This window comes from Anabas testudineus, chromosome 21 (assembly GCF_900324465.2).
Source record: "Anabas testudineus chromosome 21, fAnaTes1.2, whole genome shotgun sequence".
NCBI lineage: Eukaryota > Metazoa > Chordata > Actinopteri > Anabantiformes > Anabantidae > Anabas > Anabas testudineus.
This window is the reverse complement of record NC_046629.1, coordinates 7,778,715-8,067,072: the sequence shown is the minus strand read 5'-3', so window position 1 is coordinate 8,067,072 and position 288,358 is coordinate 7,778,715. Positions and strand designations below refer to the sequence as shown.

The window sequence follows — 288,358 nt, the reverse complement described above, 5'->3', positions numbered from 1 at the left end:
TGTGTGGCTATGCTTGTGTGTGAGTGACTGTTCTTAATTTCCAAGTCGACTTTGGGCCAAATTCTTAATAGGGGTCAGTCATCTTTGTGTTTGTTTGTAATTTGAATACTGGACTGCTTCACATACAGCTGTGAACCTGTGTATAGAGAAACTGGACAGAAAAATGATTAATAATGCTTTATTATCTATTGTTTTGTGCCTGCTCTCTCAATTATTCAGAACTAGCGAGTGCCATAGTTCAAACATAACAGAGGATGAAATTAGTGCGGAGATCATGCAAGGTATAAAGTCTTTTTAATTTTTACCAGTGGATATTTTCTTCACCTACTAGTTCTTGATAGGTTGACGTAGTTCTATTTCTGTGCAAAGGCTGTCGAGTTTCATTATATTGCAATATCACTGACTCAATTTCTTGCACCTCCAAAGGAAAATGAAGTGATTTTTTCCCCTCTTTGAAATTTTCACCTTATCCTCGATCTCTGCTTTTGCTCATATACTTGTACACATGCACACACTGACACACACGTTCACAGTGAGGGGCATATTCTCGGGCTGTGTTTAAATGTCCTCCACTTAAAGGTGGCTGCAGTTCCTGGTTCTATGCATTAACCTTTGTAGTGGTATTTAATTAAAGGTCCACACCTGTACCACCACCTTCTCAACCCCCATCCTTCGCCTCCTCCTCCTCAGCAGATCCAGGGCTATGCTGTACAGCCGTGGCAATTAGCATGACCTTAAAAGCACCATGAGAGCTTTGGCACTCACCCCCCGCACATTCCCCTTTGCCTGGCTGGACCACTCGGCCTTGTCCTTCTTTCTGACCCCGGTGTGCTGTGGCGATGCTCACACTCAGTGGGGCCAAACTGATTATTGTGGCTCCTCTGCTCCACAGGGCCTGGAGGGTCCACATCAGGACACAAGTAGAGGTCAAAAGTTCCCTATGTTCCTCAGGGGAGCTACCTTGTGTCCTGACCCCAAATCATCATTACTCAGGAAGTGACTGCTCTTAGATTCGAATTGTTGGCTCCACTGTATGTCATGCTAACACATTTTGAATCACACCAATGGGCCGCCTGCAGAATACTTCAGTGTCCCTCTCCCCACTCTAGCAGGGCGGCTGACACCTGCCTTCAGTCCAGAACAGAACCAGTCCTAGTCTCACGTAACAGAATAATGTAAGGTGAATGCTCTGAGGAGCAGCTGAGCAGCGTTTTGAGCCTGGGTTATTTAATTCAATTCAAATGTCACAGCTTCAAATGTGTCACATTTTCTATCAACATTCTCAGGAATGGTTGATAATTAACTTATCTGCCAAGTTACAAAATGCTAACACTGATCTTTTGACCTTTGCAATACATTTTTGCATTTTTATTGTTGTTTGAGGATTCATAGGATTTAGTTAGTGAAACGTACATATCTAAACAAATCAGTAGGTTATATTATTTAAATGGAACTTCTAGGAGACATGATTGAATGTCAAAAATGAACTTCCAACACAATTCTGCCACGACGTACATGTACTAAATCTCGTGGTCACGACAATCGAGAAATCATTATGAGTCAACTCATACTACGTTTCAGGCAGACGTGAATCTATATGAGGGCCTTTTCAGGATCTCTTATAGTACAGTGCAGGGGTTGCAATAACGCTGATAGCACTTATTGACCAGATAAATGTCTTCAATAGAGTCACAAACCCACACGTGATTAGCCACTCATATGTGCACCCAAGCACATATGAGTGTACGCATGTGTCCACACACATACATACACCTCAGTAGCCTCTGTGGACCCCCTGTGAGGTCAGGAGCACCAGTGCCCCTGTGGCTTTCTTGCCCTATGGTATCAAGCTGGGCAGATATTTCTGTCTGCTTGGATGACTCCTTGACATGGTGTTTATTTGGATTGGCAACTTGTTTCCATTTGAATCGATAGGCAGTGCAGGAGAAAAAAGGAGGTTGAGTGAGGCGGGAGTGGCCATCAGGAAGAACATATGCTGAGGGCGGATGACTGGAAGTGTGAAGGAGGGAGATCATCATCTTCATGGATGTTTTCGTCTTACACCTAAAAAAAAAACCTTTTATTAATTAATTCTAATTAATGATCAAAATGTTGTTTGCTTTCAACAACAGAAACACACCAGCTCCAGACCAGCCTCCACACCAAGGCTGCAGAGGCTCTTTTTTTTCTTCGTTTGTTTGTATTCCCATGTTTTTGTATGTGGATCAAATGAACAGTGCAGAAATTCTGTTTTCTTCAGATCGCTTACCCGCCAGCACTGCCAACAGAAGGCTAATAAAATGTCATCAGAGTGAAATGAGAGTTAAGTGGAGGGGAAAAAGCTGAATATTCACACTCATTTGGCTGACACCTGGGGGACTGCAGTCACTCATGACTGCATTGATATGCATTATATTATGTGCTCCTCACCCATTTATATTGACAATCAACAGCTTTAACACCTTTGCTTTAATTTAATTAAAGCTGTGATTGTCAGGGTGAAAACTTGATTTGCACACATACGTGCATTCACGTGTGTGCCTGCCCACGCGTACGCACAAAACACAAGGGTCATTGTACATGGAGGAGGACCAATTATTTCTGTATGGATAATTAGACAACTTAAATGGCTGTACAAGCAGGGCAGACACGGCGGAGAAAGTGCCAGTCCATAACATTTACCATTGAAATTTGAAAGCAATCCTTTCCCCAGGTGGACAACCGCATGCTTTCTCTCCAAGTCCGAACAGAAGCTGCCTTGAGGCTCTGAGCTTGGCTCAACATCCCCCTTTCCAAGTCCCTGTGGAGGGAAGATGCAAACTGCATCCAATTGGCAGTTTATTAGGCACACCTAATTTATTTAAACCAGTGCAGTTTAATACAACAGTCCTGCAATAAATCCTTTTTACTCTGACCTGTTGATTTTGTAGTAGTTTTGGAAGCTCTTCTTGTGCTGATATTATTATTATATCAGAGGTTTCTCTTATTCAACCACCTTCAATTCAAGAAAATGGTTTGCACTTGATTTGTATTATGAGAAAAATGAAAAAACCTCTAAGAGTTTTCAAGCCCATCACCCTTTCCAGAATAATAATATTGCCAGTTCAATAAAAAAAATACTTTGTGTGTGAGTTTTAACATTCGGTATGTTTATAGGCCTTTTTTTCTGCAGTCGAGAGAGAGCTCACACACTGAGCCCCATAAACACATGTAAAACAAATCAAACATTTCTAAAATCCATGGTCACCTTTTAATCTTTTCGTTAAAAATCGGTCTCAGTGGCATTTGTGGAACATTAAAGCACCACAGAAAGACAGAGGCAGCGAGGTGATGAAAGTGTAGTCAGGTCTGTCTGAGCGAGTGGGATCACTAGGCTCTTTTCTTCACCCTCTTTCATTAAAGACTGGTCTTCTGGTCACTGTTTTAAACACTGATCTGTTTTCCTTTTTCTACATTTACACACATTTCTGCTTAGTTTAAATGCACAAATAAACTACATAGGCCCCTTATATTTTACACTGCACGATATTAATGCAGGTAAACATAAGCTTAATTTATGCTTGGTCACGCTAAAATGTCTATATGCATAGGTTACATGTTAAATGGTGGCAGATACTAGAAAGATATATGTATTTATAGGAGACATTGTCGTTGCCAAAAAGGGGATATTACAAGCAGCCGGTTCTTAATTTTATTGCCAGACGATCAGCTCGTCACTTGTGACAGCTCAGTCAAAGCTGCCTATACTCTTGTCTTCGTGGAGAATGTGACAGTGAATGAGCCACATAGAGATTTACATCAGAGTTAACCTATAAATATGATTACAGGAGCAGTGCCTTAATGACTTTTTAAATGTTAGAATTGCCTCCATTATGTCGTATGTATACAGTATGCACATATAAAACCCGGAGTCACACACATTCCCCGGGGAAGCCTTCCTTTGCTTCCCAATTCTCACCTACGTCTGCTCTCTGTCAAAGTGGAACATGTGAATGCTGTTGTCACAACATTCACATGTTACATTTTGCTTCAATTTGATGTGTGAGGTGCAGTCAAACCTGAACACCAAACAAGCACCCCATCCAAAAAAAAAAAAAAAAAAAACCCTAAAAAACAAAAATCTAAAACTACTATAAACATCTCTCCCTGTGCACACCCCCTCCAATCCCCAAATGATGGCAATTCTGTGAAGAAAAAAAAAATCTAATAAGAACTTTGTGTTTTCTTTCCAGCTCTCATCCCACAAGTTCCCTACTGGCAGCTTAATGATTACCTTTATGGAAATGGCAGGTTAATCTAAATCTTTTTTTCTTTCTCTTCTCCTCCTCTTCTTTTCTCCTCCCTTCCTCCCCACACCAGGTGAGCGCCACTATTTACCTACATCTTCTTATTCTAAGCAATAATCCTTGAAAAAAAACACACACACTTCATCTCAGATGTTGTAGGCTTGCAATAACAGAAGGGTGTACATGGAGTGAGGAACAATCCCTCTTCCCTCATGGCCTCCTGTACCCCCTGAAGCAGCCTTCTCTTTGGGATTGTAATGTAGTGAGTGGCCCGTTGAAACAAAAGGCCTGACAGCTCTAGCAGCTCTGTGGCTCCCCGGGACCACAGCATTGTTATTAGAATCCCCAGGAGTGTTTGTGCACAGGCACACACCACCTTTTTGCATCTTTGTGTCAACAAAATACTACTAAAAATTATATATCCAGCAAAATATCAGCAACCAACTAACAGTGAGCTGAAAATAACATTAAAATGTGTCCTTTGATAGTCTTGTAAAATGCCATCACTGGAAGCTCTCTTACGTGTGTTATTTAGTGTGAAGAGCAGTTTTACACATGTGGACATAAGTGGGTTCATCATAGCCTGGGGAGCTGTTTCCCCTATTTTAATGTGTCTGCGTTGATGGATGACACAAGTCATATGGCTTAAACTTTAGCAGCAGACATCCCAGTGCTGACCTCTCCATCTCCCCCTCATATTGTCCTTGTCCCTGGTGACAATAGGCCACCATCGGCTCTGTCATTCATCACCTGTTAGCTCCACTCATTCATATGAATATGCCACTCAGTTCTGTTCTGTGGCCTGCAGGGGTGGGGGCAGGGGGCAGATTAAGACAATGGTAGCATATCAAGAAAAACATCCTTAACATAGAGGAACCAATTGTGCCAGATAACAGACCATATCCACATTTTGGATTAATTTAAAACTGAAAACATGTTGTGGTATGTGTCGTGTGAAACAGGAAAACAAACAAAAAATTACCAACATACGACCAAATAGCTGCAACATCAGGATGCAAACGTTATAGGAACAAACTACAAGTTGATCAACATAAAAGAAATTACTGCTAACTTTGGTCTTTGGAGGATATATTTGAGACCTGCCCACTGTTATGTTAGAATGATTTCACAACAAAAAAAAAAGAATTGCAGACCACTCAAATTAGTAATTAGCAAAAATGTATTAAAAAAGAAAACTTTACTGAGTCAGGGTTAACAAAACTGGCTTCATTTTAAGACAATAGTAAGTGTTAAATAGTAACAACAATATATAAATAGATATAAAAACTCCACATTACTGTAGATACGTGATTGAGCCATAATATGAAACCCCTATAAGAGATGTGAACTGGTTTTTAAATTAGATTTTGCTGCAAGTCATGTCTCCGCGCCACAACTGGCAAGTTGGCTTTCACTGACATGCGAGTGCTGATGAAAGAAATCAGTTGTTTAAATCTGTGTGTCATGTCGCTGCCTCTGTGGTGTGTTAGGTAAATATTTTATATCTACAAGCTTCTACGTTTTGTGAGTGACATTTTTTATGAGCTACTGAGCCACTCGCCAGTGTGATAGTGTGTGTGTGTTATTACAATGTGTGTGTGTCAAGGGCTGCTTTGTTTTGCTAGCTGACAGCTCTCCTCCCCGTGTTGGGCCTGGCAGATGTAGAGGTGTCACCATGTTGATTAATTGTTTACGGTCACCTGTCTGCGTGGCTGCCTGTCTGCCATGTCGCCGTGTGCTAGGGGGATTTAGGGTTGTGGGGTCGAAGGGAAAAAAGGGGGGCGTAGGAGAAAAGGTGAGGGAAGGGTAGACAACAGAGGGATGGTGCACGATGGAGCTTGTGCTTGTGTGAACGATGCCATGCTATCAACCCGGCGTCTTCAGCCGTGCCTGTCTGAACAGCAGTGTCGTCATGTTGAACACGAATCACAGCTAGACCCGGCCTGTCAGGGCCCTGCGCTCTTACGCTGTTTCCTGCAGTTCATAGTGCTGCTCTCTGTAGAGGGGAAAGAGGAGAGGGACCAAATCAAAGAAAGAGAGGAAGAGAGCTTAAGTTTCGGGGGAGTTTCTTTTTTCAAATAGATGGTAATTAGCCCGACTTCTCCTGCTGGGTAAATTAAAACCCCTGATGATTGTGTGTTGTTTATTCAAAAAGAACTGGGGCCTCTCAAGTGTTGTGAAGAAATTTGTAATTAAGATTTTAAAAGCCAAACAAAATAGCCAGCAGTCACTGCAGCAATCTAATAAGTTGTAGTGTTGGTGCGAGACCTGTTCGACTCGCATTGGTTAGTGGTTCTGTCCATCAAAAAAATCCACATGTTATTTAAAATACAGATCTCTAACATTTCTGATGTGAAGTAATAATTAATATTTATAGAAATGTGAGCAAAGAGGTTTAGTTGATTTAAACAAGCTTAAGATTCATTCAGCAAAGATTCTTTTGATCTTTTTTGATTTTCTGTTCGCTATTCTGTGCTTTTTAGTTGGAGCATATTAGAGACATGACATGAGGAGGCTTGACAGTACTGTTCAGCACATAGTTTGCTGTGCTCTCATGTAGAGAGAAAGACGCACTGGACCTCTGCATCATTGAGAACGCATATCCTATTCAGTTTGAATGGCTTTTGATTTAGCTCATATTATCCATTACTTACTTATTCATAGGCCACTAGGTTTTCTTCCCTTCCATCCATTCAAATCAATATTGCAGAACCCAGTTGTGAGTGTGGGTTGGGGTTTTCTTCAAAGTGGCAATTCTTCCAACCATCTGCGCCTCTCTCTCTCTCTCTCTCTCTCTCTCTCTCTCTCTCTCTCTCTCTCTCTCTCTGCACGTTTTAAACCCGCCCTTAGTAACAAGCCACGGAGCACCAATCTGTGCCGTGATTCGGCCAAGCCCTGCCTGCCGACTGGGAAGAAACATCATCAAAACTATTCTGTGTTGCCATGGAAATAGAGACCTCAATAAGTTCATCTTTTTCATGTGTGTTTTTTTTGGGGCTCGCTTGGCATTTGGTTGGTTGGTTGGTTGGTTGGATGAGTGGCAGAGCTGCAAGCTGTTCCTCCACAGTGATTATTTATTTAGTCATCAAACATCCCGAATAATCATTTTCCATCCCCATTCTTGTCGGAGACCACTAAGATGTGTTTTGTATACAGCGCACGTGTAGAGTTACTCTATGTACATCACTGTGTGCGTTGCCGTCTTAAAATATTTAGGAGCAAGTAGATCAAGAGTAGGTGTTGCTGTGAGACACCTGCTAGTGAATTTGAATAACAAGGGTAAAAATGTTCAAATGGATGGGTGGAAAGAAAAATGGGTCAACAGAATACATTTATCAAAAAGATTTGTGCCGTGTATGTTTTAACTTATAGTTTTATTGCTCAGTTTTTCTTGTACTGTGTGCATGTGATTGAGTACAGCATGGCAGGAACACTTGTGCTCAGCAGCGATGTCTTATCGTGTCAGTAGGCAGCAGTAGTAGTAGTAGTAGTAATGGAAATGGGTTGTTTGAAGTAACTGGATCTCCCCCTTACACCAGGAGAATACCAATATATGTTAGGCGTGTCAGTATATACAGTATGTATGTGTGTGTGTGTGGGTGAGGGAGATGAGAGGAATGGAGGAATGAGAGAGAGAGAGAGAGAGAGGAAGAGGAAGAGGGGGGAGTTACAGACATGTCACAGCAATGTATGATACAGCTTGATCAGATGGTTTCCAAGAATTTCTCTTTGATGTTAATGTTATTCATGTGAACTCTGTGAGGTAGTGAACACCAGCTCTCAGAGGGGGAAACGTGAGCGATTTCTCAGTTATCTTCACCATTCAAGCCCTAATTCATGGAAGAAGAAAAAAAAATCACTGCAACTACCAGGCTGATCTTTCCAAAAACATGATTTTGGGGAGGAGTACCTAGTTCGGGGTGGGCTGGAACAGCTGTATTCCATGTAATTGGACAATTAAAGTGATATCTTGGCATCTCTTACTGCACACTCCCAGGCAAAGAATTGGAAGCTTGTATTCATGTAATGTATTCTGACCCTCATCTCGATATGACTGAGGAAAATAATGCTACGTAACTCTACGACTGTCTGTGTGTGAGTTTATCTGCGTGGGGTATAGCAAGCGTGTTTTGTGGCCTCTGTACTACTTAGCAGTGTTAATGTAATTCAGTTAGAGATGAAAGGCAGTGATGGGGTGCTGTGGGTTACAGTTGCAGAGAAATGGAGAGCGGCAGTGGCCAATTAGATCCTGTAAAATAGATTGAAATACTCCCAGTGAATTGTGATATACTCTTCCAGATCCAGTGCATTTAAGAAGTACAGTACAGTTACTCATAGGGTATGATGGCTTGTGAAGATAAACAGAGCTTCAATTATCAATTTTACAAGAAGCTTTGATTAAGATACATTCATTTAATCTGCTGTTAATAAAGAGACACATCAAAATTAAGATCATGTTCAACATCACCTTTAATCCTATGATACTCAGTTCAGCCTTGGTGAAGTGGGGCTGGGAGGCAGCTTGTGAATGTGTGTGTGTGTGTGTGTGTGTGTGTGTGTGTGTGTGTGTGTGTGTGTGTGTGTGTGTGTGTGTGTGTGTGTTTTCTAGCTTATCTGCTTGTAATCAGGACTCCACTTCCATTTCCAAAGCTGACCCTAAGTACATGTGGCTAATAAGGCAGGCTACTAGATGCATCTGTATGCCAGGCCTATTGTGCTGCAGAGGAGAAGGGATGAGAGAGGAAAAGAGAGAGGGTAGGCAAGAGGAGGGAGAGGGGTAAGTTTGCTTGAATCTCTGAGGTCTGGCTAACCCCCTGCTCCTTTCCTGAAATGGAGATGTTATTACATTAGCAGCTAAAAGGGTTTATTCACAGTTAGTGCAGTTTAGGCATGCAAATGGAGGATTTCAGTGTGCTGTGTTGCCTGGAGGTATAGGACAGAAAGCACAGGAGATTTGCAAGGATTAGTTCCACAGGTTCCTTTTATTATGGAAAGAACCCTTCCTGAATGAAAAGGGGAGGAAAGGTGAGTTGAGGAGAAAGCACAGAAGAGAGGCAGTGAGAGAATTTAGGAGGGATGTCTTTTTTTTCTTCACCACATTAGCCCAGTTGTGAGGTACGTGAGTGATTTTTGACATCTTGACTCTAACATGCTCTGAGGTTGCGCATGCAGAGCTGTTTTTTTTCCCGCCTACGGCTGCTATAACAGTTGGTAAACAGTATGCAACCCTTTTGCCTGCCCTCGTTGAAGGTTGGTGTGTTTCTGCGCAAGCATGTGCACCGTGATATGTCTCACTAAACCCGATCCTGTAGCTCCACTCTGAAATAAGCGATGGTTATGATGATGAGGCCTTTTGGCAGATTTTACAGTGCACACTGCTCAGTGCACATGAAATGGAGGGTGGCGACCCATTCAGATCACTCATGTTGTGGGTGCGTGTCTGAGGGACTGTGGTGTTGCAATCTGATATGCTTGAGTTGTAAAGTTAAAGCCTTCATTATCTCGGCACGAGGCATAAGGTGTCACCTTCACTGGACCTGACACATGCCCGCTCCCCTAACCATGGGAGACCACACACACACACACACACACACACACACATATACATATACAACTCAAGCCGTGGGAGACAAAGTTGAAAGATGAAGGCTTTGAGGAAAAGATGGATAGAAAGACAATTAATGGTGATGCAAAAGTCAAGGTCAGTCAGGCTTAGGTTTGTAGTAGTGGACAAGGTGATGGGTCCTGTTGGAAGCAAAAGGACACACACACAAACACACATGCAGAAGGCCAGTGGCAAATGACTCAGGTCTGTTGTGCAGCAGATGGTGAAAATGAAGAAGGTGATTGATGGAGCTCTGTGTCTTTCACTCAGACTCTATATGATGTCATCTGCTGAGCCGCTGTCTGTTCTTTCTCTAACTTTTTACTACCCCCTTCAACAAGTAAGTGAACAATAAGCATGAATACTTAATTAGGTGAGGGACTTTTATTTTGAAAAAGAAAAAAAAACTAAGCTAAGCTGAACATATTCTTCGAAAATGTCTGTGTGTGTTTGTGTGTCTTCAGGAAGCTGAGCTACAGTCCTCGAGGTGAAGTGGCCTGTTAAACTCTATTTTCAGCTCGAGACACTGCATGAGAAAAGAAAGTGTGAGCTGCTGAATAAAAGCTCTCTCTTCTCTGTACCAACAGCAGTCATCCATCTTTTCTGGCAGAGCGGCTCTGTAATTGTCCGCATTTGGATGCTTTAACACTTGTGCTGTTAACAGCCATTAACTATGAGTGTCCTCACACAACTGTGAAGGAGGGACAAAGAATACAAGCACACACACACCAGTCATGGTTTGTGTGAAGCACACACGCATACGCAAAGGAATTACAAACACAGTAGACATCGTTCGCAAGCCGTCTGTTAACAACACAAAGAGACACACAATGGGCAAAGTTGTCTTGTAGCTACATAATGTTCAGTCTCTAAATGTGTCCAGTTGCTTTCTCCTTACAGTGTATTAAATGGGTATTTTAAACAAAGCAGCAGCAACAACTTGCTGCCGTACACAGATTTAATTCTACTTGAACAGATTTAGAAAAATCTTTCATTAAGATTTCTGCTTTGATTTAAATACAGTGGAGCTGAATAGCTGATAGCAGTTTAAACATTAAATTACATCCCTGAGCATTTTACACAAATGGTTCCAGACAAGCTACTCATGAGATCTAAAGTACAGCCACAAAGTCTTGTGTAATCAACCACACTGGTTATCTTCATTGTGAACTATGGAGTTCCAGCACAAATGGTGCTGCTAAACAGACAGTACTGGATCACAGGAGAGGGTCAGACAAAAAAAGGCATTTCATTTATATTCATCACTCTCAGGCAATCCTTTGCTCCTCAGCAACATTTGACTTTCAATCTTCGTTGTGCTCTTCTCTCTCTCTTCAAATTCCAGGCATGAGAAGTGAAAATGAGAGAGTGAATTTGTTTTACTGTTTTATTCCTGCACCTATCTCGCCCTTCCTCCTCTTAAACATAAGTGTGCACACTTACCAGTACAAATGCCCCATTCACAAACACAACCACTTCTTGAACACACACTCCCCAGCCCAGTGCTCTGGGCCTGGATCCAGTCAGAACAATAGTGGAGCTGCTCCCCCTGCTGCCACTAACTGGAAACTGCCTCTGGGCCTTGTGTCATTCTTTGTGCTCTGTGTGTGTGTGTGTGTGTGTGTGTGTGTGTGTGTGTGTGTGCATGTAAGGGTAGAGCTTTGCATTCCTGTTTGTGCATGTTTGCATGAGCTCTCCATCACATCACTCAGTAGGTCGATTCCACTGCATCCTGCCACAAATATGTATCTGACCTCACCTTCCATTCTCTCACCCCTGAGCCGTTCGGTAACAACAGCTCCAGCATCTGCTAGAGTTTGTTTGCGATGTCTGACTGTTACTCTCTTCTTATTTGTCTTCCCATCCTGCCATAAATGTCTAATGATCTTGTGCATTTTTGTTTTTTTTTTTTTGTTTTTGTCTCATCTTATGTCTGTGTACACACAGGCTCGTCATGATGGTTTCCACTTTGCCCATAAGAGGCAGTTTTGTAAAATTGGAAAATAATTAAAACTATTAACAATGAACCCAAAGCAGACACTTGAGGCATGGAAAATCCAGCATTGAATGGGATTTTTTTTTTTAGTAAAAGGCATCTCTGCTTCATTGTTTTTCTATTTGTTGTTACAGTTTACATCCAGAGAATTTTAAGCACCGATTGTCATTTACATTTTATCAGCCATATGGTCACTTGTCATGTTCACATGACCAAGTGATCAAAGGCTGGTCTTTGGTTTAATTGTTCCCCACTGTTAGGCTTGAGTCAGGAAGGACTCTTTCCATCTCTACTTCAGCAGGTGGCATGTACTGAGTGTGTTTGAATGTGTGTATTTTAAAGCATTCTTGTGAGCGCACAACTGTAGAGTGCAGCCTGTAAATGTTAGGACAGCTTTGGTTCGGCTCTGTAATCCAGCACACTGGATCTGCAACGAGACACTGAGACATACACTTCTTTAAACACAAAGCATTTTTGCACTTCCCCAAAGTGAAAAAGAGCAAGGCTTGATATTAAAGCTGAAACCAGCACAATAAAAAACATATTTCGGTTTTAATGTTGTGGCGCTGCACTGTACAGCAGGTTTTCTTGCTCGTGCAGCCTCCCTAAACATCACAACAGTGTCTATAAATACTTAAAAATCATTTTAATCTGGTTGATTTTTGCATGTCTTTGGATTAATCCCCACCGTGTTGTACAGTAAATCTGAGCTGAGTCAGTTGTGGTTGCTTTGCCTGGTGTGGAGCAGAGCAATAGAGGCCAGTGCCTGGTGGGTGAGTGTGGGTCAAGGGGAGGGTGCGGAGGGCATTGGATTGGATGTGCTGCTGGGGGTGGGGGTGCCATTGAAGCTGACTGGAAGGGGTGATGAGGAGGGGGCTCAGGGAAAAGGCTTTAGTTGGAAAGGGCTTTGACTGGGCAAAGAGAGATTCACATTGATTGGGTTTTAATTTGGTGAAGGGCCCCCTTCAAGCCCTGCACCAAGCTCCACCCATCCCCCCTTTTTCCAATTCCTCCCCACCCGCTGCCCTCCCCTCTTCCTGTCCTGATGAGAGTGAGGAGTTGAGGAGTCGGGGTGGTCTGTGTCAGCTGATAGGAGTAAGCTAAACTAAGCAGGCCTGTTGTTTGTGTTTGCTTCATGTGTGAACAGATCGACCCCTATGCTTCTTCACATGTTCCAGCGCCTTTAAAGGGTCTTTAGAAAAACACAATCAATCACGGTTTACTATTGCAGGTGGTCTAATCACATCACTCTCTCCGAGTACACTACCTCTGTCACCTTAAAATGTTATTTTACATATTGTGAAATATTATTTATCCATATTCTTAATCTTTTCCATTATTACACCACACCTGCTTTTCCTTGTCTCCCTTCATTGGAGTTTGCTGCAGTAAGAAGCTCATGTTGAAAGACTTCTAAACAATTTAAGGACATTTACAGATGAGGTCTCCCCTCCAGTGTTTGCTTTAGCAATCTAATCTCAACTCTAATCTCTGACAAGTTTTCTTTTTCTTTCCTTAATTTGCAGGCTCAAAGAAGACAGAGGTAGAGGTCTAGTCTTAATTAGGTTAGTTATCTCTGCACCAAAAGGATAAAGTTCTTGCACCGGGGCTGTTTCAAATTAACCTAATTGGATTTTTAGCAGAAACTCTGCAAATAGTCAGGGTTAAATAAAGAGTGGGACATAAAGGAGGGAGTTCACATGAACTATGTTGCGTGAACCAAGAAGAAAAGCTCTTTGGAAGGGCCATGTTCAAGGTTCCCCTTTCCACTTTCTCTCAACAAACAGCAGAGAAATGCTGCAGGCTTGCTTCAAGGACAGCTGGTTTTGCCAGGGGCGCGGGAAGCCTGGGTTGGGGCCTCAGCTCAGGCTGAGCTAACAACAGAGGAGGGGAGAGAGAGGGAGAAAGGGCTGCGTCAATGTCCACACTCAGTTTACAACATCCACACATGTTTTTGTGCCATAAAATGTAATTCCCTCCTGAAATGAACGTTACATCACTTTTTCTAACCGTACGCATTACAGCTATAATCTGTAACCCTAAAAGTTCAATGTCTCGTTTGTTGCCTTGATCCCCCCAATGAAGTGTTTTGCTTTTTTATTTTAATAACTGACTTTTCTCACAGTTGCTGCCTGAAGAGTCATTTTTCCTACTTCCTGACTTCCTGTTACTGTTAATCCAGTAAATTCAAAGTAGGAACTGTTCTAGGAAATGTTCTTCTGGGCGGCACCCTAAACTAAAACCTACATTCTGCAAGGTTACTTTTCTTATTATATACTGCACCATGACATGTAAATTATGTGCTCGACAGTATTTTTAATTAGACCAAGGTTGTGGCAAAGACAATCTGAAGCAAATAACCCTGCCAGATTGTTCTTATTTCTTTTCCTGTTATATCAGAAGAATTATTAGATTTTTGTCCCCTCTCGTATTTGAACGTTATCAAATTAGCACTGTCTAAAGAAGCATGGGCTGCATTAAGAATCCCAAGATCCCCACCATGCTGAAGTGTGAACATATTCCAGGGGGCAGTTTGATTATTATCAGGCTGGAGGATAAAACTATTCCCACGTTCGAGTCTCTCAGGGTGAATTAATTAAAAAGAGGATCAGTGAGACGTGTTTATACGATATGCACCATAACCTCTATAAGATGAGTTGCAATTTGAAAGGATGGGAAATTAAATAACGTTTGTTTTTTTTTTTTTTATTACAGGGGAGGTGTTTTCAGAAATTCATGACATGTATTTAAAAAAATAATAAACCACATTTCCTCAAATTAACATCTGAATTGAATGGAACTATCAAAAATTAATTGTTAGTGAAAACACTTTCCTGGCTGCCTGTGTCCAAAAATTAGGGACCATTGTTTGCAGTGGTGATGTATAGATGAGTTAATCAAGCATATTGATTGCCTCAGCAATGATGCAGCATGTGGATTTTTAATTAGCACATGCTTGAGTGTGTTAAAACTTCTGCACTCTGTCTGAGTGGAACCAAGTGGAACTGAACACGTCAGCGGAGAACGCTGCTCAATGTTCCCTCAACACCAGCGCCATAGCTGCCTCCACTCTCGCTCCAAACCGTGGATTAGCTCACCTCAGGGCGAGGCTGCCATTTTAGGCCTGCCCGTCATTTTGAATAGGATTTAGGCCCACACTAACCCACTGTGTGCCCGAGCAGTTGTCCTACCCTGAAGGTCCCTCTAAGGGGAGCCCCTTCGAACCCCCATGGATATTCATTCTCAGAGCTCATTTCATGTATCACATCTCTTCATAAATATTTCACAGTTCTGTGATCAAAGCCCACCTCTGCGAGCCCCTGTTCGGCTAATTGCTTTGGCTGATATATAGTGGATTTTAGGCCTTATGTCCTAGACAATACGTTAGGCCTGTACAGATCTTTATCTTACATTAAATCAAAGATAATGGGATTCAGATTCACGTGGTTACTGGATGCACAGTTAGGTGTTATGCTACACATCATTTGATTATTTGTGTATTCTTTGTTAAGACTTTTCAGCCACATGTGTGAAGGTATCTGGTGTCTACCCTCCAATAGTGTATTTGGATAACACTGCCAGTCCATTAGAGTGCCTGTTTCTGTTTCGTATGGTGTCCACCTGTCTCAATAGTCCATTTGTCCAGCTGCAGATAGCAGAAGACTGCTGTCAAATCTTGCTTATTTTCCCTCTCAGAGGCCCACTCTGGTCCGCAAAGGACAGCCTGGGGCTGACTAGGATGCGCTGTTACAGGAATCATCCATGGTCCACAGGAAAACTAAAAAAAAAAGAAGGTTTCAGGGCCGGTCTACATAATGGTTCTTCTCTCTGTCTTTTCTTCCGCATGGTCCTCCCTCTCCTGTGTGTGTGTGTCAGTTAGTCAGTAGTCCAGGAATGCCCTCTCTCACTGCTCCCATTGATTCCTCAGCCTGCAGAGCAATGAAACAGCCAGACCACCTCACCAAGGCTTTGTTGCTTTTCATGTTCCCTAAGTGCTTGGCTCTGTTCACTAAACTCCCCAGCTCTGTTTGTTTAGAATCACTCATTAATCCATTCGGTCTTTGTAGTGACAAAAAAAAAAAGAAAAAACACCCCTCCTTTATGAATTGCTCAACTCTCCATTTTGATTTTTGCATATTTTGGTGTGCATGTCAATGTCCACAATGTTTGCCCTGTTGTCTCTGCAGCTCTTCTGTCTCCATCTTCCCACAGTTTCTTCCACCAGTTGATTTATGTGATCCAAAGACTCCTGATTAGGCCTTGTGTCACTTTAATCATTCTTTTCAGTGCATATTTTCATTATGCAGATAAGGGAGGGCCAGAAGAGCATCACACACTGGGCAGGAGAGCATGCATGCTGCTGTTGTGTATCACTCTATTTGGAACCCTTGCAGCTCTCCACACATGCCACCCTCCCTGACACACACTTACTCACTGCAGTCTGTCACATTTCTTCCTAGAGAGGACACATGCATGATGAGATCACACACCAGGCCCCGGGGCTAGTGTTTATTATGTATGAGTGGGTTTATCCTCTAGATGCCTGGTGTCCAGGTTGGGGAAACCACAGAACCACGTAGAGGCCCAGCATTTGTCAGTAGCTGACCGAAAAGGTGGCACAGTTAGGCGGGGCTGGGAGGTCCACTGCACTGCAGAGGCCTGGTTCAGGTCTGGTTCATGTGCTTGGTGGGCTCCCAGGCTGGTGTGCTAGCTCTCACAATCTGGCTGTGCTTCAGACAAGCCTCCCGTGGAGGTCAGCTGTGCCGTCAGTGAAACAGAGCAGAGAGGGGATAAACGTGTTGAACACTACACCTGTCCTCACCACTGAGCAGGGAGTACGGCCCCGACAACACACCTATGGACAATGTGCTACTCAGCATTTGATGTTTAGCTTTTCCTCCTTCCTTTTATTCTCTTGCTTGTTTTAAAACCATTGTTTTACACTTTCTTTATATGCAGTCTTATTTTAAATGTACAGAAAAAGATTTTTGAGGATGTAGCCGAGGTCTAATAAAATGCCTGTCTCCATAAAACAGACAACTGAAGCCCTGGTTTGAGCTGGTCTTTGCTCCCCTGCTGGGTGTATTGATAAGCAGCACTGAACCCTGCGGTCAGTGTTTAATTGCATTATTTGGAGTCCTCTAGTCACTCTCTTCTTTCTTCCTTGGTGGAAAGGCAGAACAAGTGTTTACTGACATAGAGAGGTAAGGATCTTGGCTAATACCCCGGAGCTCAAAGTATGATATTGATGGATAAGGGAAAGTTTCAAATCTATTGCTCTGGCTAATCCAGCAGCTATCACAGCCATGTTATTACAACAGAGGGAAGGCCAAAGCATGTTGGGGGCTTCATTCAGCTTTGACTCCCAGAAAATCTGTGGAAATCTATGACATCATTGTTCAAGCTGGCTTTTATGTTGTTGTGGCTTGTGGTGCCCACCGTTCCAAACACTCACACATACACACGCCTACAGAAGAGACTTCCAGCAGAGTGGATTAAAACAGCCTGCACACTTTGACAGACCTCAGTGGGCCCCAGCGTCTGTTCCGAGCTCTGATTGGGGACCTTGTTGCCTCCTTTGTAGGTGACATACATAAAGCAGAGCACAGCACTGAATTATCATTGTTTTAACATCATTAACAAAGATCAACAACCCTGGAATCAATCACAATTCCAAAATCACTGGTTCTAATATATTAAATGTTAATATTTAATTTTCATCTTTCACACAATAGTCAATTCGGACCTCTTCACCCACATCACATCTGTGTCCCATTGATAAATAGTGCATGATGGGAGAGAGACTGTGTATAAAAACATGTAATAAAGGAGGTTTTAATAAGTTACCATGGCTGAGCAGTGTTGGCTCTCAAACTGCTGATGGTTTCTTGTGGTGGCATCTAACAGTCTCCTCCCCATGCCCTCACATGCCCTGCACCTATACACACTCACAAATGTGCACTTGCACCATCCCACACACACATACAGGGGTCAAAGGCAAGAGAATTCATTCAGACCTAGCCAGCTGCACCCTCTTTCACCTGGTACCCAATAATGAATGGTCCTTAAATCCAGGCATGGACACTGAGCAAGGTCCTAGCCTGACCATGAAACACACTCACCAGAGACACAGTCATCCAGTTCTCAAAACTGATTCCAGTGTTGCAGCAATTTCCTACCACACCTGCTCAAATTGTCAGATTCTTCATTTGGGCGGTGACGTGGAAGACTTCTTCACTATGGCGATCATTGTGAGTGTTCTCCTTTTCGAAGGAGCTCGGGTGGAAAGCCTACGCAGGGTGGTGTAGAATAGAGTGACCATCGTGTTCATTGTACAGTCTCCAGCAACTCTGAAGACATAGTGTGCTCACACATGCACGCATTCACACTCAAAAGCCCGAGATGACGTGAAGCGTATCCCCACTTCCTGACACCCGACATTTAAAAAAAACTCAGGGCTAATTACATCATCATTAACTCAAGCACCACTTGTTTGTATGCGTGTGTGTGTGCGTGTCTGTCTGCTTATGTGTTCAGCGTGACATGCACATGTGACTGTGTGTGTGACTGTCAGACAGATCACACACTGAAGACACAAACCGATGAGCGTTGATCCCAAATGCTCTTCAAAACGGTGGATATGTGCAGTTTTGTCCGTGCTGATTTGGTTTTGTCTGCTATGTGTGTAACTGTGCATGGAAGTGCATTGTGTGTAAGCGAGAGGCAGCAAGAGAGGGTTGTGGGGTTAGCGAGGAGTTCAGTGTGTCAGAGGTCTCAGAGCTCTGGCTCTTTGATTCCACTCCCTAGCTGCTCAGAGAATTTCCTCTCCAGTTTCCCAGTGCTGATCCCATGCTGGGCAAGGAGAGCCACGCCAGGAAAATTTATGTTGATGTCAGCAATGAAAACACCACCAACCCTCCACCACATCTCACAATATTTGTCAAACAGCAGTGTGTCCATTCTTTCTCTCTCCCTCCGTTCTCTTCTTTCTCTCTGAATATTTCCATTCTTACTGATGTACGTTTCTGAAATCTTAAATCCATGTTGGCGAGGGGTTTCACACTTCACATGGCTTGTTGTCTCTGCGGGGACTTTGGTAACACGGCTCTCTATTGGTCTCCTCAGGGGTTGGGCCAGTTTGGGGGTGTCTTTTAAGGTGTAATCCACACATATTTCCTTCCCTAAGGCACTGTATATGGAAAGCTAAAACAAACTCACAAAAGAATTACAAATACAGCATTATGTCTCCTCATTTTTTCCATGTGCCTTATCAGATTAGATACATGCCTGATAATACAGGCTTCTAATCATCACGGTATTATTAAGCATTTAGTAATACACTACTACAAATGTTGTAACCAGTGTGGCGCTCTGCGCTTGCAATAAATGTCAAGATAATCCACAATCAGATTGAGTATGGAGCTCTGATGTGTGTTTCTAATCTCCAAGGATGGACCCATGCCAGGATCTCTGCAACCACACACCCCACTGATGTCCATACATTAAATAAAGTGACACTTTACATTTTCAGACATCATTATCTTTTCCTTTGATGGATTTGTGTGCTGGAGAAAGCTCATGAGACATGATACAGAGCTTTTTAAATTCAAGAATATTACTTTTCTTTTATTGTTCTTTTTTAGGATATTGTTGGAAATTTTAAGTATGATGTGTTTTGAAGTATGAAGAGCAATGCCTGAAAAGAGTTTGTGAACACAGCTGACTTAGATCACAGCAGTTTGCCAAACCTTCTTTTGGACTTTTCATGGACTTCGTTGTTATTCCCAAAGACATCATTATGTAATGGAGACAGCAGTGATAACAGACATGATATGAACAGTGATTATTGATCTAATAATCTAACATGGTATTTTTTTTCTACAAAACTGAAAGTAAAATTGACAACTGTATGGAACCTAGAACAAGTTTTAAATAATAACAATTAATTTTTTTAATAAATGTGGTAATCAGCCTACTATAATATAAATATAATTTGAGTAAAACACAAAAAAACACATGATAGATGACTGTGGTGAGGCTTGATGGACTGTTTCTGCAGACTATGTTGTCTGTTGCTTTATAGGGGACCAATATTTTTAGGTATTCATCTTGGAGAAAAATGACTCACTAAGAAAGAGGAGACTGGTGAAATTGGACGATGTCTGTACCTGTGAGCATGTGTGTACTTTGGTATAAAATGTACAGAATAATTTCCTTTTCTGCCTTCACTATGCTGCATATTCACACAAACACACATCAAACTTGGTGGTTATTTACTCTGGTCCAGATTTGGACCTAGGCCATGCCTTCAGGCAGCTCCAGTCCCTTGATTCGCAGCCCTGTCCTGCTGGCCCTCAATCCAGCCCCAGCCTCCCTCTACTGGGAGCTAGAAGAAATAGCTTGAGCTGCTATCTGGAGGTAAAACACCAGATTGGCACTGCCTTTACTGTGTCTGTATTGTTACTATTACAGATGGAATGTAGAATTAGGTGGTATGCATATTTCACACATAAATGCTGACACAAATAGGCTCCAACCTTGCACCATCAGTGACTGAGTCTATGTTGTTCTCTGATGTATTTTGCATTTCTACATGATTTGAATTTGAAGCTCAGTCTTTGCATGTTTCCTTTTCATAATTCATATCATCTGCAATCTTAAATCAGTAATCTGCACAGTTTTATTCCGTAACACTTAGAGTAGATCCTGTTTGTCCCGTGTTTAAATAGTACTGTCTTTGTTTCTGTTGTTATTATGAAAGCACAAAGATGTCTCTTTGCATTAACGCTGTTGGACATAAGTGTGTGTGAAGATGCAATTTATGAAAAATCTCCTTGACTGTAGCCATAATAAGCAGGCATTCTAGTCACGTTTTCTCTTCGCCTCCTGCATGGCATCTATCCATCATCTCATTGGTTGGCATGCCTGGCTCCTGCCATCATCACCATGGCAATGTGAGTGTCCTCCCAGTAGCCATCACCATGGCAATGGGAGTGTCCCCCAGCAACCATCAGCATGGGCCGAATGTAAGCCTCTTAACCAAGATCACCATGGCAATATGAGCCTGCCGAAACACCGGGCTGTGGTACGTCTGTGGGTATGTGGCTGATTTGGAAAGAGGAACAAATGGCAAGTTTTATCATAAGGCACTGATGATGGTATTTTCTCTCCCTCTGTCTCCTTCTAGCATGTGCACTTCCTCCGTCATTGTCTTTCTCAAGTAAAGTGTTTCGCATTTCACTGCGTCATTGCTGTGGGTGGGCACCATGATGTCCTAAGTGGGGTCCTGCTGGAGGTTTAATGGCACCAATGGAGCCGCGGCCCGTCCAATTCTGCTGCTGAATACTCCAGGCCCCTCTGGGAGCTCACCGGCCCCGTCTGCTTGGGACATCATCTAGTGTCTGTGTCCTGATACACAATAGTGAAAGCTGACAAAGCCACAGGGGGTGAATTTAGGAGGGGGCCTGGTGGAGAGAGAAGCATGCCACTGCTCTGGCAAGGACATGAATGCATGACACACAAGTGACACTCTCGTAAACACTACCTCTCACATACCCACATATTTATACAGTGCACACACGCTAGTGCAAAATGCGCTCTTACACTTGTGAGAAGACATGCGCTCATGCACAAACACACACACACACACACACGCACAAGGTAATTGTGCATATTCATGAGCATACATACAGGGTGTTCCGTTTCGCAAGGCTGACTTTTATTGTTTCCCCAGTGTGTACGGTGTATGTGTGTGCACTGACACACACTGGTATGTTTATATAAGAGTGTTGTCCATGTGTGAAAAGCATGCGTCTCCACATGTGTGTGTATCTTTGTATGTGGGTGTGTGTGTGTGTTTAGCTAAAGAGGCTGGTGGGTATCAAGAAGCATAGCTTTAAGGTATGATATGTTAATAAAATGTGTCAAGATGTCTGGAACCCTTTCTCTCTTTATAAACAAACTTACAGCCTGAGCGCTGCTAATTAGCAAGCCCATCTGTTCAGTTTAGCAAAGTTGTTGAGATTTACCACAGAAACTGTAAAAAGACAAGCTCACTTCGACACGGCAGATGACAAGTGTTAGAAATCCCAAATTCAATTCCCCAGCCTGCAGACTCTTGTTGAGTCTCTTATTCAATTACATGTCTATTAATAAATGTATTTATTTATTTATTTGAAAATGGATGAGACAAGCCTTTCATTTTTCTTTCCTGCATTAAAATGACCGCGATGGCACGCTCGCTCAGCAGCGGGACTGCAGTGTTCGCTGAGGCACAGCATATGAAGATACAGGATAACATTCCCCAAACAGCATCGTCCAAAGCTGTGGCAATTTGCTGGGAGAACATTAATTGCTGTGGCTGGGGCCCAGGTTTTGCATGCTAAGCACTCTACAGCAAAGTCTGTAACATGTGTGTATGAGCGTGTGTGTTTATAAGTGAGAGAGTTTGCATTTGCTTGTGTACTTGCTTGTGTGTGTGTGTGTGTGCTAGTGTCGGGTGGAGGGGGGCACAGGGGGTCCATCTGCTCTCTTCTGCTCCTCTGCACTGATATAAGATTACGTTAATCTGGGTACTTGTCAGGACAGGTTAGTGAAAGCAGACGACTGGGTGGGACTCATGCTAAACAGGTTGGCTAGAAAACGGCTGTTTCTGCCCTCAGACTTTGCAGTGTGTGTTTTGGCACAAGGTGGTGGATGGTGAGCAAAAAGTCCCATAGCTTCAGTTGATTTTCTGCTCTATAGCGTGACAAATATTGCCATAACCTCTGCAAAATGATACAGATGCAACTTATCCTTTTTTATGTGATCAGAAGAAGTCAAATTATTTGCAAAAACCCTCATTTTTATATTCAACTTACATTATTATTCATGCTAATTTTGGCCCCTGGATGAAGACAGTTGAGTCCTGCTTCTCTTCTGTTAATTGATATTCGTTAACCCTCTGTCCGTGTTTTTGTGTGCATGTGTGTTTGTATATATAGACATATCAGGGTCCTGTGAATAGCCAGGCCCTGAGTTTGTGTCCCTGCCCATCAATTAAATAGCCCTCCTAAATCCCATCCTGCATCCTGGGCCCTTCTGATGTTGTTTTCTCTGTAAGCACTTTAAGGCTGTAATGATTTTGTAACTTGTTATGCTAATTAGAGTGGCCCTCTCAGACTGTGTAGCACGGAAAAGGATTTATTGCCCGTTTGCTTGGAGAGGAAGAAAAGAAAGAGAAGTTAGAGTAATTAATCCCGTTAACCAAGGATAATTGGGCAAAAAATAGCCCTGCCACTGGCACTGACTGGGAGGAGTTGCAGTTAACCCTGTTTCCTGTGTTTTATTTCAAACTTAATGTTTCCTCTTGTTTAAACTTCCTCTCAGGATTCCTGCTAATCCGCTTGCCTGCACACCGTCGGTGGATTGAGGCAGCATTGGGGGCCAAAGAGAGGAGGTTCCTGAATTCAGTCAAACATCAGTAAGGATTTGCTCTCCTGTCTGTAGTCAGGTAGTTTGAAATGAATAAGTAAAAATAGCTTTTGATGGAAGATTCCAGGGGTTTTAATTATTATTACAATAAGTTTTACATTTTAAAAATGATTGTGTTACACAAGCAAATCACTTTATTAAACTGTTTAAATAACCTTTGCAGCACATGTTCAGAAATGCATTACATTAATTAACATACTGTGGACAATGAAATGTTCTTACTTTATGGCCTTATTAACCACGGGTTATGTTTGTCTTTCACCTAACTGTTTTGCATTAACATGTTTTATAGGAACAAACATTTTCCCCTTTTTACAGTGGAATTCCCATGCACATAGCCCTTTATGATTAGCTGCAATAACAGGCAGTGCTAACTGGTTCCATACCCACAGTCCTTTCCCTCAGGAGAAACACTCATCTGTTTTTGTCAGTACCATGCCGGGACTGTAACCGGAATAGGCAGATCCTAATTTCATCCACTTTCAAGGAATTTACAGGCTTAAACAAGACCTCCTTGAAGATGTATTTTTGTTAGGGTAGAAAAAAGGGAAAAATAAAGGGGAAACTGTTCTGTTCTTCGGAACGGTTTGTTCAGTGTATCAAAGTGCTTGTATCATGTCATGTTTTTCAGAGGACGTCGGAAGATAAGAATCTACATTCAAACTTGACCTTTGATTTTTCTGTTTCCATTTTTTGTAGAAATCAAATTTTACTGCAACGTCTTTCTTTCTGTCTTTCTTTCTTCTGAATGCCACTTGAATACATCCTGTTGATGCGCAATGCAGCAAACAATTTAGCTGCATTAATTGAAGAATTCATCATTACACTGTGCTGTGTGCTGTTCTTGCTAATTGCTGTTTTGATTATTTTCAAGTTCAGTTATTAGCCACATTAGGTCAGATTAAGGACAAGCACGATGAGACAAAACCAGGTAATTAAGAGAGGGTATGGAAGCTGGAGTCATTCCTGTCCAGTTACATTTGAGTTCATTAATATGGCTTACTTAAATCAACCGTCATAATGCTAGCAGGAAGGCTATGTTTTTCTCAATGTGAACTTGTAGTCCTGCCTCAGATTTCACAATAGGCTGTTTAGCATCCACAGTATGGCTATTGTCACTGTCAGCCATAGGATGGGAGGCAAGGGCATGGCAGAGGAGAAGCTACCAGGAAGAGAAGTTAGTTAGAGGGAGAAGGAGGGAGAGCACTTGACATATACCCTCATTAATTACACCCTAAAGATAATTATTTTCTTGATCTGTTGGCTCTCTCTGGCCACATTTCCTATTGTGTCTGTATTCCAGTCTCTCCTTGTTTACTTATTTATCTATTTTTGTGTTTAACCCCCCTCCCATGCTTACACCATATGGTTGCAGATCAAATAATGTCAAACATTTTGCCCTTGCAAGTTTTTGCAATTTGCAGTTTCCAAATGTGAGACCTGTTGAAAGCAGGAGTGATAATGGACATGCTCTACCACCCGTCGTTTTTGTCCCACCATATCTCCCTTCAATTAATGCTACAGCGGGAGTTTCATGTAATAACACTTGCACTTCTGAGCTGTCCGCATGAGAGAGGGAGAGGATAGGGAGACAGCAGAACAGAGGAGGGAACAGAGGGAGGAGACTGAGGCTGGGAAGCAAAGAAGAGGGAGAGAAAAACAATTAAAACTGGGCTGAGATGCCGTGATGGGCCTGTGTTGTGTGGCCATGTGAATGTGGCCATGTCAGCTAAATGGAGCAAGGAAGGGTTTGATTGGCGGTTGGTAGAGTGCATGCTAAGCTTGTCTATCATTATTGCTGAGCGCAATCAAACTGGTGCCAGCAGGATGGAGGATGCGTTGACAGCTGTAATTACCCATCGCCATGGTGATCACTTTTTGGAGTGCCATGGATGGCCAGCAGAGGCCCCTCCTCCAGTCGGCCTTTAATCAGATTGGGCTGTCAGTTGTCAGGTAGACATGGGTGGGCCGGACACTCTGTATGTGTCCTGTCATGGGCCCCCTAATAATTAAGTATCTCCATCCAAACGTAAGAGAAATTAGGAGCCTTAAAATATAGTAAACACCTCACAGTTGTATGAAGAAGAGGAGACAATCAAATGCTCATCCAGTTGTCTGCGTTTACACAACTTGAGCGTAGGTGGATTTGTTTTTGTACGTGTGGTCGTTTATAGGACATATTATTGCAGCACACAGGATGTCTCTTTGTGGTTATTTATAACATCTCTTTGAGTCTCCATATAATAGCAAACATAATCATTGTCTCAATGCTGCCATGTTTGTTTATGTCTTAGTTATACTTTGTAGTGATATATTTATTGTGTAGTCGAAGGTGTATATACCTCCGTGCCCAGGATTTTTATAGGTGCATGGACAAAATAAAAAATAGTCCTATTCTTGTTTGTTAATAACTGCAGTGTCGTTGGTTCACTTTCATATATTAAAATATATAATTCAATCAGAAATGTGTTTTATCCTTTTATGATAAATTCTTTAATAGACCCATGGAAATCTGAATATGTGACAGAACGTATGCAATTTATTTATTTTTAACTCAAGCAAACTGCTAATTCCCATCACGCCTCATATATCCTGAGACTGTACATATCTCATTGTCCATTAATGTGATGCAGCCGTTGCAGCCTATAATGGTGCAGTGCTTAAGGTAACTGAGAACGCCAGGTACCACCTGATAATGTCAGTGTGATAATTAGTGCAGAGAAGCTTAAACCAGTGGCCCACAGGGAGACAGCCCCTGGTGTGGAGAGATGGCACGCAGCTGGATCATACTTAATTAACTAATTGAATATCATTTTGCCAGTTAGCTGGAAATTAGCTAGAAATTAAAACCTGGACAAGCACAACAGTGAACGGACATTATAAAATTAATTTGAGAGAATGCCTTTTCTTGCAAAAGCTAATGCTCTAATGATGAGAGTTGATTTAATTCCATTGTGCATAATTAATGTTTTTATTACCTGATGTTCATCTTTGATTTGCCCAGTTTTAAGCTGCATCACAGTCATGGTCTTTATATTTTCGTATTTCTGTCTTTATATATTTATTTTTTGAATGCCTACAGCCCATGGGGAGTCTCAGTGAGTGTGTGTTTGTGTGTGTGTGCACGCGGGTGAGCCTATGTGTTCTGTTCTGTACTGTATGTAAGTATGACTTTCATTAGTCCCATACGGGATAGCCCGAGTAGCTTCTTGCTGTGAGGAGGAAGAAATATGGCTTAAGAAGGCACAAAAATATCACTGGATTTCTTAAAAAGGAGGTCAAGCTCATCCTGGGTGACACTGGGACCCAGATTAAGTTCCACTGATTTGATGGTATTTATCTACAATTCGATATTCTGCTCCACACATGCTAACCTCATTTCATAGCATCTTCTTATCACATAATTACATGTACTATTATTTTTAAAGGTCAGTGCAGATGTTTGGTATTTAAGGTGTTAATTATTTTGTGTAGTGATTACTTACTTATAGTCATTAATGCCTTTTCTTGTGTATGTAAAACACATACAGGTATTATCAGTTATCTGGCTGATATTTCTTATCTTATAAAATACAATATACTTAAATGTCTTCAGACTGTGTAACATTAAGCCTCTGTTGAAGACCTGGAGACCCCAGTTTTAAAAGTTGTTGCTTGTATTAAATTACATTGTTGGTTTGTACCAGGAAATAAATCACTTGTACTTGTGGCAACTGTACACATTTTATTATAGGATCAATTACGTGAGTGTTTTTTTTTTTTTAGGAAGTAAGACCAACTCCACTGTACTGTATATTTTAAAAAGTGCTATACACTCTATGTCACAGTAGATCCACTCACGACTAGTATATCTGCTGGTGCCACTGCTGCTCCAGTCGCTTTCCATGAGGTAAAAAATAAAAAAATAAATAAATAAATAATGAAGTGGTAGAAATGAATCCCTCTGGAGCCATTGTGGCCATTTCACATCACGCACCACCGTGCTCCCCAGCTGTTTCTGTACGCATGTGTGTGTGTCGGTGTGTATGTGTGTGAGAGAGCGAGAGAGAGTGAGAGAGAGCACATAGATTTAGGGAGGTATGTTTCTCCCATACTGGGAGAAGCTAAGTTGAAGATGTGTGTGTGTGAGGAATAGCTGAGCAGAGATACTCACAGTATCAATAAAAAGGAAAATACTGCATGTTTAAAACGAGGAAGACAGAAGAAATAATCATGTAATGCTATATTAGCTTCAACAAAACACTATGCCCACATTTGTTCTGTTCATTACAATCGCAAACACCTACAAATGTAACACGTGGAATATTTATTTTCCCCCTCAATCGTGGACTAGATTTGTGTCTGGAACAACAGGCGTACTTTCTGTATCTGTTATTAGCTCCAGTTTCCGTGTATTGATTTACAGTTAAACAACATGCTTAAATGGAATTGCACCAAATCTATGTCATCTGTGACAAGCTGGAGAAATTTGTGCCATCCACTGCATGTCCACGTTTCCCTTCCAGTCAATCACTCAGTCATATAATTTCAATAAATACAATGATCACAAGTACAAATTCATCTCAGCCACTCAAAGAGCAAATTGCCTGAATAGCTAAATGACCTCATATGGTGATTTGTTTCAGAACTGCTGTGTTTGTCCAACGGTAAAGCAGACCACAGAGAAAATTTTCTTCCTCAGATCTTAACACACCAACACACAATAGGCGTTTAGTATGTGGGGGTCAGCACAACAAAGGGGCTTATGGCTTGTTGTTTCCTAATTAAGAATGTAAAAGGGGATTAGGCATCAAACAGCACAGTTTCTGTAGTTTCCTTCTTCCTCCAGCAGTTGAGGTATGGGTTACCGTGATGGCAGCGTCGGCCCATTATCATTCTCCTGTTTTATTTTTCCAAGCACAGTTGTGGCTCTTCCTGTCTTTCTTACTCTCTACATCTCCTTCACATCCCTGTGTTTTTCATCCCCCCCTCCTTTCCCTAGCGGCCAAAGTAGCACAAAACGTACCACTGGAACCCCTTCACCCCACCACCCCCGCCCCACCCCAACCCCCTTTTTCTGTTTCTCTGAAATAAGCAGTATTCTCTGGCTGTGTTTGATCCTTTGACTATGCAGGGGCTTCATGTCTGGCCAGTGTTTTTGGATCAGCAGGTAGTCGCAGGCAAGCTGTTAAAGGGGTCATCATTCTTCTCTCTCTCTGCTCCTCTCTGCTCCTCACACACAGATGGGGACCTGCTGAACTCTGCCAAAGGTCAGCGCTAAATTACATATTTTATGAATTCTTGCTTTAGTTCAAGCTTTTGAGAGGGGACACAGAATAATGAATGGCTGCGAGGAAAACAATTATCACACATTTTCATTTATCAAATAGATATTTCATTGTTTCAGCTCATATTTATATAATGTTGCATATTTTAAGGATATTTCTGTAAGTGTGAGTCTCATATGTCTTATTTCACACTCATAATAAATTGCATTATCTACAGTTTATTCACTGTGAATTCTGTGAATTTCGGCCTTCTCTCCACCCTGTGCAAGTTGAAAGGGATGTCTGAAATGTGTGATGTTTGGAGAGGAGACATTTTGGCTGGCATCCAGCTCATTGTACACCAGTCTGGACAAGAGCTGCCATGGCGGCTTTAACTCACTGTACAGTACAGCAGGCAGATGACAACTGTCGGCACGCCATTCAAGACCTCAGAAACAACATATCCCCGCCATGTCTGATGCATTAGGAATGGGAATCAGTGTTTCTTTTGCTTTTACTGCCTGTGTCCTTTGTTGTAAAAAGGATGGATTTGCCTGTGCATGTTTCAGTCCAGGCTGGACTGGGGCTGAAATCAATTCTCGTTTAAAAAGCTGGTTTGGGCAGTTTGATTTAAACGTGAGAAAGCTGAGGGCGTGTACGAGCATATGTGCTCGTATGTACTTAAAACACATGCATGTGTGTGTGAATACATTGTTATGGGTGCACAATGGTTGGATTTTACAAAGTTAGGTTTATGTCAGACTATGCTCTATGTAATTTAAAGATTCTATATGTAAGTTTATATAGTGTTGAATTATTTATTTTGATGTATTTTGCAGGTACGAGCTGCCAAGTAACAAATATCTTTTGCACACACAATGCCCGTATGGGGAAAATCAACAATAACATGTCCAAGAACTAAGACAAGGACTGCATGTCCTGGCTAATACAACATATTTAAGAGTTATGAGCTGACTTTATAAAGCTGATCAATTGTGTGTCCACGTTATGTTTGGCACTAGAAGAGGAAATACATCAATAAGTCAAATGAGGATTGTAGCGTTATCCTTTTCTTGTGTTCGGATAATCAAATTGCCATCAGACTGCATCATCTGCCATCAGGTGTCTTCTCACTGGGGATCCCTGAATGGCATTGGAGACATGAACGTACCTGCCTTCTCTCGCTGCTGAACAGGACGTTTGAACGTGCATGTACACACAAAAAGAGATAAAGAGAAACGCGTGCGTGCACGTACACAATCTCACTCACACACTTCACAGAGGCTGTGTGAGAGCCAGAAAGGAGAGCCTGAGGGCTGTTGTGTCTCTGATGTTTGTATTGTTTACTCTGTTGTCCCAGTGCATGTAGGAGATTGTTGCACACTTAGGCCTCACTCCAGCCATGTATTATTTACTATGACTGGTGTGGACAGCGGGTTACTGTCCAGGAGAACTGAAAGGCCGAGCATAAAGAGGGGGGAAAAAAGGAGGCACAGATCGAAGGAGACAGAAAGAGATCATTGACTATATCGCTTCCCCCTATATTTGTTCACACACTGCTTTTCTTTCCTTTTCAGTTCGTCTTTGATCCCTTCTCCTCAAACCTCCCCATGGGTCACCAGCTGTCAGACAGCCAGAGGAGGGTGCCGCCTCTGTTCTTATCCTCTCTTCTCTCACTTTTTGCCATTTGGGATACACACCGTTTTGCACTGGAGGAATCATGTGGGAACCCCAGGTAAGTGAACCGAAGCCACACAGATGTTAATCTCCCGTTGGCCCCCCTAAGACATGCACCACACTCCTTCACCTCCTTCTAGGTCTCTTCCTTTCTTTTTTCATCCCTGTTGCCCTAAGTCTTTGAAATCTCATTGAAGACAGCAAAGTGGGAGTTTAAGTCTCTTGATTAGATTTCTTTTTTTAATAGAAGAGGAGAAGGAAGAGGTGGTAGATAGGAGAGGAGGATGTATCTCGCGGCTGGGTGTAAGGGCCTCACTTTGGGCATGCAGGCAGGTGAGCTGGTCCTCACCTCACTCTGGTCTCCCTCCTCCTCTGACAATCCCGTTATCTGTGTCTATTACAGAAGGGTGGCTGACAGCCTGGATAAATCCTTGCTCTTCTAGACATGTTCTAGGGCCCTATCAGCTGGGGACAGGACCTTGAGCCCTGATGAGAAAACTGGTCCAGGGAAATTGAATTAGCTTTTGTGTCTGGGACTTCATTGATTGCTATTAGAGTTTGCCTGGAGGTGGGTGAAGGAGCGACGAGGAGAATAAAGCCGATCTGAGCAGCTTCCCCAGTTGAGCTCTAGAAGGTGAACGTATATTATGTCAGATTCAAACACTTGCCATGTTACTCTCAAACCCTGGTGTTCAATTAACTGCAGTGGAAAACAAGTAATGCAGAGATATCAGTGAGAGGAGCAGAGCTTGAAAATATCAGTGCAGGAGAATTAGATTATCAAGACAATGTTCATTCTGCCATGAGTAATGGTGTGAGTCAGTCATGTTAGAAGTGGATAACAATGAGAGTCAAAAGTCTATAAATGTGACAGGTCTTTTGGCTGGAGATGATGGATGGAGTCTGTGATGCAGACACTTCCTGTTTCTCTGGGTGTAGAGCTGCGGATGAAAGAGCTGTAGTGTGTTTTCAAACTGAGGAAGAACAATAGGTCAGAGGAAGAAAGGGTTACCCTGACCTGACCCCCCCTTCTGTTGAAGCCGGGGCCTGATAGCTCTGACACCACTGATCTCTCTAGCTGACTCACACAAAGAAAGAGACAGCAGATACCTGTGGGCATTGTGCGCTGCTGCTGCTGCTGCTGTTGCTGCATAGACACCTGCCTTATTTAGGATTTTTATTGCAATTTCACCTTATTAGTTAAGCAGCTATTAGGCAGAGACGTGCAGTACCTCATGAGTACATAAAATTACTACATTTACCCTCCAATCTGAAATAATTACTGTGATTTATAAAAATATTTTGACTGTCGTTATTAGTATTTCCACTGTTGTTCTCATGACTGTTGATTTACATATTGTAATTAGGCTGCAAATCAAACAAAAGCAAACAAAAACATTTTTTTATGTTATTTATTCAGTATTTTAGGGCATGAACTCTTACAGCCTGGTATTTTCTACACACTACAACCAAATAAATTCAGTGTGTGAATCAAGAATTCATCCCCAATGTTTAAAGGTATTGAAGATATAAAGAGGGAACTAAGTTAACATAGCGAGCAGAGAATTTAGCATTGTGGCATGTAATGGATTACAATGCAGGAGTGGCTTGGGGAGTTTCTTGCTGTCTTTGAATATGGTCACAGTCTGATGGTCAATATTAATTGTAGTTCACATGAATACAAGCTGACTGCAATTATCTGTCAAGATGCAGAAGTTCAAAGTTTGCACGGACGCTTATGTATTTAATGTTGGATTAAAGTTAATTTTAATGTTCTTGCTTCTAGTGACTAGTGTCCTAGTTTAAACAAAGTGGGATCAAAGGTAGAAAAACCTTGGCTAAAGCCCTGTGATACTTCTGATGAGATTGCATAACTTTGAAAAGTATCAGAGGATTTCCGAGCAGGGAAATACAGTAGCATGTTCAACAGTATCATGCTACGTTCTATACAGATCTGCTCGGGTGTTTGTGGCAGCCACCTGTGCGAGTGTGTGTTTGCCTTGTCTTCTGCACCACCACATGTCGCTTCCTCCAGGAAACCAGCAGAGATGATAGATGATGGCTTCATTGTTTGGTTCTCTGCTCTCCCTGATATTGTGATAGATAAGATGCTCATTGGTTTAAAGGCATAGATTCTACTGTCACAGTTTCAGAAATAGTTCCTGTCAATTACGATTTCAACATTTTAACTGAATGCATTCACTATGATGAAGCTGAAATAAAAGTGTTTTGGTGTCCACAACCTTTACAGATAAACAAAGCAGGTGATGAAAATTAAAAAATGCTCAGAGCTTGAGGCAAAAACAGCAAACAGTTTGTATCAATAGTGAGACCATCATTACATAGCCTGTGAAAATAAGCGACATGCAAATTTGTGAAGATTCCTTGTTAGTAGTCTCTAATAAATGAAAATTCAAAGCACACAGGAGTATTTGCTCCTTGTATTGTCTGGCCGCAGTGGATGACCCTTGTACTTCTTAGCATTTGTTGCTTGCAATGGTGGAAATAAAAGAAAGGATGTTTTTTTAAGTCTTCTATGTTTAAATCTCGCTGCTTTCACCATAAAGCTTTGGAAAATATGAGAAAATGTAAAACAAAAGTCTTCATTAAATCCTCTCTGCAGATTAACTGTGAATGTACAAACTCCTGTCTCTCTCTTCTTTCTCCAGTGGGTAGCCTCACTTCACCCTACGCGTTCAGCAGCGGCTTTACATCCTCTGTAGGTGTGGGCCCAGAAACATCCCACATGGTAGCTCACACTGTGATAGCCTCCAGCTCTTCATATGAGGTGTTCTGTGTCTGTGCACGCATCCACGAGTGTGCCTGTATGTGTACTCTGGCAGCCTTGCTCTTTTATTCAGGGATAGCTCTTTCATCCTCTGTAAGAGGGCCGCAGGGTCTTGCCCTCTGAGCCCCAGAGATGAAGTGTAGTGTTTATGTGCGTTAGATTTCCATTCCACAGAGCAGGCCCTCCCCTTCTACTCACAGTAAAGAGGAGATGTGGACAGCTCAGTGATTTACATCTTTACAGGTGCCAGTTTTTAGAAGTAGTAATAATATGTCTGAAAATACAACTGCCTATAATCAATTTTTATTGATGAGTAGATGTTCCCAGAGAAACAAAATACACTTCTACACATCTACACACACTATCCTAAAATGTGCTTTTACGCTTTTACTCAGGTTTGTTCCCACTCCCAAACACAGATATTCGACTGTACACACTGTAACACACAAACGCACTATTCATATTTGGTGGATGTACACACACAGCCAGAGAGACTGGCAGGTCAGTTTGGAAGCAGAGGCCGGAGCTGACCTCTAGTGAGTGTGTAGATTTATTCTAATCAGTACTCTGCTTCTGACAGGTTAACTGCTGCCCTCTGACCCAGGGAGCTCTCTGGGTGTCACCGTCCTTGTGTTCCCTGTCTGCTTTTATCGGCAGCAAAAAGAAAATGTAAATTAAATGCAGCATAAAAATAGATGATGGGAGCATGTTCCTCTCATCCTTTTATTCACCCCATCTTATCTCTCCCCCTTCCTCTCTTGGTTTTTTTTTACACCTACATGCTCAAAATGTAATAGAGGAAGTTTGGCTTACCATTTTTTTTAATACATATACAGCTGGTATAATAAAAACAGCGGCGCAATGGAGAGCAGGTCGTTTTCCTGACAGGTGATGATCACCAGTGGAGGGATTTCTGCAAACAGATTTTTAAAAAAAACTCCTCTTTAGTGGTTGCAGAATGTAGTTTTACATCTGTTATGCATTTTCAGAGCAGCAGAGAGGGCAGTTGAATTAGATAGTATTGTTATGCCTCCATCAGAGCAATTTTCCAGCAATGCCTCTAAAAGCCCTCACACACTTCATCAGTATTATTGTAATTCAGTAGCTCTAAGTTATTTGGCAGCTGCTGTGCCCCACTGGCAAATCCCATTTTTGATGCCGTCCCTTTCACCACAGCCAGAGAGCCATTGATTTTTCTTTTCTCTCCTCTAGCCTTGCCCAATTCATTTCGTATTGCTCGATACGAAACATTTTAATTTCTGCCCACACCTCCATTTGGATAACACTCAGAGGTTTCCCTTTTGTTCCTCTTTGTGCTACATCTCTTCGCCCAACTCTTTAACCAGTCAAGAGAGTAAATTGATCTACATTATTGATTTGGGTGTTGTATTTTTACTATTTCATTGATTAAAATAAGTTTACAAGCAGTGAAACAACCTTAATGAGAAGTGGAGGTAACAAATGTAGGAAAACATTTTCTTTTCATTTGTGTATCCAACATTAGTTTTAAAATAGATTTTACAGCGAGAACATGTGTTTAACTGTGTTCACGTGTGTTATCAGCTGTATTCCCTCTATGATTGGGCATAGATGTGCCATTATAGAAGCTATGTGCAGTCTGATGGAACCTATTGATGTCTGAGTACACAGGCCCTGCTTAATTAGTCCATCACACCCACTGCTTTGGTCTCTATAGGATCCCCGTAAGTGGTGCTCCTTTGCATATGCTGTGAGATTTCATAAGCAAGCTTCTTTTTTCCTGTTAAGAAGAAAAGCAAACATTATATACGTCACAGGGGATGGGACTGTCTGTCTGACTGACTGTCTGTGTCCTCTCTGTGTGCACCTGGAAGTTTCGTCATGTGTGTGACGACAGTTTGTGCCACTCTGCATTTTGCACACTTTTCTGGGAGCCTTGCACTTGACGTCCCAGACATTTTGGACCGTGTCATTGATTTGGAATCGAGTTCTACACTCCTTGTCCTTCACTTAGTGTTGAAATCAATCATGCCTGCTCCTGACCATGCATTAAAATCTGCACGCCTGCTCCACACACACACACACACTCCTCCACCCTTCCTCCTCAGGACATTGACTCCTGCTTTTAATCTTCTCTGTAGCTTGTGTTTCTCTTTCACTGCTGGACTTGGAAATGTGCCATCCATTAATATTCAGATAAGATGGTTGCTATAATATTGAACATTGCCTGACACAACATTCAGAACGAGACAGGTTCTGCACAAACCCACTTATTTATCAGAGACAACACACACTAGTTAACATCAAAAGATGCAGATGTGTCAGATTTAGCCAAAGGGCTAATTTTGGTCTGCAGCCTCTGGGCAGGTTCATATTTATCATTAAAAGAAAAACAGAAACAGAGAACAAACATATGAGGGGATATAGCATAAGTGAATAAATACAAGAAAAAAACCTAGCTATAGATAATAGCTAATATAAAAAACTAGAGAAAAGAGCTGATCTGTTGCCGAAAAAGATGGTGACGGCTGACTCTTCTTGTTATTAAAGATTTTTAAAAGTTGTAAGGTCATTAATGTGAAATCATATTAATATAAATGACTTAATAACATAAATATATCGTTGTTTAGAGACCGGCAGTAACCTTGTGTTAGTAAATTTTGACTTATTTAGAAAATCTGACAAAAAATAATATACACTAAATAGGGCCTCCACAGCTTTCTGACACAGGACATTAATTCAATTCAATTTAGCTATTTAAACAACTAAGTTAGCATTTCATGCTTTTATTTTGAAGGGAATTGGAGGAAGTTAGAATTAATTACTAAACTGTCAAATAATCTTATTAACTAATTACAATTAGAAGCAGACATCTCAATATTTAATTTAGCTATTTTAGCAAGTTAATTTAATTGATGCTTTTACTTTGAAAGGATTTTGAGGAAGTATGTATGGATAATTACTAACAGTTGGTCTCAAACCTCTCCAAACGAGGCTGTTTTTTGCAAAACCCTAAATCTTACTTCCAAATAAATATGATGTCCTGGAGACTTTAGTGAGTCGTCCATGTATTTTGCATTTTAAGTTTGAGGAATGAAAATTGTGGCCACGGGAGCGAGTTAGAGAAGTGGTCCCTTCCGCTTGTGGCCCCAAAATTTTAGATAAAATTTAACATAGCGGGCAACGGAAGAGCTGAGAGGGACTCCTTTCACTCTGAGGCTCACAGAGAAAAATCAATTTGTCTCTTATTTTAGACCTGTATTTGCAAATGAAGAAATGATGACGCTTCTTCGACAAAGTATGACGAAACAGAAAGCTGAGACACAGGGGGAAAGTTCATAGGAAGTTGAACGATGACTCTCATAGCAATTATTAAAAAAAAAAAAAACTAAAAGGTTGAATAAAATAAAATGTTGAAAATGCAAAAAGTAATATCACACTTCTCCTAAAGAAGACACATGTTTAGAAAGTTGAATGATGTTTCTACGACAAAGACAAAAGCAAAATAAATAATAATAATAATAAAAACAGAAATAACAATGGTGTGGGAGTAGTTGCTCAGCTCTTTCACTAATTACACAAAACAGAACAACAACATATTCACACATACTGGGAAATCTATGAAAAATCAACCCTATCTCCTAAAAATTATTTTCCTTTACAACTAAACTGTAACTACAATTATGTTTTGTGAAGAATGCAATTAACAGGTGAAACTCATTTTTGAATGAATGAAGTGTCACATTTATAACAGAAAGTCTCAATGGTGGTGGTTTGGGTGGGTGGTGGTTGTATACTGTGCAGACCTGACAAGCTGCAGACCTGAGTTTAAGACTAATGACTCATACGACGTTGGTTTTAGGCAAGAAAAGTATTTGTAGACGTTGTGTGTATGAAGGTTTTTTAGTTTTTAGTCAATTAACCCAGTCCACAATCTTTCCCTGATCTTAACCCAGGGATTCCTGAACCCAACCTTAAAAAAGCTTTAATAACTTAAAAGTCACAAATGTAGATGTTGTTAGCAAGTATTTTAAGTGCAAGACACACAAGAGTGTAGTTTATTTCCAATAAAGACCTGTATTATTTGACTGAGGACTGTATTAAACTAGACCAGGAGTGAATACAAGCGATGTACCATACCTTTATATGATGTGGATCTAAAAAAATAACTCTCTTCCATAGAAAAACATGTTTTCTTGAACTCTGTCTTCAACATGAACTGCTTTGTGTTCTGCCTTCGCATATGTTCCCATTCTCCGTTATCATATACTTTGTTGCTTGATGGTACAGTTGCTAACAAGAAAGCACATCTGAAGACAGCACAATTTATTATGAAAGGCAGCGATTACTCAACCGGGCATACATGGAGAAGGTGACAATACGTGGAAAGAACAGAGGACAGGAGAAATAAAGCACGTATTCGGGCAGGTGGACATAGAACAGGAACACACAAGTGAAGAGGGCATCTGAAACGCGGCTCCCCCACAGTGCCTAGTTGAATGGGCCCAGCACCGATGTCAAAGGATTGGCCCAGCAGCCACATTGTGCACCTATCTGTCATCACACCACCCTGACAATAGTGTGTCCCCTGTTGACAACTAGGTAAATATTGTGGATGGTAGGGGGTTAGAGGTGTATGCTGGACCTGTAAGACTTAAGTGAAAATCAATGCTGGTGAGCTGTTGAGGACACCGTGGTGTGTGTGTGTGTGTGTGTGTGTGTGTTGGCAGTATAGTGTGTTCACGTGGAGCGTTTGCTATAATGGCAGCCTATCATAATCATACAACACTTAGAAAGGTCACCATGTTTAGGTCTAATGGAACACTATTCCTGCCTATATACAGTGGCAGATACTAAACAACACACGTCCTCACACACAAACACATGTTGTTGAGCAGGTGTTTCTTCTTTTTCTTATTGGTTCTCAGTTCTGTTGCGATTATGTTGAAAGCAGTTAAATAATTCTGGACCCATTACATTTGCTTGTTGTATTCAATTTGCTTGTGTTCCACAAAAACATGTTGTGCGAACATGAATACAAAAGGTTTTTCTATTTATCAGTAAGCTTTTAGTCATTTCCAACATCAACAACGTCGACACTGTATTTCATTTCCCAAATATTAGAATAGTACAGTAGTGTACACCTATGAGCTACAGTATGTGGGTTGTGCCAAATATTCTAAATGTCTAAAGTGCATCTGCTACGTTTTGATCTGATTTTTCTAACCGAGAAATACAAAATGTTATTACTCAAAATCCAGAAAACCCATTGTCTAGGGCGTGCCACTTCGCTCCCTCCGTCTACCGAGCAGAACAGCTACCGCGCACTTGCTCAGTAATGAGCCCCCGAGCAGGGCAGACGGGCCTTTGGGCAAACAGTCACTCGCACATACACACCTGCGCACAAACACATCTCAGAGAGTTGTGTTCGAGGGGCTTGTGAACACAGCTCAAACGCTGAGTTAAGACTGGAACACGGGCTCTGAATCAGGCTGTTTTGGTTTTCATTGCCGTCCTAAATCTAATTCCATGTTCTAGAAGTGAAGTGGTTAACTGCCACTGCCGCAATGCTATGGTCATGTCATCTAAGAGAAATCCAAGCGTATGATTAGGCCTCGGCAGGTTTGGGTAAGGCCGAGGGGAGGCTGTGGGTGGGATAGGCAGGTTGGTTTCAGGGGGACTTTCTAATAGGCATTCAGTTGGTGAGAGCTCCCCCCTTCAACACACACAAACACACACACGCGGTATCTCGACACTGTTATTGGTCTTTCTCCTCCTTTCTCTCTCACTCATTTGGTGATCTCGTGGAGCGAGCCTTTTTCCATGGAGGACAATAGCGGTGGAAATGGATTATGATTATAAAGAATAGGTAGTGGGTTGGCAGCATACCTACACTGAGCGGCATTAATATGGCAAAGATCACTCCAGGAGGCTTTCTGTCCTTTCTGCCTAAACTGCAGTCTTGGTAATTTTCTTTATACAATTTTTCAAAAAAAAAAAAAAAACTTTACTCTGCTTGTTCACTACACCTCATACCTTATTTACTCTTCTAGTCAACGCCTTCAATAAGCCTCTGCTATGCTTTGAAATCTCCTCTGGCCTTTTTCTCTTATGAGGGAACTCAAGTGTGAAGGTTTGATATGGTCAAATAATCAGCATTAATTTGATACAATCACAAAAGAAATACCTTTTTTTTTTTCTTTCTCCTCCATCAAATAATCTAGTTGCACATTGTAGATATTTGATAGCAGTTTTGACATTAATAATTCATTCTCACTAAATTCATAAAACATCATCTTGTCCCAAGCAAGTAACATTTGATATTACATCTAAGGCCCAGAGCAGAAATGTTTGCCAGAATCCCATCAAATAAAATTTCTAAAAATACTGACTAGCATGTTCTTCCTCAAAGGCTCTCAGTGGCCCTTTAAGAATGACTGGAGGAGGAGAGAAGTCCCCTGCTATCTATTTTCTTTGGCACCACCGCTCGTTTCTGAACGTCTTCCATTTGATTCCCTGCCTCTCTCTTTTTTCCCTTCCCGCTCCCTCTCTTCCAACCCCTTTCTCATGATGTCAATTTAATTCAATCTAAAGGATTTAAAGCAACCAGCATCTTTTAATGTCTGTTGGAAAGGCACTTGTAACACATCAAATTTACTCTCACCTTTCTGCTGGGATTTTGAGGTGGGAAATAAAGATCAATTATTTGCCGAATCTGAAGTTTCATTAAAATCACTTTTCTCTCTCTGTGTCCTTGCATCGTTTTAAGTGGGCCATCTGTCTAAACATCTCTCAGGGTTCTTTTCCCTTTTTTTTCTGATCATTTCCTCGCCTTATTCATGAACCCTAGGAGTCCAGCTTTGTAGTAGTGTTGGAGCTGGAGCGGCCTTCCCCCACTGAATACAGCTCTGGGCCTCAGCCCGCACAAGACTCCCCCTCTCTACCCTGTCTCCCGAATAGCTTTCTCTTCCCTTTACCTCCCTCCACCTCTTCTCCATAAGGACCCACAGAATCTCTGAACTTGCTACACAGAAATGACCCGCCTTATTGAGATCGGTTTTCCTCACCCTCTGTCTCTCTCTCTCTCTCTCTTCCCATCTAAAACCCACTCACTGTTTGAGACCCCCCTGCCTCGTCCCTGGCCTTCCCTCCTTCCCTGCCTCTTCTCCTTATTGCAGATTTGTATGCAGGCTGTGACCTGGGTGGCTACAAAGCACCGCACATTATTCTTGATCATTCCTCTGCCCCCCGTGAAGCCAGTTATGAGGAAAGATCCCTTAATGATGCTCAGACTATTAACAGTGTTTTATGTCCAAATGTCTCCCTCGTTCTCGTAACCAACCGGTCAAATATAGATACAAGAAACTGGGGAATCTTCACTGGCAAGATTTTGGTAAAATATACATAAGCATGTTTGATTATGGCAATAATTGCCAAGGAAAGGGCACAGCACGATGACAGCGGCTTACAGTATATTACTGAAGGGAGCCTTGACTGTGGTTGATTTTCTAACATCCCTGATGAATGAAGAAGATTATTTAGATTTTTGTTATTGTCAACTAATCACATAAAAAGTCTGAAACCAACAATGCCTTGTATCTACTCGCTAGATCATCTATGAATCCAGAACCTGACTATAGCTTATTTCTCTGTGCCATAGGCCTCCACTGTTCTCCAAAGATTGAGAACATCCAATGTGTTGTTAATTTTCTAATCACCGTGTTACGTACAAAATTCTGACTCATTATTTTGATTGTATCATATCATTATTATGTGTTATATTGTACTAGATAATATGATAAAGAGCTCTTCTAACAGTACTTTTTGAGTCCATAGATACAGACTACATGTGTGGGTGCATGCGCATGTTGTATTTGGGAGTGAGAGATTAGTCTTGATCGGTGTCTGTTGTCACAGTGCCAGTATTGTGTCTGCAGTCAGTCGATCCAGGCCCCCGCATCTCCCATCCTGTCCCAGGCTCATCCCTCTGTCTGTGGGAAGACAAGTCACAGCGCCAGCCTGGCTCAGAGCCAGTGTGGAAGCTCTGGTTAAGTCCCTCTGCCAAGCCTGGATTACACTGAGATGTTAATCATTGTAGAGCATATTAAAAACACTATCATATACTTTCTGATTCCAAACTGGACGGGACATTTCACTGTAAATTTGCCACCCATGAGTGTATTTGGATCCTTGTGCAGCTGTAGAAAAATATTTTGTCTTCTCCAGATTCTGGAGCATTACTTTGGGTGGAGTTTGGAGAAGGATGTCCTTTAAATTTCCAAACTCTTTTGTTGTTTCATCATTGCAGCTTATTGTGTCATAAGTAATTCTAGCTGACTTCACAGGAGGCCAGGGTGAAACTGTAGGGTTGTGGGAGGCACTGGGAATGTATGCAAACGACTTCTCAGATGGGAGCAATACAACTGGCCTCTTGTGAAAATAGCGTATTTCCCATTTTTTGCCTTCCTTCGGATTGATATGTGACCTAAATTTGGCAAATAAAATCTTATGAAGCAGGAACCCGATGCCAAACCTGACCTCCCTAAAGTTTTTGCATGTTTTGTGAAAAACGTGTATGCAACTGTCTGTAATAGCGTGCATGTGTGTGTATCTACAAGGTTCACATTTAATGGGTTTTGTAGACATGAGTGGGAGCTACCAGAATGGCAAAGGGAGCAACACAGAAATAGATCATATTTCTGTTTTCTATGTTTTTCCTAATGAAACAAAGCAATATATCAGAATTACGCATAATAAGAGCTTTTCAATATTGGCTAAGTTGATTTGTGTGAGATGTGTGTAGGAGACAAGAGGCCTCTAACCAGTTCACCTAGGGAGTATGTATGCATTTGTGCCCCTATAGTGAAGCAGACAGACATTCATATTAGAATGATAAATTGTTGGGATCTACTAAATCTTTCTAATCTGACTTTGGCAACATTTTTAGATGACCTGTCACTCATTCATCCTACCCACTAGTTTAATCCTGTTTGAGTTGCAGGCCCCTGGAGCTCATATCAGCATACCTAAGTGGAAAGAAGGGAAATTTGTGTTGCCAGTCCCTGACAGAGCTGTCACTAAATTTCTACTAATCTGTGCTGGCATGCATTTTTGACAGAGTGAAAATGCCCATGTGGAAGATAAAGAAAGCAAGAGAGACACAGACACAGAGAGAAAGACCATGGGCATGGAAAATTAAGGCATTGTCTAGGAAAGTCGCCGGTAATCAGCAGGAGTTGGACATGAAGAGCTTGTTGGCAGGGCTGGAGTTCGGGGGTCCATACTATCACTGTCTACTCCACTGGAGAGATCTCCACAGGGGGAAAGAGTGCCCTCTGGCCCCCTGCACTACCAATATTTCCATCCACCGTCCTCACACCTCCTCACACACATTCCTTACATAGTCTCACTATTGGCCTGTCCATCTTTCTCGCATTCTGACTCCACTTCAGTCAGTTTTAAACTGAAACAAGTTGTTAAGGGGATGTTTGAATGAATGCTTGCTGGTAGTGGTAAAGGAAAGGTCACACTTGCAGTCTTAGGGCTGTCAAAACACAAGCATTAATAGTGACTCTTAAACACGCACAGATTGTATTTCCTGCTTCAGATCTTTAGTAAACGTAGCTTGCTTAGCTCAAACCTAAACTCACGCATGCGTACTTTGTGATTTGATTTGTGAGAGAATCGTATGTTCATTGAGAGAGGTTTTTGTTGTTGTCGTTATTTTTGTGAGTCTGTTTGTTTTCAGGCAAGAAAGTTTCAGCTCAACAACCATGCTCCTCAGTCTTAATGAACCCATCAGTCAATAACAGTCAATGACAGCAGTTTCCCGCATTATCAGTATTCACGTGGGAAATCGTCAGCTTTCTAATTAAGTGGATCAGAATTAATCAAGCAGCCGTTCACTGTGGCTGTGTGTCAGAGGAGGAAACTGTTATCACCTGAAGAACACAAACTACGGTCAAACACGACTGCACACACACAAACACACACACATGCATAATTAAAGCACACATACAGTAAATATTCAACCTTGCAACAACATATTTTATATACAGTAGCTCATTATAAAATTCATTAAACTTAGTTAATTAGTACAAGCCATAATTGTACATTTTGTTTTCTTAAAAGTGCATACATGTAGCAGGTTAGCTTAACTAGGCTGTATCTTCACCCTCTTAGATTAACCTTCTTCGTGACCATGTTACACTGATGGAAATCTAACTTTGTCTGCATCTGAAACTGTTTGGCATTTAAACTCTGGTCTTGTTGATTTTTGGATTTCACTAACCTTTTGCAGGCGAGTCTGTGCTTCTTTGGTATTTAAACACATGTTTGGGTACCTCTCTAGTGTGCACAGTATGCACAGCTATGTGTCTACCTACACTATATGTATGCATGTGCTTGTGGGAAAAATAAAAGAGAAAGACAAAACTGTCTTTGTGTGTGTTTGCGTGCGTGTTTGTGCTTTTAATGTTGTTGTTGCCAAGATGCCCCCTTCATCTTAAGCCACAGATTCAGCACTATGCCCTCCCCCAGCTGACCTTTTAATGTAAACTGCTTGTTTTAAGATGCCATGTTGCATCAGACCTGAGAGGCTGCTGGAATGCGACTCTAGTGTTGCAGGGAATGAGGATGACAATTCAGAGGTGGGGAGAATCCATCTAAGTGACCTCTCGATCTTTTGACCTTTTAATGAAGCATTCATTACTGACATCCACATTCACTTTGTTTTGTTTTGGATTTAACCCTCATTGAACCTCGGAACCTTCTTCCTGCCTTCTTATTCATGACTTATTCTCCACTCCCCTCTCCTCATTGCATTCTTTTTTCCTGTCATCGCCAGTCATCAACTGCAAATGTTTGCAAACCAAAAGTATAAACAGCATCACTCTTCAATACTAAAAACTATTTATATTATTGTACTTATTAGGATGCCACATATGTATGTATATATGTATGTTGCCATCTATGGGGTCTCATAGAATTTTATGTGAGACTGTCAGAAACAATGAGGCAAGTATTGGTCTTTTTTTGTAAAATTGTAAAAACATTGGCACAGAGAAGTAAAAAAACTGCTTCATTCTATCTGTGTCCAAGATAGAAGGAAATAGTTTGAGCTTCATTAGACAAAAATGTGTCTTTAACATGAATCAAAGGCATCCAATTGACCCACCTAAAGGACACATCCTGGACACATGATAGATCAGGTCTGCGCCCAGGTTTTTAGACTGTGCATTTTAAAATATATTGTAAAAAAGAACATTTTATTTTGAAAGCTTCTTTGTCTCTGTCTGGCCAAGTCATGACTCGCACTACTCATCCCTGATAGATTATTGTGTGTGTAGAAATGCGCTTTAAGGTCTATTTTAGCGCGACTATGCAGGAGTTTGGTTTAATCCTCCTAGTTTTATTCAGTTATGGCAGACTAGAGGATGAAAGATTTAATATAACAGAAATATGCAGAAGGTGTCATAATCTGCTGTAATTTAACAGTGATTGTATAAAAGTTGTTTTATTTATTTAATTCCCCTCTTTATTATGTCGTTAATGCCAGCTGTGTGGAGCTAGACATGGTTAATTTTGTAGAAAAATAAAGTTAAACTATTTTTTACCAAACAGTTATCGCAGGAATGGTGCTTTTGCCTTCACAGTATCTATTCATGCAAAGCAATTTGATTAAAACAGATGGGCATTCGTGTGTTGGATTAAAAAAACTGTGTGTGAACATGTGCAGGCCTCTAAAGTTAACTTAAATTTATGTAATAAAATTTCAAGTCCCTTCATTAAATATTATTTGTCCCCTGTGGGTAGCTGCTGTGATACCTGACTGCACCCACTGTGACTGTACCATTGGTGTGTCCTCTTTAGTTTCTTTTTCTCTTGTTCCATTGAGCTTCAATAGTTAGCAGATTGAGCAGAAAATAGCAATGAAACCCCTATTTTGCCCCTTGGCCCGTCCTGGTCTCGCTACTGTCCCGTTCAGCACTTTCACTATGAGCCGTCTGCTTAGCCTGTGGCTGTCTGGCACACTGACCCCCTTTAGAGGCCACGTGTGAGTCCCTATGTGTGTGTAAGACTGTGTTTTTTTGTGAGCAAGTGTGTGGGTGTGTGTGCTAACCCTCCTCTACCCTGACATCAACTCATGTCCTGGCTGTTATAAATAATTCATTGGGCATTTGAGGCTCCCGGTGCAGAAGAGCACTTGTGTGAGCCTCTAGTGATGGCCTTTAGTCACTTCTTACAAACACCCACTTGAACAGTGGAAAATACACTCACTCAAGACCCAACAAAGCACCAACTTAAACTGTCACAGCAGATCAGTGGGAAGCCCAAACTCAACCTTCTCCTCCTATGCTGAAGCTGAGACACAGTAGATTTTCTTTTTCCTGTGCAGTTTGTGTCTGGATGCAGAAGCTCTAGCCAGGGTAAATGTCACGAAGCAGTAGGGAAAGGGGAAACATGCCATAGGGTGAAGGCAAATGAAATGAGTTTTTAGCTCCAATCTGCTGTTTGCATTTTTTCTGTGTATTTTGATGTAACATGTTTGAAGGAAATGGACACGGAGGAGAGAGCTGGTCGAAAGAGGTAAGAGAGACGTGGTGTGAGCAAGACAGGGAAGAAAGGATGGAGAATGAAGCGTTGGGAGGTCAGGGGAGCATCTCTACTCCTGAGAAGAGGCAACGAAGTGTCGAGTAGCACCTGCCTCATTATCCACCTCCCCCCTTCCGCCTGACGTAACCCCGCTAACCCTGAAGAATATACATTAGCTGTGTGCCATACCTATGGGCCATAAAAACACATTTGTACAAGTTTCTATCGATTAACTAATTCAGAAGTGAGCTTCATTATTCCACTGCCCTTAATTGAGATAACAATGCAAATTCCCTTCATTAACTGTGACATGGACAATTTCTCCCAGGCTCCGCAGGGACACTATTATATTCAGAGCCCATGGAGCAGGTTGCAAGGTGTCATCAGATATTCAAATGGCATGCTTGTTTAATTGCAGTAAATGTAGCATGTCCGGACGGGTTGGCGGAGGACATTTGGGTATGTGCTTGGCCGTTTTTGTGTCACTATGTAGGTGTGTGAGTGTTTGGTAATAGAGGCATTTGGATGGTACTTAAGGTAGGAGTCAGTTCAAGGTGTGTGTTTATGTGTGTGTGTGTTTGTATGTATCTATATGCGAGTACGCAAGCCCAGTGGGCCCCCTAGGCAGCTGTTTGCAGGCCCCTGTGCGATCCCGTGGGGCTCCTGAGGGAGTGTGTTGTTGGACTCTTGTCTTTTATTGCAGCAGCAGTAAACATGACAGGCTGTTTGGAGACCATCTGTTTCCAATGGCTGCCGCATGGTAACAGGGAGCTCAACCTGAGATCTGCTTTGTGTCTGTCTCAGAGGTAACAGTCCTGTCTCCTGGCTTCTGCAACGGGATTCTGACAGGAAGAGGTGGATGAGAGAGAGAGAGAGATAGAGAGAGAGACAGAGAGAGAGAGAGAGAGAGAGAGTGCAATGTGCTGAACTTGGCAACTGCAGGTGCTACCTAGAATCAAACAGCACCCTAAGGACCTACAGGTGCACGCTCATCAGCATACAAACCTGCACAGAAAACAAACACACACACACACTCTAAAAAGAGATGGACAGAAACTCTCTTCAACACACAGTGCAGACACACAAACACCTCGGGCCATTAAGCTAAAGCAGTATTAAGAGAGGCGGTCCCAGAGCGTGACAGATTGAGTCAAGTTCTTCTAACACTCTCTGGCTGCCGACACAGTGCTATGTCAAAAGCTTATTTCCCTCAACGCCTTCTCTTGCCAAATTGAAATGAAGAAAAGAAGCGACTGTTGCACTGCTCTTAACACATATGTCATTAATATGTCTCTAATGCACTCTTTTGTTCACCCCACTCATTAATTTGAGTCCTTTCTTGCTTAAGCATTTAAATCAAAACTGTGCCGATGGCTTTGAGGTGTGACTAGGACTGATTTGCAGGTCTTTTACCTTTGAGGCCACCTTGTCATCACTGCAGTATCACAGATGCATTTTGTTCTCTGTTGTTCATTGAAATCAGGGCTTGGTAAAACACCAAATCATGGGCCTCTAACGGTAAACTAAAACTGTTTTTATCTAATGAATCTGGAGATATATGTGTTGAGACAGGGCTGGCGTTCTTTCTATTTTACTCTAATTATTCTTTTAAAATCACTTACTTTCCCATCATTACCCTGCTTAAACACCCTCATCCTGAAAGGCCTTGAACCCCTCTCTCTTTCTGCCTCTCTGTTTCTGCCTTGTCATTTCACTCTCCCCAGACATACTCACCCATTAAAGAGCTGCTGCAGTCCGCCACTCATTATTGCTCAGTGCATTTACATTGAATAGGTCATTGGGACCCAACTAAGTGGAACTAATGTGGGACAGAATAGCAGAGGGTTTGAGTTCAGTGTTACACAAACCCTGTGCTCTCTAATAAGGAATCTCTGATTGCTGTTAAGTAGGAGGGAGAGTGCCTCACTGAACCCAGACATGGCTGAAACAAATCTGGGTTTTATTTGTTTGTTTTATTGTTGTGTGTTTGTGTTTTGGCTTTTCTTCATTTTAATGAGCACAGAATCAGTGTGTTCAAATGATCAAAACACAATGGAAAGCTCACTCACCTTTCTCAGCATAGGATATGTACTTTTAGCGTCCTATTGTGTGGGTGCGGGTGGGTTTTTTTTTTTTCATGTTTTTTCAGTTGAATTGACGCCCTGCATACAGTATTCTAGTACAGTAGGTCTTATGATTATGCAGGGACAAAGACGCAGAAGGCTAGGCCATATGGTAGATGTCTCCTCACCATACTGATGAAAATAAGACTTGGGAATGGGCCACAGGGTCACTCTTTGACACAGACTACCATGCACCATAAAGAGACAGCAATTACACACACACAGCCAGCTAACAGAAGCCTGCGAACTGTATGATACGACTGGATGTTTTCAGCACTTGGTCTGTTGTATTGCGAAACATCTGTTATGTTTATTGAAATACGGCCACAGCTTTTTTCATGCTCACGATAAAGTCTATCCTCCCACACAACATGTGTTGGGTCTCCAGTTGAAGTAAACAGGCAGTAATTCTGTATCTTGTTTCTACTTCATAGGCTCGTCTGTGGGTGCAGACAGGGAGGAGATGAGAGTTGATACTCACACCTCTGGCTTAACATGGTGGGTGGGAGCAAAGCAGCTGGTTGACTTTTATTAAGACAGTGTGTGTGCACAGGTTTTATTTGTTTGTGTGGACAAATTTAGTTCAAAATATATTCTTATGAGGAGATTTTAGCCACATTCACAAGTTCAAAGAGCATTTTCAGGGTTAAAACCAGGTTTTAGAGGCTAGGGTTAGAAATAGGTTTTGGTTAGCATTTGGGCTAAGGATTATGTCAATAAGTGTCCTCACGTCGTCCATCTGAGTGCACAAGTCTATCTACTATGTGTTGAGACAGACACGATTTGTTGTTCTCTCAATTAACACAAAGTTCGACTTCATGTTACGTAACAAAGAAAAGTGATTTTCTGTACTTGGGTTGGGTGGACATTTTGTTGAACAAGAAAAAGAGCAAAAAGGAGAATGTGGAGGAAAAGGGAGATAAAGAGAGAGACTACCCTGTCTATGTGAATCTACCTGAACTGGATTTAGCTGTATGAAGTGAGATAGATCAAATATTGAGTAAGTGAAGGAAGGGCATCACCACATCAAAGGCATGGATTGGGAGGCACAGGGAGAGATTAAAGACAGCCTTGAAGAAGTGGGTGAAGGAGAGCAAACTGTGGTAGTTGTAGCCACGCTGGATGGGCCAGTCGATAACCAACCCACTGCACTGCTCCTTCAGGTCGCTGCTATCTGGGCACGTAGCTCCTTTTTTCCTTTTTAGGCTGCCAGATCTTAAGGACTCACACAATGACCTTGAAGAGGAAGAGGTCACGAGAGCACAGGGAAATAGCACATCAGCAGGAAGGTACTGTCAAAGTACAGTCAAGAGGTAACCAAGAGGCTAGAACAGCAATTAAAAGTAGCCATTAGATTATAATATGATGAAAATACCTTCAAAATCCTCCCCCTGAAATATTCTCATAGACCCTCCACTGACTCATATGTCCACCTACAGTACCTTACACCCATTACTTAAATGTTTCATATCTTTGGTTAACATAAACATCTATTGTATTGATTTAGCTGAATTATGCATATGTATCTATACAGCCAAACTATTGCAGCAGCAACAAAAACAGAGGACAAAATAGTGCGTAAACAAAGTTGAGTGGAGACCTAAACCCCTACCGATTGTGGCCCAATCAGTCTGCCCTGTTCTGGCCCAGCTTGTGTGCCTGCATGCCTGCCTGAGCTTGGCTAGGTTTGAAAAGTCAAGTTTGTGGGTGGATGATACTCATAAATATGTATTTGGCTTAAGCTGTGTATTCCAACTGCTCTCTGCTCTACCTTGCTTGCCCAAACCTTATGCTCCTCTAGCATCAGTCCTTCATAAGTTGGGGATGCAGCTTCCTGGGGCACAGTCATGAAAAAGCCGAACAAAAGAATGATTGTTGCTAGAATTTCTGTTACAGGATGCCGCTGCAGGGGAGAGTGTACACGAGCCTGACAGGATGATTCAAGTTTGCAGAGATAAAATGCAGGTAAATGCCATCGTTGTACCAGCACAATCTGCCAAATAAAGAACTGTTGTTGCACCATTTCCCTGGCAGTGAAGCAACACATAGACATCTAAGAGATTAAAAGATTTGTGTCATGATTGTAAAATCTTAAAAGAATCAGGACCTTACTGGGAAGGAGCCTATCTATCTATCTATCTATCTATCTATCTATCTATCTATCTATCTATCTATCTATCTATCTATCTATCTATCTATCTATCTATCTATCTATCTATCTATCTATCTATCTATCTATCTATCTATCTGTTGTCTTCACTCAGGACTTCAATAACGTTGCTCAAAGCTCAACGGTATGGAAAGCTTCAAACAAACCCCACTGGAATAAGTCCTTAAATATTACTTAATTCATCCCAGAAGAATATTTTTTTCCCACCTTGGAAACTGAGAGTGTCCAACTGAGCATATAATCCTGATCCTGAATTTTGATTTAGTCTGCAGCTAGTATTTGTGAGGATGCATTCTCTCTGTATGCGCTTCATGTCAAAAGGCAGAGGAGCTAAGACCTAAGATCTCTGCATGTACAATCTGCTGGGAATCTGTCATGTGACGATCTCTTTTTATCTACACAGTCGGTGCGTGTGTGTGTGTTGAAGTGGGAAGTGTTGGTTTGAGTGTATGCATGTGTGTATGTGTGGTATAGCTTCTAACAAGCAGTGAATAACCATCTCTGTCTCACATTTCCATTTTTGTGTCTCCCGGTTACAGGTCTGTACTTCGTAAGACCTGCACATTCACACTCTATAGCTGATATTATCTGCATATCAGTTTTCACAATAATTAATTTTATCCTTAATTTATTGATACTTTAACAGTTTGTGCCCTTTTTTAAAATATAAACAATAAAACATCTCAGATAGTCGATGTTATTGTGTTTTCTGGCAATTCTCCGAAATTTGCAAGCTCTCCCAAAAATATAGCCTCAGGCCTTGATAGGATTTGTCGTTGTTATTCTTAAATTCAGCGTGCAGCTGTTAATAAAAAAGAAACATCAAAGAATGCAAAGGTAGTTTCATCATTGTTGCTTCTAAACAACCATCTAGTTAAAGTAAGAAGTAAGAGGAAGTCAGAATCCCATAGCTTTTTTGCAAGAGGCTGAATATAGCAAAAGGGGACACATTTCGCTTTGGAGTGGAAAGAGGAATGCCCCCAAAACAGAGGCACTTCTTCTAATACACGTTATGTTTTTGTTTTGTGATGTTTTTTTTGTTTTTGTTGTTGTTGTTGTTGTTGTTGTTTTTATGTTATTATTTCTTCTGTTGCTCTGTACGTGGATTCTGTAATTAAGAAAGAATCAATTAAAATTCGTAATTTTATATGTATGCACGTGTTTTGTGCACACATGTCAGTTCAAAGGCCAACAGCTTGAAAGGGAATCATCCTCCACATGACAGAAAGACTTGGAAAGACTAAGTCATTGTTCTTTATTTTTGTCTTGTCGCCCATGTCCCACTTTTGAAACAAATGTATCGTAATGTTTTATGCCTTTTTTCAAATTATTAAATATAAATGGGATGTCAACTGGCTGTCAAAACACAACAAAAACATCATGCAACGTGGAATGTTTGCTTTGAATGGGAGTGGGAGTAAGGGTTCCTTATGAAGGCTTGTCAGAGGAGAAGTTATAGTAGTATGCCTCTTATTTCAACTGTTTGAGAATAGAAGAATGACTCCCGGCTGCTGGCCAAACCGAACCTTTCAATCTTTGCTCCGCAGGGACGAACCACTCAACTCTGCCAGCCAAGTACTGTACACCGAATGCTGCAGTAACCTTGACAGGAGCTGACCTCTGCAATTATAATCCCTATTTTCAGTGGTATTGATGCTCTTTTTATTTTTTATTTGCTTATTCCATACTGTACAGAGAAAAACTAACCCAGCTTTAAGAGATTTCAAAACAAGGCCTCACACTTCCTATTCCCATCCTCAGCCCTGCTATTATCCTTAGCTTCAGCTTTATGTTAAGCCCTACCTTTTCTTCTGCTCCTGCCTTTGAACTCATCCAACCTCTGTCCGCGTCTCAAGCTATATCCCTTATCTACAGATATCACCATTCTCTCTACTATACTTACCCCAAGGCCCATCCTCTCCAGACCCATCCCAGTGTAAACTCCTTCCTACAGTAGCCTGTCCACCCTGTGCCCTGGCTGTCAGCTTTCCAGGCAGGCTGCGTTGACAAGGGGAGGCCACTAGGGCTGTCTGTCATGGGGTTATTCTCGGGGCGGAGACGGTTCAGCTGATTCGCTGACACTGGCTGGCGTGTGCGGGGGCTGAAAGGGCGGGCATTTGGCGGGGATTTACAATTTCTGTGTGTGTGTGTGTGATTTTGTATGTGTGTTCATTTGGCGGGGAGCTACCGGGGTTAGCCTTGCCAGATGACAGGTATAAGGGAGGTGGGGAGAGAGAGACTTGGGAGGCAAAAAGAAAGAAATGCACCTGAACACACACATTGATGGACTCACACATGAAGGTGATGCCGGGTGAAGGACAATTAAGGGGTTTCCAGACGTTAGCAACACAGCTGGTTATATTTCCCCTAAATAGAATTATGTTTTGTGTTTTAAATTAACTTTTTCTAAAAGTTAAGTAAAGTTAAGTGAGTCTGCCTCCTAGATAACACTGGCACATTAAAGTTTCTCAACATCTCTTCTTTGTTTATCAATGTGGGCAGTGCATTCAGCAAATTGAATTTGTTTTTAACAACAGAAATACAATATGCATAAAGTATGTGCCTGATATCAATATTGTATGTGTATGGAGTTGCTCATAAAACATTTCCACTTAAACACAAAGTTATGGATAGACGCTACACAGAGTATCTATCTATTCTATGGTCCAGTAACATTGTTAAGTGCTTTGGTCTAATTTGATATTGTGCAACATTGTAGTGAATAGATCTTCATTAACTTTATGAAACTTTATATTTGTGTGATTTTGTTTTACTCTGTTAGCCTATACAATCCGAATGCCATCACAGAAGACTTACCTGCTGCAGTTGGCCTTTGGGGATCTAAGAACTGATATTTTAACAATAATGTATCTGTGTCAGGCTCTGCCATTATCAGCTGCTTATTCAGGAATCTGATGCCACTAGTAAGATTTCTCTGCTTAGGTGTCTGACTTGCTGGTGTAACAGAATGATACTGATACTATCAGACCCATAGTGCTTGATCAACTGTACAAAAAGTAAAAGGGTTGAATTATACATCTATGTTGTTTGGGATTTTACAGGTGTAAAGGGTACATAATGTAATATTGAATATAGGTGTGCTGTGTTCAGCATTGTGTGGATGTGTGTGAAGTGGGGATAATCCCTTGATCTCCATCAGAAGGTCTCAGTGACATGCCAATGCTGACTTTGGCCATGGAAACCAGGACAACTGAGACGCCAAGGCAGCACTATTTCATTCATGTGGTGCCAGCACTTTGAGCCTTAAACAAACAGGGTCAGCTATCAAAGACAAAGGACTGACATGAATTCAGTGGACTCTCAGTGAAGTCCTCAGATTTTCTATATTCACAAATCTGTCAGTCTTTGAGCACATAGACATTTTACAACAGCTGGTCGTAATCAAAGCAAAGATATACAATGTTTGTGATTTCCCAGATACATAAATGCAGCTCTGAGTATCTTTCTTCTCATTACTTCTTGTTATGAAGTGTTATAGAAAATAGTTTCTGCATTTGAATCATTACACTTACTTTTATTGACAATTACCGGGCTCACTTGGTAGCATCGTCTCTGCTCTTACCTTGGACCTCAATTATCATCTTGAGAGTTTCTAAATCCTACATTGGATAAATGTCAATTGACTCTTCTGTTTCCTATAATAGAAGCAGCATCCAGACTCTGCAAATGAGATAGAGTTCAGGCATTAGTATTCTGTTAATTTGACCCTAGGCGCCCCTATGCAATCAGATCCGAAGCCAAAGCACTTAGCCTATGCTAAGGATTAATGATGGCCATCTAAAACAATTTGGGAGCCAATCAGTTGAACTGAGGAGGGTAAATCTAATATGATAATTTATCTGCATCAATGCAATTCGCCTGGCAGGGAGGAGTATGCTAATTGCGCGACCCTTACCTAGTGACTGGATGCACACAGCTGGATGTGCTGGCTCTAGCTCTGCTATTAGGGAACTTTGAGGGACTTTGGAGTTTGCTGAAGCGAGTTCTCCTTGGAGGGTGATGGCAAGTGAACCCCGCCACTTCACACTGAGCTCAGCCCTGCTCCCCTCAACCCCTCCATTTCAATTTCCATAATGTGCCCGCCTCCAATGACATGACAGCAAGGCGCAAATAAGTGTCTATATTGGTATCAGATGGAGATGTAGAGGATAGGATTTTAATACGGTTGGAAGACCTCCCCAAGGGACCATTTTTGTCACTGCAGAACATCAGTTACACAGTTACAACAATAGTGTCTTAATTGATTCGTTTAATTAGCCAGAGATGGAGCTAGTGCTACAGCCTGTCATCCTGTATCATAGGGGGTCTCCTCAGCAACCCACATGGCCAGCCTCTTACCCCATACTAGTCAGACTTCCATTAAAGTGTAATTATATGTAAATGAAAACTACATAAAGCCCTCTCTGAAGTTGACCACTGAAACAATCCTGGCTTTCAGTGCCTCTTTATTTTTTTAATAATGACTAAAGAGTGACAGAGCACTTTGAAAAGCCAGCAGTCAGACGTTTTTATACTTTACATGGACACATTAGAAATCTTTTGCCCTACTTGTCAAAGACAAGCAATTAATCAGTGCTTTTGATCGAGAGGTAACTCTGTACATCAGTTGCCAGCTTTTTATTGTAAAGAGTGAGTCGGGGGTTGGAAGGGTGGGTGGGGGTCGAGGGGCCTGTATGGGGGTATGTAAGAGTTTCTATTTAAACTGATGCTTCTCAACAAAAACAGCCACCCTTCCAAATCTCATGCTCCCACCCACCCTCCCCTCCCCTCGCCTCGCTGTTTACCACAGGCCCAACTTCACAAGCCTCCTTGGTATGAAGTTGGAGCCAAAGAGCTAAGAGCAGGGGAGTGATTACAACTTCCTTCAGTGTGAATGGTGCAGATGTCGGCCTGGCCTCAGTGAAGCAGAACAATGCCCTCAAAGGCGTCTGGACACAATGGGCCTTTCTCCTTTGCTGGAGATGTCTCTCTATAGCAGCTTGCAACGCGGGGATGCTAAGCAGGTGGCACACAGAGAGACAGAGACGGCCCCAACCCTTTTAAGTTCCCTCAGCTGAAATGCATCGGTGGGTAGATGTGGAGAGGACTCGCCGCGGATTGCTTCTGTGGTCAGTCTGGGCATTAGTGTCTGAAGGTGTCATTTAGCTGTGGATTAGCCAGGCTGCCTGTTCATTGGGGATTTTCCCCCATTGATGGGCCGCTGAGAGAAGCAGGGATTGACGCTTGCTGGCGTCTTTCTCTCTGATCTGCCACGGCTGGGTTGAAGATTGAGAGGTCTTTTGGCCTCATATGAAGAAGTTATGTCCCAAATAATTTATCATGTTACATCTAAGTATTTTTAAACAAAGAAAAAACAAAACAGAAATAATATTACCAGAAAGTATAACCAAACTTTGACAAAATAAATCTTCTTTTCTCTTAGATTAATGTGATAATGTGATAATGTGCTTGTAGGTGTATGTGTGCATGTTGCATGTATTTTCATATAATGAGTAATATCCTGATGATGTTCAACATATAATAGATGGGTTAATTAATAAATTAGATATTCTGGTATTTGCGTATGGTTTACAATGTATGTACAGTACTAGTTCAGGTCTTCTGCTTGATTGTGTTTACCACACCACATGTGTTTGTGTACTAAAATAGAGGCACCCTGGTCTTATGGATTTGCAGATTTAATTATGACAGCGTGAGCGTCCCACCGTGTGTTTACCACAAAGAGTCCCTCTCTATGGAGCTCAATAATTTGCTCTCCACTTCCCCAACTGTGGGGCATTACTGTGATTTTCCTGGGCCCAGTGGAGAGCGGTGGGGACCAAATGAAGAAGAGTCACCTGGCGTCTCCTTCCAAGGTCTCGCAGAGTTAACATGTAATGAATAAATTAATATCTAATGAAGGAGTGGGCCACTATTACACTCACCCTGCACTCATGCCATCAGGGAAGATGGAGGTTGAAGACACTAAATGTTGCACTGGATGCTGTGAATTGACAAACAACATCAAAAGACAGAAAGAATGGTGCTAAATACTTTGTGTGTTCTCCTACTGTGCTCATTTGAGCAGAAGTTAATGTCATCTGTAGTTGCGTTCTTTTGTCTTATTTGTGTTTTCATCTAGTGAGGTTCGCACTGAAATTGTGCTTTCATCACAGTGTGGGCTGATTAAAGTTGTTTGACTCTTGTAAGTAGTGTTTTTTTTTTTCCAAAAAATAATTATTTTAAGTGAGCAATGATTTCTATCACTTTTTTGGATGCATTTTATTTTTTACACAACAAAGAGCCTAATATTAATTTGGCTGATCCAGAGGCCTGCCTCCAAAATTATGAACATTCACACATAGTTTTCCACTTCATGTGTCATTCTTGCTCTTTCCTGTGTAATTTCTATTACTAACTAACCACCTCAACATACCTGTATGTTGCGTGTGTATAGTATGCCCTCACATTTACCTTTCTTGTGTCTTTTGTCATTGAGGGATTTAATGCGTCACTGGCACACGTGCAAGCTGGGTCCTGCTGGGCTGTTGCTAATGTCGAAGCCCCCTTGTGTGAGTACATTATCTCTGAGCCTTCCTATTATTCTGGAACAGTCTTTGACTTCTAATGTGCCTATCTACACATCCCTGGATATCTAACACTATTATGAAGCAAACTAACAATCCATTATTCTCATCTCTTGTCATTACTGCAAGCAACACTCCATTAGCTTAAGTTCTTTTGTTTAGTTCTTTAATTTAGATGAATAACAATTTGCTGTTCCACAAGTACTGTCACAGCCTTTATGAATCATGTGAAAACAGATATGTTTTTCAGATGCATTATTTTAAGAAGGCCTATGAATAGTTTTGAGAACAGCAGGCGCAAACACCAAAACCGTGGTTCAGTTTGGAAAGCAGGACATGCACTCTCCAATCTGTTCAGGCATTCAACAAAATCGCATAAAGGTGAGGCTATAAAAAACATATTCATAACAGCTAAAAGTAAAATACGATTATCAATATTCACCTATTAAGTTCACATTAATAAAATAACATTAGCCATTATACCTGGTCAGACACCTTAATTTGAACCAAATAAAAATCATTGTCTAAAGAAATTCCTAAAGCTCAAGAACAGTTCATCTAAAATAGTGAAAGACTGAACTGTCCTACAGGAGACTGTGTGCAGTTGGACAACTGTTGTATCTTACAATAATTCTGCAGAAAATGATTGCATCTCCTACTTTCTGTTTGTCTTAGATTTCTGACAGCTAAGTTTTATTGACAGACTAAATATCCATGTCCAATCTCAAACAAGATAAAGATTTGTAAAAAGTACCGTGAGCACAGTTTCTCTGTATTTGGTTTACGTTAAATATTCTAAAACATGGACGTGGAAAAAGTGTACAGTGGAAGTGGTTTCTTAGAATAAGCAAGGGAAACTAATCAAATAGACCAATCAGTGTCTGTGTTGAATATAAACAAGACAGCTGCTAGAGGTGAGACATATTAACCTCTACTCTGAATCAAATAGGATATTTTTAGCTCTTCAGATCATACTTTGATGTCCCGCCCAGAGAGAAAGAGAGAAAATCGGTGCTGACCTGCACGTTAGCCGACTCCTCAGAGGAAATACCAGAGATTTCTCTGACCGTACTCTACAAAACAATAATGTAGAAAGAATCGGAGAGGAGGGGAGAGGGCAATCCTGGCAGAGGGGGGAATTTTTACACAGCCATGAGAATGAAAAGTGAGTAATGTGTGGACCTTCACAACACCAAACCTAATATTATGAAAAGTGAAAGTCTATTGAGATGTTGCATTAATTTACTTACACACAAAATGATGCAGGATATTCTGAAACAAAGCCTTACCATTAATCAGATTCTCTCACACTCTTGGTGATGTATTACTGAGCTCGTACTAAGCCTGATAAGGTCGTTACATGACACTATTTGACTTAAACTTGTTCCAGAGATGCATGCCAAAAGGAACAATCTGTAAGTGCAATTAGATTCCCTGATATTGAGTGTTAAAGTGAGCTCTCCTTCTCCACAGGAGTCAAGGGAAGCACATGTACTGCGCCTCTATCTCTGATTACACAGATAATACTCAATGACAATGTTCTTGGCTGCAAAGGTGAAAACATTTTTCTTTCTATATGTGTATTTTTTTTAAAGCGTGCAACGTCTCTTCCATTACTGCTCTATGAGGTAGGACATTCTTTGCTAAAATATAATAATAAAAATAAACACCTGACATATATTTTATTATATTTTCTGTGAGCAGTAAACTCAATGTGTAGCCTCATAGTCATTATTTTCTATTCTTACTTTGCTGTTACTCTGAAAGTAAGTGTGGCAGGTGCATGTTCCCTCGTTGTAAATCTGCCACTTTTACGAGCAGATCCATCAGCAAGATGCCAGAAGCAACAAAATATGTTGCTGTTCTTCCTATTCTTGTTGGTTTGGACATGTTTGTGTAATGACATCACTGACGACTGACTGATTAATTACTCAAAAGGTCCATTCTTGGCCAAGGTGGCATTGTAAGGTCATGACCTTGAGGATAGAGGAAAAGGTTGCAAGAAGTGGGGGGTCATCCTTCTGCAGACGCTACAGCAATAACCAGCATCACCTGTGACTGCCTTACTGTCCGCCTTCCCCAACAAGAGAACAGCGAGGGGTCCTCTCCTCTTGTAGTCCCCAGTACCACGGTTTGGCCCAGGAGAACAATAAAACAGTGTCAGTTTGTACAGGAAGATAGAGACAAAGTGAAAGAGGAAACAATTCATCCACAACAGGACACACGGCCATGGAGGATAACCTGCCTTCAAAGATGCTGGGGTGGTGTATCAGAATAGTTTAGATATGGCGCACTTCAAAAGGCTTGGTGCGGCTCCCGTATCGAGTCGTTTTTCCTGCTATTCTTGTGGGTTGGTTTTGGGTTGCTATAAGTAGCCTGCATCCTGTCCCTCTGTGGTCTCAGGTGGATAGGTTTTGTTTTTGTAGCTGGGGCTTTAATGGCTCTCTGTGCTTGCGGTGCTTCTGTTGGCAAGGCTGATTGGCTTGTTAGCCGTGTACATATATTTCATACAAAAGAACAACTTAACTCCTGTGTGGCCTACAATGATGTAGTGGGGGCAACATTTAATTAGGACAGATAATGTATTATACTGTGTTACACTATGATGGCCAAAGTGAGACAGTCAGCAGACTGACAGCAGTGCAGCATTTTCAAAATCACCATTACACATCCACAAGTCACTAACAACAATATACAGCATATAATCATGTATGATTTAGATATTAGCAGTGCAGTCACAAATCCTATTGTCAGTTACAAAGGTTAGTTCTTCTCAAAGTTGCACGTTAAGTAGGCTCAGCCATGGTGCTACTACACAGCCAGCAGCAAGCTACAGCAATGCACTATTCACTCCGGTGTGCTACCTATATGCTCACAAATATCAAGCTTTTTAAAGTATTTTTACATGGTTTAGTTTCTTTTGTAGTCTGTGTTTGTGTCTTGATTTACTATTGACATACATGTGTTTTACATTTGAAAGACATAACACTGAAATACAATATAGTGACCAGAAAGTGAAAGGCCTGAGACATTTTAAAAAAAACGTCGCTATCTGAAACTTGATGGTTTGTTAATGTCCTCAAATCCTCTTTGTCCTTGTGGGGGAAAACATCTGTTCTATGCTTGTCCTAAGTGTCACTGTATCCGCCTTTATCCCCTAGAACCTCCTGGATAAATACAGGTTTGAAGACGTGCCAGTCTGCAACTTTAGTGAACCCTTCCCCGTCCGTCTGTCTGCCTCTGGCCTCTCCTCATGTTCGCCCCCTTTGTGAGCTTTTTTGTCCTTTTGAAACATCTTGTCCGTGTTGACCAGTAGTGGTCTGCTGGTTACCTCTGCTCCTCCCACAACACTCAGAGGCACACATGGTCCATTGTTGGGAGCACCAAGGCTGATTAGCGTGCACGCACCAACATGGCTGGTAGGCAAGCCACTTAGTAGAGTAAATGACCTCTGTGGGGTAATTATGTACACTCTGTGGTAACCTGGTGGTCCAAAGTCTGGTCAGAGTGCACCTCTGCTCCCCTTGGCCCACCTGCACCTTTGTTAGCCACCCAGGGAGGACTGAATTGCTAACAAAGTCCGCCATGTTGCCTATCTGTTCCCCTCAACCTCTTTTTCCTCTTAATGGCTTTCAGCTATGTCTGGCTGTCCTTTCTACTGCCCTGAACTCTGGGTCAGCCTCCCCATTAATTACAGCTTCTGGTGATTATGGGGTGAGAGGAAAAGTGGCGGAGTTTGCCTAGTGTGTGGCGGTTCCAAACAGTACAGCTCGAATGTTTATTTAACCATGTTAGTATCTGAGGTTAAGTATGGTCATGCCATTGTTTCCTCGTAACCCATGACCTCTGTGGAAGGTCTGAAATTAATCAAGGCCAAGTTTTATTTTAGAGTTCATGTTGCAAAGAGATTTATTTTTACATGTCATGTCATAGTTATTGGCAGAATACAATACCTAGTTTTTTTTTACTCATGTTTTACCTTGCACGAGCCAGGAGTGCCCAACCCAGCAGCACACCAGCAAACTCACACATACTAACGGGTGCAATCACAGTCTCATATCCTGATTGTGCAGTTGGTAGTGTGGACAATGAGGGCGGAGAGAGGGAAATGTGCACGGCAGCTTTCCATTATGAGATAGTGTGTATTACTGTAATCCAGAGGGCCTCCTGCTCGCTGTGGCGTGTGCCAGACTCCTGGGTGGGCAATCTCAGAGACAGTGGGGAGGCCCAGCTTATTTCTGGGCACATTTGGCATGGCCTATATGGCTGTTACAAGAACTAGAAGTGGAACAGAAGTCATAAAAAGACGTTTTGATATTTTAGGGGAAACTTTTTAAGTGCTAGAGGCAAAAGGTGTGCTTTATCTATTTTTTGCTTTAAATTTTGTGGTAAATTGGGAAAATAGGCAGGTTATTTAACACGATAATAACAGTGAAATGATGGTTCCTTTTTCTCCAAAGCACATGTAATCATCACAATATGGATTATCTATTCCTCAGAAAATTAGGGTTTGTGTCTTTGCTTTCTTGTCACTAGGTTTATTCCTCACCATATAATTCTGGCAGACGTCTTCCATTATTTAAATGCACACTTGTGGTCATAAAAAGTTGGGGTGTTACATTTTTTGTTGTTTTACGATCTAGTATTATACTATATAATGCAAAATACAGGAAAAGCTGTTAAGCTGTATATACGATAAGGCCGGTGTGGCCTTAGTGATGGTTTGGAAGTGATTTTTCGACTCCTGTCACTTACTTTTTGTGGTTTAGTTGTCAGAGACCCTCACAGTATGAAAGCTCGGATGCCCTGAAGACCACTTGTTGGAAGCCTGCTGATCCTCTCTGGGTCTGGATTGCCCTAAAGAGACTTTAAAAGCCTGTCGATGTTCAGTTCTTCAGAAGCTTATCCTTGCGCTGATGGCACCAGGCTGGCACTGGAGCATTGCTCTCTGCTGTGCTAGAAAGAGATGGCTGGCGTCTCACTGCAAATATGTCTCATGACAGTTGAGAAAAGAAACATTGGCACAAAGCAGTTTGAGAGCTTTACAATGAAGAACATATTTAGTGGAACAAGAATGATTACTGTCTGAAGGTCACAACCTTTTGTGACCTGAGTTCAGGGGAGAGGTTGTCTGTGGTTTCCTGAGAATAATAAGTGGGAAATTTTCACTTCCCAGACCTCCCAGTAGCCCTACAAAGCAGGAGTTTTACAATGCCCAGTGAGGGCTCCCCTGATTGGCTTTATTGCAGGACTTCCACTCTATGACTACAGCTGTCATTAGGGGGTCCTCAACTCTAAACTTAGGCTCTTCTGGAAGGTGCGATGCTCAGGTCATGCCCCTCCAGCCTTTCTTTTAGAGTTCGTTGATCATGTGCTTGTCTGCTAGAAGCCAGCTTTGGAGTTTAGCATATGTACATATCTGAGCAGGTTTATCAGGTGTAAAATAAATGAATACAATCCCATAGGTCATCTGTGAAAGCAACGTTTTACAACCCATAGTTATGTTTTATTATTAGATGATTTCTTGTGGTAATGATAGTGATGATGGTGATGGAAAGAAGGAGAAAGTGAAGGGACACAATATTGGTTAGAAGGAGGATGGGTCACCAAATTAAATGTGATCCTTGAATGTATTCAGACGGTTGTGAGATAACAGCTTGCTGAACATTTTGCTTTTATTTTATTATTTGTATTTATTTATTTATTCTCATCCGTCTTGACAGCTCATTATATTTTGTTTGCACAGGTAAAAAAAAAGAAGAGGCAGCATAAGAAACTGCAGTAACCACTAATAACTAATTAATAAATCATTAATTTCCTGTCTAACCTACATAGACATTAATGCTAGCATAACAGCTCCTGAAAGATTACTGTTAGCTTGTCTTAACGTCCATGCTGGTCTCCATGTCAGTGGTTAAGGAACTTCACTCATTTACATATATAGAAAGAGAAAAAAGAAAATAAGAAATGACCATAATACATTTATATTAATATGTATAATAATACTAAATTAATACTTATTTCATCTGTTTTAAAACACTGAAAACGGGCTCTACTGGCCTCGAGTGACCCACAAATCCTTTAAATGAATACGGTCTGCTAATAGCTGTGAGAAGGCTCCCTGGGAGCAACCATGAAATATGTGCAAGAACCCATGACCACTGAGATAATAGCCCCTGCCCTGACCATGGATTCACTCTGTCCCCTCTCCTCTCTACTTCTTTACCACAAAGGTTTGGACTGACTCATGTTTAGGACAGATGGTAAAAAGAGCCTCTGTATCTCCTCGGAGGGAAGGGGTAAGACAGTATTATACAGAACGTCCTGTTTAATAGCTGTTTTCTTCTGATTAGAGTGCATGTGTGTTTATGTTTTTACTGTATGTGTTCATGCATTTATGCACCCAAATGTCATGTCCATAGCTTGGATTCAATGGTGTGCATGTTTTCCCTGCATAGTCACAATAGTCATAAAATAAGAAACAAAACTTACATTCTTGACCATTCAAATTTATAGTCAAAGTATTAAATGTTAGATAAAGTAGGCAAGAGTTGGCTATTTTCTAGCAGGGAGATTTGTTCGTGGGAGCTTTTTGTGTTCCTGTGTCGAACCACATCTTGGGTAGGACAGAAGAGAAGATGGGGGCAGCTCTAATTAAAGCCAAAGGAAGTGTCCTCTGCTGTGAACTCGCGACTAGGGGCCACAGCAAATCAATGGGCAGCAAGCATTGTCATCATCATCAGCAGCTCCCGATCAGAGTAATTTGAGGGGAACAAAAAGGAATGAGAAAGACTCTACCTGGAAGCTCCTACCACCTGCAGGGAAAGAGAAAGCGGGAGAGAGAGAGAAAAATACAGAGAGAACAAGATTGTGACGCCATGGTCCAAGCTATTGTGAAATGTCGGAAACTTATCATTGCTTAGTTTAGGGCTGGCAATTTTGTCATCATCTCCAAAGACATCTATTTTGATAAACAAAGCTGCAATTGTATGAACACTGGCTGTGATTAAAATGATCTAATGACCCTTTAAAAATATAGATTTTTTTTTTGGCTTTTGCTGGAGGGCCAAACTGATACTTCCAGTAGTAAATGTTCCTGGAAATATACTGTACAAAGTGTTGGAGCCGAGTAGATTTAGACTATTGAACCCAGTAAGTGGTACCAGTGCTTTCCTGTCCATGTGGACTGTGCCTCTTGGCCAGCATGCCAAGCCAGCGCTGGATCAGATTCTTACGCAAACACAAGCACATAAACGGCATGTTGTCATGGCATTAGCATTCCAAATGTTTTTCAAGATGAATGTGAATGCAACTATTTTTGTCTCATAACCCGCTCTCTCAGATAACTCCCACTGAATAAATGAATTCTGACAAGGGGAATCTGCATACAAAAACACAGCGGGTTCAGCGGCAGCGACTGGTCCAGTGGTGAGGGCCTCTGAAGCCCTCTCTGAATCTCTTCATTCACTGCCTGTTCCTTACGGACTCACGATGCTTTAAATGGTTGCCTCTGTTTACGCCCTGTTCACACTGGAAGCTAGTAAGGCAGTGAGGCGTACAGCTGCACATTAAATCCTCTGTGCTCCCGGCTGGCACCTGCACATCCTTTTACCTGCTTAATGTCACACAGAAACTTAAGGCATTCTTGAATTTAGAATTTGTTTTGAAAAGTAAGACTAGTGAAGAAAGACAGAAAAATTAACACATTCATTGTGTCTTTCTATATGTAAAAGTGTTTGCACAAAGATTGTAGCAATTGCAGTTTAGTAAATTATATCCTCAATTTATTTTGAAAGGACAAATTTTATTAGAGTTCCAAGCAGGAGTGTCTCTTTTTCCTCTTTTATTTCATCATTTGTGTGTAAATTTAAATAACAAAAAATTAAAGAGGTTATTAGGGTCATTTGGAAGCAAATATTTTTTTAAAACATACGTCACTGTGGCACTGTGTGTCTAAGCTTTAGCCACAACACTATAACAGCCTATGTGCTCACCTGTTAACATATTACATATTACAGGATGAAGTTTATGAAGTTTTTTCTGAGGCTACTTTTTATTGCTACTCCCGTGTTTCATTGCTCATGTAGCCTTACAGACTTGACTTGTTTAGTAAATGATGAAGACATGATCACCTGGAAATTCTCCTCGAGCATCAGCACAATTACCAAGTTTGGAGATTAACTACGTTGGTCCAGCCCTCTGGACTAAACCTTGTGCACCTAGCAGTGGGGGGAGGGCTCCCAAGAGGCTCGAAAAAGCCAAAGCCTTTACTAAGCTTTTAATTCCAGACATCTTGAGGGTACTCCCCCTGTGGGACGCTAGGTAGTTAGTTCTACTATTTCCTTTACCACGATGCCCCAAGCTACAACTTAAACTGTGAAGTGTGTTCAGTTTTTTTAAATGTTTGGGTCCATAACATTGGTTAGTTTTAAATTCTTATACCAACCCTAGATTTTGACTATGTATTTTAATTAATGACTGGGCTTGTAATTCCAGAGCTCTGTTTCTGATTCCATGCATTATTTCATTTAGACTAAACAATGGCAAAGTCCACAATAATTCATTGTCTTCTGCTGCTTTGTTTCATTCTGCACAAACCTCGCATGAGAAGATTGTGCTGTTATTGGCACTCCACTCGTCATCCCATGTGGCGCTGGTGGGCATATAGAGCCGGCTTTCAAAGCAGTGCCATCTCCATATGTTTACTACGATAATCTTTTATCTGCCATCCCTGACTTTAGTTCACTCCCTTCCTCGCCTGTGGCAACAATTTTATTTCTGCATCAATTAGCACAGTGATTAATACAACAAGCAAACAGTTTAGAGGTAATGGCACACAATTAACATCTTTCCCCATCATAAAGGGTATGCTAAATACTCACACTACCACTTTCTCTGCCTGGAAAAGAGAGAAGTGTTTAGTCCCTAATTCATATGCTGTGGGATGGAAGTGGAGTGGGCCTGGCTTTGTGCTATGCCATTACCACATTAATCTAATTATAGATAGCTGAAAATGAGTCTTGCAAATCAGGACTGAGTGTGACACCCCATCACCATCCCCCACACATACACATTCACAATGTCCCCTAAATAGAAGAGTGAATGAGAATGCCTTTGCTTTTCAATGCACCACCACCATGCAAGACTGCCAACCCACTGTTCAAATGCCAACATTGCTGCTGAAAAGGCACCATTCACTCGCTTTGTATCCAAACTTGCTACTGACTTACTTTTACCACCTACCCCCGGCTCATTTCTCTTTTTCTGTTTTCTAATTACAAATCCAGTGGCACCAGGAGGGTGTGCATGGGTAAATAGAGCTGTAGGGGCTTGTCATGTGTGTAGTAGTGGAGAAAAGTCCTCGCAGCGCTTAGGGATGAGATGATTTGTTGTGATTGACAGCTACCTTGAGACTGGCCTGATGGAGTTGTCAAAGCTGTATGCTAACAGCCTGTTTTCTTACCACTGCAGATGTACTTTGCTTCGCTGTACTGCACACACACACACACACACACACACACACACACACACACACACACACACACACACACACAGCATTTTCTAGCACATCATGGGAACTCAAATATTTATTAGGACAATGGTTTTTAAATGCAACATGAGAGGAGACAGTCAGATTTCAAATCCAATTTTGCTTTCAGGGTTATTCTTGTATAAACAAGCATTTTGTACTGACAGATTCACACTGCCACCTCTTCCATATCACAGTCTTGTTTTTTCTGCCAAGCCAAGACAGAGCTGTATTTGAGGGTGCCGTCTTGGGCTAACACTGGGTGTGTGAATACAATGGCAATCCTACATCTGGGAACTCAGTGGGAAAACTATCCCATTTCTCACTTGTGCTGTTAGAAGAGGGTGTTCATTTTTACAAGGTGGATAGTGTTACTACAAAATGAAGTTGTGCAAAATTCCCTGTGAAAATCTGGTTATGAACGTTAGGTAGGATTTTGACTGGTACTATTCATCACATGGGTCCACTGAGAGTCAGTAGAGCATGTCTGTTTATCGTGGGTTGACTCTTTCCCACCTTTAGTAAATGTAACACAAGAATATAAAATTTGTCATTAAAGGAAATCATTTTTTTTAATCTGCTCTTATTTGCTGTTTGTACAAATTTTCTTCAATGCAGCCTCCTTTCCTGTCAATGGAACATACATTTCTTTTAATAATATTAACATAATGTAACATGGATGTATGTTTGTTATTAGTTTTTAGGAACCACAGCAAACGGAAATATGCGGCACAGCTCAGAGGTTCATGTTCCGTAATAGGTGATCAGCTTTGCAGAGCACTCAGTCACCGGATTTCTCCTCTGGCCCCAAACCCTTTTTTCTTTTCGAAGTTGTTTTTCCTCGCACCTCGTTCTCCTTGCAGTTATTCATCTTAGGAACAAAAGCTAAGTGTTTAGCTGTGAGCCAGATCAAGGGCCTGCTTCTTCCTCCCAGGAAAAGGTGGAATAACAAATATGGCTGACGTTGAAATCAGCCATACCTTCTGTTGGCTCCAGACTCCAACATCTGTGCCGCACCTCTCTCTGTCTCCCACACAGCTGCTGCTGAGGCTGGGGAGGCTTCAGCCCAGTGCGTCCCAGCTCCCATTGCCTGGGTGTCCCCTGGGAAGCAGCTGACTGGCACCCAGACTGCCAACCAGATGATGGATCCTACCAGGAGAATCAGACGTGACAGGGGGAGGTGAGGCTCAGAAGTGGCCACCACTGAACCTGAGGACGAGGGGCTGATGCGGTCAGCTGCGTCAACTCTGTGTGTGTGTGTGTGTGGCCATTTGTGTGTGCTTGTGTGTTAGTGTTTGCGTGCAGATATGTTAGCATCTGTGTAAATGCATGCGTTTGAATCCCCATGTCTGTGGGTGGTTATTTTGGCACATGTAGTCTAGTCTTTTTTTTTTTTTTTTTAGTTTTTCACTCCATTCTCCATCTGGACGTGAAGCGTTTTGTTGGCTGTTGGATGTTACATTTTATTTTGAAAGCTGACAAAATATCAGCAGTGTTTGACTTTTAATGTTTGTCATGTCTGCTGTTGGACCTTCTCAAAACTGTGACAGATGCCAAATGACACATGTTGAGGTTGAGAATACCAAATCAAGTTGAAAAGAGAAGAGTCCAATAAATAAAAAAGGGACACGTTTAATTTTCAGAGATGACCTATCAGATTTGAACATCAGATTCATGAGCAAAACGCCAGGTCAGTCCAACATATCTCTAATTCATAAGTTTCAATTATTAAACAAAAAAGAAAACAAAACATGTTTAAAACCCTTTACTAAGCTCAGCATATTGTTTTGTCATTTCTGGCATGACCAGCTTGATCTTGTGATACCAGCTGGATGAAAGCTTCATTCTTGCCCTGCGGCGTCCTGCTGTGCCATTGCCTCAACCAGACACTGTGATGGTAAGTGACTGCTGTAATTGTTCTGCTCCCAGCTCTTACACTTCAGCCATCCAACTGGCTCCTTCCTCCTGGTCATGCCATATTGCCCTCATGGGCCGCCTTGGCATGGGCCTACAGCCCCCCAGCACAGAGATTTAATTCAACACTATGGTTTAATGCTGATGTGGAATTTCTTTTAGACTAATGCATATTGACAATTGCTGCACTTAGTGAACACCATCCTTTTACTGATGGTATAAAAAAGCATTAAACATTAAAGAATATCAGTAAAAAAAAAAAAAAACATGCACTTTCGGCTGTGTTCGATGTTGTGTACAGATGTCGGTGTTTTTAAATTGTCAAAATGCAAATAAAAAAATAAATGAAAGATTTGATTCACCCAAATTATAAAAAAAAAATGTCACACACATGACTGCTAATAAAATAAACACAATTGTGTTTATGGTGCTCAAAGCATTGACACATAAGAACTGATGGATAAATAAATCCACAACCACATAAATACAGAAGAGCAAATCTGGAAAATGTGTGAGCTGACCCATAAAATCTGTTTTTCATGATCACTCTGAAACCCTCTTATAAAATAAAACATGAGGAAAATTAAATAATGCTGATATCCATGCATTACTGTACTTATGTACAGGGAGTATCTATATCCCTGCATCACTGTGTCTAAGTGTTTACTTAGCATCCAAGCTGTTTTCTTCGTCATCTGGAGATTATACATGCACTCAAATGCTCTCGTTGCCTCGTGCAGCCTTGCTGACTACAGCAGCACACACACACACAAGCAAACAGAGGAGAGTGGAGAAAAAGAGGAGGGGAGGGCTGCTAACTGTACTGTACATCAAATATTAAATTGTTTACCATGGTAAATAGACTCATCTTAGCCCAGTTTGTTTGAAGTGATAGTCATTGCTGTGAGTAGTGGGGAAAGTCATACAGTGGGGACCTACTACTGTAACTAAGAGACTCATTTACCATTCACACTGTTGTGTTTCTTCTTCACACACTACATTAGTCAGGACTGACGCTGATGTCTTTGCTTTTGGACGTTAATGTTGGAACCCTGTAGTGGTCTCTGTTCGTTTGCTTATGTAATAAACGTCACACAGCGAAGAGGAGGAGGAGGAGGAGGAGAAGAAGAAGAGGAAGAGCATAAGAAAATAAGTGAGGTATATTAAACTGTTCTTCACAGCTCAAAATGTTTTAAACATCTGAGGCTACCACCCATCATATCGCTTTACCTGTGGGGTATTAATATACACAAAGACACACACGTGCATACACACATACTGGATGTGTACAGCCCACACTTAAACCCACCCTTAGGGATTTGTGTGTCTGGCTTTTATCTTGCCTAACGACCAGTAGTCAAGTCAGGAACCTAGTGAATAATTCACTATATTTACCTGCTCTTCTCTTCAAGATTTATAATATTTGTATTGCAGTAAATAAATATATAAATGAAGCACTAGGTGAACATGTGAATGCATAAATAACTGAAAGAGTCGAGCGGCAGACCGGTGTCTCTGTCAGAGGTATGTTGCCATCTTCTGGTTTTGGAGTCAAACTTCAGGGTAAAAAAAAAAAATCCCCCTGCAGTACTTGATATTTTCTATTTATGAAATAAATGTAGGTGAAATGTGTCACTTCAGTGGCAGCGGCATCCCAACAAGTTCAGCTTTAAAAGAGAAGTGGAGCTGGGACTGTTTCCTTTAAGAAGAACTCAGCTGCTCCCTGGTGCGGGCAGAGTTAACTTTCACCAAGTGTCTTCATTACTGTGAACCAAGAAATCATAAATAAATAACATTATGAAATCACGCTAATCTTTTTTACCCTGGGATATATATTTTTGAGGCTCTACTTTGAGCTGTTGTCACGAGTTGTTGCCAGAATTTAGATGCCTTTCTTGTTCATCTAATTTGCATGTATGATTATCCACATATGCCCTCCTGTTCCACAACTGCTCTGAATATGATCTGTGCTGTGGCAGGGTGTTAATTGGCTTGGCCCTGCAGTGTGTATGTGCACTGGTGTGTGTCTGTGTGCGTGTCGGTACCTCCACACAAATGTTTGCGTATGTATATGTCAGCATGTTGACAGCGTGAGCAGTGTCGGAGTATCTCTCCGCGGCCCGGCACATGTGGCTCTCCTCAAGTCTGAGTGGCTCTTTCCTCTGTTCCTAACATGCGCTCTGTGGCTCCCCATCCCCATCCAGCCCTGCTCGGCTCTGTCTGTGGTGGACGGGGGCCTCACCAAGGAGCCCACTTCTAACTGTGGCTGAGGTGATTATATTACACTCTATAGGCATTCAAAAAGAGCTGCACAGTAATCTCTCAATGATTTTTATATGGAAAATATCCCCTGTAATATTATGACACTGCAGTCTGAGTTAGTAAAAACATCATACAGCCACGTTTGTTTTTTAATTTCTGCAGTCAAATCACAAAAATATGTACACGTGATGTCCCATTGGATTTGTGCACTTTCTTTTTACAACATCCGGCAGCTACGTTTCGCCATGTTGCTGTGTGGCGTTCAGGCCTAGCACCTGTGTTTATGTGCCTTGGTGATACCTGCCAAGTGTTTACTTGAGTGTGTCTGTGTGGTGCATCGGTCAGCAACATAAAAGGTGCTGTTTCCCTCTATGTCAGAAGTGTATGTGTGACTTTACTTTGTGTGTTATGTGGAGTTTTTGGTATAGGGTCAGCGTGGGGTGCTGAATAAGCGGGAAGCCACGCTGAGTGGGCACATGCCCCAGAAAGTGCCAGAGGACAATCAACATCGCCGCCAAACACACATTCATACAATATCTCGCTGTCTCTCTCTCTCCCTCTGCTTTCCTGTCTGAATCTTTTCCCACTCTCTGTATCCCTCCTTGCTCCTTTTTGCCTGCGGCAAGACAGCTGTGTCCATCAGTCCGTGAGGCCCGTGACATGGGTCACACGCTAAGAACCCACTAAGAGCATGGCAGTGGAGCAGCTCTTCTAGCTGTTGGTGCATGGAGGTGATGTGCAGAGGCAAAGGGTTTCTCACTGATTAAAAAACTCTTTTAGCTGTCATTTATCATTAAGTTTAAAGATTTACAGTGTTCAGAGATCGTACCGATGCCTTCATTTGTGCCCCATCAACACTATTAATATTAAATAACTGTGTAAATGGCTGTGTCATTGTGACTCTGTTTAAAGAAAAAACAAGACATCAATTGTTTTCTCTGAGAGAGATCAAGTCCTCTCACCGAGACTGGAACTGTGCACAATGTATTAATTTAAAAACAACAGTCTAGATAAAACATTTAGGGATTCAAATATAGAGCAGCAGACACCATATAACTATAAATAGATATATAAAAAAAAGAGTCAACACAGAGAAGGATGAAAGATTTTCATTCATTTCGTTCCATTAATTTCTACTTCACTTATTAAATGCTTTAATGTGGTGCTGGCAGCAGTAGATGTTCCAGTGTTTTCAGAGGGCCATAATAATGAGTTGGCCATCTCAGTGGATCCATCATGATTTTATGGCTGTTTGGGTTCAGTTTTAACTGTGTGTTCTTTTAAAGATGGTGTCAGATTCATTTAAATCACCTGAATCTTTAATATTAGGTCACATGTACAGAATGTTAGTGGAATTAATAGCAAAAAAAAAAAAAAAGATCAATCAAACACAAGCTGCTTTTAGTCAAAGATTAAATGATTTTTATTTACTGCTGAAAGTGGAATCTGAATTATTAAAATTATTGAACTTTGTGGAAAATTTGTGGAAAAACATTATTAGCAAGTGAAAAGAGTAAAATATTTATTATGGCTTTAGGATAATAAACATATTAAAAAGGTTTGATTATTCTCTGGATCATTAAAAGATAATAATAATAATTACTTTAACATCTTTAACATTTAACATCCAACAATTTCTTTATTGACAGTTTGTATTTTATTTTATTAACGTAATAATTTCACAGTTATATCTCTGTGCATTTCCATTTTTCTACAACTGGATTTTGTTTTTATTTTTGTCCTATTACAGATGGTTTTCTGTATTGAAATTACAGTAATCCCACAGCTGAAAATCCATTACCTCCAGCCATGTGTTGCTGTATTTATAGTAAAAATATTGTCACACATTGCTAAAACTGCTCAAATTCACTTAATGTCAGGCTTTAAGGAGCAGCTAAAAGCTTTACTTTAACAGCTCTGTGTCTTTGATGTCAGGGAACTGGATATCCCCCCAGATCTGGAGCACAGTCCCAGAATAAACACTGTGGTCTGGAGGTTAACTTGCAGAGCATTACATAGCCTGAATGCTGAAATCCATACGGCTTCAATGAAGGTACCTCTCTCTCTCTCTCTCTCTCTCTCTCTCTCTCTCTCTCTCTCTTCTCCCCACCTCAGCCCTCATTCATTCGCTGCTTTCTTTCTCTCGCTCTCTCGAGCAGCTTTTGTAACTTTGTGCAGTGTGGCAGCATGTGCTTGCTCTCCCCCTATCTTTCACTCTTCCCTCATCTGTCTTTCTCTTGTCCTCTTTCTCTGTCCCTTTTCACTTGTGGAGGTCCATTTGAACAGAGGAGCTGTGCTCTCTTTGACCTGTGCTTGTCAGTGTTAATTGTATGGGTTTAATTACAAAAACACATTTAGCACGTTGAAAGGGATTTAAGTTAAATCCTTCCTCTTCAGACCAAACCTCGAGGATTTAGATGTGGCAGGGCTGTATCAGCTATCCGAGTCAGATTAGATGTTGCTTCTTATCTTATCACAGCCTGTCTTTTGAGTCGCCTTTTATTCTGCTGTCTGTCTGAGGTTTTTGCAGACTGCTTAGATGCTCTTAGTAAGGCAGCTTGATTTGTGTGATGCACCCACTCACTCCGCTAAAGAACGTTTTAGTGCCCCTTTCTGCTCACTACAACAAACCAAGAAGTTATAAAAATAGATCTCATTTTAATAATGAATCATTTCACAACAAATCTGATAAAAGCATATACAGATTTTTTTTAATCATTATTTAACTTTATTTATTCAGCGATGATTTGCTCAGAGTCTCATATGAATATTTATCGATACCATGTATGTATGTAGTCCTACAGTGAAGAGAACAAAATTCTAAATTAATTTAACCCTTTTTATATTTGTTTGCTTGTTCTGACGTTTGTGCACAAATAGCAGCGCTTGTTCAACAAAATGAAACACAAGACAAGACCAATTTAATTATTTAAGATTGTTTTAATAGTTGTAGAAAAAAACTACACACATGCAAATGCACAAACAAATTTAAATACATGTTTCAAAACGTAAAATTTAGATAAAAAATCTATAAATTCCATAATGTAAAAAGTGCAAAGTCCATAGAAATGTCTATTAAAAGCACAGACATGTTCTAACTTAATTCCAGTCAGAGTGAAGCTCTGTTTAATCAGAAGGATTTGTCATGTGATTGACGGACTGTTGACAGCAGTATTGGGGCAGTATTTAGCAAGGTCTCAGGACCCCCGTGGCTAAAGTGAATTTTATGGAGACACTGGTGGGTCGCTGGCATAACAAGAAGTCGGGCAGTTTTTTAAGCTGATGCAAATGAAGGTATTTCATGTTGACATCTCACCGTCTGGGGTGTGATAGTTGATCACTTTGTGCATGATGGGAAAACAAAAGTGTGTGCAAAGCCAACCCGACAGCAAGTGTGTGTGTGTGTGTGTTAGTGTGTGGTTACACTCGCCACTGTCCCTCTCGTGTCTGGGAGCAGAGTAGAGTACATTAACAGACCTAATTTACAATGTATGGACTCTGCGGACTGGAACATTTGGAGTTATGAGATAGTTAAGTGCTTGGTTAACAATGCTTGGATTGAAAATGGGGCCAATGAACTGGTGGTGATGTTGTGTGTCTGTAATTATGAGTTGTTACCAAAAAGTGTGAGGAAAACAATTAAACAATTAAAAGTAAAATAGTGCTGCAGAATTTCTGATATGCACATTATGGAATTAAAAATACTTTAATCTGACATAATGTGACATGTTTCATAATGTTAACTCGGCTGTTTATTGTTTTTTTAATTGTTTTTTATTATTATTATTATTTTAGTTTTAGTTTTAAAATTGTAACAGATGTGGTGTGTTTTTCTTTTTTTTTCCATGAGGAAAAACTAATTTCTAACAAATGAGATTTTGATTGTTCTATTTGTTGCAGAAGCACGTAGAATTTCTGTGATTAGATATTTTGGTATTTCCAACACAGCAAGTAAAACTTTGATTAAGACTCCTCTAGAAAATATTTAAATAAAGGGTTTGGGTGGATAATTGCATTCTTATTATTTCTAAAATATTATGTTGTTTCAAACACAACCCTAAAACCAATGTAAACTACTAGTTAATTAACTTTTTGTGCTTTTTTACCTAATAATTCTAGTTTGTGATGAACAAGTTATGTAGAAACTGAGCTGTAGTGACACAAGAAAGAGGCTGCACTTAAAATCCATGTCACATTATTTTATGTTTTATCTTTTTATTTTCAGGTATGTATGCTCTTTTTATAGCTAAAATTAAAATATGTTTACAAAGAATACATGGTTTAAATGTTTTCTGACTTTTTCTTTTTCCTGCACTGCTGAGGTTACAGTTTTGTGGGCAGCGCTGCCCCTACATGTAACATAGAGAACTGCAGTCATTTCACAATTTGAATTGCAGCTTCTAGAAGAAAGTTTTTGTAGGAAATGTTTTAGACTTTGAAGTTGTTGTTGTGTTTTTTTTCCAAAATGACTCAGGTGCCAATAAAATAATTTGCTGAAGGATCTTCATTTACTTGTAATTTCATTCAATTTCGATGTGTCTAAACATGTTAAAGGATTTTTTTTAGACAACAGCTGGTCTCTCTCACAGCAAAAAAAAAAAAAATGAAAAAAAAAATCAATTCACACACATAAGTGATCTCAAATTTGTCTCTTTCCAATGAAAGGATAAAAATAAGAATGAATGAATTGCAGCTCTGAGGTTTAATTGCTTTTTCATGATCCAGCAATCCTGCAGGAAAATGCAGCGTAAAAAAGCCCAATTAGAGTCTTTTCACTTTGTGCTGGAGACAGCAGGGTTCAGGCTGATTGTCTTTCTCTGCTAGTTGCTCTGCTCCAGAAGGTGATACTGGGTTGGACCCCTGTCACCCTCCGAGCCTTCTGTTAAATTTGGCAGAAAAAACACCGGGGCTCAAGGAAGAACAAAGGCGCGCCAGTTTCACCATAGAACCAGAAAAAGAATCCCTGAAGAATGGATTAATTTGGTCTAATCGACGAGACCCATTCCATGCTTACTCTAGCAATGAGAGCTATTGGAGCAAGCAGGAAGCAGCTCTCCTCCTTATTAAATTGCCTAAAATGGCTCGGAAGTTCTTTAGCATGCTCCCTCTATACAGCAGATGCTCTGCATTAATTGGTCTACGAAGGCCTGACCCAGGGTTCTGTGCAAGAGGTTTAAGAAGCATATTTATTATTTGATATAAGCTGGCATACATGATGTGTGCCCACAAGGGTCGTATTTTATGATATTATACAGTTCTTAACGTTGTGCGTGCTTCAGGGAGCTGGTGTTTGGGAGGTAATGTTTTAACAGCAGGTACGTTCTAAACATCATTCATCAGAGACCTGCTCTCTCCCCTCATCCGGCCACGGCCATGACTGATGGGCCTGTCTTTTGTATGAATGTTTAGCACAGTGGAAAGCCATATGCCACTGGCACCGACTGCTGCCCACCACCTTCTACTTTAGCAATGGTGCAGAGAAGGAGAAGAAGAAAGTCAGAGAGAATGGCAGGATGAGAGATGGGGTTCAAAAGCAAGAGGACAACAGAGACAAAAATGAGCACAAAGAGAAATAATAAAAAGGGAACTCTAGCACACTAGTCATGATCTTTAAACGCACTTTGACAAACTTTAAATACACTTAGTAGACAGACGAACCCTCACCGTTGCTCACTCAAAAACAAAGTGCACATATACATACACACACCTACACACATTAATAGTGGTAGAGATGTATTTTTAATAAGAGTAGTGGTGGTGGGAGGTGAAAGGGGAGGTGGTGTTGGGCTGGTCCATCTGTCCCAAGCAGCCTCTCTCCCAATGCTGCTGCCGCCCCCTCGTGAGAGAAGCACAGCTGTTACTGGAAAGCCCTACTGTCCAGAAAGGGGTTCACACTCCTCCCCTCCATCCTCCATCCCTCTGTCCCTCCAAGCCTCCACCTCTCTGCCCAAACACCCCTGCAAGAGGATGAAACGAACCAGCAAGCCCAGCCACTGTGCAGTCAGCCTGCGCGTCTGCAATTTCAAACCTCTTTAGATCATTTTTCATGCTCACCAGAAATGAATAATGCACACATTAACTGGTGTCAGTTAATAAATTTCCATCTCACTGCACTACATTTTTCAATAAGGGTCTAGCTGCTTCGTTTTGTTTTGCAAAACAGCCTCAGAGGGTTCCTACTGCAAATTATCCCAGCCCCCCCTTTTTATCCGCAGCCAGAGAGCCTTTTCTTGACTTAAGAAATAATAAAATGATCATAAATCAGCTTAAATTTTCACTGCGGCATGCAAATGTCAGTGAGTATATTTGCTATTTCCATGATCATATCCATGATCATTCATAGTGCTTTTCTCAGCTGAAGATAATAGAGTGCAAACAGTGCATCCTCAACATTCAGCCCCCAGGGCACTGCTACATAGAAACAGAATCAATCTTGGGGAACTTCCAGCCTTTGTAAGGCAGCCAAATTGGCAGACTATGTCCATTATACCAGTTCAGCAAAGCCATGGCTAGCATCTGGTCACACTGGACGTTTTATAGCCCATCTCTAACTATTAATCATTGGCTGCAACATCATGGACTCTCAAGAGGGTGGCTGGATGCTCCGTTACACAGAACACCACTAAAAATGCCAGGGCATGTAGACACGGCGGTCTCAATACCCACTGACAGTAGCCCTCCTTAAAATGACAGAGTGTATCCAGACCAGACAGACAGAGTGGTGTCAGGGAAGCGCTGTGACAGGCGCGGGGACCCCTCTGAAAATGCCACTGTGCCCCAGCGGCCCACAGTGTTGTAGTGCACTGGTAGTATCTGTTCTGAGGTCATGTCATGTAATATGATCTAGATGAAGCGGACAGGATGGGTCCCTCTCCAGGATGCGGATGGGTTGTCAGACAAGCTGCTCCTCTAATAAGGACTGCCATTCTAATGATCACTCAGTCAGCCTAACCTCTGACCCCTACTGTTATAACAAAGATAGGGAGGGGCTGGCTGGGATGGTGGGAAGGATTGCTGGTTCGAATGCACAGCATTTACATCAATTAGACAGGCAAGATGGAGGTGGGCATCACAGCCCATTAGGATTGTTGTGGTTGGTGGGGGCGGGGGATAGTGGACACATCACAGGGCTCTGTCAAATGCACTCTTACAGATGTGCAGCGTGTTCATCACTGTGCATGAATGAGTGGGTCTACGTGCTCTATGTCAGGCCCTGTTCTTGCAGCGTGACCATCACACATCTTCCCACTGCTGCTTCATTTAATGTCTTAGAACATTTCCGTGTAGCAGTTTTGATAAGCCCAGTGTTTCTTTATTTTTGGGGGGGCAGGGTTGGTGCTTATCATATGCAAAACAGCACACCTGCTGTTCCAAAACACCCCCAGTGGGTTCAAATTAGCGCTCCCCTGCTTCTTGCGCTCCTATTGAATATTTTGTTGCAACAAAAAGATGACAGCGTTTTTTTCACGACGTTGCGAATCAAAACAAAATGCCTTGTTGAATTTACTATTACAGATTCTTGAGTTGTTTTGACGGCGAACAATCAGATGCGATTCTTTTGATTCTATTGATTACACTGATCAAAACTCGACGGCGTGATTAATAGAACACAATAAAGAACCTCACCTGGGAGTTGATTTCATTATCATTGTAATGGAGCATCCAAGCAGGTAAAAGGTGTACAGTGAAACCCAGAGAACAAGGAGAGGACTTCATAAGGCAGTGGTATCCCATCTTTTATTAATGTCACTCCGTAGGACAGCAGGTTTTTGTCAGTCAGAATGGATAATGAAGATGTTGGTGGGGCTGGTGAATCCATCCCTTTAATACTCACATATTTTATGATAATGAAAGGTATTCAAAGAATGATTATGATAAAAGTGGGCTCCCCTACTGATGTGCCAGCACAGCTGTGCAGCTAGAGAGTCAGCTGCAGGCACTGAATAAAGGGATCACACAGAAAGTAAAGAAAGGATCCATTGGCACATAAAGCAAACGCTGATGATATTGTATCCAGCTGCATATCAGCAGCACTGCATGTTACAAAAAGTGTGAAGGCAAAGCTTTCACTGTTGAATGTCACTATCCAGACCTTTTTTGATGTTTTTCTGTCTACATCTGCTCCATAGCATAAAACCCTTTCACCATACTGACCTTTACATGAGTCTTTTTTTTTTTTTTAAACAAATTTCATCTTTATCTACACAATACTTTGAGTGTGCTGTGTGCACTGGCTATTTGTTTTGGTTGCAGAAATATCTGCCTCTGACTCTTAACATCAAAGCAGCAAAAATAAAAACAAAGCGAGTAAGAAGGAAATTGCATGTTATATTAGTTGCATACTTAGGAGGCCATATACAGAGGTCATTGATGGTCGTGTGTGCTGTGGCACCCCCCGATGTGTGTATCAGTAACATCTTCCAAGCATCAAAGTATCAACTGGTGTATTGTACTGTATGTGTAAACAAACTTAGCAGCCCCTAAAGCAAAGCCATACCAGCCCGCCAGAGCTTCAAAAGTTTCCTGCAAGCTGTAGGAAGCAGGTGAAAAAATAGAAGTGTGTTGAACTTTGACCTCGGGTGCACACTTGTTGACTGATGTTTCACACTGGGGTCACCTTTTCCCTTGGCAGCGTTCTTCAAGAAGAGCAAGCCTGTGTGCGAGCATTCATGTGTGTGCGTGAGTGCATACATAGTCCCCGGGGAGATCATCCCCGTCTCCCTTTGAAGGCTCTGTGCTATAGAGCTGTTTTCATACAGCACCGGCCGTGGGTTTCCTGTCTCAGCTGACCCCTCGTCTCCTCTTGGACACTTCAGACAACTTCCCAGCATAAACACCTTTCTCCCATTAACTACAGAGGCTACAGCTGGAGGAGGGAGAGAGTTTTGAATCTCAGAGTGCCATCCCACTCAGAAACAAAAAGGTGGGTATTAAAACAAACATGATTACCACACCAGCCCAACTGTGGTCAACACTTACTGGATGAAGCCTCTCATGGACAGTCAGTGTGCTGTGTTTTTCCTACTTGAGTAACTATGCTGTGGCAGACAAATAGTCTTAGCAGCCTATGAATATAGGAACACTTGGACAGAAGGCCAACCCAAACACATTTTTACAAAAGATTCTCTGTATATACACATGTATGGTGCTCTGTCCAGCTGACACAACACAGGGTCAGAGATGAAAAGAGGATGGGGTTCATTGAGTATCAGTTCCACATGGCCTTCAAGTAGGGCAACAAAACAGCACAGCGCAGATGACCATGTAACCAGCAAAGGCATCCAGCACACCTGCACCAGGAACCTCACACGCATGAAATCTAATTAGATATTTGACAGAGAAACTGTCTCGAACAGATAACAGAAAACAGTCTAAACTGTGCAACCTATTTGTTTGGAACAGGTATTCATTCCAAAGAATAAAACTAGAGCCTAATACACAGATCATGGTCTTTATTTCCAAATGGTACAAAGCCTGAATTAGTGAGATAAAATCATACCAAATGGGACAATGGAAAAAATTGTTCTACGACAAGCAGGGGTCCCAGCAGGCCCCCTCAGGGTGTGCTGTGTTTAAGCTGGTCCAGTTTGCGTCGCAGCATGTTGTAGTTGTCTCTGGTCCCAGGAGCCTCGGGGTCCAACTTTAGAGACAGCTCATAGTGTTTCTTTGCCAGCTCCAGCTTTCCCCAGCGATGATACAGCACAGCTGAGGAAAACAACAGATATGCTCTCCAAGCTGACAAGCAGTAACAACTCTAATTGTATTCATTTGGCACATTCAGTGCAGGTGGGAAAGCCTGAACAATATTGCTTCTGCTAGCATGCATTTGTTAATTATACTTTTAAAATCAGAGGGTTTAGAAGCTCTCATCTACTTTGTAAAACATACAACAAAAGTTGAAGCAGCTTTACCTAAATTGCCATGACAACTAGCAGCATTTGGGTTGATACGAAGAGCGTGAAGGAAGAAGCCCTCTGACTCCTGAGGAAAACAACAAAACAAACAAAAACACACACGGAATTATCCATACCGGTCAAAGAAATGTACCATTCCTGCCTGACTTAACCTGGAGGATCATGTAAGGAATACCATCAATATGCATAAAAAAAATATTTTTCCTTATGTTTACACTAAGCTCACTGACCTTGTATTTCTGTAATTTCCCCAGGACGTTAGCCAATGAAAACATGATAGTGTGGTCGTTGGGGAGGAGCTTCAGAGCTTCTCGGCCGATCAACTCTGCTTGACCCAGGTTACCTCGAAGACAGAACAGAAAAATGTTAATGTTTAAAAAACACTCACACGCACATCTCACATTTACTGTACACTCCTCAAACTGTGTAAATATCCAAACATAGTTATAACTGATGAACAGCTTGTACTGCCAGTACTGTACTTTATCATGCATCCACTAATATATTCTTCTGAGCTGAACAGTTTGCAGTGTTTACTGCACATCTACATGACCCCCCACTATTATTTATACATGTCTATGTGCAGTTACTAAGAACATGCATTGCTTGATTACACATAATGTGTATTGTATTTTACATGAAAGTAATACGCTTTTTACTGCTTACACAAAGAATATATGCTGATAATACAGATAACATGATTTCCTTCATATACAGAGTCACTAACTGCTCGCTTTATCTGTCAGCAGTGTCTGGAGCAGAGTTTTTCCTTCTCCACACATGGAAGAGCGGTTTAGTCTCCTAATTAAGGTTGAATACAAGGCCCACTGGGTTATTGATCTCTGTCACAGACCCGTCTGATGTCTGGCCAGAAATGGGAGAAAGAGAAAGCGAGACAGTCAGACAGACAGTGAGACAGACAATGACAGCCATGTCCTGAGTCATGGCCTGTGCCCTTCAGACACAGCTTGCCAACATGTGACTGTGTCTAGTGTGTCTGAGCGCATCTGCCTGAATCTACACTGATTCTGTCTTTTGTTTGTATAATGATCAAAACAGAAGAGAAAGGGGGGTGAACACCAAAGAGAAAAAAGTATTCCTGTTTCCTTGCTATTTGAAAATGACACCTATTGTTCTTCTTTTCTCTATTTTTTGTTTGGTGGGGAGCCGGGGAGAGGGGTAAAATTATTTCTGTCAGATTTGGGGAACAAATACGGTGGGGGGACTCTGAGGGGGCGCTGTTCCGGCTGTGCTTGCCCACGTTTGATCAGGAATATAGTGGGTTCTGATTGGACAGTTCCAGTACCCTCCTGGGAGACTCCGCCCCCGTGGGAGCGGCTTCTGACAAAACGGCTTGAGCATTTGAAAATCAGAGCATTCTCCACACGGCAGGGAAGAGTGCCTTCAAAACTCACAACACAAAGCTTTAATACATAAATTTCAAGCATTGCTGATTCCTGCTCTTCCGGTCTAATCTTGTTGGTCATTTAGATTTCCTGCCTTTTTGGAAATAACAACAGTGTTTCTTGGCTGTTAATGCTGAAAAGAAACCGGCACTGAGAACAGAGAGTTTCTGAAAAGTAAAGTGACTCGTAAAAATCATGTGACTTCAGAAATGACTGTGACTATAAATAGAATTTTAAATAATAGTTATCTTATCATGTTATTGCTAGAATTGTCGATCATTTTGTTGTTACCAGTGTTGTCTAGCAGAATGACCATGTTGTTCCAAGCCAGGCTGTGGTCGGGTTTTAGTACTGTTGCATTCCTCCATGCATTCAGGGCATCCACATGTCTGTTCTGATCAGCATACTATCATGAGAAGAAACAAAAAGACAGTATTGCTAATTTCTCTGTGTGGAAAAACCAAGCACTTTAATTTTGTTCAGATTTATAGTATTAAGGTTAAATCGAAGCACCTTACAAACTCTCTATAAGTCTTATTTGCACACCGCCTCTGTAAACAGGCACCCAGCGACTCACCAAGCGTCCAAGGTTATAATAGCAGTCTGGGTATTTCTTCCGGAAGCGGATGGCGTTCCAGTAGCTTTGCTCTGCTTCCTCAAACTTCTGGAGGCTGTTCTGAACTATACCCAGATTCATCCAAGCAGCAGCAAAGTCAGGCCTGCACAGATTAAAATCCACAATAGCATTAGTAGGTGCTTTGCGTCAAGTTCGTCAGTGGTAGAAACACTGAAATGTAATGGTTGTCTATGTGTTACGGAGTGCTGCGTTCCTTTGTGTGGGACAACATACTGAATAGACACAGCTTTAGACAAAAGCTGCTCTGCCTCGATGAGTTCATTCCTCTCCTTTAGAATATTCCCCAGGTTATTCATGGCATGGACATAGGTGGGATGGAGCCTGAAAGTCACAGATAATGTGCAACACAAAGTCAGGTTCCTGCTCATTTGCTAGCAGATAATTGGAGTTTGAGTTTCATTGTTTGTGAGGGAGGCATACCTGACTGCCTCTCTGTAATATGTAATAGCAGCAGTACTGTTTCCTCTGTCAGCCAGGTTCTTACCGACATTGTAGTGCACCTGAGGAATCAGTCATCGACACATAAGACGTCAGACTGTGACTTTCCACACGCTAAAGACTATTCAAACAGTATAAAGAGGCAGGCAAACACTTGAAACTTTACCTTGGCATTGAGAGGACAAACAGACAGAGCACTAGTGAAGAGGCTTTGCTCTGTCCGCCACTGGTGACTGCGGAGAGCGCAGCGAGCCACATACACACACAACAGGGCAAGCACCGACATACACAGCAGCTTCTGAAATGTTCAAGGAAACAATACAGACATTTCAGAATGGATTACTGTGACTCACTATAAGCCATTGGTTCTAAAAATAAATTCTCAGTGAGTCAGAGTTAGTAGCCAGCAAGTGTATCTCTGTAAAATGTGGGCACCACCTGCAGGTTTCATCCCTTTCTAGGTGGGTCATTAGTCAGTTCTTGTGTCTGTCTCCACTCTGCATCACTGAGTCACTGAAGCATTTAAGCTGCATAAACAGGTGGTTAAATAAAAGAGTTTAAAAGCCACGATGGTGTGACCCACTGTGGCTGTAGAAACAGAGAGGTCACAGGGTTGTACCTTTGCTGGAAACAGCTGGAAAAGTGCTCACCAGTTTTATGTTGGTGTCAACTTGTTGGTATGATTTTGCCCTACCCTGTATTTGGTCCAGCAGCAGCAGTGCCCCAGGGAGTAGGCAAGCAGCAGACAGTAGCCAGCTGAAGACAGATAGAGTACTCGCTCAGCAATGACAAAGCCCACTCTGAAAAAAATATTAGACGCTGGCAGAAATGGGACTACCAGCAGCACCAGACCCAAGGTCAATGTCCTGGCAAGGAGAGGAAAAAGCCACAGGATAATATGATATAATGGAACATGACATTTAAAAAAAAGATTATGTTTATGCTTAGGAAATGTAGGCTAAATTAACCACTCCAAAAAGTTCCTAAATTCAAGACACAATCCCTATAAACCACACAGTTTCCCTCTAACAGTCTCCAAACTATTAGAGAATTTACTCTAACAGCAATTGAGACATGGTGCTTTGGTCACACTGGAGTAGCTATGATACAATTTTCATCATCAAGTGGAAGTCTAGAGATGCCAACGTGCACTTCATCTCATCCACAATGAGTGTGAGATGGCTCCGCTCACTTACCTCCTTCTCTGGCTGTCTTGGGAGAATAAGGCTTGGCTTATCAAGCCTATCAGGATGCACCACATCAGCAGCAGCCATGCCATCCTCCAATCCGTGGCTGACTTAATGAGTGGCACGCAGCCCATGGACCAATCAAAACACAGCCACCAGGGACACAGCAGCAACCAGGCATTCAGAGAATAGTAGTAATTATAGTTCACTATCTGTCAATCAAAGGGGAACAAGAGGAGTGCAGAATGGGAGAGAGTCAGGAAAGACAAGGAAATAATTTTTGTTCAAACTCAATCGCTGTGTTCAACATTATGAAGATATAAAAACTAATTAGACTCAAACAAATGATCCAATTAAATATGCTTCAACAAAGTCAATTCATAATTGCATAGACCCTAACAGAGTTTTAATGATGCATTAAAACAAGGATAATTTCAGGATGTAGTCATGTATAACTGTAATGTGTCATTAAATGTTGCATCTCAGATTAAATAAGACTGACAAACCAATCTTACTCACTCTAAGAAATATATTTTCTGCGAAAGAGGCAGGGTTGTCTACTTCAGTGAATGCTGGTGGTCCTGTTCCCATGATCCTCCAGCGTGCATAGAGCATCAAGAGTCCTCCAAGACCCATGAGAGCCAGTCGCGTAAGCAATCCCGTCCGTAACATCTCACTCACCTGTCAGAAAAATATTACCACGGGTCACTGACATATACAAATCTATGCTAGTTACTTGAAAGCTGTTTCGTGAGCACAGTGCACTGTAATTCATGTTTACACACACAGACAATGTATGAAATGTGACATTAATCATACAAAGTACTAGATCATTTATGACACAATAGACAGGGAGGGTAAATATACTGTAACTCACATCAAGTGGATTCTTCCTAAGGAGTAGCTTCTGGCTGAGTTCATACACATTAACATTACAGATCAGGAGGATATCAAAGGCTGCATTTACACCCTGAGGGAAAATGCATATAGAAGAAAGGAGAAATGGCATTTACAATGTATATAGGTCAGCAACTAAAATGACCTTCGGTTCCTATCATGTATGTTACAATCATGAGATATGTTTGATTTAAGCAAGAATAATAAGAGTACTTATTGCGTTGGCCCCAACTTGTGTCTCTCATGTATTAGAATACATTCAAGCTACTGAGCTACCTCACTGCTGAACCCTGAAAATCATGGTGACCATGTCATGGTGACTGCTGTTTCTCAGTGGACCTTTTGAAATAATCTGTCTCTTTCTGAGAACTGATGGTGCTGCTGTGCTGCCAGTGGTCATGTGTTAATTATCTACACTATTTACACATTCTGCATCTAACACACTTACAAATAGTATTACTTTTTCCAAGCACTTCCACTACTTTGGAAACAGATTAAACATTAAGGACTATTTGCATGGAAACCATTGACGCATCATCCATTCATCAGTTGATCCCAAATTATAATTATGGCAGCTCCTACTTCCCAGCTTGCTGAAAATGCATCTTTATCCCAAATATTCCAAACCTTGACGTTATTGCCCAAGTTAGCCCAAGTTACTAACCTCTTACCACCATGTGATTTGGTGCGTTCAGAGAGAGTCTAAGTTATTGGTTTTGCAGAAATAGTCACGACCCAAAAGGTTGCATCTTAAATATCACCCCACTCTTTCTCCCCACAATGGCAGAATATGGCAACCAAGACCTTTCCTAATTAGACCAAAAAAACAGAAATCTTAATTTTTGTGATGTATAGTATCATAAGGTGAAAGTTCAACATTGAAATGGTTCCTTCGTTCATAAATTTTATGTTAAAGTAAGTGATAAATGCACTGACCTTTCTGAAAGACATTATGATTACTATTTATTGGTTAAATTAATTGTTCTCTCAAATGTATTTTAATACATGAAATGCACATGTTGGGGTTATTATTAAGTTTCACATATGAGGTCTCTATTTGATGCATTGTTACTACATGATGTGATGATTTTTAGAATCTCTGAAAATGACTTCATACCAAGACTGTGATGCCTTGTTCTTTACAGAGCATCGCTGCAGCACACAGCAAGAGACTAAGCACAAGCCACTGGACAGAAAATCTGTCATTCCTGTCACTCCCTGAAAACACAAAGCCAAGACCAAGCCGGTTATGGACAGTTAAGGGTGAAAATGTACGTGTTAAAACAGATGCGTTTCAAAACTAGCGGACATTTGATGGCGACCCTGTGTTTTTCAGCACATACAGTCTGTTCATAAAGTGTAATGCCTGTGTTAGGTATGAGACCTACCTCTGTTGAAAGCTTTGCAGTACGTGAGGAAAGAGAGCTGGAAGAACAGAGCACATAATAGGTCTGCTCGACCCACTATACCAGCCACCTTATTCAAACAGAGAGGAAAGGGGGAGAAATAGCAAAAAAATATAGATGTGATACATTAGGCAGACAACAAATACGTTTAAAGACCAAGTACACATTAGGAAATAGATTTATTTGTTGCATCCTTTCATGAATTACGTATCTTTTGTAGAACATACTGTTTTGCATTGTGCAGTTACAACTGGAGCCTTATTAAGGGAGGTAAGAAGAAACTCTCATTACCACTGTGGCATGTTGGTGTGTGTGTTCTATACAGTGTGTGGGTACATGGTTGGCATCCTGGGGTTGCCTGCTTTGATACATACAGCAGGCCTAAGCCAACTGTCTGCCTGCTTGCCACCCCCCCAGGTTTCACCCAATCCTTGCCCTGCATGATTAAAGAGAATGGAGAGGGGGAATTGCTGCCTTCCAGCCAGGCTGTACAGCAAACACACATTCACAGGCAGGTCAATAAGCATCCCAACACAGCTAACAGTCAGGCCGTGCTACCGCACGTACCTTGGCCCTGCACTCCCAGCTGAGATGGGGCTTTTGTTCTTGGCATGGAACCACTGCATGCTTAGTATTAAAACCTCTGGACTGGTATGCCAAGATGCCATGATGCACTGCTGCATGTTGTTATGAAAAGTTTATATTTATATATGAAATCACAAACAGTACAATGTCTCAATGGGCTGTTTATGCCCACAATGGCATCTGTACCCAACAATGCCTAAAATAAAAGCCAGAATGAAAGCTGAGATAATTGGGCAGAACTGGTGCAACAAGCTATTGAAAAAAGTTATTTAATATTTAAAAGTTATTTTTGGTATACTGAGATTAAGTTGACTATATAGAAATGCAACCACTTGTTTTTCTTGTTAATCATAATCATGTTCAGGTGTGATAAAAAGAATTGGAATTTCACATAGTTTGGATCTTATATTTGTTGCAGTGCAAATTGCCACACAATAATTTACAGTGGAAAGAAAATGTATGTGAACCTTGTGGATTTCTGCATTAATTTGTCATAAAACGTGATCTGACCTTCATCTAAGTCAAGAGTATTAACAAATATAATGTGCCTGAAATAATAACACAAAAAAATCTGATCTTTCATTCTGTCTTTCAGATCTTTCAGATCTTTTTTTAGCTCTGTCATATTCTCTGGAAGTCTCGTGTGTGTGGTTCACAGCTGACGTACAGACATTCTCAAATTATGCTGAAGAATATTTTGATACACTGGAGAATTCATCTTCTCCCGACTCACTGCAGACTGGTAAGGCCCTGATGCTTCAAAGTAGGCCCAAATCATTAAGTTTCCTCCACCATACTTTACGATTGGGATGATGTATTAAAGATGATATGCAGTGAGCTTTTTATGCCAAATGTAGTGCTGTGTGTTCTTTCCAAATAGTTCATTCTTAGTTTCATCTGTCCACAAAACATTTTGCCAATACTGCCGTGCAGTGTCAATATGCTCTTTGGTGTGCAGCAATGTTCTTTTTAGTAAGCAGCAGCTTCCTTTGTGGTGTCCTGCCATAGACACCCTGCTTGTTCAATGTTTTATGTACTGTAGACTCATGGACACCGATGTTAGTCAGTTCCAATGATTCCATGGCTGTCACTCAGAGTTGCTTCTTTACCTCATAACGAGTGTTTGTTGTGCTCTTGGGGTCATTTTGACTGGCTGCTCACTTCTTGGTAGAGTAGCCACAGTCCCAAAGTGTCTCCATTTGTAGATTGTTTGACTAACTACTGACTAAGACTGGTGAATTTCTAAAATCTTCGACATCACTTTGTAACCCTTTTCCAGCTTTATGTAAATCATCAATTCTTGATCGTAGATCCTTTAAAAGCTTTTGATGAGGCATGGCTCACATAAGCGTATTCTTTTTGCGTGGAGTAAACCCAAGTGTTTTTTTTTTTTCAAAGTAGCTCTAGTCCACACCTCCAAACAAATTTTCTGAACAAGAGTCCAGGTATGCTAACACCTGACTGCAGTTAGCTTTTTTTGAGGTGCAAGGGTTCATATACCTTTTCCACTAGCCCTATGAGGTTTTTATGGTTGTTCTCAATAACAGTTATTATTTTAGGCACATCATTGTTGTTAATATTCTTAACTTAGATGAAGATCAGATTAGATAATGTTTTATGACAAATTATTGCAAATTATTACTTCCTTCTGCCATTACTGTTTATACCAATGCACCCAAATAACAGAGATATAAATGTGAAGTCAGTGTGCAGTGTAATTATTAAAGTTATTTTGGTAGATGTGCTCTTATTTTACTCTTCAGCAGCACTGTGAAGTAACAATATGAGAGAGAGCAAAAAAATTTCTGAAATTACAACTCTACTTACACTTTCTGTGTGAACTGGATGTGCAGCAAATAGGAGGGCAGCAAGCAGAGAGGTCTTGGGAGCATGGTTAAGTATCATACCCTTCTCATCATAGGCCAGCCCACCAATCAGTATGGCAAACACATCAATCATAAGGGCAGATATGACAGCATGGAGGATGATGTTCAGCACATGGAAGCCAACAGGGTGCAGGCCCCCCGCCAAGAGGTAGTTCAGCCTGTAATAGCAACAGAGGAAAATATCTGATGCTAAATGTATGGGAAATGAAGAAACATGAGTGTGTGTGTGTGTGTGTGTGTTGGGGGGTGGAGGGGTACACACTTTTGTAAGAACTAATGGGATATTATGATGCCAAAGGGAAGTGGTAAAAAATAGTGTGTTTTCTACAGGCTCAAGGTCAATCAAGGATCACCAGGTATACATCTTAAGTCTTGTAACATATTGTAAACAAGAATACACAACCAGGCCTCCTGATATATGTAAGCAAGAAGTAGAGAACAAAGCAGAGTTATGAGGTGTTTCATCCGCCAAGTCTTACACCATGCCAACCAACCTCAACCCGACCAAACTGATAACATACCCAGAAATAAATATCATTGCTGTAGACACATAAATGTTAATTTAACTTGCAGGGTAATTTAGCTCTGTGGTTAAAGAGCAACATAATGTATGGTTTGTATGTCCCTATTATCCTAACAGATTTTACTGTCATGGCATAACATCAGTGTGTGAGTTTATGGAATTAAAAAGGAGTCCTTACCTAAATGTAAGGACAGTGAGAGGTCGGTAGGATTTGTGACTGGAGTTGCTACTCAGGTTGCTTCCCCAGAAGTCATTGCTCCAGATGTTGTTCAGGGGTGTGGTTGGTTTCAAGTCCTGAAACAGAAACACAAGTATCCATGAGTGCAATAATCTAGCAAAAGTAATGATATACAATGTAAAACCATTGCAACACACAGGTATCTGAGTGCAAAAGAAATCATACCTTATTGTTGACAATTGCTTCGGAATCATCAAACACAAACTCCCCATCATAACTGTTAATGAAGCACAGGAGCGCCACAAGGGCAACAGTGACCTTGGCCTGGGCTGGAGCAAGCTTTGGCAGGGGTATTTGGTGATCCCAGTAAACGTCTGATAATGCCATGATGCACTGGGTCTTTGGTCATTCTGTATCATTAACTGGTCCCTAAGAGGAAGAAGGTCGGTGCAGGAAGCTAGGGTCATAGTGTGTCAACATGCTATCCATCCGTTAATACTGATAAGCAGCCGCATAGGAAACTACAGTCTTTGTACACTTGTTGAATGCTTACCTTATCGTTTGAGAGACACGTTACAATAGGTTACCCTGTCTTCACTAACGCTAAGTCCCATGTTAGCTTTTTTTTGCCAGCTGGCTAACTAACGTTTAGAAACGTAAATGTTAACTTACGGAAAGAGCCATGGATCCTATCCGCACACAAACGTAGTGTTTAACCTTACACTTATAAACAGCGATGTGAAATTATTATACCACCACTTACGATAAGATAACACTTTAACGTGAAGGGTACATTGGACTTTAAGCTAGTAAAGCATAACTTTAGCATGTTCTGTTAGCAGGTGCTTATATTGGCATTATGCGGCATAGACATGACACACACACGGGTGTATCTCCACTAATATTACGTGCTATTTATTTAAAATATTCTGCCGCTCATCCTGTGTGGATATTTTCATTCATTTAGCTGTTGAGGTCTTCCCACCGGAGAGCCGACGGACAACTGTAAACAAATATACACGCTCTGCGTCCAGCACTTCCTGTTTAGCGTCACGGTCACGTGTTCATTTTCAGCCAATAGTTGGAAAGCTGCTGTGCAGCAGTGAGTGGGCTGCAGCATGGTGCCACTGGAAATCAGACTCCACACACACTGTGTGAAACACACACATGCTAGAAAACAGACGTGCACATGATGGAGTTTAGTTTCCCAGAGTATTTAACTTAAATAAATGTACTGATTGTCAGACACTTAGCTGGGATGGAGCTGTTTATAGGTCCATGTACCATGTCCTTGTGTTTTGATTCATCCTGTGTATTTGGCTAACTGGCTTGTTTCACTTCAGACATTTAAAAATAATATTTAAAATTATAGTAAGTATTGACCTGACAAGTCAAAACGTGCACTATTATTTTACTGTAACATTTAGTTTCCAGGTTTTGTGATATATTTTTTCACAATGCAAAACAATAATGATTTACATTGATTTGTTTTGGCATTCCCCTTTTCTCTTTTCTTTTTCCTCGTTTTATGTACCTCTGCTGGCTCAGCCTCTGACATGTTATAATCCAATTATTGATTGTCCTTCCTTATTTCCCTTTTGCAGAACTGGTGAAACATCCGTTCAATAACCGGCGAAACAGTGCCAAGCAGGCTTGTCTGTAGCACAACCACACATATTGATTGCGTGAGAGCAGCAGACTTTCTCATTTAATATTTTTTTCTCTTACTTCTCACATTAAATTGGTACTGACAAGATCGGAGTGCAGGGTGATATAGAGGTTTGTTATCATAACAGCTTGACTAGTGTTTCAGTCTCGAGGCTTAATTTTGTTTTATGCGTCATTCTGTATTGCATCATCTTAAAAGATGTGAACCTGATGTCTAGTGTTGGTTGATACTAAAATGTGCTTTTTGTCTGTAGTACTGAGAGATAGTGAGTTACCTGGTCATGCAATTGATACCGTGGGTTATTTATCCATGTAGGAGGAGTATTGATCCAAATACTAAAAAAACATTTAATGCTTTTAATTTGGTTTCATCTTAAGGTACATGGTACTGTACAGGTAATAGTTTAAAGAAGTGTTTCTTTCTATAGTCTTATTGAAAACATGAGGGACATGATGTAACATGCAGGGTATTAACTGTGTCTCCTTTTAGCCAAACACAATGTTTAGACAAACCCCTTTAAAATTGAAACAATAGTTTGAATTAGCAAAGTCTTGGGAGATTTAAGTATAGTGTAGCCCTTATAATACAATGTTTACTAGTTCAATGGGATGTGATGCTTGGCTAGTAAATGTTTCTTGGGCAGATTTCAACATTAGTTAATGCATAAAATTATGACAGATAACATTAGATTAAGGCAGAGTTGTCTGGTAATGTGATGAATAAAGAGGTGGTCATTTGAGTGGAAAAGGCAGTTGATTAGCCACAATAAACATGGGGAACCTAGGAAATGGCAAATTAGCTTATACACACAGATATTACTTAGGCATAATTCTTTAGGGTTGACCAGAAAGTCTTTTCCATGGGTTGGAACAATTATTTTCTGCCTGTACAACAAGTCAAAGTCAAGAATGCACTTCAAGATGTAGGTTTACAGGAGAAGACTTCACCACAAGATGCAAACATATTGGTAAAGCTCAAAAACAGAAAGAACAAGTGGCACTTCACAAAAATATACAAAGTGTATATTTCTGTGAACTAATGAAACAAATATCAACCTTGGAAAAAGTGTGGAGAAAAAAAGTATTAGCTCACGGCCCAAAGCATGCTACTTTATGATAATGATTTTGCTGCTGACATACACAACAGGGGTAATGCAGAGGTGTACACGAGTATCCTGTGTACTCAAATACCATCTTTCAATATGTAAACCTACTAAAATTGAAGCTGAGACTTGACGCTTTAATGTAATATTCAATATTTTATTAGAAATATGTGCTGAAGGATAGAGGGCACAGAAAAACATAAAACTGTTACAAATACTATGGTTTGGACTCGATTTCCCTCATAGATTGTATGACTGTGGTCTCAAACAAGTAATCTGTTGTTTGTCATAAGATATATGGTGAAAAGAATTGTTGATAGTAAGATGAGTGTCTCTAGGAATTAGAACTGCTGAGGTTGAGCAGCATATATGGCGGGTTTTGGGATTTTGTGCTCCATTTCACCTGTCATTCCTTAAGGAAGACAAGGAATCTCCCTAATGGCTAAATCCAGAGGCCCACGGCGATGAGCGGGGGGGAAATATTGTCAAGGGCACATTCTCAGACCTTTAAAATGTGCCTTAAGGTTGGTTAGAGAAGAAGACACTTATTCAGCAAGAAAGCACACATAATTAGGGCCATGCATCAAAACATCACCCTGGGTATCTGCACAGTGAAACTGATTTTTTATGGGTGCAATCCAAGATCATGAAAAGAATCACAGTTTACATTACTGTGTGATCCATTTGAAAAATGTGGAAATTTAAATTTGTATCTGGCCTTGATATTACAAGTCTCACTGGTAACATGGGTTCCTCAGAAGAAGCATTTAGTAACCCCCAAATCACATAATTACCACTCCATGCAAAATGCATGAAGTATGGATTTCATCTCCTGTTTCTTCACCCATGTCAGTCATTTGAAATTCAAGTTATTAACATCACTTCCAGTGGGTTAGCCAAAGCAGAGTGGAGGAGCTAATGAGGGAAGATGTGCCCGTATCACAGTATCAATGGAAGATCTAGTGGCCCAAATGCAGGGAGACAGGGCTGCCAGTGGAGACCCTGTCAGGGAGGGTCCACTGTTTTTTGCGATCACACAGAAGGTGACAGACATTGATTGTGTGCAGACTGACACAGAGTCACAGCAGCTAGGAAAGGTCAGGGTCAAATGGCGTGAAAGTGAAGAAAAGGCGAGGCATCACAGAATGCCCTGAGATGAACGATGCAGTCTGCATGTGTTTTTCATCAGTTGCTGTTAATCACAGCTGGCACTGTTTTCTTTCCTCTGATCACAATGGGTGAGATGCAGTGATATTCTCAAAAGCCTGGTTTATTAAAGAAAATGTTAAATAATGACAGTTTATATTTGTAAAAACATGTCTGGTAATGAAATATTTTACATTTAAGATTATTTATCTGTAGGAGAAGTTGCATTTGGGGAAAAAATAATCTCTTAGGGTAACGTGTATTTATACCCATCAGCCTTCTGTGTGTCTTTGTCTCGTCAATTAAAATGCATTGCTTTCTAAATCATTAGGTAGAGCACACAATAAAGAAGTTGTCTGGCATTATTTATTTATTTATTTGCTTGTTTTCTCTGGTGATTTAAATTTGTATGATTTACCCAGTGCCAATTCCAAGGAAACTGCCGCGGCAAACAGCAAGATTAGTAAAACATAGTCCTAGGCCAGACCTTACATTCCGAGAATAAAGACCAAAGCTTTTTTTACCCTTATTCTGATGTGCTGTAACATACTCCTTATTCTGCTTTCTAAAACCTTTGTCGTCTTCTTTTTTCTAGAAGCGAGAACAGTGTTTTGTTTAGCTTTTCTCTATTAAAGTCACTGGATTCTATTCCTATTTTTGTCTGGGTGCCAGGGGTAAAAGCAACATCTACAACAAAGGTGAGTGAGATATAATTGACTGTAAACCAGGTACTGACTCATCACTTGTCACACGCCCTTTCTGAACCCTTTTAAAAGGTGCGTTTCACTCATTATTTTGATAAAACTGCATGCCTTACCTTTTCTGATCAAAAGTTTCTTAATATCACACTCACCAAACTTATCCTTGAAAGACACAATTGTATCTTTACATGTGTTTCATCTCCTCTAAAGTTCTCGTGAGCGGCTATTGATGCAGTCGAGCTGAACCGTCGCCTTTGAAATGTTCACCTCAGAGGTGCTGAATCCGAATCGCTACGCAATTGAGCTGAGCCACGTGGACTTCACATGCAAAATCAAACGTTGTTTCAAGCACTTCCAAGCTCTACTTCAGGAGATGCTGATGTTCAAGGCTCTTCTAAAGCTCCCCTGTCAACCTGTATGTAGGAACTGCTAATTTGCTCACCCTTTGTCACTCAGTTACACATCTGGCACACAAAACCCACACACACATAAGCACGCGCAGACGTGCATAAAACACAAGAATAAATGCACAAAACTGACCTTAAGCAAGAAGCCTATTTTTACCCATCACTTTCTTTCTATCCCTGAGTGTTCATTTCTCAGCTGAGAGTACTCAATCTCACTTCAGCTCCATCTCTCATTTCCTACTGTTCAGCAGCTTGGAAAAAAGCAGCATATCCTCACAGACAGTGGATATTCATTTATATAACAAGCCCACTGAAGGATTTCAAATAAGAACTTCTAGCTGAATGAAATCTTCTGTGTGTGTGTGTGTAGCATATTGATTTTATTTTCTTCTTGTTTGTCATCTATTGAGTGTAGTAGACTTGTATGTAACCTCTATGTCCATTCACAATAATATTAGGGGTGTAATGTAGGTTCTGTAATGGGACTGCCATTAGAAATGCACTCAAGCTCAATTAAAAACGGCTGCACTCTGTCTTACAGAAAGAGCTGGAAAAATAATCCCCCAAATCCCAATATACAGGATCCATCCAGCAACCTTAAGTGTGGCTACTTACATTCAAAGCTTTTTCTTGTAAAAGAATGACATAGACGTGCAGTACAGTCAACTCCATTGAAGGTGAGTCATCTACTCTTTAATTAGGTGTGGAAGCTAACAATTTCATCCTTGTCAGAGTTCTGTGGCCCGTATGAGGAGAGTCCCCTCACAGAGGACTGTGATGGAACTTGCATTGCATTAATGAGGGGAAACACAGCAGGCAGAAGCAAAGAAACTATCATTTAAAGAGCTAAGATGGTGGCTAATATCCATACAGAAAGGGATGAGATGACACATGATAATAATGATGCATAAGTGCAAAGTAAGCATCTTGCAGTAAAACAAAGTCAATTTGTTCTTAAAGAACACATGCAACAACATATAAGTGAAGTGTCCTTTTGCTGGAAAGTTTTTAGCTTCATTAGACTGACAGCGTGTCAGGTGTAACTTCATTATTTTCACAGACAGAAAAAAAAAAGGCCTGTAGCAGTTTCTTTTATTCAAAATTTTTCATTTCAGCAAGAAAAGTAAATGAATGTTGGGCATGTTTCAGCAGCTGTTGGCATTGTTGTCTTTATGTTTTGACTGGAGTTATTGCAAAGTCAGTCGCATCACTTTCATTTGTTTTATTTTACGTAGACACAGGTCATTGTAATGTGTCGTCTCATTAGCTTGTACCTCACATTAAGTTGTACATCATGCAGGTCGCATGTTCTTGATCATCTCTGTCATTCCTTACATCTAGATTAAAATAGATTTCTGTAATCTGATTTCAATCATTGAGTGTGTATAAGGAAGGTCCTTTGCACATTTTTGATGGCTGGTGGTGAGAGGCTCCTTTGTTCTCTACATGAGGCCGAAGAAATGCCGATCCTCTACGATAAGGGCTTTTACATCAAGACGAACACCCAGGAGACTGGTGTCCATCAAAGAGTCCCCATTGAGAACCTCTGCAGGCAGGCATCTGTTCTCATCATATTTACATTTTGCTGTGATGGCATAGCATATTTCTGCTTACTTGCTTCTTACTCCTACGCAGATAACTCAAGTGGTATATATACCACAAATGTCACATCCAACTGGGGATAAACCATGCCATCAGTTTCCATCAGGCTGTACTTACAATGTATTTAAGATATATAGTAGGATGAGATTTTATTACATGTGCTGCACAATAGATATGTTGTAATGGTCTCAGATCTGGAGTCAGAAGCAGAAATCAACTCTACTTTATTGGTGTGATCAAAATGTACTTAAACTAAATGTTCTGGATGGTATTGAGTTCATGTTGAAGTTACTAGAGTGAACCAACTCTGGCTCAAAATGACATCATCATCAGATGTAGTTGTATGCTCTTCATGTCAAATGAGGAACTGACCTTTGGGCAGGTCCTCCTTAAAAAGAAGAACCTCCGTGAAATCTACCTGGTTAGGTAAAAAATAATGCTGACAACAGTAAAAGCAAATCTGTTTTTACCTTTACCTTTATTGTGACTTAACAAATGACTCAACTTAAAAAATTTACCTTTAACTTGTTTTCTGAACTTCAGTTAACTTAACAAAGTTAGTTTTACTTACTCAGAATTCATAAACAACATACAACTGTTATATCTTCATTCAAACCTTTTTAGTTATAAAGTTCAAGTTTCAGTGCAGTAGGGGGAACTAAGTTGAACCAGCTTGAAATGATTGACAGTCTAACTTGGTCTGTAAGACATGTGGTGCAGATAGCATTTACCTGAGATGCTTTTTTGGGTTAAAACAGCTGAGTGCAGTTGCTGAAATCAGGGTTGATGAGAGCAGTCAGCTACATCATTACATAACTACACCTAAAAATATAAGTTTGAAAGCTCCACAGCTGAAGAGTTGAATAATACTCTTAGATTGTAAAGTAAAAGTACATAAAGTAACTGTAGTAAAATGTTAATTAGTAGATTAAGGTACAGAGATGTATCAGTGCTGAAGCTATCTATCATATAAAACAATATGACAAGCAAGACTGTAAAGAAAATAAGTTCTCTGCACTAATATTAACTAAACTCCAGACATTCAACAACTGCCACAATGCTTCAACACCTGAACTCGTCAACAGCCCTTCAAGACAGAGACAGAGATTAAATCCTGTCCGATTCCATCAACTTTATCTGCTCCCTCCACAGGTGTCTGTGGCCCTGCCTCCCAGAGTGACAGAGCCGTCATAACACATCACAGCTCAGAGAGGAGCAGAGGTAGCACCCAGCTAGTCTACTGTAAAGTGTAGGCCCGTGGGCACAGAGAGGGGATGGATATTCAAGTTATCCACTGGATGCTGGGAATGACCCTCTGAGGGCATGGCAGAACATTTTGTCTGCATGTGATCCCCACTGGGTTCCTTCTTACAGGGGTCAGAATCCAGACCAGGGGAATGGTTGGATGACTTGAGTGGCCAGAGGGGGACTAGAAAAAAAAAAACATGGGATGTGTGAGAGCTGGCAGTGGTTAGGTTGATTTGCTCTGTACTGCCGTCCCTGCTGTTGCCTTCTCCCTGGTGTTGCTCACAAAAGTGTTCCGCCAAAAACCCTCTGGTTGCAGTGGCACCGCAGGCCTCGGCGTGATTGACACCCTGTCACATTATCTTATGACAGCGCTGGTGGAGATGGTGCTGAAGAGTGATACTGGGAAGTGGCTGGGGTCTTGCACAGAAACAAACACACACACACACACACACACACACAAATGCACATAAACACAAAGCCATGCACACACATATACAGTAGATGCAAACCCTAAGGATACCCTAAAGAGCTCAAACACACACCAGCTGGGTAACAGAAACACATTGGTCGTGGTGTGTGTGTGTGTGTTTGTGTGCATACCAGAGGCAGATGCATAGAGGGACGCAGATGTTCTGCACACACAACTTGTGCCAGAGACGTGCTATGTTGGGCAGCAGGGTGTACAGTATGGAACAGTCCACTGATTCCTTTATGAGGTCAGTTTCTATAGCAGGTGGTAGCTCTGGGCGTTTTATTTATGACATTCTGTACCCAGGAGATGCTCCTCTGTAGTAATGTAACATATCTGGCATAAGATTAGTAAAAAGTAAAGTAGTAAATGTCTCCACTTTAAATTTCACATCAAACATCAAACATGATGCAGCTGCAGACACGCATACGTTGTTGTATCAAGCTTTGCTGTTTATTTTCATGCTCCCTGTGACACATGAGAAACATAAATGGAAATTAACTAAGGAGGGAGTTCCTAATGAGGTTCTTAGGGGTCATTTGTGCCATTATTTGAGTTAGTGTGAACCCTTTCTATCCACACATCTTGCCACACAGGCCCAAACTCCACTGTCCAGGGCATCAGGTGTCAACATCCTGCTCAGTTGTTCTTCTCTTTTCTATCAACATCCAACTTTTAGAAGTAAGTCTGAACATCTGCCACACTCAAAAACTTTAACACTTATTTACTATGAAACCTCACAGTGTGTCTGTATAGTAAAACACACTCAATATAGTCTATAGGCTTCAGTCTCGGTCAGTAGTTGTTAAGGTTTGGGTGATGTTCCCAGCTCTCTAAGTAGAACAGACAGTCATAACGCTTTCTGTAAATGGGTCTCACAGGAAGCCATTGCCTGCAGTGGGCCACCAATGTTTGTCCACATGGGTATGACCCTTTCGAGGGCCAGGTCAGGGCAGTCATGCCAGCAACAGCCGGGTGAGGATGATGGGTGTCACACCACAGCAAATGTCAAAGTCCAGACGTGCATCTGACAGCTGGATGACATCGCACTGGGATCTTATACATGTTGGGTTCCTCTTTTTTTTTTTTTTTTTTCTTCAGTAAATGCATTTTCATACTATATCATTACATGTGATTATATTTATGATACCCAATGTTTAGTTCATACATGCGCCACCTATAAGGTCAAAACAGTCTTTGATGGAGAATCTGGACCTTCAGTATTCCCGTCAATTATCTGGCAGGTGTGTTAGGCCAATATGAAGTCCCCATTAGCATTTGAGGCCCAGTTTAAGGGGTGATATTCATCCACCTCCATTTCTCACACAGAGAGGTGGAGGCTAATCTCTCAGGGTACCCTAACCCCCTATTGCCTGTCTTTCCATTTCCTACCCCCCCCCCCCCCCACCCCCCCCTCCTCTCTACCCTCCTTTCTCCTCTAGAGGCCTGCATTAAACATAAAGACTCTGCATGGATGAGTGAGTCAACAAATTACCACAGCCAATAAATGGGAAAAAATGATCTGCTGCTCTATGAGCCACCAGTCTCTTATTTTCTCGCTCTTTCCCTCACCCGCTTTTCTCTTCTCGTTACTGTTGTCCTCCCTCTCTCTCCTCCCCGCTCACCTTACTGTCCTCTATTAGGTTATTGTGCAGGTCTTTTAAATAAACATGATCTTAGCCCGAGCTTCTCCTTATTGCATTTAGTTAGAGCATCCCTCCTCATGCTTGACTGGTTGCGTCCATCAACTCAGGGGAGCCTGACTTGGTGCAAAATCCCAGCTAATACACATGAAACTGCTACAGCTGCTGGTCTAACCTTTGAGCGTCTCCTAAGGAGCACAGTGATATTTGCACTTAATAAAATTATGCCTACCAGGAGAATATGCCACTGACATTTGCCATTTGTCAAGTTGAGGTGACAGTGAGGCTTTATGAGTCATTAGTGTCCAGGGTACAGTCAAGAGTTGCTTAGCCCACAGTCATCTATTACTGTACATGGGGGCAATCTTTGTTAAGATCATATGTAACTGTCACATTGTATGAAAGTGCCTTTCCACCCTGTGCTTGCATAACACTGATTCAGTTTTTTTTACGCATTTCACACATCTTCATGAAGCAATTTCTTCATAACTTTGCATTTATTTGTACGTGTCTAAGCACATGTTGATCTTAAAAGTAGTAATTCTGTCTTCTGTGGCAGCTCTTTGCTCACATTTCTGTGGTGATCTGCCGTCATATGTGACAAAGAGGACAACTCTGATGCTATAGATGCTGAAAATAAAACTAGAACTTGAGAATCAGGGGCACAGTTAGCATCTTTGGCCCACGCAGAGTGATAGATGCGGCAGATGTCGTGCCCTTCCCTGATATAGTCAAAAAGTCATGCTGTGTACGTGTGGTTCCTCCTGTTGTTATAGGAGGGAAAAGGACAGAAGAAGTTTGCCCAGCATTATTTTTATGACGAGATACTGGTGATCACAACTTTCAGTGTACTACTTAAATCATTTTGATGAGTTTGTTCTTGTTTGTTTCAGTGTTTAACACAAAATAAGCTTGAACAATGATTTCTTTTTTCATACGACAGAGTGGCCTAGATTTGTTTGGTAAAAGCTCTGAGATTGTTGTTGGTGCCTTAATAAGTTGGGGTTTTTTTGTGTGTAGGTTGTGTTTTAAAGTGCATATTTATTCTAAAATTATATTTAAAGTCATCATCAATAAGAGTAACAATGAGATGCAGAGGGAATAGATCAGAGACTTTACAATGAGCCTAAAAGTAAAAGAGTCACATGCGCCATTCCCTGTGGAATTTTTTATGTTTTATTCCCAACGAAAAAAGTAGTCCCCAAGTAGTCTCTGTTAGAGTCCCTGGAAACTTAAGTAGTATTTCTGGTATCCATGTTTCTCTATAACAATAAATATTCATAAATAAGTAAACAGCAGCAAAAGTTAAAGTTTGGAGGAAAAAAAAGAGTTTTTCAGGAGTTTTATATAGTTTTTAACATATTGCTGCTGTTGGAAACACAAAGAAAAAACCCAAAGTCACACTGTGGTTCAGTTCAAATACAACTAAACTGTCTTTTATTTGAGCTCACTCTAATGCAAAGCAACAGATTTACAATCCGTTTTAATCAACCAGCTTTTTACCTTTTTGATTCAGCTGGAATGTGACTCTGATTTCTGTAGTGTCACATGACACCCACTGACAAACCGCTGGACTATGTTTACTGTTGATTACCCCCCTGCAGCCTGAGAGAATAGTTTCTCATTTAACTCGAGCTATTTAACTGGTCCTTTTAGTAAGAACTGCAATCAATCTGTGCCATCATTAAAACCTTTCTACTAAAACTATGTTTGTTTATTTTCTCTTTGAACCTTTCACTGTGACATTGTTGTAAAGGCCCTATTACACTCTCCTCTGCCCTAATAGGTTTGGAGAATTCAGAAACAGGTGTATTTCACCTTGAATCACATATTACACATTGATCATATGCAGTCGCTTTCCTTTCCTTTATTAGAACTGTACCAGTGATAATCACAATGGAAATTATTCTTGTGCAATCAGTAATTTTATGCTTTACATTTGAACTTCAATTAGATCCATTTGTACGGTGTTTTTTTTTTCACTTTACTTCAAAGAGCTTAGTAAATCCTCTGTGATGCCAAAGTTGTAAAACAGTGAAACATAGATTAGTCCCAGAGGGAGTGTTAATTCTCTCGGAGCTGCCTATTCCAATTCAACAAAGACGGAAACTCTTCACAGCCTCTCTAGATCCTGAGCATCTGTCTGCTCAGCGTACTAGAGTACAGTGGTCCTCATTACAAACCTTCTGGACGATTATCACTTGCCATGCAATGGTGGCACTGGCAATATAAGCACAGAGAGGAGCTGAAGAGGAGGCAGCCTAAACTCCAGCATGCTCCCCCTTCTCCCACCACAGCTGTGTCTGCGCTCCAGTGAGTCTGGATCCCTTGGCCTCCATTACTCCCTTCCACTGTCTTGGTGTAAATTATTTATATACAGTTTGTACTAAGTTAGCAAAGTTACACAACATGTGGGTAATTTTACAATTCAGGGATCTTCTGTGTTTCTGTTTGCACGTGTGTTTGTGTCTGTAAAGGCAGACTCCCCATGGAGCCACATCAGTAATAATGAATTGTATGGAGACGGGAGAGGGTAAAGACTATACTGTAACTTCATCCTCAAGGAGCTGGTCAAGCTCTACTAACAAGCTGACTTACTTGTTTCTAGTCCTCTTGAACATGCACACGCAGGACTACATTTTATTAAGCAGGAGTTTACAAAAAATGCTGATAACTACAGATGTCATTCAAATAAAATGGGATAATTAGGCCCAGTACAAGTAAAACACATCTATCCTGATGATCTTCATACCAGCAATTTGTATGTGTTTTCACTTCCCGGCAAGTTCTGTCCCCAGTGTGAAATTAATTGCTGTAAAGCTGTCATGCCAAATATCAAAATCTTATTTTCAAATCAGATCTACACTGTCTTAAAAATCAGAGCTGTGCCAAGTCAAGCAGAAAATAATCTGTAACATCACACAATCCATGAAGGACACTGATTTTCACTTTGATACTGTTTGATGTTTGATTGTGTTTGTTTCCTTTTAAGCATGTATCCACGTGCCGGTCTGCGAGTGTGTGTGCATGCACTGCACCCTCCTGCACATGAGTGAGAATTTTTGGAATCTGAAAAATAGAGAGTGACTGCAGAGCAGAGGAAGGTTACATTTGGAAAACAAACTATATGACAGCAGTGTTGCCTTTTGATAACGTGATTGGCAATCTTCAAATGCAGCCAAACAAAGAGGACGACAAAGAGAAAAACAAAGGAAAAGCAAAATTGAAGTTGTCAGTTTGTACCTGAGTCGTCCCGAACTATTCCATTCTGCAGCCAGTGGGGGTTTCTGTCAGTCGGCAGCAGCTTTCTATATTTCCCTGCTTCTGTCGCTGCCATTCAATTTCTCTGTCTGTGCTTTTATACATCTCTGGGTCTGGGGATTAAAATGACTAGGTTGAACACAGGGGAGGAGAGAGGTAAATGATAAATACATATATTAAAATCATTCACAATTTGTAGGGGAAAGAGAGGGTAATGTGGGCAGGTGGGGTCTGGCTAAAATTAAAAGCGGTCCTTGATCTCAGTGCGATAAGAACCTATGTATGGATTCTTATTGAGCTGAGGAGAGAGCATGTTGTTCTTTTGTGTGAATGCACAATATCCCAGTGCACAATGATGGAGTCTAGAGACCCAGACTTCTTCAGCTTGACCTACTGTAGCATGTGATGTTGTATTGCTATTTGTTTGTTTGTTCCGCAGACTTTCACAAGCAGACACAAAACTCCCAGAATGCTCTGACCTGATGTTAGAGCAGAAATACAAAGGCACATACAGCAAAGGATGTAGCCAGGCATTCGGTTCTGAGTTGGAGTTTTGCAAAGGCTTAGAAAAACTGATCAATATATTACTTTTAGTGCATTTTGTTATAGACAATTCTGACATGGAGTCTCTTTTTCCCTGCACAACGCTGTTTCCTCTGCTGTTGTTAGTGCATTAAAACAGTATTTTCCAACTCACATTTCAGTCTGAATAGTTTGCCTCTTGATAATGTCACATCCATTTTCTACTCCCTTGCTCACAAACACCATATTCATGCACAATTTGACATAATAGCAGCGTTAAAAACATGAAATTATAAGGTAATGTCTCACCGAGGGCTATAGTCACATTAAAAAATGCTTTCCCTGTGATCTGGATGATTGCTCGCTGCAGTGAAATTTAATAGTTTGAGCATAGCACCCCCTGCAGGTAGGCATTATTCCTTGTTAATAATACCGTCAATGCTCGGACTGACGCGGAGGCTCTCATTGTTACCCTTTCACTGCAATTACAGGCCTTTCTACTTTGATTGCTGGGTAATTGAATTGGTTTGAGTCTGTATGATTTCCTTCCGAATTTGCCACTCATATTCCAATCTTGGCTCCAGATCAGACAAAGCCTGTCTCCCAGTAATTAAAGACGCCAAAGCCAGGTGTAGAACTGGGGAACTAGGGAACCATAGCCAGATGAATGGGACTGATTAGGTGTTTAGTGAAAATGAGATTTGCTGGCTCAAAGACAAAGTACAGCCTCTCACTTGGTGCTTGGTGTTCAGTGGGGTGGCAATTGACTGCTGTTGATGAGGTACATGAGGTAAAGGCCTGAAAATGACTTCCTACATTCATCATATTTTCAAAGGAGGACAGTTCAAGCATGAAACTGGCTTTTAAATTTGTTTTTTTTTTTGTTAAAATAAAACTGATCCTAAATCAGCTGCAGACATCATGAAACACAGAGAAAAACTTTCTGAGACTGGAATTTGAACTTGAGGTAAACGACAGTTTGACTTGATCTACTGGAGAAATTAATTCTAAGTGAGAAGTGTGTAACTGTACAAATCAGCAAAAAGAGAAAATAGATAAACTGCAAAATAATTAACTCAAAAAAATTTGATATTGGTCCTAAGTGAATGACAGCTGTAGTCAGGTAAAGGTCAGTGTACTTAGAGTAGTGGATGTACGCCAACTGACTGAGTGGAAAATTAGAGTTTTTTCTGCCTTCATTGAGACTGGAATGGATTTTAATCAACACATTATGCCAGTTGTTAATTGCTTTTGCCGCCTGCTGCTAAAATAATTTGCTACTTTTTTATTGTAGTAGTAGCCATCTGTTTCAAAACATGGGGACAGGATCAGGCCTAGACCTGGGGTGGATGTTGACACAAGATACAGGCAGCTAATTTGCACTGCCACCACCTTATTTATGAGGCTAAGAATGTGTGGAGAGGAGGGAAAGATTCGCGACGAGGTTTGAAAATGAAGAGTAATATCGAGTGAAACTGTGAAACTACAATATTATTCTTCAGGAAAAATCACATGCAAACAGGGCTGTCAATCAAAAGCTTCACACTTCATTATGTAGTCATTGATAAATGACTGGTCACTACTGTGCAAATGTGCATCTTTAGCAGCAGACGTCATTTTGGCCTTGTGGAACAATGGCCTCCTTATGAGGCTGACCCTGCTTTAACCCCTGTCCGTGTTCCTTTAATTGCTCAAGGGTGCAGACAGAGCTTTTGAATAATGTCTCTGAGGACAATAGCAACGAAGAGCTCACTGAGAGAAAGCTTTTACCCTGCTTCACCTCATATTTACTCTAATCAGTCTTACTGTTGAGGCACACATCACTGGTTGAATGGATTGAGCCTCCGCTTTTCTCTTTGGTCTACTTTCAGGTGTGTTCTCCGGTTTATAGGCAAGTTTTATTTTGACTCAGGTGTGTGATCGTTGTGCAGTTTTGCATTTGTTTTATGTGCAACTGGTAAAAATTTAAGGATGATCCTTTGACAACAGAAGCAAAACTCAAAAATGGACTGCAGCTGCAGCCAAGGTGTAAAGTGTACCAGGTCTTAATAGTGAATGAGACATCTCTGCCACTCCACACAGTAAGTATTTACACATTTAAGTGAAATCACAGCTCACTTCTAGTTTTTAATCCGTCGCATCATCTTTGGTTGAAGCCTCAAGATATAAATTCATACGTTCTGGGGGAAAGTAACAAGTGCGCTCTTAATTATGACTACGTTTCAGTACAGTATGTACAGTATAGCCAAGGATGCAGCCTTTGCCAAATGCACATGCAACCTGTGTGTGGTGGTCTTGTGCTACAGTGCAGGCAGAAAATGCATTTTCTATTCTATGTGATGCTACGGCTGCTGCCAGGGTTTGAAAGCGACATCTCAACGGGAGGGGACCAAGCCATCAAAGCCATCATGTACTTTAATTACAGGTAATCTCGACTCACAGACACTCTTCCAGTCCCTCCGCTCTTAAGAACTTCCTCCTCAATTACCAAAGTGCGTCAATTAGGCCCTAAATAAGCAGTGGACATGCACGAGGGAGAGATGGGCAAATTACAATAGAGAGGGTAAAAACAACAGGACCTGTAAGTGCCAGTGTGATGCAGAGGCAATTAAAAGACAAAAAAGTGTTCTACCACGCAGAGTGGAGATGAGAAAAAAAGAGAGAAAGCCCTTTGATGAGCTAGTTCTGAGCTAAGTGGAGCTTAAGAGGCAGTGGTTGAGGAGAAGAAAGAGCAAGAAAAGATAAATTAAAGACAGTTGATTGGCAACAGGGCTGATGTCAAACTGTTTCCCTACAGGACCATATGTTGGGAGAAGCACCCAGTCATCGAGGGACTGAAATGTGTATGTAAGTCATGATTTCTTTAGAGCAAGTAGGCCTCCCACAGGCGAGTGATTCTCTACACCCTCTCTGCTTCCACTCACATTCATTATTCAGCCTGCCCCATGCACACTCCATCAACTGTGAAACTGGGCTTTTGAATGGACAAATGAAGACCCAGCCTCTTTTAATGGACTAATTCTGTCTAACAAGGACCCTTGTTAAGAGAAAATGCTTTTGCTGCAGTCTGCAGTATAAATGTGAGTGCATTAGTCATTTAGCTCAAATCTAACCCAAAGCAATTGTCTGATAAAGAAATACGTCGTCAAGGGGACACAAGGAATAAAATGAGAGGCTAAAATACACACCTTTGTGTTCAAGTGTGTGTGTTGGTACTCACAGTGTCTGTCTAGTGGTTCAAATACATTTAATACTGCAGAAGGCAGACTCATGCTGACCTGGATGGCTGGTTGGAAACTGAGCTCATCTAGATCCACAGCAAGCTGCTGGTAGAAGTTGACAGGACTGCCATCGCTGGTCATCGCTGTGAAATGGAGAAAGTGCCGGGGACCAAGATAAACAATAACTCAATAAAGAGTATGAAAAATAAGAGGAGAGAAAAACAGTTGAATATTATGTATTCTGATAGGACAGTTGTGGACCCCAGACCCTGCAAGACCTGAGTTATACATTGGAAAAAAAAAAGGTTTGGACCACATGGTGAGAAAATTGGTGAACCGCTTGTCAGGGTAGCTCAGTGTGTATCCAGGAGAGGGCAGTGTTATCCAGGAGAGGTGTGGGATTTCAGTGAGTGTTTGATCTGAGCAGATGTGTGCGAGGAGAATCATTAAACAGCATCTGTCTACTCAATTAACTCCTTCGTTAGTCTAACATTAGGTTTTGGTTTTTTTTTACTCATAGAGAGGTAGTTAAATTTCCCATTAACTGAACTGAATTACTGTGCAAAAAAAAAAGTCATGATCAAATGAATTGAGTGAAAATCAGTCATCATTACAAGTGTGAATTTTTAGTACTGTACTGTAAATGTACTGATTTTTAAAGATCCTCTAGTATCATTTACAGTGGCTCTCAGTTTTCTACTTTTTTCTTGATAAAGTTTTTTGTTAATTAACTTCTTCCTTTAACTTCCTCATTAACTTAAGGAACCACTGTTGGTCAAACCCGAACCTATTCAGTAACTACTGTATAAAAGATGAAATTCTTCAGTTTACATGAAAAAATCCACAGTCACCAAAAACATATGTGCTTTTCATTACATGGCATTTTAAAGTCCTTTATGTGATGTAATGTAAAATAAATCAGACGGTTCTTTTGCTCATAAATGCCTAAACAATGTAGGCTTTTATTAGAATATTTGAATACTTAATAAAGGATTTATTGTAAATACTAATAAGATAAATTTGACTTTCGATTACATTCACCGTCATAAATCTAAAAGTTGTTTTTCTCCCAACCAGAAGAAGAGGAGGTTGAAGTTGAAGTATAAAGTGGCTATAAGAAAAGAGAAATCTATTATGATTTACGATTAATACTGAAGACTAGAAGAGACACACAGAAATCAGAAAAACACGGACAAAGCACTGACATAAAAAAGAAACATGACAAATTATTATAGCTGCATCAACACAATTACTGTTTCTGAACATTGACGAGACACAGCAGAACAGTAGAAAACACATACAGCAGCAGCCTCTTGGTTTGTTACATAAATCTTTTCTTTAACCCCATATGTGCCTGCATAGAAAACCTCAGCAATAAGACAGACAAACGCACAGTACTCCAGAGGTATGAAATCATCACTGCATGTCGAAATGGCTACTGCAACAAATATCGTGTGCGCACAGCTTATTATTCTTTCTGATCAGTTCTGAACCTGAAAAAAAAAAAAAAAGATTATAAAAAAGCCTTGCTTTGATTGATCAGCAGAGGAGGGGCAATCAAACAACTTGAGTCGGCCAGCAAGGCTCCCAGCTCATCTCTAAAAAACGGCAGGACGTGCTGCAACTCATTTCTAAATGTCGATGAGGTCGTCTCCGCTCTCGTCGCTCTCCACAGTCAGCTGACGGGTCCACCACTTCTTCACCTCTGACCCCGATGAAGCCTCGTCGTTGACGGGGTTCATCTTGCACACTATGGACTTGACGCTTGTGCGACCTAACACAACACACACACACATAGAAGAGTCTGCCTCAATATCTTTGTCCTCGTTTTCCAATTCCACACCAACCGGGCCATCGAGTATTATCAGGCCACTGTTGCTTCTTTTCTACTTGTCTGGATAAATAACTCACTTCCTCTGTATTATAGGGTCACATAAGATGTTTTATAAGGCAGAGACAAGCTCTGTTCCAACTCTAAGAATGTACTCAACAGGTAAAACTCACAATAGACAGTATACAAAGGCGCACACACCTGCAGGAAGCCGCCACTGCCCCAGCTTTCTCTGTGGTCTCCCCATGTCTGAGGAGTCCTGCCTGTAGCCTCCTCTGTCTGACAACGTGGGGCTCAGTAGCTGCTGGAGTCCACTCATCTAAACAGAGAGGAGATATCCTTTGTTTCACCAGTGCAAGCAGCGCACACCTGCGGCTTATATGATGCGCTTGCTATATGTGAAACTGTGGGCATCTGGGAGTGCGTATGCAGTTGTGCTATTATGTAGGGCTTTACCTCAGGCTGCGAGGGGTTGTCTGGGTTGTTAGTATTGTGGTCTTCACTTGGCACGGTGGTCTCTATGCTGGGAGGATTGAGGAAGCGGCTCAGTTCCTGCTGCTGGCTCTCTCTGAGACTGTGGATGATGCTACACGACTGCTGCTGCTTCTATTGGTACACACAGACATATGTGGTCAGTGTGTTGTGTGTGTTGTGTGTGTGTGTGCACGTGTGGAGACAGACTGTGTGCATGTTTGTAGAACAGTATAGGAAAAGCAAAGGGTCTGGGTGCTTTCTGTTAAGACACTAACCGCACGGATGCGCTTGAGGCATTTCTTGAGCCACATGCGTATGGTCTGCTTGGCAACCTCTTCTTCAATGGTGTACTCCAGCTGTTCCCGGGCCAACAGCTCCTCCAGCTGGAGAGACTTTCTAATGTCCACTGAGCGATATGACAGCATGCTACACACACAGGGCATACACACAAAGACATACAGCAAAGTGAGTAAAATATTTAGTGTTATTAAAATATATTAGGGCTTTTAAGAACAAACTACATCTAGTACATGTATAAGTAAAGCTGTACAAGGCAAGGCTGCACAGTGCCACCAAACCATGTGACTGATCTGTAGCTCAGGTTTTCTAAATCCAGAAATGATGATTTGTGATGAGACTCAATGTACAATCCAACAATCAAGAAATCAAGATGGCTAGGATGTTCATTCCTAATTTCTGTTTTGAAGCAGGTTTGCTACTTTGCACAGTTTGTTACCTCCTTAGCAAAGAAATAGACGATCTTCAGTCATCCCTCTGATAAATTACCTCAGTCTGTTGCAGCAGCATTTAGAGATTTAAACAAATGAAATTTGTCAATCAGTCACCTGAGTACATCATGGAAGGTCACATCTCCTCCACTGTGAAGTCGCTCCATCTCATAGCACATGTGTTTAAACAGCAACTTGTCTTTGTCCAAGTCCACCTCCAGCCTGCCTCTGAGCAGGCGAAGCAGGAACTTCACCCTAGATGTCGGGATGACACCCTGAAGAAAGAGTCATATGGTCTAAGTTACAGTGATATTCAAGCAACAGTGACCTGACTAAGCTCTTACAGTCGTATTGATGAGTACTGCTTAAAAATAAATCATCACATTCCCTTTTTGGGTCCCTGTTCATCTAAGATGAAGATCCTGTCCTGCTAGTGACATAGAAAACCCTAAATGGACATTTCACTTGTCAGTTACTCCCTCAAGCACATGAGCATGCAGAGTGTGTGCCTTTCTCCTTCCTGTCACTCTCTGTACAGGACAACTTGTGTCCTGGGAATTCTCTTTCTCTTGTGGTTGTCAGAGTCCCAGTTCTTTTCTTTTGTTTCCTGTCTTATGGTCACGTTGTCACTTTTTCTTTCAGTGTGTTTGTTTCCTTCTCCAGATTTGTGAATGGTGTACTTATACACCGTACCGCACCATATAAATGAAATCTGACTTGATTAGACTTGATGCTTTTTTGGTTTTTAAAAGTGGGAGGGCTTGAGTTTGAATGAGATCAGATCACAGGTAGCTATAATGATTGGTGTTAGTACGGTTTATATTTATACACTAGTTCTGTTTATTCGAATTATAAATGCCTTTACGTCCTGTATATTATATCCCCTGCTAGAAACCATTTCCTAGTTATCATAGGAGGAGGTTTACAGCCTGCACTTCTCTAATTACTTTCACTCCTATTACCGAGTGTGGCATGCCCTCCTTGTGGAGAGTGTCAAATGCCATTCCATTCAACCCGTCTCATTAGCTTTTGCGCAGCTTGCAGCTTCTCTATATTCTACTTTTTGCCTAGCTTTATTATAAATCATCCTCTCCCATCTGCTGTGTCCTCAGCCTGTTAATGTCTCACCTCCCGTTTGTCATCCACCATGTTCCAGATGATTTGGAAGTGCCGCAGGTCATTATAGCTCAACAGCTGGTCCTCCTCGGTGGAATAGAAGAGAGAAAAGTTTTCCACAATAATGGCTGTAATGAAAGGAATGGATATTACTATGTAGTCTGCATTGCATCAATCATCTGTATTTACAGAGGAAAGAATGCACATTTCTCTGATTTACATTAGTACTATGAACATTTGTTTCATGATGTCATGACATAATAGCCCAGCCTTATGGGAGAGAGAGTGAATCATTTCAAAAGAACAGACTGTTATAAGAATGAATCTCATAATATGAGCTCAAACAAAAACACGATTCCTTCGCTAACTAAACTCTCGCCACTTAAGAGACTCTTTGTTGTCTGTTTGGAGAGATCATGTAAATACATGTATGTGAGCTCCCTTGTGGTTACCAAAGCGTCAGATTTTCAGGTGTTTTTTTATTTATGCAAACACTATCAGGTTTTAAAAAGGGGTATTAAGCAAGAAGTGAAAAAACAAACAAACAAAACTACTACTACTATAGTAGGTCTCCACAATCTGACTGTGGTACCAATATATGGTCCCCACAACATTAACACAAGAGCATATATACACACTGACCTACAAGCAGGTTGAGCATGATGTAGGCTATAATGACATAAAACGAGCAGAAGTAGATAAGTGCTCCTGCGTAGTTGCCACAGTCAGTCTCCCAGTAACGATGTTTATCTGGGGTACAGAAAGGGGGCTGCACCTGGAACCAGAAGAAAGAATAAAAACAGCATGTATAATTATGCTAATAACTATTAAAATGCAATCTCTGTGGTAGAAAGTAGCTCCAGTGAAAACTGCTGATACTTAGGTCTATGGAGAATTAGTAAGAGAATGTTTGTTCCATTGTTTGTGGGGATGTGTGCTGGACTTGCAGCCCATCTTACCATGCAGTCGTGCATGATTTTATTCCAATCTTCTCCTGTGACAATACGAAAAAGAACCGTGATAGCCTTGCCCGCTGTTGAAAAGTTGGCATGCCTGCGATAAGTGGAGACAGACAGAGTCAGACAGCACTGTAAAGACGTCTTTGACTGCATCTAGTGCATAGAGCCTGCGATGCTCATCATCAACAAATAGTAGTCTGATCAGGAAATGCAGTGTTTACCGGTTTATGTTCTCTCCAAATTTGACGGTTCCAAAGAGAACTACGCCAGCAAAAGCATAGCAGAGGAGAAGGAGAAACATGCCCACGATGATAAAGAAGCTTTTGTACATGCTGACCACCACAGTTAGCAGGAGCATTTTCAGTGTCACCTTAACACACACAACACATACACACATTGAGAAGCATATTGTATTAATACAACAAACATTTTTTGGGGGGTCAAATATGTTTTTGTGCACAAATATACTCACATGCTTTCCACATATTGTGAAGAATCTGAAGACAATCACACAGGTGCCCATCATGTAGGTATACGCATTCTGCAGGGGATAATTACACTTACACATCATTTGTGTAGTATTTGCTGAAATACTTAACAATAACTTAATTAGAATTTGTAAAATATTTGCATTATTAAATTATAATTTTTCTGACCAGTAAGGAAAAGTGCAGTACTATCCAGATAACACCCAGTATTGTGACTAAAAGATCATAGCGATTTCGTCGGCTCTGCCAGTATCCCGCTGGAGACATGGCTATCAGCTTCATGGTCACCTTGGTAACAACACCAACACAAAACTTTAAACAGGCATCTACACATGGAGAAAGCACTCAGAGTAAAACCTTAAAAGTGATAGATGAGTAGACAGCTCTACAGGCTCACCTCCAGCACAAATATAAAGGTGAAGACTACTGACATGGTGGCGAGGGGAAATGTTACATCATCTTCTACATCCCACTAGAGAACAGGGAGAATTCCACACATGCCAATATATCAGTTCACATTTGATCTAGAGTACTGAGCAGAATAGTTCCAATACATCCTGCATTGATATATAGGCATTACCTTAACTGACAGCAGCACAGACTGTGCCAAAACCAGCACAGCAATGCCCCGTTTGAAGAAGGGGTGTTGAGTAATGTCATACATCTTGGCCCGGAAACCACCATTTTCTGTCAGACAGATGAGAAACCAGAGTTTAGTGAAACCTGCACAGTGAAAAAATAAGTGGAGTCAGGATGGGACTCCAGGGGGAGAGATTCTGATTAAGTCAGTGGCAAATCTTAATAACTGAAATGGTTCTGTCACTTCGTTTTAACACTAAAAACCAGTTGATGGTTCAATCTGTGGTAGTTCTCTTGACTGTCCTGGAGATGGCACTCACAGACTGCTTCGGTCTTAATATCAGTGTGATTGATCCACCAGTTTTACACACATAGATAAATCTGCATCAAAGAAATGGAAAATGTTTTTGTGAATGTGGCGGCATGCTAGTCAAAGGCAGTCTTTTTATTATCTTCTTAAACAAATGTTTAACTTACTGTAAGGGACATGATCTGTCCTTGAAACATACTTAGGCAGGTGTTTAATCACAATTAAATCACAGTACAAGTCCAGTGAATGCTGATCACTGAGGCCATTTTTGCATGTATTTTGAGTAGGGCCGTGTGAATAGAACTTGCTCGATGCTGTAATGATCTGTCACTAGTGAGTAGCCCCAGTACCAAGGGCCTTAGGCTACAGATCAAAGACACGTTGACGTTGTAGTGTCAGTGGCACTGCTGACTAAAACTGCAGTCACTGATTTCCTCAACTGTACTAACAATGATTTCCCACATTGCCTCTGAGGCAACTATTATCATAATTCAGTTGTAAATATACAGCTTGATCAATGCTAATACTGTACAGAGTGTCTGACTTTTTGTACAATGTAGTGGTTGCTATCGGTCCATAATTGTGAATTTAGTGTAGATAAAGCTGGAAGTTTACTTCAGCAGGAGTGTAAAAATTTGATTAATTCAGTAAACAAATTTCTTGTAGAAGGCTGTGGCATGAATGATTCAGTGCCTGAGCTGTTCCTGTCATCTGTCTTCATATTCATTTTTTCCATTACTGCTTCTAGTCATGATTTCGGTGACAGGTTGAATTCCTCAAGGGATCTATCCTCAGTGAAAAACAACGACTATTAAATAGGGATTAAACATGCAGGTGCTTCATAACCATGCACAGACACACACAAATACACACATCAATCAGAGTGGGGCAGTGTTGTTAAGCTCATTACTGTATTACAGTGTAAATATGATTATAAATTCAAGACCATTTGCTGCATGCGTTTGTGTTTTAATATGAGTGTTCTTACCTGGGCGAGGGGGCAAGTGGAGAGGTTGGGCTATTTTCAGTCGACTCTTCAGATCTTCCCATCTCCTTTGGTCCACTGTTAACAGAGCAGTGCCCTGGTGGCGAGAGACACAACACATCAAAATCCAACAGGTGCTGTATTTGCTAACCTAAAAGTATTATTGTGTTGTATAAATGCAACATCACTGGTTTGAATTGGTACTTCCTGGTCATTTTGAAAAAATGAAATGAACGAAAACAGCATGTGCGTGCTCTTACCTTGTTCTCATTGAAGTTTGCAATCACGACTCCTACAAACAGAGTGAGTCCAATCATACATCCCAGAAACACAAAGACGTGGATGTAGATGCCATGAATCTGCAGGCACAGAGGTTTATACTTAGAATATAGTAGACAGCAGTGAAAGAAAAAGAAAGAAGAAAAGAAAAAGGCTGACCAAAGGTTTGAGAAACAATAAAATCAGGTTTAGTACCGGTCCAACGCGGTGGATAATCACATCTCGGACCTCCACCCACCCTTTGAGTGACAGCACTTCAAACAGAGCTAACATGGCATTTCCCACATTGTCAAAGTTAAAATTTCGAGGGTTGGCCCTGCAGAAGGATTTAAGGATACATCAATCACTGGTTATAGAAAAACATTGTTAAACCAAGCAGTAATAAAATAACAAGCAGTCATACCAGACTCTTGGTACCCAGAACCCGGGTTTCTTTTCCCCAGCCTTCAATCTCAGATTAAGGTTTTTGGAAACACTGACATTTATACGGAAAATACCATGACAGTCCTCCTGTAACCAACCACACAATTCACAGCACAACACAGAATGAAGGACAGTAAGATGTTTGCCAGCAAAGTTGTTTTACTAAGTGCATATTAATGCTTGTTTGAATATATTAATTACAGAAGACATATTAAACAGTTATAATAATTTAGAAGAAAATATATTGCTTCTCATTAAAGTGCAAGTTAGTATACAGTCAAAATGCATAAAAACTGTGTTCCCAGAATCTGTGTCTTATTAACTTTGCTTATTATAATTAATTCTAGTAAGCAGAAGCTCTCCTTTAAAGATCTGTTATATTATAAAAACATATGTGAGACATTATCTGTGTAATTAAAGATCTGCTACAGCACAACCTGATAGAAGTAGGTGTTTATGAAAGAACAATATGATAAAAAGAACCACTGGATTGTTGATTTTACTGGGAAAATCCCACAAGATGAATGATGAATGAAGAGATTATGGTATTTGCTGTACCCGTTTAAGCATCTGGGGGTCGTTGCACTTTGCAAGCTTTCCAGCAAACAGTTGAACTCCAAAGCTTGCAAACACCAGCATTAGTGTGAGGAGCAGAATGGAAACCTGAAGGAGAATCAAGCAAGAGTTTCACACAGACAGTCCAAGAAATGTCAAACAGTTGTCAATGAAAGAAACCTCAGTGTGACCCAGGGAGAAGAAATGCCAGTTGAAACTTCGGATAATTTTACACCTTAGGTAAGAAAGAAAAAACTAAGCAAAGCCTAAACATTCTTAACAATGTAATAATAAAGTAATACAGAGCATAATCTAATAATGGCCAGATAAGTAAAACATCAACAGGTGAACATGAACTCAACTCAAACTCAACTCAAGAGTATTTTTTATTTAATAAAACTTAAAAAACTTTTCATCTGTGGTTGTGTAAATGAAAACGGGGTTAAAACTACCCCGACATCTTAATTACTTAACTCTCTACTCCACGCAAGTGGAAATGACACTAACCAAGAAAATCTCTTTGAATCCTTTGAGAACCTCCCGCACCACCTTCCTCATCTGCGGTACCAATTTAAAGATCCTGAGCGGACGCAGGCAGCGCAGCATCATCAGCAGCTGAGCCCCAGACTCGGGAGGGACGTCAGGAGGCAGCCAGCACAGAAAGATCAGACTCACCTACATGATCCACACAGGAGGTGAGGGAAGATTGATTAAGGACAGAAAATCAAATCAGAAACTTAACAAAATGAGAAACGATAATAATGAGGCCACCAGATGAAGTTATGTATGATATGTGATTAGTCTACCCTTAAAAAGATTGTCCAGTGCAATTCCTCAATTAAGATCTTTAGCCTTTAGCCTTTAAATTGGCTGAAATGTCTCACAAGATAGATGAAGATGTCCATGACTCCTCCAAAGTCTCTGATCACAGCTGTGGGGGTGAAAAACAGGCCGTCGGCCATGATCTTCAGGTTCAGCTCGATGCTCATAAAAATGACAAACACATACTCTGCAATCTGAAACAACAGACATAATGGTTTTACCAACATCTGTCCATTTATTGTATTTGCTCGCCTGCTCATGCAGCCACCCATCCATCTAGTTTTATTACCTGCAGTGTGGGGACGTGCATGACCCTGGTGAAGGGTGATTCAAACATCATAGAGATGCAGGAGCAGATGGTTACAACGATCATCACCCAGTCCAAATAGGTGACCAGGCCGAGAAGATCGCTGCAAAGACAGACATAATAGAGGGGTCACCATAACTAGGTCAATGAAGCTATTTAGTTTGCAAATCAGAAAATACTCCAAAGACGTATGAAAGTGAGACAGAAAAAAGAGAGACGCAGGAATAAGTGTGGAGAGGTATAAGACAGTCAGAGTTAAAAAGAAACTTGTGTGTGTATATGTGAGCAGCACAATCTGTTCTACAGCAGGATGTCAGGAGAAATCCCACAGCACCAGTGGTATCTGATACAAAGGACTGCCTCTCATTTTAATAATCAGCCCTTGTGCTTGGCTGAATTACAATCTGGTTTCATAATGGGTGAAATATTTTTCATAGCTCTTCACTTCACATTTTTCATTCCTTACCACAGCTTTTGGGAAGCACAACAGGCAGGTAATAAGATACAGGATTAATAAGTATTCTACTGATGAACAGATTATTAGAGAGCAAAGAAATCAATAATTAATTTCACTTACTACAGCTGGTGGTATTTGGTGTTCTTCACTGCTCCTGTTATGGGGTCAGTTTTGGATCTAGATATGAATTCATACAAATGAAAGAAACTCTCAGTATTTTGACAAAAGCACATAACTGCAGTCCTATTAGTTACTGTATTTAATTTTCCCGTATTACGTATTATGTTTTAAAGCAATGTCACAATGTCTTATGAGCCAGACACAGGCATAATTTGTTACAGTGCACAGCATGTTGATGATACAAAGTCGATGAAGTCTGATGGCTACAATGCTTCTTTCACAACCATTTGTAGGCTGAGTGAAGCCTGAAGACAACAAATAAAAACCATGGAGTACATACAAGTTTAAATATAAGGCTAATCTTACACATTGAAGCGAGCTCGAACAATCATCCTGCAAAAGTTTCTGAAGCGGTGTTCTCGGCCCACAATGAAGAGAGGTTTATCAAAATATGGATGATTTTCCCTCAGCTCCTCCTCCTGCACTTTTCTGCACAGTCGCAAAACGGAGATCAAAACAAAAACTAATTACTGTATGCTCTTTTAATGACAAAGATGGAGCTAAATACTGACTTCCATAGTAAACGGGATATTATTTTATCTACACATACATGCCTTGTTTGTCAGAAATGTATTTTGTGTTGTCTGCATATTTTCTGAACGAATACCTTTTCATCTCTGCCTGTTCTTTCTTTTCTTGAATCATCTTGATCTCACTGTCCTCTCTCTGGGCATTTCGGTAGCGTACAGTACTGGAATGCTGCAAAAAGAGATGAGACCAAAATTAACCAAAACATAATTTAATGTTTTGGGAAATACATGTAAAACTACACAGTACAATATCATTATCAGTAAGTGTTAGTGTAGGTGTGTGTGTATGGGCTCACATCCTGAGTGAGAGTCTCCAGCGATTTCCCTCGGCTGATCCTCTGACTAGTGGAACCATGTCTTAATGATCTGCAGATAAAAAACTACTGTGAGATAAAAGGCCTCAGACAGCATAAGTATGTAAGACTGCACTTGTTTGCATTGCTCTATGTGTGTGTGTGTGTGTGTGTGTGTGCTGACAGACCTGCGCTCCTGCCGTATGTGATGCTGGACGCTGAGTATGGAACGTTCTTTGGTTGGCTGGCCTTCAAAAGAGCCACTTAGCATACGCTGAGTGGTACAAGCCCTGGAAAACAGAAACACATTTTTCTAGCCCTCATGATCAATATAATGATGACAGTGTGTGAGGTCACAAGCTGGCTGGATCTGATCCTTCGTGCCTAACAAGCTATCATCAGCCTACATCATTCTGGACCCATAAGAGCAGCGATCCAGGCTTTCATTTTTAAAGATGTTCCAATCATTCCATTAGTTAGACTGTGTGTGTGTACATTCCTGTGTGTTCTGGCTAACAGCAGAGCACCAGAATGGGGCTAACAACACTGTGGGCACCACAAGTGTGTATACTTTAATCATTTACAGAGACTCTGATTGAGTGCTTGTTTCTTGGCAGTAAGTATGGATGAGTGCCTGCTTATGTCAGGCCGTGTGTTGTGTTACAGCCTATGTTGGTGGTACTCTGAGCCTAATTGTGTGTTTGTGTGAAGGATGGCAGGCCAGACAGAACGTGTTATGACTACTGATATGCTGTCTATCTTTCAGACGGACAGAATAAAGGGGGTGTTGGGGGGAGGGAGAGCGAGTCAGATTGGACACGGTACCGGCGAGCTAATCTACACTTAGAGCCAGCTCTGCCATACTGAACAGCAAATTATCCATTTACTTCATCATGAGAGTAAATTAGTCTGAAGTGGGTTTGTGTGAGTGTGTGTGAGAAAGAAATAAGCATTAACAATACCAGAGTGCTGTTACAGCAGAGCTACATCTAATATGCACACACATTATTAGTTTCACCCACACAGAGCCTGGGATGTATTTGATGACTGCGGGTGATGCATACTAAACACATCTACAGTAGCTGTGGAGTCCAAAGATTAACAATAAAAGAACACAGACTGTCAACAGACAAGATTGGGAGCAGAATGAAGTTGCAGGTTATAGGATGTCTGCACATATGGGTTAAGAGTAGAACAAATTAGTTTTAAAAGTATATTTAAACAGCATCGACTTTAGGTTACACAAAACTATTGTTCAGTAGCATTGGCTCAACTATATTTCAGTGTGGAGCACATCCTAAAATAAACCATGGCAAGAAAAAGTATGTGAAACTTGTCTTAAAACATGATCTGATCTTCATCTAAGTCAAGAGTATAAATATATAAAAATATTCCTGTAGCTGTGGATCATACCTGCACATCGTTCAGGAGGAATTTAAGCCCATTCTTCCAGGCAGAAGGCAGACCCTGATGCTTCAAAGTAGGCCCAAATCATGATGTTTCCTCCACCATACTTTGCGATTGGGATGATGCTTTCATGATGATATGCAGTGACCTTTTTGTGCCAGATGTAGTGCTGTGTGTTTTTTCCACAAGTTTAATCTTATTTTCATCAGTTCACTAAACACTTTGCCAATACTAATACTATACTATACTAACTGTAGAGTGGTTAAATTCCTAGTCTTTGACATTACTTTGTAACCAGCTTTATTGGAATCAACAATTCTTCATCATGGATCATCTCTTAGATCATAGATCTGAAAGCTCTTTTTGGTGAGGTATGGCCCACATAAGCGTTACATTAGCTTTTTTGAGGTCATTATTCCAAGGGTTCACATAGTTTTCCACTAGCACTATGAGATTTCTATGGCTGTTCTCAACAAATACATGAAAGACCTGAATTCTTTGTGTTATTATTTAAGGCACATCATATTTGTTATTTCTCTTGCCTTAGATAAAGATCAGATAAAATTTTTGACAAATGAATGCAGAAAAGCATGAAATTCCAAAAGGTTCACACAATTCTATCTTGCCACTGTACATTGAACATTGAAATGCTATTGAAATAAAAGAATTAACAAGCAAACTTGGCTCATTTTAACTCAGTTCTTTTAACCAACCAGTCACTAAAAGCATGTTTATTTGACAGGTGTAGATGCATCTTACCGCAGGATTTTATTGATAGTAGTTTCTTTTTCCATGAGGTTACGAGCACGGATACTAAATATCGATCTGCGAAGCTGAGAGAGCAGATAGAGTTTGTAAGTTAAGAGTTTGTTAAATTAGGTGCATGAAAAACATGCCCTACACACAATCATTTACCTTAAGTAGAAATTTCTGTTGCTACAGTGTCTCTTATTGGAGTGGTTTATCTACTAAGTGCCTGGCCATAGAGATGGAGTTATCACCTTCATATCCACTTTCTGTTTGTGTGTCAGTGAATGTGTAAAAGAGAGTAAGAGAGTAAGAGAGAAAGTGAGTAAGAGAATGAGTAAAAGTACCTTTTGGTCAATATACTTGTTGTCCTCAATGGCTGAGCGTTTCGAGTGGTCACAGGAGGAGGATGAAGCAGAGGGGAGACGTCGGAAAAGACAGCTGGTGTCCTGCTGCTGTCGATCAATGAACTGCTTCATAAAACTCTCCCTAGAGTACACCACAACACATAAACAAATATGTAAAGATTTTTAATGCAGATCTTCCTATTAATGAAATGTCTAAGTTTATTCACAGAAAGTAATGCATAATATAAAACAGTCTCATAGATATAGTCAGTCTGTGACTGATAACAGTCTGTGCAAATTCAGCTGCAGAACATGTCTTTGGAAGTTCTTGCAGCAGCAGCCAGGCAGATGGGCTGCAGAGGGGGACTTCACAGGGAGCAAAACCCAGCTGTGCACTAATCAGCAGCTAAATGATAAAACAGGTTACGAGGTCTGCTGTGTTGGACACAGTTCTCCTGCTAAACACGGATTTCTGTTAGACACTGCATAAAATACAAAACTACCACTGGCAGAATAGTATTTGTTAATATCTACTAGAAACATGTTTAAAATGTTTTTCTCTTGTACTTTACTTCAATAATGTCAGTGTCATGAAAATGTCAGCAATTCAATTATTACACAAGCACATAAACCACACCGCCATCTAGTGGTCTGGGGTTTAAAGACAACACAAAATGAACCACTGCGCCATGAATCTTTGCTTGTACGCAGATTATTAAGTTATATATTATTATACCAGCCTTTTTGAGAATGAATGCAGTATCGCACAACACAATATAGCAATACTCAAGTATATTAATATTTTCTTATATTCCGACTCAACAAGGCATTGTATTAGTTTCTTCAATTTTCTGGCGATGTGGTTTGAGGTTTTGATTGTAGGCATAGTGGATAATGACTAAGTTCTATTGTCATAAAATACATGAAGGATAAATCACAATGTGTTACATTAAACATTTAGGTTTACAAATAAATCACAAAACTGTATGAGTCTGTCCATGAATATGTACCTGATCCTGGGCACTGTGAAATCAGAAGGGAGTTTGGAGATCTTCACCATCTGAGGTCTGTTGGGGAACTTTTCAAAGATCCTGAGTCGTAGAGGGAGCTTCTCTTTGGTGTCAGCGTTAGCTTCACTTTGCTTGAGCTACCAGAGGGAAAGAGAAACCGGTTCATGCACAGAACAGATGAACAAGAAAGGTGCAGTAAAAGGAAAAAGTCACCCGTGTGATTAGAATAAAGAAGACAGGGATTAAATAAGACATAAAAGGAAAGGAAACAGTTAACCAGAGTTTGAGGAAAGGTTTTGAATGAAGTTACTTTTGGTATTTATGGAGCAAAGCTTGAAACTAATCCTGGTATTGCCAAAGAAAACTGGCCGGTGCAGAGGTTTTACCTCAACTTTACGAGTGCAGCTTTATGTTTCTGCCTGATGATGGCAGCAACACACTCTACGACACACACATCACATACTGTACAGACAAGCACATTTAGGATGAGATCCCACTTACTTTTAGAAAAGAATGGAGAAGGCAACAAAAGAAAAAAGAAAGATTACTTTGGAGTGGTTAATGGAGAAAAGAAAAGGTAGCGACAGAATAATGTGCCTGTGTGCTGGCCTGAGCGGTGTGGCACTGGCTGGCAAAATGAAAAGATGACAAAAGGAATGAAACCAATTATTCCATTTAATTACATATGGGGGAGGCTGATTGAAATACCCATGCAGGTATTTTCTGTCTGGGTGCCTGAAGATGCATTGCAGATTAGGCCTGGAAGTGAACTGCATTTGGACCAATGGTAAATGGCAGCTTATCATTCAGAGCAGACAACAGCTGTGAAACATATTGACTGGGCTTGGTGAATGTTTCACTGTCAGTCATGCCGTTTGGGCTGTCCTCCATTCTGTTCATATGTATTGGTAATTCTTTCTGCACTTGTCTGACTGTGAGTGACTGAATAAGTGGAAGAGCCTCACATTTTCAGGGACAACAGCTGATGGAAGAAGAGACCTGACAAAGCAGGGAATGGAAATGTGTCTATCCATTTTCTTTTTCGAGCAGAGTAAAGTGTGGGAGCTTCTTTTTTACCCTGAGTGGGTGAGTGGCATACTGTGAAGACAGAATTATGCAGCAGCATTTGCTTGCCTAGGCCTTCTGTCTATATTCTGAGTCCCAAGATAGACATAGGATAGAGCGATGCAGGAACAGTGGCTAAAATAAGTAAAAGAGAGATGTTGACAGAAAGAAAATACTGTATGGGAAAATAATATTGACAGAAAAGGGGTAATTACAAATAAACAAATTGATTTTAACATATGAGATGCAACATCATTAATGTGGTTTATAACAATAATAACCTTTATACACATCTGCTGCAGAAATCTAAACCAAAATTGTGAGCTCCTTTTTAGTGCTGCAATTCTCCGGATGAAACTACCAGAAGGTGCTGCAGGCATTTTAAATAGTACCAGTATGTCTGTATGCTGAAGTACAAACACACACAAAAAAAGTACAAAATGAACGCATGCACATACGCACAAACATACAGTATAGAATTATTACAGAGCCTACTATTCCCAAAGGTCCTAATCAATTGGGCCAACTCAGCAAGATGTACAGTTCAGCCAGGCCTCTACCCCCTTATATGCAGCACTGTCCCATTACAGCAAAATCCCTGTGCCTGTTTCTATAGTTGCTCTCTGTGTTCGTCTTTTTTCCTCCACTTCTAAGAGAATTTGTTCTTCTTCATCAAGGTGAGCAACTATCCACATTTCTTTACATAAGACTGACCCAGTCTCAAAATCATAAACTGAAGTTTCAGCTTCATATTCTGTACATTGCCTCCTTCCATCACTGTTCACACATTCTTCCTGTTTCTATATTTTCCCAAAAGAGGAAAATAAGTGCTGCAGGGAAAGGAACAGACTTAGACATTCAAAAGGAAATGCTATTAAAATATTTTCTTATAAACAGACTAGTGTAGCGTGAGAGAGGCACACTTATTCATGTACTCCAATTTATCCAGTTATTTATTTATATTCTGCATCTGGGGACCCACCTACTGAGGAACAAGCAAAATGTGTACTGAATTTTGTTTTAATTTACCCTGGGAAAACAAACCAGAGTCCACTGTAACATGAACCACTTACAAGATGTTTTTCGGGGAAGTGCCAACAACCATCATTGCAATTACCCAGCAAGCAACATAAGAAGAAGTGTCTGTCAGCTGGAGTACTGAAACACATACAGTGTCCTTAATTATTGACAAGGAGTAAGGCTGTTCAATAACAGATTCACCTGGTGATTAGGTGCTTCAGTAAGCTGCTATGGATCTCTATTAAATGTACGTACTAACAAATAGGGCCCACGGTCTGATCAATAGGTAGATCAATAAAGCAGGTATAGGCATACATGAGCCTTGAAAATCGATTATCATACAGCTCAACATTATTGCTTTTATATTTTACTGTGTCATGGAGAAGAATCAGTTTCTCCCATATAATGTCATTGTTTTTTAAATGCATCTATGCCTTTTTGTCAGTGTACTTAAAGCAACTATAATAAATATTCCTATATCAACAATACATCAAATGACTTGTACTGTAAGTTATGTGCAAGGGATCGGGAACAGTGATGAACCTGCAGAGAGCTGTCAACTCCAAATTACTCTCAGCTTCAGGGCATTTTAGCATCTTTCAGTTTTTGGTTTAGGTAGAACGGTTTGCACCTTAAGTGATCTGGTTGACTGTCACTGCTCTCTTCAGCATTGTTCTCACACACAGCAGGCAGCAGTTTTTAGTGAGAAGGCTCTAAGAATTCACTTTCTGTCAGCAGCCCAGCAACAAATGATAGAAAATGGCAGTGAACAGCCGGAGACTGGAAGAGTTAAAATGACTCTAAAACGAATGTTGTTTTAATTTTGCTAAACGCATGTATAGTCTAAACTGTTTCCTAATAAGTTTGCCATGTCCATAATGGTAAGTTAATAATGTGCCAGTGCTGTATTTACAGCACACAGCACACAGTAAGTGTGTGTGTATTACAAATGTATGTGTATGTGTGTATTCCACGCGTATGCTTGTAGAAAATCTTTCTGTTTCCTTTTGTGTCATAGTCAGTGTTTGATAAAACTACTGCTTCGCTTGCCAAAGATGAGATTTAGTGTATGTGGTGTAACAATGGAGCCAAGACTAATGTGTTTTGCCTTGAAACCCATTCAGGTGACCTGCCACTTCTTCCCTTTCCATTTAAGCCAATTTCAGGCTCGGCTGAGCTAGGGAGCTTTCCATCCAGGATTTACACAGATTTCCAGACCAAGGCTGAGAGGAATAAAAACTAATGCTGATTATTAGCATTAGACAAAATTCGGTCATAGCTAATGCAGGCAAGGAGGTGGAGTGTCGGATGGTAAGATGTGAAAACTGGTTACGGGGTGAACTGTATTAAAACTCTTGTATATATAATTATTGTACATAAAGTACAAGATATTCAAGATGTTCTGGCAACTTTATTTCATGCTATCGGTCCGGAGCTGAGGTTGAACCCTTGACACACACACACACAAGTTCAAAATGTTCCCATCACATTATAACATTTGGTGTGTACTTAAAAAGATATAGATATATGGCTGAGTTTGAATATTAACTTAGAGCCATTTGATAACTGAATCTCCAACTATTAGACATCAACATGAAAATCACAAGTTATTAACTCTGAAAGGCATGTGACTCATTTTCCCACTATGCAATCCTTCTAAAACTCTGATCAGTCCTGTGAAAGTGTCTCCGAGACACACAAACATAGAGTATGAATATCTGTGAGAGTAGCCGATGTAACAATGGTGAACTGATGAAAAATCCACCTACAAAACTGCTGCCCACATGCACTCGCCAAAGCCTGCAAGGATGTAACTACTATCAACTGCATTTTATCATTCAGACATCAGAGCCTGTCATTCACCATCAACACCAGACAACCACTGAGGCGTGTGAGAATGTGTGTATGGACGTGTGATCGTGGAGTAGTTTTAACACAACATAATCTTTTTGAATAATTCTAAAAAACATTAGATAATGATTTGAACACGTAAAAAGATATGCAGGCACCTCAATATATGATACAGGTCATATATATTCTATACGTAATTGCACTTTACATTTCCTTAGGTCTGAGTTGGGCTCCCCTGGCATTGGGCCAGTCCAGCTGTAATACCCAGGGGTAGAAGAACTGAAAGCAAGTTAGCAGGGTCACCCTCTCCTCTCATTAGCTGGGTAATGAGCCATGCAGTGGAGCTGCTGTAAAGTCACATAGCCCATAAACCCTAACAGCTACCGCCAACACAGAAAACAACTTTAACTACTATTAATACCATTATTTCAATATTCAAAACTACACTATGTGTCTTTGGGTTCCAGTCATGTTTATGGGGCTCATCCATGTCTCATACTATGTAATCTCTCAACGAGAAATTTGTTACATGCCATTGCTGATTGACATCACTACACACTAAAGAAAAAGCTAAAGCTAAAATACCAAATAAAGTAACTTTAACAGGTCGATTTCAAAATGTTCTGTTTTAACTACAAAATCTAAGAACAAAATGTATTGCATAATTGCTGCTACAAATTTCTTAGTGGGTTTAAATATTAGCCTTCACTTCCATTCTTTCTTTTTCCAATACCTGGTTGCAACAATGCTATAATCAACAAGCTTACAAAAAACAGTAATAAGACAAACTAATTGACTGCCATTACAGCAAAAAAAAGTGCAACAAAAAAAAAAAAGACAAATATTTATAAAGGCAACATTTTTTCTGGAAAATACTTTTATACACAGGTTGTGTTGTTCTGTTTAATTGTAGTATGTGCATGGGTGTCCGTGCTAGTTTAAGAACATGGTGGGGACACAGTGGGGTGTATTCCCACAGAAAACTCAAGGTGACATTCAAGAGATAAGAACACACTGTATTAGGATTCTCCAAGGGGTATGCTCTTTTCTTCTCTGTTCCCTCTGTCTTCCTCGCCTTTCTTCTCCTCAACTAAATCCCCAAATAAGTCTATGGTCCATTAAATCACGTAAATGGAGGACAGGCTTTTAGTTTAATTCATAAATAATAAAATCCTTGGTGGGAAGCCATAATACAATCACTCCATAAAACATCTGATCAAACTAAATTCTCCTTAACAAAATGTATAATGTTCAGTGCTGAGTGCCTGCTGAAATATGGTGGCTGCAGTACAGAGAACAGACCAGACAGCATTCACATGTACAAACACACTTCCACATATGTACACACATCAGTACTGAAAAGAATCAGGTGTTATTTGCAAGGAAAAGGCCCTTATCGCACCACTGTTGCCACGGTGACACTGCATGTTTCTGTCACAGCTGTGGAACAGCAACTACTCATCCTAAACCTCATTTATACTCAAAGCAAACATCCATCTTCCCTCTCCTCCTGTCCTCCTTCCCCTCCCTCCCCTCTCATGTGTTTACCTCTTGCCTTACCTCTATCGCTCAGTCCATCTCCCTCACCCACCTCCTCCTTCTCCTGTTTGATCTCTTTCACTCAGCGCCAGATCATACTGTGTTCAGCTGACAAGTGTGGAAGAACACAGACACAATCCACAATGATAACCACACACTGCCACGAGACTCTCCAAGCAAATTATGACAAGCTTGACACACAGGGGGGCAACAATCTGATTACCTCTGTGCCACATCACACCCCCAGTTTAACTTCCTACAGTGTTGGGATGTACATCTGGTGGATGGCCCGCTCTCATAACCTGGTCTATTAAACTGATAATATACTGGGGATCTGAGAAAGCAGTCATCTATCATCATCCATCACTGCACAACTGAAGCTCACATAGACTTTTATGTTTCAAAGGAACACCAGCATTTATCAGGGCCAGCCATAAATTTCTTGAACAACAACAAATCATAAGTCAGATTTTGCATGTGAGGGCCTTGCACTACAAAGGCCAGAGACTGCTGAGTGTAAGTGCAACAGCTTGACAAATTATTAGTAACATATGCTGTCAGGAAATAAAAGAAACACATTTGTATGAGTATGTCCTCTCATGAACCAAATCATGTAACCAAACTGTTATGGTGGGTTTGAGTGTGAGACTGCAATCAATACTGGATTACTGAGGCAGATACAGATAGTGACAATGTACTAAAACCAGTGCTTCACTTCCCACTGTGGTTGAGATTTCAACTCTGTTTACTTGTTACGACAATGTCATGGTGCACTAACACTACACTTACATCATTGCAGGAATAGGAGAAAAAAGTAGGTCAACATAAATTAGTTAGCTGTAAGCAGAACTGTAACCAAGACAAGTACATTTCCTTCAAATGAATTATAAACATTTCAGTATTAATCTGGATGAGCCGAGTGAAAAAGCAGCACTTGTCCACTTCCTCACCAACATCACAGTGGTACCCTTTAGCAAGGAACTTAACTCCAGCTGCTCTGGTGGAGCTGCTCAGTGGCCTCATCTTATAAATTAGAACATATGCAGCACTGTATGTCCTCTACAGGATCTGTGACCGATAGGAATCTGGCACATTTTGAAAGAGAGAAAGTGAAAATGTCAAAGGACAGAGTGAAAGCCCTCCGAGCTCAGTGTACAATGGATTCCGATGTTTGTCTACATGCATTATGTAAACAGACTGTAGATGAAGGAAATTTAGCTTTTAGCTTTTCTTGCTCTCCTCCTAGCTTTGTACTTGCTCCTATTTAACAATTTCCCAAATGTGTTCCTCATGACTCATCTATCTGGCCTGAGGACCTGTTTGATTCCCAGACATTTACTCTCACACAGACACAAATGCAAAAGTTAGAGTGTATGCAAAAATGCACACACAGACTTATCACTGAGAATTCATTCCCAAGCACACACAGAGACACACACAAACACACATTATTATCTGCATCATCACTGCCCTTAGGGGTAAACACCTTCTTCTATTAGGTTGATATCTACCGGCACAGGATAAACACTTTCCCCCTGTCTCTGCACCTCCCCCTGGTCCTGCAGACATTGCTCTGTGGGTATGAATGATTTGTTACATGGAGATGGGAGGTGGGTCATCAGTCTCTCCTTTCACAAACCCAAGCATGTGCTACCATAGATGAATACAGAACAATAGCAGGCAGCAATATCCAGTAGAGTAACCCATATCTCAAATCACGCACAGCTATAGGTGACAAAAAGAACAAAAACAAAAATGCTGTATTTATCGCTTACTACATTGTGACTAATTCCCAGTATGCTGTAAGTATGATACGTAAACAAGTCATTAGACAGTAAGGCTGTGAATTTTTGCAAAAGATTTTACTCTTTCACCACATGCACACAATTTCTTTCCAATTGGGTATATCTAGACACCGGTTACTTGCAGAAAATAATGATCATATAATAATAGTTATAGTACATGTTAATTTATTAATATTAATAAAGACTGAAAAACAAAAACTCTTATCCACAAGCCTTTACCATTATGTCATTATAACTGGAATTAATGGCCCCTTATATTATTAACTTTCCACTTTCACAATTCAACATGTCTTTTTAAATAATAAATAATAATGTAAAATATGTGTTTAATGCAAATCAAGAAATAATAGATTGCATGACAGTGAGTAACTCATAATGATAAACTAGACAGTAACAGTACATAAGGTTTTAATTAGGCGTCTTCCAAAAGGCCTTATGCTTTATTAGTCACTCCTCCCAGTACCTTACTCGATTTGCACTTGTAGTTTTAAACCAGGCAAACCACCTCTGGGCAGTTGTGCGTTGGTGCTTGGTCAGCAAGATAAGCTTCTGTCCTCTTAAAGCTTTCTGTCGCTATGAAACACACTTTCACATCCGTCTTCATTTCTTGTCTCTATTATGGCCTAGAATCCCACAAAATTTTAGGGATAGGATATCTTTTTTATTTCTTTTGTAGCTAATGGACATAGCAGTTCAGAGCTCCCCCAGGTTTCCCATCGGCTATAAATAGAAACACACCTGGGAGGCTGATGTTTGTGCACAGTGTGTGTATGTCTTTCAAGTGGGTTGGCAGTCTACTTCCTCCCTTCACTTCTGTTTCCCTTTGGTGACTACCTTTCTCCTGTCCCAGGCTTCATTTCATTAAAAATTCTAGCAAACCTAATTTCACGCAATAAATGCATTATCATAACCAGCATTGATGAGTGGAGCAGGCACTGGCGCATGCGCGTGTGCGTGTGTATATGTGTGTGTGTGTGTGTGTGTGTGTGTGTGTGTGTGTGCTACTAAGAAATTCCAGTTTACTTCTGTGCTCCTGCCTCATCAGTATGACATAATAAACCAGTTGTTCAATAGCTGCAGCTCTCCTTACTCTCACTTCCCTAATTATTAAAAGTGAGTGTGTATGCAGATGTGTGTATGGTCGCAGAGTGTCGAAGGCTAATAGCTTTAATTCCTGTTCTCACACTGATTACAATGCACACTTTGTTTCACTTGCCAACTGCTCACATCACACAACATTAAAGCAACTAGATATTAGAGCGCAGCAAGCTAACAATGATCTGCTTGATCACAGTGCGACTCCCCACAAGCCTCTGTGTTTCATCTGATGTTTCAAGCTCTGACTCACAGAAAAAAACAAATCAAGACAAATGGTCTGTCAAGGTTGACAGATGTAAGTCATTCCCCTGAAAAGCTGAGCTGCAATCAGCAAACAAATGATGACAGATGTTTTTACTTGCATGTCACATTGATGATGTCATTAACACATCAGCAACATGGGAAAACACAGTAGTGTTGATGCCTCACAAAACACACACACATTTGGCCATGGCAACAGATGTAGCAACTTGTGGAGTGACAGGTGGAAATGCAAATGTGCCCCACTGACGACATGATGACGACCAAAACGTGTTGCCTGGTAACTCCATCTATACTGATGTGCTTCATTAATGCTTCACTGAGTGCAGACATCGAAAATAAGGAATCAGATTATGAATAGGTAGGAATTTCAAAGACACTGACCTTAACTGTGTTAACTTAAAACTCAAGGTTAACGCTATTCATCAATGAGCTTAAAAGGTCTATAGATGTTTTATGTTCAAGTTGCAATCTTATTAGTGACAACATTGATGCTATTCTCAGCTCTGAGTCATTCTGACAAAGTTGGAAACCCAGTGTCTCCTGGAGGTAATGATCAGGTGAACAGTGAACTACTGTACTGTATATGGAGCTCACTAAGAGATTGTAATTCAGTGCACATCATCAATACATTCACTTATTAATTATGACTATATTTGTACGTTAAAGTCAGATAGCACTATGTATGGTGTATGGTGGATTTGAATGTTGCACTCTAATCACACATAATGGTGGCGTGCAAATGAGCCTTGTGGCTCAAAGCTTGACTACCCATGTGAATTTTGTTTTATTTTGATGTGACATGTACACACACATAAAAAAGGCCACTAGCACACCTGCTGCCACACACATCATGGGTGGATGCTAAATACAATGCTGTCCATGAGGAGATGACATGTTTGTCTGATGTTGCAAACTGATTTTCTGGCACATAGGGGATGACTGAATTGAATGAGAGGAGTTGAATGAAAAGGCAAGATATGCTATCAACAGCAACTTTCAGCTAGACAACTTTCTTGATGATAGCGACGAATTCAATATTCAGTATAACAATGCATTTCTTATATGCTTACACTAACAAATTAATCCAGAAATCATACTAACCATGCCTATAAAAACATCAATTATTGTTAATAATAATAATAACAACACGCGTTATTATATGTATGTCCAACGTGCGCACAGCATACACATCTTCTGCTTTCACACACACACACACACATCATCCCCTATTAGACTTCAAATAATACCAATACCAAATTCTATAATTTGCATGCACTTACTCTTTGACTAGTTTGTTTGACTTCAATTTGTTGTTCCATTATTTCCATTTAATTTGAACACAGGAACTTTCTGTGTGCCCAACCAACTGTGAAGAGGAATGGATTCAAAATTGTCCCATGGAAGAAGATACATACACGGCTTTTGTGTATCAAATTCTCACATTAAACTGATAGCTATGACCACAACATTCACTGAAACAACAGGTTTTCAAGGGAAAAGAAAAACATTAGGTAAAACTATTTTCTTCACCATGGAGATGTTTTTTTTATTTTCAAAGAGCTGGCTATGGATACCAGTCACATTAATGTCAAATGCCACATAATTCACTCTATTAAATCATTCATCAAACAGCAGACAAAAATGATTTATCACATAAATTGTAATTGTTTTCTCATCCCTCACAATCCACCATGTCTATATTTCTTATAGAAAGTTTGAACGTGTCATTGGGCTTTTGCCATGTTTGCAGAGCTTCTCTTGCGGAAGGGTGGCCACCATCTACAATCTATTTATAGTCACTGTCTGTATCCATGATTGAAGCACCTGTAAAATAGGCAATTTTACAGTCACTGCGTCTAATCACTCAGCTGTGGGTGGGTAATAACCTGTCCAGGCAAGCTAAGACCTGCCAACGAGCTATGAGCGCACACAGCACACAGCGTTTAAGTGAGCACACATGCATGTGTCAGCCTGTTCTGCAAAGATATTGCGTGTACACAAACAGAAACAGAAACTGAACAGGGGCTTTTATTTTAAACTTGTCAATGTGACCGTTCAAAAAAGCTATTTCCCTATAGAAATCTGTCTGCAGCCACACTTCATCAGGTAGATTTTTCAGACAAGTGTTTTTTTTTTTTTAGGTAATTGCCCACTTACTCAACCCTCTAGAGAAGAGCCCCAAAAAGGTGAGAATAAAGAAATTACTCAGTGCCCTGCCCACACATGGGCTTGTAATTCAACCCCTACCACTCTTCCCAAGGTAGCAACAGAAAGTGCTTGGCTTTTAAATAAAGTGTAGCAAACAATAAGCAGAAATGGAAAGCAGCAGACAAAATATGTCAGCTCATGGAGAAAGAAAAAAAAACATTTAAATGTGTTGCATGTGTAATTTCATTGTAATTCTGACAAAAAAAGAGTTTTAACTTTAGTTATATATTAAAATGTTTACTGGTCTACATTAATAGGAATACCACATACTACTTTGATTAATTAAAGAGCAACAGCATAAGGCAAATATACTGTAACTTTTCCAATTCAAGAAGCTTTTATACATTGGCTGTCCATGTTTTTTAATTGTTAAGCTGCCAAGCACAAGCATCCAATGAAAGGCACAGAGTTTGAAATGATCACCCTGGTGGCACTTTTCTGTGTGAACAGCACCACGGCTGATTAGAGCCCCACTTGATATTTACTTGGTCCTGTATATTAACACTAGCTGACCTACGGGAAGCAGGGTTGTTTACCAACAGTTATTAACACCAACTATAACACCTCTGCAGCCATAACACCACTTGAAAAAAGTTAGATACCAAAAAGATTAGTTGAGAACAAAGCATGATGAAGAAAGTCATACCATTCACAGCAACATAGTGAAATAATTGCTCGCTTCAAATGGAATTCATTTCTTTGGAAGTTCCAGTGTTCCTATTTTGAGACTGGCGAATTTCTCTGTGGTTGTTTTTGCATTTCAACATCATTTTCAAGGACCATAAAAGAACAGACAACACAGCAAACTAATAAAAAGAACTTTGATGAGCTCCAAAGGAATATCACAGCTCATGAATTAAAAAAACTCCACTTACTGTAAGTTGTTAGTGGCTTATTCATACACAGTGCATGCCTGGGTGGATTACTAACAGTTTCATCAACAAGCCATTGTGATTTAGCCCAGCAATGCCTCAGTTCTAGTTTTGCTCCTTGAAGTCTGGCAAGGCCATGGATGTTTTGACGTGAGAGAAACAAAATTTTATGTAGGAGGTGAAACCTTGTCAATTTTCTCTTTAACTTTGCAGCAAAGTTGATTTCAGGTAAAAAATTAGGCTTTGCAGTTGAAGAATCTTTTTTCCATTTTATATCAGCAACACATAGTTTTAAAAGCTGTCAGCAAAGCTTAGGAGGTTGGTGAGGATCTGAGTCACTTTATCATCTAAACAATTGCAGAATTGTCAGAACTTACTGTGCCTGGGCTAAGATTGAAAACATGCAGTGAAGGCTGAGCTTGCTAGATGTAACTCTGCTGCACAAAGTAACCACCACATATTCATTCATATGATCTTTGGAATCGTCTGAACTGTTCCCAGGTAATGGCTGATCTGAACATGAATTAATCTATGCATTATTTACATAAGCTTCTTACCTGTTTGAGTTTCTTCAGGTCTTCATCCAGCTCCAGATTGTCCAAGATAACAGCCACAAAAAGACTGAGCAAAATCTGAAATGCAACAAGAAGAATTCCTTAAGAACATATGCAGTGTTCAAGTAATTGTTTTCATTATTACAAATCTACACTTTTTCAAAAGTATAAGTCTGCTCAGAATCTGTATTTGTGACTTGATCTGTCCTGGGAGACATCCTGTCTGTCTGGGGTAAGGTGTGAGTCATTCAGAGACAGTCTCTGCTGTCTGATGGCTCCCTGTATCAGAAGGCCAAACACTGAAATGTCAGCACTTCTTACGCCTTCAAGTCTGATTAACTGTGATTAGATGTACCACTTGAGAGAACACTGGGGCAGGGGCACTAATTGAATGCATTAAGAAAACGCCTCATGTATCTTTCTGACACATATTTTCTCCTATATTAATAAAGTAATAGAATATGAGTTTGGATAGAATACTGCAGCAAATACACAACATGCTAAAAAAACACAAGTTAACAGTGTCTTCAACATTTAAAGCAGCAAAATAAGTTCCTCACCAGGGTAGCAAACAGATGGTAGAGGATGAAGTAAATGGCCACTACTGGAGCCCACACCTGACCTACAGCCACCAGAGTCTGGTCCATGACATCTACCCAGCCCTCCTGGGTTAAGATCTGGAACATGGACATGAATGCCTAAAGGGAGGAAAGCACACGATAAGAGGAAGTGAGAGAGGCAAAAGGCAGAGAGGGCAACTGAGAACACAAGTGGAAGCAGCGGTGAGAGGCAAAGATAGACAGACAGGGAGGAAATTACACAGAGAGCCAGACAGATCTGACATTTGAAAAATGTTTTTCACAGGAGAGCAAATATCACACAGCTGATGCATGCATACCCTTCTGACCATGTTGTTCTCACTTTCAAATGTGAAATTTTCAAACATAAACCAGTGAGAGAACAGAGGAAGTGACTAGATAGTCATCTTGTTTTGTTTTTTTTTATTCTGTTGTGCTACCCTCTCAACTCTTTGGTAGAGGTCAGATGAAGGTGTAGGGAAAAGCCAGCTGCGACACAGAAGCCCCCTGAGTCAAATAGCACAACTGCGCTACCTCCTTAGCCTCTCACCTCCAGACAGTAGACAGCAGCCCCCCCTTCCCAGCCCTTCCCACTCACTACCATGTCCCAGTGATTGCAAATAAAGACAAACCCAGCAACAGGTCTGCCCATAGGGGAGATCCATCATGCCACCCATCATCAACATCTGCACATCACAAGTGCCCCCCTCGCTTGTCCTTGTCTGAGGTGTCCTTGTGGAGCTGCTCATATGAATTTCAAAATGTATACTTGGTGCATGTTAAATTCTACCTGAATCTTCGATAAATGAATCATTTCAATATTACAGTACGTTTTTACAGTAGGCATGTTTAAATCAGTCTAGGAGGTTTACTGGTTTGGTGTCCTTACTTTGTGTGGATGAAACCATAATTCTAAATGATATGACTTATTTTGCACATATTTATACGTGGATGACTGAGAAAGCTTCACTGACAGATGTGATTGAATAGATTACATCTCTCTTAATGAATGTTTAATTTAACTTCACTGCATCTAAGGTTAAGAATGAAACTCAAGCTAAAAAAAGTAGCAATTAAAAATGGGCATAAGGATGAAAATAATATCTGATGAGTGTGGTCTGTGAGTGTGAAGGTTTTCTTACCCTGGGAAAAGTGGTGAAACGGTCCAGCTCCTCCACAAAGCAGAACATCTGAAGGCTGATGGCTGACATGACGATGAGAAGGCTGGCTGTGAATACCACCAGGCTGCCTAGTTTTTTACCTGGACCAAATATCTTATACACAAAGTCCTCCAGTGCTGGGGAAATCTTAATCAGACGTACAACACGCAGCACCTGAGGGAAAGAAACATACTTAGAACTACACATAATGCACGTGTCTACTCCAGCACTACTGTTTATTTGACCATTGTTACATAGTTCGCATTCTGGTTTTTGGAAAAGTGGTTCTGTACCAAAGTAAGCTAATGTTATTTTAGAGGAAGTTTGAAATAAATATCAAAAGCAAAAATAGAAGCACATTTTTAAAGGTAACAGCATTGATCTTCATATAGTGATGAAGGTGCAGTGATACTGGGCTTATCCTCTAAATTGCTTGCAGTCTCAACAACCCCAAAAAAGGTAATGCATCTTGGTCACGGTTTGATAAGGGATCCAGAGAGAAGCTATTGATCGAGCCTTGCTCTGTGATGCCTCTGGCATCAGGATTGTTCTTAAGAATCTAGCTCTAAGCCAAATTAATGACTATTTCCTCTTCCCCAGATACACTCTACGGCAAAACAAAGGAGAAAAACATGGGATGCTGGTCTAAACCTGAAACTGGGAACCTAGAGTAAACAAATACAGTAATAACTCTCACAGCATGATGACAGATGGGATGGGAAGAGACTACCTTCTATTTCTGACAGACCATGTTGACTGTTTTACAACAGATGCACACTCTGAGGTTGAAAGAAAACTATGAAAGGTTACAAGGCCAGGAAAACAATTAAAATATTTCTATTTGTCCCAGCCTATGAGTAGCAAAGGACTAAAGAACTGAACCAGCCGTATATATGTATCGTCTATTAGGGCAATAATTTAGTTATTTTCTATCTGTTAAAGAAAATAAATCAGTTTTGAAACTATAACATATGTAATTTAACCTTTAAAATCAACAACAGAAAGTTGACTATTATTTTCAGGGGACTGCTGCTAGAGAATCTTTGCATGTTTTTGTTTGAGTGTAAGCCTCAAGCAAATATATGCACACATGTGGATGACAGCTGCTGTGAGAGAGTCACACAGGATCAGGGCAGCTTGTACGGTCAAGGTTCATTAAAGACACATCAAGACAACCCTTTCTCCTTTTTCCATCAGTTTTGTGATACTACCTACAGCAAAGTCACAAAGCTACATTTTGGTGCAATACTCAAGATCTGTTCATGAGTGATGCTAGAAGGCATCATTGCCACTTGGGTCATAACATGTACAACTGATTTAAATTTCTGCCCTGAGAACTAAAAAACTAAAATATGGAAATATAAAAACAACAAATATTAAAGCACATACAAGGATTGAGAGCACTGAGGCTAGGACATATCATTAACATCAATAAAATTGAGTTTGAGCATTTTGAATGACTGGAGAGGTGATTTTGGTCGATTTGTACAGATAATCAGGAAATAAACAATAAATAAATTATTCACCTTTATTCTTTAAGTGTGAACATCTGAGGTATTTCTGTAAATGTATTTATGTGCTGTATGTTTTTGCAACCACATATTTGCACAAGCGTAAAAAGACTGACTGCCAAGAGCTGTGACACTGTTTACACACAAAGGTTTATTAAAAAATCTTAAGTAAAAGCATGCTGTACCTGAAAGTAGGTGAACTGGGAGTGGTAGAGGTCAGGGTAGATGTGCAGCGTGGTGCCCACCACCAGCAGGGACTCAAACTTATGTAGAGAGGAACTGATGTAGCCAGTGAAGCCAAGACACCAGATCTTCAGGAGAGCCTCAAGGTCGAATAAGACTGTAAAAGCAACCTAAGATGAAATTAAGTTTAAAATTAAAATTTAAAAAAAGTGTTGCAATTTGCAGCCTGTAAAAACACTTTTCTAGATACAGCTAACCTGTTATTTTAATGTAAAGAACATTCGTTTGCAATGAACAATGCTTGATTTGATTTTTTTTTCCAGTGACACAGTTTAACAGTTGGTCATCAAGAAAATGCCAACAGACCATCAATAATAAGAAATGTGGTCCAGGTTTAGTGCCAGGCTTAAGTACATGGATGGCAATCTGTGACTGTATAGAAGTAACTGTTGCATCACTAACGACAACTCTGTGTTTTATCTGAGTGATGCTATAGAAGTGTCTATGTAATATTAATAAATCACTGGAGGAAAATATGTAGTAAAAATCCTCAAAATGTCTTCCACCACTGTCTTCAGGAGGGAAAAATACAGTAATAAGAAGAGAATAAAATTGGTACCGCATCAATAAAATATGTATTTTTCCATTCAACCCTAAACCCGGTGTCTACAGTACATTTGCTATATTGCCTTCACTGCTCTCACACAGATTGGAACAAATCTGCAGATTCATGGCTTTATGATATCGATGAAGGGAGTGACAGAAGGTAACATTGTGTGTAATCTTTCCCTTTTCTTATCTCCTACATTCAGCTGTGCATGAAAGAGCAGTATGAAATGAATGGTAGAGGTTGGCACACTCCTCACCACCTTTGTTAGTGCTATACTACATGCACAAAGATGACAACAATACTGCATGACACAGTGACACTAAATTAATATTAAAATAATGAAATAAAATAAAATGTAGGTATCAAAAAACAAGAATACATATACATATAAATGGATTCTAAACTGGACACATCATGTGAATGGACAGGGTAATATTATCAGGCACTTAGATTATGAAAGATTTAATCCCTTTGGATAACACACCATATCATCACCATAGAGTGCATTTGAACCTACTATAGAAAAAAACATGTTTGGATTAATAGTGTGTAAAAAAGAGAGTTTGGGGTGGACAATTGGAGTTATTAAGAAAAAAAAACCCATCAACAAACAAACATCTCACCTCTGCCAGGTAAAACTCATCATAGTGCCTGCGATGGTTCTCGCCTTTATAATAGTTGCTAGCAGCAACAATGACGTCCACAGCGACCATGCTCAAGATGAACATGTGGAACACGGAGGACCGCATCAGTTGCTGTGGAAACAGAGTGGTGTTTATTTGCAATCAATGTAAATTACACAACAGGCAAAGAAGAAAGCAGTTGTTCATAACCAAAATACTGAGATAAATAAGTTCCCGCTAAGTAACTAATTACACATTAGTTGTAATTAGTTTAAATTACATTTACTCAAGCACTGTATTTCTGTATTTGTACTTTACTTTATTTTCCTTTCCTTTTTGTGTTACTTTTACTTCCCTACAAATAGGAGGAAATATTGTACAAATTAAAGGTTTCAGAGAACACAGGCTGGAAGGCAGATGACACACATTTAAGATTTAAGAAGTTCTGGAGGTGTGGATTCTGTCTTATTAGAGGTGTCAACTATAGGCTATACTGTACATTATAAAGAAAGATGGAAACAGGCAAAGAGGGCCAGCAGCTAAACTGCAGTAAATTGGAAGCAATCAGGTGCCTTTCATTGGTTGCTCTGAGAAACATCCACCTAAAACGCAGAATCAGTATATATTCATACAGACAAAAACAAGAAGCCAAAATCGCAATAAGAGTATGGTATTTTCCTGTGGCATTGAAAACCTAGAGCTTTAGATGATGTAAAAAAACTTGCTGTTTAAAGCTGTTTTATGTCTTATTGACTATACTACTTACTCTACTTGCAGACATATGGCCCATATACAGGAGAGCATTTGTCCTCCTTGACAAAAATCAAATCTTGTGCAAAGGAACACAATTATTCAACAGGTACTTCAGTTGACCTTGTTCCTCACCAACCTTATTTCCACTCTCATAATTCAATGTTTGAAGTTTTGGCACCATGAATTTGTGCAGCACAGCAAGAGATATGTACTATATCCTATAATGAAAGTAGCCATTCACAATTAGATGATGTGTACAGTGCTGTCCAGCAACAGGCTACTATATTTCAGGCAGAAAAGGAAAACATTTTCCAACAATGGTAGAAACTCTATCACAATAATTGATTACATTTTGATAACATTTGTATAAATGTTCCTGTTTTGCAAATAGGGAAATAAGCATTTATTAAAGTTATCCTTGTGGCCTTGAAATGTAAGCCAACAATATGCTTTAAAGTAACTAACAACTCCTAGATATATTCCTAATTCTTAAAAAAAAAAATACCATACAGAAATTAAATGTGACTGTGCACAAATAAGACATGTAATAAAAGAAAATGAGATGGAAACCATTGCGATATTAAAGAATGTGAGATGATTTCTCCTAAAGAACAGTCAAACACTGACTTCTCATAGGAAAACACTAACTGTGCATCACTGCATTTAGACAATATGACAGATGTGATCACAGCCTTGAACTGCACGTATGTGGCAGGAGGAACAGCTTGTGAGTGGGTAGAACCACTCACCCTAAAAAAAGACTCGTGCATGTGAGATTAGAAATAGGAAGGATTGAAAAAAGTGGAAAATGAGAGAAATACTTCAGACAGATGAAGAGGTTTTTTGCAGCATTGCTGGAAGGATCGAATTCGCTGCAGGAAAACGGGACCAATGCCATCTACCCTCCTACACACAAATACACTTACCATACAAAGTCTTTAAAGCATAGAGGGCCAGATTTGCAATTGTGTTGTGTTGGAATTGGATGGATAAAATTATCTGATTGAACTTTAAACTTCTGGGTAAATTACATACACTGCTGTTTTTAGAAAACTAACAAAAGAAAAAAGTGTAAAAAGAAAAAGAGACCACAGGTTTTAGAAAAATGGCAGCATTTAAATACGTAAATACATATAAGTTTGTGCTGCAAAATGTCATTGAGAGGAATTCAGGGTGGATGTTTTAGCCAACAAAATGTGTGTATATGACATGTGAGACCACTGTAGACATCCCACCTCCTATCTGATGTGACATCTGACATTCTTTTCTAATCATAACCAAGTACTATAGGGTTTGCAAGTACTACAATAAACACATCTTTCTAGTCACTGGTCTACATTTTCTGGTAGCATTCCATCTTCATGAAGGGGTAAATACAGATTTATGATTAGGAGCGCCCTAAAATATATTCAGATTATATATAGTAATTTAGAACGAGTGCGACAAAGCAGTGTTTCGGCCAGTTGCTGAAAGTTTCTGTTTAACCCTCTTATGCCTATCATACTTGTAGCCACACCCACCACTGACATCAAAATGTACTTTTGTACATGTCATCACTACTGGAAGCTACACTTAAACTGGTGTTAAGCTGACCTTTAAGGTAATTCATTATTAACAAGAGCTTTTAAATTCACATCTGAAAAGTAGCTCAGCTATTTCTAGTTTTCATAAGGGACTATTTTGCCTTATAACTTTGATACTTTGAACTTTGTATTATTTTCTAATCTCACTTGGCCTACAGTATCTAGTTGCCTTATTACTGTTAAACACCACAAATATCACATGCCATCTTATCACACATGTGAAGACACTCTATGGTATTCGTCTAAACCCAACTGAAAGCTTAGGCCAACAGAGCATTTAGCCTTGGGGTTGGTTTCGTTTTTCCTTTGCAGAACATACACACATGCCCACTCTCTACAGACAGCAGTTAGGCCCCCTGACTGAGATTGGACGTGACAGAGCAGTTTGACATTTCCAGCAACCAGACGCTCTCCCCCATGGGTGTTTTGGCTGAACAGAGTTGTGGGTGTGAGGGAGGGAGCATAAGAGATAGAGGCAGACTGACAGTGAACAGAAAGTACATGCTCGTGCGTTTGAAACGGTTGATTTTCTCAAGGTCCTGACTTTGCCCATATTCTCTGTCAGCTTTTGGGAATCACACTGCAAAGGAAAAGCTGGAGAGCAGTGTGCATTTGTAACCTCTGTCATATGGAGATACAGTCTGCTCATCCAGCTCTTCCACAGAAAAACCTTTTAATCTTTCCCCTCACATTCCTTTTATTTCCGAACTGGCTAAAGATGTGATACGCTTCACCAGATAACTTCTCCTTATGTCGTTCTCAAGATAAAATGGCCTGTTTGCCCAAAGCAGCTGGTGGCACTGGTGCACCATGTATGGCCTAAAGATGTTAGAATCAACTTAACAGCAACAATTGTGGAGTAAGATGGCTCTTCCCTGCTGTGTGATGTTACTTAGCTTATAAAATGCTTTCCCACTTGTTTGATGGATGCTATTTATTTGTCTTGCCTCTGGCCACATCATTGAAACACCAGGTGCTCACTGTGCACAGGCACAAGCATGCACACAACCACACATTAACACAATAGGGGTTACAAGCAGAAGCCACATATTAAGTTATGTATTCAGTATTCAGCCAATGGACACTGGCATCAGTCTATCTGCTAAAGCAAAGCTTAATTTCTAATGCACGGCGATACACCCTTAAAAATACAGCTGATATATTCTTAACTGCTCCAGGGTGAATAGATGAAAAGATTTTTTTATTTAAAAAGGCATGCAAATTGGTACTTGGAGAAATGTGCTCTATGGGTAAGAAAATAACATTAAAAAACAACAAGCAGTAAACACCTATATATCTTTTTATCAAACCTTCTGGCTTCTCATTGGGGATTTGTGCTCTTTGTCACCAAATTTATGATTAGTCAATTTAAACAGTGCAGAAAATCCTCACTCTGTCAAGGCTGTCTGGTCAGTTGCGATATAAACTGCTCTCTCACAAAAGTGGTGAGGCAACTTTGAGCTCTGCCTATAAAAAATGACCCAGCATGATTCACTGTCAATAAGCACGCTTGTCGACGATGCTATAAGCGTCACACCTTTTGCATATTCACTGGCTGCAGCTGTAACAACCATGGCATACAGTAGAGGCAAACTGACAGACAAATGACTGCTTCCTCATGCTCCGTCTGTTCACTCAGACTGCCAAGGAGGACAAATGCTCTTTCCACTGGTATATGAAACGAGTGTAGCACATGTGCACATAGCTGGCAGGATATAGCAGTGTTCACACAGGAATTCTCACCAACAGACTGGGCCATGTTCTGGCACCACCTCCTGCTACAGTTTTCTCTCTCCTGTTTACTGAGATTAAGAAGAATTTGAGTGGGATTACAGTCTGCTTCACTTGACTTATCTCTTCAGTTTCAGCGCTGGCATTTGTTGACAACAAATAAGCAAATGATGATAATCATAGCTGCATCAAGACACCTTTTGTATTTCATACAACTCTAAATGAAATAAAGTAGAACATGCTAATTCAGAAATATATTGTCAAACTGGTGAGTAGTGTTTGGCTGACGGAGTGGGTGTGTAAAATCTTGCTGGGATGGGGATAAGGAGAGTGAGAGCCCTTTCGCTTATTAAAGCCCTGACTAAAGTAGGCTGACTCATGTCTCTGGCTAAAAAACAGGTCTTAATAAAACATGATGGTCTGCCTGTCTGCACCCTCCTACTCTTAATATCTGCTGTGCTTTGCCACCTCTGCGTCCATTTCCTGAATGCCTCTTCCTTATAAATGTGGGGTTTATTTCATTTCAGCATACAGTGAAATCCTATAAATATATGCCTTATTGCTGTCTAGACTCAATCCACAGTGTGATTCTGTTGTCCTGGGAATGTTAAAGTCTGGTGGCGTTTTGTTATACGTTATAATTTTTTCCCCCGACTCTGACCATCGGTAATATTCTTCTTGTGTTTTTCTCCTGTTTTTTCTCTCTTGTCAATTGTCTTTCATTTTACCATCCTTCTCCTCCCACACAACAACAAACCCCTGTGTAATCTTAAAATGATATGAGAAGTGCCACTGGGAAGAGCTAGAGGGCAAAGACCAGTAGCGGGGGAAAAAGGAAGGTTCCAGAGAATCAATAACCTCTGGCTTGGGAGAGAGAGGTCCAAAAGGTGCTCCATTCATTGAGACCTCCCTACCCCCCTGTGAGCCACTGGGTTATACATCATTCTGTATTTAGCTCTGCAGACAGAGGGATGAGACAGGTGGAGTAAGTAGCATTAGCGCTCATTGCCAAAAAGGCAATGCTAAATTAATCATATGATTCTCCTGGATTACCAGAAGCAGATAGCATTTCATCAGAGCTTTTCTCATTTCTTCCAAGTGGTCATTTTGAATCTGTTTCTATTTGGAGTTAGTTAAGTTTTTTTAAATAAAGTTGGGTTCACATGTATAGAGTATAACCTATATATTTGCTTACAGCTGCCAAGACCTCAATTTACAATGTAATTATGGCATGGTGGCGCTCAGAGGCTAATTAGTAGACCAGGTCTGTGGGGAGAGAAACAATGTGTTTCATTAACCACTACTGGTGTATACTATTATGTGAGAGAAACTCAGGAAAGCACAAAAAATCCTTAAAAATAACTAAATAGATAAAAACCAATGAAAGGGAAACAAATTCAGTGTAGTGAAACAAACAAGATATTAGGGAAACACCATTCTGACATTAAAGAATGTGTGTGTCAGACTATGTCTTTGGCTAATGTAATGATTTCAAGACGACTCTGCCGTGATGACCACAAAACCCCCCCAAATATATACAATATTTAACTAAACTGACTATATATTAAATTCTAAAGTTGAAAATTACATGCAAATTATTTACTTATGAACACTACAGTTATTAATTGAGTTGTGACTGTAGTGTTCAGATTATCAGTGAAAAAAATCCAGGCAATTTTTTTCTGCTGTTGGCAGCACTTACAAAATTGCTGTTAATAGATCTCATGAGCCGCAGTAGCCCCCGTGTCTGCAAATAGAAAAAGAAAAGAGCACCACCTACGGAAACTCAAACTTCTCAAGCCACTCAAATTAAATCAAATGAAGTTGTCACAGCAGTGGTTGCATTTACTGACAAGAAAAATCTGGAAGATATTATAGCAGAGACTGTGATGCTAAAATTAATTAAAAGCAGTAAAAAAGCAACTGCCAGAGTGGAAGGGGGAAAGTGGTGTTGTTCAGTGCTTTGAGGGTTCTTTTTTTGTTTGCAGCCCCTGAGGAGTGAAAGCTACCGTTTCCTCTCCGTCTCCAAAAAGAGCAGGTGGTTAATCAATTATGTGTTATCTCCAACTGCTGCAGCCTGTTCGACCCAAGAAGATCCACAGTGAAGCACGTGTACAAATGGACAGACATCAACAGGCAGATCGACAGGCTGACAGCGAGACACAAAAAGCTTGACCAGACACATACAGGTGGCTCAAAGGACAGTCCGACAGGCACGGCTGAGTTACTGAATGAACAGGAGAAACACAAAGGCTGCCTGTCTGTAGATAGTGCCCACCTGCCAGCTCTGAAACATTTTAATCATTTGACGGCCAATTACTCTGGAGCCAGACAGAGCAGAACAGAAACTCACACTTCACTTCCCCAGCACTCGCAGATGGCCCTGCAGGCTGGATCTCCACTGTCTGTCTTCACTCTACCTGTCTACTCAGCTAGCACGACTTCCTTCTGATATAAGTGAAAAAGCAATGAAATATAGTGTTTACAGAAGAGAGCATGGGATATCCAACATTAAAAAAGAAACAACAATATACATAACCATTCTGCCCTTAACATACAGATATAAACAGAGAACAAGGTGGGAACTCCACAACATAATCTACATATGTTTGCAGATCCAGTTCAGTCTGTACACATATTCATTCAAAAATGATAATAAATTAATATAACTATAATATATTCAGCTATACTGTAATATATACAGTAATACTACCAGAAGTAGTAAGTAGTAAATGTAGTTTGCTTTGAACTGCTGGGTTTGTCTGTTACTGTCTAACACCATTATAAAATTCACACACTTTGTGTGGTTTGTTGGGATGAAATGCCACAAAATTCTGTCAATGTGTGACTGGCAACTGAAAACAATAGATGACTTTTGAAATTAAGCACTGTATGATGCATGTCATAGTCACTGTCAGAACTATTCAACTTTTATACTTCTTGACTGCCTCACACTTGACACTTTGAGAGCTCAAGTGGGCAGTAATTTAAATAACAACAAAAGTTCTTCAAAGTGACAAACACAAGCAGGAGTTGAGTGCCAAACACCATCTGTAAGCTGTTAAAAATTTCGTTTTTTCCTTAACAGTTGCTGTGATCATCTTGTGAGTAACTTTCAAATAATTTTCAATAACAAAAAAAAAAACAAGCAAACAAAAAAACACTGACATATTTACGGAAATCATTTTAAGTATATTCTTAAGCCCAATTTATTCTGCTGTTTGTTTATATGTTCGTCCTGTCAAATACTCCAATTATCACCAAAAGTACTTGAAATAGTTTATTGTGGCAATAAAGCTATTTTTCTGGAGAAGAAATACGCTTTCAATTGATAGAAAGAGTGATGTTTCAAAGATGAATTCATTAAATTAGCACTGTATGGAAGATGATTAGAAGAGTTAAAAACTGGAAATGGTGGTTTGATGCCATAAATGCCATCAAACCACCGTGCTAATGTATGTAAATGGTGTCACATACTCAATACAATCACTTTTTAAAAGGGATATTAATCTCAGCTTATGTGGTGGACAATGAAAAACATCACTGATATATGAACAATTAAATTGATTATCTACGTAATTAATGGACCAGGAAAGAAAAAAGCAATAACATAATGGGAATAAATTACCCGTGTGGATCTTTGGCTTGTAAAACCCTTAATCACTCGCAGAGTAACGTCACAAATGTCTTCACATAACTGAGCGACAACACAGGCTGTCTGTCTGGCCAGGCAAGCGTTATGATGAAGGGTGACTACATAAGACGAGTGAGGATCCCGATAACATCTGCTCGGTCTTCAAAAGTATGTTACCATAACCTTAATTTAATCACCCCTTAACCTTAACCATGCCCAGTTAACCACATTGTCATGCGCTTGTTTCATGGGAATTCTAGCCATTTAAAATTGAAAAGAGAAAAAATGAAGGTAAATCAGTATCCAGTCTGATACAGTATATACTGTAAATATATATTTATATTTATACCTTATGCCTCATTTGTTATTTTCCCATTAAAATACGTCTTTCCCACTATGCAATCCTGTTTCACTGGCAGAGGACTGCAATAAAACCAAAACAGTATATGATCTACTATGATACAGTATATACTCCCTTGATATTATAGAGAAAAAACAATAACAAAAGCATTCGTTCTTTATTTCTCCCTTTCTACAGTGCTTTTCACATGTCAGGCTCTTTTTGACAGGAGACATCTATCACGATTTCTGGGCCATTGGAGGTGTGAGTTGTTCTGCAGTCTGACCCACTAAAACACTGCAGCTCAGTTCGTCTTACTGGAAGCTGCTGGCCACATATAATCATTCCTAGTGTAAGGTGTTGTTCTACTTTAAAATTGAGTTAATTATTTTTAAAAAAGCAATATTCTGCACTAGTACCATTTACAGTACTGTAGTTAAATGTATCAGCACCGTTATTTGCACCTTTTTTTAACATTACAACATTATCACAACGACAATATGTTCTTCTACGACTATATTAACAGGAGACTATTACAACATATTTCACAGCGGATATACTTGAAAACATTTGTTAGATGATGCTGTATTATAGCACAAGTTAAGACAGGTACATTTTTTGCCAGACAAGCTGTTTTGCTGGAGCCTTTTGGGATCATTTGTATTCCAACAGTTTCATATTGAAGCTGTGTTTTTTGAACAGTACTACTGTCGGTCTCAACTTGACCTAATGTTGCTCTCTATCAATCTCCATTCGACTCTTAGAAATGGTTTCCTGTTGGCACAGAAAGACAATAATAGCTATTTTGGAATGAGTGAATGAGGCAGATGAAGCAGCCTGTCCCGTGTAATGGAGCATAGGGCTCAGAGGAAGTGAGCTGTGTTTATCCCTCTGGTTATCCCTCTATCTAAATCTTGATGAACTGATGATGAGGCTCTGGGGGACATGCTACTTAAATGGGAATGCTGCATATTTCATTCTCTCTTTTCTCACATTTCTCGAACCTGTTTCTCAGTTTTTGTTTTGTCCTCTGTTCATCACTCTGTTTGTGTGTGTGCCTCTTTCAATCCTAGCTCTGGAATGGTATTTTCTCCAAGAGTTTGTTGACAGCTATCCTCCCTCTCATAACTGTAGACTCTGCTGGCAGTCTCTCACAGCAAGTGCTCAGCCTTTTACACCACACTGTTATCAACAGCGGGCCAGCTATAAGCAATGCCTGCTGCTTTTAGCTTATCTTTAAAGCTCAACCATTTGGATCACACCAACCACAAAGCAACATGATGGCGTTCAACATGTTGATGTCATTTAAAACTCATAAATCACTGGAGTGACATCATTAGCGTACCTGTAAACAGCAAATGTGAACCTCCATTCAGTAATTTGACAGAGCCATTGACACCGACAAATGTTAAAACAATGAGGTGACTGCTTGTCTCTCTGACACTCTGTTAAATGAATAAGGTTTACTGATTCTTAGTTAATATAAAGCATTTCAACATCAAGAGAGACATTTAAATAAGTGAAGAAAATGCTCAGTTCAAATAAGTATAAAATTATGTATGTTCAGGTGTCAGCCTTAACACAAGATGAATGTATTTCACATGCATTATGTATGCACGTTTGAGAGAGAGAAAGTACTCATTTATACCAGTAGCATCAGCAGCATATTAATTTTGTGGCATGTTACCTGGAGGCAGGCAGGCGCCCGGCCATGTGGTTTGTTGACGTCCACAGCTACAAGCTGCCATCCCCCAGCAGCATCTTCATGGAACATCTGTGGCACAAGGACAGCACATGAAAAAAACTTTTTTCAAGTGCTGGACAAAACTCAAACCCACACATTTACCCTTTGGTTACATCTTCCTGAAACATCTGTGGCCCAAAAGAAGCTGGAGGCATCATGCACAAAGAATTGTACCCACACAAACACAGCAAGATACTGTAGCTACTAAATAAAGTATGCAACCCTAAGGATCTATCACTAGAAGTAAAAAGAAAAAACTAATATCGCAGTAGAGATTTCACGACTTACAAGACAGCTGGCTTACTCATCATGAATATTAATCTTTTCTTTTTTTTTTATTGAACACAATCATGTCAACTGGTTCCAAAATGCAATGTCATTCATACTCTGCCAAGAGGTAACTTAACAATTAAATCAAAACAAAACAACATGCCAACATCATGCTGCTGCTGGCATTAAAGGAAAAGTCAGAGGATTACATTCACATTTACATTTAGTCATTTAGCAGACGCTTTTATCCAAAGAGACTTACAAGTGAGGAACAGGTAGGGTAAGCGTAAGGAGGTCTTGCCTAAGTCCCTAAAAAAAACAAAGTAAGGCCACAACTCGGATTTGAACCCCAGTCTCTCTCATGGAGGGCAGCAATCTTACTATTATACTATTCAGCCACATTACATGTCAAACCATGAATACATGATCAAAATGCTAACAGACACAGTGTTAATATGGCTAAAAAGGCCATCAAGCTATATAACATCACAAAGACAAGAATATCTACATTCCTAGAGGTCAAACATGTGAGTTTGATATCATTCAGCTTGAGGTAAGCCACATTAAACCTCAAGCCTTAATTACTACTCCACTCATCAAAATACAGGGAAATGCCTGATCCTGTGAAACAACAGTGGACTCATCCATTGTCACTTTATCAACACAGTTAGGCTTTACAACCTAATCTCTATTGAAAGCCACAATTATTTGGAGACAATATAGACAGCAAAGTCAAGGGCTGGGGAGTGTGGCATGGTTTGTGTCTCCCAGGGCCAACTTATACCAGTCCTCCTCTCTAAGGAAGAAGGGAGCATATTGTTTCAGCCTCAGTGATTGACAGTTAAGTGTTACACCACAGCTAATTAGTTTCCCCCCTCTAAGATAAAGATTGGGGCATGAAGATGTGATTACAATTAATTTTAATAATGGCAAGGAAGACTAATTGTTTTCAAGGTCATAGCAGTGTGTGCATGCACCAACTGATACCAGCCTGTTTTCCATCATGATGAAAATAAGAAAGATATTTGTTTGTTGCCTTTAAAGGGGTGTCATTTCAAATATAATTGGAATAACAGCATTGACAATCATTCCACTGCTTACCAGGCCAACCCTATTATTATTAAAGCGGCATATACTTTGAGTGACTAAGCAGAGCTCAAGATCTTCAAATGGAACTTGGAACACATGTGGACTGACTGGGGGTTAAATCAAGAGCTTACCATTGAGGCTCCCCCTCCCACTGTCTGTCCCTTTGACTGTCAGTCTCTTCCCAGCTTTACTTAGGAACAAAACCCTGTGATACTCGAACTTGAAAATAGAAGCACCAAGCAGATTTTTCCAGTTCCAGCATTACTGAATACTGAAGGTGGCCAGCAAGTTAAAAGCTCTCTGCTCTTCACCTGAGTGACCAAGAGTATGAATGGATACCAAATAATACAAAGATAATTTAAGGACCTACTTTGTTATTGTTTGTGTCTGTGCACATGATCGATGTACCTGTGTCGTAGCAGTAGAAGTGGTACTGCTCCTCGACCCCCACATCTGCTGAAATTGCACTCTGATCTCAGCAAAAGTCTCAATGATAACTGCAATGAACACATTCTGTGAAAGACAAAGAAAAAGTAAAACAGACACAGGAAGATAGAAAAAGTATTGTGACAATTATAAATAAATGACCAAGTGAAGGTCAATCTCTGGACTTTCTTTCACTGTCTGTGACATGACATTCATTCTCTCATTAGCCAGAGAACATTGTACTAACAAGGGGGAATCGTTACATCTGTAGGTGAAAGATCAGGTTATGTCAATTAACCAAAACCTTTTTGTGTTTAAATATCCCCTGCTGCCATGCCATGGGAGCTGGAAGTATTATGAAAAGTTCAAAAGAGAGAGACTGGCTCTAACCTTGACAAGCCATGCCAAAAAGAAAATGAGGGTTATAAAGTAGAAGTAGGAGCGCCAGCGAGGGAAACTGTCAATGGCTCTGTACATAAGGAACACCCAGCCCTCCTGTGATGCAGCCTCATATACGGTGAAGATGCTGGTACCTAAACAAAAGAAAAACAATAATCACAGTGATGTACAGTCAGATGAAAAACTGTGCTTTTTAAAGAAAAAAAAGTGTCATTACCTATATTTTGCTTACCACAGTGACGTCTGGGAGCTTTATACTAGTTATTATTGTTCCCCTCAGTCTTTCAAAAAGACAATAGCTTGATTTCCTATTTTTGGCAATCATGAATGTACATTCAGACAGCATACAGAAAGCAAAACACAAAAATCTAGTATCCTTACATTGTCCTTCTTTATTAGATCACAACTTTGATTTCTAACTGCTTTTAGAGACATCAGCATGATAAACTGATATTTAATGCATGTCTTTGTCACTGTCATTAACAAATGTGGTCAGATGAAGCGAGTATTTATTCTGTTGTTTGGCCAAACTAAAAAATGAAAATCTTACCTAACACACTCTCTAAAAATGAACTGCCTGCACTGTTAACATTCAGCCAAAGGTGATTTCATCTGGAACAAAATCTTTTCATGTTAATTAAATGTTTAAACAGAATTAGAGCAGAGTTATTATTCAAAAGAAATACCAACACAGGCTTCCTCTACATAAACTCCTTGATTGCATCACACCAACTGCATGTTTAGTGTGACTCAAAGATAGTTTGTAGATCAGTAATATAAAGAGCCCTCCAAAGGTCACAGTGGGACATTTTATAATAAAATTATTTTGCATTTCTTTAAAAAAATGTTGGGTTCCTCACAATACATTTGCATTATCTGTGATCCATATAGTAAGGTAGGTCTGTGTTATAATTAGGAAGCAAGAACCAATTAGATTATTTTTCCATAATAATAAAACCTAAATTTATTACAATGTCGTTCACATTTTAATAAATGTATATTTTATTGAATATTGCATTTATATTACATGGAATATGTTATATTATATATAGTACAGTAGATAATGTCTAACCGAAAGTATAGTTGTTTATTGTGAAGTGCCCCTTTATGTTATCTAAACATTAGGTACACTGCGCTGTGCACTAATACTGGATTTGAGTACTATTTAGATAAGAATGCACGATTCAAAAGGTAATTCTTGCACATTAGACTGAAAATTTACATGTGAAAAGCAGAGTTGCAACTAAATATTCAATCAATAAATAGCCAGGATTTCAAAGGATTTCAACAATGAACAAACAGAACCTGGATCTCTAATAAATACATACAGTATAAGTTATAAAAATTACATAAGAAATACATGCACAAAGAGCATATTTTTAAATATTTATCGTTTCTATACATTATTGAATGTGTATGTGTCTGTACCTAATTCATTGAAGCCGCTATAACCAAGCTCCTGTCGGCTGAGGCCAAGCTCCTCCAGGTCCACGCATTTGAAGCCATGAGGACACTGGTAGCCTTCTCCATTTGGAGAACAATGGGTGTCTGGGATGGCCAAGCTATTCCAAGAAACATTACTGGCAAAAAGAAGAAAAACTGCATTAAGTACTATTAGACATAGGTAGCATTTAAAAGAAGCATGCATACACACAGAAAAGTGCCCAGATTTAGCGCATATAAAAACATTGCCCTGCTTCTCTTTTTCCCTGCCTTTCTGTCTTTTAGTCACAGGTGTTATTCAAAAAGCCGCTTGGTTTCGCTAATGAAAATTATTGCCTTCAAATTGCCTGCCCAGACATTCATCCAAATTGTTTATTAAGAGGTACAGGATCCGAAAGGCTAATTCATTGCGCTATTATAAAGGGCAATCAGAGGCACAGTGGTGAATCCTGATAAAGCATATTAGCCTCGGCTCAATAATACCACTGTGTCTTATCAAAGAAATCACTTTTTTGATGACAATGGGGAGATAAATTAATGTTCCAATAAGAGGCCAAATGTCCAGTAATGGGCAAGTGAAAAGAAAAACAAAACATGTTTGTAGAAAAGAAATGACTGAAAGAAATAGTTCATGGTTGGTGTAATTTGATCAAAGCAAAATCAAGATGTAAAGCTTAGCAATACTGAAAATGTGAGATCCTGTCAACAGCTACTGTCCACACTAACAGTGTGTAGCTGTCACACAGTCAGAGACTGTAAAGGAACTTGCTAACAAACCCTTTTTTCAAAATATACATCAAACCTTTACAGATGTTTTATTGGTTTAATAATATTTAAGAAATGGTAAATGGACAGTAGTGGCTGTATACAGTAAAGCCTTTTTCTACCTTAAAAGACAAAGCACTCTATAATTTGCCTTTCATTGACATGCCCACTGGTCAGACAATGATCTGAGCCACTAGGGATAACTAGGGGTTCAGTGTCTTGCCCAAGGGCATTTAATTTGTGGACAGCAGTAGCCAGGCATCAAACCATCAACCAGGTCCGAGAAACAATGTAATATTCATTATGTGAGCCAAAGCAAAAAGCCAAATCCATAATGCCTCCATATATTCAGTATGTCAAAAAGAATTTATAATAAAATATTGTATTAGACTTTCTGACTTGAAGGATGCTCAAACAAAAAACAGAGTCTAAATTTTAGCTTGAAAGAAATCCACATAGCACAAATGTAATCCATCCTTCGAATCTGTAGCTCTAATTCAGTTCAAGTTTAATTCATATAGCACTAAATCATAACAGCATTATCTCAAGGCGGTTCACAAAATAATAAATAACCTTATAAACCCAAGAGAACCCAACAATCCCCCTTGATTAATTCATATAGCATAAATCTATACATGTTATTCAACTCTAAAGGAAATTAAACAGTGGTGAGGTGAGGTCAACTGCAGATATGCTGACACCCAGAAAAAGAGATCTCACTTTGTTCACAAATCCAAAACCATTTTCATCTAATAGCCATACCAGGAAATGTCTCTTTTGCTATTTTCCCCCAATTTCCATCAAATCCCTCTGTGTGAAAAGTGAGGGAGCTTTGACTTTGTGCCAAGGGCATATGGCAAATAGAGATTAGACACATTAGTCCCTGTGCGCATATTATAATAATATATATATATATATATATATATATATATATATATATATATATATATATATATATATATGTGTGTGTGTGTATTATATATATATACAGACACATACAGACACACACAATTTAGCAAAAACAGCATAGCAAACAAATAAATGTGCAACTGCCACACCCCTTTTGAATTGCTGTTACAAAGACATGTCACAGCTATGAAAATGAAAATGTCTTTTGCCATCGTTCAGGCTATTAATGGTTAATATACTGTTTGTGGTGTCCCTCGGGTGCACATCAGTGAGGATTATGGGTGGGCAGCTGTTGAGCACGAACAAGCTTAATATCATGACTGGACAACATAGGACATTTTAATTATTATAATTAATGTTAGCCCTCAATACAGCCTGGGGCTGAACCATGATGCTTGCTTCCCCTATATTTTGTCTCCACGAGAATTCCTATTCTCTGTGTCATATCATCATCCCCAGCTGAAGAGATTGAATTCATGCACAAATGTGTTTAAATATACACTGTACTCTATATTACACACACTGCAATGCTGGTACCCACAGATATAAATATTCAATATTGGCCATTGCACTCTAATTAAAGGATAGTGGAGTTACTTTAAATTAAAGTTCATTAAATATCTTTTTTCAAATCTCTCCATCTTCCCACAGGTATCCTGTTTCCAGGTGACAAGTGCTAACTTGTCAGTTTTGCTAAATCGCTTTGCAAAATGATGACGTGCAGGATAATGCTATTGTTTAAAAAAAAACAAAAAAAAAAACACGGTGCATCTCCCAGCTACAGCAGCTACATGTCTCATCCTATTACATGTACATCTATCTTTTAATGTACAACCAGATTTATTCTCCATTCAGGTTGCAAAAGTTCAGTAATTTTTAAATTCTTAAAAATGTCCTATCCGTAATGTGAAGGGAGAAATGAAAGACAACTCTGGCACAGACAACTTTCCCGATTAAGATTTTTGAATGGATTTTAACTTTCGTGTTACAAAACCAATCCTGCCATTAACAAAGCTTTTTTCAAAATAATGATAAGACGGACAAAGTAAAGAAATAAAGATGGAAGAGCCCGGAAGTGTATATAATATAGTGTGCAATATGCTGTAAGATTTAGGGGAAAACATTGTAAGAATATAGCAACTAGACGCAGAATATTACATTAAACACACCTTGTAACACGTGCAACCAACTTGTAGTGTTTCACAAACTGTAAAACATGCTTTATCATCTCTGCTAAAAAAAAAACCCAACTCATCAGCACTGCAGCCTTAACCTATATATTCAACATTATTTAAATAAAATCAGCTGAAATGCCAATGATTACAAATTGAATTCAATAGCATGTAATGCACAGATTAAATCTGGTCTATACTAATTAGTGCAGGGTCTGACAGCATGATTAAAACTGTATAGTATAAATAGGTTATCATGTATCAACTGTGATATTGATCTGAGAAAATAAGAAAAAAGCAAAAAGAAGTGGCACTTCTTCATTCTTGTTTTACGTACCCACGCTGTGTATCATTAGTAACACAGTGATGGTTAAACGTTCCGAACATCTGAACACCCAGAATTCCATAGAGCAGAAGAAAAAACAGCAGGAAGATGGAGACACTCCAAATCTGCTCCCCAGATCGCCTGCAAAGCAGCAGAGTCAAGAAAGTCCTATTTAAAAGCTACTTTTTTTTTATCTATAATAGTTTTTATTTGTGCAGACTATATTTGTAAAAAGTGTTCATAATAGTATTTTACTTCAGAATGTTGGTAATGCGGGAGCGAGGAAGCTCGAAGCGGAAGTAGATCCTGAAGGCCCGGATCATAATAAGTGCTCGGGGGATTCTTAACATTCCCCATGGAGACATCTGATCCACAAGCTTTGCTATTTCAAACACCTGAAACCAAAAGAGATAGATTGTTAGGAAGTAAAAACCAGCAGTTACAATGGATTGCCTTATGTCAAGTTATACTAGAACACTGACAGGAAAGAATTTTGTAAAGAAGAAAAACAGGGAACAGGTATTATTAAATGTTACAATATACCTGCAGCACCAAGGATACCCAGATGAAAAACACCATAAATCCATCAAACATACACCAGCGATCTTTCACATAGGAGTTATCCCCCTGTGGAGTGGAACAGAAACAGAGACAGCAAGAGGAAAAGATCACACAAGAGAAAAGAACAAAAGAGAGAATAGAAACTGAACATTAATGACTCCATAAATATGAAATATGAACATCATCTTAAGCCAAGGCCATGTCATACAAACAAAGCTCTAATCTACCGATAACAAAACACCCCGCGATGTTTTAAGGCTTTAATAACGCTCATTTTGGTGCTTCTGAAAATTGCCCGTTTCGAGTGCCAACCATCACCTTCTGAATATCTGACGGTGAAAGCTTTTTTATTGTGACAGAAAGCGAGTGCGTGAAGAGGTAATGGCACGCCGATATTTACGAGGAACAACAAACAGAATCCGAAATGACTGCGCCTTTGACAGACTGACCACAGTATTCATGCAGCCTGTTTTCAACGTAAGAAGACAGATATGAATAAGCCTCTAAAGTGTAAACAGGCGGATATGTCATGTGGCCAGCAAAAAAACACTTATAAAAAAAAGGAGTCTGTAAGAAGCTCTTAAGGGGGCAGTTTTCAACAGGAAGAAAGGCTGCAAATAGGAGGGTATGTTCTGAAACACTCTACAGATAAAGACCATGTTTGATTACACACTGACAAGAACAAAAGCATGCAATTACTTTACCACGCAATGGGAATCGTTTGTTTTGTGGAGGCACTTTAAACAGCTAGCTACGAAATACAACTTACAACAGTGTCAGTCACGGACGAGCTGAATTTTACCTGACGTACACTGAAAAACTTCTTTCTATATTAAACACACAGATGGGTTTCAAGAACTAAAGGAAACATTAAGTGAAAGAAAAAGAAATATAGCAGTTTTATGCTTGTTCGTGCACTGGTGATTCTTATTCTGTGCCTTCCAGTACCTCCCTGTTTTTTATTCTTGATTTGCCAATTAAGCTGTCCACACTTTTTTATGCCAGTAATTATAAGGGCTTTCATCGCGCCAGCTGTCTGTTCCTAGATGTTTCTATAGAACATTATCTACCTAGGATTTGAATTGTGTTGATTCCTCTAAATTTATAGTTCAATGCAGCCGCTAACGTTGAATTTTAAGTGTGAACAGGGGCTAAAGTGGCGCAAAGAGGTAATTTTTCAGAATATTATCGACCCATTATGTCACTGAAAAGTTAGACTCTACAATTCCCTGTTGTGTATCTTTTCTTTTCTGTTAAGTTTCATCCAAAATGATTACTAATTCACAAATCATAATACACCAGCATCTTTAGCAATCCAGCATTGCTAAATACTCAGCATTTTGTTTTTATTTGCTGTAACTTGACTTCAGTAGAGTGATGAACGTGATGATCTGCCAGACGTTGGCCAGTCGTACCTTGATGATTCCTCTGATATGCATCTTGGCAATCATCTCTGCAGTGTATAGGAACATGAGCAGTGTGTCCAGTGTGAACGTCACATACTGTAGTGGAGGGTAATGCTCAAATGTCTTAGGGGTGTTCATACACACAGAGATGACACTGATGATGGCACAGGCCCGCAGCAGGGAGTGGACCCACTGTAAAATTATAAATATATTATTTTATATTAGATGATAATAATAATAATAATAATAATAATAATAATAATAACAACACATATATAAGGCACGGGATTAAGCTAACTGAATCAATTAAAACATGAACACTAGGTGCACTCACTGGTTTGTTAATCCAAAAGATGTCAGCACTGTCTGCCAGGGTCTCATCCGGCCCAAAGTCGGTCATGGGCTGGGCCTCGACCCGTGAGCTCTGTTTCCTCTTCAGCATGCTGGGGCTTGCCGTGCTATACAGAGAGTGGATCTGACAGAGAGAGAGAAAGGCGAGCCACACAGTGACCAAAGATAAACAAAGCAGAGGGGAACGCTGGCTACATCCAAGTCTGGGCAGTGGTACTACAACTCTGTCCAATTAGGTGGATCATAAGATATAGAAATAAATTTAATGCATTCTTATCGCAGCTCGTAAACGTTAACAGTAACACTAAAAAAACACTTCTTAAAAATGAATGTGTACAAAGTTTAGCTGAAACAATAAGTGACTATCGTATTAAATAAGCTGTGTATCAATAGTGGCTTCTCAATAAAATATTTATAGTATACTTTAACATGCATTCTGCAAAGTAAACTACCCTGACTTGAATTGCCAGAAGAGAGGAGAGTAAAATTAAATGTGTTGTTGAATGGCCACTGTGATACACAACATAGCACACATGGAACACAGGACAAGTGTATTCACATTGGAACAGCTCCAGTAACTTACCATTGAAAAATATGATATATGATCTTCATCAAGGCACCAGTAAATTAAACTGTACAACCTACTGTACAGTGTGAGGAGCTGTGAGTTGCTGCATTGTCTCTGCATGTCTGTATGTATGTCTTGTACATGTGTATGCAGAAAGAAAACTGTACAGGCCGTTTCAACATAAGAAAACAAGAAGAAATGACACTCTGAATGGAGACAAAGCGCACATACCAAAGGGAAAAGTAAAGCTGAAATTGCTCCAGCACTGCACATAACATGCGATCAGGCATACCCTGTAAATAACACACAACAGTTAGTCAACATTATGGCTTATATGGTGTACAGTACACTAACCACATCTACAGTACGCTCATAGAGACAGGAATGCCCACCACGTCTGACATCAAGGCATATATGCAACACACTCTGTGAGTGAGTGAGTGACTGAGGTGTTGAGGAGGAGGATGGAATGGAGGAGGACCAGGGACTCACTGTGAGGCTCCTCATTGGTGCGTTCATCCCCAGGTCACAGAGGGGTGGAGAAACCAACCAGAGAGATAGACTAGAGATGCAAAAACGAGATTGTCCTAAAGTCCTGGAGGTCCTGCGGCAGCAGTCAATGAATAGTAGCAGTCATAGGAGCAGTGAAGAGGAGCGAAAAAACATATTCACAAGTGACGTGAGGTGCAGCTTTTTTACATATCTCTGTAATTATTTACGTCCACACATAAAAAAATTATAAAATATTTTTCTTACCCCAGTGGTATGTAACCATGCTGTGTGGTTATAATTGTCCATGTTCTGACATATCATCAGCTAAGATCTCTGATGCCACCCCAATACAAATTTGAAAATATTTCTCTCTAGAAACACCTTTTATTCTAGATAATACACAGAACACACTACCAGAAAGCAGTTTACATGTGAAAGGTGAAAGTAACAAAGACTGTGCCAGGAAAGAGACGTCAAAAAAGTTTAAATGTCATTCGCAAATACTGTGAGCGTCACAAGCTACCTTCATTATACTGGGATCAAGGCAGAAATCTCAGTGACATATACCTCAGCAGATTCATCTAAAACTATCTGCATGCTCATACAAATATTGAGGATCTGTCACTGGAAAAATAAATAATAGATTCAGTTTTAGATGAAGAAGAACACATCAATTTTGTGATACTCAAATAAAGTGAGTCTCTAAATCACAGGTACAAAGGCAAAGTTTTCATATATTTAGTTTGACATTCTTCTATTATTTTTCCTTTTGATAAAACTGTTGAACAGTGAGAAAATAAAAATTGGCCACAGTCTCAATCAACATGTTAAAAAAAAAGAAGTGACTTCAATAGATGTTCTGAATTGACGGCAATTTAACAATAAAAGATTTTGCCAAAATCCGAGCGGTGTAAAAACTTTGCTCACCTTTAAAAAGCAAAAAGAAACTAAAAATCTAAGCATGAGAACAAAAGGAAGTAGTAAGGATAGGTATGTAGAACAATACAACTGTATTACCCTGGTTTTCTTTTATGCTCTTACCAAGAAAAGAAACTGTCCATCCTATAAACCCCATGTACATGTAGTTAGAAGCAATTTCCCAGTGTAATTGCTACACTTAACATAGATGGAGACATGAGGAAGAGTGAAAACAAAATTACAGGGTCTAAATGCTATTATGTGGGAGTATAGGTGGCAAAGACTGCAATTACTTTTCCATTTGGAGAAAGGACATGTTCCACACGGGCAGGATGCGATCACTGGGCAGATTAATTGTAACTGTGGGTATTTGTTGAAGGCTGCAAACTTTCTTTGCTTAAGTTTTATTCTATAAGAGTACAATGTGATAGTGTGTAGTGTCATCGTACTGCATCACAAGTTTGTACAGTACGTATGCACAGTTTTTCAAATTTTCCAACCATTGCTAGAGAGACATTTGGGTATTCATACCGTACAAAACAGTTTCAAGTAGGTAGGTTATTTAAAGACAAGTTACAGTAACAGATGTGTAACAAGCTACTGAGTTTTCAATGCCATTTTGTGTGTTACTCTGGTTTAGCCACAAACCCAGGAGCAGCAGACAGGTGCTTTCTGGGAAACTGAAACTTAAACACACCTGACCAGCACCAAACAAGATATAATATATGTGGGCGGCCTTACAGTATAAAAGTTTTGGGTTTGAACCTGCCAGCCAGCTGACGAGTTTGCATGTTCTCCATTGTTTCATAGGTTTCCTCCACATACTCTGGTTTCTTCCTACAAGCCACACATGCAGGTATGGTGACACAAAATTACTTGTAAGTGCAAATGTGAGCATGATTATTTGTCACAACATGTCAGACTGACACCCTGTGCATGACCTCCTCACCAATATCCACTGGGATAGGCTCAGGGCCTATACTACAAATAACACATAATGAATATGTATAGCTTTCATGTCCTGCCAAGGGCTACGACACTGTTGATCTTCTCTTTAAGGACACAATTTTCATGTAAATGGGGCCAGGTTATAATGGTGACAGTGGGTTTACCTGAGCTAAAAGCAGCTTCCTGCTATATCTGCAAATGACTCTGATGAAATCAGTGAGAATGGACAATAAAGCTCTGGGCTGTAAAAATAAAACTCAAAGATGCTAAAATGTTACTAAACTGCAGGAAGGCAGAGACGGATCGTTAACGAATGGCACTTTTTACTCACAGCACGACTTGGTGTGACTTAACATCTAAAGTGGAGGAACCCTAAAAGTAATTTGACTCAATCTTAATAAAAAAAACATAGATTGAAGCTTGGATTTCAGTATCATCTAATGCTGACAATTTACTATGTGTAAAAGAAACCAGATCTTTGTCAGCCATTACACATTTAATTCAATTGTTGTTGCATATCAACATGAACATGTGCATTTCTTCAATAAGGTTTGCAGCATTACATTGGCTATAAACACATTTTAGAAAAACTTTTCAGATTAATAACAAATCAAAAGCTAACACTAGCAGTGCCTTGAGATAAAAAATGTAATGACATCTCAGTAATGCTGGGGAAAAACAATTCCTGAAGCAGTAAAGAAATCTGGAGCCTATGGCCTTGTACAGTAGGCTTCAACGGGAAACGGTGACATCCTAAAACCGTTTTGGGAAACAGCTCATCTTCATTAACAACACATGAACAATCCCAGGGTGTGTAAATGTACGTTTCACAGAACTGACTGTCAATGCAGACATGTCCATCCTCCCTGTGACTGAAAGCTGAATGAACGACATCTACGGAGCCAAGGTTACTATGGAAACGGATGGGAGCTAAATTGCTAAATAGCAAAAAAAAACAGGCTAAACACGGTATGTTATACAAAAACAGGAGAGAGCCTATGTTGTAAATAGAGCTAACAGGGTGCGTGACAAGCCGGTCATGTAATAGTATAGCAAATACACGCTAATATTTGACGAAGGCCTACTCCGAGGATGAGCGTTTCCCAACTTCCTGGAGCCAACAAGCTAGCTCCCCACAGCACCAAGCCTCATCCGCATCCTCAACGCAGCTGGATGCGAACATACCACGCGTAGGACGGGCAGAGCAGCAGATTTAGAAAGCACGCTGGATCACTTACGAGACGTGGGGGTCCCCTTATCTGTCGCGTCTCGTCCTGTCCGTCACATCGGCCTGTTTTCCGGGTGTGTTGGGATCGTGTGGGAGAGTGCGGGAGCGCGCAGGTTCCGATCACATCGGCAGCTCCAGCGCCTGCAGCGGCGGCGCGCAGCGGTCGCCATGGTGACGGCGGGAGGTGCCCAGGTGGTCCTGATAGAGGTCATTTTCAAGTTTCACTATTTAAATAATAAAAAGATGAATGATGCACTAGACAGCATTTTATAGTGGGAGGACAATGTGATTCATTTGCTGCATGTACAATAATATATGTAAAAACATCATACTGTTATATTTTGCAGAAGTGCCTTTAGGAATGAAAAATTAATATTGCATTTATAGCTCATTTTAGGTTGGGGTGATGGAGGGCATGCAAGGTGGAGCAAAGTAATAAGAAGCATGAATGAAGGTGATGCCAGTCAGTTAACAGGGCTTTGTCTCCCTCAGCAGACATGTAGGTGAAGCTAAAACCACTAACGAAGGGCAGTAAGCAACTGTGCACAACGTCGGGTCTTTGTCAGATTAGAGTCAAAATGTCAGTATTCCCACAACACGAGCACATTTCATTCTCCATTGTTGCAATACAGGCCTTTTTCACAACTGACATTTAGACTAGTCGTTGTAAGAAAAGCCCGGTTGTTAGTAATAGCATTGGCAATTACTTTGTGAATTCAAGTGAGCCACAACTAGAAATAAAGTGAGACAACCTGTTCTTTTCCTATAGCGATATGTCAAGGTGCCTTTTAGGGCCATTGTTACATTTTATAAATATTCTTTATTATTAACAACATCACAAGGATAGATAGAAGCAAAGCTACAGCCGCATAGAGAGATCATCTGGTAAAAGAATGAGGAAAAGTGAAAGAAAAAACAGTCTGCTTCTAATTACATCTCAAACTGGTGACCTAACTTTTCATTTTGGCAGTTTTCCCCATTCCAGCTCCTGCCCAGGACTGTGTCTGAGAGTCAAGACTAATCAAAGGCACTTGTATGGAGAGCACTGCTGGCCTCCGAAGGGATAGAGCGAGTTCAGGCCAGCCTGCTGCTCTTTCTCTCCTTCTTTTCTTTTCCCTCTCACTCTGTCTTCCTGTCCTGTCTGTTTAAGGAGAGAAAGATTAGGAAATTCCTTCGAGCTACTTTACTTCAGGTTTCGGTGGGATTTAAACATGCACACTGAGGTTTTGGTACACTCCATGTTAGTGCCGTTGTTTCTGATTCTGCTCTCTACCGTGGATGACACTTTCTTACAGTCGGTGAGGTGAGTTTCCACACGGCTTTCTTTTTTTCTTGTTTATTTTGGGGTAGCCTAGAGAGCAAGAAGGACGAGGGAGGTGCAGAGTTTTGCTGACAAAGACAACATTGAGAGAGCGCAATGTGGAAAAGTTTAGGTGTGCCTGTATGTGTAGTTTGCACTTGCAGGTTTTTATGCAGTTTCTTTGTGCTCTTTTATTTTGCAAAGGTCATAATGTTGCACTCCAAGTCAGCAGCAGTTTTAAAAAGTTAGAGATTCACTTATTTTCAATTTCACATCTCCTGTGACACAAACTGTTATAACAATGCTAGAACAGGGATACGGGGCAAAAGAGGCTCCAGTGACGCTTGGAGAGTGTTTGTATTTTAATGAATTGTGTTTGTAGCCACAGACAAAATTAAATTAAGCAGGAATTAAGCAGGAAAACAAAAACCTTACCCAAGCACAGGTGTTACACCAAGGAGTGAACTGCAATGCTGGAAAACCTTTGATACATACAAAAAATACAAAACAAAAACATTACACTTGAAATTTAGAAATGGAAAGAATGACACAAAGTCAGGACCTGGAATTGAATAAAATGCTTATCTGTGCTTTTTCTTTCTTTCTACTGTTTGTTTCTAAATGAAGCCATATGATTCAAACTTATGTGTAAAGAGGGTGCTTACTCCAAGCAGGTGCACTGTGTTTGTGTGGTGATTCTACTGTTTATGTCCCACCGCACACTGCATAGTATTTATTGTACAGCAGCGGCAAACCCACGCATGCTTTACCACAGAAGGCAACAGCTGGGAATTCTACTGATATGCATTTTTCCCCTTGTTTGTTTGTTTACTAGGTAAATCATTATTACAACTTGTCAGTGTGAAAAATGTTGGTGTTAAACTGTGAGTAATGAATGTTGTGCTTTGTAACCTCAGTGCTACGAGCAAAGGTGATGAGGACTATGACATATCCATGTAAGGCTCAGTTCAGATGAAAACCACAAATAAGCAGGGGACAAAAGAATTGCAGGTCACATGATGTCCTTGGGGTCCAGACACATTTTTTCCAAACTTGACAAGTAGGAAAAATAGTTAATATCCATAAATAAATATGTCTGATCTTATTTTTTTGAGAATACTGAATACTACACAAGTGTGCTTAAACACACACAACAGTGGCAACTGCAACTTATTATGACATGGTTTTAATTTGCATTTCAAGCATGTAAAAAGACTGTTCAGCCAGAATGAGTGGTGTGAAACTCTTGCTGGCTTTGTTTGTCTTCCTGTGATGTTGTTTGGATAAGACACACAGATTATAGACTGGTGACTTTTCATCTCATGCAGTCCATGTGGGTGGCCAGACAACCACTAGCTTCATATTTAAACTTCACATGCATTGCTCATGTACATTTTTTATTTCAAACATAATACGGGGTATGGATAAGCCCGGTAATAACAGCCCCTCATACTCTCATTTTTATTTTCACTCCATTCTCACCCAGTGATGCTGATGATGATGCTTTAATTTGCACTTGGGTAGTAAATAGTGCCCTCGAAATCTGTTAAATCCCATGTCTATTCCAGCCCTCTAAATGAGTGGCATCAAATTCAAGAACAACTGTTCTACAAGAGAAATTTCTGAGTTAAATATACAACTATTTGTATCGCTCTGAATGAGCAGACATCTCAGTTTAATCATCAGGGAGCACAAACTGCTAACTTGCAAAAGGTCAGTGCCACTAACAAGACATTCTTAATAGACAGAAAACTTGTTTAACCCCCTCCTGACACATGGAGCAAACAGACTTTATTTAATTTTAAAGAGAGGGTTAGAATAGAAAAATGTCTGAAAGCATCCAAAGAAACAAATCTTGCTGAGAGCCCCCACAGAGTAAAAATGAGGCTCAGCACAAGTTGCTGGACTGTGCTCTGTGAAAGGTTAAGCTGTTTCTGTGCAATTTGATTTATTTGATATATTAGCTTAATCCTTTATATTCTTTGTGAGTCTGTGTGTGTGTGTGTGTGTGTGTGTGTGTGTGTGTGTGTGTGTGTGTGTGTGTGTGTGTGTGTGTGTGTGTGTGTGTGTGTGTGTGCGCGTGCATGTGTGCATGAGTTTCCAAGACGTTTGCTTTTCTTGAAACAGCAGACCCAAACAGGCTGGTCATGCTCTGGGGTGTTACATTCTTTCCATTATTCTTCATTTTAGACTTGTTTTCTTCTATGCTCTTGCAAAAGAATAGAAAGAAAAGTTGAAATTGCACTTTGTGCTACTGTAAATTCATCAGAGAGTGAATTTGCATATTCATACTATAAAAACTATGAACACAGTTGTGCTTGGAAACAAACCTTTAAGGATATTTCTAGATTTCTGCAAGAATATGATATACAATGTGGTTAGAAGTCCAAAAACTAGCTAAAGGGAACCTATATAAACAAGACAATGTTTTTATTGTGTAAAATCATTTCATCTTAAGCAGTTAGCTATGGAAAAAGTATGTGAATCTCTGGGACTATTAGTTAATTTTAAGGGGAATATAGTGTGAAATTAGGCATTTAAATTAACACAATGGCAATTAAGTGTGAGTCTGGGATTGTGTTGTTGCGTTGGGGAGTAAGGTTATGTAAATAGTTACTTGTCATGAAATTTAATTCATATTAAAGTTTTGATCAGTTACAGTGTCTGTGAAAAAATATTAAATAAAATTACATTAACTAACTAAAAACCTCTGAAAATAAAATTCTTGTTTAAAAAAAAAAAAGATTGATTGGCTGATAAACAATGACTGTGAGTCTTTAGTTGAAGTTATTTGGTGTATAAAGGACATCACCGCTGCCACATCTGAGATATTTTTACCACATCTGAGTTAAAACACTTGCACAGCTGTGGTATTTCGTTCTTCAGACACAGACACACAGACACAGGTGGTATCACACTTGACCCTTGACCTAAGACGCTTCCAAAGCTGCAGAACAACTGACCCTTCTTTCTTGTTCCCAGCCAGGTGGGTGGTGTGTGTAAACTGTCCACAGAGTCATCCCTGCGCCGCTGCCGGACACCTGATGACAAGATATGCAGTGGGAGGGGCAAATGTGACTGCGGCATTTGCATCTGTGAGGCTGCAGGTCCAGGGAAGTTCTATGGACCTCGCTGCGAGTGCCACGACTGGGTCTGCGCTACACATAATGGGAAGACGTGTAATGGTGCGTACAATGGTAAACTGACTGTGATGACAGATACCAGGTGGTTGGTTGTGTCAACTCTCTTCTGTTTATTTCATAACCATCTTATTATAAACAGTCAAACCTATTTAGAAAGCTCATAAAACCGAGTGAACATAAAGTGTAATCATCAAATAAAAGGCTCACACCTTGACACAATTTAGTTGGATATGGTTGTTAGTGATGGGGCAGTAATTGATGCAGCAGATCTCTGCACCGTGGGCTTAAATCAGAGTAAATGGACTAACCACCTGATGTTGTAGCATCTGTTTTAGCCAGGTGCTGTAAGAAGGAGAGCTTGGTGGTGTAACTTAAAAAACCTACTGACGACATTCAGGTTATTAATATCCAGATCATCTGATATATTTTCAACTGAAGAAAGATGCACATTAAGGTACTTGTATTTCATTTGTGTCAAATTCGTATTGTGTCTTAGAGAAGTCATATAATCTTGGCAGCTGTTCAAACAGTGGTTACAGACATCTAGGTGGTTCACACACATCACCAAGGCTCTAGATTTGGTTGCTGTATAGTGAGCAGAATAGTCATAACCAGATAAGCCTGTAATACTTTAATACTGTAAACTGTATGGTATCATCAGAGAGAAAGATGAGTCTATTTAGATTTACTTGGTAATTGTGGCAATCAATATTTTTGTAAAAACTATAAATCTTGTAAAAGAGATGCTTGTATTGATGAACCTACTGAGAATTCTCCACTGCCTCTGCAGTCTGCCTTGGATCTGTTGAGGTTTATTACGTCTTTTATCTCTGTTTTGATTTTATGGTCTATAACTGTTTTGGTTCACTGTTACTGCTTTCATCTAAAAACCCTCTGTATGCTCCTGCAACCGCGCCATACATCACACAGACAAATTTGGCAATGAGCTGGAGAAGATAGTGCAGCATTTAGAGACAGATATATACCTCACAAGTAGATGTGAGGCGGGGGCAAAAGAAGAGTGAGTCTTAAATTTGTGTGGTAACTAGAGACACATGTTCAAATGGCTGCTACTAATACTGTATGTCTGCTTAATGTGTAAACAAGCCACTTTTAACTAATGTGATGTGTGATCTCTTGCAAGATCGCTCGCTCATCATAGTAGTCTCTGATTCTAATATCTAAGGAGTTGCAGTTACCATGACTCAGCAGACATCTACTGAACCTAAAGGCTGTGAGAGAGGCTGAGCTCTGTGTGTTGGCATAAAGAAAAAGACTATGGTGTCCTCTGTACTGTAGTTACTGGGCTATGAATGTCGGGGTTTTATGGAGATATGTGTTCATCCAGGACAGGCCTTATGGAGATAAGGAGATATGTGTCCATGTGAGCATTCGTGCACGTGAGGGATGGAGTGATTCATTTTGGCAGACAAGTTGGCTACTGTGAGGAGCTCATTATGGTTCAGCAGTCTGAAGCAAGAAGGTCCTGTTTCTTGATAATGAGGTTTCACAAGACTGCAAATGGAAGCTAGATGCAGCAGGAGAAGAATGGGTTTTCACACTCGGATTCGCACACAGGATTGAGCTCATTCTCACATGCACTTGCACAAATATACACAACCAGCCGCGTACGCGCACAGTCATACACCCATGTGCATATAGGGCCCAGCAATTATACTCAGAGCATATTGAGAAGAGTACACCCCCTCTTCCCATTTCTCAATGGCCTATCAGCATGCATGGTGTGCTGTGTCAGATCCGCAGCCAATTTCTATCCCTGCTGCTCCCTTATCTTTGCCTCTCACAACTGCCCACTGATAAGATTCAATAGATTTTTCGCCTTAGGGATAAACTGTTTTTTTTTTCCCTTTCCAAAAACATTAGCTTTCCTGGCATTGAGATGTTCTTTTACCTTAGACGGCATTCATCAGACAAACTGGGGGTAATTCAGATCCTCTCAATCAGAGCAACAAGTTAACTGAATGGATGCAACAGTGGACATGATGGACACTGTAAAATGGCCTTTGAGAGTAAAAATAATAGTTAAAAATACAAAGTTGGTAGCAGTGAGATGTGGTCAGAAGGTTAATGTGTCCAAGAGCAGTTCAGATGCTGCCTGGCTTGTTGTTTGGTTTTGTTGATTAACATGAGATAGCAGACGAGGCTTGGCTGGTTCGTTTGATGATTTATCAAGATGGAGTTAGATAATGGTTGTTGCTGTGGAGCCAACTTAACAGAACACTAGTTATTGAGAGAGAGCCCATCTGATTGACTTGTCTGCACTCTGACATTCACACAAATTACTCTGGTGCCATGTGAAAAAAGGAGAAACAACACGCTATATGTTTCTTAATAAAACAAAAAAATTGTCACTGTACAATTGAAGATATTATTTACACACCTGAATAAAGTACGACTAATGTTGCAGTTGAGTGCTGATTTTGTAGGATTCACACAAGCACTGAAGCAGTGGGATGATGACCTGGACTAACATCTGTTCGCCAACTGTGCAGAGACCATCATGTGATTCCAATCTGTTGTTTGTCTTTAACTGTGTTTAAACCTTCCTGTTCTGTTTCCTTTGAAATCAGTTACAAAACATTGGAAACAATCTGTGATCATTTCTGAAGGGTAACATTTAGCCTTGTTTCTGATTGTTTGAGGGGGTGAGGAAATTAGTTTCTCTTGCCTTTATGCATACGTAGATGAAGGTCAAACTCACAGTGCTTCCGTTTGCTTTTTCATCGCCTTGTTCTCTCACTGATGACTCATGTGAGCTCTCTCTCTCCTTCGCTTTTGCTTTCTGTCTCTCTCACTTTCTGTGCAGAACTGAGAAAAGTATTTTCCTCTGTTGTATGTTCAGACAGGCTGTGATTTACTGTATGGTCTTCAATTGTTAGAAACACAGAGGGTGGCCCAGAGTGCTACAGACCGACTTTGTCTCAGTAAGAAAAAAAGAAAACACTGTATAATTAACTTGTAAGTAATTATTCTTACAATACTGAGTAGCATTAGACCATTTTATCAAATCTGAAGCCCTTAGTGAGCAATCATCTTTGAGTTCAGTCTTCAATGGAACATAATGAGTCATTTATTCGACTGCGTCTCTATCAAAGACACTTACTGTAATAGCTCACAAAATGTTTGAGCAAACACGAGTCAGTAATTTTCTCAGCATCTCTGGTAACAGCTACCATCCCCCCCAGCCACCGATGTGGGTTGAGGCAGAAAGCCAAGAAAGTGTGCAATCCAGAGCAATCTGTAACTTTACGGCCCTGGCAGACTATCATATGTGTATCCTTCTCACCTTATCTCAAAGGAGCAGTTGAAATGGGGGAGGCGCAAGCATGAGACCGAAAACCCTTTCCCTCCTGAAGGATGGTTATTCTGAGGGTTGTGTGAGACCACATTTTAGCCTCTCCATCTCTTTCTCTCTCGCTCTCTCTCTCTCAGATGATGAGTTTTCAGAGGCTCTGTTTTTCACCTGGCCTAACCCCGCCGCCTCTGTGCCCCCTGCTACAGCCAGAAAAGAGCTGACCCAAGGGGAGGGGGTTATGTCAGCAGCACATAAGAAGCCAGTTTGGCCAGTGTTGTTCGGAATCAAACTCTCCGTCAGTATTACATAAGCTTATGAGGGTGCTTCCAATAAGCACACATTACAGACAGATGATATAATGTAATCACTGAAGAACATCTCACTATGGGAGTCTGTCCAAACTGATTAATAGGTTTAATACATCATTTCTGTTGATTTCCTAAAGAGAAAAAACGGGGGGAGGAGGGTAGAGTGTGTAGTCCTTGAGTCATTACAGCCCATTAAATTGTTCATCTCTGTTTTTTTTCTCTAATGCATATTTTGATGTGCTCTCACTCAGATTCTGAGCTTTGCTAGGCAGCGTGCCCGTGTGGTGAGTCACCTAATGATACCAGTGTGGGATGCAAGGAGAAAATGCCACTCAAGTCTTTCCAAGTCTACTAGTAAAAGGGAGTTTTGATTGGGAAACGTTACGGCTCCCAAGTCTTTTGATTGAGGGTTTTTGACATTGCTCTGATCTGGATTACTTTAGATTACAGCCGGCAATGTACAGTAATGATTGTTACTTCTGAGTGTGTACAGATACAGTACATACTATACATCTAAATTCAAGGTTACAGGATGTCAAAGAAGAGACTGAGAGGTTGTATGCTGTAGTGAAAAGTATTAATCTGCCCAGAGTGATTTTCAGAATTCTTTAGTATTATTATAAAGGTGTAAAGAAGCACCAACGTCAACGACATTTGAATGCAGAAGGATTGAATCTGGAGTTCCTAATTCTCAGGGCACCATACAGAGTGATTTAAGATTTGTGACTCCAAGATCCTTTCCTGCAGAACACAAGCTGACGTGCCGTCGTTTCATGCTTCACAGACTACAGGGAGAAGAAAGCAAGGAGCAATAATTACTCACTGAAATGAGCATCATATTATACAGAACATGATCTGAACAAAGTAAGTGGGGGAATGTCATTTGGAGAGGAAACATCAAGCGCAAGTAATAAATGAGCTCAGAGAGAGTTGCAGGGAGTTTTTAGAGTTGCAATATCTAATGTTTGTTTTGCATTTAATTTGGCTTTTAATTGGAACTGAAAATCTCAGAGTAGCCAAGAGATTGCTGGCAACATAGGTGATAAGCGTTTTCAATTTACAAATAGTAAATTACTTTACATTTAGCCTGTAGCTATTGCTGATCTTTTGAATCATTGTGTTCCATGCTAAACCTTTGCTTGTTTATGTCTCTCTCACTAATTTTCTTTGTTTATCATTAAGCAGGAACAAGTTAAATTGAAACATAAAATTAGCTTGCTGAATGAGTCACCACCCTCTCTCCCCATCAGCACTTAATCATGGTAACCCGACATCACCTGTTATTACTGCCTTCATGCTGGTACAGATGCACCCTATCTCCCCGGCCCCATTGGATGTATCCGGGCACTGGTTTGGGCCTGATTGGCTGGGTGTGTGTGTCCATCACAGGAGCGTAGGAAGGGCCCTGACACCCCCAAGCCACAGAGAATAACTGCTCGGGAAGCATCAGGAAAGATAAACTGTCGACAGGCAGCCACCTTCCCACACACATAAACTTTCGCCTAGCAGACAAAGAGGGACTGTTTTATATGTCACAGTGATTGTCAAGCTTAGATTAATGGGGTGTAGTGGGTGGCAGTGACTTTGTAATATTCCACTAAATTATGTTGGACAGACTTTAATCTAATTGTGTTTTACAGCTATTGTGTGGTGGTTCCTGTGTGCAAAACATCAGTGCTAGATTTTGAAAAGAAGTGTCTGCACTTACAATCTTATTAAGAGCTCCATAAAACTGTCTTAAAAATTAAATGATAATCACAGACCAGTGAAATATTAAAAAAACCACGCTGTGATTGTGGTTTGCATTAGATTTATTTAGTGTGACAGTAATTTGATTAATGCAAATTAACAAAAAACAACATTGTTTTTAATTTGTATGACGTTCTGTGCTTTAACAAATAGACTGAATCTTAGGACACCGAGGGTTCAGATAGCAAGCAAGAGATTGCAGTTTACCCACAGCTTTACAGGATTATATCAATCCTCTATAGGTTGTAATAACGTAGAATTTCTAACTTTGATTTGTTCTAATTTTTTTTTTTACATTTGTACACAGATGAAGATCATATTGTCACAGCAGTATTTATAATGTAATTCCGTCCATAGAGAGCCAGCAGAAAGCACAGTGTGCTCAGAATCGCTAAGTTTAACGGTTTATATGAAGGTTTAAGATTTTCATTTAAGTTGATTTATTTTCCTGAAAATTGTATTGTGTCTGTGCTGCAGCTTTTCTTAAAGTGCATGCCCCAGTTTCTACTTTTCCTCATGCCTGTTTTCCTTGAGATGTATCGATAATGAGAAGAGACAGTGGGCACGCTCGCTGTTAATGACTGATGGACAGCCCTTGAAAAGGACACCGCATTTACATGATGAACGAGTCAGGAGAATGATTGAGTGTGGCATACAAGGCCCCTTGCTGCTCAATGCAGTAGGAACAACATCTATAATAACTTGTCAACAGTGCTTATTTGCATTAAATGACTACTCGTGTTTCTCATATTGTTCACTGTGGCCATCAGAACGATGAGAAGAGAAATAGTGATGCCATACTGCGCGTGTAAGCCCTCTAAATGTTGAACAATGCATTTCTCTCAGTGAGTGATTGGTTGGAACCTGAATCATCCTGTGTCTTCCTGAAACCTTGTGACAAAAATGCAAATAGAACTTGAAAATATAATGGAAACTTGGAACTCCCCGCCTGTCTGCTTTGCTGCTATTGTTGCTTACAATATATATTTATGAGTCTCAAGGGAACTGCATGGTATTTCACATCCATTAATATAATAGTCACTAGAGACTACAGTGGGTCTGTTACTATAATTAAGATTCAAGGGGCAAATGAATTTTGTAACCCTGCCTCCCGTGTTCCCCTGGCAGTAAAATGCCCTCACGTTGCTAGTGTTCATGGAGCAATTTAAAACACTAGTAATGCACATGCTTTTTAGCTTTATATAAATAGCATGTGGTGTTTGTGTCTCCCTTTAGACCGGGGCTACTGTGACTGTGGGATCTGTGAGTGTGATGATGGCTGGTTAGGAGACGCCTGCCAGCTCCGGGAAGAATGTAACCTACCTAACAAGAAGAGCAAAGAGCTCTGCAGAAACTCACAGGGGGTGGTCTGCTCCAACAGAGGTACTGCAGCCACACTCACACTCTGTCAGTGTTAACAGCTGTAAGCTGAACAAAACAATAGCAATATGACCATTAACCATAATAATTATTTAGAATTATGAACCCCTTTAAAACATATCCATTTCCATTTAAGGCAGATACGTATGGCACTAAGATGGTTAATGCCATCACAGTATCATATCACTGATGTTTATTAATTATGTATAATGGTTTGTATAGTGGTTAGTTAGAAATGATTAAGTTCAAGTTAAAGTTTACTGTCATTCAGACTCAGCAGTACATGTAAACAATTGAAATAAAAATTATATTGTTAAAATTATACTGTAGATAATAGCAATAGGAACAAATTGTCTGTATAGTGCTTTGTTTGAGCTTATGTAAATGCCAATTTATTCACAGTATCTAATTGTCTCTCCTCATTTGCAAAGCCTGCATCACACACACCTACACAAACACACCTGCACTCCTTTGGTAGTGAGACACCAGTTTAGATCTGTTGTCCCGCGGTGCACCGACAGTGCCTCCAGTGCACATCTGCAAAGCAGCTGGGTCCTAGGTCTTAAGGTGCACTGAATAGATAGAACATGCACACACACGCATCCTCACATAAACACATAGTGTGTACAAACTTAACCTCCTCGAACAAATCACCTTAAGCTGTGTCTGAAGCTGTTATCTTCCATAGGTACCTGCCGCTGTGGCAGCTGCATGTGTAACAATAAGGACAACAGGGGTCTGGTGACTGGACTCTTCTGTGAGTGTGATGACAGCGAGTGTTTGGACGAGGACACTGGAGATGTGTGTGGAGGTATGTCTCACATCCCCTGTCTCACCCCATCACTCTTCCCCCGAACTGCACAGACACCTCAGTTTACCATGTGTTTTTTCCAAGGACTTTTTGTCACATGACTGACTTATTGCTTGGCAGCTATTGAACCAGCAGGAGTTGCTGTTTGAATGGATGCCTTATAGGCGTAATAACACAATTTGCTGTTTTGAAGTCAGAGAACACGGATGTAGATGAATTTGATACTTAACCCTCCCGTGACTGTGTTAACTGGTTTTTATTCACCGTTATCTTTCACTGTAATCTCTGTTGATGCACAAACTTGATGTCCAAATGGCCAGACGTGAGTACTCAATTTGAAATAAGAAAGCATTAAAATGCCCACAAAGGTTAACTGAGGTTAAATGTTTAACCTGCTAGTGAATTTAATAGCGTTCAGTACTACAAGCTGCACATTTTAATGTGTCCGAACCAGTGAATCTGTTTGAGTAACGGTCAGGTGAACTCATCACCCTGTTGCATGTTCATTCTCATCTGCTTCCAGGCCATGGCCAGTGTTACTGTGGAAACTGTTACTGTGCTGCTGGTTGGCATGGAGACAAATGTGAATTCCAGTGTGACATCAGCCCATGGGAAAGCAAGCGGAGATGCACATCTCCAGATGGCAAAATCTGCAGCAACAGAGGTTGGTTTTCCTACTTCAAAGCAGGCCTAATAATCTTAATGATGAATCATCATAGCAAAACCTAATGAGTTGTGATATCATCAGTATTAGATTTTTTTTCTGTAGTTGCATTATATGTGTAAAATATAACTTACACATATAAATACGTAGCCACAAAACAGATGCATTTAATATCACCGATTCACAGGGCAAAAAACAAATTATTGGAATGATAAGTGTAGTCGAGCATTTCTAATTTTTTCCTCACCACAGGGACATTTTCAATGAATTTGTGCTGCTAGGAAACAGTAAACAAACACTTCAAATGAGGTCGAGTTCATTTCCCATCTGTTATCTGGGATCGTTAGAAAAGGAAAAGAATCAGGAAGTAGTAAAACAGGAAATAAAGACAATTTATACTCACATCTATAGATAAATGTTTTGATTAAGACTGCAACAATTCCTTGTCTTAATTAGTGATATGCTTTGAAGAACTGTAACCTGTCATCAACCAGTGCTTCATTTTAAATGCTTTTAAAACTCCTATACTGCCCATGTGATGCAAATTGTTCTGTACAACAGAAGCAAATAAAGTTCAATGCATTAAAAGTATTTGGCTGAGACAGAGCTGCACAAGAGAGACTAAAGAAACACTGACTATATTCACAGGCCCAGCAAGACAAACCCTATATTGAAGCTAGAACTCGAAGTGGTCTTTGCACTACAACCAGGCTGTTAAATAAATCTGGGTCACAGGAAAATTACATACAGTACTTTAGCTTTAATTTTCATGTGAGATTAAAAAGAACTGTAATATTTAATCTCTTAAACTGCAATTCAGTATATCCTGAGATATCTTACCTCCACAGTTTAGTCCATTTGCCACCAAACTGACAATTGCTATAAAGATGGAAATAAAATCATAAATAGAAACACAGAAAAAGAAGAACACATCTAAAAAATCCTCATGTTAAATTGTGAGCGCCTGGCAGACTTCAGTGAACCACTGTAGCTCCTCTAACCTTGCTCAAGTGATACTGTGGGATATCAGTAAAGCGCTCTAAAATTAATTACTGGGGACTGGCTGAGGGCTGGCTAAGTGGTACGGCTAAATGGTAGGGTCGTTCGGACAAGGCCCCATCACAGTACTGCGATTTATGGTTAAGTGCACAGCTTACACAGCATGAACAACCGCCGACTGTGTTCGTGGTGTGGTACTTCATTGTACTCCTGTTAAGTACAGTAAAGGGCAGTCAAAAGGAACTATGTCCTCAAATAAAAGGAAACTCATATCACAACATTTCTTTCTCTCGCTCTGTTAGTTTGACAGGCTTTTCCAATTCTTCTAAAGTAGCTGTCTAATCTAATTCTGTATGGATTCCTTTTGAATATATTATTGGAAAGTGGGGGAAAATGTTGCCTTTGCTCCATTTGGTAAATATGCCGACACATTCAAACACTAATCTAAGCAATTCCAACAATGTGGGAACAATTCTCAATTCTCATCTTCATAGTATGTGTCATCCAGCCATTTTGCACTGAATCAATCCTTAAAAAAGCATTGTGAAGATAATTCCCAGTGGAGGTAGTGGATCTACGAAAATAATTACACAACAGCGGCAGGATTTAATTTCATCATCCTGTATAGAAATACAGATGTGGGGTGTTTTGTATAAGACCGAAATGTTTAACTCATGCTTACACACGAAATGAAATAGGGGAATGATGCGAGTGACTGCCCTTGTAGTTGAATTTCAGCATTCTGCCAACCTCTTCCATGTGTTGGGCTCAGTTACAATTCTTCCTAGGTCAGCTAATAACATGCTAACTGGAACAACAAAATGACAACAACTGCCAAATGCTAGAGGCCAATCATATGCATCTACACATTTTCATCTCACATTTTTTTCTCTGCAAGCACTTTGCTCTCAATGTTTTCTCTCTGACTTATACTAAATATTTTGCTTGCATTGAACTTTATTTGAAAATCACCAAATAAGCACATCTACCAAATTATATATCAGATTTGTTTTTAACATTAATTGATTTTATAGCATTTATACAATATTTTTAACAGTAACTAGTGGGGGTCATCTCCTTTGCTCAAGCTCAGCTGTGACATCTGTGGCAGATGTAAAAAAAGTGCATGGGTTTAAAAATCTCAGGCTCTAGGGTCATGAGGGGGAGAGAGAGACTGAACCGAGGGCCAGGGGCCAGACTTGTGCCAGCTACAGCCCACAGGCGTGCCAACTCGACTGGCTTCCCTGGGGTTCCCCGTGCTCTGTCACTGCTGATAAGAGAAAATGGGATTTCCACTGGCTGCAGCTCATTTGGTGCCCTGGCTAAGATGTAAAACAAACGAGAAAGAGGGAGACAGATAGATAGATAGATAGATAAAGGGGGCGAAATGAGACAGAAGGAGAAAGAGTATTTATCCTGCTGGCTGCAGCTTCTGCTAAAATAGAAAATATAGCCTCCCACCCCACCCACTGTGAAAGATGCCAAGACAGTGAGTGATGTCTTTGACATTGTGAAAGACATGCTTTATAGTTTCCCATTTAAATGAACATTAAGATGTACTTGGACTGTACTGCTGTAAGAAAATAATAAATACAATGTGAATTCACAGTATGTGTGATTTTGCTGTGTTTGCCGTGGGTGTTAGGGACCTGTGTGTGTGGGGAGTGTAACTGTTATGATGTAGATCCGTCTGGCGACTGGGGAGATATTCATGGAGACACCTGCGAGTGCGATGAGAGGAACTGTCATGCAACCTACGATCGATACACAGATGACTTCTGCTCAGGTCAGCGTGGTGTTTTTGGATTTAAAAAAAATATATATAGTTGCATAAACAGCAATTCTGAGATGTGTTTTAACGAATGGTTGACATTTTGAGAAATGAGAATATCTATACCACTGTTATGTCTGTGTGCTGGATAAGTGGGTAGAAGTGGATTCCTCAGTGTCTCTCCTCAGGGTCGAGACGCAGCAAGCAAACATCATGCGACGAGGGCTGACTGTCACACATCACCTATACGTCTGAGGCCAAATATTGGCTCTTGAATGTGCTGCGAAGACAAAGCCAACAGCCAGCTAACACATATGTTCTGCGCCTGTGTGAGAAGAAATAACTCTGCTTATGCGCACAGTTGATTCATCCTTCATTACAGGGAAGTAGAAGCCCTAGAACTGCAGCGATACGGTGTAAACAAGGCAGTGTTTGTTTACCACTTACACACCGGGCCCGCTCACCACGTTCAGTTTCTTGATTCCAGTTTGCCATGTTGCTGGGAAAATATCCTCATTATTGTAATGTACAGATGAGATGATGATAAATAAAGGAGCCTTCCATGTGTGCCCTCCTGATTATGTTCGCTTATTTTCATCACTGATCCACTAACCTGAACAACAGGCTGAATCGGCCTGAAAGCTGGTCAACTAGTGCCAACGGTGCAGAACACAGCTAGAGTGACTGGTCAGCACTGGACAGTGGGTGAACGTTGGCTTAAACTATTTGTTGGCTGAGACTAGTTCCTGGATTCTCCCTCTACTGTATATCCAGTCTTTAGCTACCACACAGAAGTAAGAGATGGTATTGATCATTTCATCGAACACTTGATAAGTAAGTGAGCAGATTTTCTTAAAAACTCGAATTATTCCTGTTGTTTATGTTGTTTCTCTAAAGAATCAATGACCAGTGTATGATGTAAGCGACCACAATGGTTTCTGTTCATTAAGCTACTAATCTCTGTAGCAGAGGCTACATCTTAACATCTCAGCAAACACACACTTAACATTTCTTTGGTGCATACAAGAAACTTTACAGAATACAAACCTCATTCACACGTTAATGTTTTTAAATCACATCTTTTTCCAGCAGTTTCTGTCTTTCTCAGCAGCTTACAAAGGCCAGACAGAGAAGTCACTTCTGCCAAGAACACTAAATTCTCAACTTCTCCCCTCTAACATGCTCTTCCACTCGTTAATTTCACTACATCCATTGCTCCACTCCCTCGTTGTCCCTAACTGATATACATTGACATTGCATTGAGTCATTTGGCAGACGCCTTTATCCAAAGCGACTAACCTAGGGTGAGCGTAAGGAGGTCTTGTTTCAGACTTCCACTTTTTCTTCTTTGCTCTCGGCAGGTCATGGTCAGTGTAATTGTGGCAGGTGTGACTGCAAAGAAGGATGGGCAGGAAAGAAGTGTGAGCATCCTCTGTCCTGCTCCCTGTCTCTGGAGAGTAGCCTGAAGAAGTGTCGAGGAACGTCCAATTTGCCCTGCTTCGGACGAGGTACCTGCTCTTCCCAATTGCTCCAGTTACCATGGTTACTGCTCTCACCTCTTGGTGTAAAATAGGCCATTTCCAGACCATGTACTAATCCATCCTTAAGAGGGATTAAGATCCATCAGGGTGCCCAGCAATCGAATGTGATTGCACATCTAACTAAACCATCAGCTGAACCACAATCACTCACTGTGTTTATTGTGTCAAACATATTTATTAATGTGTGTGTGTGTGTGTGTGTACTACTGTGTACTACTTTAATGTGTTTTGCGTTCTGTGATGTGCATATGCATGCGTGTGCATGGCCGCAGGGGCACTATTTGCTAGCAACAATGACTGGAAGAACTCCCACATTTTAACAGGCTGTGGGTCGATGTGTCTAGATTTATTACACGGCACTATTTGCTTCATTATGGGTTCTTCAAGACAGGGGAGGCTGGCTTTCTTCGAGCGTAAAAACGTTAGGCTTGATACTAACATTAGAGTCAGATATTGAGCTGACACCAGTGCAAACCAAATGTACAGATAATTATACCCTAATCATAAAGAAATGTGAAGTTACTTCAGTTGTGTGGCAAATAGGAGATACTCGTTTCATTTCACTGCAGCGTGCTGGCTGATAATATTAATAAATGATTTATTCTGTGACATGCGAATATAGAAAGAGGTTAAACACACAGATAGATAAAGATGTTTTCTAATTTAGATAAGGTCTGTGCTTATGCGCACCTCCACTAACTGATACCCAAGACTTAAATGCTCTCAGTAATGTTTATAGAACCATTTCATTTTAAAGTATATAAAATCCAGACATTCAGACATTGTCCAGTGTGCAGAACAGGTAGTTAACCCATAAACTATACTGGTTTAGTAACGTGGAAGAGGTTTATTTAAAAAAGCAATACATTTAAATACTTGCACGTTGATCACTACTATTGTTCTCTCAGTTTACTAATCCATGTGCACAGTGACGTGAGGCATGTCAGGCACATTCAATGTTTGCAACCACTTTAGAAACGAAACATTTCTCCATGGGTGCTTAAAACTGTTAGTTTCATGGTGGATCAAGAAACAATAGAACTAAAAGATTTAGGTTTATTAAAGGAGTCATATGTATGTATATTTACATGTACAATATATTGTACGGATCCATGTGGGACATTTGTGGCCGTCATGGGTTGGTTTGGGCTTGTTGAATAACTGCAGGGTCAGTGGTTTGATCCCTGTCTCCTCCAGTCCACATGTTGAGATGTCCTTGATCAAAACACTTAACACTTAACCTGTTGTGTTTGTACACACACCAATGGAAGTGTAGCTGTGTAGCCTTCAGGCACAAAAAAACAAGAACTGTTGTTCAGTGTCTTTTTCAAGGAATTTATACGAACAAGAGGAGTCATGGACTAAAATACTAACAATGCAATTAGTGGCTGGCCCAGTCGATCTCCACAGTCAAACAGGGACTTGAATCCTGGACCCTCAGATTAAAAATGAGATGCTCTAGTGACTGAGCTACCTGGGCACCAAACAAACAAGCAAACAAACAAACAAACAAACAAACAAACAAACAAACAAACAAACAAACTGAACTTTAATAACTAACAGGGTGAAGTGAAAACTGATTCTGAGCCAACTAGTCCAAAACGTATGACACTGAGTCAGGTTTCAGGAGAAGTTTGGGAAATTGCAGCCCTAAAAATAAGTCTGTTAATGAAAAGCAAAGTTTTAGATGGGACAACAAGCTGCTGAATGTGGCTCCAAAGGAAGTGTCTGGAGAAGAAAAGCTGCACAGCTACATGTACATGCAGCTACTATTCATGTGCACGATGATAACATGTTCATCCTGTGTGTGTGTGTGTGTGTGTGTGTGTGTGTGTGTGTGTGTGTGTGTGTGTGTGTGTGTGTGTGTGTGTGTGTGTGTGTGTGTGTGTGTGTTGGTATGACATCCTGTATCTTTACACTGACTTAAGATAATAGGGTTGTTATAAACAATAAGTAATGTATAAACACCTTTAATAAGTAGATGTATTGATTTATTTTACTTATCACTGCATTAGGTAATGCTCATTAATGTACCCTGTTCTCATCCTTAGTACCCATTCAGTTAGATGTATATGGTTCCTTTTCTTGACATAGCTTTAAATCATCTCTTGTACAACCTAACTGAAGTAAGTTATTTCAACCTTAATTCAAGACTTACCAGACAACAAAAAGACAAAATCACAGCATAGCTTTGTCACACAGACACTGTACCTTTCCCCAGAGTTAACAAAGCACAGTGTCCATGTTATCTTTATACTGTCTGACAACCTGCATTGTTCCAGAGTATGCTATGGCCATTTGGTAATGAGATAAATTGCCTAGTAGCTATGGAGTGCATATTTAGTAGTCTTCTGAGGTCTCTCTTGCACTTGTATCTCACCACAGATATAGGAACCTTAATCAATCAGCTTTACAGTGCTGTGTGGGACATTGTTCTGTGGATACTGAGCAGTGCCTCTGTGCCTCACAATGAGAGAGGAGAAGGTACAGTAAAGCCTGCTGTACTTTTTTGGTCTCACAGTGACTTAATAATGGAGTTGGCGATGGGCAGCAGTACAAGGAGCATAACCTGCTTGGTCTCAGGGCTGTGGATTTATCAGGGGTTAACGTGAAGCAATGATTTCTTGTTTCATTTGACTCCAGGGGAAGTCACTGGAGAATCCGCAGCTGAAAATGAAAGGATACGTGAACTGCAGCCTACTACATGTTAGTATAGTAGCCATAGATATACATCGCAGCCCATGGCTAAGAAAGCTTCTGATTAAGATCAAGCACCCAAAACACATACTTAGGAAAGGCCTGCTACCATGAACGTCACCAAAAGTGCAAATTCAAGCTTGGACACACCTGTCAGCCACCTATTTTTATTTAATATCATATGATCCTGTCATCCAATCCTCACCCCACCCATAGTACATTTAAGCCACGTTTCCTACTTTGCCTCTTTGCGTCGTCATTGCCATTTATGCCTCATCACAGTTTTACCATTCTGTGTGATATCACTCTTCTGCCTAATACCGCTGGTGTTCAGCTTCGCCCACCATCAAGATGTCCGATTCCGATGGGGTCCCAGCAGATCCTTTCATGTTTTCAGATGATTTGCCATTTCAGCTATCACCCACTGGTGACACATCTCCTGTTCCAGGCAGGAGCTATAATTTAGCAATTTACAATTCAGCTGAGCATCAACACACGGCCGGAAAAGTCAACTTTTAGCCTAAAAGGTAAAACATCTAGTACCCAGCTGGGTTTGACATAGCTTTTAGCTATAGGTTCATATTTCCTGAAGAAGTTAACCTTTGCTGTGGAGGATGACACCTCAGCATCATCACCCAGTGCACCAGGAAGTCTTTTCCACTGTTTTAATGTCTTTCTAAAACATCTTATATTCATCTACTAGTAAACATTTAGATTTTATTTGCCTTTTTCTACCAGTAGGCATTTTTCTACTTTATACTCCGTTAGTGGCCTCCATCTCCAGCCCACAATATGTAGGCTGCAACATTAATATTAACCTAATTGAATCGGTCTGACCTCAGTTTTGTCCAGTTCATCCTCACATCACCACTAATTGCTTTCTTATTAACATTTAGCCATTGGAATACCTATCGTCTGTCTTCTTCTGTCTTCATCCAATCGTGATCCACTTTGCTCATGTTGTCTCTTTCTATTGTCATTGTCATCAATGCTGCTTTACAGCTTCACCCCGTCCAGGCTTAGGAAAGTCCCCATTAAAACAGAATTTCTGTATTGATGTTACCTAAATGTTATTTTTAACTAACAGTGTTTGTACCAAAAACCAGGCTTTGCGTTCTGACGACTTTCAGACTTATTCCCTAACAGCGTTGAGCAAGCAGGGTGCGCTCCCTCACATAATGAAACAGCAAAGATTAACTTGTGCTGAGAGAGTTAATTAGCTTTAATTCCTCCAGCAGTACCTTTAAATTATTTCCAATTGCTCCAACAAAATGGAACTTTAAATTACCCTGTGCAATAGAACAATTAATGAGATTCATAAATTCTTCCTTTAACTCCGTTCATTCAGGGACAGTTACAAGGTGTGTATTTACAGTGCACTATTAAAATGTTAAAAGATTGAAATTGTACCATCTTGCAATAATTGTTTTTAGTTGAGATATATTTGAGTATTGAGCCTACAGTATGTACAGTAAAAAAAAAAAACAAAACAGCTTAGATGGAGTGCAATTAAAATAACCCTGCAGTGATTACACTTGTGACTTGCAATTAAGGTTAACTGCATGAATAAGTTTATAAAACAATGAACACAACAACATGATGAGAGAAGCACTGTTGCAGCAGCACTGAGCAGGAGGTAAAGGATGTGCCACGCTAGCAATAACACAAACAACAGTGACAACTCACAAGCTTGCATTGAAACACATTGTGGAACAAGCTTAATCTTTGGGAATTAGTGTTTCAGTGACTGGATTTTAAGAGTTCTTAGAAATGTAGATGTTACATGATGAAAATGTTGTGTATGTGTCATAAATGATCAATGTCTGCTCCTCTTCTGTTGTCATTAATATCCAAACTGACTATTCACCCTGTTCAGAGGAAAGAAACTCTCAGGGTAGTAGTAAAGGGGACGGGACTGTGCATGCATGCAGACGTGAGTGCTTAGGATGACTCGTGTGTGCCTGTGTGGTTTTATGTAATGAACTTCCTTTCCCCCTGGTATGCCCATTTGATTTAGTGTTTCACAGATCACAGTTGAAAACAAATAATTGTAGCAGGGTTCATTTCAGGTCTTTAATGGATGGCAACAGATCTGTAGGGCAAGAAACCGGTGGGACAGAGAAGGTCTGTGGGACACGCAATCAGGGGAGACAGGAAGGAGGGCGGAAGAGTAAGAGAGTGAGCAAGTGAAACTGAAGGAGACAGACGTAGAAAATCACTTAGGCATGGATGAATGCGGCTGGTACAGATGGCAGCTTGAGCGGAAAAGCCTTGAAATTTGAAACAGCAGCTTCTGAGCTTTTCTTCCTGAGAGGTGGAGGCAAGACACTTGTGGATAGCACATTCTTTATTCTGTGGTATTTCCTCAAGGAAACACCTGTTTTCAACATCTCTCTGTTGATTCTTGGGATTCCTTTCTCTGCCTTCTGATGTGTGGCCATTAGTGGACAGTACTTTTGTCTTTGATTATATTTGTGGAAAGATGACATGTACCTTTTGCACAGTGATACGTAGCATTTAGAGAGAACAGAGAGTGACGTCTAGATCCTAAAGGTTTTCATAATGTAATTCAATTGTGACTTTTGTAATATTCCCACAACCTGGTAAATACAGTCCATTCATCGTCAGGCTTTCTACTGAAAAAACGTTTCCTCAAAGCCTGAGCCAACAAAACCCTGATGACACAGCATATTTCTAATGGAAAACATTCATTTGTATCAAAGGAGGAGACAGAGCACAGATTAAACATCAGTACGCTGGATTGATCTATTTGGCATGATGCTGGATTCATTGCAGCTGGAATTTAGAGTATTTGTAGTACTGGTGTTTATTTGCACATCAATATTAATCAGATTCAATTAAACAATTAGATCTGTCATACTCTATAAATAATGAATTAAAGTGAACTCTGTGACACTCAAAATAGTGAAAGGATTCCTTGAAGTGAGAATTTAACTGATGTCATCTGTGCACGTAAACCAGTTTGTTTACCTGTCCTATATTTGTGCCCATGTTTTATGGATCCAAAATGATCACAAGCTGGTATCCCCTGAATGTCATTAAGGTGTTATTCACCTCAGCCAGCATGGCAGATCAAAACACTCAAACACACACACAAACCATCTACACTGATGTAGACAGTATGACGACCACAGAGATAATCGATATGGCAGGGGTGTTATGACATCACCGGTTACTAGGGTAACTGGATCCCCAGAGCAGATGGTGGTTTGTTATATGTGTTGCAGGATAAGTTGGCAGACTGTGTGTGTGTGTGTGTGTGTGTGTGTGTGTGTGTGTGTGTGTGTGTGGTCATAAGAAGTGACAGTGATGTGACAAGGACAACACATTAGATGACGCTGTCAGTCAAGTGCCTGTTTTGGAGATTCATATACTGCACTATTTATTGCTCCAGTTCCACTCAGTGAGTAAACAAAAGATAAACGAAGGCACATGCACATGATGAATATGCTTTAGGTGTTTTTTTAGTGGCACTAAACGCAAAATGTTGTATCCTGCTGGGCTACAAACGGGGACAAAACACTCCGAGTGAATAATGATTGTGCAAAACGGATATACCCAGCTCAATAAAAACGGAGGAAAAGAGAAAGAGAAAGAGAGGTACTCGGTACACTGTAGTTTAACCATCTGTCTTCACTGAGCTGGGAAATTCCCTTTGTGCAATTATTTTTCATGGTGAGCAGAGTATTGTAGGCCCTCTGGGTGTATTTTATCTGCAGCATTAGTGAATATGAACATTAAAAAACTGTATGTGTTTCTTTTTTGTCATGAAAGCACTGAACCGATGAGTTGAGTCACGTTTCATGGAAATGCTTCGTATTGCAGTTCTTAGGGTCTCTTTAAGGTAGTATTTAAAAAGGCACTCCACATTCTTAGGTTGCACTAGAAGTGTGTTTAATATTTAAGGTATTTTTAAACAAAACAAGTAATAATGAATTAGCTTCAAGCTAAACTGCAATACAACGCGTGAGAACAGTGACTACAGTAGCATTTCTTCCTCTTAGCGTCCAAGTTCAGCGAGTGGCTGACATTACACTGCGGAGCGGTGCAGTTAAATGATTTGTGAGCAGGTAAAACCTCCAACAATAGTTCAGAATCGATTATATTCTTCTAATGAATTTCACCATTAGTCAGCATGTACAGTTTCCCCTGCGGCCTTCTTCACTGGCTGCTCATCAAGTGAAGTGGGACAGCAACACTGTGAGCCTCTGAGGTGTGTAACCAATGTGAGTGTATATCAGAAAGAGTGATTTACATAAAGGATGGGGAATGTTGTCAGGCTCTGCTATGAAGCTCAGCTCAGATACGAGAATGAGTCTCTCTCTTGCAGGTCAGTGCCAGTGTGGACAGTGTACTTGCCATCCACCTGGGGACAGTCGCGTGCATGGCAAAAACTGTGAGTGTGACGACCGTCAGTGTGAGGACATCAGTGGAGAGGTCTGTGGAGGTGAGTGCACACACACACACAACAAATCTGTGTGTCTGTTAAGGGCTGTTCAAGTTGCATAAGGAACAGAAGGAACTGACAGAACATGGCAGTAAACAGATGGCAAGTCTGTGCTATTACATTATTTGTTCAAGCTGTATGCAGACAGGTTATTTCGTTTTAGTTAGTTCTGCACAGACAGAGGGCTTCACGTTCTGAAATAGCACTTAGGAGTGATTGTGGAAAATCTGCCACATTTTCCAATTTTCTCATAGTTACAAATTAAATTCACAAGTGGTCCAGGTCTGTCAGGTGTCCCTTTCTCCACTGGGGGGAAAAAGCTCATTTGACTCAGTAATTAAATGACAGAGATGCTGCTAAATTTGTTGTTTCATCTGCTGAACGTGATGTGAAATATTTGATATTTGAGTTACATTTTTTGTTATTGAGATTTGTCAACAAGTAAAGCAGAGAAAGGAGCCGATTAACTCAGTGGCAAAAATCTAATTCTTGAGCAGGAAATACATAGAATGACACGACAATATCTGCACATTCATCCACTTAACCTCTCTATTTCAGATCAAACACAGAAATCAACTATACACTTATCACTTTCCTAATTATTGGACAGGAAACTACACTCATTACGTCTGTGCAGACATACACTCACCAGCTTTGAAAAGATGCCAGGAGTAGATCAATACAATACGATCCTATCTGCTCTCTTTGATATCCACAGGAACAACCTTCAAAATCCTTGAACTGAATTTGAGAGAATTTGCTCCAAGCCTTTGAAGCTTCTGTTTGAGGTCTCGGGAAGTGTGTGCTCTTAATTTGAGCCATTTAGGCACAAACACCACAGTGCATAGATCACACTAAAACATTAGGGGCTCGATTGAAATTGATATTTGCCTTTGTGGCTGCTGCTGTCCAAAAGAGAGAAGGCCTGATTCTTCAGGTTCTTCTGTCTTTTCAAATTTACATTTCTGTTTGCATTTGGACAGCAAAATGTTACGACTGAACTTCACTCGGGGTCTTTTGCTGTGTGATGTAGGGGTCATCAGGGGCCGGTTCTTGGCAGAACACTGTGAGAGACACGGATTGTAGATGTGAATGAGGGTGTTCAGGTAGGAAGGTGCAGTTGAGAGGTCCACTCTGTAGGCGAGTGTCAAAGCTTTGAACCTGATGTGGGGTTCAAAGCTTTGATACTCGCACAACACACAGTTCTGCATCTTCTTGACACAATTTGATGTCTGCTTTTCTGCCTTTGCTACACTTTAAGTGCTGGAACCGTGATAAAACACGGCACACGCACAGCTTTCCAAAACATGAATAGAGTCAACAGTGGAGATTTTCTCATACGTCTCGAACAACTACGAGGCTCGGGAGGGAACCATGATAAACATGCTTTGCAACATGTAAATCCTCAAACTGTGTATATGCACATACATAACACAGCTACCATAAAGTTGCTCTGGTGGGCTTCGGCATTTTGGTTCCATGGTGCATTGCAGCATCTGAGGCTAAATTTCTCCTTTAAAGAGAGATGCAGTATTTATGTGAATGGATTACAGGAGCTCATTGTGCTCTGGGCCATCGAGAGACAGTTCTTCATAAGGCTTCTGGGGCGACTCGGTCTGAGTGCTAAACACCAACACAGTCTCACACACACACACACACACACACACAAGCACAGTTTTTCTGTCAGGCTGACAATTAAGTCTGTGTACTCAGAGGCTTCTGAAAGTTGTGGAGTGTTTTGAGAAAGAGAGAAAGACTCTAAAGCAGGTACCCAGAGTGAGACGCAGGGATCAAACAGAAACTAGCTTTATGATGAGGGCGTTGCAGGATACTTCAGTGCCCCTGGATGTTTGAGCCTCACTGCAGACAACAAGAGCATATGCAGTGATTCAGCAGCTCATTGTTAACCAGCCTGTCAGTCAGTTCAGTCCATAGTCGGAGTTTTCTCTGCACACAAGAAGCTTTCACGTCATGAGACGACATTACAGATGGTTTAGTGGCTGCAGAGTTGGTCACATGAAGGTTCAACAGTTTAGCAGTGTCAATTCTGACATACGCTGTGGAAGCTTTCAGAAATATAAGACGTTCTGGTCATAATTATGGCTCGGGTGACATGAGCAGTATTTAAAAGTCTGAAACTGGTTATTATGTTAACCCCTACAGGACAAGAGGGTGTTGTTAGACGATAGGTGTCAAGACTCAGCTGTACTTGCTAACACACAATTAATTATGTTGCTAATTCATATAAAAATATCAGTATAATAACAAACCGATAAAGTTTAAAAGGTGTTTTGTAATAAATCCAGGCTCCTGGATTAACTGTTTAATCTATGGGGAAAGTGAAGCATGTACTGTTACAGTTATTTTATTTGTAAATACACTGTGAAAGTCACGTGAAAAGTCCTGACTTTCTAAGTTATTATCCTTATGACAAGTGATGACTGCACACTGAGGGTAAAGATTTACTGCCTGTGTTGTTTAATCTCAGCTTGAACAAAGCTTCTTTTCCCTCGAACACGTCCGTTTACATCCTGTATTGAATCCTTAGTCTTGTTCTCTTGAGAAATAAAAGTCTTTGTAAAGTAACAACATTTCAACTCGGTTCCACATGATTCAAATACTTTTTTTTAAATTAAATGGAGTTTTTTCTTGATTTAAGTGCAGCCGTCTGTCTTGTTTTTTCTTTTTTCACAATGAAGGCAGGAAGTTCTTGGATCAGATTGATTTCTCTTGGATGAAAGGTGTTTCTTTCTTTGAAAAATACAATTATCACTCCTAAACAGATATGACTTGATAAGATCTTTTTTTCCAGTGGAGTGTTTACACGAAGCAGAGCTTATCTAGGTCCTCCTCGTTTACTAGTTACTTGTCTTCCTCACATTACTCATTCAGCTCTATCCTTTCTCTGTGGCCATGAACTCTCTGACAGACTCTCTCTGCACATGGTGCAGATCTTTGCAGGGTTAAATACCCAGTTCAGCGCCACTTCCTTTTTACAGTCCATCTTCAAATGCTGTAGCACAATGAGTGCTCTCTGAAAGGCAGGTGCAGACTAATTGAATGAAGGCTAGGTTGCTGTTCCTCCAAAGCAATTAACCGCTCTCCCAGACTGCTTGATTGAGGCAGCGATGCATGGCCTGGCATAGCTGCCACTCCACCCTGTTTCAGACGGAAGCTGGCTAACTTTGATTTACAACTTTCCCCTTCAACCAGCACCACAAACACAAATGCAATACACCACGCAGTACTAAAATAAACTGCTAATACTATAATACTAGTATGTACTATACTGTTTGTCTTAGAATGATTCACATCTGCTTTGTTATTGCTAATTGAACCAGTTAAGAAAGTTTAACTGTGAACAATAAATGCATCCATATGCATATGTAAGTCTAAATCAATGTGCCGCAGTACATCAGTCAATTTTTAGCAGCCCAGTATGGATCTTACATGATCAAAAAACAATGTGCTCATTAACAGCTCATCAAACTGGCATCTGTTAGCACATGTGAATATCAAGTAATCAATCAATGATGCAGCTGCCGCTCCGTGATTCATATTGAAGTAAGCAAAATGTGACTGATCCAAACATCCTGTTGGAGATGAAGGAGGACGTAAGTGCTATAGTACTTGTTAAAAGCCACAGTAATGCTGTCAGCTATTAAGGTATCCCAGCACCCGACTTCGTCTTTTTCAACCAATTAAATGTCCCTGGTGTGTTTGTGTGTTTTTGTCTGCCATTGCCTTTCTTTGTTTTTCATCTCTCTCTCTCTGAAGTGCTCCAGATTTATTAAGGACAGGACAAGACCAGTGATGACAGTTCCTTTCATGTCCCCAGGAGAAATACAATAAGCCTGCTGTGTGTCTCTCGTCTTCCCGTGGCTCTGTCTCCTTGTACTGCCTATTAGTGTCAGGGTTCAGTGTCTGCACTGTCAACTTTCTGTGTTTATGTGCTTTATTGCTATCTTTTTGCTCTCCAGTTGCATCTCCCTTGACACTTTTCACTCTGTCAAAGCTTCATTTATTTATTTATTTTTCCTCTATTTGTGCTATTTTCTCATGGTCATGCTCCATATTCTGTCTCCTTTAAATTAAGGCCCTTCTGCCCTCCACTGCCAGGTCACGGTTACTGTTCATGTGGACGATGCATCTGCGAGGAGGGCTGGTTTGGGAAGCTGTGCCAGTTCCCCAGGTCTTGCGACATGAACGATGCCCAGAGCAAGGAGTTTTGCGAGACCTCAGATGGAGTCACATGCAGTGGAAAAGGTGAACGTTTCTTATTCAGTTTACATAGAAGTCACTATTTGGGTGTCAAATTGTGATGCATACTGAAAATAGACACACAAAATAGATTTTGTTATTATCAAGAAACAATTTGGAAATGTGTGCAGACACAATTACGCAACATTTAACTCCTGAAACGAAGATTATTGACTTTGACTTTTTTTAGCATTGAAGGCTTACTTAGTGATTTCTTGTCTTTATTCTTCGTAAAGAACAGTTTTTAACAGTCTTTAAATGTCCAAACCTATCTATTTGCTGTATATATCAAATTCACCATCTTACAATCTCCTATGTCTACGATGACATTACACTTTGTCTAAATGTCTCTTATATGCATTTATACATACATTTCTCACGTTCTCATTTCCACCTTAGTACAAGGTAACTAAGCTGATCACTACAGAACTCCCCACATGATTATCACATTTCTACTTGAACCCTATTGGGGTATTTTATGGTGCATTAATACCTTGTTTCTTTAGGATTATAACAATAATGTGCGTAACATTTTTCATTTTAATGTCATTTACATTGTCATCTTTCAAGTATTTTAGAAAACATTATATTATGTAACAAAGAGTTCATAACACATCAGCAGCTATAAAGCACACAACTTTATCATGATGCATACTGTAAGTTATTAAGTAGAAATTTAACACCCTTGTGTATGATTAGATTCACAGAGTAGTTATTTTGTAGGAAGTTAATCAACAAAATGTTAAAGTTCATCACTCAAGTTATGTATTAAGCTGAAAAACTAATGCTATTGGTTCCAGCTCATCTCAGTCTCGTGTAATTGTTAATTGAACATCCTTTCGTTTAACAATCTTGCAAACAAACTGATTGAGTCATCTCTCACACACTTTTGAACAGTTCTGACATTAAGAAGACTAAACAACTGATCAATCAATAGATACCTGTCATGCTAATTGTTAATAATCATTTTTTGCAGCCTTATGTACAGAAGCTGCTTGTCAGCTGTTTACACTCTCTTGTGTACTTGTGTACATTTTCATTACATTGGATATATCATTACACACCAAATGACATCACAGCGGGGCTGCTTTCTTGTTGCATAGTTGTGAATCCATAAAAATAGACAGATTTCACCCTGTAGAGCTGTGCAGGGTGTGAAAATGAAAATGAGTGTGTGTAAGTATCTCTACTATGCTCCACTACCAGCAGACATAAGAACAGTATTCCCTCAGCTCCTCCCCATCTTACCTCTGTCTTCTCTGTTTTAACTTGCTCTCCTGCTCCCCCTCTACCATCTCTCTGTCTGCACCTATAATAGTGAGTTCCTGTAACCTGGTGCACGGTGAAGCAAACTGTAAAAATTGAACATAGTTGCTGGACCTCTGGGTGTGAACTCTGGGAAAAAAAATGAAGCAGACAGCATTAGATTTGTTTCCCTGTACCTATCCTTAATACCTTATTATCCGGCTGCTGCCCTTGAGAAAAAGAAGACAGTGAAGGGATGAGAAGTGTGGGTGGATTGGTTTCCTGGTGGCAAAAGTATATTAGTTGCTGTTTCCCCAGGGTAGATCTCATATCCACTCCTCCCAACACTATTTATCTTCTGTGTAAAGAATTGACAGGAAATAAAACAAACAGCATTTATTAAAAACACAAGCAGCAAGGGATGGTGTAAAAAAAAAAATAAACACAAAATAGACCCCGTCAAAATATTTCTCAGCTTGAATAAAAAAATGTGATAATAATTAACAGTTTTGTGTGTGTGTGTGTGTGTGTGTGTGTGTTGCAGGTTCCTGTCACTGTGGCAAATGCATCTGCTCTCCCCAAGACTGGTGGGTGTCTGGAGAGTACTGCGAGTGTGACGACCGAGAGTGCGACAAACACGATGGCCTCATCTGTACAGGTAGTGTAGGAAACACACACACACACACACACACACACTAGAGGTTGGATCTGGTCCTGAAGAGACCCATGGAAGACCTACCCAAATCCAATGTGCATAAATTAATCCAAATAGACTGATGATAATTAGCACCTAATCAAATCCTCAGTGGCATGATGTGCTATCATTTAGCAAGCTGCAGTCAATAATGACAGCAATATAGCAAAGATTTGTCCAGAGAACAAATGTGAAGCCATAAAACCGAATTCCAAAAATGTGTTTTATACACTTCACAAACTAAGTTAGAAATGATAGAAATCACTGGAAGTTCTATTTCCAGCTCTGAAACATTATATAGTAAACTTTAAAAAGTATTATCTATATTAGTATGATCTAGTATTTTAGAATAATAATAAAACACTTAGTGTATAAGCGTGGGGTATGTTAGGCAGCAGGTTTTTAAGTTAGTAAGTAAAAAATGGACAAGTGTATAGATTTCAGGGTCAGAGCGTCTGTTGTCTGTTATGCAAAAGTCCAATGAAGGACAACAAGGTGAACCAGTGACAGGGTAATGGGCGCCCAAGGCTTACTGATGTGTGTAGGGAGAGAAGAGCAGCCCGTCTAGTCTGATCTCATAGAAGAGCCACTTTAGGACTTTAAACTGCTGGAAACAGGATGACTGGCTGTGATTGACAGGTGTCTGTACATCACAGGTAGCTGCATGATTGCATAGCCACAGACCAGAAAGAGAGGCCATGCTGGACCCCTGTCCAACGCTGAAAGTGTTGATGAGGCCCCACCTCGCAACATACTGGACATAAAGGACACTTGTGGGGGTCCATGCCTACACAGTGTTAGGCAGGTGGATTTAAAGGTTATAGCTAATTGGTGTATTTTCTTCCATAGTGATTATAATGGCCCATGGTTATGTAACACCAATTGGATCTTGGTTCCTCAGGATTGAAAGGACACATGAGGTTTTCTGACAGACCTGCCTTCTATTGTATCAGTTCTGTACCACTCTGACCAATGTGAATGTTCACGGTTGTCAGACATATGAATTGAGAAAACACACACACACACACACACACACACACACACACACACACACACACACACACACTAACAGCCCTCTATATGTAGCCATTTATCCACAGGAGCTGTCTTCTTCCAGGTCCTAATGAAAATCTCAGTACGCGTTCATAATTATTTTTACCCCGGGGGCCTGTCACAATGTGGACAGCTGTTCACAAGTGTTTCTCATCATGACTTCATGACTCCAAATGTCATGCTTAATGTCATTCAAACAATCAGCAGTGGTCCCAGATTCAGAGAATCTGTGCTTAAAAATGATAGAAAACCGAGAGAAAACATCTGCAAAAGGTGAAAATGATCTTATGCATGAGAATTATTAGAATGCAGCATTTGTGCTACATGAAAGGAGACTGAATGTGCACATGAAACTCACTGCTCCTTCTTTAATATACAAAAAATGTGCTTTGACACGTTTGCAAATGAATCGCGCTGCATCTGGAAATGTCGTGGACCCTTCAAAGCTGTAGATTCTCATCACACGTACAACCGATGAGTGATGTGGAAAATGCAGCGTATTAGGAATGCTTGCTGGATAATTTCATGCACTGAACGTGATCATTTCAGCAACCGTTTCAGAAAAGGTGAAGAAACAGGTAAAATAAAGATTCCTCAAGTTATAGAAATCACTCTTATGGTTTCAGGTTTCCTTTCTCCATCAGAGCGGTTCAGTCCGCTTTAAGGTTTATATAAAATGATCTGTTAGTCCAAGTGGCTTCTGATGAAAGCGAGCATTATTGATTTTTCAAATGCTGAAGTTTCCACACAGGACAGCTGCTCCTGTTTGAGCTTTTTAAACAATGAGACCAGTAGCCTGTTTAAAAGGTTTTTTTCTGCAGTAGGAAAAACAATATGGCTGCAAGCAGATCGGAGAAGTTCAGTGAAAACAGATTACAGTTGGTTTTCATCTTCTCGTGGGATCTGGTGTTGATGGGATCAACCAGTCTCTAAAGAATATAGGTCTAAAATAGGAAGAAAACATTTCACCTTGTTTGTTGTCCTCCTCACTTAGTTCTTAATTTGTACTGTTTAATTCTCCAACAGCTCGTCTCTCTCCTCTCCCACAGAGATAGTAGATATGTCTTTTCAACTGTGTGACAGCAGCTAAAGACGAGCGCTCCTCCTAACCTTAACATCTCTGACAGCCCAGGGAGAGTGTGGAGAGCTTGGTGGTGCTGGGTTTTAACACCCAGAGAAGGATGTTACTCCACTTAGGGTGTCATTACACTTCAATCACAAGTCAAAGTAAATTATAAAAACTCTTCGTCATTGCATGATCTAACTACCCGTAAGCTGTATTATAGTAAGCTGGGACCACTTAAAGTTATGGAAACACTGCAAGTGATGTAACTTGAACTCCAGTGTCTTGTAATGAAGTCGTGTACATCCACCCCCTACTGTAAACTGAAACCTGAGGCTTTGGACATGAATATACTTATTACACTTTGCTATTTAACATTAAATGAAATTGGATAGACCTTCTGGACTGTGTGTGCAAAAGCTGTGTAAAGTTGTCCCGAGCAGTAGTCTGTAGTCAGCCTCCATCCTCCACCGGAGAGCTGCACCCAGGGATGCAAGGTGTGAAAAGAGGAACCTAGTTAAAGGTCAGACATGATGGCACAGCTCTTTTAATTCACAGTTTTTCTTTTCACCTCTTCTCGCAGGGAATGGGTTGTGCAACTGCGGCAACTGTGAGTGCTGGGAAGGCTGGACGGGGAACGCTTGCGAAATCTGGGTAGGAACAGAGTACTGAGGACAACAGGACGTCGGGATTAGAGACGGGAGCCCTGGCTGCCTGGAGCGACCAGGAGCACCGCTAATGTTCAGAGGCAGGCTGGTAAAACACCACAGCCTGGAAACCATGGGAGGAGGGAAAAGACAAATATAACCATGGACTAAATTCTGCATATCACTAACAGCATTCATTATTTTATTGTACTGGTTACAAATGAGTCTTATTAAAACTGGATTCTGTAGGTGGAAAGAAAACAACCATACTTTCTGTTTTAAACGTATTATAATGTAAACACTGTATGTTTCCAAACCAGATTTGTGCATATGTTTTATAACGTAGGAACGCTTGCATATTCCAGACGGCTACACATAGGATCCAGGTACGTGACAAATCCAAATGCTGGTAGAGGAGAACATGTTGTTTTATTAAGGTGACATTTTTGGAATAAGCGGGGGATAATCTAGGTCTGTTTTTAACTGGTACAGAGTGGTGTGTTGTTCCCAAATTGGACTGAGAGTTACGCGCAAGCTCAAGGCAGAGGTTACTGTTTGAGGTTTTTATTTGTTTTTAATAATAAAACATTAAATGTGCCGCATTACACAACATTTTGCATGGAAAAAAATGTGAAGACCTTAATCATACATGGTTACAAATTTGTTATAACATGACATAACTCCAATGGGCATACTTGCAATGATATATATATCTTCCCAAAATAAATCATTTTAAAAGTGCCTATTCTTCTCCCCCGAGAAATCAAACCAAACGACCTGCCATGAATCCCACGATGTATTGGTGGTACATGATGGACATTTCTCATTCAACTCACAGAAGTGATGAGGTTAAATTCTAAGTGGAGGAAACAAAGGGCATACATAGTTCAGTTGTGGCATGCTGGATGTCCATGTCACTTCATAAAGGTGGCATCGGGGGATGAGAGCTGCATTGACACAAGTGCTCAGTCACCACTTGAAAAGAGGACCAATAAGAAGTCACAAAGAAAAATGGATGTAAATTCTACTTTGGCCTTTTTCATGCTTAAACTAGCCAACCCCTCTGTTTTCTTTGTCCCATCAAAAATGACAGGTGCAATAATATACTGCACACCATATTGCATTAAGTATGTTACTGACATTACAGTACACCTTTATATAAATATTTTATTCAATATGTTGTATATGTGTATACAACAAACACAAACTGTATAGTGTAGACAAACTCGTTGCATATATGTATGTAAAATTAGCGGTATATACCAACAGTTCTTGATAGACATAGCCTACTACATGCAGTTCATCAATGCCATCCTCTCCCCATGCAACAGATGGGAAACATACAAAATAAAAGGTTGAAAACGGAAGCAACAAATTAAGTTTTCTAGAATATAATTGTAAAGCATCTGAAAAGAGGTGGAACAAAGCAAGAGTGGTCAGGATCGGGAGACGACATCACACACAACCCGTATACGAGAGAAAATGAGCACAAACGGACAAACAAACAAAAACAGACGTGATTACGCGATCCAAAGAGACACGGACATTTACACACCGGTCATTTACAAAAATAAAGTCAGCCTTGGAGGAGCCAGTTAACTGGACTGCAGGGCTGGAGCAGCAGCCAGCCCAGCATGTAGAGTTAGTCAGTGTGGAGGATGATTGGCTGTAATGAGGACAGAACATCAGCCCCAGATACAACAGTGGTTTTCAGCTCCTGCATGTGTGTGTGTGTGTGTAGTATGCCATTTTTGTTCTAGCTTTGTACAGACAAATATTGAAGACTAACTAATGTGCTTTGATGTGCTGTCATAAGAAATGGTAATGTGTAATCCCAATAAACTTAGCAAATTATATTTACCAAATCCGTTTCTTAATATAGTTGCAGTTTTAGCAGCATACAGCAGCAACAATCAACCTAGTATTCTAAATCTTAGGAAAAATATTCTTAGGAAAATCATTAAAGCAAGACAAACATTATAAATTGACCGATCAGATATAGATTTGAAAAACCGCTAACAGTCATGATGAAAATGCAAAACAGAAACTGCAGTGGTTTCCCTTCAGGTGAGCTACAAGTGTGTCGTAGCCTACAACATGCCCATTAAACTCCCACACCAAACTCCAGTGCTCTTCAGCTTAAAAAGAGTGAAGAACAATACCCAAACCTTGTTTCCTTGTAGAAAATACATGCACGTGAGTAATTCAAGGTATATTTACTTTTCCAAAATGACATCGGTCAAGACCTTTGAGAGTCTGAGCAGAGTTGATTCTTTCGGACAGAACAAATGCTATCACAGTGAAAGCTTCAATGAATTGAATCAGAGAGAATCAGATTTGTTTTCTTTTTTTTTTTTTTTAAAGAATCAGTTCTTCTTGGGATGAAAAAAAGACTTTGGTCATTTCAGAATGAATACATCTGAGTGTGGTTTATCAATGGATAATGCTACGTGTCCTCTACATGGATGTATCGAGTGGGTGAGGCACCTTTGGCCCAGTGGGGACTGGGAACCTGTTTTTGCATGCCGGGAATCAAGGTCCAAACAGGCACATGACAGGCCAAGATGATCAGTACTGGACTCTGCATGCTGAGCTAGGAGACAAATCCTCTCATAATAATAATTATTATATTATCTAGTCATTTAAAAAGTTATGATTTTTAATAGTCATTTCCCCTAAATTTTATACAGTGAAAATGTTACAATATAAGCCATCTCTTATATAACTGCTGCAAGAGAGAGAGAGAGAGAACACAATATTAACCTTGCCCATGCTTTAGTTTGCTGAACCAAATAGGGATGCAGCGGATATAAATGTCACCTACTGGTTTTCAGCCATGTTGTTTTCTGGATAAGTAGACACTGCCATAAGATGGCTGCCAGTGCTGCAGTTATAGACCATCTGGGTCAAAGCCACAAGCCTTGCCTTGTAGTCCAAAGAAGTCAGTGAGTGAGGGACAGAGGCCTACAAGGCCTAGAGATATTCCTAGAGCCCACGCTCTGAAATAAGATTAAAGAAAAATAGACTTCAGGTTTTCTATTTACCAGAGAAGGCGGGTTGAACCGCTGGTGGGACTTAGATAGTGATATGTATACACCATTCCTTACAGCGCTCTCCCACCCACACGCACATCTGTTTATAAATGTGTGTGTGTGTTTGTGTGTGTGTAGGGAGCTCCTCGCATTGATTGCAGTGGCGGTAATTAGCACTTCATCAACTATGATTGCAGGAGCTTTCTGCCAGCCTCTAGTGTGTTTTTATCCGCTGTAAAAAAGCAACATCTCTGATTTTTTTCCCCCCACAAACTTTGGGTGTCTGTCTGTAAGTGTATGTTCCTGTTGGTAAGAAGAAGATTTGGATCGTATTTTTTGTTTTTATGCCATATCTATGTGAATGTGTTTCTTAGAAAATCACACAACTCCCTTGCAAAATGGTTTTATCTTTTCTAGGTAACTCGACAAAGAGAAAAGTGTGTGATTAGAGATAGAAAGAGAGGGAAAGGGGAACATACTCGTAAAAAATAGAGGACGACAGTCCAAATATTTACTCTATCTATACAGTCTCTATCCCAGAACATAGCTGGTGAACTGTGGTATAGAAAATAGATCTGAAGGTTAACACACTCTGCTCCAACAGGGACTTATAGAGAGGGGGAAGGTGTCTTGAAAGAACTGTCAGCAAGCAAAGTACCACAAGTGTGGTTGTGAAACACGTGTTATTCACATGAATTCTCACAGTTTCAGAGGAATCTAAAGGCATTCCATGATCAGAAGTCCTCTTCGCTCCCGTGCTGGAGAAACTCAGCCGCCTCCGAAGCCACCTCCTCCTGTGTCGAAACAGCGGGAGAGAGGGAGGACGAAGCGGGGAAAGAGGAGGAGGAGGAGCAAGAAAACAGAGGAAGGAAGATTTGCCTGGATCTGATCCACAGAAGAAAGAGGGTTTGGAGTCAAGTTGGGAATATCCCCGGCTCCATCGGGCTCCCTCCTTCCACACTCACACATGCGCACACACTCTGGGCACTGGTAAAGTGTGGCTATGTGGTGGGCTTGTCGGGCTTGCTGACAGGTTTACCTCCATTCATCATCGCTGGCTCACTTGTGCTTTTACTTGGAGGCACTGCCGCCTTGGGCACTGTCTCTCCAACATCATGCAACGATGGCTCTCTGTACATGGCAACTGGAGAAGGAGGCAATAAGGAAAGAGAAGACAAAGATAAGCTGTTAGGGAGACCCTCCCACATAAACATTACAGTTTCCATGTGTAAAACTATTCGAGGAGCATCTTCCCCCAACAATATTTTCCCATTGCTTCCTTTTTTAAAGGTTTTATACAGAGACTGAAAACACTTTCTCCTGTCTCCTGTTTCCATCAGGACATTCTGAATCCAAGCACACGGTTTTCAACAAACAGTGAAAAGTGTCTCATTATCCACCACTTTATAACCACTACACTACAGCTGTATTACAGTCTTGACAGGACACTTCAACTTGATTGCATGCTTAAATGATGGGAAGCAATCAGACTAGTGGCTGACAAGAGTGATGATGGCATCTGCTGGACTATCAACATTTCATACGGCACTTACAGCGCTGTCCTGCATGCTACACTGTACGCTTACAGCAGCAAAATACACACATGCAATACTGGAGATGCACACATGCCAAAGTATGTCAGATAGTGTGTCACATTCAATATTTATAAAGTGCAGAATTATACAGTGCTCATCATTTTTTTAACTCTTGGCTTCCCCAAGAAAAAAGATGCTTTTGTCTGTTTTCACCTTTAAACTCATGTTTCCTGCTGCACCAAAAACCTCTTCCAGGTAATAGAAAAGAAGAGTGAAAAGAAAATGTGGAGGGAATGCTAATGAGCTGCTGATTATGACCCTCAAGTCCCTCGAGTACAACTTTCAGTGGTGGATAACTCAAAATCTATGCACGGTAAACTGAGAAAATGGCATTTTGTGAATTGAGATGTGACCCTGTAAAGGATAGAAATTCTCAGTATTTCTCCAATTCAAGTTGTGTTGAAAGCCCAAATCCAACAACATGTCAGCTCAGTTATAGACTTTCTATTTATCTCTGCAGAAGACATACAGACGTACAGGAATTTTCTTTGCACACAGACATCGAGTACAATATTAAAAAGAAACTAAAAGCACAGAACGTCGTCACAGCTAACCTTAAATAAAAGTAAACAATGATAATTCTGTTTCTTGTGCCTCTTTTCAAACTTATGGCAAATGGTACAGACTGTAAATGAGTTTCAGAGTTTGGGTATGAAAAACCTCTGAGCTCTTTTAAATTTTTTATTACATACCTTCTAATGGCTTGGGCAGGAAGTGAGCAGCTGGTTTTGTTTTTTTCACTCGGTTCCCCTTCATGGCTTGGCCCTCTTTATTTAGGCCTAAGAACCAAGCTCTTCCCGATTCCTGTTGTCTGTACAACATGGACGAATAGATCACGTAGTAGTTCTCAAACACAGACTCTTTGAATTTGCACTCCGCTGTAAAGAGTTCCTGCAAAGACACAAACAAGCAAAAAAACATAGTAAAAATAATAATAATATTTGAATATTTCATTCAGCTATAGTATAATATATAAGAGACATACATATATTCTGGTGGACTCAAATGAATAATTCATTGTTCATAAGAATTAATCTGTGGTACGGTCACTAGAACAGATGCAGTCTTTATTTCACACTCACAACATACAGAATAATGTTGTGGGTGTGGCTCTGAAGATGCCCTGCTAGGTTAAATGACCTTCATACCACCTGTCGTAAAAAGTGTGTGCGTTGCAGAGTCTATTTCTATTATCATGTCTGATTTAACCCTAATGACCTGCTCAGATGAAAAGCAACTCTCATGGTCTCCTTGGCCTTAAACATGATATAGGAGCACTAGTTTAATCAATATCTCACGTTAGGGGCAAAGAAACTATATGTTGTACTAAAGAAAGTACCGTAAATATTGTTACTGTCGTGACCCTGGATCCATTTACTGCCCCGTGCTTTTATTTTCATTCAAAAACTAGAACTCCCTGAGTCCACTGCTTCCCCGTCGGCCTCCTGTGTTCACCTCTGTCCACCTACTTATTGTACCTGTGACAATAAACTCCTTTTATTCAGTGTCTGGCATTATAATTGGGTCCTCAAACACTAGAAGTCTGACAGTTACGTTCTGATCCCAGCGCTGGAAAAATCAGCACCTCCCTTTCAAATGCTTCTACTTCTCTATTCCATTCTTATCTTCCATCATAAGTTTGTCTACTGAACTTTATACCAGTGATCATAGGACATACCAACCGACTACTCCATCATTAACGCCTCAATCTGGCAATGATGAATGAACACCGAGGCTCCATATCGCTCTCTGCTGTTGCCTATTCATCTTAAACCAGAGGAGTAATAAAAAGCATGCCCACACGGTCCGACATGCCAGGCTAAAAATATAGGCATTCATTGTGGTGTATTAATCAAAGCACACTAATCACAATGGAGGGTTTCACCACATCTTTTGTGAGGGATTGTGATATCTCGTGTATTATACTGGGCTTTCTCAGGGTATGAGAGGGTCTGGAGCTATAGAGAAGGGAAGGAAACATGGGGGGGACGGTGGCGGTAAAATATAAATAACTAAATCAGGGGGTCACGTGAAGACCTATCAGCTGGGAATCATCATTTTCTGGATTAACAAGACCGACACTGCTCTTTCTACAGCCATGATGCTAGAGTGATATTTTAATTCGCAATAATTCCACTGGATTGATTGCATAGTTACTGTGTTGAGGCACTCTCTTTTTAAATCCCCTGTATTGTAGCTTCACGGGACGTTATTTATGGGCGAAATACTCAATTTTGAACACAGGACACACTGTGCTATGATTATGGTATAATTAGCTCTTTGGTGAATTACTCCTGTCAGAGCTTGTCCTCCAGACACTATTCAGCTGAAAGCAGAGCTGAGCAGGAAGGAGCGGAGAGGCCTTAATGATTCCGAGAAGCACCCGGCTGTATTTTGAGTGTCCTCTCTCTCCTTGATTGAGGACTCGTGGGCTTTTTCTGAGAAGAAGGCACAAATGTGTGATGCATAACAACAGCATTAGATGAGATGTCACAAAACTCAGGAGGAGTTGCAGGCATGGTGAGAAACGGTCAAAACTGTCAGCGCAGGCGCTCGGAGCTCTGATCTGTTATGAGATATGTGTTGCGGGTATGAAATCCTACATTGCGAATTGGCTCCGTCTCACCAAGAATTACATTAGACACGAGAATTAACTTGACTATGATAGTCAGGGATTAAGATCAGATCTATTAATGCTGCTTCTTCAGACCACAGAGGCCGAGCAGAACAACCCACTGACAGACAGACCTATTGCAGGCTGAAGAACAAAAACCTCCCGTGGGACATGGCATGAGCTTCACCCCATCATTATACACCTTTTCCATGCTTGTTTGGATTTATGGTGTGTCGGTGGCAAGTTTATCAAATAGCTGCTTGTTATGTACACATTGTCAGAAAGGTTGGGCTGTGTCCTGTCTGCCACAACCCGAGGGTGACAGAGCAGGATGTTATAGACTGATCCCACGTCTTATCTCAGGGGACGACGGTGGTTTATAATTAAAATGCACTCGCTCAGGTGATCTTCAGCCAACAACACAGAGCAAATATCTTCATTGTACTGTTGTACTTGTTAAAGCAAATAACCTTTGTTCCCTGAAAGAATGTTTAAACATGCTCTTTTCATGCCGAAGCAAACTCTGTTACTGAGCCGATTAGAAGGCAAAACTTCATGGTTCCCTGAGTTACTTCAATTTAGGTAATTACTTCCACTTTTTCCTCATCAGGTGAGTTGCACCGTAGGTTGGTTGGCTGCTGTAATTAGGCTCGTTATTTTGACGCTGGTCCAGGTTTAGCCCGGCACTGATTACTAATGCAGCACCTACAAAACAGCCTCGAGTCAAAGTAATCATACAAGCTGGTGCCAAGGCCGTAATTGTGGCTAATCAAACGCCTTCACACAGACGCACAAAAAGTCTGTCTTTGTTTACGGAGGCAGAGCAAGTGGAGGAGGTTTGTTTGTGGATCGAGGCTTGATGGTGAATAAAGATGTAACACTGTCAGTCACGTAATCGGTTTGATTTGAAGATCAGTGGAGTGATGGCAGCTGACGTCAGAGACGTTGCTGTTTGCATTTAAAGTGTCTGATATCAGCTGCAAGCTCAGAAGTTTGATCACGCTCTTTTTTTCGCCCCAAAATACGGCAGAGGTGTTATTTTTGTGTAAACGTCAATAACGTCACACGTCAGAAATTATTGCTAAAGAATATATGAATGAAGACGGAGGTTGTGCTTCAGCTGGGCAAACAATACAGTGGGAGCCTCATTTTGATTGGCAGCTTTTCAACTACTGCTCCTTCACTACGCTCCCTACTGTGCTTTTCTTGAAACAAACAAACAAACAAACAAAACATTTTTCTACCTTCGTATTTCTTTTTCTTCGAGTCTAGAACATAACAAACATCTGCTGTCGGGTTTCTAAGGCAACACAGAGGCGTTCCAGGACAATATAGTGCTGCAGGAGGAGACTGGGCATCCCCACATATATGATATAGCCGACAACAACTCTAAGCTTCTTATCTGATAACTTTTAACAAGCAGTCGAGCCAGAGCCAGTATTACGTTGTTGACTGTAGAATTCTACAGCACTAAACTAATATTTTAGATTCGAAATGTATGGGTGACATTGAAGAACAGGGGGAAGGAGACAGAGCACACGTTCACACCAGTGGCAAATCAAATCATTTTTGAGGAACCAAATGCTTGATTTTCCTCCTGCTCGATCTCCCTGCCTGCCGAGCCACATCAATGGCTCCCTGCCCTGTGATTGGCCATGCTCTGAATGGGGAGGCCATAATTGACCTTGGCCACAGACAGCGTGAGGGCCAAAACTGTTCAGGCCCACATAATCAGCCCGTGTCACCAAAGCAAAAACGCAGGGACAGAAATAAAGGACAGATGAACAGTCGCAGCAACAGAAAGCAGACAACGTAGAAAGGAGTGTGGTCGAGGGGCAGGGGCAAATTCAAGGAGGAAGATGGTTTCTGCAGAAAATAAAGGATAACAAAACAAAAAAAACAAAAAAAATAAATGGATGCAGACAGATGGAGAGAGTGGGAGTTTAAAATAAAAAGCCCTGGAACCAGTGAATAGGCATTAAAAGACAAGAGAGCAAAGAAGAGTCACTCCGAAACAAACATCATCTGAGAATAAAAAAAAAAAAACACAGACACATACAAAACAGATTGTGATTGCCAAGCATGACTGCCCGAAAGTAGGTGAGAGGAGGTTCATACAGGGATGGGATGGTAGGGCCGAAATTAAAATGCAAAGTGACTGCTCACTACCCCCACTGTGAAAACGAAGAAATTGTTTATTAATACTGCCAGCATAAAACCTATTAATCCATGGAAAAAGGTCAACCTCCAGAAAGCTGAGCTGCATTCACAATGCTAAGCCACTCTCATATGTATAAGAGTCACGTCGGCAGTGTGTGCAGACAACGGGGGCTTCAGACCTGCCTGATTATCAAATCCAGAGGAGGAAGGGAGGACAGGCACCGAATATGGAGAATAGCTGTTAAACAGCTGGATGAATCGCGGGCATTTTCCCCTTTTCCACTTTTGTTATGTAGCGTATGTACAACAATAATTTAAAGGTCTCCAAACATTATGAAGTGCTTATTCACAAACTCAACTTACGGGCAGAGTGCACATACAGTAGTTTGTACACACAGTGTGATCTGAAACAGGACACAAGTCAAAATGAGATCAAGGACTCTTCTTGACTGAGCCTCAAAGTCAGTGTCAAAGGAATGTGTCTCAACTTTGCTCTTTGTCTTCACAGATCCTTAGATCTGCAGACAGCAAAAGTACATGTTGTCATGTTCTGCAACACTGACTCCGATGTGGAGTTTTGAGCTGTTGCAAATGATTAGCTGCGACGGATGAAGGCGACTGTAATTCATCGGCTATGCAAGTAATGCCATGTTTCATGAATAATAACAATAAGAAGAAGAAAAGCAGCTCAACAGTAAATGATGGTTGTAAATCAGCTGTGTTTGTCTGTGTTTGATGTTACAACTGTAAACAAATTAATTGAGGCTGATAGTGCTGACAAGATAGACAAATGACATTACAACAGCGTCAACAATTCAGTTTCTTTCGACATAATAAAGTCTTAAACTGTATTTTTACACATTTTTTCCATCATGCCATCTCAGTAGAGATATGTTGAATTCACATTCCCCTCTTTACTCTGCAGACAAAGACATTTTTATTTCCTTATTCACCGAAGTAGATAAATAACCAAAAGCCTTCATGTCTGCACTTTTACTACAGCGAGCCAGCAAGCGACTCTTAAAGCCAATTTACTTAGTGAAATATGACTTATTCCTCATTCCTATCAGACAACTTGCATATGGTATATAAATTGTTTCTCTTTGCACTTACATTACACTTCAGTATACTTTTTACTAAAACGATGACCAAAGGAAATGACACCTTTAAGGTGTTTGGGCACCAGAAGCACTTAAGTGCTCAATGAAGTTTCCCTGAAGGCAGAGAACATTTACCACTGGCCACATGCAGTCTGCCGATTTATTTCTCCCTCTCTCTCTCTCCCACAAAAACACACACAAAGAGAGAGAGAAACACATGTATCAGAAGTGCTACATGACAATAACTAAGAGAAGTGTTGCTTCTCTCCTTGGGAGATGATCCTGTGGCATGCAACACCAAATAAAAATCTATGTTATGATCTGGGTTTGAAACTGAATATTGGATATGTTTCTTGGTATGATAAGTTTTCCACTGTCCAAATAAGAGTCTTTACAAATGCTTTGGAGTGAAAGCAATGCAAATTATTCACTACTCTGTAAAATCAGTCAAAGGGCAACTTAATGTTGCAGTAAAAATTAATGTCGTGATTAAACTGAGTATAATGTAATCTGTATCTCACGCTCAAGTGATTTGGAAAAAAATAAGAGAAAATCAAGCTCAATATATCAATCAGTTGTCTTTTAGTGATGACATTTCAATCTGAAATATATTATTTGTCAACAACCAAATGAAAAAAAGTGTCAAAATGAATTATATCACTTGTCAATTATTTTTCAATAATGCATCTTTATGATTTCTTGGGTGATTTTGAGCTGAGACCGGAATAAAATAAATCGCCAGCTAAACTGGTTAAATAGAGCAGGCAACATCTCACACTCTTGTTTTACTGGGGTCATTGTGGATAAAGTATGCCACGCCTGGAAAGTGGCAAACATTATAAGGCTTTGAAATGAATCATTGAAGCACGGGTGAAGTCTGCAAGAGAACAAATACTAAATAAACATAGCATTATAGGAGAGCCTGATGGTGAGCAAACACGCAAACAGAGTGCAGCCACCCACAGCTAGCTCAGTGGGGTTTCAAGTGCATGTGTGCGTTTGTCCACTCTGCTGCTGTTGATCAGTAAATTGGTGCCAGATTGGTGTCAAGGCAGCTAGATCTTTTGGTAGATTGGCTAGTCATCTCTTGTTAGGAAAGCTAGCAGTCTGCCCTGTGCAACAAGCTGACAAGCATATCTTTGTGCCTCACACACACACACACACACACACACACACACACACACACACACACACACACACACACACTCCTAGATGTGCAGACACACACTCTCCCAAGTGCAAGTACACGTGAAAAGAAAGAGATAGATATTCACTGTAAGCCAGAGTTACAGTGTACATGCAGAGAGAAGTGCGAGAGCGGCTTCTGTTTCTGTTTCTGTCTCTTCTGTGTTTGTGTTGTTTACACCCTCAGGAACAGTGTCCCAGATATTTTCCTTCTTTTTTTATTTATTTATTTTTTTAAAGTAGAGGAAGTACGTGTCCGCTCCTTGTAGATTCACTTGTCGCTGACTTTCTCTCGCTACTTTGCACTTTAGAATCCTCTACTCATCTCAGCTCTTAATTCTAGTGAGCATTCATTCATTTCAATAGATGTGGCGAGGCGTTCGCGAGGAGAGCTACTCATCATTTTTTGTTAACTCATGCTGAACTGTTCCACACATGCGAGTTGTTGGTCTTCTTAATGATGTTAGTGATGGTATTTTGTAGGATAACTCTAGAATAATAATGTTACATTAATGAACATTCATGTATGGTTATAAATGGAGACAGAAAACTTCATATTTCCTCCCAATGCTCTGACCTATTGTAGTTTGTACAGTAGCCAAAGCTAAACTGTACTTTAAACAGAATTTTAGCAACACAAGGAAAAGGCCCCTATTCTGATAATGGCAGAGGCAGAACAATCACAGGTGCAATGCCATTTATGTCATATACACCTGCCTATTTGGCCATTTTGGCTTTTTGGCAATTTCCTATCTCTAAACTGACACCTTGTAAAGAGTGAGTCGATCCGTATAGCAGAGGTTGTGTTTATGCAGATAAAATGCAATGCTGTGCAATTTTGGTATTCTGGAATGAAATTGTGCTTGAGAGGAATACAAAGCTCACACAAATTTCCATGGTTTAATCGAAGCCAGGTATGCTGTTGGAGTGAAGGGGAGCCTGAATCATTCAGGGAGCCCAAAGCTTGACAGTGTCCTTGGAACATAACAGGAATTGTAATGTCAGGGCTGTTGTTGAGAGTCTGTCAAGAGGCCCAAACAGCAGCCCGCTTTGTTGCACACATCCACTCTCATAAGCTGTTAGTTCAAATTTGGTCCTTTTGTTAAATAAATAAAAAAATATGTAGATTAAAATTGTGTACTGTGCACAGATTGATGATTCTTGCCAATAATATTATCAAATCTGTAGATGCATTTAGGATGTGTGAGCATCTTTCTCATTTGCTGAGTGAGCGGTTGTAGCCCAAACAGAGCAACGAGAACGATACAGATCAAGTAAGAAGCACAATCAAGCATCAAAGACAAAATTCTCTTTAGTACTGGTCTCTTGTAAAATAATTTTATTTAAACCACAGAGACGTTCACTTTAATTTCTTCTTTGCATCACAACTCATTAATTATATTAGCTTCATTTAATTGTGCATGATATCTTGTACCAGACTCAGACTACAGTCTTAATTAAAAAAACAAAACAACTACTGCTAACATTGGGAGCATTTAACCAGGTTACAGCACACAGTTACTCCCACACATGCATGTGATGATTGATGCTGTATAATTGTGCTAGACTAAAATCGATGTATTGATATGTTCTTACTAAGCTGTGTAGGAAACCTTTAGATCTTAACAGCCCTGAAGAGCCTGATTAAAGCTGATTATTTCTTTGACTTGCCTGATTTCATATATATTAGAATTAAATTGATTTGTTTACAGAGAATCCTGTTTACCATTTGGTATTATTGAAGTTTGACCACAGAGGCTATTTCACATTGTTCATGTCTCCTGAAACCGTGCTGACAAGCAGCCAGAGCACTCGGCATAAAAGTCTGTGCGTGTGGGGAAGACGGCAGAGGATTCCCCAACAGCCTGTCTCTCTCTGAGGATCAAATATGGCGTGGCTACAGCTGGAAGGCTGAGTGATTCAACCAGTCAGCTCCAGACGAAACATAGAACCAACTGGCCTGTCTATCAGCTGTTCAACCACAAACCAAATGCTGTCAGTCAGATAGTCAGTGAGCTGGTTTCTCAAATGCAACACACTGATTTGAAAACACACCAGGATACAAAGATGCACGCTGGTCTGCACAGTACTGTACAGGGTTGTGTGGTGGAGGGTCATATTTGAGCTGGTGGTGATCATCTGCAGTTTAAAAGATCACTGTCTAAAGCAGCAATCCTGTGCATATAATCGATGTCAATATCAAAAGGGATCAAACACAATTTTGGGGAAGTAATGCTAATCAATTGGCAATGTCATCTCGAGACCACAGCTGCATTATCTATTCACAGCCTCACTCTCATATCACATATTGGAAATTAACAGTTCACTGACAGTCTGAAAGAACATCACTGTCAGCATTGTTTTTAAAGGAGTAGGTTTCATTTATAGGTGTCAGCTTTTAATTAGTTGGAAATGTCTCTATGATCTCTGTGTGGTTTCACTCAACATATAAATATCATAACCAGGGTTCCTTCTTCCAAAGTCTTCTTCAAAGCATGGCTCTTCTTCCAAAGGTTGAACATTCAATAAAGTTCCAGTTTATCACACATATTTTAACAACATATACAGTATTGAAATCCACATAACTCCTGCATGGGCTCTTATTCATGTTAGAACTGATAGTAAGGTGCTCCTCCTATGGTTTTGCTCAGTGAACCTTATATTACCTTATATTCTTTTGCATGTTTTGAGACCTCCACAGGCAGGAATCCTTATTATCAAAAGACAAAATACTCTGGAGAAAGAGCCCATGGAATATATTACTTGGAATATATATTTCCGTTTTTGTTGTGTCTATTGCAACCTTCTTGTACTGATACCAAGACAGGCAGTTTAGATCTAAGAGCCACAGCTACAAGCAGCTGCCTCTACAGGGAGGGCTTTGATAGAGGCCCCGTTCTCTGCATCCCAGACTCTCTTGGGATGCAGAGAAAACTTTGATTTTTGATCCCAGTTCTCAGGTAGGCCCCTTTCAATTACTCCAAGTAGAGATGGTAAAAGGACCACATTTCTCTGAACTGCTCTTTGGTGACGCACAAGCACCACATAATGTGTAGCTGCGTGAAGGCAAAACCTTGTTTCTGTGGGGAAAACTATCACAGTGGTATTCAGCTGGAGGTTCATCATTATCCCCACACCCACCAAGTGCACTCACCCTGGGCAGCTCTGGAAAAAAGCCAGTAAATCACAGAAGTTCCTATAAAGTTAGGTCCTCCGCTGCTGATGATTTGGGATAAATGCTTTCTGTCCACATAAAGGTGCCAGAGGTATTTAAGAATTTATTGGACATACGGTTCTTTAATAAAAGAAGAAATGTGTGATGGGTTGTGCAGAAATTTAACTGCTGCTTATATATTTTTTTTTTACCCAGAGAGCCATACAAGTGTAAGCTTTTCTTTTCTGGGTACAAATTTTCTAGTACGAACAGCTTTCTAGTGGAATAACATGTGTGGGTGTATTAAACAATAACTTCCTCTGACATGCTGGCCTCTGCAGTGAAGCTGTGGTGTAAGTAATGTAACTAGAAGATGGTACAGGACAAACATTTTCATGTACAGGTCAGAGCTATTTTTACTAGAGGAGAAAGCTACTATTCCTGTGCATGAACACAATCCCACAAACACTTATCACTCACACACCACACCAGGTGCCACTCCTGTCAGCTGAGAACAGGAAAGTGAGGCTACGATTCACAGGGCTCACAGGGCTCACCAAAACTGTACAATAAGACACTGAAAAGAAAACATTGGTCTGATGAGCCTCAGTTTCTGCTGCAGCTCCATCCTGCCTTGTACAAACGGTAAGGTTCAGGTTGGTGGCGGGGGTATAATGGTGTGACAGATATTTTCTTGGCATGCTTTAGGCCCCTTAGCATTAACTGAATGTTGTTGAAATGCAACAGTCTGCCTGAGTTTTGTTGTTGACCATATCAATCACCTTATAATCAACCAGTAATAGCAAGGTCCCCAATAAAATGACCTATGAGTGAACAGTATATCACAGTTTTGCAAGAGGTGCGGTGCTAATGAATAGTGCGTGTGACAGTGTGTGGAGACATACAGTATATACTGCACACACAAACACAATTGTCCCTGAACCTGCAGTTTATAATGCTATGGCAGTAGCTGTTCTGTTGACAGGCGCACAGTGTGAAGCGCCACACAGGTTTAGCTTAGATTTAAGACAATCAATTTTCATGATTTACAACCTTCCTGTAAGAGCTTTCACAGTATTGATTCTTACAGCTTCAGGGCTGAAGTTTGGTAAAATGTAACTTTCATTTCATGGCTGGAAATAGAAAGAAAACCAAGAACTCTTGTCGAGGAAAAGAAAGGAGTATAGCTATTATATCAGCAGGAAAACTGAACATTGAGGTCTTTTTTTTGTTGCAGCCAAATCTCCTCCATCCTTCACATAGACCAGCTGCTGAGAACAAGACTTAAACCTGCAACCAGGTGGGCAGGGTACAACGGTTCTGAGGTTAGAACCATGATAAAATAGCTTAAAAAAAGTATTCTTGTCTTAAATCATTTGATGATGCAAACACTCAGTGAACAGTCTGCATACTGTTTGGTGTATTTACTATGACTGCCCAAACCAATGCAAGACATATCTCTCACAAATCCTCTTTAGACATTTGCCACTGTTTTGAAAATTGTCCGACCAGAGTTCACAAATCCACACATTCAAAAGCTGCAGTATTTCATTTTTGCAAGAAGCTTCGGTTCACTTCAATCAGTAGTAAAGTCAGCTCAGAATATTTTAACAGCTTCTGCAATATAACATGGGTAGATAAAAATGCAATAAACATGCATATGAGCTGCTGATTTAGCACTAGAACATCACAAAAACATGCAAAGGTACAACAATGTTCTCCGGCTTAAATGTCAAAAAAACAATTTGTGAAGTTTTTTTGTTTTAAATCAGATAATTTTTCTAATTTTCAAATACCAAGTATTTAAAACTAAAAAACAAAAACTAGGCAGGAACTCAGGAACATTTGGTAACTCAGCTGACGTCCCTTCGCATAAATATTCAATTCTCACAGGGCTGAACATCTGGATTGGCTGAGTACATAAATGCCTAAACTGTGATAACACAACTAGTGTTACGAAATAATAAGTAGCTAAAGGGCGGTTAAGTACATAGTCGAGTGTGAGTTTGCAAGTGACACGCGTCCTGTTACTGTTTGGATACTGAGTTCCCGAGGACTACTTGTTGCTTTACGAGCCCTCATCCTCCACTGCTCATTTGCACATTACATGGCTCTTGAGGCAACAAACACAAGTATGCCATTTGTATTTGCATGGTGCTTGACATTTACACACTGGGAAAGCAATTAGGCCAGAACTAGGGTCATTAATACGGAGAAGGCTAGACAGGGTTTGCTCTGATAGCTACTGCAATACGTTTTCATGGAGAAATGACAAAGATGCCATCTGCATTTCTACATGCAGACATATCCTCTGTGGGTCTCACGAGGAACAAAGATGAAAAAAAATCTTGCTTTTGCTTGTTTCTTGCGCCTACTCTTCTTCTGTTTGTCCCTCATTCTACTGCTCAGTGGAATAAATACACACTAACAAAACATGCTCATTAAAAATGTGTAATTAGTTTATTACTAGCGGCATAAATCTAAGCAGTATAAAGATCTGCTGTATTAACATGTATTTTTTAAAGCTGTGTCATAAAAAACAGCTTCAAGAGAAAACAAGCAACAGCACTGAAACAAGGAGACTAAGGCTCATAGTGCTGATGCAGGTTGCTGCATCAGTTAAAGGTAAAAGAGGCAGGTACAGTAAGATCACAAGTAACAAGAAACAACAAATAAGTGAATCATAGTGATTGTGATTCATTTTAAAATACTGTTTTGTAGCAAGGGCAGCCTTGCAGACAGCTGGGAAGTGGGTGTGGAGGGAGTTTATATAGTAGCTACTGTATAGGCAAATGCAGCAGAGCACATACAGTATGAATAGACTGGGGCTCCCTTATGGAAACAGGCATGGAGTATCTAAAGCTAATCTTTTAACAGTAATTAGAGGAGATGGGTTGAGCTACATTTCCTCTGTCATTTAATTTGTAGCCACAGAGGCCAAGTAATAGCGCTCTGCATTTGATGTAAGGCTTTCATTAACCTGCTCTGAGGAGAAATTCATAAATTAATATTTCCGTACAGTATGTGATTCTAAAAGGTTTCTGGTTTTGATGGATGATGTGTTTGTGTTGCTCAAAATGCTTTTAGTAAAAGGAGCAAAAGACAAATGGGGGCAAAAAGCAGCGATTGCCTGCATGCTACACTGATTATATTGACCACAGCATGGCTTTCCCTGCCAAACACACCTCGGAGTTCCCTCTGCCCTTTGTCTCTCCATACTCTTCTTCACAATGAAGAATGTTCATTTTCTTTCCAGTTTCACGCATTCCCGTTGTTTGTCAGAAGCACATAATTTATAGCAATCTCTGCAGCATCCGTCCCATTCCCACTGGCTGATCCATCCATGGATCTATCAGCTGTAGCTGATAAATCAATACTTGGCTGATGGCCACCATGGTGGAAAGTAAGAGGAAAACTAAAGTAGGAACATGCTTCTATAAAGACACAGATAAACAACTTCAGAGATGCTGAATATGGAGTTCTACAATTCTCACAGAGGACTGTGTTGGTTTTCAGTGCAACCAGCATGCACATTTCTATAATTGTGTAGCTACGGTCTTAGACAGTACAACACTGGATTGTCAAGGAAAAGGAGACCGTTTCACTGGGGTTGAGGCAATTACCAAAGCAAAGCCCTAAAACTAAGGCAACAAGCCAATAGGAAAGCTAACATGTAAAATGGAACAGTTCAAAGAGGGGCTTGCAGATGAGTCATCGATACAAAACATGCACGACAGCTTTTATAAAACCCTTTGAAGAAGGGCTTGTCACTGTGTTGAACAATTATTTTACTTGATCGAACACTTCCTTTGTGCCAAGTGTACGAGCATGAAACACTCCTCTAGTACACACATTACTGTTATGTGCAAATATGTGAGTAGACACGTCCAGCCTTTGACAGCACTGAGATATGTTTTGGACATTTTTCAATTAAAACACATTAGTGAAAGGTTTTAATGTAGTCAGCTGGTTGAAGTTAATGAACATACAACTGATATTAAAGCATGCATGTAGCAGGTAATGCCAATCTACTAAGCAAGCATGACTGCAGTACTTTACCTGAATTAATGCTATGCTCCATTAGGATTCAGGATTTCCATGTTGCAGGACTACTGCAGCAGATTCCACAGGAACTTTTTTTCAGTTCACTTAAACTAATAAACCTTCTGCCTTCTGGTGTGTGTGGCACACAACTCTGCATGGTAATGGTGATGATCTGTTGTGGGAATTATGTACTGGCATTTCTGCATATATACCGTGATATTTCTCCCAGCACATTCACTCGCTGATCTACAATTCTGTATATTATAAATATGTGTCACATAAACCAGTGATACAGAAAACAGCTGCACTTGCAGGGTCTTAATTGTCTAAATATAAATAAAAGGGTATAAAAGACTGAATGAGGAACAGGGGAGATGTGACATTAACAGGCCGTAAGCCGCTGACCTGGAAAGACATAAAGGACAATTCAGTTGTTTTGCATATTTATGGCTTATTGTTCAGAGGTAGATAATCCCCACAGGTACAGTTAAAAACACTGTGGGGGACCCTCTGTGCCATGGTTGGTATTTTACTGCTGTGATGTAATTTCTGACTTCCACTGGGACAACCCCACTTACAGGTTCATATTCTCTGTATTTTCCAACCTGTATGACACATGAATGAGCTTTCATTAATCCATTAATAACAACAGAGATATTAACTAGTTGAAGACTAGTCAATCTATACCTAGGTTCTCGTGTCTCTGACCATCAGTTTAACAGTTCAGCTTTGACACCTACCTCGTTGTTCATTAATGCATTAAGTACCCTCCACAGCCCTGACCGCCACCGCTCCTGACACTGATTAAAGCATGCATTAAAGGCAGGAGAGAGCAATGCTACAGAAATAATGAGGCTCCCCCCACCTCAACTCTGAGTGCAACTCCCCTATGGAGGCAAAATCATGTGAGTAATTATTATAGGTACCAGAAATCTGTAGGAATGGGGAAATGTTGTGGTCACACCTTCGCTGCCCTTTTGCTATTTGCTTACTGTTATTTATGCCTCTGCACCACGGAGAGCCATGGTTGGAGGCATTACGTTTTTGGGATGGCTGTCTTGTTGCATTCTTGTGAATGCAATATCTCACCTTATGAGAATTTATTCAAGGTGGGTACAAACATCCCCTTTGACTTAACTGATTGAACTTTGGTGGTCAGTGTGACCTTATATATGTCCCATTTTCATTTATACATCTCAGAAATGTCTGGAGTGAATTCTATTACATTTAATTTCATTTCATTTCATGCATGATTGAACTGATTGGCTGCTCCTCCTACGGTAGGCGTATCGTATCTCTTCCTGTTGTCGACGCTGACGCTGACTCGCTTTTCAGTTGCTCTGTTTGTTTTGCTAAATTTAACAAACTTTAAGCTAAATTCATATTGTTAGTGAAAAGCACTACTGGCGTAAGAGTTATAACATACACCTGTGTTGCTTAAGGACCATTCATAATACTTATTACTCTTGTTTTCTTGTGTTGTGAGGTCTGCTAGCTTAACTCTGTTAGCCATGGCTGCTTCTCCCTCTTCTTCTTCTCCCTCTTCTCCTCCTGCTCTCTCTTGCTCGGTTTGTCACATGTTTAGTTTTTCCTCTGCCTCCTTTAGTGAGAAGGGAATTTGTAATAAATGTAGTTTATTTGCAGCTTTGGAGGCGAGGCTGACTGATTTGGAGACTCGGCTCCGCACCGTGGAAAACAAGCCAGCTAGCCAGGTCCCGGTAGCCGGTGTGGAGCCAGCTAGCATAGCTCCTGTTAGCTGTCCCCCGGCAGTTCCCGAGCAGCCGGGAAGTCAGGCCGGCAGGGTGACGGTTCGTAGGAAGCATAACCCTAGACACTCGCCCAAGGTTCACCACGACCAGGTTCACGATTCCAACCGGTTTTCCCCACTCAGCGACACACCTGCTGAGAAACCCACTCTGGTCATTGGCAGCTCTATAGTCAGAAACGTGAAGTTAGAGACTCCAGCGGCCATAGTCAAGTGTATTCCTGGGGCCAGAGTCGAGTCCTATTTAAAACTCCTGTGTAAGGATAAACGTAAATATAGTAAGATAATAATTCACACAGGAGTTAATGACGCCCGACTACGCCAATCGGAAGTCACTAAAATTAACGTTGAATCGGTGTGTAACTTTGCTAAGACGATGTCGGACTCCGTAGTTTTCTCTGGACCCCTTCCCAATCTGACCAGTGACGACATGTTTAGCCGCATGACGTCATTCAACCGCTGGCTGTCTAAGTGGTGTCCCGCTAACAACGTGGGCTACATAGACAATTGGAAAACGTTTTGGAGAAAACCTGGGCTGATTAGAAGAGACGGCATCCATCCCACTTTAGATGGTGCGTCTCAACTCTCTAGGAATATGACAGAGTTTATTAGACGACCTAAACCCTGACATGTCAGAGTGGAGCCCAGGACGCAGAGACGCAGTCTTACACACCTCTCTGCAGCTTCCTTACAGCCGTCACCCTCCAAAAACTACCATAACCCCATAGAGACAGTGTCTGCTCCCCGAGTACCTAAATTATTTATATCTAAAACTAACACAAGAGGAGTAATTCATAAAAACCTAATAAAAATAAAGACGACTCCTCTCTTAGAACAAAATAACAAGAAAACAATCAAATGTGGACTGTTAAATATCAGATCTCTCTCGTCTAAATCCCTGTTAGTAAATGATTTGATAACTGACCATCAAATAGACTTATTCTGTCTTACTGAAACCTGGCTGCAGCAGGATGAATATGTCTCTCTGAATGAGTCGACCCCCTCAAGTCATGTTAATTATCATGTTCCTAGAAGCACAGGTCGGGGTGGAGGAGTAGCAGCAATCTTCCACTCAAGTTTGTTAATCAACCCCAGACCTAAACATAGTTTTAATTCATTTGAGAGCCTCACTCTTAGCCTCTCTGATCCTAACTGGAAAAATCAAAAACCAGTCCTGTTTGTTATTGTGTACCGTCCTCCTGTCCCTTACTCTGAGTTTTTAACTGAATTCTCAGAGTTTCTATCTGATTTAGTTCTTAGTGCAGATAAAGTCATTATAGTGGGTGACTTTAATATCCATGTAGATGTTGATGATAACTGCCTCAACACTGCATTTAATTCACTATTAGACTCCATTGGTTTTACCCAAAATGTAAATAAACCCACTCACTGTTTTAATCACACCCTTGATCTTATTCTGACATACGGTGTGGAAGTTGATCAGTTAATAGTTTTTCCCCAAAACCCTCTTTTATCTGACCATTTCTTAATTACATTTGAATTTACAGTACCAGACTTTACTAAACCTACAGATAAGATTCACTACAGTAGATGTTTATGTGAAAATGCTGTTGACAAATTTAAGGAACTGATTCCATCTTTTATTTCAGAGCCATGTACCAACACAGAGGAAGGCAGTTATTTCAATGTTACTCCAGCACAATTGGACTATCTTGTTAATAGTACTGGTGCCTCACTTGGAACAATACTTGATACTGTTGCTCCTCTGAAAAAGAAACTAGTGAGTCAGAGGAAGTTAGTTCCATGGTACAATTCACAAATCCGTAGCTTAAAGCAGAAATCACGTAAGCTGGAAAGGAGGTGGCGTTCCACCAATTTAGATGAATATTGCCTAGCCTGGAAAGATAGTTTAATAATATATAAAAAAGCCCTGCGTAAAGCTAGAACTTCATATTACTCCTCATTAATAGAGGCAAATAAGAACAACCCTAGGTTTCTTTTCAGCACTGTAGCCAGGCTGACAAAGAGTCATAGCTCGGTTGACCCTAGTATTCCCTCAACTCTCAGCAGCAATGACTTCATGAATTTCTTTACAAATAAAATCATAACTATTAGAGAAAAAATTGATCAGATCATCCCTGCATATAGCATGGATTGTACAACAACTCTAGATCCACGCTCGTACTTAGACTGCTTCCTCCCTGTAGATCATTCTGAATTAATTTCAGTAATTAATTCCTCTAAACCATCAACATGTGTCTTAGATCCCATCCCAACTAGACTCCTCAAGGATGTCTTACCTTTGATCAGCACGTCCATATTAGATCAGATCAATCTGTCTTTACAAATAGGCTACGTACCACAGGCTTTTAAGGTTGCTGTAGTCAAGCCCCTACTCAAAAAGCCTACTCTGGACTCAGGGGTCTTAGCGAATTATAGACCAATATCCAATCTGCCCTTTATCTCTAAAATCCTTGAAAAGATAGTTTCTAAGCAATTGTACGACCACCTGCGTAGCAATAACTTGTATGAAGATTTCCAGTCAGGATTTAGAGTACATCATAGTACAGAAACAGCACTGGTAAAGGTCACTAATGATCTTCTATTAGCATCAGACAATGGTCTACTCTCTATACTCGTCTTGTTAGATCTTAGTGCTGCATTCGACACTATAGATCACAACATTTTATTACACAGACTGGAACATGTCATTGGAATCAAAGGAACAGCACTAGAGTGGTTTAAATCGTATCTATCGGATAGATTTCAGTTTGTACACGTTAATGATGAGTCTTCCATGCACAGCAAAGTCAGCTATGGAGTTCCACAGGGATCTGTGCTTGGACCGATTCTTTTCACGTTATATATGTCCCCTTTAGGCAATATTATTAGGAAACACTCTATAAATTTCCATTGTTATGCAGATGATACCCAGCTATATTTATCTATGAAACCAGGAGAAACTAATCAATTAGTCAAACTTCAGGAATGCTTAAAAGACATAAAGGCCTGGATGACCTCCAATTTCCTTCTCCTAAATCCGGACAAGACAGAGGTTATACTGTTTGGGCCTAAAAATCTCAGAGACACTATGTCTAAACACATTCTCACCATTGATGACTTAGTTCTGGCCTCAAGTAATACTGTAAGAAACCTCGGAGTTATCTTTGATCAGGATATCTCCTTCACTTCATACATAAAAGAAATCTCTAGAACTGCCTTTTTTCACCTAAGAAACATTGCTAAAATTAGGAGCATCCTGTCCCAAAGTGATGCTGAAAAACTAGTCCATGCATTTGTTACTTCCAGACTGGACTATTGTAATTCCTTATTAATGGGATGTCCCAATAACTCATTAAAGAGCCTCCAGTTAATCCAAAATGCTGCAGCCAGAGTTCTGACTGGAATTAGCAAGAGAGATCATATTTCTCCAACGTTAGCTTCTCTCCATTGGCTCCCTGTTAAATCCAGAATTGAATTTAAAATTCTTCTCCTAACTTATAAATCCCTTAATAATCAGGCTCCATCTTATCTTAAAGACCTCATAGTTCCTTATCTTCCAAGCAGAACTCTCCGTTCTCAGACTGCAGGTTTACTTGTGGTTCCTAGAGTTTCCAAATGTAGAATGGAAGGCAGAGCCTTTAGCTACCAAGCCCCTCTCCTGTGGAACCAGCTCCCAGTTCAGGTTCGGGAGGCAGACACCGTCTCTACATTTAAGACTAGACTTAAAACTTTCCTTTTTTATAAAGCTTATAGTTAGAGATGGATCAGGTGACTCTGAACCATCTCTTAGTTATGCTGATATAGGTTATTCTGCTGGGGGACCTCTACTGATAAACTGAGCTCCTCTCCTCTCTCCTTTCTCCTGTATCAATGCAAATGCCACCATTGCATGTCATTAACTTTGTGTCTTCTCTCTCTTTTAGTTGTGTTTCCTCCTCTCTGTCTCCCTCTCTCTGTACTTTTCTGCAGGTATCCTCGGCCTGGAGCTGTACATCTCCAGAATCCAGTTCATCTGCCCAATGTTCTTGATGCTTGTTGTTGTCTTTATTGCCTGCTGTTCTTTTCTCTCTTCTCTTTCCACTCACCCCAACCGGTCGAGGCAGATGGCCGCCCACTATGAGCCTGGTTCTGCTGGAGGTTTCTTCCTCTAAAGGGAGTTTTTCCTCTCCACTGTTGCCTAAAGCTTGCTCAAATGGGATTGTTGGGTTTTCTCTATAATTTTTTGTATAAATATTTTCTGTAAGGTCTTAAACCTTACACTGTAAAGTGCCTTGAGATAACTTCTGTTGTAAATTGGCGCTATACAAATAAAATTGAATTGAATTGAATTGAATTGAAATGAATAGAAGTCTGAGGAGACACATATGTAAACCGCAACTAGACTGGTTGATTATTAAGGCATATAGCCACTATATTACTAGTTACTTTATATCTGTGATGGTAGATAAGAACAAAAACAGGAACTTTTAAGACGTGTGGTACTTTTTAAATCTTGTGTCTACATTGTGTTTGAAATTAAAGCTACAATATGATTATGAGAATGAGCTGAAATTCAATAATCAAGCAGAAATTGTTGAAACTATCCGATTGGTCAGAAGGGCGAGACTCACAAAAACTTTTCAAAGTGAATATTTCATCACCACTGCCAGGCTGTTCAGTAACTAAAGGTCTCAGGAGGCTTCAACAGCAGCTCTCCATACTAAGATAAGCTGCGTAGCAAAAAATAAATGAATTAAAATATTTGAAAAAAGGTTGCATACTGTAGCTTTAATTTGGAGGTACCATTAAAGCAGAATTTTTAATTATGCTGTATTTACTTCGAATTTCCAGGTCTGTGTGCATTAGAAGAATCCAATATGTTTCTTTTCCCACCACCTTTGTTGTTTATCCTTCCATAAAACATCCATGAAACTGTGAGACGGGCATTTTCATTCATGGCGGGTTTGCAATCAACACCAATGAAACATGTTCACACAAAGCCATCTGTTGGATACTGACACGTGTGCGCTCGTACACACGGTGTCACAATTCTGTTAATGTTCATGCATTTATATTTGTGCTTCCCATATGCTGCAGGTAAATAGCTCCAACAGCTCAATTCGTGCTTTACAATGTTTTCTTTCTTTAAAATGAAGCCAATTCAACAGCATTTCACTGGATATTTTTGGTTTGACCAGGAAAGTGAGAGCCTAAAATGTGAAATTGGTTTATAATAGGCAGAATTAGAAAATTTGAAGAAAAAAATAACCAAGAGATCAAAGGATGAATAAAAATGGTCCTGGGGAACTCCTGATTGGAGCGTTCTCGAAGGACTCTCTTGGTTTCATACCAACAACTACTAAACAAGCCGCTCTTCTATTCTTCCCTTCACAGAGCCGCGCTTTCATTTTCATACTGATGCAAACTGAAGGATCCCTCACATCAGACTCCTTGAAGCCTTCATACATTCTAAATTGGGCACTACAGGAAACAGATGCCCTCGGTCTTCTGTGTCCATGTGTCTGATGATATCGCCTCTAACAAGTGATGCTAAAGCCACCGCACTACCCCGACTGGTCCTCTCAAGGATTTCATTTCTAAAAGGACCACTCAAGTAATGTGGCTAGTCCATTTGACAATCATGAAAGGTAGCGCTAACAAGTGCAGGCTCCTGATAAAGAAAGCCTGCAGTGAGAGACTCCAGTGAAGTGAGGGAATAAGGAGCCGTAAAGAAAAGCAGCCAACCATGAAATGCCCAACCTTTACACTAGAGAGGTGGCAGGGAAACTATATTAGCAGGACAGAAAGACGACAACAAAATCACCACTGGGGAGTTGCATTGACTGGCACCACCATTTCATCATGTGTAACAAAGCTATAGATGTCATTGTTTGCTTTTAGAGATTTAATATCATAGTCCCTGCAGAATAATTAAGGTTGTTTTATCTTGTTTGAAACGGTCTGTTTTTGCATAAAGGGTTCTATTACAATTATCTGGAGACTACCACAAGTCGTGTCTCCGCTACCTCCTACAAAAAAGCTTGGAGAATTCCTCTCCTCTTATTACATTTCAGAAGAAAATGCCTGATCCAGGGAGCAGCCGGGAGGAGAAATTAGCTGGGAGTTTATTGGCTCACACACAAAAGGACCAGATTGAAAAGGGTGAGATGATTGAACTCTCCTTTATTCCGTGGTGTGTCCTTTGTGCCAGGCTGCACAGTCACTTTGATGCTATCTCTGTCATTCGAGCCACACGCTGCGCCTTGGGTGCCTCACACAAAAGAATATGATACACTACCATGAGCTCTGAATGGGCTTTCCATCTATTTTCTGGAAGTGGGACTCTCCTTTTGATTCACCTCATGAGTGTCACTCATTATCAAAGTACGTCATCGCAGTAAAAGCTTCAGCGCTGTATTCAACATTATGAAAGAAGACAACTGACGAGGTGAATTCTAGTTAATGAAAATTACCTGGATTTAGGGAAATTGGGCTGTATTGAGAAATAATCATACTTCCAATAAAACAGGTTGTCTTTCGTGAGTTTCCCTATGTGCTGCGTAAATAGCATGTTATCGTGCATTAACATAACCTTTCAAAGTTGCTTGTTAAAACACCCTTAATGGGTAGAAAAGGTCGACAGAACCTTGCTCTTGAAGGAGCAGAGTGATAATGGGAGATATGGTTGAACCTTTTCTACAGATGAGGATAGAGAGGCCAGAAAAAAGGGAGAGGAGGAGACGGATGAGGACGAAGAACATTTTACAAGGCTGTCATTACCACAGTAATTCACACACTGAGGAGCAAAAGGGATCTTTTGAGTGGGTGGCTGGATAGTTGAGGTCTGATCAAAATGTCCATTAACAGAGAAATAAGCTTTAAATGGAGCAGAGGAGCTGTGTTAAGAGATGAGCAGGGAAAACTGTGCTGAAAGAAAACATCGCTCTAACTGGGCTCAGCAAGACTCACTTCACAGCACTTCTGCCTGGACTAAACATCCCCAGAGGCCAAAATCACACAGCACAACACTCGATGAGAAAAGACTACGATGTACAGTACAGTACCTACAGTAGCATAACCACAGTTACAACAGTGCAGCACAAGCAGACTAGCTCCAACAGCAATTAGCTGCACTGATCAGCTGTGAAGCAGGTTTGGCAATCAACACTTTGATGCGAGTTTTCGCAGCATCAGTTGTCAGCTTACTACAGCAACGCCAAACTACTGGTGATCAACTGGAAGGCATCAGAAGTGACTTAATGTGACAAGTGAAGTAGCATGGAAAATGGTGAGAGCATGTGCCCAACACAGACGAAACTGTGTGAGTGTAAGACAACAATGAGGAAGTCGAATCACATCAACAATGAGAAAGGTTGGCGGCATTTTTGTGATCCGGTTTAATTAATGGAGGTTTTAGCTAATACGCTGGTGTTTTTTACACTTTCTAAATGTTAACCATATTCTTTTATTGCAGTTTTGTAAGTTTTTATGTATCTAAATGTTACTTTTATTGCCCTGTGTAAACAAAAAAACTACTTATTACAACAGGTTACATAACTGTTTTACACTTATACATTTTCTTATAATTTACATTTTATTTAAAGCAGGTATAAGGATGCCCCTTATTTAACCTCTCTCAATTTAATCATTTTGATTCATTTGTCTTCTAAGTATTAGTGTTGATTTAAATGTTGGACTTTTACCTTTGCAATTGTAGCACTGTGTTCAGTCAGTGTATGCTGAATAAACTGATTGAATGAATAAAAACATCAATGAAAGTGGAAGATTGTGTATAAAAATCTGTGTAATATTGCTGTTGCAATCAAATATGAGGGAGTGTGTTCCTGCGAGGAGAAAAGATTAATTGTACACATTAGGCCCTCTTGTGTTATGCAGTATTGTGTACCTATATTCATATATAAATTCATAATCCCTACTGTGCAGTTCCACTGGAACACCAGTGTATTGTACAGTAAGATAAATAGGCCCTCTAAACCTCCACGGAAATGAAGAAAGAATAAGATGGCAATTCCTGCACGGCGCTCTGAGGATTGGGAACATCAGGGAAGACGAGACAGTGATTCTGATGGATACTCTTGTCTGAGAGAGGGGTACTACTCGTAGTGTTCCTCCCACTGATGGATTTGAATGACTGGAGAGGACAGGGTGGAGGAGTGAGACTAGAAGCACTATCTGTGCCTGGGGAGGTCTTATCACCCTCTTGGCTGTCTAGTCTGCAGGAGCCTAGTTTATTTTAAAGAGAGATAGTCAATAACAGGGGGTGACTACATGCAGCAAAGAAAAAGAATGGCTGCACCTCAGATGTCCTCTGGTAAAATAAAAGAAATGCCATCTGATATAAAATATGAGGACTTTAACTTGATGACTAGAAATCTGTATGTATTAATTTCTGCTTAATGAAATGTCTAAATTCATGTTACATGTTCACATATTGGATTTATCACGTTCAGAGTCCCTTACTGGAAATAAACACATAAACATACAAACATGTTCTCGTCTTTGAAAAATAATTTAAATAGAACAGAGTAGAATGTAGTAAAGTGCTTACTGATGTGTACAGATGGCCCTCCCCGTTCATGGCGATGTATAACCCTGTCTTCACAGACTGAATGGCGACAACTCTGAGGCCCACAGGAATAAGGTTGAATAAAGCTGGAAAACACACATGCAGAAACAACAGGCAAATGCAGGCATACATAAAAAAAAACATCATAACCAAAGACAGACCAAACCATTAAGTAAACATTAAAGATACTGGGAGAAAAACATTATGGTATAATTCGTAATCATAATGGAAGCTGGCCGTCATTAATGCTTGACAAAGCAAAGATAATACAATTGCTAGCGGTTGCATTTAGGTAATCACTGAAGATGAATTGCACTGTGTCTGGTGAACGTGACCAGCGTTGCATAGCCTGGGCCAACCAGAGCTACCTGAGAAGCAGTTGTAATTGGGGCCACCACTGGTGCGTGGCAGATTTAATAGCCCCTTGTGTTGTTATAGCAGACTCCTTGGGTCTGGTAGGTAATAGCTATTGTTTGTAGTCGTGAGAAACAACATGTCCGACTTGGTTGTGCGTCTGTATTGAGGACTTAAGGAGCATAATGACCTCTGCTGACCTTGTAAGTATGCAAATGATGTGGGCAGGTTTACAGTCTAAACAATGATGTAACCATTGTTTTTGGTCATTTTCAGAAATATTAAATGTAATTTTGAGCAGTCAGTGCCAACACCTTTTTTTAATAATATGACACATCTCTTGTGCACACTATATGTAATGCCCACTGTTTCAATAAGTCCTTATTAGATGTGACATGTGCCACATCTCTTCATGCTGACTGGGGTAAGTGACACAACGTAGAGTGTCAGGCTAGTGTTCGCACCAAGCACTGGAATCAAATTAACCACCTAGCCTGAAGCACTAGAGGAGCAATGCCAGAACAAGCTAATAATACCTTTTTCTCCCCATTAAGCCTACTGTTTCCTGGACCACTTTCCCCTCACAGAGAGCAGGACAAAGCTGTGTGATCCTATGGCTGCCATTTAAGAAGACATTTTTGCTCCAAAGGCTGAAAAATGAGGGGAAGTGTTGGCCTGAAGACAACTATAAAGGTTGTTGGTTCATTTTCTGCACCGAAGGATACATCAAAAGCTTGAAATGAGCAATAAACTAAACCTGTCTGTTATAGTGGATTCTGTCGAGTTTAAAGTATATTGCAACTGGAAACAGAAGTCTTCTGTAAGGAAACTATTGTAAATACAGTAATAACAGAAAAGCTCTGCAGAGATGTTTCATGGGGTTTAAGCTTGAGCTTTGCTTAGGACTCTCAGTAACAGTCCCTGATCCTAAAACCACTCCAGCTTGTCCCCTACCCCTTCGGATGAATTAAAGCACATTAAGAAAAAAAGGTGTGATAAATAAATTAAAACGTGCAAAAATTAAAGGGTGCCATTAAGTTTTTAAAAAAATAATTAAAATAATATAATATATATACAATAACAAATAAGTTATTTATTTTACTGTGTCATTAGGAAACAAGTCTTCAGTGTATGTTAACACCTATCTAATGTTTGGCCAACAGACACTGTCAATGTACTCACAGGAATTACTACTGTCATCCTTGGTCCCATCAAGAGAGCCATCGGGGTTCATTTGCAAGTAGTATCCCTGCCTGCAATATAACCTGGTCACTATACCCTTGAGCTGGGGATCTGCAGGAGAGAAGAAGAGAGAAAAAACATCAGCAGTTACCAAAATGATGAAAAGCTTGTTACAAAGATGATGAGCTTCAAGCTATGAACTACAGTATGTGCTTAAACGTAGCCACGATATTGCACAGAAATCTGGTTTTAATCACAAACAACAGACGCATTGTGCAGAACTATGTTACAGTATTTTCAGACTCCTGTGTATGTGTTCACGGGGAAAATCCCACAGCCACGTTTCTGGGAACATAAGCCCTGCCCTGCTCAGAGATAGGCCATCCAATTACAGGCAGCAGAACTAATCTGCTGTGGCCCGACTCCCATAATGAACCCAACAGCACCCTCTCTGGGTCCTTACTGTGTAGGATATGGGAGTGTCTGCTTCTACAATAGCTGACCCAACAGGGGACTTAGCGACATATCTACTGTAAATAAATCACTATTGCTGTGAAATTGGCCAGTGCCACTGAAGCACGACCATGTGATGTTGCAACCGAGTTGACGTTTTGTGCGTTTGTCATAAAGAAGTGAAAGAGAAAATATAAAAACGTACATACATTTTAATAAATCTGTATGTAGTCGCACGCTGGAAAAATATTTCTTGTGCTCAAGCTGTGTAACAATATTTCATCATCAGGATGTGTGTACTTGGTGTCTGGGTGAGCGCATGGACAACCACTGGGGTTATATACCATCAACATTAGTCTTATCGTGGAGACAGCCATCACATCAGATTTCATTCTAAGAAAGCCCTGGGGAGGCAAACAATCAACTTCACCTGAGCTCAGAACTGTGCCAATCTATGCATGTGTGTGTCCTCAAACTGACTGCCATACAAAAACGTGTATGTGTGTGTGTGAGAGAGAGTGTGGATGGATAGAAAGACTGAGAAATAAAAGAGAGGGCATGGCCACAGAGGGAAACTCAAGAGGTCCTGCTAAGGGCAGAGAGAGGCTTTTTTTTTTTCCCTGTTCATGTACCGCTCAAGGCAGTCTCTTCTGAAATGGCTCTGTCGGGTGATGGCATTGGTAGCTCCGAGACCTTTTTTGCTCCCGCCTGGTGAGGTGAGGTGAGAAAATGTCTTTCTGCTGGTGTATCCGGCCAATACTGCTATAATGCCATTCAGCGGCGCCGCTTTGTTGCCTCAACGCAACAATGAAAATGGGGCTATAGCAGAATGTGACAGTCAAAGAGCCTCAGCTATGCATTGAGCAGGATCTCCCCAGTTTACAATAATACTATAGTATGTAGTATTATAAGTATAATAATACTGTGTGGGACTCAGTGGGAGATGTCACTGTGCAGACATCATCCTTTCTCTGTTTCCTGAGTTTAATATCTGGTGAACTGATATGCTACGTGACCTTTTAACAGTCACATAATTCAAATGATTAACCAGGAGACGACTAGCATCCTTTTATTGTCCTGACTCAGATACCCACCTGCAACTTCATGTTTGGGCTGCAACTGATAATTTATTTAAAAAGCTAAAGCACAGTCTTTTTTTTTTTTTTTAATTGTAAACACTAGTTTTGGTATAAATACAATGTCTACAAGTTCAAGCTTTCAAAAGGATTGTCGTCTTCAACTAGAACTTCAAAAGCAAAGATACATAAATGAGTAACTACAAAACAAAAAATGCATATGGAAACTTTATGGAACCAACAAACTTTGGCATATTGATTAATAGATTACTTAGATAATTTGCATTTTCACTGGCTACTCAGTCATTTTGAAATTTATCATCAATCTAATTTAGTTTAGTTTAATATATCACAAAGAAAATGGCTCGCACTTACAGTATATGCACTTTTCTAGCACAAAGCTCTGTATAGCGTTGCTTCTCATTTACCCATTCATACTGTATATACTGTTCATTCACACACACTCAGGCATTGGCCTGAGCTACTCTTAGTTTATTGTGCTTTCAACAGCTTCTAGCAATCATTTACCACCCAGTATAACCACTAGACCACACCCATGTTCCCCATAATCTAGTGAGAGTGAAGAAAGGTGAGTTTTCGAACAGCAGTGAGACCAAGAAACATTCATGACCACAAACAAGCATCACACTCGTACTTTCATATGGATTTTTAATGACTGCAGAATTCCCTTGAGTAAATACTTTTGTATCGAACACACATTGTCAGCTAACCTGTGATCGATTAATGACTCAAGCTCCTCTCGTGTGGAACCAGGTCCCATTTCAGGTTCAGAAGGCAGACACCCTCTCTACATTTAAGACTAGACTTAAAACTTACATTTCTCCTTGCAGTTTCTGGTCCTACTGACCTGCCCAGTGTTTTTGCTTGTTGTTGTTTTTTTGCCTGCTGTTCTTTGCTCTCACCCCTTCTACTCACCCCAACTAGTTGAGGCAGATGGCCGCCCACCCTGAGTCCCTAGTGCTTAACCCTAGTGCTTGCTCAAGTGAGGTTGTTAGGTTTTCTATATACAGTGGCCAAAAATTGTATGTGAAGCTTTTGGATTTTCATGGTTTGTCATAAAATGTGACCTGAGCTTAATCAAAGTCAAGAGTATTAAAAAATATAATGAGCCTAAAATTATAACACAAATAAAAATCTGATGTTTCATGTGTTCAAAGTATGTGAACCCTTGTAATTTGGGAATTCATCTTCCCCCCAATCGCTGCAAGCTGGCCAGGCCCTGATGCAGTAAAGCAGGCCCAAATCATGATGTTTCCTCCACCATACCTTACGATTTACATTTTATGTAAATGATCAAATATTGACTAATTTACTTAAGTTATTCTAGCACCTGATTTCAATTAGCTTAACTCGCACCATGAGGTTTTCATGGTTGTTCTCAATAAAGACATAAAAGCTACTGTCCAAAAGATTCACATACTTTTTCTTACCACGTTATATTTTGTATATCTTATACTGTAAAGTGACTTTTCTGTTGTGATTTGGCACTATACAGTTAAACTGAATTTAATTGACTTTGATCAGCAGCTTTAAAACAATGTGGGGGAGTGAGATTGATTCTGAAGACCGATCAGTGGGGGGTAATCTGTAATAATTAAAACTGCATAAGTGGTTGTCGGCTATGTGAATGCCTCGTCTTTGTGTATGTGTGTGTACATGTGCGTATCTGTTTGTGGAGGTGAACTTGGCTCCTCCGTTGTGCTATAAATCATGTAATGTTGGCTGCGTTCCCTGGGGGAACTAGCTAGTATATCCCTCACACAAACGCACACACACACAGATTTCCACTCGGCTTCAAGCTTCAATGTTTCTTTATAAATCTGAGCTGCAGCCAGAATGAGCTGCATATCTGCAGATTTTTAGCTAATTTATCAAAATGATATAAAATTGAAAGGAAGAACCATGAAGTAATGGGGAAAAGTACGAGATAAATCGCTTTGATTAATGGTAGTTGACATATAATCACATCCTGAGCGGTGTCTAGATGAATATGTCTAGAATCAGTCATGTCATTACACACTAAGGGTGTTATTTATGACTGACAGTTTAACATCAGACATTCATGTATGCTAATACATGAATGCATACATTATAATAACATAATGGGCTTTTGTAATTCTTACAAGACTGGCAACGCAAGGTGAGGAACAAACATACTCGTGGCCTGGAGATAAACCATCTCAGATGAATTTTAGGTCGTTTCTTATCATACAAACATAAAAAATGTATCCACACACCCCAGTTATCTACATTATTTACCCCAGAGATGGAAGGTACTCTGTAATAAAAGGTCTTTGGTCATTTTGTAAATCGTTTTGACTCTTTGCTCTCCTTGTCCTTGTGAATATACTTCATTTTTTTGCAGACCAAATAGGTGAAACGACTGTACAGTTTATCATCCAACCTCTACTGCGGTTGGACTTCCCCAGTCACGCTGATATTAGTTTTGACAACAGAAGCACTGTACTTTCTACTTCTTTGTTTCTAGGGAAACAGAGCGGTGGTTTGGCAGCAGCAGGGGGTTTCCTTGGAAAACAACAAGCATGAGAGCCGTAACATCTAAAATCATGTTGTTTTGCAGCAGACGTCCCCTCTGCATATAAACTGAACAGTCACAGAAAGGTTTGCTTTTATTTGGCTTTATTTTATGTTGTTTTCAAGAGTAGCGTCTCTTTAACTCCTTCATTCCCTTCCCGGTGTGTTTTCTGTTGTGTCATGCCTGTGTCTGTGTACCGAGACACATGTTCAGCACAGTGCAAGCAAAACGGAGGAAAGAATAACACACATACACACACAAGGACACAGCTGCAGCATCAGTTGTAGACTGCTGTGAGCCTTGCCCTGTCTGACCCACTTTGGATGTTTCTGGAAAAGGAGAAGGGCTTTTCCAGCCAGCAAAGGAAGAACCCCTCTATGTTCCTGACATGAAATAGCAGATCAAGTAAAAGAAAGCAATGGAAGTCACATCCCTCTCCCATTTCTCTTACATCAACAACATCTCTGACATCTCAACAATAACTCATCCAACACAGACAGAGCTGAAGTCTGATGAAGCGCTGCTGTGTCTCGTCAACACACTCCTGAATAAACCGCCACGATGCAGCTAAGTATTCATCCAAAATGGGTTTCTAGATCATGTAAGCTAACGTAACGGTCTGATCTACAGTATGTTACATGATCGAATGATGAATCTAATCTAGCGAGATAATTAAAGCCAGAGAATATGTGATCCCAACCTCCATGTGCCCTCAGCTCACTTGCTGAGTTTGAGTGTAATAGGATTTACAAATCACATCTAATCCCTTTAAAAAAAAAAAAAAAAAAAAAAAAAAAACATCCGTGTGATCTGTGTAATTCTGCATCTGCTATCAAAATGCATGGATGATTTAAAATTAGAGCTGGGGTGACAGAGGAAACACAAAGTGTTCTCAGCATATTCCCTAAGGTGTTGGATGGGGACAGGAAACCACATCTGTGCATTCTAATGAACATGGCGGACAACACTTTTTTTTTTAACTTGTGTTCATCTTAAGTAGGTCTGTGAGTACGCTTTTAGAAATACCCTTAATAACACTAAATAAAATGGGATAAAAATGAAGACAGGCATCATTAGTATTGATTGATGACCGTTATGGTAACATTTACTTTGAATTTAAACAAAATGCTTTGGCTCAAGAAGCTCAATTTGTGTTAGCTCTAATGAATATAGCTCATAAGAATCTGGACTGCTGCTTGCAAGATCAATACTCAAAGCTAAAAGGGAACAGTGGTGTTAGAGTACATTTCAGACACCTCTACTCCCTCATCCTGACAGATCACAGTGGGAATCTGAATGTGACTTAGATATATAATCATAGTGTGGACGGTGAGGAAGCTGCTGTGTTCTCTGCAGGCTCAGCTGACAGAGAGGAGCCATATTCACGTGGGAAATGGAGACAACTGTGGCTGTCCAACTGTGTTATCACAACACTTCTGATCAGTGGAGCATTCAGCTTTATTCCCACACCAAACAAATGTCCTTCCGGGGTCCAATATTAAATTAAGCACACCAAACAAGCCATTAGTCTTCTTAAGCTGTGTGCTCTTGATAATACGGTAAATACGAGGAGAAAAGAAGGGACAGAGTGTGCAAGAGAAAGAGTATGTGGAGTGTTTTCTCAAGAAGCCAAAGTCTGATACCTCTTGGTAAAGATTTTCCTAATTCTCATGTGAGGCTGGAATTACTTCATTATATTCCCTTTAGGCCTCTAATCACAAATAACCCAAAATTAAAGCATGTTTGCTCCGATTAGAGCTTCAATAAAATAGGACAGTGTAAACCTTTAAAAATCAGCCTTCCTCTTATTTTATTTCCATTTTAACAGGAGTGTTTCTCAACTTCCAGGCAGCAGGGTCAAGCTTTTTGAAGCCTCATGACTCATTACACCAACACTCTTGCTGGCACCGTGTAGCACGGGTTATCATCATTATTCATATGTTGAAGGAGATTCCAAGTTGATCTATAAAATGACCATTGTAGGTGTGATGTTGTCAAGTCATTTCGGGACTGCAAGCGCAGACTAACTTGGCATCCGGTGTCTGGCTCCCAGATTTATTTGTGCATCCATGTCAAACTAAACACCAAACCAAAGAAATGCCAGCACACACATTTTTTCAATGTGGTGTGGTCAGACATTAATTCCCTGACTAAATAACAACATCATCTGTCCACATCTCTAATCTGTGGGGGCTTCGGGCCTCTACTGATTATTTTAAATGAAAAGATAGATACACCACAAGCCAATTCAGAGGTGGCAGAGGAGGATGGACTATTAGACACACAAACAGTGCGGCAGCCACACACACAGAGCTTAACACATGTACACAGTGGGCAGAAACAGCAGTCTGGAGGACAGCCGATTATAACCTGACCCATGTCCAGATGTGTCCTCTATGTGCTATTATATAGATCCTGTTACACCAAAGCCATTTTAATCCATGCAATCACTAAGAGCTAGTGAAGAGGACATTTTATAATGCTGTTCAATTCCGACAAGACAAGACAGAGCATGAGAAAGACTCATCTCAGCTAACAAAACAGCTCTCTGTGCAAACATGAAAAACTGTGTGCTTTACTAAAACATCAGCTGTTTCTGTAATCTGGCCTTACTGTAAAAGTACAAAGGTGAAGGTTGTTTAAGCCATTGGAGTTATACACAGTAGTCTTGGTGCAACAGGTTTGATACTTGATGATTCCAATAGGAACCTACAGCCACCTTCATCATTCACTAACAAGAAGAACTCTAATTGGAGTAATTTGTTTCCTAAATTAATTATTCTAATTCATTTTTTAAAGAAAAATCATCCTCGCAATAGGCACTGATTCCAGCAGTGAAATAATTGTTGACAGTGCTCCTTAACAATCCCAGGTTGCCACATTAGGGCAAATAATGTTCATGACATTTCCATAAGTGGAGCGAATAGCAGCTGGAGCAATAAGAGGCCACTGGGCCGAAATTCGTACAATTATTCAGTCTGAAAGGCATAACCTCCATTCCGTGGAAAATACTGACCTTTCTGTCTGCATATAAATGAGTTGAATTTTTTGGTTTGTATAGTATAATAAGTAGTTGAGTGAAAACCGTGTATGTGCTTCATAACGATCAGGCTCTTTTCAGAATCGCCAAGGTGACAGCTCGGTAAACCTGTCTAAACCATTTGGTACAACTCGTCAGGAGACTGTCAGCCACCTGCAATTGCATGTAAATAAGAGGCAGCTTTGTTTTTCTCAACCCACTGTCAAATATATTTTACAAAACAGAATGATTTCTCCACCTCAATTTAACCTGTTACGCGCGGATGTGCGATGTGGCAAGTTAATGCAACCAGTAATACATGCGTAATAATAAAAGTGGCATTCATTAAAAATTAAACATACAGGTGTCAATGCGATTAGGGTAAGTTGGAGGCCTAATTAAGCCATCAATCAGTGGTCACACTTGTTTGCACTGAACGGACACAGACACAATATTCGCCTACAAACGAGGCACCTTGCACATTAAAGTTCCCAGACCTTGTCTCCGTAGTCTCCGCTTCCTGAGTCCGAAGATGCGCACTTTGGAGAAGATGTCGACCAGGTTCCCATTGCAGAGCCCCTTGTTCTTGTTGGGGCTCTTCCTCCGCCGGTTGGTCGAGGGCCGGTCCAAATGCTGCTCCCGTGCCTGTCTCTTCTGCCTGATCAGCCCACTTGCAATAGCAGCAGCCATGGCTCAAAATGTCACAACTGCTCAGTCCAGTCTGCACACGGAGCACAGACTACACAAACAGCCGCTTCTCAGAGCTCGCAGCCCGGGTCACAGTCCCATGGTGGCGATTAAGTGGTCCGTTCCGTGATGTCAAATGTCAAATATATTTTTAGCTGCCTTTCCTTTCTTTCCAAACACTACATGATAGTTGAGATATTAAAACAGCTGTCACCATCACTCGAAATCTTCTTGGACATGATGGAGAAATGAGCTCAGTTCATGCGTAATTCCATGTATGCATCAACAACCACGGTCCCGACGAAGAACAACGCCAAACTCACGCGTGCGGAGATTTTGGATGATTATTCATACCTGCACAGGGGTGTTTTTGTTCAACGTTGTCTGCAGCATCGCTTCTTTGAATGTCCAACACCGGCTGCAGCGTTCACACAGCAGATTCACGCTCACTCTTTTCCTTCCTTCGCCCGCCGTTTCCTCTTCCCTCTGCCAGACGAGGTTGCTTTATCAGAAGACGCCGTTTGGATGGCGGTGGAGACGCCTGTGCATGTGCGCCGCCAGCAATCAAGCAAAGACATGCACCTCCTACGAAGATCACCACCCCGAGTGAAAACTCAGCAGCCCGGGCGAAACGAACTCCAAGTTTGCAAGAGGCAATCCGCGACAGGGACCCTGCGATGACTGGTCAACAGCCACACGTTTGGCGACGAAAAAGCAACACGCAGTAGTTATAAATGCGGGATAAATGAATGTAAAGTTATATTACAGTCACCTCCCTAATAACAATGTCTTTTTCGGGGTGTTCCACAAATACAACACAGGCAGTGGAGCTCGATAGGAGCCAGCGAGAGGGGAGAAAAACATAAGCAAAGCTAATCTGAGTCCTGTGGAGATGACGTCTGCATTGTTTGACAAGCTGCATACAAAATCTTAAACCCCACGGCGATCAGCACACAGTTCGACCCAGTGAAGTCTCTAATAGAGCCCCCTGCGTGGCAGAGGCGAGTATGGCGATCCGTGCGTAAAGGGGATAAAGAAAGTAGAGCCACTGGTAGAGAGCCGATTCTTTTCCCACGCTCAAAGGGGAGAAAAAGCCATAGGAAGTGGTGGTCAATCGCTTCAGTCTATATACCCCAGATCAACAAATCCTTCCCATCAACAAGTCCTAACCACTCGTTAGAGAGTGAAGAGGATACACCTCCCGCCCCCTCCCCCTCGACCGCCAAGCCCCTGCTTGAAGGGGATTGAGCAGCCAGTGTGAATGCTGCCATTCGATGCTAAGATTGTCTTTTTAAAAGCACCAGTTTGGGCTCTAAACTCCTCTTAATTACAGGAACCATCTACGATAATGGTGAATCTGAGCCGACACAATAGCAGCTGACTGACTGTATCATCACCTCACTACTGCGCACAAGTAATTCAAATAAACAGCAGTATATTACCACAAGCGTATGCTCCATTCCTAGAGACTAATTGTGGGATAAAGAAGAACATTCATATTGTTTGAATTGTCCTTCAACCTGCGCGCTGTGTTTACTGCTGTGGTTTCAGCACCACGGACAGCGTCGCTAATTTCAGCACAGCTCAATGATGGAGAGACATGTTTCCTTCACTCGGACATCTTCACCTTTCCTTGACCATCCACCACAGACTGCAGGGTGACTTGTGTGCCCCTTGGGAGCCACTCATTGCTCCACCACAGCCAACACTTCGTTGGCCACCCTGAATTGAACGTGTTTGTTCCGCACAATAAAATCCTCTGTGAGACAAAACCCTTCTTTTGTTTTGGGGGGTTGAATACAATCTAAGGCTCAATCACAGGCGAAGAAATTAAAACTCAAGAGAGCCATCTGCTGTTTGTAGTTGTAATTAAACATGTGGGCTCGCAGGGGACTGGAGTGTTGTATTGCAATACCCTGCTCGCCACACGCACCTGTTGATATCCATCTGTGAGGATGTCAGAATATCAAATCAGCTGAGCTAACAGACACAGAGATATAATCGTTGATCCGTCTCCAGCTGAATCTATGTGATAAATCTGAACAACAGTGTATTAAAATGATGTATTACAGCGTTGACCCTGCGTGGCGGCTGCAGAAATACAGTCTACAGATGTAATTCTACAGAGAGCACTGCCTTTTCAGAGCTGCATGTACGTCTTTTTACGATCCTCATCATATTATGTGTCTTCCTCTCATCCCTACTCCGCCGAGTCGAGCTCATGCAGACTGCACGTCCCCTGGCTGTTCAGAAGCCTCCTGCTCCGCGGTGCAGCAGGGGGCACTGCAGTTAACGATCCAACCAGCAGCGGACACTGTCAGCTCAGCAATGGTCTTTCACCTACAGCAACTTGCAGGGCAGCGCTGTCACCCAGGATTTCCATTGAGCTTACATACAGTAAGTAATCAGTGCTTCAATTATGAGCATGCAGGTCAAAGTGTATGATATTATTCACATGCATTCACAACTGATCCCATGAAAACGAATTCAACAAATGTGCATTAGTACACCATACTAAACAATCTGAAAATGTGGCACTACAGCAATAAAACACAAATTTAAGCTGCATCCAGAAGATTTATAATGCTGCAAAAGAGAGGAAAGGAGTTTGCACTGTTTACCTCTCAGTCGCACAGCATGAGCTCCAATGCATGGACGCTCAGACGCTTCTGCACACACCACAGACATGCACATGCAAAAACCCTAATCACAGCACACACTGGAGGAGCAAAAATAATCCACAGTAATCCATATGATCCATCCTTACTATCAAACAGAGTGCAACACTGGGCGTCAACATCCAGTGAAATTCTCAATCACTACAGTAAAACCAATACAAACATACCTAGGTTTTTTTTCTTCCTGCATGTGAATGTGTGGGTGTCCATGGCAGACCCATTCCAAAGTCCTCTAAGCCAGCACCTTTTCCTGTAACATCTAATGTCCCATTTATACTGCCCCTTGTAGCATCTAACATAGTTAAGGTGAACTGACAGTCTGACCCTAGCTGCTCACATTCATTTGTTTAATGACACTTTAAACATTTCATTCCTTCTCTAGGTTTGGTCACAGAGGACGGCAGTTAGATTAACACATCTGGACACTTTGTCTGTGATTAACCACAAACAAAACCGGACTGAATGTTGCCGTAGGATGCAATTTGTCACAACCTTTCCGAATGCTAACATAAGGCAAGTTTAAAATGTGCAGCTCAGTGTGTAGTTATCTGTTAATCAATAGATACAGAATACCAGACTCCATAACACCACCAGCAACACTTCAATGCTAAATATTTGGCAGAGCTCAAACTGATGCAGACTTGTAAAGTCTCAGCCTCATTAGGTCAGAACATTTTAATTCAATCTTCTCTGAGGAAATTACATTACTTCTAGTTAGATGCCCTGATGCAGAGGCAAAGCAAATGTCATCCAGTGGAATCGGGATAAACAACCCATTTGATTATTGCTATTACTTTGCTTTAGGGCTCTGTTCTTTTATCACCCATCCTGATTGGAAAAGCAGTCAGTGGGACTCAGCACTTCTCAGGCCCAAGCACAACTTGTGGGAATCAAACTGCACTACATTATCAAAGACAGAGATTTGATTTCATTTGAGATGAGTGATGGGGGATTTGCATAGCTGGGATTTAGGTCCATCTACTGAAGCAATAAAAGCTAAGAGTCCACTTATAGACAGTGAGCACTCCAAATATGCGTGTCTCATTTGTTTTGATAAGTCTAATACTCTGAGCTAATCGGCGGGCTGAGACAGATGAGTGCACGTTAAGGGGAAATGAAAGAGGAAAGTTTTTGTTAAGTGGTCACAAATCAGAGTGCACGGTGAGGGCCTGTGGGGGGGATTGGGGTCCATACGATTCATGTTCTGATTCATAACATTCAATATATGTTGCAATTTCACCTGCCATGTGTGGAGAATAGTTCATCAAATGTGAATAAAATCCAAAAGCGATAGGAAACACTGAGTCCTGAGTCTGAATATCTACATGAGTGCAAACATCACACAACCTCAGTGGCAAGAGAAGGAATACCTGAAAGCAGTTACATGTGTATTAATGAGGTCATGGTTAACAGTAGGGTTGTACTGACCTGCATTATATTCTGCTGTTTCTAATTTTACACACATGAGGGGGGTGTTTCTAGAAACCCTTAATTATAATTCAGTCCAGCACAACAACTGCTGACTATGACCTCAGTGCTAGAAATCTATAGATCATTCAACACTATCAAAAACATGAACAATAATTTGGTTATTAGTTGTATTGTATTGTATTACACTGTACAGCTGTACCTAATAAAATGGGTGCTGATTGAACAACTCAGTGATTTGAGATACAGTCAATGTGCCATGAAGTGAAAGGCTTCTCCGGGCTATTTGCTGAATCGGTTTGGTAATATGTCAGTGAATGAAAATGCTTCCTGTAGTGATTAAAAGAGAAGCAATCTTTAAGTGTTGTTTTATTGGCGATAAAAATCACTCAGAAGCAACAAATAATATATTTCAAAAGGTTAGAAAACAATCCCAGGTCTTTGACTCTTTGCTCACACACTTAAAAAGCTGATTCATCATTTCGCGTAGGGGGTCATAAAATCATTCAAATGTATATCACATAATCTCTGCTAGGTGTGCATACAGCCACATTACAATACGTGTCTCTTTTATCAGCATGATGGAGCGCTGCCCTTCACCCGTGGGATGAGATTAGACTGGGCCGGAGGTGTGGAGCCCTCCGACAGAGACTTTAATGAAACACAGTCGCTGCAAACTGTGAACTCAACTCATAAATTGCTTACCCGAGAAAAACAAGTAGTTAACACTTATGTTGCCGAAATCCTCTGGCTTGCATGAACTGCACCCCTGCAAGTGGACAAATCTGAGAGGAGGAGGTGGAGGATGGGCCTGTGGGGGAGGAATTATTTCCATTGTGATGAGATGAGACTATAGTGGAGCATCCTAATTAGCTATTCCTGGCAACTATAACTTTCAAAATAAAGGTCAGTTGGCAAATTTATGCACAATAAATACGTGGCTGGGGGCGTGTTTGCATGTACTCTGACTTTTGCAAGCTTAAGAGCAAACCAGATTACAGGAAATGGAAGAAGAGTTGTGCAAAACACCAGTAATAACACAACCCCGAGGCTCCTCCCCCGCAGTGATTGGTTAACTACAGAATAACAGTCTACAGTAAATCGAAAACAACTCAGCTTTACAATGCATAATTTACCAAATGAGGATGTTTAAGGACACTAATGTGAGCAAGGAGACGAATGTAAAGAGAGAGAGAGATCACAAAGTAGAGCTTAAGTCAAGCAGAGGAAAAACACTGTCACAATTCACCGAGCGGTCAACTTACTGTTCCCTCCTCTCTCTGTCTCTCTCAGGGTTTCTCTCTATCACACACATACTGCTCCATCTTCTGATCCTATTTTAAGTCTGCAGCAGTGATGGAATGTGCTTTGTCAGCAGCACTGCAGAGTGAGGTTCCTTGGAGAAACCCTGGGCAGTGTGGGAGAATATCAATTAGTTCAAAACCCCACTGGCAAAGCCTGCTTCCGGAGCTGAGGCCTGACATCGTCTGTGTGATAGGAGCGTGAGTGTGTGCAGCAATGCTTTATTGTTTGCCTCCCTCTGAGCAAATGTGTTGTGTGAAGATAAGCAAAGATAACGTGTTATGGCCACTTTGAAATGTATAAGTGTACAGGTGAGCACATGAATTTTAATATTTTATAAGTGCTGAAATCTTTAATAGATCAGTAATGAGGGTGATGTCAGGTGAGGTCAAGCCCCAACTGTGAATTCAAAGAACCTCTGAATGCAAAGGGATACTGTTTAAAGGATGCACATATTGAAACAGTATACCTTAGCCAGAGGGATTTCCTATGTTCATCTCTCATCATTTACAAAAACAGAGTAGCCTCTGTCCTTCAGGGGTGCTCAGTGTCTGTGCTGGCTCCTTGTCAAGCTGCAGCCCAGAGATGACAACTGATGTGAACGCAGGTGTAAGATGCCCGCAAGTCCATCACAATCCTTCTGCTGCTTCTAGAAAAAAATGACCACTACTGACAGCTCTTACACATTACAGTCACCCTACCATACACTAGGAGAACATAGATATACTGTATATACAGTAACTCTACATATCAAAACAAACTTTAAACACACTTAAAATGTGTTTTAGTTAGTGAAAGAATCCCAATCATAAAATATCACACCTTCATGCAATATTTAGTGTAATGAGTGTGTTTCATTTGCTGCAGTTTGTTTGTTTCCTTACTAGAGGTCTATTAAGGTGCGTTTATGTGATATGCACCATGGAGCTCCAATGAGGCGATGTCTGAATAGGATCTCAGCCCCCCTCTAATAGAGAACCGCAATAATTATCCCCAGAGACACTGAAAAGACTAATGATGACTGTAATGGGCAAAGTTTAGATGCTCATTGCCATTAGCTAGGGTGCCACTTTAGCCACTGCGACGCTCTTGTCCCTGAAATAAACTGAGATAAACACATACAATACACTTCCACTACAGAAATAATGTGCATACGTGCGAGTGTTTGACTGTGAGCTAATAGAGGTGACAGAAGGCCAAGGAGTGCGGTGATTACTCCGAAGTGACGGGGGTTAATACTTTAATATGACAGCAGTCATTAACCGGCAGACATTACCGCACACTCACACACTCAGACACCCATTAACATCGTCACAGATCAAATGTTACCACAGCTCCGAATACATCAGTTACTTCACGTGTCCCTCGATCCACTCAGTCTTATCAGAGGTGTAGCACAGCAGCGTTACCGTTAGTCTGTGTTCTCTGGTGTAAACAAGAGCATGCAAGATTAAGTTCAGCTCCTCCTAGAATACACACAATGATAACATTAATTAAGTATTTTTCTGGGTTATAACTGTTTAGTGTTTACTTGTTGCCGTTTTATCTTGTTTAGCACGTTGCTGGTTTGCATCTAAATAGGCATATCATACTATATCGTAGTGATAACTCATCAGTTTGTATTTCTTGCCAATAGGATTGGATCAGTCTTGCTGCTGTGCTGAAATTTCTTCATTTCTTTAAACACACTTTGCATTTTATATCTTTTATTACATACAATATATCATGATCATTCTTTCGTTTCAGCTACCTCTTAGGACACTGAACAACAGATGCACATCTACACACCAACGCTCACAAATCCATATTCGAGTGCACACATCTTAAATGATTCAGTGGAGATTTGTTCACCAGCTGAGAAAATATCCTTGTGTTGCTCATTAGCTCTTTACAAATTACCAACGTTTGGCTGGAAGCCAGTGTGAACAAACGAGTCAGCCAAATTATGTAACACAACTCACATTTGCTTTGAAATTTACTTAAAGTCTTACAAGACATAATGAGAAATATATATGTTGGAGGTGTTATTTGTGGTGCTGTAACACCAAGATAGGACTGCTGTTTCTACTGTTGTTCCAGGTAGTACAGCTTACTTTCAACTTTTTAGCTGTAAAATATATATATGGTGTGTGTAAAAAAACACAGATAGACTTAAAACCTTTCTTGGAAAACGTCTGTGTTGATGGTAAAACTGAACATAGTGTGACTTTTCCAGAAAATGAGCACTTGCCAGTTGATTATATTACTCTCTGGAGTTTAGTGACATTATAAGAGGCAATAGTTAAACAGCAAAAATACACAATTCACAGAAACAACTGAGACAGTTGTCACCAGAAAAATGGGATAGTTGTGTTTTCTATATAATTCTGTATAAAGTTATATTTTGTAAGGTCTTAAATCTTAAACACTGTAATGTGCCTTGTGTTGTGATTTGATGCTGTAAAAATTAAAACACTAATGATAATACTGAAATAAAAGCAGAGCTTGTTTAACCAAAAATACCGAAAAAGAACTTGTTGATCATGTTGCTCACAGTGTGAATGATCATGTCCATGCTGCTCTTAGGTAAACACAAAATTATTAACTTGATTGCTGTGTAGTTTTATTATTTTTATTGAAGGGTTGGATGGTAGGTCAACTGAAATAATTGCAGTTGGTATAAAATTACTGAACTATTATTCAAATACTAGCAGCTTGCAGTCATTGTGTACTATATGTATCAGGTTCATGCTGTGCACCTAATCTTTTCTGTCACTGGATTCAAATGATAATGTGCAGTGACTACAGACCCTTTAGGCTGATTGTGTGTTTTACTGCTTTTTAGCCACTAGAGAGCAGTGCAGTGCTCAGCAGGATACTGCAGGATTACAGTAGATCAAGGAGAAGCGCTGCACAGAAAAGACACCCTCTGTCTTCACTTTAGAGTTTTTTCTCTCCTACATAGATGGTCACAGCCTCTATACTGGGTTATCCCAGTTTAGAGGGTATCCCACAAAGTCCCATCAAGTTCAAATGGCAATGGGGCAAAAACATGGGTTAAAAAGTTCCAGTGAAGGAAAGTGTATCATGTCAGTGCTTTGTCCTTTAGTTTTACATCTCCTGCTGCTTTAAGACAACCACTAAACTGAACCATTTATAAGTAACAAAGTATAAGTATTCTTTTTTCTTTTTTTCAACCGAGATGCCCTCAAGTGGTCAAAACAAGCTACATCACAGAGACTGTGTGTGTATGAGTGTGTCTGCGTTTAGCAAACTTAGCCCATAAAGACTCTGATATGATAAAAAAAAAACATTGGTGAACTAGTCCAAACTAGAGGATGCTGTGTTGTTGTGATCACCAACTAATATTAGAGTCGGTAGTGAGGATTCTTAATTTGATTGTAGGTTTCTGGGCTTTGTAAAACAGCCATTTATTTTCTGTATTTAGTAAATATCTACAAATTGTGCACATAAATTCTTATTTGTGCATGAATGTGATTGATAAAAATTTAAATACAAGAAAGAATGTGACAAAAATAAAGAATAAATAAAACAAATTCTTGAATAGAGGACTCTGATTAGAAATCTGAGCCTTAGGACACACTGTTTCCAGTATGAGTCACTGGTGCGGTCCTATAGGATCATACTGAACATACTGAGCAGTCAGTATGGAGGCGAACAGGATCACAGGCGTACGTCGCTGCACTCATGCGTTCTTGATTTAATTTAAAAAGCAGACACTAGCATTTCCTAATCAATCACTGAATCTCCGACTGGCTCAAAACAAATCACTGATTATAACATAACAGAGAAGCTCGTAAACACAACGATTCTTTCCTTGGCTATGTACCAAAGGTTAAAGAACCAAGTTGTGAATGTTGGTGGGTTTTAGAGAAAGATGTTTGACATAAAAAGCAGGTAAGACAGAAAACCAGGACTTGGCTCTAAAGAAACAACAACACCACCACAGTCGAAGCCTAAACACCAAGTTTTCTAGTTATGCTCCAATGACCTAATTAACATATATGCAAATGAGGATAATGAAATAATAACTGAAAGAAATGAAGGCTTTATTAAACATAAAAGGATGAGTACCTTTAAGCTGTTTTTTTTACTCTGTGTCAAACTGTGAGATATAAAAGAGTGGTGGAAAAGATAAAAAAGCCTTTGTCAAATAGAGTGTTTCATTTGCATGTCTGCTGTTAGGGCCTAATGAGAAATGACACATTTGTAATTACAGTGGACTATAATTAGCTGGTGTGTAACCGAGATGCCAGAACCCGGGCCTTTATGACTGGGCCTCACAAAGGGGGGAGGGTGTGTTAAACCATCTCAAATGTAAGTAAAAGATTATTGAAAGTTATGTAAAGGAGCTTTAAGACTGTAATTTTCTTTTTCTGCGTGAAACAGACTGTAGGGGTCGACCTGATTTGAAAGCACCAAAATTGGCAGGACAAAGCCTGCAATGTGGACATCGATGTTGGCCTTAACTGTACCGCTCAAGCTCACTCACCTCCTCCATCACGCCTACTTACAGAGGAGGTGGAGGAGGACGAAGAGGAGGAGACGTGTTTTTATTGTGGGCCTCGGGATATATAAGATTGAGGTTTTGGCAGAAGAGAGAAGTAGAGTTGATGTTGATGGTGTTATGACTTGACACATCTCTGAACTCATACGACTGCTGCTACCACCCATTAGCTTAAATGTTTTTTTTTTAGTAAACATAATACTTTAAAGGAGGCCCTCTGCATTTTTATCCTTTTGATGCTTTAAGGACATTTAGCTCCCAACATAACTTGCTGTAAAGCATTCTGCAGGTGACTATAACAAAACTGTGTCCATTTCCCTGAGGATGCATGTTTTCTGTTAAACTGTTGTTTTGTGTTTTTTCCAGCCGACGGAGGAGCTGACCTTTTGACATATCGCTCTAAAAATAGCCCTCTCAAATAAAGAGGAGCTCCCGGGATAAGGAAGATGCTTGTGAAGTACAGGTACACACACATGCATGCTCTCATAAAAGAGGACACACACATGCAGGGACGTTAGAGCGCGCACACACCACTTTTTCCCTCTCCATTAGTCGCCCCCTGACAACTGGTCAATTTCTGCTCAAGGAAATGCGCTCCTCTCCCATTGATAAGCATCCGTCATATAGAGAGGTCAGAGTCTTGTCTCTCCACAGGCTAACAGCAACACACTGGTTTTGTCAAGAAAAAAAAACAACTCCAACTATTACAGGTAGCATGTACAAAATAAAGCCTATTGTTATCATCATTAGTAGCTTTTGATGTCAAGCTCAAAAAACACCAGTAAACACCAGTGGCAGCCATACATGCCCATACCATAACACAGCCTCCACTATGTTTGACACATGATGTGGTCAGCCTTGGATCACAAGCCGTTCCTTTCCTTCGCCATACTTTTCTCTTCCCATCATTCTGGTACAAGTTAATCTTGGTTTCATCAGGCCAAAGAACCTCACACAATAACATTTGGTGTTTCTGATGTTGACAATGATGCCTCTCTTGAGGGTTTATTTTGTTTTTTCATCCTAATGATGACTTCTGCTTGCACAGGCACCCCTTTAGCGTTCCAGTAAACATCTACCAAATGCAAATGTGCAACTGTATATAATGTGATAAAGTGTTCTATATTCAGTCTTAATATCTAGACTGGCTTGAGAATAGATTGAATTATCTAGGTTTAGCTTTATTAAGGGTGATAGTATGGATACAACTGCTGTAATGCCTGTACAGGGTGCAGTGCACTGCTCCATGTACCAACTCCTTCACCTTGCCTAGCTCCCATCCAGCATCTGCAGAAGCCGCTGTGGTTTGTTTGGTCCAACCACTGATATGCTTGCCAGTGTGAACCACGCTGCTTCTGCATCTGGCTTGCACATGTCCTTGCTTGCTCTTGGCTCATCTGCGGTCAGTAACACTTTAAGCACTGCTATGACCATTGCTGATCCGAGCCTCATACAGTAGTTCCGGCAAAGCGAATCAGTGGCTGAGCACACAAACTGAAAAGTGCTTTTTAATCAATTACTAAAGAAGCATTTTTAAAGAGACTATATTATGTTTTGTACATTCCTGTAACTTCACTATTGAGATTATAGGCGTTAACAAAAAGACAAAAGTGGATACTTTTTTTTCTAGAAGTGAAACCGTCTTCTGCTCACATCACTGCATAGATGATTGTCTTCCCGAACTGCACAGTACTGTTAAATTTTGTTTAATGTTGTGCGTTTAGGCCATAAATTGTTGTTATGACAAAATGAAAAGGTATGAATGCTGATTATAAGCAAAACAAGCAGCTTACTGCAACTGTAAAAATCATTCTAAAACTTTTAGTATAAATCTATAAACAACATCATGCATATTATAGCCTCTTTAACTCGGACGTGATGTTTTCAAGTGCAATGTGTTTAGACACTGATGGTTCTTTTACACTGTCAGAAGCATCTGCAGAAAATTTATAACTCTGTAAATGTCTTTAGATGTGACAGGAGTCGAGGAGGAGTAGCATTTATATTTTATGACACTATTTTGTAAGCAGTTCTCTTTTGGTGAGTTTACCTCTCCTATATCTTTCTGAGACACTGAAATTATCATGAGCCTTAGACGCCTCCCATCACTGTGTATTTGGTACGTTCAGGGACAGTATAGAGAGTAGATCTACTGTGTTTTGGAAATGGTAAAAGCCCAAAGGGCTGCATTTCAAATGCGACACAAATATTAATGCTGTGATGCTTAGAATCATAAGGTGAAAGTTTTAAGATTTCTTAAAACATAGAGATTGACAAATGTATTAGCTTTTGAGAGGTTATATAGATGTTATATGGAATGACGAACTAATCAATAAATGACCAATACATTAATCAGAAATGTCAGTCAACAACTAATTGTGAAAATAATAAGACTCAGTATTTCTACTATCGCTCTTTATTGCTCCTTCTCAACATCCTGCTGGTTTTTCCCACCTTCTCTGCCTTTACAATGGAAGATCTAAGGACGGTCGTAAAAAACTTTAAGGTATTTAACATGCCCTCTTCGCCCACACAAATATGACCTTTATTTTCTAGCTTTAACTCTTCAACTTGCAGTAATTGCACCACTGTTAAAAAAAACCTAGACTCTGCTATAATTTCTAATAACCATCTAACTTACCATAGTAGTTAGTAATAGTAGTTATTAGTAAAATAACAGAAGAAATCAAATCAGTAGACCCCCTGACTGTGCACAATACATTTTAATGAGGTTTCCACACTAACACAGTACTGAAACACCCCTTCTCAAGGTAATTAATAGATCTACAAGCTAACAGGTAAAGTTTCTATCTTAATGGCAGTGTTTAATACAATTGATCATAATATTTTGATAGAAAGACTTCCGGTTTACTACTTGACATATGCCTCCTGGGAACACTGACTGTAAAAATGCCCCTCAGGGATCAATACTTGGCCCAAGTGCTTTCCGGTCTGTACTTGCCTCTTCTTGGCCACATAATGCGTAAACACAGGATATACTACCATCATTATGCTGATGACATGCACTTATACTTGTTCCTGTCTCCTGCAGACTCCTGTCCTGTCAAATGAATGGCTGAATGCTTCAGGGACATAAGCACATGGATATCCCACAGCTTCCTTCAGCTTAATGATGACAAGACAGAAATCCTTGTAGTTGGTGCTAAGCCTCTGCAGCAGGGAGCATGTTTTCTTCTCAACTCTTTAATTGCAGAGAACAAAAATCATCGATTTGATCCTAGCATGTCAACAACATCATAAAAACTGATTTATCATGTAAAGAACATATCTAAATTAAGAGGCTTATTCTCTGCAGTAGATATAGTACACATGTATATATACTGTAGGTTAATAACATTACCAGCAGTGCTCATGGTGGAGCAGAATGATCACCTGACCCAGCATTTTCCTCCCCTCTACAAATGTATTCATTTCCAAGCTCAGTTTCCGGGTTTTACAGCCTCAACTACACTGAATAAAGCGATTCCATCAGCTCCCCTGACATATTTGTTGACTTACCACACAGACACGCCAATTTTCCTCACTTTTTAACACGTCTGATCTCCTTGTTTATTCAGAGGGACAGAGAGATGGTCCTCCTTAAGAAAACTGAAACTGACTCTGCACTGCAAGCACACAGTTGCTAAGTAACATACATGAAGCTCCCTGAAGTACACTCCAGTAAGTTCAGTGGCTTGTCACAAGCCTACACATGGTGCACAGGTAAACACACTGAGTCAAGTTTGCACGTCTCTCTACCACAGTGTACTTTCAAACAGCATGTAGGTTGAGCAGTAAACATCCTAAGGCACTTCTGAGGGTGATTGTTTTATTATAACATTTACATAAGGGCATACTGCATCTTAAAATATATTGACAAAATAAATTGCGCTGACATTTACTGCGCAACAAGAAAGCAACAGAGAACGCAAAAGTAGACAAATGTGAAGCGTGTGAGTGAAAAATGAATGGAGTGGAGAAAGGGAGCGAGAGGAAGGGAAAAGAGCGAACAGGGCTCTGCTGCTGCAGTAGCAGCAGCAGCAGAGAAGCTGGGCCATGTAATTTATGGAAGCCCATACTCATAAAACATGAATCTTGTCCATGAAGTGCTGAATCATTTGGTGTGCGCACCCACTGGTCCGCCTCCCGCTCCCACATGTATGCATCTGTGTACACAAGCAAATACGCGAAGTAGCAGACACACTCGCACACGCTGCATCCATCCACACCGACTCCCTCTTTCATTCACTCTCCACTATGACACTTCTTCGCATGAGGGACATTCATCTCCTACATGTACTGTATATATTATTGACAAATTTAACAGTTCTAACCACGCTGAACACCCCATCCCCCATACTAACAATGCCAACTCTATGTTCCTTCGGTCTGATTCCCACCCCTGCAGCACCCAGCCCACCCACCTACTCGTTTCTCCCACTGCACTTGATGTGCTAGCGAGAGCATTTCCAATAAAACTATTTTATTATGAGCCCTCTCCTTTGGGCTGGATTGAGCAAGTGGCTGAGTTCAGCTGTTCAACACAGCAGACACTCAATACAAGCGTTAGCGTGACTTCATCAGGCTAAGTCACGTCAGTGCAGCATTAGCTGATTAAATACAGTAGCATGTCACCCATGTTAAATGAGTTGTGAAAACAATGCGTATCAGCTGGCACAGCCACGTATTCACATGTTACGGTGGAACGTGTAAGTACATCAGATTTAAACAGCTGCTACTGTTTGACTTTGCCTTACTGTTATAGTCAATTACACCACTAAACAATATTTAAGGCCTAGTATGTTATGTCATTTCCAGAGTTGAATAAATGATTGGAAGAATACCAAATTGGAATTAAACTATTTGCTCTACAGTGTCACAGTCAAACTTTGCTGCCAGTTAGAATGACTACAAACTCATAAACTCAATATTTATTTGGCGTGCTGCAGAGGGGAAGTTGTTTCACTCTGGGGTTGTCCAAATGTTTAATTTTCAGCTTTTTCACGGTGAGAATTAGCATAACTGCTGTGTATAAAGGGTGGCATTTCCATTGACAAACAGAGCCAAACAGCAAGTGCAGGGGACCCTGAGCGGAGAAGATGGAAACTTTTTCATCCTTGATTCCTTCATGTGTTTTTCTCTCTTACGTCACTCATCTTTTCTCATTGTCTCAGTCTTTATCTCTATTCTTCACATAACTACAGCACAGACAAGAGTTTATATGCAATACAAGCCAAGGCTGGTACAGTGACAGAGAGATCAGACTGAGTTCACATGCAGACGACACACACCGATCTTTGCCGCATAGTAATAAACACTAGACATTTTGTTGAATATTCATGACCCTCCGTGCTCCAAGGTGATGCGTCTGGAGGTGGACAGGGGGAAAACCTGTCATTGAGAGTGGACTAGAGCATCATGGGAGGACTGTGAATTCGGTGGCTGGACCACTCTGCTCACTCACCAGTCCCCCTATTCTTTGCTCCTTTATTTTAAAAGCACTGCGAGGCCAACGGCATTATTCCAATATGTTGTTCTAAGCGAGGTCGCTGACACACAATGCAGGAAAATACACATTTATGAGGTCGGAGTAAAGATTAAAATGTTTTATATATGAGAAGCACTCACACACAAAGTGGATATAATAGTGAGGGAGCAAATCAGGGATCATATGAGGGCAAAACACATCTATCAAACATTTATTAACACCTCAAAATATATGCAGGTTTGTTTTCAGTGTTTTTATGCATTAACCTTCTCAGTTCAAGGAGAGCAAAGTTATTCTGGATAATTAGCAGATCTCTCTTCTGCCTGTCGCTGACACTGACTCAAACATTTCATATATAGACACCTTTGATCTCTTTAATTCAGCTAGGTGCTGCAACATTGCCACCGCTCTCTGTCATCACGTGTTCTCTGTCGGTAGTAAGAAAAACACAAGCCATTGTTTTCTCTGTGTGACCGCTGTGCAAGCATTGTCACAGCAACACTTTGACATGTGTTATCTCATAAGCACCAGGTAATTCATCATGTATACAGCCCCAACAGAGGCCCAATCCGTTGTGTTAAAAGCCTCTAGAAGACCTACACTAGACAGTGGTGTAAATCACCAAGACAGAATCAGGGCTGTTACAGTCAGCCTTGGTTTTCTGAACTCTCCTATCCGTTTTAAAATATCCTCTGGCCTTCTATAATAAACCTCCCTCAATTACAAACAGCCTACTTTGAGAGGCACCTAGCTAAACAGTCCAGCATGGTCATACTGATTAAAAGGGACTGCTGACATCCTTGAGTTTACTTTAAAGTAAAACTTCAGGAAGTAGAACAACCAAAAAAAAAAAAAAAAAATGCAGATGCTGATACAGTTTGCTGATCTGTATAAATCTGGGGTTTTCCCAGTGTGGTGCACACCCACACCCACACCCAATTGATTTTGCAATTAGAAATGTGATAAAATTCTATATTTTTTGTGACCGTTACTGATTAAGTGCTTCTTCATTGTTCATGTCTTTGCATATTACTCACTGTCCATTACTAGCTTCTTATTAACCAACTTCCACTGAAGAGTTTACTTTTAACATAATCTGACCTGTAAGATGTAAAAGAAAAAAGATCAGAGCAACGAAAAAAAACACAAATAGATTTATGAAGGAGAGCTGGGAGGGTGCACTGCTCCTGTGATCTATGAGCATCCTTCCACATGGGAACAAGCTTACTAACAAAATACCACATCAACACATGTGGAGCTATAGAAGAAGAGGGAGAACAGTAGCCAAATACACATCTTAAAATGTATATTTTTTTTTTATTTGGCACCATAAACTAACTAATTGAAGAATTGAAAAAACATGGACGACAGCAACAGACAACGTCTTGCATTTTCTAAATTTATAGGACATCTGTGAGGCATAAGTTGCAACATTTTAATTGCTGCATTTGCATGTGCAGAATTAGGGCTCCATGTTAATTTAGCCTGTGAAGTACTGAAAAACACTGTAGGACTGTTAAAGCCACGCTGAATTCAATAACAAAGCCTTTAATCAAAGACTTTGTGCTAACCTGTAATTAAAAGAATAAAGAGGCTCTCCAGCTTCTCCAAGAGCCTCACTTAACCTGCAGGCAAGCTCCCAAGAGGCCTGCATACCTCCTACTCATGATGTTCTCTCCCAGGGTGCACTCTGTCTCCATCTCTTTAACAGTATCTCTTTATTAGTATCCATCTAACCATGCACTGATACAGATTAGCTATGATTACTCGAGACAACACAGATGAGCATTGTAGACAAACTGTAAATGCGCAGTCAAATACAGTTCTATGAATTGAAGTAAGGGGAATAAAGCAGGAACTTCACTTTCACAGGAACTGGGAGACACTCTGTGTCTTCATTTTGTCTTGCAGTGATTCATGGGTAACAGCCAGCTCCACACCAAGTATCACTCACTCACCCCTTAGAGTATGTGACATATACTCACAATACAAATAAACGTGTTTAGTGTCATTCATCCCCAGAAATACTGCATTTCATCTTAACAAATAAAGCACAGTGAACTGGCTGTGTATTCTGAAACTGATGAAGCAGAGCAGCAGACACAGCATTTTATCTGTGTTGTACATACATTCAAGTCACAGAGCTAACTCACAGTGTATATACAGCATTATATGGTGTCTGTTTGTAACTCCATAAAGTATTAGTATTATTAGGATGTAATATATGAGCTGTACTTTGTAGAAGAATAGCAGTAGAAGAATATAATATAGTGTAGTACGTAATAATGATAAATGGCAAACTCTTCAGATGGGCACAGAGTGGTGTAATGAAGCATGGAGCCGCTGATTTCAAAGGGTAGTCAAAAAAGGCAAAGCAGCATCCCTCTCCTTCTTACCCTCTTTCTGTCTGTCTGTCTGTTTCTCTCCATGACAATCGGCTATTAGCATTAGGAAACAAGGAAGCATGTCTGTAAAATGAATAAAGAAACCATTTGATGGAAACATAACATGACAAAGCCACAGACTTTCAAACTCAGAAATCTTTAAATAATGCACTGGAAGGCATTTTAAGACTCCTGACATCCTTCACCCATGGCATGAATTACAAAGTAAAAGTCTGAAAAAGAAGCAAGAAGTATACATGACACCAAGTCGGAAATTTCAATATTAAAAAACTGAACGTTGTAAATTGGACCAAATACAATTGAAGTAATAGAGGTCAGCACCATGGACAGCAGCACCACTTTACACCACTGTGAGCTCAGTCACAGCAGAGCTTCTTTCTGCACCTACAAAAGGGTAAACGTGCCGCACATACAGTAGCTTCTCAAGTTCAGCAGGAGAAGGTGCTTTACACCCACACACTCACACATGGCAGAACTGCCATGCAAGGTGCAGGCTATATGATAGCAGGACCTACATATTGCAAGCTCTGTGAAAGAGGAAACAGCTGACATGTTTAAGACAGTGCCATTTTAATAGTGGCCTCACTACTGTAACAACTGTAAGGTGCAAGCAATTTTGCTCTGCTAACAAAGTGCATCATCGGCAAACAATCAAGACAAACAACATTACTGCACTGAGTGTTGGTCACAGCACAGACAGTGATCCAAACAACTGTATAAACACAGCTCAGAAATGGGAAGGGAATACTGCGAAGCTATAAATACTGAGAGTATTAGAGCTCATGTAAAATTAAATGTGTCTGTAGAAGATAATTAGATGATTTAATGTCATATTTTACACTTTTTAATATACTATAGCAGATCTCAGGTTAGTAGGTGTGGTACAGTATGGGCTGATCTAAATGTAAAGTAATATATTTCAATGATACTTCACAGCCATTTAACACTATTAACTATTCAGTCATTACCAATAATAAAAGGAACCATGTCATGTTATACATTGGTCAGTAACACTTGCAGTAGTTATAGATGTCAAATTGTGACCACACAGTGACCATGGGGGACGATTAAACCTAACACCCCAACTCAATATTGTGGGTGTGAGGCAGAAGTGAATGAAGCAGTGACACAGGAGAAACTACAAACAGGTACACACAAGATTCACAGGCGAGGTACATCAGAATGAAGGGTAAAAATGAAGCACCGAGCTGGTCTTGACCCATATTTTGACCATACTATCCAGGACAACCTGCTCAGCTTCATCTAACTCCCTCATTATACTGTAAGTGGGTCTTGCCTTTGCGCGGACAAAAATGCTGTTCAGTGCTTCTCAACATCCACAGATACTCCACACTAATATGCACAAACCTCATCTCTCATTCACACACTCCAATCTGACACAGCTATCATTCATACACACTCAGCATCACATTATACCGAGCACAATGCAGGCAAACCACAAGTAGAGATGAAAACGGGAATTGAAAAAACTAATTTGAAATGCTTTCATCACAGACAGTGAAGGAGAGGTGAATAGTGGTCATGCAAAAATATTTTTATTTTCTACCTGTATATTGGTGGTATTGTTAGCAAGTGCACTTAACGGGAAAAAAAACAATTCACACTAAAATTGAATTGTTTAGCAATTATTCATAAAAAGAGTGAGAACACATTAGTGTCCCTGGTTTTGGAAATCAAAATGCTGACCACAAAACCCAGCGACGTCCCCTCCTCTTATTAGAGGCTTATTAGAAGTTTGGTAAATATCCTGGACAAGTACAGTTTCTCCAGAAACTGTTGGGGGGGGGGACTATTTGGAAAGTTTTAGTGTGCTTGTCAAAAAACCCAGATAAACAGAGATGACTTTGCTGGACCTTCAGTGTAGTACAAACTCATGTGGTCTGACACCTCCTCCCTTCTCTCTGGAGCACCGCCTTGTGTTGCCTCTAAACAACAGATGGACATGAATATGTCAAGTGCTTCTTAAATGCTCAACGCTGTGCTACTGCAGCACCACATGTGTAAGTGTATTCATGCTCTGAGACACACACACACACACACACACACACACACACACACACACACACACACACACAGTCGCACAGGTAAGACGTGTATAACACATACATTTCTGGCCAAGGTTCTTGGTCTCTGTTTTATTAAAGGACATCCCTCCTTCCCCTGGCTCCACACTGTACGGTTACATTTGCACACAAGATGTGTTTTACTGCTTTGTGCCTGTAAAACTGGTCTAAAGACAAAGTCTGGGTTTCTGAAACTTAAACTAGGTTAGATTAACAGATGATATAGTAGTTCCAGTCAAAGGATTAGTTCAGAAAGGAGACTAGGAGAGGTTACCGGACTTTATTAGAGAAACTCTTATCTCCCTCCAACATCCTGAAATAAGTAATAACCTGTGTCCTTGTGTGTATCGGACACATTAATCGATATCACAGCAATTACCAATCCACATAAAACTGTCAATTCCAAAAACAATACATGCTGAGAAGAAAAAAATGTCAAGTAAAAGACTTAAATGTCAACAGAGTGACCTCACTTCCCAATAAACTGGAGCTTGGCTTGTTAAAGGGCAGCTTTCTCAATATTTAAATGACAGCAGCGGAGTCAAATACAACAATAATCCAAGTAATACTTCAACCAGACATCCAAATACTACTTCCAAATTCGAGGACACCAAGCTCAGCAGAGCTCTATGACAACTGAGCATCCTAATTGCACTAATGTAGACTGTGTGATGTGGTTGAAAGCTGTGGAAAAAGCTAATAAGTGACCCTTAGACATGTCTTCAGCGAACCGTCCAGTTTGCGACAGATGTTAACATCTGTTATGTTCAACCTGGATGAGGAACTACTCTGTGGCTGCACCGTTGCTTCCTTTGGGTTTGTTAAAATGAAAGGAGGACCATGAGGATCAGAAGCCCACCTGTGAAACGAGTGGCAGCCTCAGCATTTCATTACCTCCTCCCAATCTCGGCACTTACAGCACATTAAAAATATATCACGGCTACAAGATCTTCTGACAACACCATCTGTTCTCTGTTAGCCACGATGACGGCAAAACAGGTTAATGGTTAATTTACTGCTTTTGCATGACAGACGGACCCTTCCTAAACACACAGTGGACCTAGCCACTGCTAATGCGGCGTCGGTGAATCATCTACTGTGGCGTCGCAGTCTGTCGGAGACATCCAGGGGCGCCACTTTCTGTCAGCGAATGAGGTATTTAGGGGAGGTGATTGCAACTGTTGTGTCTGTAACACTGTGAAGGCTTCTCACCTCCTGCAACATGATGAGCGCTGACTCACCGGGTGACAAAATGAAACCTGATAGTCATCTGTGAATTTATCACTTACAGACAAGGCAATTTGGGATGCTAAGTTGTGTAACTCCAAAAAAAATTAAAAAAAAAATAAAAAAAAAAAGAGTGAGAAAGGTCTCTATGTTGGACAACAGGTCTATTCAGACCACATGTCCACATTTAAACACCCAGTATAGTCAAATAGTGGAATATAAGGAACTAATGTCACACTTATGCCATAATAACATCACGTCTAAAGCTCTGCGCGTACCACATTTCAATTAGCACGTGTGAGGGATTTCCAGCCATTTACACCCAGAGATCCACACCCATAGCAGGAGTGAGGGTGCAGAATCAGAAGGCTAATGAGTTAACACTGCAGAGGAGAGAGACATCTAGCAAATCTGACATTTGCCTGTTCAAAACGTGGTGGTAAAAACACACCAGATACATAAAAGCAAGCTTAAGGTGAGAGAGGATGAGGACCGGTTAAAGGCAGAGAGATTTTAAAGATGCCAGGAACAGTTGTTCAAAGACCAAAATTGGAAAAACCTGACAACTACTCCAGGTAAGATGAGTGTGTTTGCAAGATTAAAAGAGGAAGAGGTGAATGATAGTAAGCTAAGACCAGTGCCGACGGAAGAAATGGGGTTCTGTGGGAAGACTTCTTAACAGGAGCTGTGCCCTGTTGTTACCATTAGCTTCCATGTAAAGATGTCTTATTCTGGTTTAGTACCATCACCTCCTGGGACCCTAAAAAGTTTCAAATATTAAAGAGCAAACTCCTGCAGCCACGTTTCAAAATAAGCCTTTTCTAGAAGAGTGGAGCAGTACGATCACATCATTTGTGGATGTCGACTGACTTTTAGCCACAGCGTGTGATTCCTTTCAGATCACCATGATGATATACAGCAGCAACAGTAATAATATTAGTATCTTTAAGTAACACAGCAATATAACATTACTTTACGCAGTAACTTTTGCTAATTTCTTCATGCATCAGATGATGCAGCAAAATCTGCAATACTATTAATAAACAGTAACAACTAATATGCAATAAATTACTTTTGATAAGTTACTTCTTATCCTTTTCATCACCATACCATCCAGCCAGAGTGAAAACGCTGCTCATGTTGTTTAATTTTCCCAGTTTACACTGTGTATGTTTGATGTGTGCTTAAATAATCCTAAACTTAACTTTAAACTTTATAGTGCAGGTCAACTCATTAAGCCTCAGTATGGGCACTGTCTCTCCGCCAAAGTTGGTTAGATTATGTAAGCCAAACAACAAACTAAGCAGGGAATAGTACCGTTTTAAATGTTTATAAAACAACAGCAAATGCTGCAATATTCAAAGTTGAAGAAATGGCTTCCATCCTTTTCCCCAAAATGAATTTTTCCTCCTCAGATCTAGGCGGAAACATGCTTGTCTGCCCCAATGCAGTTTCCTTGTACAGTGTACATGAATAAAACATGTGAGGTGTACAACAAGGCCGATCTTCTGTGTCCAGTCACTTATCATTAGGGAGAGTGACACACACTAACTGTACTGTGTCATAATTAGACAACACTCACTTCACTTGGAATCTGGAGGAATAACACATTTGACAAGTTTCTACCACGGGGCAAAACGGCTGCTGCACGGCTCTCTGCCACTGCAACAGTAAAAGGGCTTCAGACTACAGCAGTGTTTTCTAAAAACAGAAAGTTGTTTCTTGACTTATTTTAGTTCCTGTGTGATGTTAGACTGCACCAGCAATCTTTCTAACTGTTCACTAGGTACTGGTAATAAAGAAACTTGTCATTGTAGCTGACTCTCCTAAAACGTTTTTTGGTTCTGCTCTTTTTTAATATTCTAAATATTCACTACAAACTGAAAACAAATAAATAGCTTGACATCTGCTTAAATCTTTTGTGGCATGCTGTCACACACCATACAGCTGCTGTGTCCTACACCCGACATCAGCACAGTAACTTCAGATCAGGCTGTGTCCTCAATCCCCAACTGTGGCAGGGACTTTTCTGGAGAGGTAATATGGCCGGGAAACCTTGATAAAAGCAAGTCTAGAGAGATTTTGCATGACTATAACAGCAACATCTCACCCAGAAAGTGCCACTGGGGACATGGGTATATACACGTCACACAAGTATATTTGCACATGAATGTCAACCTGCATTAACACTATCAACAACCAAACTGAAATGCACAGTCTCAGCACAAAAATGTATAAACACATTGATTCCACTTTCATCTCCCAAGGGGGAAATCTTCACTTGACAATTAGGGAGGTAGTGGAGAGACTAAATGTTGGTAGGGGCAGCTATGGATCAGGAGGTAGAGTGGGTCATCCACTAATTGCAGAGTTGGCAGTTTGATTCTGTGGCCTGGCATTAAAGCATCTGCAAAATAACTCGATGCAAATCAGAAGCCACAAAACAAACTCAAACAAAAGCTGAACATACAGTAATAACTTCCATGCAGTTGCTAGGTGTCTAAGCGTAGCTAATAACCTGACCTCACAAAAATCGAAAGAGTAGAGTGATCTGAGAAAAACAGAGTGAAATATGACATGCAGCAAAGGTCACTGGACAGAATTATACCAGTAATGTCATGGTCTCAGGTGCTATGTATTCTGCTTTTTTCCTCCACTCGCACCTCGACATGCATCGGCATCAATCACGGATACCTTTTTTGCCACTTACTTACTGTAATGTACACTGGAATGAGATCATGTTTCTTTCTGTGAGAAAACGCAGGCACAGGAATTATTATATTAGCTAAGGTCTGAAACTCTTCCTTCCAGGAAAGCTTAAGATTAACTATGACTCAAATGCTGTCTTTTGAAATTTTTGGGGCTGGATAATCAGCACAAAGAAAACCAACTGTCTCTTTCTCCCTCTGCTCCTCCGTCCTCCCTTTTTCTGTCTGATAGAATAGCACGCAGGCAGAGTACACAGTGTTTTCCACTGAATAAACCACATGTGTCATCACAGAAGATCCAGTGTGTGATCAGCGGAGGGAGGCGAGAGGCACAGGAAAAACGTGGAAAGGTTAAGTGTACACAAAGATATTGACGTGTGACTCAGAGAGAAATAAGAGGAGTGGAAAGCTGTTGGATTGCGAGGCATGACTAAACAGAGAGAGACAGGAAAGACGTTAAGGAGGAAAGAGCCAGGTAGGTAGAGAGGGGTATAGGTTGAGACAAAACACGGTCAAAGTGAGAAGCAGCAAGAGACAGAGGGATACAGTCGTGTGCCCCCTGCTCCCCTTGCATCTAGCTGCACTTCTCAGCAGCACAGTGTCCCCCCTGGGTGACTTAAGCTCCTGCAGAACAGAACTCTAGTTGTCAACAAACCACTGATCCCTTGCGTCCTGGTGGGAAACACACACATATACAGATGTGCAGACACTTGAGCAGTCACGCACACTCATTTTGCAGCATCCATTCCCACAGAGGTTGGCGCAGGGTAGTGTAGGGTTGGCATCAATACAATATTATCAGGCCCATCAGGTGACAAGAGCTATTCTTAGAGTTTCCATATGCACCAAAGAGGGGGGAGATAGAGAGGGGCTAGAGTGAGGATGAGTGTGTTTCTATGTGTAGCTAAGGCTGCATAAGGCTGTGGGAAGGAAAGAGTGGGATGTATATAATTAAATACAAATACACTGTAAAAGATGGGTAAAATTATCAGTCCTTGTCTGGTGTGAAAATGCTCTCCAAAGTTACAATAATCCTTTAAGTTAACATGAAGCATGAGCAGTCTCAGAAATGTCAGATAAGTTACTTCATGGCCAGTATGAAGAGGAAGAATGATAAAAATAACCAGGAACAAATGAACCTACAATGGCCAAATATTAAGAGTTAAAAAAGTCTAGATCAGCAGCTACAGAGATTTTAATAAAAATGCTTTCACCAAAGCAGAGATGTAATTTAAGATGACTGTGTGTGAATGTAAAATAATGAGAAATGATGATCTGTTCAGCTTAAAATTCATATAAAAGGCACAAGTTTGAAAATTCAGACGTGTGATAGTTTACACTACAACAGCTCTCTGCATCATTCTTTGAAATTCTGACCTTCACACAATTTAAAGCTGCATTAGCAATATTTAGAAATCCACAATATCCTATTAGGATCTCTTCAACACGGTTTAAGTTGCCAGCAATTAATGGCGATATAAAAAGATACAAGCACAAATGTCACATATGCTGCGTTTTCACATTTAGTCTAATATACAGAGCAAGGAAAACATACATGCACAGTAACAGAAAGAGAAAGAGAGCGGGGGATTAATGTAGGATGCTTCAGTTGACAGTGGCGTAGTGGCTTTGCTGTAGGGGGAAACTGCACTGAAACAGATTCATCAGCGCTACAGTGCTCTAGTCTGGATGGATGCCATTTGTATCTGAAGGCAGAACTTTCCCACCACTGTAAGTCACAGAGCACACACAAGCTCTCTCAGACACAAAATGCATGGTGACTACACTTTGATGGAGGACATGGGCAAACAACACACAGGCTACTTCAGTTACATAAGGATGTACACTTGCGTGTGCATACAAAAACCTCACACGCACAGATATGCGCGCAAAAATATTAATGGCAAAACACTTTTCCCTTTTTCTTTCCTGCTCACATGTAGCAGAAGAACAAAGTAACATCCCCACCCTGCTGTGAGAGAACAGCGCCTTCGCTTACATCTGTTATTCCTCTGGTGCCCTCTGTAATATTGTGTTGTAGAAAGAACTAAGTTCATGCACAGCTAAAATAAGCCAATCTGCAGTGGGTACAGCATGAATGAGGAGCTAAGAACCAAAAGAGCAAATAGTGAAATCATAGAAACTTCAAAACTTCCTGTTTTGTCAATAGTAGGCACACATTCAAACGCAAACTTAGCAATAAATAGGAAATGAAAATGAGTAAAAACCATCAGAACAAAACACAGCTGACACCAAAACCCGACACACATCTCTAGACATGCCGTTTAGTGTTGGAAAATATCTGTTTTAACAACAACATTGGCTCAGTTGCTTCTTTTGTGTTATAATCACATCTGTTGTTGTTGTTCACGAGCAATATGCTTTAAAGTGCGGGTTGCCCCTTTTTCAGGGATTAGACAGACTTAAACATTAAAAACATTTCTAAAAAATGGGACTTTGGCTCATCTTATAGTCCAATATGTATATTCAGCAAGTTTTTTTGCATTAAAAGTATTAAAAGTACTGCAGGTGGTTCAAGAGGTCAATAGGTCAGGAAATGTTAGCGACCTAGAGGAAAGTGTGGGTTTATGGTTTCCACTTTTGTACAGTAAACACGAAAATAACATATGTATTTAGAGTAAAAATACAGCAGCAGTTCAGTTCAGTTCATCTATTTTAACCCACCCACCCTGCCAAGACTTTGTTTTTGAACTATACGATAGTTAAACACTAGGAAGAGATGAGTCTTGCAATAAGGGGAACCTCAGTATATATCCTATAGTTGCCAATAGTCAGTCGTTGTAAATCAGACTTCTAAGCCAAATACCTGTTTCTCCTGCTCTGATGAATGGTGTAGAGACAAAGTTGAGTTCAAGACAAACAAACCATAAAAAACATAATAAATAGGGTGACAACAAAATGAGGCTGCAAAAAAAACGAGGGTTTGGATTTGCATAAGGTTGAGCATCTATTAATGGATTACTGCTACTGTACAAGCATGCCAGGACACAAACATTATTTCATAATAATTTCAGTAACCTCAGAAGCCAAAAATTCATATTAAAGCTGAAACTGTAGATCCAAGAACTTTCCCACACAAACTGTTCAACCTTTGGTAATTGATAAGAACCTGCTAGTTGGTTCCTGTGCTCTGGGATGATCAATTAATAAGACATCATTCTTTTCGTATTTACTGTAAGGACATGTGCTAACAAATGCTAACAGAGGAAAACAAAACTTGCTCACAACTCAAGATGCCCCTATGGCATCTCATTTAAGGAGTAATAACAGACAGGCTTTAATATTTAAAATGCACATCATGGTTGTTTCTCAAGAGCTCAGTCAGCCACTGCGGGTCTCTGCTGGGTTTTATTTGAACTCTTTCACTACTATACAGAATTAACATAATCAAGAGGGACTGAAACCCAGCAGGACTTAAACGCCACATAATTTATACAACTATAGTACGCAGTGGGCTTCCCAATAACAATATAAAAGCAATAGGTTCCTGACAGCTTTACAGGAAATGGATTAAATCAATTACTATTAACTGTCTTTAAATAAGTCAGTCTACCCCGATCAAATGCAGTATACTTTCAGTACTATAAATAATATGGAATAAACTGAGGTTTACATAATACTAATTAATTAAGTAACACACAATACTTAACTTGGATCGCATGTTAATATGTTTCAGTACTGGGTTATGTGACCTTTAAGCCTCCTTTGGGGACATTTTTCCAAAGGCAGCATAGTGTCGGTGGAATTAAAAAAATGTATATTGGTTGATGCGTTGAAACACATTGATTTAATATAAGTCTCCACTGCTGCACCATCATACTCCACATTACACACCTGAAAATCGTGTACATCTTTCACTTCATTTGATTTAATAACATGATTTGGCAATTAGTAGATGCTCTTCCATTATGTGGATGCACAACTGAAAGTAATGAAGGACTAAATTGATAAACACAACACACCAAGATGTGGAGAGAAAAAAAAAAAAGTTTTTCACTTACACAAGCTCACAAACATACAGAGAAATATTAACAACGGGTCACTGTACTGTAAAGTCATCACATTTCATAATGGTTTGAGTGGAACACAAAACTCATGCACATGGCTTCTAGTTTAAAGGAGGTCCGTCGGTCCCTTACTGTTACTCAAGAGCCTGCTACATCATGCATCCATTCTCACAACAGCCAGCAAAAGTGTTTCGTGTTCTAAAGAAGGACCGGGGTTAAAACCATTATAAATTCAACAGGACAGAGTGCAAGCAACAGCTGCTGTACTGTATTCAACTGCACCGGGCCAGCACGGCCCACAACACACACACATACATGCACACACATACACTTAATCATTCTAACAAAGCTGCTGCGAGTGCTTTATTACAAAGCTTGCTTTATATTTGATGTGTATGGCGAAGGCGGTGAAACAGATTATTTTTAAAAGCTTGCTGAGGACAGCGGCCCTTATGGAATAGAGGTAGAGCACTGTAAGGAAACACAGGCAGGACCCAGAGCTCTATTCACACTTAGAGGCAGGAGATGTGGGAGGAAAGGCCAAGGAACACGTAGACAACCCTATTGATAACAATTTTAGATTTCAACTACAGTACGAGTTATCCCACGTTAGACACACTCGTGTACTGTAAACACACACAGAGCCATTATATCTTCTACTATTACCCAGATACAAGTCTGGACTTGACTCCAGGTGGCAAACATCGGTACTCCAATTAGTAGTAAAAGAAGCACAAACAGTTTGTACAGTGCATGCACAAACGCGCAACTGTGCGTGAGTAATGTCGCGGGATAGAGCTTTTGTCCTTGGCCACCCTGGTTGAGGCTCAACTCAACAAAAGCATCAATGTGTTGAATGAATCCCAGGTGAACACAGGTGGTTCACACGGAAGATTCACAGGTGGAATGAAAAATGACTCCTCAGCCACAGGACCACACACACACAGTCGCACACACAACCTGCACCATCACTACGCTACAAGCATTGAGATAACACAGGTTTTCAGTGAAACACCCTCAACAGGTTTACTTCCTGCTTGTCAGCATTTTGTTCTGCGCCCCTGTCACAGTCACACACGTGCAAACACCTGCTACACCTGTAGGTGCTTTTTCTGCTGTGGAAGCAACAAAAGGCTGCTGCAATGCATGGAGATAACTGTACAGGGGACTGACTCTGCTGGTGGGAAGACATGAAAATACACAGGAAGCCCAGTCAAAGAAATGGAGTTAAGAGGATAACAGCGATCATTCTTAGAACAACACAACACAACTGAGCGTGATGGCAGGTTCGACTTCAAGTCTGTGCATGCTGTTGACTTCTCAGCTACGGAGGTGATGTCTCCCCAAGCTGACAACAGACAAACTGAAACTTTGCTGATAGCTAAATCAACCCAGCACTAGCTGATAACTGTGACCTGGCTACTGTGTGGGGAGAAGAAAGAGCAGGACGGCAAAAACGCATCATGTGTGTTTGTCCACACAGAACCACATCAATAAATAACACCCTTTCTTGAGCCATTATGAATATTATTAATATTTCACTATTGTTTTTTTTACATGACGCACTCCTTATTAGTTAACGCTACACTTAACCACAGCGTCCATGTGAAAAGTCGTTCAAATCCAATCCTCTCTTTTTGTCCTCCCATAAGCTTGTAGCACTCATATGTCATGACTTGTATGCACTAAACATGTTGTACCACAGAGAAATAGGAACAGTCCTGGATATATGGCCCTCAATCTTCAGAGTGATGTATTGAACCTTAAAAGGGCAGTGATCATCCTCTCTCTGTGACATAATGTGGATAAACTGGCAAGCCTGAGACGTTAAACCATACACCCAACATATATACTGCGAGTCACATACTGGGTCATGAATACCCTATGTTATGAGTTTAAGGGACAGCCTCGATTTATCAGCTCACTGAACACGATTTGACACCAGCTGATAAATTTATAACAAACTGAAAAAACATAATGAAAATTCACTTCATCCATTTTGTGGCAAACATGTTTCACCACACACAAAACCTAAAGAGAAGCTATTTGCTAACAGACCATGTGCTTACCCTGTGCTTCACCAAGTTGATGGATTTTTTTGCTTATGTTGTAGTTTTACTACAATACCATTAACCCTCACATGCCGTGTCACCCACGTTTCTCCTTTAGAAATTCACAGTGTACACAATAGCGTCCAGTGGTCTGTTCCTCAATCTATTTTTAATCCCAACACCTCTAATAAGATCAGCTCAAAACACTTTAATATAGAGTGTGTGGAGACAGTTTTCTGAAGAGCTCAGCAGCACAGAGCGACATGGTGCAGGGTGAATATGCCACAAGGACATTGGTGCTTTGCCGAGCGTCCTTGTCAGTTACTCTTACCTTTCCTCACCATCAATGTTGCTGCCAGCATCAAACATCAATGGGGTAATCAAATAATGTTCTGTGTGAATCTGTAAATCTTACGGGCCAGTAACCGTGTGCATGAGTAAGCCACAAATACAGTTACACCCATGCGTGAACTAAGATTGTTTGTAATAACGTTACTGTAGATTGGATGGACTCAAAAAAACTAACCTTTAACATTATTAGCATCAAAATTGCAGTTTAAAAACTCTGAATGAAGAAGTGTAAAAAGTATTAGTCCGATAACGTTAAATACATTAATAATGTTTAATCATTTGAATTAATGGTGATGGAGCAGTTTGACGTCTCACTTTACGGCAGGAACAAATGGCATCTGATGAGCTTGATAAATCTGCATGTTCATTTTAGGACCGCACACCACTCAGGCTGCCAGACGATCTAATCTCATTTTTAAGTTTTATTACTGTGAAACTATTCTTGTCTGCTATACATAACACGGAAAAGACAAAGCACACAGATTATTTGTCTTGTAAGGAACTTTTCACCTTTATCAAAAGGTTTTTTTTTTTTCCTGAGCAAGACATTTCATCAGCGTCTGGGTCTCAGCTTTCCTGTCAATGCTCATTCCATTATAAAGTTTTGGATTTGACATATTTTGCTCTAGCTCACATTGATCCGTGATTGTCGCATCTCCCCATTCCAGCTCTGTTCTCACTGCTCCAAAAGACTGCTGATTTGGTTAACGAGAAATGCATGCACCCCTCTGCTGCCGCAACCTTCTTTGTCAGTGTCAACAGAATCTAGAGTTACTGTGGAGACATAAGGAGACCTTTTCTTGCTGTCGTGGTGAGTTGGAGGGCACAGAGGACACTTGGCCCCCCATCAACAAGACTTTGGCATGCAAAGACCAGTCCTGCCCAGTCTGAAAGGATCAGATTTTACTGACAGGTCATTTTGGAGCAGGTCGAGGGGAGCTAGGGTTGCCCTTGCAGGGAAACGTGATACAGCGGAGGAGGAAAAGGAAATAAAGTGCACCACAAACAGATAAGAGGGAGATAAAGAGCCCACCACAGAGGCCTCAGAGGATTATACTGCTTAAAAAAGCAAGAAAGCATCTCAAGGTAGCATTCAAACATCCAAGGCTACAGTCAACTGCAAATACATACCATGGGAGCGTTTACACAGTAAACCAGATAAAAGGTGTAGTAGTTAATGTTTAACTTCATCATAAATGTGCCTTTTGACATCTGGTGAAGCAAAAACATACATTATGAAGACATTACATTACATTGCTCTTTAAGGTTTAAAAGCAGTAGGTTTAATAACAGAAAGACAAGTGAACAATAAACATGCTAGAAGCCCTGAGGAGACAGATGCAGCAGTCAAATCAATCAGTCAATCAATCATAAGAGTTGGCTGGAGAAAATAACATGCCAACTAAAGCAGTAAAGAAAAACAAAGCACATTCAAGCCAAAGAAAACATCAAGGGCCTGATTTATTAAGATCCCAAACAGCGAGCACTGAATTACGTGTGCAGTCGTGAAAATTGCACGTTTGGTTGGTGGGCGTTTTGCGGTTGATCTACTTAGAAAAACTGCATGATTGAACAGGTGTAAACACGGTGGAGGCGGTCGTATTTAAATGAGGATTGTTGGTTACTGAAAATTACAGAAATGGTCAGATATCTCGAGACCAACATACTGTAGGAAAGGCACATAAAAACATCTAGGCTGAACTTTTTTAATAAAACAATGCTATGGGGGTTCAAACTATGCAAAATGAACCACTGTCTGCCATGAATCTTTGCACATATACAATTAATTTGAAATTGATACCTATAGAATAGATACTGTATTACAAAACATAAAATCACAAGAGAGAGTATCAATATTTTCTTGCACGCCTAGTCAATATGAAAGACGTATCATAGGAAACATCTGTACAGTTTCATATCATGCACACTGTTTCTACAAAGCAGTTCATATTCTGTGACATTTCACAGGAGATTGCTTCTCTCCACACTGAATCCACCATCATTTTCTCTCTCATTTCATTATAAGGCGGTTTGACCAGCACACAGATGATTGCAGCTTTGGCCCATCACTGTATCAGTAGCAGCCCTTTAAACACAGTTCTCGCCTTACACCACCAGCAGCACTGTGACCTTTGTGAGCTGGGAAGATACCCTGACAAAAGTTTGATACTTTGCTTTATTGATTGTTAACAAAGACTTCTCTTTCTGTTGATCTCTCACTGAGCAGCACGAGAAAGTCACTCTTCACATGTCCTCTCTCAAAAAGGAAGAAGAAAAAGCTGCCTCTCCAGGGAATATTAAACCCCTATCTCTTACCCCTCCTTCTAAATTTAACACTCAGGATTTACACAGGATAATGTAATTAGGGTTATTTTACACTTAAAGCAACAGCTACAATATTATACACATATACTGATTAGTAAAATAAAGTTATGCCATAGTGAATATTTCATTATTTTTTGTTTCTGTACAATCCATCCATCATAACGATTGATAAGAAGAAATAGATAAATTATCTCGTCTATGAAACATAGTGGTGGAAGTATCATGATTTGGATCTGCTTTGTTGCCTCTGCTATGAATTTCTAAAGCTCCAGCCTATATCACGAAGATGGATAGTACGGGTAGGTCAGACAATTAGGTCAGTGCTGTAATGTTATACTCCGTTTCCCTCAGGACTTATTCTGCTATTCCGAAAGAGACCACAACATCATCTTCAATTACAGTGTGTAGAAAGAAAAATACTAAGAAGAATAGACGGTTCGATTTTCTTTCTCCAATTCTCTGTTAGGCCATAAATATTCCAACACCTACCAACATTATTCAGTGGAATGTGAAATTGGTAAATACATAAACCAACACTAAAAATAGTGGGAAGGTTCAGTGTGATTTGAAGTCATGCTCAGGTTAAATTAAGTATGTGTTCGCCTTTAATATTTTGTCAACCTTGTGTAACATCTCACAGTCACTTTTAGTCATGTTTCACTTACTTTTGAACTTTAACTACTTCTGACAGAAAATAAATATTTGACTGGCAGAGACTGATAGTGGTGATATACAGCAAAAGTATGAAACATAAACTAGCTTATGTGATTAATTTTTGCACAAATATATTGTCTGTTAACATCTATTTCTTGTACCGATTTATTATTGAAGTTTAATTAGAATGTGGTGTTTCCATGTATTGCAAGGTTAAGAATAAATGCTGTGTGCTGAGTACTCAAAAATAAAAATGTTTAAATCCAATTTGCACCTACTTATTTTGTTAATCACATGCATTTCTTTTACATGCACTCATAAAATTGTCTTTTAAACTTTTGTAGCTGCAGCGTCTTCATAAGACACAAGCAAATGTAGTAAATTCAATGCACTAAACTTTGAGTCAGGGCATGGAGTGAACTGGAAACATTTCAGAAATAAAACTGTCTAAATGAAGAGTTTATGTTTCTGTATAAGCTTATCAAATGACATGATTTGAGCTAGCAGTGGTGTTGCATAATCACATGCTGCTCACCTATTCTTCCACTGCATTTAGGGTTGACGCTAAACCTCCTTGTCCTAGGCACCTGCATTTTTCTGAGCATTTTAAAAATCCATACCTCTGATCCGTCCCAGACTGGTTGCACTGGTCATGAATCATAATTTGTCATCCAACACAAAAACAACAATACTGTACTAATCAGATACTCTGATGGAGCTGAAGGCAAGAAAATGAACAACATATTTCTGTAAGCTAAACTATGAGAGTTTGTCAGAGAGCATAATTGCTCAGCAAAAAGCCTTTTCACTTTTACTCAGCTTCAGCCAGGGTCTTTGGTTGTTGCCTGGTCAAGGGTACTATGAAACACCTTGGGAAGACCTTCTCTCTCTCTCTCCCTCTTAAACTGTGCTGTGTCCTGGGTTAAAACAAATCCCTCATTCACACTGCAACACCGTCCTCATATATGGAGATTTGTACAGGTTCAGTAATCATCATTAATATACCCACGTAAACTATTAGTGATGCAGCGAAGACCATCAAAACAGCAGCAAAAGATATTTAAATTGTGCGTAATTTAAATTATAATGTAGCTCATAAAAATACAAGCTGAACTATATTTGCATCTGATCTTGAAAAACTGACCTTAGCAAGTCTAGTGGATCACACATTTACATGTGATGGCATCACTTTAAGTACCTAATAATGAGAAATGCAAACTAGACAAACTACTGTAGATAACACACAATTAGTGCTGCTATGATTGGCTACAACATTCAGACAAACCAAACAAAAAAGCGTCATTTTTGAATGCACTAAGTGGATTTTCATGAAAAACCTCAAACTGTCTCCTTGTCTGCAAACATCAGAGCTATTAATGTGTCTTCACATTGTTAATACATTGACATAATGTGCTTCGACACTGGGTTTGAGCTGTTACGTAAGTCTTCTGACACTAACAAAGAAAAGTTTGAGAAGAGATTATTCTTTTCAAAGCGCCACAAAAGATAGTTGTGATATTCGGCCTTGGAGTCAGTGGGAAAAAAAAAAGAGTAGGTTTATTTATTATCAAATAGCAATCAACGAGCGATTTTTAAATCACGTTAGATAAGATGTTGATGTAACTACAAAAAGGAGACGAGTTTGGTGCCACTGAATCTCTAAAGCGATACATCAATCATATATTGGCCTCAAAAAAGGTTAATATTTTATGCAGGGCAAATAAAACGAAATCAACTCCAGGAGCACTGCATACGTAATAAAATTACCTCCTCCTCTTTGGCATGCTGCTGCATAAAAAATAATTGGGAGAGAGAACAACACACACACATATATATAGACATGCCAGTGTTATTCACACACATAGCGTGACCTTCAGGTTTGATCATCTGCAATGCAGTGATTAGTTTTATTGGTGTAGAAGCAGACTGCATTGATAAGACTTTTCCACCGCTCATAGGGAGTTCACATCATCACAATGTGCTTCGTTTACAGGTGCAGGATATTCATGTCAATCAATCTCTCTCTGTGAATAAATAATCTCAAAACAAAACAGTTACTGTCATGACAGGTGGGCTGCAAATTTAGAAAGAACTGTAATAATTGTGTCATTATGTCAAGGCTCCTGTCCGATAGCTTGCCAAGTTCTCTGCTGGGACTCACCATGCTCTGCTTCAGCTTTTAGCACCTTGCGTACACGCCGCTCCACAATCTTTGCAAAAGATATTGTCTCCATATTTGGCTGCAAAAGCCCACGCTGGATATAGCTTGCTTATTCTCAATTCCTACACAATAAATTTCATAGAATATAGAATAAACATGTCCTTTCTGCTGCTACTCAAGTTTCTCACACTCCTGACACAATGTCCCACAGAGTTTAACACAACCTTTTAACCTGATCACACAAGCATGACCACCTTCTCACACATTCACACACATGCATGCCTTCGCTGTCACCCACTCGTAGACGCCACCACCATCTCTCCACCAGAACCTTCCAACATGCAGATAACCATATCGTACAGATAGCACCGACACTTTCTCAGCTGACTGGAGGTAACCTACCAGAAATGTCAAGTGCTATCATGTCATGGGTAAATGGTGTTAGTGAAACGGTAACTTATAACCTGCCTGTGTGGCTTGAAGGAGTGGCAATTGAATACCCAAACTAAAGAAATCTATCATGTGGCTGACGACTTTAGCTACGTGTTGTTTGTACATTAGTTTTTCAGATTGTAGTCGGCCCCCTGGTGCTGTATCTGTCTGACACACCGTACCTGATTGTTTCACTGTCTCTAGCGTAGTGTGTATAACTAAAAACAACTGTGAAGAAACACTCACTGCCACAAACAGGTTACTTTGGTCGCTGCACACCCCGTCATCCATCCCTCCCTCCCTCTCAATAAAGCACAACAGCCACTGGGGAGAGGCAACTTAAGACTGTGGGAATTGAACTTCAAGACAAGAATGTGCAAGGGGTGAAAATAAGAGCAAAAATAAGAACTTCCGAAAGGTCATCATAAAAATGTTGACAAAGCTGTGTAAAGTGGTCAGGGGAAAAAAAGAAAAGCAAGGTGCTGGGCTTGCCAGGGGTGATGAATGAGACAGAAGCTCTGGGGCTAATGTTGTTTTGTTTTTTCCTTTCTTTATAGCATAACTGTCTGTAAATGTTCCACTGCTCCCAAACAATGTACACAAAAATGAATGCATACAGACAGAGAGAGAGACAGGGGAAAGACAGAGGCAGCAGTAGCACAATACTGCCTGCTGCACTGCAGCAAAAATCTACACATACTTTAGCCACCACACAACCTCCAGCACTGCACAGAACAGACCCCTGTTCAGAGGGAGAGGAGTGATAGAGACAGACTGAGGTAGACATGTGTGTGAAACTAATAAACACATAAATGACAGATGAGCAAGCTAAATGTTTTTATACCTACCTTTAAATATATTCAACAAATAGCACACATTAATTGGTATTAGGACAGTTTTTGCACTTATTCGGGATTCAGAGAGAGCAGAATAATTCTAGAAAGCTAGAGAGTCCGAGCTCCTACTGTTAAAAGTGAATGTTTTGACAAGGATATGGACAGACTAGCTCCTAACAATGAGGATCAGCTCCTGTACGGTAGTAAAAGAAACAAGAAAGTAAAAAGTGCACAGAGCTGCATTTTGGCGGAGGAGGTTGGTTTCAAGTATCACTGAGACAATTAAATATGATCCACAAAGTCCAGTTTCAGTACTATATCCATCAGTTGGAAGGTTTCTCTCATGCCAAAACACAGCACAGCAGTTTATAAGATGAGAAAGGAATTTACAGCTTAAGGACAATTCCAAGGGGCAAGTTATCTGGGTACCACGAGTGGCTAGAAACACGGTAAGTCAGGCAGGTTTGTCTGATGCTTTGTCTTTTTATTGTATGATATCCATTTTGTTGTCATTTCAAATTAATATTTGACATTTTACAACATGCTTTGACAATATTGTACCTTACTATGGCCAGGCTAATAAAGCTAATGCGAGTGAGTGAGTGAGTGAGAAAACAGAGAGATCATCCTGTTCGGCTTATTCCTGCAGCAGGGAGCACAGTCAGATGATGGACAACAGTAATAAATGAGCTACAGGCCATCAGTGAGTCATGAAATCATATCAGCAATCAATCATAATCAAATCATTACAGTGTACTTGCAGCACAGGAAAGGAGCGGACCCAGTTGACATCGCTCTGTGTTTCCCTCCAACAGTCCTCATTGCTTCAGAACAGGGGAGCAGTCTGCCTGTGGCTGCGTGATTTGTACCAACATGTCGTTAAATAAAAATAACGAACACAAGCACACAAACATGTATGTTCAACCTGTTCGATAAAGGTTAAAGACAATGCATTTGTACATTCATCAAAACCACAGGGGACGCCGATCACCATGTAGCATCAGTACCACATTAATGCTATTGCATCACTTCCCGCTCCTAGATGATGCCCTGTTAACCATATTACTAATAATGCAGGGAGTCATTCAGCACACCATCAACTCTTTAAACCTTCAGTTCCTGGGTCTGAGAGCAAAGTTAACGAGAAAGGAAACCCGATTTTACTGGTACATCATAAAGTGCAGCCAAACATTTTTGTCTGTGCTGTCAGTAAATTGCAATACAGAAAATGAACGATTCCAAGCTTGCTATTGTTTTGTTGTGTCCACCCTCAAAAAGTGTCATTTAGAAGCACTTTAAAGCACTTTTCTGTCTCCTGATTTCAGTATTATCTTCAGTCTATGTCCACTCAACTGATCTACAAAAAAACGTTAATGTTGACAGCCAACTTAACAGGTAACTTAGTGAATCTGGAAGTCGATCGCTATGTTTCAGAGAGTCCTGCAGCGTTTTGTTTTCATAAGATATAACTATCTGTTGATATTTTACCAAATTTCCCTCCATACACGATGGTAATTTCCTTTATATTTAACTAACAAGGATCTTTTTTTACTTTATTTTTTAAACAAATGTCGGTGGGATTTTTTTTTCCCCCACTCATTAAAATTGAACTCATCTACTTTCACAATATTAACATGAATTCTACAGAGTCATTTGTGTCACCTCTGTTGTTCAACTACTCCTACTACTACAATAAATCAATCTCCTAGTCTAACTGCATTATTCGCTCTACTTTTTCATCTCTCTTTCTCATCATTTTGTCACATGAATGTAAATCGGAGCACAGTGCATCAGACCAGCACAGGAAAGCAGCTCCAGGAACAAAAACAATCACTGCAGCTTCACAGCACCTATCATGTGTCCGATCCTCTGGGATCCATTTAGACGTTGTATGTTAGGAAGAACCTGTTACACCCCTGCTCCTAACAACGCTACACCTTCACTTACCAGAGAAGGGAGATACGTCTCACAGCTCCTACTGTTAAGGATTAAGGAAATATTACCCTACTGTGAGGACTATTTTATTTTGTCAATCCAGTTTTGAAAAACTGAGATCAGTGAAATTCAAGATTCAGGCTTCAAAACACCTTATTAATCCCAGAGGGAAATTGTTTCCCCTCACACAGAAATCAGTTACTCATATGAATCTGGTATACAGTCAATTCAAAATCTGAATTTTAAACTTGCTTTCAATTTTAAGATGCATGCAGGCAGATATAATTGAAAGAAAAGGCAGAAAGAAAAGTTCTCTGTGTCAAAATGTGTGTAAGATACTACAAATTATATCTGCTAGGATTGGGGGATAGGGTCCTAAAACTATGTCATAATATTCTACAATATCTGTTGTTGAATGCAATATGTTTTGCATTAACAATATGAAAATAGTACCATTCAACAGTATTTCTCTAGCCACCAGTTACATCAGCACCTTGTCTGTGTATCTGCGTAAACACAAAGGGATAAAAATAAACCGTCTGGTGGTTGTATACCTCATCCAGTCAGTCGAGTAGCTGTTTAAACATAATGCATGTGGGGATCAAGTACATATTCAAGACCAGTACGTGAAACTAACGGCTGCAGTGGTCATTTCAGGAAAAATCGAGGCCTGCTGGCCCAGAAATAAGAATCGTGCTTCTGTCTGCCTCTGTCTGAAATCATGGACTCAACAAAAGCAATAATAGCAAGGTGGTCCAACAGTCAGTTAGCTGATACCTAGAGCTTTACAGTTTCTCTATAATATAACACTGTTGTAAAACTGATCTCAATTCATTTAATGATTCAATCAATCAATCACCCAAAGTCTAACTAGAATGTTTTACTGGTCTTAAATGACTCCAAATGACTAAAGACAGTTCATGAAAAAGTTCATAAAAAGTGAGAAATAACTTATTAAACTATCTGAAGTTATTTCATCCACTTTGACAGGACCGTATTGATACTCGTCCACTAGCCAACACAGCTGCAGTCAGAATGTGGTGAAAAGGAAAGCAAGTACGAAATGTTTTAGCATTTGTTACCGCAAGTCTGCTTTGTATACAACATGTATACAGACAGCGTAATAAAGAATCCACATACAACACTTCTTCAAAGCCGTCTAATGTTGCCAAATCAGCGTCATTCACGCTCATCACATTATAATTCTCATTGAACCGCATGATGTTGCTCACAGCAGCCTCTCACACCACAGGTAGCAAACTGTATCTATGACTCAAATCACAAAGAAATCAACTAATCGTTTCTCCGCACTTACATTCTACCTGCAGTTTACTCTAAGGATATTTGTTGGGACTTTAACAAAGTTGCCACAAATATATTAGGTACTCACTGTGTTTTATAACACCTACTTACATAAAATTGACAGTGTTGTTTTGCACCAACGCTTTGAGCAAAACAGAAATGTCATCTTTTTTAGCTCCTCAGATGTTTTGATTTATTTCTATTTTTATATTTATTTTGGAGAGGAAAGGTGCATTAAATGATCCACTAAAGAAAAACATAACCTTTAAAGTGGTTGCCAGGGATACCGGTTTATTCAAATCAATCTAATGTCTTTAATCTAGAAGTGCAAGTTACAGGAACAGTAGCCTCCTTGCACCATTAGGTAGAAACACACATCCATCATTTGTGTGCACCTCTATCTGGAAAGACAGACTATATTTCAATGTGTTAATATCTAATATTTAAGCTGCCGACCCGGTGGGCTGACAGAAATACTGAACAGATTAGTCATGTTACATTTGAAGACTAAAAACAAGACAACAACAATGACAATGTTCAGTCTTTACTCTGATAAAACTTTGTTTAGTTTGTAGGCACTGTTCTGTTTCTGAATGATTACAACCTGAACCATTCTTAATATGTGAACTAACCAGTTAGCCTGATAATATTTTTAATGAATTGGCATGATCCCAGGCATGTTTGTCAAGTCAACCTCGTTGTCCCAGCAACACATCCACAAACTCAAACCTACTCAGGAGCGGGTTTATTAATGGGAAGCCTGCTGATTATGGTTTTGAGTGTTGATATATACAGTCTAGTGAATAATCCAAAGAAATTTCTCAGATCTTGGAGCTGCATTCACGACTTTTTCTTAGCAGCAGCAGAAACAAGCTAGACAGAAACAAGGCTGTTATACTGTGTAAGCTGGTATTTTTGAAGGTGATATGACACATGTTACCAAACAGTTGCTCCAACATCCTGCAGACAGTGAACAACATTAGTATTTCAAGACGTGTGCCTGTAAATTTGACTGAATGAAGATCACTCTTTTAGCTCTTGTGTGGTAGGAAATAAATGACTTCTAAATTCTCTACTATGTTCAGAATCTCGTTGCTAACTTTGTCAGCCATCTGTTTGGCGCTAAGAAGGTTTCAACAAGTGTTTTAACACTTTTCTCTGAAAACCACTGGCTGCAGAGATGAAAAGAAACTCCCTGTAGAGCCAAAATGGATTGTTGGGTCGGGTAACAAGTATCTGTAGGTTTATGAAAATAAAAGAATTACTGATTTTAGTAGCTCGTGGTCCATTAATACAAGTTAAGTGCCGACAAAAAGCATTATAAATATGTTTCAGTACAGTTTATTTCCTGTATGCACAACTACACCAATAATTCAAAACATTACAAAAAATGCTATCTATTTTCAAAGGAACTGATCCAATTATGAAGTCTCCCCATTAAGTGGACTCCCATCAGGCATAACCCAGAGGGAGCAGAGTGTGGTTTCACACACTCTGCTCCCTCTGTGCAGAGTTTATGAAATGTTCCACCTGCAGATCCAGTGTCCAGAGTCACCCCTCGGGGCACAGAGGAGGGACCACATGTCCCAGCACTTCACTTCACTCCACATAACATATAAGAAATATCAAGAAGTTCAACATAAGTGCTTCAGATGTTAACTCAGCTACAAAAACACACACACTGAATACATTTGTCCTCTCATCTCAGCTGATTGGTATGTTAACATCATTGTCTGAGGAACTTGAATTCCATCTCACTGCAGGTCATATTTCTCCAGCGCCGGACAGAGACAGCCCAAATTAATTCACTGTGGAAACTGATAAAGCTGCTGCCATTATCACGTCCCAAAAGATGAGAGTATAACGGTAGTTCATGTTGACCTGTGACCATATCCACTGCAGCAAAGTACAGAAAAACTGATGATTTTACTGCTTGTTTTTCCTCCTTTCTCTATAATCGGAAATAAACATAGTAAGTCGCTGCCAGCAGATTTAAGAAAAGCTTCATCAGTGAAACACATAGTACAAAGTCGTCCTGTTTTTAGAATGCGTCTTATAAACAATGTCTGAGCACTTGCTAAACCTGTTAACTGTAAAGCCTGTGTTATTTTATAGCAACTGTGAAATGGCACAGCCTAGAAAGCCCACGTGTATTATCAGGAAAGCTACTGCAGCTTGGCCTCTTACAAACTTACTGCAACGTTTCTGGTTGAAGCCTAGCAACATGCCACGGTAGTTGGAGGAGGCTATTTTAGCCAACCCTGCTGTTATTCTAATTGTAGGAGTTCTTGTTTACATTCCACTAATTACACTGCTGTTTCTTTGTTGCCACAAATTCAACTATTGTGAGTAAGTTGCACATATTAATCAAAATGGTTTAACTGTATTTGTTTTATAAACTGGCTAATTTTTAAATAAAAAAGAAACATATTTTGAGATGTCCTGCTCTTGTTCTGTGCCAAGAAGTGCATGGAGAAAAGAGACCAGTAGCAGAGTCTGGTTATTGAAATGCACATGTAATATCAGATTACACTATATCAGTCTCTGCTCAACAAAAGAACAGTGCAAAGTAAAAGGAATATTTTCTATTCATAAACTTGATATAACAACAAACACTACTATTACTATGTCTGAATGCCTTTTGTTTATTTATGGCTTTACTTAATAAGAACTTATTTACATTTAGTCATTTGGCAGACCCTTTTATCCAAAGCGACTTACAAGGGTACATAGTACAAGGCAATTTAAACTGGTTTCATTTGAGGCACATAAACAATTAATTAGTAAATCTGTAGATGCTTAAGTAATTTTCTGAGTTGTCAGTCTTTAGTATCAGTATGTTTGGCCATGCTGGAGACAGCTTCATGAGGTCAAGCAAGAGCTTATGGTTAACGCTTCAGTGTACCCATGGTCCAAGCAGGGGCAATAGCATTATAGTGCTGAAGTTTTGGTCAACCTTCTGGATCTGTCACACACACCTCAGAGTTGAGTTTCACTTTAAAAGCTATGAACCATCATCACATGAGCTACCTGCTAACTTAACACATCCCCTACAATTCTGCTCTTTTACCAAGCCTGCTGTTTGCCTTTGACATAGAGAGCACTGAACTCCTTAGGAAACTACAAACCCCAAGATGCATCAGCGAGTATTAATTCAACGTCTGCCTTTATTAAATCCAGCAGATCATGATATAATTCTCCTCTAACATTTACCACCAAATGCACTCATTAAACCACCGTCATTCATTGCAGCTGTGTGCATCCTTCAATGACATTCTCAAAGTTTTACAATGACAACTATGTGGTCATTTTCACAATCATTACTGCTACACAGGCCTCAGGGTGAAACTTACTGTAGCTCCATCCATTCCACTCAGCTAGCTCATTACTTAATTGACTTAATGATGTACATTCACTCAAAGACATGTACTCATGTGGGGACACAAGAGCAAACATTAAGGGTAGGTCAGCAATGCCAGTTGTGCCAGATCACCAGCCCTAAGGACAAGCTACCATAGATGAAACTGCAATTTTGCTGGAAAAAGTGATGCAGCTGGAAGAATATGATCAGGTCAGGGACTATATAAGCTTATCAACACTATCTCTACGCAATTTTGCAAAACTGCTAAAAGTGAGCTTGTAATCTTCACTTGATGGCAAGGAAGTGAGTCATTCATTTGTATGCTACAACTTTGACTCAACATTTCACTTGCATCAGAATGCAGCATCTCTTGGTGGTTTATCTTACTCTCAGGCTCAAGAAGGAAAGTGACAGCTTATAGTGTGAGGATGACTCCAAAGACAGGAGATGCTTTAAGACATCTCATGTCAGCAACATGCAGTACACTGCACACGATACAATCATAAGGTGAAGGTTTGTAATACTTTCATGATCTGTAGGTATGTAGGTTACATGCAATCAGTGGGCCCAATAGACAAACTCTCCACACACATGCACATACAGTAGAACATCATACTATGAGAAGGAAAACTACAAGATCCAGCCCCTACATCATCAGACAAGCACTAAGTTAAAACCAAGTGTCATGTAAAATTAAGTCATTGTATGTAGAAAGAGATACAGATAACAATCTCTCAAATACAACATGGATGGTTATAGGTTGACAACGTCTTATTTATACAGCCTGGTTGGCTTTATCTCTCTGTGTTCTCTCAGTTATGTTCTGTTACTATAAATACAGCCAAAGAGCTGGAGCACTATATCTAGGCCTTTGCTGCTCAGGCCCAGTGAGCACAATACTGGAAACACCTGCCTCTGCTGACACAGGGCCACAGAGAGGATTCGCTGTCCTACTACAACAAAAGATACTAGAAAATCCAGTGGGACTGTTTATGTTAGCTCAGTGGCTGAAACCAATATGTTGCATGATGTATGCAACAGTGTACATTTAATGCAACAGTGTAGATTTAAAAAGTTAGCAACTTTTAGCAATAAGAACAACACAGCACCCCACTGATACTCTCTGAATCTCGATCTACTTCGTTTCACAGTAAAGCTCTGTCAGCACCTTCAGCACCAACCCTGACAATTGTGCCCATAAAATTTGTTTATGATAATTCAATAACGAGCCCCCATGAGGTAAAAGCATGGTGTTAGTGAATGAGATGGTTAAGTCTTGGAGCAGCTAACACAGTTTACTGTGTATTAGCCTTAGACTGTGCCTTGTATGTAATCAGCCTTTTTGCTTTGGAAAGTTTTGCACTGGTATATTTATGTTGCTATATTTTAAATATTGGCAAAGATCAACACAATAAGAAACTCGTATGTTGTGTGGCAACACTTACCACTGTTTCCAGATGTTTCTGACCGTTTTAAAGTCCTTTAAACACGAGGAACATAAAAATTATTCAGTTTGCAACACAGCATCCACCCTTCCAAGCTAGCTACCAAGCTATTTAAATATGGCTGCCGGAAGTGACGTGGCTATTTCCTCCCAAAAAATGTGTGAATTTAATTTATAAACTATAAAATAAAATGAATGAAAACAAAACACTATACTTAAGATTGGTATTTTAAATTGGATACAATTATAACTTCATAAAAAAAATATGAATTTGTCATTTTTCCTACAAGTCGAGAGAGGAAACATCACTTCCTGCTAATACTTTGTGTGTTTAGCTAACTGCTAAACCAGTTGATAAAAGTCGTATTTTTTGTGCTACACTTTCAATATTTGTTGATCCTAAAGTCTATAAAAGTGTTCGAAGAATGTAGAAAAGTGTGTGGAAGATTGTGGTAAGTGTTTTCAAATAACCTACGAGGTTAAACTTGACCTGGCCTTTTGAGAAAAACAGCTACTTAGCGTTAGCACCTTGACTCCAGTGTGTCTCACTGCAGAAGTCTCAAATTGAAAAATGATGATATGCTTTGACTTATTGTAAGTGTACACCCACGCCAACCTAACTTAATTTATGCTGGGGGAAATAATAAATGGTAGTAGACGATGTTTTGTCGATGCTCCTGCAGTATCAGCGAGGCAAAATGGTCCCGTACAGTATGCTGATGATCTACTATACTGCAGTTGCAGTGTGGGGGGACTGTGCTGCTGCTGAGCACATCATCATCCAAATCCACAACAAGTAGCACAGAGTACACGCTGACTACCTGCGTTTTGGTCATACCTGTAACAGCCTGTTGACAGAAGTAGTCCTTTCTTATCTTTAAATGGCTGCAAAACAGCCTACAACAAAGAGACAAAAGTGTTGGTGTGACACTGAAGGCAGAGCTTATGCATTGCTTTTTCATTAAATAAATAAATAAATAAAAAAGTCCAGATTCAGACTCGAAAAGATGTCGACTGCACTCAATGTGCAGGATTTGCATCAGTGCAGTGGAGCTCAGCTCGTCATAGAAAATCACGTTTCCCCAGGCCTGCATGGTGAATATGTGTCTGCAACGGCCGAGAGATAGACATGAAAGAATAGTCTGTCTCCTCCGGCTGGCTTGGTGAAAACACAGCGAGTAGCCCATTTAATCGAGAAGTGGTGTTGCAGAGGGGGGGGAATGCTGCTGCAGTAAACCCGAGGATGGAACAATCTGGTTACAGGGACTCACGTCGGGCAGGATGGCTGTGCGTGGATTTGATCCACTGACATAACATCTACCCCCCGTGTGTGTGTGTGTGTGTGTGAGCGCTATTTAAAAAGTTAGGAGATCGTGGTGCCGTGGTGATGCAGGGGAGCTTTTGTGTGTCTGTGCGCTGCGCGTCTCCAAACCGATAGTAGCTGCACAGAATAAGTTGTTCCCCCCTCCCAGCGCCTCTGCATGATCCACTTGCTGCATAAATACGATTGCAGATCTATCACCAATACAACAAACAAACGAATAACGCAGATCCCTTCAAACACACACACACACCATGCCTCACACACGCACGCACAACGCCGGTTCACAGCGAAACGGAGGACTAGGCATAATGGTGATGAGCTTACCACTTGGATTCTTGTTTTTCTTAAGGCTCTTGCCACAAAGACACTGCAGCATATGCGTTCCTTTGCTGAAAATGTTCCAAAGAAACCACATTGATTTGGGCGAAGAGCAATCCAGTGGCTTAAACACCCAGGTATAGATGAGATCCTTGCGGTTGCATAATAACACAATTAGATCAGTTCTACAGGACAAGGCTACTAATTGTATCATAGAAAAATAGGTATATCCAGGTCCTATGCGCTTTAATTCACGTGGCAAAATATTCTGTATCTGTCAGACTTCGTAATAATGGTGTGTTTTCTTCTTCTGGCGTATAAAGAATGCCTCCTCAACTAGTCGATAATAGAAAATATACTCTATAAATTGCATGTGTCGCACCGGGAGGAGTCGGGCCGCCAGTAAACAAACACAACTAACATGAGAACAGTAAAACACGGCGGATTTCCCAGGAGAAAATCACTGCCTATTAGTTCATCACTCTGAGGAGAGGAGGGTGGATCTGCACAGCATCAAAAGCCAAGGGAGGGTGCATCCCATGCACAGACTGCTGCAATGATAGCCCCAACAAAACACCACATTGCCGGATCAAGTCCGATTCGTGCCTCCCGTGGAACCAGCTTGTTTGGTGAGGTCAGATAACACCAGCCTCAGTTATCATTTCTTATAGTCCCACACTGCAACGTCTCTGTAAACGCCAGGCTTGGGTTCTTGGTGGTGTGTGTCCGTGATTCCTGGAGTGTGCGTTTCTTCCCGTCTGGGAGGTATTTTCCTCAAACCCCCTTTTCAGCACCACGCCACTGGCATCTCCAAAAGTACGGTGCGCCTGGATAAAAACATTTGCACGAATTTCCTTTAGCGTCGGACCTCTGTTAGAAACAGACGAGGAGGAGGGGTTAAATTGAAAGATTGGCTTTCCATTACGTAAACACGTGGTTTCTGCGCCGTCATATCAGTGATGCTCTCGGAAATTTTTATGATTCGCCTGAGTCTATTGTCCCGAGCTGTTTCAGCTTGAATTCTTAGAAATGACATTTTTCCTCCACGCGTGCAGCGCATGTCAAAGAGTCGGCGTGCACAGCCATCGTCATGATACTATTTATGAGTGCTGTGTCATTTATCTGCTCTCTGTTTCTCAAGTTGTTGCAGCTTTGTGCATCCGCAAAAGGGGCTTAGAAGAGAAATTGTGCAGAAAAGCTGGGAAGTGACACTCACCTGGAATTGAACGGTGGGGATGTTTGTGTCAAGTCATCTAAGCAATGCGCAGAACAGTGCACTGCAACAGATCACTAATACTTCTGTGAGCTGAATTTATCATTAGCTGCAGATTAAAAAAAATATTCATAATGAAAGTTGATAGAGAAAACCTGTGGATGATATGATTTATTTGATAAAAACTTATATCCAGTACACAACATACACTGTATGTTTACGTTTTGCTCCCTGTACCTAAGGACAAGGCACCGTTAGTGTTGCATAGTGACTGTTTCCACTGTATGACTACTTTTCTCCAAGGATTTAAAGCTTTACCGTCACAAACTAAAGGCAAAAGACGATATTGTTTTCCTCTGATTAGGGCTGCCCTCACCAGATAGAGGGTATGGAAAGAGGAGGTGTGTGTTTGGGTTCCAGTGTTGTTTTTGCTGTCGGTGTGAGTCTAGGGTTCAGTTTTAACAAATGACCTGCAAACTATAGTTTAACTTATTGCTGTAATTGTGAATGTATTAGTCAGATATGAGTATGTTGAGTATGTGGTGATTTGGGGGTAAATATGAGCTTAGACAAAAAGACAGATTCATACTTAAAGGGAAACAGTATTCATATTTCTTCATTGATTCTTCCACTTTCTAGTTTATCTCCAAAACATGCATCATATCATGCTTTCAGAGTACCTTGTACCATTTTAAGATCATCCCAAGTAGCCAGTCATGTCTTTTAATGGACAATTAATGCCAAGTTAAAGTTTAACGCTGCATGAAAGAGCTATTGTGCAAAGCTTCTTACAGGAAAAACGCTGACTTTTGTGGAAACAATATTAACCACAGCTCAGGAAGCTTGATGGGGGACTTTAGGAGTTCATTACTGGGAGTTGGTTGTGTGTTCATCTTTGAATTACAGCATTAATCCATGTTAATGACCTAGTTTTGTTGTGCACAGGTCGGTCAGTGGTCTGTCATAAGTGGTTCCTCAGGGATGTGGGCCACTTTGAAACAAAATGCTTCCTGATTGACTTTCTTTACACTGTATTATATTTTGGAATAAGTGAAAAAGCAGCATGTACCCCCACCACCACGGTGGTGCCATTGAGCAAGGCTCTTAATCCCAGCTGCTTCACTGAAGCTGCTCAGGGCCCAGCAGGTCAGATTGTGGTTGTACTGGGCAGCTTCCAGCTGTGAAACTGTGTAAGGGTGTGATCAGGGTGTTCCTGCAGAAGATCAGCAGCCTCTAAGGGAAACTACACTTGCAGACATGCCTGCTAACAATGCTGACACCTTCACTTACATAGACCTATCAGGTGGACACAGAACCCAGACTCATGTATCCAGCACACCAACTCAGACAAGGGGTGCATGCAGGTTTTTAAGCAAGCAAATAGGTGATACATGTGTGTGCCATGAGGTCAAGGGGCATATTGTGGAATCAGCACAACAGTGCACTGCAGGCTCTACAGCTCTCTCTCTCTCTCTGTCTCTGCAGAGGCCTCTCATGTCATCCTCCCTATCGATCCGTCTGCTGTAATATAAAGTATCATCACACCCTGGAGGATATTGTCTGACAATTTTGTCAGGGATCATTAGAATACTTCTTTTTGATTGCCCGAGCTATGGTCGGCAGAAAGTGACTCCCTCGTGAGTTTTTAACAGCCTGTTTTCTCCTGATGGGGAAAAATAACTTGGAGATAAATGGGCCGGTTCTAGTTTTACTCGTGGTCCCTGTGGTTTTACTGAAAACATTTAAAAGGCTCACACATGGGGGAGTGTGAAGATTGCATGGATGAGTTTTGTCATTGGAGATTAGTACATATGGAGGGATTCAAGTCATTTTTTCAAATGTGGAAAAATCCTTATCCTTAGTAGTAATCTCTCCACATCCAACATCAGAATGTGCTGTGCTGATTTTAATATGTATATAAACGTATAGAGTTGAAACGTGGCAGTATGTTTGTTATCTACTGTTACATCTGTTCACAATCAGTGTGTTACAGTTTAATTTAGAAACTTGTACTTTTGCACAAGTCATGGCCAATGCTTTCTGGGAATGCCTCACTGGGATCACATGAACATCCATGTACAGTATCTGTGTTAAAACTATCCGCTCCCCCTCACCCAGCATGCCCACAGCCAAGATGTCTACCAATCAGAGATGGACGGTGAGCCGTGTTTGGCACTGCTTAGAGCAAGTGTTCACTAGTAAGCGAACAGCTGCTGTGAACCAAGTCATGACCAAAGACTTTGTTCAAACACACACAGACACACACACATATGCATAAATACAAAGTCAGCATGTAAACAAGCTGCAACTAGCATTTGCTCATTCCCACCCAGCTCTTTACCCAGTAAATGTCCTCCTTCAAATTGATTGCAACACAGCCGCTTGTGTCCAGGGACAGAGTTGAAGGCGCATAACTACATTCTGTACATCTCTACTAGACCCTACTAATAAACACTACTCAGTGGATTTAAATGGAGACACGTCTTATGCAAACAGCACATGAAAAAAAAAATGCATGCTGGATCTGTGATATGTTGAACACAAATTAGCATCCAGATTTGATTTACTGTCAGTTCCTGCTCACTGATACTTGGCTAAAATACAGCACCATATGTGATGTTTAGACATCGGCTCCAAAACCTCTCCAGTGCACCCACATTGTGACTAATAGGGCAAAAGACCAATAGAACAAATTGAAGAATCCCACACACATAATAACTGACTCCTCTTTAAAATCCATTGTGACCAACAGTAGTTCATTGTTGCAGAGAGATTAGGGTAATGACACTGGCCCTGTGCAGATTTAGACACCCTCCACTGTAGAAGCAAGCCAGCCCACATTCAATGAGTCTAGAGCACTAGTTATACAGTCTCACTTCTGTCAACCAGGATGTAAAGTGTAATATCATGGCTGCCTAATGATCAGAGGGCTGCGTCTTTACCACCCCTTTCATCCGTGTAACATGTCAAATAATTGCATTTAATGCAATTATATACAACTGAGCTCTACATAAAATTAACCTGCCTCTTTCCTCAGGGTAATGATTAAGTTTTCACTCTGGCGGTGTCTTGTTACCGTTACCAGACATATTGCCCTCTTTCTGCACCTTGAATGCTCTCTTCTAATTGCAGTCCACAGCCTCTCCTCCTGTCAAACTCATAGATATTCAATAAACTGTTTCATTTCAAGTGTATTAGGAAAAGGTGGAGATGTAATCAGCTTTAGACTGATTTCTCTGATGTGCTTCATCTTTCTGATGGTGTTCGTTTCAACTGTTCCTCTGACAAGTGAATTGACAAGTGAAAATCTCTAAGATCGTCCATGGTTTCATTGCAGTCTTAAAGAATTGTCTATATTTGGAGACATCTGTCACAGAGGCGTGTGGTTGAAATATAGATGAAGACGGATGTTCTGAGTTTTGCTTTGGGGCGAGATAAGAAGTGACTTCACTGAGTCGTCACCCAAAGCATGAGGAACGGCCCACGGACTAATAGGGCAGTAAGTAAGTGAGTTGATGTTAGTAATGAATACTGCTCTGGTCGCTCTCATGCCAAGCATGTTTCGGCGATGGCACTGCCCTTTCTCTGGCCTTTTTCCCCCACGCCCTTATCTAAACTTTACCCAGAAGCCACACATACACACACGCTCACATTTTAATGACACACAAGGCCTAAAATAAAGTCCACTCTCAAACTACACCAACTCACAATCATGTCTGTGGTAGTTTCCTGTCCAGAGGGGGAATTGTCATTACAACATGTTAGTTTCTTTTTTGTAAAAACACGTACAATACAGTTGGATCCTTTGGTGATTTTAACAGTTCAAAGTTATTGTTGATTATTTCTCTCAAATTCCCTCAGTGAATTGCACCACCTTACTCTGGAAGGTTGTAGCAGTTACATAGTCGTGCTCATGAAGACGATCTACCTGAACATACAGCCATGTGTAGCCATGCTATTGATTGGTTCCTGCACTGCCAACAAGATAATCAATACTTTAGCTATTTCGTCCCCTGTTTAGGCATTGATCTATATTTACCCTTCTCCTCCTGTAAAGATAGTAGAAGTCACTCTGACAGCAAGGATAAAAGATTATCTTGTATTATTTGTACCAAAACAAAATGCAAGTAGGTAGGAAATAACTGTGTTACCATCACACACCTCGAGTGCTAAGTTTTTTGCAGTGCACATACTGTGTGACTAAGCAGGTGTTTTTTTACTTCATTATGTGGACTCACTTTATATTTTTAAATATGTTTTCTTATGCTACTGAGTTTGTTTGCTGAAGACAAAAACTGTGAATGGAAAAAAGTTTAAATGTTTGTTTAAATTGCATCTTCACCTTCTGTGCATGGATGAGGAAAAACAAACTGAAAAGATGAAATCAGTGGTAGATGATCCAACAACTCGATTGTTAAACCATCCAAAATCAGCTAAACTCACATCATCTTCTCCATGACAATATAAAAGATAAATGCAGCCTTTCATGAGCACCTGAACACAACACGAGTCAGCTAGACTTTAATACAATCTGCACACCACTAAGATACTGTATGTCTACCTCAAAGAAGACTGAAAACATATACAACAACAATTTTAATAATGTTCACACTCGTGTTTTGTTCAGTTAAATTTTTAATCTCTGTATTATTTATTCATTTTATACCGTCTATATTTTATGCCTTGCTTTTATCTTCTATTATGAAACTGCAATGTCTAATAAAAAAAAAAGTGTAAACCAAAAAGAACATCAATACCTACAAACAGCACTAACTATACTAATATGCTTCATCCTTGACTTGCATATGGAGAGTGTCTGAATATGGGATAATACAGTATGGACCTGCACTCAGAAATCCATTATTTACACTGGATATAATAACCAGGTTAAGCATATGACTTCAGGAGAGTCTGTATTTAGCTATTTTTGACTACGAGAAAGAGTAAGTAAGGGAACATCTGTGGTACAAATAATGGTAATTAACCTGTCAGATACGTAAGAATTTAAAGGAATTGTTTGCTTTTTGCTGGTTTTTAAAGTGACATCCAAGGAAGAGGGACCTTGCCAGTAACCAAGAAGCTGAGATGTTCAGAAGAGGTGAAGTTGCCAAGGGAAACAGGCGAGCATTTATAGTTGCGAACAAAGCTGAGGTTACATTTAAGAGGACAAATCTAAGCATAAATCTATGAATTAGCTTAGTGCAGCCGATTAGTCCAACATATTACTTCACTCGGCCTCACTCCGCCAAATTTGTTATCCTCATAACTCATTCCACTGTTACATAACAGTACTGTGGATCTTTTGTAACTTGTAAAGACTGCATCTTTCATTATGTATACACTTTCATAGCACAAATCTATCTGGGATACAGGCCTGTACGGGTTTGAGTATTAAATTGGGGCAAACTTCCTGCATTCGGGAGGAAGTGCAGCTTGTATGCACCAAACTGTCATCAAAAGAGCCACTTTTAGAGGCATAAAGCCCATTTCCGAGTCAAAGCATCCATTCCTCTGTAGCTCAGCAGCATTAATGGAGCAGCGAGGCTGAGAGTATAGTGCCTTAGAGTTGTTACCTATTCTACCATCCATTAGCTGAAAATTGTGTTGACTTTAAAACTACTTCCTTTATATCAAGTGAGAAGGGTTTTCAGATGTTGTTAGAGTTGAGGTGTAATCACAGTTAACCAGGGAAAATGTGTGGGAATTAGTTTGGTTTGTATTTTGCACAAATGCTTTAAACACTGCCACGTGATACCCACACATCTGCAGTGTGTTTTCTGCATGTCCTAATGTGATAAATAGATCGATGAATAGATAATAGCAAAACAAGAACAACCCCAAGAGAAGTTACTAGTGTGCCAAGCAATGTCTCTGATGTCTGTTTCTATTTTTAAAAAGGTCAAGACGTGTTTGTAATGCCTCATCAACACCAAGCTGATAGATGATCACAGAGTGAGGAGATGAGAGCACTTAAGAGTAGGTGAGTCTTCACAATGCATGACTTCTGTAAACTGTTGAACTGAAAACTATGAGCAACATGATACATTTAAGCAAATGATCTGCATGAATATGTAGAGAACGTAATTGTTCCACATCCAGCAAGACAGTTTTCTTTGTAGAGTTAGATTTAGGTTGGCTAGAAAAAACATATGAAGCTATAGAGCTACACGTAATACATCTCCCTTGTTGCAGGTGACTATTCAGTAATCCCAACAGACTGGGATCCAGTAAGATGCTGCCACTTCCAAACAATATCCCCTCATGGGACCTGATACCATAGACTCTTTCCATCAACAGGTTATGAAAAAAAAAAAAACTAAAACACCTTAGGGAAATGCACAGATGACTGCAGCAGATCCCTCTGTAGTTCTGGCCACAGCCATATAGACATAATATGAGCAAAGTACTGAGTAAAATTTTTGTATTTACAGAGAAAATTTAACAAAATGTAACCTTGATATTAAATCTTCCATGGCAAAATCACACATACACACATAAGATAAATAATTCCCCTACCCCGAAGAGACCGTCAAACTCGGCACTTATTCCCACAACGGCACAAAGTGCACTTCCCTTGAGCCGAGAGCATCCCCAGCCATTCAACAGGACATGAAAACAAGCTTCATGATCTCAAATGTATCATTATTTCCCTTCTTAATTAACAATGATACTTACAGCGCAGAAATAAAAGGCTTTCAATTCTCTTTTTATTTCCACCATATTCACGACAAGTTGGTCACAGAGAGACTGTGATCAAAAGGAAGAATACACACATCTGCACATGTTGAATTTCCCTCCTGTTAGAAGAATTGTTAGAAGAAATAAACTAGTTTTAACTTGTAGTCCACAACAGGAGCTGCCTCTACTGTAATTAGTGTTGTCATGTAAAGATATTAATATGTAGTTTGTGTTTTATACTTATATAATATATAGCATAGCTTCATATTTACTTTATGGAAGCATACAGAATCAGAGCATCACTTTCCAAAGCATTGGTAATATCATTTTTGTAGTGTCCCCATTTAAGTCTGAGCCACAGCACAGTACATTTGTTCTTTTTTAATGTGCAACAACAAAAACCTCTACCTCCAAGGCTCTATTTTATCCTCCTGATATCTGCCATCTGGCCAATCAGCACGTCTCCTCTTATACAACAAAGTATACAACAAATTGGACTGGAACCATTTTATTGCCTGTAATTCATTCATGAGGGCTCTTCCTACGCACCGAGATGTGACTGTGCCAGGGGGGGAAATATTAATTGGCCTGTGAGGGCATCTGTGAAGAATTGTCAGAGATGAAGAAGCCCCCTTTGTTGTGGCAGCTTTAAAACAACTCAACACAGTCTTACACAGCTGGCCCACATGTTTGCATATTTACATCCTGCTACTCTGGTTTCAAGCATGTGGTAAGTGGAAATTATTTGTTGCACTAACCATTAAATTCATGTTTTATTATGGTGTTTAAAAAGCAGTAATATAATCATTTAACAGTGTGATCAATAAGAGTTTTATGAGTGATTTGCTCATTTTGGCCTATCATTGGAGTTACAGTATAAACACCAGTGATCTCAGTAGCGTATAAGGTTGTCATAGCTGGGTCTAGTCAGCAGGGGGACCTGTTGTAATGTAGATGTTCATTCATTAAGTCGCGTCAATGGGATTCATTCAACAAATTTTTAAAGATGAGCTGTTGTGTTAGCTGGAGGACACTTTATGTAGAGTTAGTTTATATAACAGCATAATAAAACCTGATACCACATTGTTATATACAATAGTTTGTGTGTATTATTATGTTATAAGTGACTGTAATTTTCCTTGTGGAGTGTTTTTATGATCAGATATCGACCTTGAGTGTAGTTTATGGCAGAATATTTATTTGTAGGAGTCTTCTGTATGAACTATGTTTGAACTAAGTGTGTTTGTTTAAGTTGTGTTAAGTTTCCAAGTTACGGTTACCAGGGCTGATACTGTCTACATCAGCCAGTAGGAAAATCAAGCAACCTACTTTCCCCTGACCTCAGTGATTCAGTTCTCACTATTAACTGTTTTTATTTCCTTCTTTCGACCTGTTCACCAGAT

At 40.3% G+C, this 288,358-nt stretch overlaps 4 protein-coding genes across 12 annotated transcripts; 1 reads left to right on the top strand and 3 right to left on the bottom strand.

Annotated features, from left to right (window-relative positions):
• Positions 1–79,665: 79,665 nt before the first annotated feature.
• tmtc4 (transmembrane O-mannosyltransferase targeting cadherins 4) lies at positions 79,666–90,316 on the bottom strand. 3 transcript variants are annotated; one of them, XM_026376513.1, is made up of 18 exons: positions 89,839–90,316; positions 89,511–89,714; positions 89,286–89,401; positions 88,526–88,742; positions 86,096–86,183; positions 85,825–85,925; positions 84,688–84,780; positions 84,330–84,491; positions 83,820–84,022; positions 83,318–83,489; positions 82,790–82,921; positions 82,606–82,685; positions 82,399–82,506; positions 82,126–82,267; positions 81,840–81,954; positions 80,373–80,485; positions 80,140–80,209; positions 79,666–79,933 (listed from the first exon to the last, which is right to left on the bottom strand). In XM_026376513.1, the coding sequence occupies exons 2-18, from the start codon at positions 89,670–89,672 to the stop codon at positions 79,785–79,787; spliced, it is 2,223 nt and encodes a 740-aa protein (XP_026232298.1). In that variant the 5' UTR covers positions 89,673–89,714; positions 89,839–90,316; the 3' UTR covers positions 79,666–79,784. The 3 variants fall into 3 exon arrangements, with proteins under 3 accessions (XP_026232298.1, XP_026232299.1, XP_026232300.1); XM_026376514.1 differs by having other exon boundaries at positions 89,511–90,316; XM_026376515.1 differs by lacking the exons at positions 89,286–89,401; positions 89,511–89,714; positions 89,839–90,316 and adding an exon at positions 86,405–86,549 and having other exon boundaries at positions 88,526–88,626.
• A 16,900-nt stretch (positions 90,317–107,216) lies between these two features.
• nalcn (sodium leak channel, non-selective) lies at positions 107,217–161,217 on the bottom strand. 5 transcript variants are annotated; one of them, XM_026377336.1, is made up of 46 exons: positions 161,110–161,217; positions 158,006–158,117; positions 157,745–157,806; positions 156,929–157,069; positions 156,604–156,786; positions 155,171–155,254; positions 154,883–155,022; positions 154,640–154,768; positions 151,442–151,593; positions 150,005–150,147; positions 149,597–149,701; positions 147,773–147,859; positions 138,045–138,176; positions 136,814–136,981; positions 135,100–135,291; positions 133,940–134,077; positions 133,383–133,457; positions 121,104–121,240; positions 120,094–120,235; positions 119,759–119,832; positions 117,781–117,882; positions 117,596–117,665; positions 117,377–117,468; positions 117,076–117,198; positions 116,710–116,766; positions 116,115–116,235; positions 115,888–116,019; positions 115,511–115,678; positions 115,007–115,111; positions 114,429–114,535; positions 114,221–114,341; positions 114,007–114,105; positions 113,750–113,843; positions 112,453–112,559; positions 112,270–112,344; positions 112,041–112,160; positions 111,857–111,925; positions 111,606–111,754; positions 111,385–111,478; positions 111,068–111,200; positions 110,438–110,553; positions 109,427–109,584; positions 108,857–109,007; positions 108,564–108,713; positions 108,309–108,426; positions 107,217–108,050 (listed from the first exon to the last, which is right to left on the bottom strand). In XM_026377336.1, the coding sequence occupies exons 3-46, from the start codon at positions 157,784–157,786 to the stop codon at positions 107,908–107,910; spliced, it is 5,238 nt and encodes a 1,745-aa protein (XP_026233121.1). In that variant the 5' UTR covers positions 157,787–157,806; positions 158,006–158,117; positions 161,110–161,217; the 3' UTR covers positions 107,217–107,907. The 5 variants fall into 5 exon arrangements, with proteins under 5 accessions (XP_026233121.1, XP_026233120.1, XP_026233122.1 ...); XM_026377335.1 differs by having other exon boundaries at positions 107,908–108,050; positions 157,906–158,117; XM_026377337.1 differs by having other exon boundaries at positions 107,908–108,050; positions 158,006–158,075.
• Positions 161,218–162,138: 921 nt separating this feature from the next.
• itgbl1 (integrin, beta-like 1) lies at positions 162,139–195,177 on the top strand. The gene is made up of 11 exons (XM_026377211.1): positions 162,139–162,402; positions 165,382–165,584; positions 172,152–172,298; positions 172,984–173,106; positions 173,630–173,770; positions 176,415–176,555; positions 177,902–178,048; positions 185,130–185,246; positions 189,366–189,512; positions 191,296–191,409; positions 194,145–195,177. Exons 1-11 carry the CDS (start codon positions 162,311–162,313, stop codon positions 194,231–194,233), a joined length of 1,461 nt encoding a protein of 486 aa, XP_026232996.1. The 5' UTR covers positions 162,139–162,310; the 3' UTR covers positions 194,234–195,177.
• A 108-nt stretch (positions 195,178–195,285) lies between these two features.
• Positions 195,286–279,278, bottom strand: fgf14 (fibroblast growth factor 14). 3 transcript variants are annotated; one of them, XM_026377213.1, is made up of 5 exons: positions 279,071–279,278; positions 224,924–225,034; positions 223,370–223,473; positions 199,528–199,726; positions 195,286–198,384 (listed from the first exon to the last, which is right to left on the bottom strand). In XM_026377213.1, exons 1-5 carry the CDS (start codon positions 279,276–279,278, stop codon positions 198,242–198,244), a joined length of 765 nt encoding a protein of 254 aa, XP_026232998.1. In that variant the 3' UTR covers positions 195,286–198,241. The 3 variants fall into 3 exon arrangements, with proteins under 3 accessions (XP_026232998.1, XP_026232997.1, XP_026233001.1); XM_026377212.1 differs by lacking the exon at positions 279,071–279,278 and adding an exon at positions 232,526–233,178; XM_026377216.1 differs by lacking the exon at positions 224,924–225,034.
• Between the last annotated feature and the right edge of the window lie 9,080 nt (positions 279,279–288,358).

Bases quoted from the DNA above. Each gene is read 5' to 3' on its own strand.
- itgbl1 (XM_026377211.1), top strand. From the start codon at position 162,311: ATGCACACTGAGGTTTTGGTACACTCCATGTTAGTGCCGTTGTTTCTG. The intron at 173,107-173,629 runs GTATGTCTCACA...ATCTGCTTCCAG, and splicing joins CACTGGAGATGTGTGTGGAG to GCCATGGCCAGTGTTACTGT. The intron at 173,771-176,414 runs GTTGGTTTTCCT...CGTGGGTGTTAG, and splicing joins CAAAATCTGCAGCAACAGAG to GGACCTGTGTGTGTGGGGAG.
- fgf14 (XM_026377213.1), bottom strand. From the start codon at position 279,278: ATGATACAATTAGTAGCCTTGTCCTGTAGAACTGATCTAATTGTGTTA. The intron at 199,727-223,369 runs GTAAGCACTTTA...GTGTCTTTGCAG, and splicing joins AGGGCCATCTGTACACATCA to GAACTCTTTACAGCGGAGTG. The intron at 198,385-199,527 runs GTATGTAATAAA...CTCCTTCTCCAG, and splicing joins CCTGCCCAAGCCATTAGAAG to TTGCCATGTACAGAGAGCCA.
- tmtc4 (XM_026376514.1), bottom strand. From the start codon at position 89,672: ATGGCATTATCAGACGTTTACTGGGATCACCAAATACCCCTGCCAAAG. The intron at 82,507-82,605 runs GTATGCCTCCCT...TGTGACTTTCAG, and splicing joins TATTACAGAGAGGCAGTCAG to GCTCCATCCCACCTATGTCC. The intron at 80,486-81,839 runs GTAACAACAAAA...TCTGTCTTCGAG, and splicing joins CATTCTGCTAGACAACACTG to GTAACCTGGGTCAAGCAGAG.
- nalcn (XM_026377336.1), bottom strand. From the start codon at position 157,786: ATGTGCAGTGCTGGAGCAATTTCAGCTTTACTTTTCCCTTTG. The intron at 133,458-133,939 runs GTGAGGAACTTA...GTTGCATTTCAG, and splicing joins ACCATCTGTTTGCTACCCTG to ATTTTGCTCAGTCTTTTTGT. The intron at 111,201-111,384 runs GTAAGATGGGCT...TTCTGGTTCCAG, and splicing joins AAATCATGCACGACTGCATG to GTGCAGCCCCCTTTCTGTAC.